Source organism: Saccopteryx leptura, chromosome 2, assembly GCF_036850995.1.
Source record: "Saccopteryx leptura isolate mSacLep1 chromosome 2, mSacLep1_pri_phased_curated, whole genome shotgun sequence".
Classification (NCBI taxonomy): domain Eukaryota; kingdom Metazoa; phylum Chordata; class Mammalia; order Chiroptera; family Emballonuridae; genus Saccopteryx; species Saccopteryx leptura.
This window is the reverse complement of record NC_089504.1, coordinates 23,666,523-23,943,094: the sequence shown is the minus strand read 5'-3', so window position 1 is coordinate 23,943,094 and position 276,572 is coordinate 23,666,523. Positions and strand designations below refer to the sequence as shown.

The 276,572-nt window shown below is 40.3% G+C and overlaps 1 protein-coding gene across 7 annotated transcripts; it reads right to left on the bottom strand.

Moving 5' to 3' along the window:
- Positions 1-55,024: 55,024 nt before the first annotated feature.
- Positions 55,025-200,866, bottom strand: LPAR1 (lysophosphatidic acid receptor 1). Of its 7 annotated transcripts, none has more exons than XM_066367456.1 (4): positions 200,534-200,866; positions 138,333-138,492; positions 112,869-113,616; positions 55,025-60,799 (listed from the first exon to the last, which is right to left on the bottom strand). In XM_066367456.1, exons 2-4 carry the CDS (start codon positions 138,375-138,377, stop codon positions 60,498-60,500), a joined length of 1,095 nt encoding a protein of 364 aa, XP_066223553.1. In that variant the 5' UTR covers positions 138,378-138,492; positions 200,534-200,866; the 3' UTR covers positions 55,025-60,497. The 7 variants fall into 7 exon arrangements, with proteins under 7 accessions (XP_066223553.1, XP_066223558.1, XP_066223557.1 ...); XM_066367461.1 differs by lacking the exon at positions 200,534-200,866 and adding an exon at positions 200,434-200,459; XM_066367460.1 differs by lacking the exon at positions 200,534-200,866 and adding an exon at positions 200,334-200,375.
- Positions 200,867-276,572: the final 75,706 nt, after the last annotated feature.

The window sequence follows — 276,572 nt, the reverse complement described above, 5'->3', positions numbered from 1 at the left end:
ATTGGAAAGCAGAGTTTCAACTGTCTGCCACCAGTCTCCACCTGAAATCTCCAAATCCACCTTCCTGCAACAACTTGTTGTCTTTGCTGGAAAATCTCCCATTTCTTATTCATAGTCCTCCAGGCAACTAAGACAAGAACATAGAAATTACCTGAGACTTTGACCTCTCTTTCACCCCGATATTCTACCAGTATTACTTTCTAAAATCCTCCTGCTCACATTCCTTCCCCTTCGATTTGACTGCCCAGGACTCAAACTCTATCATTGCCCGCCTGTCTAATCTTCCTCCTTTTTTAGGCCAGAGCAGATTCTATACACTACAACACAGTAAGGACGTGATTATCCATAGTTCTGATTTGTAAATAAGGAAGTAGGAAGTTAAGATTAAGACCTAAGCAGAATACAATCACGCCCATGCCAAGCAATCACCTGGCCGACAGGCTTCCACATGGGTAGCGCCATCTTTAACAAGATGCTCTAGTGCAGGAGCCTGACCCTGCCTCCAAAGTCAAGGACCTTGCCTGCTGAGGACAGTGCTGTGTCACCCGGGCACTGGCCATGGAAGAAGGAAACTGCTCTGTGCTTTGTACCAGCCTCAGGGTACAAATGCCATGACTGGCCAATGCAGAGCTCTGCCCCTGGGCTCCATCTGGGACATCTTTGAAGGATAGTTACAGATCAAGAGCTAGTCTGATGGAGATATGCTATACATAGAAAATACACACCAGAGTGAAGACTGCTGAATATAAACTATCTCATCGATCAAAAAAAAAAAAAAAAAGACCTAAGCAGAGAGGTGCTTTACATGGAAGTCCTGATTTTACGTTCAAATTGATAGCATCATCCAAAGGGCCAGATGAAGACTAAGGTTGCTGCATAAGTCCAAAACAGAAAGCCAGGAGGCCAACAAAGCAAAGAAATTGGAGAGGGCCACCTGCAAGTCTAGAACTTTCATGTGGATATCCATGGCATATTTTAAATGGTTCACATATGTGTGCCACAGATGCTCTGCAAACTTCAAAGACGTCTTCAGGTTTCATCAGCTGAGAGAGTTTTATTATAAAGGAAAGACATGGAAGGCAGGCCAATCGGAAAAGCTACCCCACAGAGAAGTGGGTCAGTAGTCACCATCCACGTGGTTTGTGCTGCGGGCGTCACGTTGGCCCTCAGAGCCAGGTTTCTATAGCCTGAGTTCTATCGTCTGCCACTCTGAGCTAGTCTCTGCTTCCCTCTCCATGCTGAGTGAGTGCCCTGACTCTCCTGTCTCTTTCTCATGGCTTCTACAGCCTCACACTTTCTCAGTTTGTGTGGTTTTTTTAGGCTCTGATAGCTAAGAAACCAAAGGGTGAAATCATAGAAATATAAGTAATATATTATATAATATAGCAAGTAAGTGGGCAAGCAAGCAAGAAAATAGTATTTAACCATTCAACTTTATTAAATATTTAAACTAATTTACATCTAAAATAACAAGTGCGACACGCATTATTGTAATAGTTATAACAAAGATCATTCTACCCAATGATTCTAGCATTTACTGAATACTTACCATGTATCGTCTAAGGATCCTCAATATGGTCATTTAAACCATGCAGCATCCCTGTGTCATTGGTACTATCATTATGCCCACATGCTAGGTGAGCAAACAAGCACCAAGAGACCATGTAACTGGCCCAAGCACCTGGAGCAACAGAGCTAGTTTCTGACTAAAAGTGGTTGAGCTCTCAACCACCATACGGTGACACTTCAGGTCCTTAGGGAACAGCTGAACCTCTGCCTGTGTATGGAGGCTATCTGTAATATGTATGTGGTTTTAGAGCACACACTCTATCCCTTATATGATTAATTTCATATCCAGTCTTTCTGTTGAATAGCAAGAAATCATATTACAGCATTCTCAATTTAATCAGAAAGTCAAGTTGATCTTTTTGTGACTTCTTAATGTGCTTGCAAGTTATGTTAAGATCACTGTTGTTTCCTTAGTGGTCACCCCAAGGTTCTGTATTTGAAGAACTTGGACCCATTATTTACCAATAGTGTTTTCTTTTTTTAAATAAAGACTTTTTTCCACTGTAAAATCATTGTATAAATTTAAAATGAGAGACAAGAGAGAGAGACACTCACAGTGCTATTGTTAACAAGTGTCAGAACAGGCATCAGTAGGACACCAAGTCATCTTAAGTGGTCAAATATCAAGCATGACAAGAGTTCAAGAGTATTCCCCCCCCCCCAAAACCCATCATCTTTCTGGTATTGTGATGGAGCAGGAAAAGAACATCTTTTCACTTTGTAGTATATTATGGACCTCTTTCATGTCATGAAATACTCTTTGAAAAGTCCAATTTTATTTCTGAATAATATTCCATTTTTTGGCTATACCATAACTTAGTTAATCTCTTATTGTTTAACATTTGAGTTTTTCTAATTTTCACTATTATAAACAGTATTGTAATGAGCATCCTTCTTTGAACATGACCATAATTATTTCTTTGTGGAAATTCTGAGAAAGAGAATGTTGGCCAAAAGCCATGCACAATGTTAAGGCTCTTATTATGTATTGTCATATTCTCTAGAAATAGAAGGGGTTTCATCTCTGCATTGTACAAGAGATCTCACAGAACTAACAGTTTGCTGTCAGAGAGAATTAATGCTCTATTTTTAAGAAATCTTTATCTTATCTGGTTAGAGAAAAATATTTTAATTTTATTTTTTAAATTACTAGTAAGGTTGAACTTTTCTTGGTTCTTGACCATTTCTAATTTTTCATTCTGGGAATCATCTACGGCCCATTTTTCTACTGTGTTGTTCATTTTCTAATTGATTTATAAGACTCATCTTATAAACTCTTGTTATACCTTACACAAGGAGAAAATACATATATACTTTTACCTTAAAATAACATTTACACATAACCCTTGAACAACATGGGATTGAAGTGCACAGGGTCGTTTAGACATGGATTTTTTTTAATAAATACCTGTACTGTTTTCTATCAGCCGCTGAGAGTCTGCATAGGCAGAGGGCTGAGTGTATGCACAGTCTACATCAGGGGTCCCCAAACTACGGCCCGCGGGCCACATGCGGCCCCCTGAGGCCATTTATCCGGCCCCCGCTGCACTTCCGGAAGGGGCACCTCTTTCATTGGTGGTCAATGAAAGGAGCACATTGACCATCTCATTAGCCAAAAGCAGGCCCATAGTTCCCATTGAAATACTGGTCAGTTTCTTGATTTAAATTTACTTGTTTTTTATTTTAAATATTGTATTTGTTCCCGTTTTGGTTTTTTACTTTAAAATATGTGCAGTATGCATAGGGATTTGTTCATATGTTTTATAGTCCGGCCCTCCAACGGTCTGAGGGACAGTGAACTGGCCCTCTGTGTAAAAAGTTTGGGGACCCCTGGTCTACACCATTTTTATAGAATATCTGAGCATCTGCAGAGTTTGATATACGCAAGGGGGCCTAGACCCAATCCCCTCTTGGATAATGAGGAAAAACTTAAGTTCTGGGGAAGTCAAAAGGTAAACATGGATTTTCAACTGTGTATGTGGAGGGGTCAGTGCTCCTAACCTCCACATTGTTCAAGGGTCGACTGTAAATTTTTATTACAAAAGTTATACTTTCTATTTTTAAAGGAAAACTAATAGGCAGTAATATACAATAATACTATATACAAACATATATACCAATCAATGGTAACTAACATTAACATCAAGATAATTATTCTTTCAGCCTTTTTCAGATAGATAAGTAGATCGGTAGGTAGGTAGATGATTGATTGATAGATAGGAAGATACATAGATAATTTTAAACAAAAACAAGATCATATCATTATACCGTTTTAAGCTTAGCTTTTATCACTGAATATATCATGAATATTTTCCATATAACAAGTATTTGATGGCTGTATAGAATTCTATTATGTGGACTTATCAATTAATATCACTGTTACTTTATTGTTGGATATTTGCTTTATTTCTGTCTTTTCATTATAAAATATGTTTTGATAATTAATCCTGTTAAATTTTGTGAGCATCTATCTTTTTTTTTAATGTAGGCACCTTTTTTTTTGTGCCCCTCTTCTCCCCTAAACCCCTCCCTCTCCTCCCCCCCCCCATAACCCCCATACTCTTTTCCATGTCTCTGAGTCTCATTTTTATGCATCTATCTTAAATGCTAATTTTTTTAGATGTAACTCCTAGAAATGGAATTTCTAGATCAAAAGATATATACACTTTTAATGATTTTTAATATTGAGAAATGACCTTATATTATTTCACCAATGTATACATCTTTCAGTCAAATGAGTTCATTCTTTCAACCCCACCAATGCTGAGTATTAGCATTTTAATCATTGCCAATATCATAGCTTAAAATTTTTATTTTCTGGTGTATGCTTATATTTCTTTAAATAAGATTGAATACTTTTTTCAATATTTTGGGGATAATTTATTTATTCTGTGATTTACCTTCTACTGTTATCTTTTCTGTTGGATGTATTTTTGTTGTTGTTGCTTTGTCAAAGTACTTTACATATATATATATATGTAAAGTACTTTATATATATATATATAAAGGAGTGAAATTTGTGATATGTTTCACTAACTTTTATGATGCTAAAAATATATTCTTCTATTTGTCTTTTACTATAAGATTTTATTAATCAGGAAAAAATTCTAGATTTTCAGTCTGCTAAGATGATTGTGGCTTTTTCCTTAATTAATAGGTTAATATGTAGAAATGTATGAATTGATTTCCTAATGTTGAACTATCTTTATGTTCTAGGAATAATCTCTCTTTGGGTGTGTCACATCAATATTTTAATTTAATACCAAATCTAATTTATTAAAATTTATTTCCACCAATATTTATAAATTTAAAAATTGAAAGTTAATCACATCTTCTCTGTTAGAGTTTGGCGTCAGCATCATGATAGTTTCTAAAGCTTAGCAGTTTCTTTCTCTATGATCTTGATTAGTTTATTTTTATATAATTATCATTTATAAAAGCAATATATATACACGGTTTGGGGTTTTTTTTTTTTAAAAAAAAAAAGCTCCTAAGAAGGGTACAAATGAACATAGTAAAGTTCTTTTCCTATTTATCACCGGTCCCAGACTAAGTACCATTTCTGGTTTCACTGCCCTTCTAACAAAAAATATGCTTTGATCTCTTTCTGAATTGATCAATTTAAAAAGGTATATAATATCTCCCTTCCTAAAAGAGGGGCATTTTAGAACACTTTTACTCAAACCCCCTCTCCATTTCCAGAGATATGCTAACTTCTTATCAGTCGTATTGTTTATCATTATAACAGTCAAAATATACTTAAACAAAGGTTACCCATTGATTCTGGACTAGGTAAGATACAATTAATTAGAGCTCTCATACTTCCTTCTTTCACTTCTTCCCTTTCCCTACACTCTACATCAGTCAGCTGTGCATCTGTTTCTACACTGTCAATATCTGTTATATTTACATTTTGTTCTGCAAAAATTTAAGATTTGGGTGTTGACTATAGGTTGATTCTAATTTTGAAAAAAAGGTGCAAAATATCAACAATCATGTGATTGTGTAAATATGCATTGCCAGGTAAATAATAATATTCAATTATTTTAATTTGATAATATGTTTGAATCTCCATTTTTTTTATTTCTCCTATTTTATGGATGAAATAACATTTAAAATATCACAGACTTTGTATGTTCTGTTTTTTATACTTCTTCTTCTTCTTTTTTCTGCCTCTTTTGTGCTTTTGTTTTCCATAAACATCTGGAAATCTTTAATTTTCCATATATGATTACCAAAGAGAGTTGTTTTTATTCATATTGGTGGCAGGAGGGGGTTCCTTCAGTTTTCTTGCAATGTTTATGCAGCAGGGCCTCTCTCTCTTCAATAGGGTGGCTCCCTGGGAGTGTAGTATATGTGGTTTGTGGGAAGGGTATAGACAGACTGACTTAGAGCCTCCCAAATCGCCAAAGTGAAGACTCTAAGGATACAATAGTCAGTATATTTCACTCCTGGAGAGAGCTATTATTCCTTCATCCTTTCCATCCCTGTGAGAGTCTAGCATTCTCCCCATGTTCTACTCTGCCTCCCTACCTCCGTTCACCACTTACACCAAGAGCCCTTGCCAGGCAAATCTTTTGATCTATTCAGAGAGCACTGGGGCCCCACAGCTGGTGGTAAAACCTTTTGGTCCACGTGTTCTGTGTATAAGCCTCTCATTGGCCACCCAAGTTGACAACTCACAGCCCATCCCTGCTTCCTGCTGACTCAGAGCCATGGAGTCTTTATTCATGTGAAATCACTTCCTACCTCCCTCCCAGGGCTGGCTCATGCGTTACTGCAGGTAGCAGTTACATTTCCTGTGTCCTTCATTATTCATGAATAAGAACTTTAAGATACTTTCTGTTTTCCAAATATTTGTCAAACGCATGGCACTTAGAATAGTTCCGGCATGTACACAGATTTATCCTTATTTGTATACATTTATTGTCACATCAGTAAAATCTTGAAGCAAAGAAAAGGGTTTGGTCTACCATTCTGATCAAGAATAGTTGAAATCCCTTAGGAATTATCTGCTCACTCATCCTTAATCTTTGTGTTCTTCCTCCTCCTCCCAGCCTCTTAATACTAGAATATGCCACATATTGCTCAGTCCTTGGGCAGCATCTCTCTTTTATCTCCACGCTCCGTTAGTCATCTCAGCCAGTTGTAGGGCTATAAATACCACCTGTGCGCTGAAATTTTCATCTTTAGCTCAAACCTCTTTTCCCAGCTTCATGCTTATATTTCTACCCACCGATTATAGACAAAGCTTCAAATTCTCCTCCCCAGAGTCAGAGCCTCTGCTCTATTTCTATGCTTGATCTAGGAGCAAAGCTGAAAAGGCTTCACGGCTTGGTGTTGCCTTTGGTGTCAGGGAGGAGTCTCGCAGCCTCCCCGGAATGCGAGCCCACTGCATGTCCTGTGCTGCTGGCTTAGATCCGGATTCTCAAGAGTGCACATTGTGTCCATTCAACAGCTTCCAATAGCCTCTCCCGTTCCCAGTACAGCTGGCAGATACTCATCAGTTTTTCACACATTCCTGTTTTCCACTCCTGATCTGCAGCACCAATACAGATGTTTCCTTTGCAGCGTGGTCTGTGTGCCCCTCCACGAGGATCTGGGAGGGGAGAACGTACCGCTGTGGTCGTTCCTTCTTGTGGGGGGAGGTGGCCCTGTCTTTGTGGATTCAGATCTTTACAACAAACCCCTTTCAGGTCACCACTCTTTCATTTGTTTCAGATCTGTTTAAGTAGCACCATCACCAAGATACACACTCTTACCGTCTCTGCTTTGGTACAGATTGCCGCAGAAACAATGGCATCTCTCCCTCAGTGGCTTTCGGCGAGGTGAGTCATTCCATATACCGAAGGGGCAGAAACTACATCAGTAGGAAAGACTCATAGGCATGAAGGTCTTATTAAAAAATAAAAGTCCTGGCCCTGGCCGGTTGGCTCAGCGGTAGAGCGTCGGCCTGGCGTGCGGGGGACCCGGGTTCGATTCCCGGCCAGGGCACATAGGAGAAGCGCCCATTTGCTTCTCCACCCCCCACCCCCTCCTTCCTCTCTGTCTCTCTCTTCCCCTCCCGCAGCCAAGGCTCCATTGGAGCAAAGATGGCCCGGGCGCTGGGGATGGCTCCTTGGCCTCTGCCCCAGGCGCTGGAGTGGCTCTGGTTGCGGCAAAGCGAAGCCCCGGAGGGGCAGAGCATCGCCCCTTGGTGGGCAGAACGTAGCCCCTGGTGGGCATGCCGGATGGATCCCGGTCGGGCGTATGCGGGAGTCTGTCTGACTGTCTCTCCCCGTTTCCAGCTTCAGAAAAAAGAAAAAGAAAAAATAAATAAATAAAATAAAATAAAAGTCCTGGCCAGTGCTTTTTTTTTTTTTTTTCATCACAAAAAAAGCTACACATGTGCCTAGATGTTCGCCTTGTCTTCTAAAAGATCATGTCATCCGTGTATAAAGCAAAATAAAGGGGAAGGAAAATAATTACATGACTTGTTACCCTTTACATGTCTTCCTAACTGGGTCCCTTTTCATTAAAACTTTGAAGAAATTCAAAAAGGATGTTTTTTTCTTATAAGCTTTGTCATCATACCTGTAATTATGTAAGTAGCCATCATGACTCGGCTTTCAGACCACAGCCTCGGGAAAGTAGACGGCACAGTTAGAATGTTGCCCCGAAGAGGAGAAACCACCTGCACTAAGGTTATGTCAGAGAGGAGGCAACCACAAAAACATCAGGCTTGTATAGACACTATCATTTTCTGGGTGTGCTCTTCACTATTTAGAGCTGTGATTAAAATTAGAAGTGGTGCCTGACACTGCTTTTGGACTTGCTTTTTTTCACAGTGTTAGCACCATGGTGATTAGTATAAGGTTCATTGTTATTTCTTTTTCCCTTCTTTTTTTATTTTAAGTGAGAGGAGGGAAGATAGTGAAACAGACTCTCACATGTGCCCCGGCCAGGATCTACCTGGTAACCCTGCCTGGGGCCAAAGCTCAAATCAACTGAGCTATTTTTAGTGCCCAAGGCTTTAATGTTGGGACCCGCCAAGCTATCCTTTGTACCTGGGGCTAATGTTCAAGCCAATCAAGCCACTGGCTGTGGGAGTGGAAGAGAGGGGGGCAGGCGGGGAGGGGAGGGACCAGATGGTTGCCTCTTTTATGTGCTCTGATCGGGAATCAAACTCAGGACATCCATATAAGATGGTTGCCTCTCTTATGTGCTCTGATCGGGAATCAAACCCAGGACATCCATATACCGGGCTGACGCTCTATCACTGAGCCAACCAGCCTTGTTATTTTGATTGATGTTTTACCCAGTGTGGGCTAAACATCTGATTTAATGTCAACTCCACTTTTGTGATCTTGTGTTTTAAATTATTGAGATATATTCTGTTTAAGGATTGAAAAAAAGTCCACTGGGTGTCATGGACTCATTCATTTTATCTTTGCTCATTGAAGTCACCCCCCCCCCCCCCCCCCGCAGGGATCACCTTCTCCAGAGACTCTCAAGATCCCTTTGTACCACATCACTCTGCTCAGCTCACTTTGTTTATGGCCACCTGATTTCAGTCTAGTCCCCAAAGTACTCAGAGGCGACAGGCAATGAGAAACACAATGCAGAAGAGGGAGAGACCTACAGAGTGATGTGACTCAGAGCAAAAAACCACAAGGGAATTTAACTCCCAAGAAGGCAGCAAAGAAGACCAGGAAATGTCTGCGGAGCCACGATTTTTAACATATTTTTAAAAAATAAGCCTTTTTTTTTGGGGGGGGGGGGACAAATTTATCTCGGTTTCTATGGCAGACAAACACAGTTTCCAATTATGAGATCAGTTTTGCAAAGCTTTTATGAGAACAGTTTTTAATTTTTAAGCACTTAAGGATTCTGAGAGGAAATATGTATCCACTCATCCAACTTTAGAGAAATCTGGAGAAAACAGTTTTTCTTGTGAAAGGCTTTGTTCCTTACTGCAGTAAATGTGAATTTCTCTGGCACGTGCCTGGAGTTTACCATTACTGGGTAAATTATTATGTCTACAGCACATCAACAAGACAATTCCAAGACACCATAATTCTAAGAGAAAGACCTTTAATCTTTTAACATGAATCTTTTATACCTAGATTCTACATTTTAAAAACCTACACTTGGCTATTATTTCCCTTAAGATTGCCTTGTAGTATTTAGTAACCTGCCAGGTTTCCACTAATAATAAATTTGGAAGATATTTTTATGTTTTAAATATGAACATTTACAACATTATTTTAATGGTTGCATAGAAAACCATAAGGCCCTGGCTGGTTGGCTCAGTGGTAGAGCATCGGCCTGGCATGCAGGAGTCCCGGGTTTGATTCCCGGCCTGGGCACACAGGAGAAGCGCCCATCTGCTTCTCCACCCCTCCCCCTCTCCTTCCTCTCTGTCTCTCTCTTCCCCTCCTGCAGCCAAGGCTCCATTGGAGCAAAGTTGGCCCGGGCGCTGAGGATGGCTCTGTGGCCTCTGCCTCAGGCACTAGAATGGCTCTGGTTGCAACAGAGCAATGCCCCAGATGGGCAGAGCATTGCCCCCTGGTGGGCGTGCTGGGTGGATCCCAGTCGGGCACATGCAGGAGTCTGTCTGACTGCCTCCCCATTTCCAACTTCAGAAAAATACAAAAAAATAAATAAATTTTAAAAAAAGAAAAAAAAAAAAAGAAAACCATGAAATGTTGCATAAGTTTTATCTAGACATGCAGCCAAGAGGGGTAAGAAGCACGAATTAGTCACTGACTCAAATCCCAGGAATTTACTTAATCCTTCTATTCCTCAATTTTCCTCACTTACAAAATGAAAATAATAACTCCTAGTTCATAGGTTGTTGGAAGGATGAAATAGGTTAATATGTGGACAATGTTTAGGAAAGTACCTGATACATAGTAAATACTACCAAGGGCCTTGCTAATAAAATTGTGTCTAGTTTTTGCTGTTATATAAAAAGTTACCATCTCCAATACTGTGTCCTTAAGAAAGAGTAGAAAGATCTGTGAAAGAATATAATTATAGAAGCGAAATAATTAGGTCAGACTCAATAAACATTTTTAGGATTTTTACTTACCTTCTAGAAATCTTGCAACACTTAACACAACCAATAGCAATTTGTGAAAATAATTATTTCTAAACCTCCAGTTAATTTAGAATGGCATCAAATTTTAATTCTTAGCTGGTTTGTTAAAAAACTTTATTTTCTTGCTTTATTTTGATTTTTTTTCCTGGCTACAGTGTGGATTTCCTTTATGTGCTTTTAACATTTTTTCTTTGTTGCTTTTGTGAATTGTCAAGTGTGTTTTATTTTTTTCCTACTGATTGTTCCTCATCTGTTCAGTTCTAGTTTCTCTGGAACTAGAATGCCTTTCATATTTATTATCTTTGCTTCCCCTGTATTAACTTCATATCATTTAGCTCTGAGACGGGAAATGTTTTAACTGATTTTCTAATTCATTACATCTGTTATCTAAAGGCTCCAATCCACTTTTTAATGCTTCTATTGCATTGTTTTATTTTCATTTAATTATTTTTAATAGGTAATATATTCACTCGGGTTAACATCCAAAGGTTATATAAATCTATACAGCAGACTTCCGCCTCCATGAAGATGGAGGAATGCTTTTCCCTCCATCTTCACTAAATACAACCAAACCCCGAACATCATGTACAAACCCCATAGAAAGACACTATGCATGGTGGAACGAGGAAGGCAGATCAGCTAGGTAGAAGATAGACCCAAGGAACGACACCGTGGTGAGGTCCCTGGATTTTCCTTCTGCCTTAAATACCTCAGACTTGGGGCTGAAGGAGCCAGCAACTCAGAAACACCAATTGATATATAGCCAAAAAAGACCTAACGAAAGCCAGAGGGCCAGGAAAAGGGCAGCTTAGCAAGGCAGAAAACTTTTAGACAATAGTTGCTTTTCTCCAGCCAAACACCACAGAGAAAAACCGGCCTCCACCCCTCCCAGGCCAGCAAAGGCCAAATGGAGGCATCGAGTTCCACCCTCACCCGGTGTCATAGGTGTTTAAACTCCTTCAGGAGTGGTATCCGGAAAGTCCAAGTTGAGTCATGAGCTAAGACTTTCACCTCTACTGGCTTCTAAATGTGTGTAGAAAAAGAATTGAAGGCAATTATATTCAAAGTTTCTAGATTTTATTTGATTTGTAGATGTTGACATGAATAGGCCATAAATTACATGTATTTAAGGTAATACCTACAATAATCCATAATACAGCTATACAAAGAGATAGACTTAGAAACACTATTGATAAAAATCAATATCTAAAAAAGGTTTAAATAACCCACAGGAAGTCAGGAAAAAGAAAACAACGAAACCAAAAACAGAAAGAACAAACAAAGCAACAAATAAAATGGCAGATTTAAGCCCTAACAAATTATAATCCCATTAACTTATTGTGGGATTGTCATGTTCAGATGGACTCCCACTTCCAGATGGGAGAGGAAGCACATGTGTTTGCCCGATCACCTGGGGTCTCAGTGGGCTATAGATTTTGATTCATTTCTGGAAGATAGGAAGCAGATGGAGTCGTGCTGACAGAAGACAGGACACAGGAAACAAAAAAATGATTCTGTAGAGGCAGAAACCATTCCTCTTGCTAAACCCTTGAAAGATTGAAAAAAAAGAGACTAGTTTTACTAACTAAAGTGTTACCACCTGGCAAAAGGGGAAACTCAGGCCCCTGGATGGTGACCTTTCTGTGGTCAGTGCCTGGGCCAGATCAGTAAATATTTTGATTATCACACCTAATAACAAATCTTTTCAGTCATTCCTTCCTCCAACCCCCATCCGCTAATGTGTTATTCATTCATTTGACCAATAGTTGCTGAATAGTTACTAAATGCTGGGAATGTTGTAGATACTGGGGAAACATGAGTTAACCAGATGATCAAGGCATTAGATGTGGTATTTTCCATCTCAGAAGAGAACAAACATGAAAATGCAGATATAAACAAGATCATCACAATGCAGTGAGCGCTAGGAAGGCAGAGATGTCGCAAAAACTAGTGAATTTCCTTCCACTCGTTCACCACAAATAAATTCATCAGCAACTGCATGCCCCAGTATGCCAATGGCTCTTGATACTCCACAAACCCCAAGTGATATAGGGTCGTTTCCTCCTTCAGCGAGTGATGCAACTTGAGAATTGTGTCTTTACAGGTTGCTTACTGGGACCACTCCTACTCTCTGTTTTAGGCAAGGTTCCCTAGAAGTCAAGCCTAAAATGAGGATTCCTATGCCAGTAACTTATTGAGAAAGTGTCCTCAGGGGAAATTCTCAGGGAGAGAGAGAAGCAGAATTGGGCAGTGAAAAAGATGGGCGAAGGGGTGATTTCAACTGAAGAGTGGCTCATTTTGACCTCCCTGGGAGCTCTGGAGCATGAATTAAACATAAATGCTGTCCTAACCAGAAGTAAAGGAGACTGAAGTGCTATGCCTGTTAGTCTTGTGCTAGGAACTGTCCCTGGGGAATGGGGGGAGGTATTGGTGGTGGTGGCAGGTCACCAACCACTCAAGCACTGCTACATGAGACAGTTTCTATAATTGAAGAGCAATTCTCTAGAGAAGGATGCTGTGTAGCAACTGAATGATGAGTTTCCAGGCTTAGGAAAGAGGGTTTGAGTGGGTTTAAAGCATCTGCTATACCACTGTTGTTTTCAGCACTGCCACTATAGTTAAAGGATTGCTGAAAATTCTGCTTGCTGAAAGTCTTTTCCTTGTTACTTTCTAGACAGTGTTCTTTCATGGATTGTCAATCCATATTCACCTACTTGCAAAAAAAAAAAAATTCTTAAAGTATCTGACTTGTAGATGACACCTTTCCCTAGTTTTCTTTTCTAATACAATAGTCTATCTCAGGAATTTTTTTTTATTGACTCAATCAAAATTTTGAATGAGGAAAGTGTTAAAAAGTTTAATGGTTTGCTGAAATCACTATCTGAAAGTCAATGTCTGTTTTTCTTTACTTCTTGAACTGTCATTGAAAACTATTTCTTGTTCCTGGTTTATTTTTATAGATACAATTATCTTGTTAAAGAATCATGACACATTTGTCTTTGTGTTGAATGCCTCCCTTAATGCTGTTAGCAAATACAGCGTGAGTCATGGTAACAGAATCAATCTTTCAGGTTGGTTCAAGGTTCCTTCCATTCTTGTTGAAACAGCAGCTGAACTTCAGGGGGAACAAAAAAGAAAACTTCTCCAAATTCATCCTTAGCTGGCTACAAAAGGAAATGAAATGGGAATGGCTCCTTCTACCATTTCTCTACGCCATACTAACAGCACACGTTCAGCCCATGAGTTAAGCCCCCTTCTCTACAGGTAAGCTACCACTGATGACTAGCTGTGTGAAGTGTGCATTCTCCAGGCTTCCGGAGTCCTCAAAGTGTCACAAATGCCAAGAAGAGACCAAAAAGAAGAAGAAGAGGAAGAGGAAGGAAGAGAAGCCGAAGCCGAGAAACATCTATCCTCTTTATTATTTATGAACTATCGCATACCCCCGACTTCCATCATAGATGTAGGAGATCTGGGTGCTCAGCACCTGAGAAGAAATTGAGATTTTCCTGTTGCTCTGACACAGGATATTCCTGGAGGTCTGCTTCTACGTGCTAGAAAGGCAAAAAGGGGAAGTGTCCCAGTTAAAGTTTGGTAAACCATAACTCTTCCTGTTGTCAAGGATTTCACATCTCTACCCACCCTTGGGAAAGTTCTCAGAGCGGATTTGACAATTATTTCACAAATACCACAAAAGGACATGCTCAGCAAGGAAAACTCCCAAGTTTGGCACTAAACAATGTGATCTATCCCTCGGCACCAGAGAGCCTCACTTGGGATGAAAAACGCACAGCCCACTATCAACCTTAGGTTGAGGCAAGAGGTTGGTCCTGACTTGGGTCCCATAATTTAGAGGGCCTCAATCTGGTCCTTCTCCAGCTGTGACCCTTTCACGGGGTCCCAGGAGCCAAGAAGACATGCCTGCCTAGAGCCTGTATTCTTCCTTTTAAACCATGTTCGCAGTATCAGGGACCCCAGAATTTCAGCATCAGCATAAGTTCTTTCCTGAGTTTCTCCACCACAGAGTGGACAGTCCTTCTGGGGTGCACACCTCCATGATGGGGGCTAGCCAAGGGGTAGCTGTTATGAAAAGAGTGAACATAAATATATATACAAGATCCTTCATGTATTTAGAAGAGCCAGGACTACTCCAGGACAATGGTCCAGGACCCAGCTCTTCCCACACCACTACCTTCCAGCTGAAGGCTCTGGAGATTATGTATAATAGTATTTAGTTCAGACAACAGTAGAGCTATTATAGACAGTTGCAGACACTGCCTTATATACCCTATATATCAATTTACTTAACCTTCACAACAACCCTATGGGATCCATGCTTACAGGGGAGTTTGATAACCTGTAACAGGTCACCCAGTAAGTGCTGGGTCCAAGATTTGAACTCATGCAACCTGGTTCCAAAATCTATACTGCTCATCACTTCACCATCCCAGTACAATTTTTTATCCCTCTGTGAATTTCCAGCTTGGATAAATCTGATCTGCATCAGAATCTTCTATGCAATTCTTCTTTATCAGGATTGTATTGATGATAGCAGCTGGCTTAATGATAACAGCAGCGTGTGTCAGATACTATGGAGCAGTTTTGGGCAAGGGAACTTGGCCCAGGCCATGAGGTCAGGGAGGGTTTCCCAAAGAAGACACTTCCTAAAACAGTTAAAGAGCAGGTTCAAGATAAGCAAGCAGATGAGTGCAGGATGATCTTCTGGCCACCCCTAGGAGAATAAGCAAAAACAGAGAACGGGGGTCTTCACCTCTGAGCAACTCACTGCAAGACACTCTCAAGAGCGGGGGTTGGGGTTCAGGGCGGGCAAGGAGCAAAGTCATTTGGTCCCATTCCAAAATGTCTACCTCGTACCTATTCTAGACCAAAAAAAATTTAAATAAATAAAAATAAAAACAAAAATAGTTTAATTGGAAATAGTTCACATGTCAGTAGATATTTAAGGTCCAAAGTATCCACAACCATGTTGCTAACACAATGTGCATATACAGGTCTAACTGGTTTAATATAAGTTCTTTTCTTTTCTTCCTTATTCCAAAACAAGCCATGACATCTTCTGTTTAAGATGTAAGGATTATAATTATATGCCTTTCATGATTCAATGGTCACAGAAAATTCCAGTCAGAGATAAGTTTCCCAGTGTCCTGAAAAAAGGGCATGCTATTAAGAATGTGTTTGGAACCATTTTACAATGACATTGTGTGTGTGTGTGTGTGTGTGTGTGTGTGTGTGTGTGTGTGTGTGTGTGTGTGTATGGTCAAGATTTTCTTTTCATTTCTCCAAGCCAGGCCAAAGGGAGAAGTCTCCCACCAAAGAGGGAGGGAAAAAAACTTCAAGGCAAAGGGATGAAAGAATTGCTCACCCTCCCTAAATCTTAAACCTCAGAGACAGGGGCAAGTACGCCAGAGCTCTGTGCTACTGGACAGCCCCTGGCCGCCGACCAGCAGGGCAGGGTGGGCAATGTGCCGGAAGCACTTGTGAGGCTGGAACTTCTTGGGCAGCGTTACTGGCCTGAGAACAGTTTATCTCCAGGAAACGCTGTCGCTGGGTCAGGGTGGGGGTGGCTGGGCAGAGAAGTCCGCTTTACTTGAGAATTTTTTTTTTTAGCCCAGACATTTCAAAACAGTCCTCATTCCTGTGTAAATGTGTCTTTCCAAAGAGATTAAAGAAGCTCCTAAGAGCTGTTCAACAGTTTTAAAGGGAAAGACTGTCCGGTTCAAGTGAGGTTAAACCTGTAATTGCTATGGGCAATTTGCTCCTGCAATAACTAGGACCAAAAGGCAACCTTTATAGGTGTGTGCCTTTTGCCAGGATATCTTTAACATTAATATCCTTTCTCTTACAAAGGAAAAATAGAATGAGTGTGTTCTATAAGTGATATAAAATGGACAATGTTACTCTAACTCAATTTACTTATATTCCTTAATTTGATGATTTGATATTTGGTCATCTTAGTTTGGGAAGGGTTGATTGTGGGGTTTTAAATGTTTTAGATGAACTTCCAGTTCAAGACGGAAGAGGAAACACTTGGGTCTGTCTCACCATCCAGGGCCTCAGGAGACTACAGGGTTGATCAATTTCTGGAAACGGGAAAGTAGATGAGGTCACGCTGACAAATAACAGAGCACAGGAAACAAGAGAACAATTCAGTGAAGGCAGGAGCCATTCTTCTCCACTAGACCTTTGAGAAGTTCCCGAGAGGCAGAGGTAGGTAGAGAGAGTGAAAAGGGAAGAAAAGATAGAAAGACATTTTTGCTGTGGGACAGCTACTTCTCTCAGCCATTTGCTCCTTTCTCGGACCCCTGGCCATGCAGAGAGATGGGTGGCATCAACATTTAACTCCTGAGAAAAAACTAGAGGCTATTCTCTAAAATATCTGTATCTTAATATAGGTGGAATCAAGGTTGCCCCCGTGGACACTGGCACCTCAGAGTAAAATGACGCCCAGTTTGGTTATTTGCCTGCCTGCTCAGCACTGTTACTCTCTAAACAAAAGCCTCCCAAGCATACAGGCTTGCAGTCGGCCCACCCACTCAGGAAAAACTTGAACTGGACGAAAGACCCACAGGAAAACTCACACCTTCTGTTGTTGAACCTTCCGTCAGTCATCCTAGTCCTTCACAGACAGGGACACAGAGCCAGGCTTCAGCAGACATCTGAGACGCACCATAGGACCGATGGTGGGGCCAAGATGGGCAAATTACAAAAAGTAATAATGACCCCTGAGGAAACAGAGATTTCTCACAGAACTGAAAAGATCCAAGAAAAACATATTCTAATTAGTATTCTAGGAGAAGTTTGATGAGATCCTGGGATTCTGTATCCAGAACTGTAAGAACAGTTTGCTATAGAAGAGAAAAACAATAGGTTTTAGAATGTTTTAATATGTCAGCTAAAAGAGTCCAGTCAACTTGATTTCATTAATGATCCATTTCTTCACCCCTCACTCTATCTACACCCCTGGCGGTTTAATGTCGTGGTACTGTCCCTGTTTGTGGCTGGCTTCGTCCAGGTGATGTCCTTTAGCCAGCAGTGCTAGCAAATGTGACATAGGCAGAATCTGGAAACATGTGCTCCCTCTCTTTCGTTTCTGCTGTTGCTATAGAAGTGCCCACATGAAGCTTCCAGACACACGGGAGGGACGTATGAGGTAGAGCCCAGCGGGCAGTGGTAGAGCCTACCAGGAGTCAGATAAACTGCCCACTGAAGTCCTAGCTAACACTGGCCCTGGGGGAGACTTTCCGTGACCCCTCCACCTAAAAACATTTCCTTGGCAATCATCTCATTAGCTTTATACCGCCTCATACCACCCATCACGGTGGAAATGAGCTGTTTATATCTTTGTATTCATGTTTATTGTTTGTTCTCTCAAATAAAAAATGCCGCAGGATCAGGGACCTCATCCACCTGACTCACCAGTGTTCCCTACCATCTACCCCAATGCCTGGCATTTAGTGGGTCATCAGTAACTTCTGTTGAATAAACAAAACAGTTAACAATGGGTTGGCAGAGGGAGGAACTGAAAAGGAGATTGGTTATTAGGAGTGACAAACTATTGACCAACTGATATAACCCAGACACAGACCGATTAGAAAGGTCCCCGTCCCCAGGAGGCCCGGAAGCCCCCCTCTGTCAGATGAACCTTTTCATGAAAGGATCTAGGGGAGAGACAGAGGGTCCTGGAAGTCTTTCCATAGTTTAACTATTGGGTTGCCAGTGCATCCTAGGTGAAGACCACTCAGCTGGTCATGGCATGTGTGATGGTGATAAAGTCCCATACACTGGACAAATACATCACACCAAATGACTCATTTTCAAGTGGTCAGTGGTATCCTCTTAGTACCCCCAAGTCACATACTGCTATTGTTGGATCCCTGACCAGTGTTTCCATGGCTACGTAAAAAAATAGGAGCAATGAGCCTGAGTATCAAGCTCTCAGCCCCCTCTCCCACCTCGCTTGATGGAATTGAAGTCATTTAGGACAAAGAATGAGATCACTTACAACTTCTTAAAAAACTGCGGGACGCTCTGTGCTTCCCGCTTCTCCCACTCATATTTATTTCTCTTAAATCAGTGAGGCACTACTTCTGCTTGGCAACAAAGAGCTGCCCTCTCTTATTTCCCAATGCCCCTCTGCTTTGCCAAGATAATCTTTCCCAGACAGGGGCATTCAGGAGGAATAGAAGTCTCCAGAAATGAGAGGGAGGGGGGAATCCCACAGAAAAGGCCCTGGCAATGCTTCCTTAAATGACTTCCATGTTTGGATGAGAACCAGCAGCTGACACACATATGAGAAGATTAGGAGAGAATGCACGCTGACTAGTCCACCAAAACCGAAAAATAAAAATTTTCAAGCTCTGCAGAATAAAGCTAGTTGAAAGAATAAAGCAATTAATTTTCATACAAAATATCTGTTCATTGCACAAATGGCAAATTAACTACTAACCAAAATAATTGACATTATAAAACTTCATCTGTTTGGTTAAAAGAAAACCTGGTAATCAGAGCCAAGTTTTAAAGAGTGAGACATTTTATTTTGCACAATGTCCTTTTAGTGAACAAACAAGAGTAACTACTAACAGTCCTTTGGAAAATCTATCAAGAGTGAATGAGAAACATTTTTAATAACTTCAAATTGTTATATCCACTTGCTCTTTGATGCATGAAAAATATTATTATGACTGTATTAAGAATCCTGTCTTGTTTCTTAGAAATATCTTTCCCCATGCATGTTAACACTGAAGATAGCCCATGCAATGATACAATGAGTAAAACAATAGGTTGGACATTAATTCATTAATTTTACCACTTTTAGAAAAACAGCAGCATTATCCCCAAAAGGCTGCAAGTATCCAGCTCTTAGCCCTTCCTCCTGCTGCTGTAAAAATATTTGTAAATAGAAATCAACCATAGAATAAAGGCTTTCTGATTAATGGAGCAAGCCGTTCAGGAAACATCCAATTTGAAAGATAAAGCCGGTATTGGCCTGGAATGTGGATGTCCCAGGTTCACTTCCCAGCCACAGCACCAGGGAGAAGCAACCATCTGCTTCTCCATCCCTCCTCCTCCCCCTTCTCTTTCTCTCTCTTCCCCTCCAGCAGCCATGGCTAGGTTGGTTTGAACACATCAGCCCCAGGTGCTGAGGATGGCTCCATGGAGCCTCCACCTCAGGCACTAAAAATAGTTCAGTTGTGAGCATGACCCCAGAGGGGTAGAGCATCGGCCCCAGGCGGGGGTTGCTGGGTGGATCCAAGTCAGGGCACAAGCAGGAGTCTGTCTCTATATCTCCCCTCCTTTCAACTTGGAAAAGAAGAAAAAAAAGAAAAGAAAAGATAAAGCCCGAGAAGATTCTAAACCCTCTGCCCTCATAGCTTCAGGAATTTTTAGGTGGCTCTTTTTTCCCCCTAGAATCATTAACATTATACAACAGACAAAATTCCAGCGTCCCTACCTTTCAAAGACAGCAAAAAGAAGCCAAAAAGAGCCAAAGTCATTGAATAACAAATTGAAGAAATCACACAGTTCTAGCAGAAATTTCCTTAAAGACTAAATTTTAGTCTGTTGATCTGTTACTAGCTTTGGTCTGTGAAATCATTTTTATCTTGTCTAAAATCAAGGTAATTGACATGGTATATATCCTGGTAATATGGTGTTCAGGCAGGACCAGCCTAGTAGTGATCACTCCAGGCTCAAGGTTTAATCCATTGCCTAATAATAAGAATTAGTAGCTAACAATAGAACTATATCCTAGATATGCATATGGAAAGAAATAGGGTGGAAGTCAGCTATGATGACTAAGGTTGTTAAACAAGAGGGCTGCTATACTTTATTCCATAATTTGGGATGACTCATTGTTTTATAAAATCCCAAGCTGAGTCACTTCATTATTATAAGCCAAGAAAGACGAAATGAGAGACCCAGGTGGCTTGTGCCCATACTTTCCTGGGGCAGAGACTAGCCACCCCAAACCAGAATGATGCCCTAACAGATCCTGTTTTTCTTTCAAGTAGACCCCACATCAAAACCGGTATAAAAATCTCTGGTCTGACACTTATCCTAATTACAGAGAGAGCCAGTTGTTTATACTGAGGATCAATGTGTCATAAAAAAAAAAAAAAAGTTATGGCCTGACCTGTGGTGGCGCAGTGGATAACGCATCGACCTGGAAATGCTGAGGTCACTGGTTCAAAACCCTGGGCTTGCCTGGTCAAGGTACATAAGGGAGTTGATGCTTCCAGCTCCTCCCCCCTTCTCTCTGTCTCTCTCTCTCTCCCTCTCTCTCTCCTCTCTAAAAATGAATAAAGAAAAAAAGAAAAAAAACACTCAAATAGGAAAATGAAAAATTAGTAGAGACATCTCAAGAAAAAGAAACAGAAAATTTAAGCACTACTGGAGACAAATATGTGACTTTCTATAATGAGGAAAGAGAAAGAATTTGAATATGTTGCAATGACTAAAAAGGCTTTTGCTTTAGAGCAACCATTGAAAGAAAAAGAGCAAGGCAAGATGGGTGAATTAAATCAGCGTTTAAAGGCAGTTAAATCACTCCAGCAAGAGACAATTATGTTTCAACAGGAGATAAATGAAGTCATGTTGGAAATGAAACAAACAAAAAAAGAAAGAAAGAAAAAAAAAGTTATAAAATCACTTTATCTCCATGTTGAAGTCAGTAGTAGTTTTAGCTACCTCAGTGATAGAGGGCCAGATGTAGCTAACGGCTAAGCTAGTTGGAACAAAGCTTGAAATCATGGTCAGACAACTGGGAGAAGATAGAATGGCAAAATGAAAATGTTGAGCAAAAGCTGAAGACCGACCGAAGTCAAAAATTAAGAGCTTGGAACACCAAGTGGCCATACAGGGATGCCTAAATACCATGGTCAAAGAGGCACATTAAAGGTCAAGGCCACAGAGCTTGGAGGAGTGGATGTCTGAAGCCATGTGCCGTACCTCTGGGAACCAAACTCCACAGCAAGAACAGATATGAAAAACAGACAAGCACAGATAAAAGAAACAGATGCACAGACCAGGGAGACATGAGACGCAAGAGTTGAGCTCTTAACACCTCTCATATCCTTGTTCTAACACTTGTTTTAAGGCCCAACTGCAATTCTGCCTTTGAATTGCCTGTGATACTGCCGTATTTTGATAAATTCCTGGCCCCCCCCTTTTTAAAAATGATCCATACAAGTTACTTCCTGTTACTTGCAACCAAAGGAATTTAATTAACATAGCATGTGCACATTATAAAGATCTTGAAGCATATTGCTAAGTTGTTCTCCAGAAAGTTCAGAGGGATTCATTTACCCAACAACAGGGTTCTGTTTTTCTCTACTCTTATTAATTCTGGATATTTCCATGCTTTCAAATCTTCACAAATTCTCTTTTATATTCCAATGATGGCATACTCAGAAATAGCTTTTGCACACCATGGCTTTGCCACAGAAACACAGAGGGAATGGATATCAGGAAAAGAGTCTGGACGCAGGGAACAAACACTCCTATTGATGTAAATTTGTGTTATCTTCCATTGGGAAAATGATGAGATCATGTGTGGCTAAATATGGGATAGTAAGATCATGCTGGGTGAAGGAAGATTGGGATGAATGAACAGAGGGCGGGTGCATGTGTGATGCATCATAGCCTAGGAGGAACGGGACACTAGACACCTCCTGAGTCTCAAGGAAACTGCCCAAACTATGAGGATTTCCTTTATTCAGGATACCACTGATGTCCGAAGCTGATCCATCAAAGGGATGCCTAATTCTCCCTACTACATTAATTATAACTTTACACAATAAGACAAAAGGAGGTATAAGTATTAGAGAGGAGAAAACACTGACATTTTACAAATGAGACTGACGACTCTGAGAGCCTATGAGGAACTGAAAATCATAAGAATTTATGAGCATTCAAAGAAGTTGATAGGCCCTGGCCGGTTGGCTCAGCAGTAGAGCGTCGATCTGGTGTGCGGGGGACCTAGGTTCGATTCCCGGCCAGGGCACATAGGAGAAGCGCCCATTTGCTTCTCCACCCTCTCCCCTCCTTCCTCTCTGTCTCTCTGTTCCCCTCCCGCAGCCAAGGCTCCATTGGAGCAAAGATGGCCCGGGTGCTGGGGATGGCTCCTTGGCCTCTGCCCCAGGCGCTAGAGTGGCTCTGGTCGCGGCAGAGTGACGCCCCGGAGGGGCAGAGCATTGCCCCCTGGTGGGCAGAGCGTTGCCCCTGGTGGGCGTGCTGGGTGGATCCCGGTCGGGCGCATGCGGGAGTCTGTCTGACTGTCTCTCCCTGTTTCCAGCTTCAGAAAAATACAAAAAAAAAAAAAAAAAGAAGTTGATAGTTAAAAATAAACATGTACAAATAAACATGTCCTAGATAAAACTGGTTAAAATATACAGTGCAGGTCAGAGTAATGGCGGGGTAGGAAGCGATACCGATAAATCTCCCCCAAAACTCAACAAGATCTTCAACCAGAAACAGAAAAACCTATACTTGGAGCTTCCAGATGCTTCGCAATACACCCAAAGGTATGATTGAGTGAAAAATTGGCTAAATATATAACCAAACCCAGAAGGAAATAGGGAGTAAGAAATGCTCCGCCTTCCTCACTAACCTAAACAGGGCGGCTTTCTCTGGTAACTGTGAATATAGAAACTGAGGCGGGCAAAGGGGGTGAATACATCCAGGCCGCGAAACAAACGGCCGAACCAGGCTGTGGCACAGAGATCCAAGCCGAGGAAAATCTGATCCTGTGGCAACCCGGGCAATACAAGCTAACACTCGCGCCAAACCCAAACAAAGAAAGACAAGCGGCACGGACATTTTACCCGGTCTCCTGGTTGGTGCGCAGTTAGTGGGCGAGAGATTTCTTCCTAGGCCCCGGGAGTCAGTGCCCGTGTTGCCTCACGGAGAGGCAGGGTCAGAGGCCTTTCTGTGGGCCGAGGGCAGAGTCTCTGGGCAGCCCCAGCGCCCTGGGAAAGCCACGCACGGGAGGGAGTGAGAACTAATTCCAACGGTGGAGATTTTCCGTACTAGAGGGTGTTTCACTCAGAGGGAAACGCGGCCGGCCTCATATCCTGGTTTGCGCGCGCAGATAAGGAGTGAGCGATTCCTCCGAGTGCCTCGGCAGTGTGTGCCCGTGTTATCGCACAGAGGGGCAGAGTCAGGGGCCTTTGTGTGGGCCAAAGCGGAATCTCGGGCCGCCCCAGTGCCTTGCAAAAGCTGCGCACAGGGACGGAGCGAGACTCAATTCCAACGCTGCAACTTTTCCCTGCGGTTGGGGGTTTCACTCAGAGCGTGAGACTGCTGGCCGGATATCCTGGTCTGCGCGTGCAGCCAGTGAGTGAGAGTTTCCTCCAAGCGCCCCGGAAGTGGGCGCCCGCTTGTGTTACCGGACAGAGTGGCAGAGCCAGAGGTCTTTGAATGGCCGGAAAGCCCGCCTGATTATGCTAGCAGCTCTGACTGACTGAGCCTTACCCAGAGCCCTGTGCTGAGTGGAAATAGAGTGGGGAGTTGCCAGCTCTTTGAGCCTCTTACTATCTAGGCAGAGGCAGCAGCAACCCCATAGCTGGATTATCAGGCTACTAATTGAGGAAGGAAAGACTAGGAGAAAGGCTCCAGGAACATGGACTCTCTCACTGTCGGAGCCTATAAATGCTAATAGCCTCGACTGCCAACGAGACTAAAGCACAATACATGACATTGCCATAGAGACTTATCAACTGCAAACCTCCACCTGAGCGTGGCAAAGGGGCAAAACCCGGGGTACAGAGTCACCGACCAGGAAGAGGGAGAGAAAAGAAAAAGCAAGAAGATAACCTCTCAAAATCAAGAATAATCTGCAGACTTTATAACCTATCCCATTTTATTATATTTGTTCGTTTGTTTCTCTTATCTTCATTCTTGATACTTTTTTTTTCCTCCTCCAATTTGGCCGATTAACTCTCTACCGGTCTTACTCTCTCCTCTCCTTGAACTACACTACCCATAAGTGTTACATCTCCCATTATCTTTTCTCTTCTCTTCCTTTCTCTCTATGAGGGTTGCACTCCAAAACCCTTAACTCTCTCTCTCTCTCTCTCCTTTCTTTTTTCTTCTTTTAGTGGTTCCCTCTTTTTTTTTCTCTCTCTCTCTTTCTTTTCTCCCTCTATATGAGTTTCTTCCTTTCTCCTTTACATCTCCTCTCATTCAAACCTCAATAACAAACAAATTATCTTATCTGGGACTCAAACTCATGTTTGTGGCATTTTGGGGGGTTTTTACTTCACCTTTTTAACTCACTAGCAGTGCTCCCATCCCTGGCTCTCCATATTATCTAGTTCTTGTTCCACTAAATACAATAGTAATTTTTTAATTTGTCCCCCCATTTTTCCGTTTTCCTCTTAATCCTCTCATCATAACTCTTAGACAACCAACACCTAAAAGCAAATCATTTTATTCTTGGCCCAAATTTTTTCCTTATCTGCTTTTTGTGGGTCCATATGCTCTTTTTTTTTTTTTTTTTTTTGCCCCTTTATTACTTTTCCCCAATTCAGGCCCTCCATCACAGGCATTGTTTGTTATAATTCACAGTCCACCACAAGATTTTATCAAGAAAGAGGGGAGAGGAGAGGAGAGGAAAAAAGGAGGGGGGGAATAATTTCCTTTTTTTTTTTTTTTTTTTTTTTAATTTTTATTTTATTTTATTTTTCTTTATTTCATTACTAATTTTTTTTAAAAAAAACAACTCTTCGATTTTTTTTTATTATTTTTTAAACTTTTTATTCTTTATTAAATCTCATTAATGCTATCAACAAAACCACCCTCAGATGCCATTAAGGAAGAGAAAATCGAATATCATGGATACAAAAGAAAGAGAGGTAACACAGCTAGATGAGGAAAAATCTATAGAGAAAAAATTTAATATATTGGAAACCTTGGAGCTAAATGACAGAGAATTCAAGATAGAAATCCTAAAAATCCTCCGAGATATACAAGAAAACACAGAAAGGCAATTTAGGGAGCTCAGAAAACAACTCAATGAACACAAAGAATATATGTCCAAGGAATTGAAACTATAAAAACAAATCAAACAGAGATGAAAAACTCAATTCACGAGCTGAAAAACGAAGTAACAAGCTTAGCTAATAGAACAGGTCAGATAGAAGAGAGGATTAGTGAAATAGAAGACAAGCAACTTGAGGCACAACAGAGAGAAGAAGAAAGAGACTCAAAAATTAAAAAAAATGAGATAGCCCTACAAGAATTATCTGACTCCATCAAAAAGAATAACATAAGAATAATAGGTATATCAGAGGGAGAAGAGAGAGAAAATGGAATGGAGAACATACTCAAACAAATAATAGATGAGAACTTCCCAAGCCTGTGGAAAGAACTAAAGCCTCAAGTTCAAGAAGCAAACAGAACTCCAAGTTTTCTTAACCCCAACAAACCTACTCCAAGGCATATCATAATGAAATTGACACAAACCAACAGCAAAGAAAAAATTCTCAAGGCAGCCAGGGAAAAGAAGAATACAACATATAAAGGAAGGCCCATTAGATTATCATCAGATTTCTCAGCAGAAACTCTACAAGCTAGAAGAGAGTAGACCCCAATATTTAAAGTCCTGAAAGAGAGGAACTTTCAGCCACGAATACTATACCCATCAAAGCTATCCTTCAAATATGAAGGAGAAATAAAAACATTCACAGATACAGAAAAGATGAGGGAATTTATCATCAGAAAACCCCCACTCCAGGAATTACTAAAGGGGGTTCTCCAATCAGATACAAAGAACAAAAAAAAAACAGAGCCACAAGTAAAAGCTCCAAGAAGAACACAATAAAGCCAAATTTAAACTGTGACAACAACAAAAAGAAAGAGGGGGAGAAGATGGAGATTAACAGTAGCAAAGGACGATGGAGTGCAAAAGTACTCACAAAATAGTTCGCTACAATGAACAGGGTAGGGACCCTTTTCATTATTCAAAGGTAACCACCATTGAAAAAACCACCACAGAAGCACATGAGATAAAAAAGATAGCAACAGTGGAAAGATGTATGGAATACAACCAAATAAAAACAAAAGATAGAAAAACAAAAGAGAAGGATCAAACAAGACACAAAACTAACAGAAAGCAAGATATAAAATGGCAATAGGGAACTCACAAGTATCAATAATTACGCTAAATGTAAACGGATTAAACTCACCAATAAAAAGGCACAGAGTAGCAGAATGGATTAAAAAAGAAAATCCAACTGTATGCTGCCTACAGGAAACTCATCTAAGTAACAAGGATAAAAAAAAATTCAAAGTGAAAGGCTGGAAAACAATACTCCAAGCAAATAACATCCAAAAAAAAGCAGGTGTAGCAATACTCATATCGGATAATGCTGACTACAAGACAGGAAAAGTACTCAGAGACAAAAATGGCCATTTCATAATGGCTAAGGGGACACTGAATCAAGAAGACATAACAATTCTTAATATATATGCACCAAACCAAGGAGCACCAAAATATATAAGACAGCTACTTATTGATCTTAAAACAAAAACTGACAAAAATACAATCATACTTGGAGACCTCAATACACCGCTGACGGCTCTAGATCGGTCATCCAAACAGAGAATCAACAAAGACATAGTGGCCTTAAACAAAACACTAGAGCACCTGGATATGATAGACATCTACAGGACATTTCATCCCAAAGTGACTGAGTATACATTTTTCTCCAGTGTACATGGATCATTCTCAAGAATTGACCATATGTTGGGCCACAAAAACAACATCAGCAAATTCAGAAAAATTGAAGTTGTACCAAGCATATTTTCTGATCATAAAGCCTTGAAACTAGAATTCAACTGCAAAAAAGAGGAAAAAAATCCCACAAAAATGTGGAAACTAAACAACATACTTTTAAAAAATGAATGGGTCAAAGAAGAAATAAGTGCAGAGATCAAAAGATATATACAGACTAATGAAAATGACAATACGACATATCAGAATCTATGGGATGCAGCAAAAGCAGTGATAAGAGGGAAGTTCATATCACTTCAGGCATATATGAACAAACAAGAGAGAGCCCAAGTGAAGCACTTAACTTCCCACCTTAAGGAACTAGAAAAAGAAGAACAAAGACAACCCAAAACCAGCCGAAGAAAGGAGATAATAAAAATCAGAGCAGAAATAAATGAATTAGAGAACAGAAAAACTATAGAAAAAATTAATAGAACAAGGAGCTGGTTCTTTGAAAAGATCAACAAAATTGACAAACCCTTGGCAAGACTTACCAAGGAAAAAAGAGAAAGAACTCATATAAACAAAATCCAAAATGAAAGAGGAGAAATCACCACGGACACCGTAGATATACAAAGAATTATTGTAGAATACTATGAAAAACTTTATGCCACTAAATTCAACAACCTAGAAGAAATGGATAAATTCCTAGAAAAATACAACCTTCCTAGACTGAGTCAAGAAGAAGCAGAAAGCCTAAACAGACCTATCAGTAGAGAAGAAATAGAAAAAACCATTAAAAACCTCCCCAAAAATAAAAGTCCAGGTCCTGACGGCTATACCAGCGAATTTTATCAAACATTCAAAGAAGACTTGGTTCCTATTCTACTCAAAGTCTTCCAAAAAATTGAAGAAGAAGCAATACTTCCAAACACATTTTACGAAGCCAACATAACCCTCATACCAAAACCAGGCAAGGATGGCACAAAAAAAGAAAACTACAGACCAATATCTCTAATGAATACAGATGCTAAAATACTAAACAAAATACTAGCAAATCGAATACAACAACATATTAAAAAAATAATACATCATGATCAAGTGGGATTCATCCCAGAATCTCAAGGATGGTTCAACATACGTAAAACGGTTAATGTAATACACCATATCAACAAAACAAAGAACAAAAACCACATGATCTTATCAATAGACGCAGAAAAGGCTTTCGATAAAATACAACACAATTTTATGTTTAAGACTCTCAACAAAATGGGTATAGAAGGAAAATATCTCAACATGATAAAGGCCATATATGATAAACCATCAGCTAACATCATATTAAATGGCACTAAACTGAAGGCTTTCCCCCTTAAATCAGGAACAAGACAGGGTTGTCCACTCTCTCCACTCTTATTTAATGTGGTACTAGAGGTTCTAGCCAGAGCAATCAGACAAGACAAAGAAATAAAAGGCATCCATATCGGAAAAGAAGAAGTAAAGGTATCACTTTTTGCAGATGATATGATCCTATACATCGAAAACCCCAAAGAATCCACAAAAAGACTACTAGAAACAATAAGCCAATACAGTAAGGTCGCAGGATACAAAATTAACATACAGAAGTCAATAGCCTTTCTATATGCCAACAATGAAACAACTGAGAAGGAACTCAAAAGAATAATCCCCTTCACGATTGCAACAAAAAAAATAAAATACTTAGGAATAAACATAACAAAGAATGTAAAGGACTTATATAATGAAAACTATAAACCATTGTTAAGGGAAATCGAAAAAGATATAATGAGATGGAAGAATATACCTTGTTCTTGGCTAGGAAGAATAAATATAATCAAGATGGCTATATTACCCAAAGCAATATACAAATTTAATGCAATTCCCATCAAACTTCCAATGACATTTTTTAAAGAAATAGAGCAAAAAATCATCAGATTTATATGGAACTATAAAAAACCCCGAATAGCCAAAGCAATCCTAAAGAAAAAGAATGAAGCTGGGGGCATTACAATACCTGACTTCAAACTCTATTATAGGGCCACGACAATCAAAACAGCATGTTATTGGCAGAAAAATAGACAATCAGACCAATGGAACAGAATAGAAAGTCCAGAAATAAAACCACATATATATAGTCAAATAATTTTTGATAAAGGGGCCAACAACACACAATGGAGAAAAGAAAGCCTCTTCAATAAATGGTGCTGGGAAAACTGGAAAGCCACATGCAAAAGAATGAAACTGGACTACAGTCTCTCCCCCTGTACAAAAATTAACTCAAAATGGATCAAAGATCTAAACATAAGACCTGAAACAATTAAGTACATAGAAGAAGACATAGGTACTCAACTCAGGGACCTGGGTTTTAAAGAGCATTTTATGAATTTGACTCCAATGGCAAGAGAAGTGAAGGCAAAAATTAATGAATGGGACTACATCAGACTAAGAAGTTTTTGCTCAGCAAGAGAAACTGATAACAAAATAAACAGAAAGCCAACTAAATGGGAAATGATTTTTTCAAACGACAGCTCAGATAAGGGCCTAATATCCAAAATATACAAAGAACTCATAAAACTCAACAACAAACAAACAAACAATCCAATAAAAAAATGGGAAGAGGATATGAATAGACACTTCTCCCAGGAAGAAATACAAATGGCCAACAGATATATGAAAAGATGCTCATCTTCTTTAGCTATTAGAGAAATGCAAATCAAAACGGCAATGAGATACCACCTCACACCTGTTCGATTAGCTGTTATTAGCAAGTCAGGTAACAGCAAATGTTGTAGAGGCTGTGGAGAAAAAGGAACCCTCATACACTGTTGGTGGGAATGTAAAGTAGTACAACCATTATGGAAGAAAGTATGGTGGTTCCTCAAAAAACTGAAAATAGAACTACCTTATGACCCAGCAATCCCTCTACTGGGTATATATCCCAAAAACTCAGAAACATTGATACGTAAAGACACATGCAGCCCCATGTTTATTGCAGCATTGTTCACAGTGGCCAGGACATGGAAACAACCAAAAAGCCCATCAATAGATGACTGGATAAAGAAGATGTGGCACATATACACTATGGAATACTACTCAGCCATAAGAAATGATGGCATCGGAACATTTACAGCAAAATGGTGGGATCTTGATAACATGATACGAAGCGAAATAAGTAAATCAGAAAAAAACAGGAACTGTATTATTCCATACGTAGGTGGGACATAATAGTGAAACTAAGAGACATTGATAAGAGTGTGGTGGTTACGGGGGGGAGGGGGGAATGGGAGAGGGATAGGGGGTGGGAGGGGCACAAAGAAAACAAGATAGAAGGTGACAGAGGACAATCTGACTTTGGGTGGTGGGTATGCAACATAATTGAACGACAAGATAACCTGGACTTGTTATCTTTGAATATATGTATCCTGATTTATTGATGTCACCCCATTAAAAAAATAAAATTATATATAAAAAATATATATATACAGTGCAGATCATTTCACTTTTTATCACAAAGAAATATAAAATATCTTAGAACTGGCATGAAAATGAACTGGTAAGATCTGGAACAGCAGCAACAAGACACTGAGTTCTGCGTGTGGAAATAGAGACTGCTTAAATGAAGAGATGTGTTTTGAGATGGAACTATTTAATATTATCATATGTAAGTTATCTCCTCATTTCATCAGTTCAAATCAACGAAGATATATTTAGAACTTGATGAAATATTCATCTGGAAGAAAAGCCCATGCAGTTTATAAAATGTTGAACTAGTAGGGGACGTTTATCCAAATGCATATTAAAGATTACCATAAAGCAGTAATCAGAAAAGTATGGTACTGGCAGTAGAATAAACAACAAAAATATTCAACTAAATAAAGAAAAAAAAACAACAATGGAGGGCAAAGATACATGTGACTTGCCCCAGCCGTTGGTCTCCTAGTCCTACTATAGCCAGACTTCCAGGCAGAAGGGGACCTGAGCGGAAGACAGACTAAAATTCATGGGATAGATAGGAGTATTTGACATACGATGAAGGTTACATTTCTAATCAGTAGGAAGATAATGGATTAGATAATAATTTATATCTGAGAAAAATAAAGTTTGAACCATTATACATCTATTGCATTCAGTTGTAAAAACCCAGTATCCTTCCTAAATAGTTTACACAGAAAGGAATGTATCACATGGTACTAAATGGCTTACAGAATCGTTAAGAAGAATGCAAAAAACAGAAACAAAAAAGACTACAGGTTATATACTTCCAGGAATGACTCCCAAAGCCACATGGCAGGTCTGGGCTAAAAGAATCGGTGTCAAATTGCCAAGTTGCTTCTACAGCTGCGGGATCTGCAACCATGCTGCCTTTGCTAGTTTCTGTACCATTGAAATAGTTCTCCTAGACAGCCCTTTGTTCCCCATTCAGCTCACTTGCAAAGTCAACCTCACGCAAGGATGTTCAACTCACAAAAACTAAATCACACTAGAAACGCTAGTTGCACAGATGCTTGATCCATCTAAAACCACAGGTTTTAGCTTTCCTTGTGCAATGCAGGGAGGTGCTTTTTAGACCAATTCACACAAGCCAAAACAACACTCAGATATTTGCATATGAAAAGCCAAATGATAGAGTAGAACAAAATGCAGAGATATTAATTTTAAGTATTTAAACTAATTTTTAATAGTCTAAGTAGTAATGTGCTATATATTTCAGTGTGTTATACAATAATATAAATTGGAAATATCCTGAAATTATCAGGATAAAATTGTTTAAGTTAGTTATGGTACATGATATGTACTGTTGTGCATCTATTAAAAGAATTAGAGGACAATAATATGACAAATGTTCATAATGGATCTTTGAAATTCAAAATTAGGTAATAAAATAGTATGAGGAGTATAACCCTATTTTGTGAGTTCTCCCTGTAAATTGTGTTATTTGCATCAGATATATTAGATATATTAAATATATATATTTAATTTATAATATATAACAAGACATACACTCACACTATTTATCTGAGGAGACAGAGAATGAGAGTGAGAAGGCTACACACTAAAATGATAACAAAGACTATCAGAAATCTCAAGGTTTGTGGGTTCATTTCATTTTTTTTCTTGCTTATAATTTCTTAAATGAATATATAACATAATATCTCCTTTATTACAGAAGTTTGTTTTAAAAAAAAAAAGGAGAACAATGAACCAATATAATTTAGAGTGAAGATCTTTAAATCATAAGTATTAGCTAACAATTACTTTTAACAATAGTTAACATTTACTGGGAACTTACTATTTGACAGACACTATTCTTAGGGCTTTAAATGTATGAACATAGTAATTCTCTATAACAACCCAAGAGGTACATGGGAACCTCACACACATGAAAGGTTAAGTAACTTACCTGAGGTGACATAACCAGGAAATGGTTGAGCTGGGCTAGTACCAGTGGCTGGCAAACTCATTAGTCAACAGAGCCAAATATCAACAGTACAATTGAAATTTCTTTTGAGAGCCAAATTTTTTTAACTTAAACTATATAGGTAGGTACATTCCTTATCAAGGTAGTGCCTGTACATGGTATTTTGTGGAAGAACCACACTGAAGGGGCCAAAAAGCCACATGTAGCTCATGAGCCACGGTTTGCCGACCAGGGGGCTAGCCAATTCTATGATAGAACCTAAGTGCTCAATTAGAACACTAAATAGTATTATCAATATTAATATTGCTAGCTAACATTTCCTGGGTATCAACATACAATGCAATCCAGCCATTTAAAGTGTATAATTCAATGGTTTTGAGTTTATTCCCAGAGGTGTGCATTCATTATCACAATTAATTTTGGAACCTTTTCAAAATTACCCAAAAAAGAAAATCCACACACTTTTGCTATTGCCATCTCCCACCCCCAATCACCCCAGACATCATACCAATACTTGACTAGTATAATCTATTATATTCTTGCAACAACCCTATAGGGTAGGAGCTAATATATACAGATGAGAAAACTAAGGCACAGAGAGTTAAGAAACTTGCCCAAGTCACATAACTAACCAACAGTAACTTTCTATGACTTACATTTAGACAATCTGCCTTCCCAACAGTTCCTTCAACTACTATGTCATCATCATCACATTATATTACAAAAATTAAAACTTATGAACAAGTGCCTGACCAGGTGGTGGCACAGTGAATAGAGCATCAGACTGGAAAGCAGAGGGCTCAGGTTCAAAACCCAGAGGTCGCTGGCTTGTGCATGGGCTCATCCAGCTTGAGTGAGGCTCACCAGCTTGAGTGTGGGATCATAGACATGACCCTATGGTTGCTGGCTTGAGCCCAAAGGTTGCTGGGTTGAAGCCCAAGGTCGCTGGCTTGAACCCAAGTTTGCTAGTTTGAGCAAGGGGTCATTCACTCTGCTGTAGCCCTCCGGTTGGCACATATGAGAAAGCAATCAATGAATAATTAAGGTGCCGCAACAAAGAATTGATGCTTCTCATCTCTCTCCCTTCCTGTCTGTCCATTTCTTTGTCTCTCTTTCTCTGCCTCTGTCACACACACACACAAAAAGAAACTTATAAACAAGTAAAAATTATTCCAGGAATGTCAGAATGATTTGGTTTGACTAAAGCTAATAATTAGATATACCATATCATTAAATGCAATAAAAAAGCATATGCCAAAAAGCGCGTGGTAACATTCACTATCTACTCCTAGGGAAAGAAAACAAGGCAAAAATAGATGCAAAAACCCTAAGCAAGAGTAGGAGCAGGCTTACATATAATACCTATCTCAAATAGCTGAAATACCTAATCACGACACAACGGAGTTATACATAAGTAATAAAGAATAAAGTATGTTCATTGTCATTACCCTAACTTCAATTTATTCTTGAAATGTCAACCAATGCAATAAGTCAGTAAAAAGGAAAACTATGAGATTTCTCTTGGAAAAAAAAATGCAAAAGAATTATTTTCACATAATAGATGAGATAAATAGAAAAATACTAGAAAATCAACTTCAACATCATTTTCAGCAATATGACATTTCAGTAATCTAAGAAACTGAATGAAGGACTGTGGAAAATCACACAAGAAGATAAACGTGCACGGGAGTGGCTGAGGGAGTGGGGGTTAGAATTTAGACCTGTCTCTCAGGCAGCACAGTCCCATGCACTGGAAATCGTTAAGTCCGGCTTCCCCTCCCAGAACGCATACCAGCTAAGATACTTGACATTCTTTTCCCCTGCCTATTTTGTCTGGAAGACTACTTGAAACCACAATGTTGGATGGATCGTTTATTTGTGTGTGTCAGGATTTTAACTGGAAGAGGAGAGGATTTTTTTCTGGGTCCTTATGTTTTGGGGATTTGACATCTTATTGGTTACAAGATTTATTGCCCACATGGAAAAAGAAAGAACTTTTGCAAAGGAAGAGTGGAAAAGCTAAGGACCAACATTTGTATGTCCTTCTTCCCGGACCTCTGAGTAAAAGAAAGGACCTCTGAGTTCTTTGATGTCCATGCAGCTGTGAGGAAATTAGAGGTACAACAGCACAGAGCATCTGAAGGACATGCTGGAGTCACCAGGGATCCAGGCGGAAGGGAATCCTCAGCTTTGCAGAGCCAGGAGCCCAAATGTGTCTGCTCTAGTAGGGGCTGTCAGTATATCCAAGAGCTTAACCTAACAACCTTACATACCAGTTACTGTTTGATAAACTATTCATTTATGCAGCTTCACTCTCCTCCCTCCCACAAAGCCTCTATTGGCTAAGAAGTCAATATATTAATTTATCTTTAGAAATAGATCAGTAGCTGAGATGTACCAAATAAAAACTGACTTGGGAGTCAGAACCTGGGCCCGAATCCCAAATATCCATTTGAATATTGTGTGTGACCCATCATTCACCTAAAATTAGCCTCATCAAGGTCAACTTTAAACTGCTGGTTCCAACCCTGGCCGGGTAGATTAGTTGGTTAGAACATTGTCCCACTATACCAAGGTTGCAGGTTCAATCCCCCTTCAGGGCGCATATAAGAATCAACCAAAGAATGTATAAATAAATATAACAATAAATTGATGTTCTTCTCCTTCTCTCTCTCTCCATCTCTCTCTCTCCCCCCCTCTTTTTTCTAAAATAAATAAAAAATAATAATAAACTGCTGATTCCCAAGTCTAGTAGAAGACCCTTTTATTAAAATCTCAACCTGTCTATACCTTTGGACCCTACTGCTCACATTTTCTCCCTGGGTTTTTATAATATCACCTCTTTGGTTTATCTCCTACCTATCAGATGATTCCTCTCTCTTTTTTTTTTTTTTTTTTTTTTTATTTTTCTGAAGTTGGAAACAGGGAGGCAGTCAGACAGACTCCCGCATGCGTCCAACCGGGATCCACCAGGCATGACCACCAGGGGGCAATGCTCTGCCCATCTGGGGTATCGCTCTGTTGCAACCAGAGCCATTCTAGTGCCTGAGGCAGAGGCCACAGAGCCATCCTCAGCGCTCGGGCCAACTTTGCTCCAATGGAGCCTTGGCTATGGGAGGGGAAGAGAGAGACAGAGAGGAAGGAGAGGGGGAGAGGTGGAGAAGCAGATGGGCGCTTCTCCTGTGTGCCCAGGCCGGGAATTGAATCTGGGACTCCTGCACACCAGGCCGATGCTCTACCACTGAGCCAACCGGCCAGAGCCATTCTTCTAATTCTTTAGCTCACTCCTTACATCAAGGATCTGACTTCTGCACTCAGTTATTTGTCACTTCAGATGGGTTTAGATCACTTTTCGTGGGTAGCCTCATTCAAATCCACAGATCCAAGATTCAAACCTTTATCCTGAGACACAGAATGATAAACTGCACATCTCTCTGGAACAAACTATGGAGACCTAAACACAGCCGGCCCCAAACAGAACTGATAAACATCTACCCCTATGCCTCCCACACTGCCCAAATCAGAAAACCAGCTCTTTGGGTCTTGTTGATGCTACTAGTCTGTAGATGCCTCTTTCAGAAGCAAGGCTCTTTTACAGAATCCCAGCACTTAGGCAGTCAAGACTTGTGGAGTCTACCTTGTTTATACCTTTTTCCTCCTCGTCATCCCCACCTCCACTGCCCTAATCCAAGATCTTATGGGATCTCCTTCAGTAGCCTCTCGACTTGCTCTACTCATCTCTCTGCCACCTTTCTGGATCATGCCAATTTTTCTTATATAGGCAAATCTGAGACTCTTAAATGGCTTTCCATGGTTCTCAAATCATTTAAGCTCCTTTGTTTTATACACAATGCCTTTCAGGGTCTGGCTTCATTGCTTCTTCATCTTTAGTCACCTTCCCACGTTCCTTGCGCCTCCATCAATTACATCTAGTCTCCCAAACACATCATACTGTTGCATGTGCACGTGGCATCCTACTCTCCCTCTCTCCTGTTGGAACGCCATTCTAACCCCTAAGCTTACTCTTGGCTCAGCCTGTGAGGATCGGTTCATTTGTTCCTTTCACAAAAAGTCTCCCCTCATCCCAGTGTGATAGTTTACATTAGTACATTAATGGTCACAATTCTTTGTCATTTTCTGCATTTACGTTGTTGCCATGGCCTCAACATAAGCAAAATAAACTCCATACTTCAACTCCGAGGTAGGTTTTGGTCAATAACACAGAAGCAGAGACAATAGTGCTAGTTCAAAGTCCCTTTAAACAAACTCTGACATCATTACGAGAAGAACATATCTGGACCTGCCCCAGTAGAAGCATGAAAAACTCGTGGAGCAGAACTTCCCCATGAGCTGACCTAACCGAGCCCAGCTTCAATCAGCTGACCCTCAGAGGACCCACAGACACGTGAGATAAATGCTTATCATATGCAACTGACATTCTGTGGTTGCTTGTTAGTTGGTACGTTGTAATGAAAGATGACCTGATACGGCCCAGGTGGTTAATTTGCCCCTCTCTCTCCTCCCATAGCATCCTTGCAAGTCCGGTTTATCTCTAAGACAAATGAGAATGCTAACTGGCACGTCGCCCTGCTGCCATTACCACTAAGCACATCCAGACTTCCGCCAGAATGGAAAAAACCCGTTTGTATTCTGATAAGGTTTTTTTTTTTCTCTAATCAAAAGAATTTACCCTTGATTTTTACAAGGCTGATGCTTACACATCTGAGCAAACCTTGATTAATAGGTGACAATCATGTGGATAAACATGTTTTTTTCTGCCATGAACAAGCTAACTTTAACCTCAGATATTTGGGGAACCCCAGCTCTCTTGAAGTGTGGAGTAACTTGCAAACTTTGCAAGCAAAAAATACTTTTATTTTCTCAGGACTTTCACCTGAGCTTTTCTTTGCCCCAAAGTAAGGTGTTGGGTATTGGGCTCTATTGAGGGCTCAGGATGTATTGCAAAAGCCTATGTTTGCAAGGGTCATGGCAGGTCAGAGAGATTTGTCAATGACAGCAGAAATGGGAACAGCACTGTCTTAGAAAGATGCTAAATCAGGAAGACTGGCCCACTGTTCAAACTTGTCACCAAACCCCAACAAGCAGGCAAGGTCCTGCAATGAGTCTGGAGACAGGCAACTTGGGTACCAATTGTTAGACTCATGGAAAGGGGCCACCGCACTTGTTTAGGGAGCTGGGCAGGCTCGGGTCGGGTGAGTTGTGCTGGCATGCACAGCCTCTATTATAAAACTTCTCACATGGCGGCATAGAAATTTTATAGTTAATCCTTTTGTGTTGTGTAGACAGACAAACCTTGTGATACTTGTGCAGAGGTATGAAAAGTGATGATTATGAATGTGATTTAGCTGTGTAAGACGTGTGTCTGATAGAATGTTAAGTGAAAAATATAGAAAACAAAACTGCTTGCACGCCATTATTATAAAATATATTCCTGGAAAATACATTCCTAGACTGAAAGACAATGCACACCAGAAATGATTCTTAACTAAGTGAAATTAAGAGTGATTTTTGAAATGGTTCTATTTTTCAAAATATGCAATGTAAACAAATAACTTTATGATGAAGATAATAAGTGCTTCACATAAACAATATCTACAAATAAAAAAATGGAAGAAGAAAAAAAAAGAACTCAAAGGCTTCTTAGAAAGCCTTGAAGCTGAGCAAAGCAGTGTGACAACCTCCCCGGCGTCTCCTTAGAAAGCCACTCCTTTCAAGGGCTCCCCCTCATTCCGGCTGCACAGCCCTCTCCCAAACTGGGCTGGAGATCAATGACTCACTCTTTGGCTCTAGGTTTCTAGATTCCGCACAGGCTACCATTGAGACTTCTATTGTTTACTTCAACCACATATTCACATACGTGCATGATGCGTATTCCTGATTAAACGTGGACATACCTTGGTCTTTGGCAGAAGACTTTGAAATATTTCATCGGCAAAGGTTGTTTGCTTTCTTGTTAAGTGTTGATATGCATAGAAGGCTCACTTTCTTTTCATTTTCAGAGGATGAATTTTCAGACCTCATCTGCAAAGCCAAGGCTTCCTTTATTTGGTTTTTAACGAACATGACTAAAAGCAGCTGGTCCCAATCCCACTCAAAGCAACCTTTCACATGCTTAGTATTAAAACTGCTTGTGAGCTTTAATAATTCAAATTAATGCACCTGCTCTATTGGGCATTACCTCTGAGGCTTTGTTTTCCAGGGGGGAAAAGTGATTTTTTTCTGGATACCTGTGCATATCTCCCCATTGGTATTAAGTTGAAGATATCTAAAAAGAATATCCTGTATTGGTACAATACCTCCAAGCAGTGCCTGTACTGTAAGGCAGGCTGCAGTGGGGCGGGCGGGGGGTGGGAGGAGAAGCAAGAAAAACAAAATAACCCAAGTCAATTTCTTTCATAGGGTATCATAAATATGCCTGATGGTATGTAATAACTACAATCTGTGTGCTAGTAGAAATATGTTCTAAATAACAGATTAGAAATGGTGTGTTTATGGACCACTCATTTATAATCCCAAAGAAATTACTAAGAGATTCCTATAGGAATAATCAAATGGCAGGGATGCTATTTTTTTTATTCATTTTAGAGAGGAGAGGGAGAGACAGAGAGAGAGAGAGGAGAGACAGAGTGAGAGAAGGGGGGGAGGAGCTGGAAGCATCAACCCCCACATGCGCCCCGACCAGGCAAGCCCAGGGTTTGAACCGGCGACCTCAGCATTTCCAGGTCGACACTTTATCCACTGCGCCACCACAGGTCAGGCAGGGATGCTATTAAGAAAAGATCCTGTTTGGGAATTAATGAAAGGGAACATGGAGCTTTACAAAACAATAGAAGGAATGCACCTCTTGCTAAACAGAGAGGGCAACAGTTTGAACAGGAACACTAGGAGTGGAATGTCGGAAGAGAGGATTAAGGGCTGGATTTGTCAGGAAGAGATTGAAGATGGGCCAAGTTGATAAAATGGGAAATCAAGGGTCAAGTTCTTCCTATGATGGAAGCAGAAGGGTCAGAGTCAGCTGTTCATGAGTCAAAGCTTGAAGAGCCATTTTAGGAAAGAGCCAGAATTCTAAGCTCTGGTTAAGAATAACCAGCAGTGGGGACATGGCAGCAAGAATGGAAACTGACATTATGAAGCTTGGACACAGATGGATCTGGTTTCTAGATGATGTCACATTCAAAGAAGCATAATGATAATTCCAAAATAATAATTATATATATATCATATATATGTATTTTCATTTCAATCTTAAACAAGCAATTCAAAAGCAAACCAAAAACCAGTAAATGGTACCCAATTCAAAACCCTTGTCTTCCCTCTGACTTCCTATGAAATCAGCTCCATGTCTTCCCCTGAACTGTTCTCCCCGCCTCGTGTTCCTGTCTCTCACTAGGGCTTTCTGTTCCCCTTCACTAAAGTGACCAGTCATCCTCCTGTAGGGAGGACAATCCTTCTCTTGTAAGTTTCCTCTTCCCTCGAAAATGTCCTCCTACATGTCCTCTTCTTTAATATTGGAAGACTAATCTGTAAATGTCCGTATTCGATTGATACAGAGTTGGTCCATTGCGTGTGATGTGACATATTTGTACCTAAATGAGTACTTTTTTCTTACAATTATTATTAAAAGTTAATAGGCATGTAAGCATAATTACAATATAAAATATTACAAATGTTTATATTGTACATTTATCATATTATAGTGTGTTATGTTTGCAATGAATAAAATGTTTCCGTTATTTATGATATTGTTTTCTTTAATTTATTTTTGTCCTCCTTTTCATTGTATAAAAGTCGGTCACCTTACCTTCACTGTTTCTAGGAACTGGTGGGACAGAAAAAGGATCCTCAGAGAGCAGTGGATGGGGGATAGCCAAGGTGGGAAAAGAGCTTTCTCTTGGGGAAGGTGAGGTGCTGAAATGACTCACACACACACACACACACACACACGTCTTATATTAAGTGGGGATCCCAGAAGCTCTTTTTATGCCCACTGTCACTTCCCCATCTTGTCTACTTGGGACATCTGAAATTGCCCGTGTAATGTGCTTCCGACGTCTTTCGGCAGACAACCACAGCCACCCTGGACCCCTACTAAACCCAATGGGCAAATTCTTGAGAAGCAAACACACTCAACTCAACACTAAATTAGATATCACAACAGGAGCTCTGTCCCAGATTGTTGGCCCTGAAGTGATATCACCAGCAACAATTTTCTTGGTTGCAGACTACCACTAGATGTCCCTCTCCCCCTCAACCTAAGCAAACAAATGAGCCGCCACCCCACCATAGAGTCTGTGACAGAAGGGGGAAAGAACATCTGTGTGGGCGGAATCAGTGAAGAATTAGAAATGTCAGAACTTGGCTGCCTTGAAGAGACCCACTAGCCCCTCTTTTTCAGGTGCTCTGTCTTTAAAGAGCGGAGGTGTATCTGAGTATTCTACCCTGGTATTAAGTTTTCAATTTCATTAAGACATCCTGTGCCCCTATAGCTTTACATGTTGATATATTTTTCTTCTAAAATCTGTTCTTCTTCCATAATGAGCCTTCAAAGGTCTCCAGAGTAGCAGTGAAGTTCAATACTGTTAAGAATTCCTGATTGTAAATCAACACCGCATGGATTCTATAATCTCCATCCACTAACCACACCTAGAGGATTGCTGATTCTCAGAGTCCTCCAGTCAGTAGCTAGTCAGGTTGAGCCATACGGGGGACACTAAAAAGTGACATATACAATTGCTGAAAAGACTTGGATCAGGTCCAATACTGATCAAATTTGTCTTTTATTGGTGAAAAAGATATTCTAGTTTAGTGCCCAAGCTCCTCCCCTCAGAGAAATAGATTCAACAGCAAGAACTGAAAAGAAAAAAAAAACTTCTTTAAAAATCACATTGTGCGGCCCTGGCCGGTTGGCTCAGTGGTAGAGCGTCGGCCTGGCATGCAGAAGTCCCGGGTTCGATTCCCGGCCAGGGCACACAGGAGAGGCGCCCATCTGCTTCTCCACCCCTCCCCCTCTCCTTCCTCTCTGTCTCTCTCTTTCCCTCCCACAGCCAGGGCTCCATTGGAGCAAAAGATGGCCCGGGCGCTGGGGATGGCTCCTTGGCCTCTGCCCCAGGCACTAGAGTGGCTCTGGTCGCGACAGAGCAACGCCCCGGATGGGCAGAGCATTGCCCCCTGGTGGGCGTGCCGGGTGGATCCCAGTCCGGCAAATGCGGGAATCTGTCTGACTGCCTCCCTGTTTCCAGCTTCAGAAAAATACAAAATAATAATAATAATAATAATAAATCACATTGTGCATTTTCAGCATAATTTAGTAGACTATCGGGACTCATAAAGCTAATGTAAAGTGCTATGGAAAAGGGACTAATCAAGAAAAGAAAGCCTCTTCAACAAATGGTGCTGGGAAAACTGGAAAGCCACATGCAAAAGAATGAAACTCGACTACAGTTTGTCCCCTTGTACTAAAATTAATTCAAAATGGATCAAAGACTTAAATATAAGACCTGTAACAATAGATTACATAGAAGAAAACATAGGTACTAAACTCATGGACCTTGGTTATAAAGAGCATGTTATAAATTTGACTCCAAAGGCAAGGGAAGTGAAGGCAAAGATAAATGAATGGGACTACATCAGGCTAAGAAACTTTTGCACAGCAATAGAAACTGACAACAAAACAAACATACAGCCAACTAAATGAGAGATATTTTCAAACAACAGCACAGATAAGGGCCTAATATCCAAAATATACAAAGAACTCATGAAACTCAACAACAAACAAGCAAACAATCCAATAAAAAAAATGGGAAGAGGACATGAACAGACACTTCTCCCAGAAAGAAATACAAATGGCCAACAGATATATAAAAAGATGCTCATCTTCACTAGCTATTATTAGAGAAATGCAAATCAAAACTACAATGAGATACTACCCCACACCTGTTAGATTAGCTATTATCAGCAAGACAGGTAATCGCAAATGTTAGAAAGGCTGTGGAGAAAAAGGAACCCTCATTAGTGGGAATGTAAAGTAGTACAACCATTGTGGAAGAAAGTATGGTGGTTCCTCAAAAAATTAAAAATAAAACTACCATATGACCCAGCAATTCCTCTACTGAGTATGTACCCCCAAAACTCAGAAACATTGGTATGTAAAGACACATGCAGCCCCATGTTCATCACAGCATTGTTCACAGTGGCCAAGACATGGAAACAATCAAAGAGCCCTTCAATAGATGACTGGATAAAGAAGATGTGACACATATACACTATGGAATACTACTCAGCCATAAGAAATGATGACATCAGATCATTTACAACAACATGGATGGACCTTGATAACATTATACTGAGTGAAATAAGTAAATCAAAAAAAACTAAGAACTATATGATTCCTTACATAGGTGGGACATAAAAATGAGACTCAGGGACATGGACAAGAGTGTGGTGGTTACCGAGGGGAGGGAGAAGAGGAGAAAGTGAGGGGGTAGGGGGAGGGTAGGGGCTCAAAGAAAACCAGATAGAAGGTGACAGAAGACAATTGGACTTTGGGTGATGGGTATGCAACATAATCAAATGTCAAAACAACCTGGAGATGTTTTCTCTGAACCTATGTACCCTGATTGATCAATCTCACTCCATTAAAATTAATAAAAAAAAAATTTTTAAGGGACTAATCAGAATAAGAATAAGTTTCTATTGGAAAAAAATTATTTATATGATTAAAAATAAATAATCGAGGCCATAAATAGTAAGACAAACACTGAATTGCTGAAAATAAGTTAAAGCACGCACACCGATAATTCACTCCTCTCTTCAATAAGTATTATTTAAGTACCTTCTCTGTTGTCCCTTCTGGCTCACATCCAGTCACTGAGGATACATGAAGCAAATAAACCCGTGCTCTCAGGGAGCTTTCATTCTAATGGGAATTATGACAACATCTAGAGCAAAATAGAGATACTAATGATAAGAGAAATGGTCAGTAACATGAATGATAGATCAAGATGACCCAACATCCACATAATTAGGTCTTCCTGAAAGACTACAGAACACATAAAAGAAATAACAAAATAAAATTTCTCTGAGCTGATTGAGGTTTACATCAAAAAGTCTCACTGAGTCCTCAGGAGAAATGACAAAGAAACATTCAGTTATATTAATACCAAATTTTAAAACATTTACATTAAAAAGCATTATTGCTATGAAAAGGGCCACTACATAATGATAGGAGATTTCATTCGCTAGAAAGATTATGTTAACATGAATATTCCTAATAAAATAGTCTCAGAAAACATAAAGTAGAAATTTATATACCCCCACCACCACCAAGGAGAATATGATAAATGCACCATCAAAATAGATCTCAATTTGTCTTGCTCAATTGTTGACAGGAAAAGCAAAAAACAGAAAACTAGCAAATATTTTTACAACATAATGAGTATGCTCTATCTAATAAAAGCATACAGATTTTTACGTCTAGCCATTAGAGAATATTAGTTCTTCTCGAGTCTACAGGAGACGTTTCGAAGATAAATACTAAGATAGAAACTTCTGATTTCTGAATTTCAAAATAAAGATTAAACCCTGCCTACGATAACGTGTCCTGCAGATGTCATTTATCATTTCTGCAACACTCAATGCTAGAGACAGTTGAGCAATGTTCAAAACTTTCTTGAGAAAAAGATTATTACCCAAGAACCACAAACTTGGCCAAACAATGTTAACGTGAGAGGAAAAAGTGAAATACATTTTTACACATACAAGCAGTCACAAAGTATGCTTTCTGGAAGAAAAAAGTCATTTGTGGAAGCCAAAAGAGTGATGATTCAGCATGAAGAGGTAAAGAAAGAGGAAGATACGGTGTGAAGAAAACGAATGAGCCAGATAACCAGAAGAAGAAGAGTTATCTGAGGCCTTGTTGGCATAGGTGAGCACAGGTTCTTCCAAGAGAAACTGTATTATGACCAAAAAAATCTGAAAATAAATATGCCCATTTTTTAATTTATTTTTATTTTTATATTTTTTTACTATATGAGGAATTTTGGAGAAAAAGGTCAGAAGTAAGACTGGAAAAAGAAAAACACACATATTCTCTTTACTGTTAGAGGTTCAAATGTTTCTGAAAAGTATTTTTAAATATATAACTTCAGAGAAACTAGAAAAGTAATGTTAAGATGGCAACTTAGAATAAAGAAAAGAGGCGAATATGAAAGCATAGTAAGAGAATTAAAGAGAAGCAACAAAGGAACCCTGTTATACAAAGTCTCAGGGAGGGAATAAAGTGAAATCAAGCTTTTTTGCTGTTTATAATCTACATGCCCCAAACAAAATCCCGTAGAGCTGGGAAATGAAGTTAAAAAGAAAGCAGCAGTCTTGGAAGTACCAACTTTTGTAGAAGTCTAAATGGAAGCAAACAAAAAATTCTATTTTATCAAGTGAATCAAAACAGACTCAGTCACGCCCATCTAAGCCATAAGCATTGAATTTGGCCAAATTCACAGACTATGGCAAAACTATTTACCTAAAGCAGAAGAAAACAAATTAGATATTAAATTAAATATGTGAATCGCAAACTATCATATATTAGAAAACAAATATATCTAGCAAAGAACTCTCATACTTCAGAAATTTTAGAGGGATCTGACATGTTAATTCTAAACTGTAAATGAGACAAATGCTTAAGACCCTACAAAAATGTTGACACAGCAATAGTATGGGTAAGTTTCCATGTCATACGTTAAAACATTTAATGCTATAATAATAAAAATAAACACTAAAATATCAAAATAAATATTAAAGTATAATATTTATATATAAATTGTTAAACTAGAAGAGTTAAAATCAACAACCTTTTTTTTGCTTTTGTATCTTTTTTCTTTCCCCATAGGCACTTACATTTATAACACATATATGTACACTTAAGAATAATTCCATAATTGGTGTTAGAATAATTGGCTTTCTTCTTGGGAAAAATAAAGGGGCATCTCCACTTCTTACCAGACACTTAAATAAACTGCAGTGACATTGAATATGTACCCAGTAAAAATAATAGAAGCACAAAGTAAATGGAATAAAAGATAGTCAAATAGCCCGACCAGGTGGTGGTGCAGTGGATAAAGCGTCCCAACTGGGATGCGGAAGGACCCAGGTTCGAGACCCCGAGGTCGCCGGCTTGAGCGCAGGCTCATCTGGCTTGAGCAAGGGGCTCGGTAGCTTGGACCAAGGTTGCTGGCTCCAGCAAGGGGTTACTCCGTCTGCTGAAGGCCCGCGGCTCAAGGCACATATGAGAGGGCAATCAATGAACAACTAAGAAGTTGCAACGCACAACGAAAAACTAATGATTGATGCTTCTCATCTCTCTCTCCGTTCCTGTCTGTCTGTCCCTGTCTATCTCTGCCTGTGTAAAAAAAAAAAAAAAAAAAAAAAAAAGATAGTCAAATAGTGGAGGAGGACACAATTTCAAAAACATAAGTGAAAATGTGATAGACTTGATGAAAAGAAATAAAACACTTTTATGTAGCTGCAGATTTTCTATCAAAGCTAGGAAAAACAATTACCTTATGTAAGAAAGACAAAGGGTTAGTAAAACAAATTCCAAATTGAAATGACCAATAACTCATAAAAAATAGAAAACAAATATGCAAAAAAGAATAAACTTATGAAAAAAACCTCAATCTCACCAATAAACAAAAAATTAAAATAAAAGAAGTAAAAAAACTACATACCAATTTGACTATGAATCAAAATATTACTCAAGACCAGTGTTGATGACAGCATGAGGAAATGGGATCTCTAATAACTAAAAACTTTCAGGATATGCAGTAAGTAGCATCAGAAATTGAATAGACATATTTAATTGTTGTATCAGCAATTTCACTTCTAGAAATTCATCTTAGGGAAGTAATCAGACAAGTACACAAAAATTCCTATCCCAGCAATTTTATAAAGGAAAAATTATAAAAACATAAATGTCTACCAAGCATTATTTTTAATGCAATAGAGGCACACAATGGAATAGCATGCAGCAATTTAAGAATTAAAATACATGTGTGTGCAAATGCATGAAAGGTGTGCAAAGGGGGGAGAAAGATTACAATGCCATATAAATGCCATGATCTGACTTATGTATGATGGGGTTAAAATGTACAGTTCCATCTTGGAGGTGTAAAAGCATTACCTTATTTCTTTACAACTGAAAATGACCGTCAGTCATCTAAGGGCTTTTTACAATAGAAAAAAATAATCGCATTGATAAAGGGTAACTTCAAAAATTATTTTAAATCTTAGTTCATTGCAGCTTACCTCGGTTTCCCCCCAGGAAAACTTTCTCCTCACTCCATTTTCATCTTCTCGCTTGAGGCATCTCAGTCCAGGAGGAAGCCCGTGGGTATCATGACATTTGAAAGAGGAGGTGAGGCCTATACTTGAGACTCCCAAGGACTCCAGGCTTGTTCCCGCTGGTGTTCAAGGACTGGACACTGGCTTCAATATTAAGCTCAGGCAGGGCAACTGCATTCAGGAGACTCCAAACTACAGTAGGGAGGAGGTAGTTTGGGCCACACAGCCAAATCTCAGTAGGCTGACGGTTTGCCATTGGATTTAGCCATTTCATTGACCTTTAAGTAATATGACCTTGCATTTAATGTAATCAAATCTGCTGGACTTCGCTGATTATGTTCCTGGTGGGATTTACTATGTCTGTTTGAACAGTCTCTCTGAAATCTAAATTTCATCAACATACATAGCACGAACGTCTGACTACCTCATTATTTCCTCTACTGTAGTGGATTTTTTCCTGAACATTTACATAGTAAAACACCATTTTATTCTAAGTTAGTTTGTTTTGTTTTCCATTATATTGTAGCCAGAGAATTTTATATTTTTAAATTATGACTTAGGTACATTGTATTACCTAAGAATCTCATTTCAGAATAATGATTTTTTCAACAAAAAAAAATTTTTTTTGTATTTTTCTGAAGCTGGAAACGGGGAGAGACAGACTCCCGCATGCGCCCGACCGGGATCCACCCGGCACGCCCACCAGGGGGCGACGCTCTGCCCACCAGGGGGCGATGTTCTGCCCCTCCGGGGTGTCGCTCTGTTGCGACCAGAGCCACTCTAGCGCCTGGGGCAGGCTCCTTGGCCATCTTTGCTCCAATGGAGCCTCGGCTGCGGGAGGGGAAGAGAGAGACAGAGAGGAAGGAGAGGGGGAGGGGTGGAGAAGCAGATGGCGCTTCTCCTGTGTGCCCTGGCCAGGAATCGAACCCAGGACCTCTGCACACCAGGCCGACCGGCCAGGGCAACAAAAAATTATTAATAAAGGTAGGCACTGGTTTTGACACAGTTGAAAGCCACTGATTTACACCATTCTGCTTCTTCTAGACACCTGTGCTCTGGTCATTAAGGAGAGAAAAGCTCTCTAGCAGAGACAGTAATACTTTATTTAGTTAGGTTTGCCTTCCCATAATGGTGAGTCCTGAGACTTCCTATTAAATGGCCTGGGCAGGGCCAACATCTCATTAATTTATAGATAAGCTTGGCCTATGGTGGCACAATGGATAAAGTATTGACCTGGATTGCTGAGGTCACCAGTTAGAAACCCCGGGCTTACCTGGTCAAGGCACATACGAGAAGAAACTACAAGTTGCTGCTTCCTGCTCCTCCCCCTTTCTTCTCTTTCTCTTTCCTCTCTCTAAAAATCAATACATAGCCTGACCAGGCAGTGGCGCAGTGGAGAGAGCATAGGACTACGATGCAGAGGACTCAGGTTTGAAACCCTGAGGTCACCAACTTGAGTGCAGGCTCATCTGGCTTGAGCATGGGCTTACCAGCTTGAGCACGGGGTCACTGGCTTAAGAGTGGAATCACAGACATGACCCCATGGTCACTGGCTTGAGCCCAAAGGTCACTGGCTTGAAGCCCAAAGTCACTGGCTTGAACCCAAGGTCGCTAGTTTGATCAAGGGGTCACTCGTTCTGCTGTAGCAGCCTGGTCAAGGCACACATGAGAAAGCAATCAATAAATAACTAAGGTGCCACAATGACAAATTGATGCTTCTCATCTCTCTCCCTCCCTGTCTGTCTGTTCCTATCTGTCCCTCTCTCTGACTCTCTCTCTGTCTCTGTCAAATAACAATAATAATAATAATAATAATAATAATAATATAAAAATAAAAACCAATCAATAAAAAAATCTTTTAAATATATATATAAATGATACTTGAAGTCCATTATGCCATTTCTCCTCCAATATACTTATATACATTAATCCAGCTTGAATAATTAGGGTACTTAGTGATTATTAGTTTCCATAACACTTCCAAAAATAAAATATGCTCACACAATTCTAATTCTAGGTTTTATATAGATATATATATTCATTGTACTGGACTGATTTATCTGCTTGAGTACACTAGGTTAAAATCAAGGTTTCAGCAGAGTATATAATAAGTGTGAAGAATTTGGATCCCTCATATAATGCTGGTTAGAATGTAAATGTTACAGTAGCTTTGGAAAACAGTATGGCAGTTCCTTAAAAGGAACCTTATACTCCTAGGTATACTCCCCAAAGAAATGAAAACTATGCTTACCCACAAACTTGTGCATGATGTTCATAATATCATTGGTCATAATAGCCCAAAGTGCAAACAATAAAAACATCCACGTGCTGACAAATGGATAAATAAATTTGGTATATCCATACAATAGAATGTTATTAAGCAATGAAAAGCAATGAAGTACATCATGGATGAGCCTTGAAAATATTTTCTTAAATCAAAGAAGCCAGTCGTAAAGAACAACATAGTGTACGATGCCTACCTATTATGTGAAATGTTCAGATTAGGCAAATTTACACAGAGAGAAAATAGATTGCCTAGGATTGGGGGTAAAGGGAGAGAAAGGTTGGTAGAAAAAGGAAGTAACTGATAAAAAATTTAGGGGTTTTGGGGGGTGATTAAAGTGTTCTTAAATGTTTCTAAGTTGTGGTGATGGTTGCACCATACTAAATATCATTCACTTTTCACACCAAATGTGTAATTATATGTGAATTATATTCCGATAAAGCTGTTACCAAAAGTGACGAAGGTAAATAAATAAACAATAAAAATAAACAATAAATAAAATAAAATAGTGGTAGAAAGTTTAGTAACCCTGACACCTACAAGTAACATGGAAAGTAGAAAATGTACCTATGAATTCAGTGGTTTAAGATTTCCAGGTATAGTTTGGAGGTTTTGTCTGTTTTTTACCATTTATAGTAAAATGCAACAGGAAAGAGATGAGCTAAAGAAAAGACAGTTAAATATAAAGGATCCAGCAATTGTTTGGTTTGAAAACTGTCAGTTTCTAAAAATGGTAAATGCTAAGTTAAAAAAAAAATGGAGTCAGACAAAAAAACAAGTAGAGGGCGCTGTCAGGAAAACATGCTTTAAAGATGAGCACGTTTTTCAGATTTCCAAAGGATCTAAGTTGGTGTCTCCAAGAACAATCCAAACAACAGGGCTTCTAAAAAACTAAAAAGTATTCTCCCTGCTATAAATAACCATATGCAGGTTTTCATGTGAAGATAAGTTCTCAACGCCTTTGGGTAAAATACCAAGGAACATAATTGATGAATCACATGGTAAGAGGATGCTTAGTTTCATAAGAAACAGTTACAGTGTCTTTCAAAGTGTGATACTATTTGCATTTCCACTAGCAATACATGAGAGTTCCAGCTGTTCCATATCCTTGCCAGCATTGGATGCCAGTGTTCTGGGGTTTTGCTTCTAGTAGATGTGTAGTGGTACTTCACTGTTCTTTGAATTTGTAATTTCTTAAGGACATATGATGTTAAGTATCTTTTTACATGTTTATTAACCATCTATATATCTTCTTTGGTGAGGTGCCAGTTCAGGTCTTTTGCCCATTTTTATATATAAACAATTACATTGTTTATTGTTGAGTGTTAAGTTTTTTGTATACTTTGGATAAGTCCTTTATCAGATGTGTATTTTGCTAATATTTTCTCCCAGTATGTGGCTCGACTTCTCAGTCTTTGGCAGTGTCGTTCAGAGAGCAAATGTTTTAAATTTAAATAAATCTAGTTTATTGATTATTTCTTGCATGGATCATGCCATGGGTGTTTCACCTAAAAAGTCATTGCCAAACCCAGTCATCTAGATTTTCTCCTATGTTAACTTCTAGGAATTTTATAGGCTTGCATTTACATGTAGGTCTTATTTTGAGTTAATTCTTGTGAGGACTGTAAGATCTGTGTCTAGATTCATGTTTTGGCATGTGGATATTCAGTTGTTTCAGCATCATTTGTTGAAATGACTATCTTTGTTCCATTGTATTGCCTTTGTTTCTTTGTCAAAGTTCAAGTAACTTTACTTGTATGGGTCTATTTATAGACTTCTTATTCTGTTTCATTTACCTAATTAGTCTTTCACCAATAGCAAACTGTCTTGATGACTGTAACTTTATAGTAAATTTTAAGGTCAAAGATTGTCAGTTCTTCAACTTTGTTCTCCTTTAATATTATGTTGACTATTCTGGGTCTTTTCCTTCTTGATACAAACTTTAGAATCAGTTGTTAATATCTACAAAATAACTTGGTGGGATTTGGGTTGGGATTAAATTGAATCTATAGATCAAGTTGGGAAACTGATAGCATGATAATATTGAGTTACTGTACACAAAGATGGAGCATCCCTCATTTATTTAGTTCTTTGATTTTTTTCATCAGAGTTTTGTTGTTTTCCCCATATAGATCTTATACATGTCTTGTTAGATTTACACTGAAGTAATTAATTTTCTTCGGTTTTACTATAAATAATATTGTTTTTAATTTCAAATTCCACCTTTTTATTGCTGATTTATAGAAAAGTGATTGCTTTTTGCATAATTTTGTATCTTACAACCTTGCTATAATTGTTTATTAATTCCACTTGTTTCTGTTGCTGTTGTTGTTGTGGTTTTGTTCTAATTTTCTACATAGACAATCATGACACCGTCAAAAAGTTTTATGTCTTCTTTCTAGTCTGTATGCCTTTTATTTCCTTTTCTTGTCCCAGTACATTAGCTATGATTTCCAGTCTGATGTTGAAAACAAGTGGTGAGAGGAGATATGTTTGCTTTGTACCTGATCTTAGTGAGAAAACTTTAAATACCTCACCATTAAATTTTTCACTTATTAATGGTGAAAAATATTTTTTGTAGATAGTCTTATAAATAGAGAAAGTTTCCTCTATTCTTAGTCAACTGAGAATTATTTATCATGAATGGGTTCTGACTTTTGTTAAATGCTTTTTCTGCTTCTATGGAGATGACCATGTGATTTTTCTTTTTCTGTCCGTAGATATAATGAATTTTTTGTTTGTTTTTGAATGTTTAACAGCCTTGCATACCTGAAATAAATTTTACCTGGTTATGATATATAATTATTTTTATACATGGTTAGATTCAATTTGCTATTTTACCGAGGATTTTTACATCTGTGTTCATGAGAAATATTGGCCTATAATTTTTTTTTAATTTTGAAAATTAATTGTAAGAGGGTGACATTGATTAATAAGTGTACATTGATTTCAGGCAAACATCACTCCATCATTCGAATAGTCAATTATATTGTATATCCATCACCCAAAATCAAATTATTTTCCATCACCTTATATTTTTCCCTCTTTACACCCTTCCCCAATCCTCTTCCCCTTCCCTTCCATCTCCCTCTCCCAGGTAACCACTGCATTCTTATCGATGTCCATGAGTCTCAGCTTTGTATCCCACCTATGTGCGAAATCATACAGTTTTTAGCTTTTTCTGATTTACTTATTTCACTCAGTATAATGTTCTGAAGGTCCATCATGTTGTCGCAAATTACCCTATGTTGTAATTTCTTATGGCTGAGTAGTATCCCATTGTATATACATACACCATCTTCTTTACTCAATCCTTTATTGAGGGGCATTTGGGTTGTTTCCATGTCTTGGCCACTGTGAGTAATGCTGTGATGAACATGGAGGTGCATATGTCTTAACATAACCAATGTTTTTGAGTTTGGGGGAGTAGATACCCAGTTAGAGGGATTGCTGGGTCATAAGATAGTTCTATTCTTAATTTTTTGAGGAACCACTATACTTTCTTCTATATGGTTTTACTAATTTACATTCCCACCAGCAGTGAATGAGGGTTACTTTTTCTCCACAGCCTCTCCAACACTTGGCCTCTAGTTTTCTTTTCTTGTAATACCTTTGTCTGGTTTTAATATTAGGGTAATGCTTTTCTCAGAGTAAGTTAGCAAGTATGCCTCTGCTTCTCAGAGTAAGTTAGCAAGTATGTTTTCTATATGATTATAAAGTGATATAATTTCTTCTTTGAGGAGAATTCACCAGTGAAAAAATCTGAGCCTAAGGCTCTCTGTAAGGTTATCGATCACCAGTTCCATTTCTTTGATATAGCCCTACTTAAATTGTCTATTTCTTTTTTTGTTTGTTTGTTTTTTGTATTTTTCCTAAGTCAGAAGTGGGGGGTGGCAGACAGACAGACTCCTGCATGTGCCCGACCAGGATCCACCTGGCATGCCCACCAGGGGGCAATGCTCTGCCCATCTGAGGCATTGCTCTGCTGCAACTGGAGCTATTCTAGCACCTGAGGCAGAGGCCATGCAGCCATCCTCAGCACCCGGGCCAACTTTGCTCCCATAGAGCCTTGGCTGTGGGAGGGGAAAAGAGAGAGAAAGGAGAAGGGGAAGGGTGGAGAAGTTGATGGATGCTTCTCCTGTGTGCCCTGGCCTGAAATTAAACCCAGGACTTCCACACACCAGGCCGACGCTCTACCACTGAGCCAACCAGCCAGGCTAAATTGTCTATTTCTTATGTGAGTTTTAACAAATTGTCTTTCAAGGAACTGGTCCATTTCACCAAGGTAATCAAATTTGTGAGCATAGGGCTGTTCATCATATTCCTTTATTATCTTTTAATGCCAATGAGATCTAGAGTGATATCCCCTCTTTCATTTTTCATATTAGTAATTCATGTCTTTTTTTCTTAGTCTGCTTAGAGGCTTATCAATTCTGTTGATCTTTTTCAATAACAAGCGTTAGGTTTCATTGATTTTTTCTATTGATCTTTTGTTTTCAATTTTATTGATTTTTTTTTGCTCCAATCATTTCTTTTCTTCTGCTTACTTTGGTTTTAATTGCTCTTCTTTTTCTAGGTGTGAATGATTTATTTTAGATCTTTTTATCTTTTTCTTCTTTTTAATATGCACATTCACTGCTATAAATGTTCCCTAAGCACTGCTTTTACTGCATCCTAAAAATTTGGATAAGTTGTATATTCATTGTTATTTAGTTCAAAATATTTTTAAATTTCTCTTGAGATTCCTTCTGTTAGCCATGTTACTGAGAAGTGCTTTATCTCCAAGTATTTTGGGTTTTTCATCTAAATTCTCTTTTAACTTCAAAGGAATGATAGCATCCAGTCACAGAGAAGATATAAACAAAAAAAAAATGTTCTCATACATCATGGGACTATAAACTGGTACCATCTTTTTGGGAAAAAAAGTTGAATTTTTAAATGTATATTCCTTATGATCCAGAAAAGCAAAAAATTAGAAGGAACCATGGTATTCATCAACATTTAATACTGTTAGTCAATATAAGCTAGGTTATGTTACAACAGATAAACCACAAAATCTTACCATAAACACAGAAACTTTTTATTTCTTGATTATGCTATACATTCAGTATGAGTTGGTGGGAATTTTGCTCCACATGGTCACTCAAGGTCCCAGGCTGATGAAGACTTCACTCCCTTCATGTTTCTTTCTCTGAGTCTGGCTTTTAGGGGGGAAAAGGAGACATGGAGAGAGAGCACAGGGGATTTTTACTTTCTCAGCCTAGAAATGACTCTTGTCACACCCACTCACAGTTCTACTGGCCATAACTAGTCAAAGAATTGTAGTTTTTCAAAAGCCCAGGAAGGAGGAGAAAATAATATATTCATGGGCTCTAAAAATCTCTGCCTCACCTGCACAGTGAGGTAGATACATAGTTATCAACCTTAGGTATACCTCTGTAATGTATTATCAAGTGAAAAACAAACAAAAATAACCCAAATATGTTATATATAGCCACATTATTTTGTTAAAAGAAACATCTCCACATAGATCTGGATATTTTCAGATATTAAGTTCTGCTCTTTTATTTCTCCCTGTTTCCTTCCTTTTCTTTCTTCCAAACAGATCAAAATCTCTTGCCTCCTATCTTAAGGAGAAGTGTGGCAGGATGACAACAGAAGAACTCAGACTCCAAATTCTAGATCTTCAGCCCAAACACATATCCTGAGCTTTATGTATCACACAGCCATGTCCCTACTGCAAAGTTCCCCTTTGATAGCTCATAGATATTTAAAAATTTACTCACTATCTTTTTCCTGTAAACTTGCTCCTCAAACTATGCTCCTTATCTCACCATCACATCTGCATCCTGGTGGCCTATCACCAGGTCCCAAGAACCTCTTGAATCAATCCATCTCCTTCTTTACACCTCCATCAACATCTTCCATCTCAGTTAATGTGACAGTCTCTGAATTTGTATTTTGTTCTATAGACTTTTTTCTCTTCAATTTACTCTTAAGTATAAACCAGACTGTGCCACACATTCCCTTAATCTTTTAATTCAGTGGTCCCCAACCCCCAGGCTATGGACCAGTCTGCAGAGAAAGAATAAATAACTTACATTATTTCCGTTTTATTTATATTTAAGTCTGAACGATGTTTTGTTTTTAAAAAATGACCAGATTCCCTCTGTTACATCTGTCTAAGACTCACTCTTGACACTTGTCTTAGTCATGTGATACATTTATTTGTCCCACCCTAAAGGCTGGTCCGTGAAAATATTTTCTGACATTAAACCAGTCCGTGGCCCCAAAAAGGTTGGGGACCACTGTTTTAACTCATTCCACATAATTCTCACAATAAAATGAATTTCAAAATCACTCTAGAGATCGTGCTTGTCTGTTTTTCAAGACTCATTCTCACAGTCTATACTCGTCTTTCTTTCCAAATGTCATGAATTCTCTCACCAAGTATTTCTGCTTCTTGCCTGGAATTCCTACCTACCTATGCTCTATGTGTGCCCATTTTACTAATGGGTTGTTTGGTGTACACTGGTTCACAGAGTGGGTGCAAGTTCAAGAGCCTGACTGAGCCACATCTTTGTGCCCTGAGAGCCCCCTATAACAGGTCCTTAGGATACTGTTATGAATGTGATAGACAAGATCTTAGATAATAAAAAACTTTATTATGGACACTAACATTTGAATTTCATATAATTTTCATGCATCACAAAATATTATTTTTCCCAATCATTGGGTGAGGAGAAGATTAGATAAAAAAGGTGAAGGGATTAAGTAATGAAAAAAACCCTTACAGACACAGACAACAGTGTGGGGTTGCAGGAGGGAAAGAGGAGAGGGAGGAGGTAAAGAAGGGTAGAGAGGATAGATGGAGGTGATTGAGGGAGACTTGACTTTGGGTGGCGAACACACAATGTAATATATAGATGATGTATTACAGAATTGTGCACCTGAAAACTGTATAGTGTTATTAACCAATGGCACCACAATAAATTCAATAAAATTATTTTTTTTTAATGTAAAACCCATCCCTAGCACATTGGTCATAAAAAACGGGTAGATTTAGCCAATGGATTTTAGTTTGCCAACCTCTGCTTTAGATTGAAAAAAAAATAGTCTTTACCTGCCACATCATCAACAAATTATTAGTAAATAATCCATCAATATGAGTATTATAAATTTAAAGGCTAAATTAGTTTTATATGTAGACTATACAAGGAACAGGTGAATGTTACAGAATGAACGGTCCCTGCTGTGGAGCCCATTCTGGCTCCTAGTTACACATGCTTCTGTCCAATGGACCCTAAATCCAGACCCATCCCAACACACAAATGAAGCCCAACCCTACTGAGGGTTTGGGATCCCGTGAAGCTCACTTGATGTTAAAAAGTAAGAAATTTGTTTTCAAAGATCTTTATGTAAAAACGTTCTGCTTATCTTGGTACGAAGGGACCTGATAGGTGGAATGTTTCTACAGTTTTTATCCAGCACGAATCATACTCTGGGTTTTAAAAGAAGAGCTAGAAATATCACACAATTATATTGCAGAAATTGAAAGAATAATGGAATAAATTAGAAAGAAGATGCAGAGTAGAACCTAAAGCAATAATTAGGAAAGAGAATGGAAAAACCAGTTAAGACTCACTAATTGAGTAATGTTAATGAATCTAGAAATTATTGTCTCACTATATGAAAACAAACAAACAAACAAAAGCAGCAAAAGCAGCAACCCAGCAATCCTCTCTTACCCTTAGGGATACAGTCCAAGTCCCCAGTGAATGCCAAAAACCACAGAAAGTCTCAAACCCTAAATGTACTGTTTTTTCTTATACATACCTGCCTATGATACAATTTAATTTATAAATTAGGCACAGTAAGAGATTAACAACTCATAATAATATAGAACAATATATGTACTGTAACAAAAGTTATGTGAATGTGGTCTCTTTCTCAAAATATTGAATCTCACAGACGGACGATTTGTTCTTACTGTAGATCTTAGCAAACTCGGCATACAACTTTTATCTCTCCTTATTGAGAACTTTCACCTTTTCACTTAAAGGAAGCATGTGGATACTGAGAAAAGGGAGGATTCACATCCTTAACAGGACAAAGCAGGTCACACGAGATTGAGTCATGCTACCTTAGAACAGCATGTCACTTAAAACTTATGGATTGTTTTGGAATTTACCATTTAATATTTTTGAACCATGGTTGACCATAGGGAATTGACGCCATGGAAAGAGAAACTGGACAAGAGGGGACTACTATACGTGACTGGTGGCTAATTTGTGAATGGAGTTCCAAGCCATTGGACTTCCAGATACCTTACATTCACCTAATGGTACAGGATTAGCTTCCAAATATTCATTGAGACATTCATTTGAATAAAACATTTTATCTTTTGGCAACATCTTAGCAATATATTGAAAAGAGTATAATTAGCATATAACTGGAAGATACTATCATTTTTATCTTATTAGTTACCAAATCTATAAGCATAAAGACCACTTTGACTTTATAAATTTCTAGTAAGAGTTTTTCATAAGCCATCCTAAAGTTCTTATAAAATCAGAATTTTTTCAAAAGGAACTCTAACAGTTACACTGTTTCAATGACATATTGTCCTAAGATGTTATCCCTCCTTTAACACAACATAAACCACCGTCTCTTGGCCACTGGAAAGACTTATTACCCAGTTCTGAACCAGGGAAGCACATGGTGGTGTCTTCCTCTCAGAGTTCAGAAGCCCTCATGGCAGGGAGGTTGAAAGAAGACAGGCACCAGGCAATGCAAACCGAAGACTCGAACAAGAGAAACAGCACTGACCAGAACCACACATTACCCAACACTGATTGAAAATGATTTATTAAGGTCCAATTAGTGTGTTTTTAATTTCAAATAGTCCATATCTCCTTCAGAACACATGCACATGAGTAAAAATCCAAGCTCATTTCTTTCACTTCCAATAGAAGATGCTCTGCATATTGTATAAAGTATGTGCAAACACCTTGCTTCTAACTGGTTCTCCATATTCTTTTCACTTTGGGCACTTTACAAGTCTGCCTTTGCTTCAAATGGTGACCATGCACTGAATTCCTCCTTCCTAGACAATTGTTTTTCTTCTGGACATCTTTCTCTGAACCGTACTCTTGACTTTCCCACACCTGCTTCATGACTGTGACTTTACTAGTTACTTACTACAACAAACTGGTGCAATTATTAGTTTACCTAGACAATGAATTAAACAGGTATCACCTAATATGACAACAGTCTCTCTGGGGTGATTCTTAGAGAATACACAGTATCCAGTCACATATTGACACTCAACCAATTTGTTACAGAAGGGTTCCAAGATATGTAATATGAAGATTCTTCTTACTTGGTACATCGGATTTCTTTACATTTCCTTGAATTCTACATTACAGTTGTGGCTACCAAGAGCTGAATAATTGGTCCCTCAAACAAAATTTGGAATTGCTAGACATCTTAATTAGGGTATCCTGGTTATCTGTGACAGTTGACTGTTTCTAGTCCATCTTGTTTATATATATATATCACTTTAACCACTGAACTTCCTTTGTAAAAAGGTAATTTAACTGGCTTTCCTCACAATTGTCACCCATGAGGTGCAAAGCAGGAAATCCCTTTTTATAAAAGGTATGAGCATTAAAAATACATTTCACATTAAAAAAAATCCTTCATGGGAACATGTCCTAAGTAAACAATCAATTACATGGACAAAGTTTTATGTACACAAAGTTTTTGCAACATCATTTATAATAATGGAAATTAGAAATAACCTAAGTAGTCAACAATATGGAAATGATTAAATAAACTGAGTTCAATCCATTAAATGGAATATTATATAGCCATAAAGTCATGTTTTTGTAAAATTTTTAATGCCATAGGAAAATGTGGCAATTCTATAGTGAAAAAAAAACTGGTTATAAAATTGTTTACAATATGATCCCAATTATGTAAAAAGGTATATAATATACATATAGGCATACACGGGGGGGGGGGCAGAGGAGCTGTTAACGGTGGTTACTTCTGGGTTGTGGTATTGACGGTAATTATTCCTTCTGTTTTATACATTTCTGTATATTTCAAGTTTTCTACAATGACTATGTATTATTTCATAATACAGAAAAACACAGGCTATTTAACAATTCCTCTGATGTACTAATAATTAGGATGTACTTGGTATTATAAATATTTGGGAACAGTATTACTGTGTGCTTCATCATCTATGACTTTTTTAGAGTACATATTATCTTGGTAATAAACTTACATCCATTTTTGTTTTATATGCATTACAACACTTTAATAAAAAAGGTAATATTGTTGATTAGAGCATTGTTTGTTTCATAACCTAAACAAATACTGGCTTTGACATCTAGGTTCTTCTAGGTCCTAGAAGGTTTGAAATTTAATACCCTTTTATCTTTTTAAGTAAGGCATACTGCATACATACATTACATGCATGCTTTCTAAAAAAATAACTCTAATTTACAGTTTTCCTACATAAGGAAAAAAGATGAAGTTATGGTAGTTTAAAAACAGTCTATAGTCTTATCCATCACAAGCACACTGATAGGCATAAACATGTTTAGTAACTGAAATGTAGCCTTTAAAAATGAAAAAGGGAAGCCTGTATGTAAATGAAGCTGTGCGTTCAATTCGTCAGAATTTATTCTGACTTGCACCAAACCACACAAAATCTCTTGAAATCTCATTAGCGTTGTCTATCTGAATGAACACTCCAGCGTCCATTTATGAATTCCATTATAAGACCTCCACCTCCTACTTTCAAAAGGCATGGGGATCCGGATGAGGGTTGTCACATAAGCTAATTTTCAATATATATCAAGTCTTGTTGGGTCTAGGAACAAATACTGCCATTGGTTAGTGTTTAAGTACGTGAGTTTATTTTTCCTTTCTCTCCCTCTCTCACACCCTACATTTTGCCCTGGCATTTGGGTAGGGGGAGGCTCTTCATCCCTCAATAGATAATGGCTGGCTTCGTATCTTAGTTTCCTTTCTAAACCACGGAGTGGTCATTGCTGTGAACTCCGGCCAAGATGGTGTGGTTGAGGGAGGAAGCGGAGCGGTCTGAGCCTTCCGTGGGGCCGCTGGTGTTCTCGCTGCGCTGGCAGCAGAGGATCTGCCTGAAGGTGGCGCTCATCTCCTTGTCGCGGTAGGAGTAGATGATGGGGTTCATGGCAGAATTGAACTCGGCAAGCAGAAGGAAAAATTTTTCGTAGGCCAGAACATTACAATGTGGACAGCACACATCGAGGAGTAACAAGACCAATCCAGGAGTCCAGCAGATGATAAAGGCACCTAGAAAGACAGGGGTAGGAATCGGGAAGATTTAATAAAGACAGAAAAAATATATATGTAATTATGAAGCAAGCAACCATAAGGTGAAATAATTGCAGTTCAATATAAAAGTACTGATATTCAAAGCCACCAGATCACCATTTGAAATAAAGTGTTCATATTCTGAAATAATCGTGAAACATGTTAGTTAGGACAAAACAATCAATTTAATAAAATCTCATTAATTCACACCCTACTAAAATTAAGTATTCATGAGACATTTATGATGATTACTTTGAGCAAAAAACAGAGTTGCTAAGCAACTGAGACTGGGCTCAGTTTCTTGCTTTCTTGTTTAATAAACTGGGTGAACTTAGACAAATTACTTTCGTACCTTCATTTTGTCATCTGAAAAACAAAATTATCATATTTACCTGAGTAGGCTTTTTGTAAGCAGCAAATGAGCGCTAAGGAAATAATTGCTCAGCATATTTTAGCAGTAACAACAATGACAATAATATTGTTAGTATCTGCTCAGTAGCACGAGCCTCTTTAGAAATAGCAATTTCCAACAATAAGATGTTTACTTTTATTTTTATTCAACAATCACTTAAATGGTGCCTTTCCACATGCTTTACAAATATTAACTCATTTAATCTGAACAAACAGTCCTATGAGATAAAAGCTATTATCCCATCAGTATTTCCGATAGCTTTAGGAGACCCCTGTGTTTTGGTCGTTCAACCCCCGCTGGGGTCGCGACCCACAGGTTGAGAACCACTGAGATGAAGAAACTGAGACCCAAAAGTTAAATAACTTGCTCAATGCCATAATACTATAAAGTGGCCGACAGGTGACAAAACCCAGAGTTTCTGCTGTTAGGGGCTGGAGCCAGAGTTCACCGTCCAGAAAATACTCCCATTTCCCATATTAATAACATTAAATATTTTAAACCAACTTTTATGCTTTAGATGGTTTACAAATTTAGATCGACTTCGGTCTCTTTCTTTCCCAACTATTCTGAATCATTACGATTTTACTATAATTGTGAAAGGACTGTAAATATAGATGATATTCTTCGTTCCAGCTCTTTAGTTCCTAAAATCATTCATTTGGCTCCCAGAGAAAATGGAGGTTGTGAAACAGCATTAAAATCTACCACTGTGCTACCCCAGGATGACCTGGGATCTTCAGCTAGGAGGACATGTGCCAATAGACCCAGCAGGCACTGTCATGTCCCATTACCTCTCACCCTACATGTATAATTAGGCTATACAATGAGCAGGCAGCAAACTAGAGAGGACCCCAGAACAGCTTTTGGATCTTTCCATTTAAATGGCATGGCCTAGGTCAGGGGTCTCAAACTCAACTCAGCATGTGGGCCGCAGAGCAAGATCACAGCCATTCGGGGGGCTGCACTAGGTCTACAAAAGGCAACTGTTACGCAACACTTTTCTCACTGCAGTTGAAAACAAAAAAAAAATCAGTACAACAAGCACAATCGTACATGCAGTTTACTCAGTGTCACAAAACGACCAGAAACTGTAGTTCACATCACAACTGCTGTTAACTAAGCTAATATCTAGCTAGGATGCTAGAGAAATGAAAAATACAAGTAGGCCCCTAGGCTTACTTAATTTTATCTAAAATATTTTGAACTTCGTGGATTAGTCTGCGGGCCGCACAAAATTGTTCGGCGGCCCGCATGCGGGCCGCAAGTTTGAGACCCCTGGCCTAGGTGGACTCAGCCGTGGCCTGGGTGGTGGATCTGGGCTAGCCTCAAGGAATGAGTTTCACAAAATGTAAACAAACAAGAGTTAGTTTCCAAACTGCCCAGTTTTTTTGTTTTTTGTTGTTGTGGTGTTTTTTGGTGTTTTTTTTTAATGTAAACTTTCTTTTTTGAACCTTTTCAGCAGGGAAATGAAAATAAAGGATAAAAGCACCCCTCCCCCCCCATAAACCTCTCTGTTCTAAAACACAAATGTGTATTGGTTTTAAATTGCCATTCACTTTGAAGACTGTCCAAGGTGCTTCATCTTCTAATAAATTCAATACCTTAGTAGACTTTCCTTAGAGAGAAAAATATATATTTCAAATATCAGGAGATAATAGCCAAGAAGCTATCTGAACTTCAAGTAAAAATGTTAGGAAAGTATTTATTCCAAGTCCTTGAGTTTCCTTGCTTGAAAATCACTCAGAAAGCTAAACATAAAGGAAAATCAAAGGAATGCCTCTTGAGTTTCAGAAATAATGCATTATTCATTGAGAAGCCAGGAAGGGAATCATTCGCGGGGTGGAAATGCTTAGACGGAAAATGCATGGTCCCATTATGCCTCTTACTTGGAAACTAAAAACATGCGAGCAGTTCATGAATGAGGCCGCATGCTTTCAAGTCTCCTTTCTCCTTTCTTTTATCAAAGCTCTAATTGAACTCAAACTCAGAGCTTGATTAGAGACCAGCAACATGTATTTCAATAGATTTATTTCAAATAAAGGGATCTTTTTGCTTCTTCCAGGCAGTAGAAGGGAAATCCCTATTCTCATGGACTTGTGTGACTTTGTTTAAAAGAAGTGAAATATAATTATTTGTGGTTAATAATTTCTTCTAATTTTTTAATTCAAGAAGAGCAAGATGTTTTTCAAATAAAAGCCAGGGTCTCATAAAGTATTCCAATGGGCCTATTAGACACCCCCCCCCAAAATGCAAGGAGCCCTGCTAGATTGGAGACAGGAAGTGGGAAAAACCGCAGCCAGACACAGGAGCTAAGATACATGGATGCTTCATTGACAAACTCAGAGTCCCCTTCCCTTCTTCTCACTGAAAAGAACAGTTTTTACTGCTGCGATTAACCCTTTGAGTAGTACGAACATTTATGTACGTCCTCGTGCCTCCTCACCATCCAGAGTACAATTGTACAAAAATTTTTATTTTAAAAATGTGTAAGGCAACATTTTTTAAAAAAAGGCAAATGTATGTTCTTCTTCTTTCCATAAATTGGTTATCAAACAAACATCATTTTAAGTTAATAAAAATGTAACTGTAACTAATTTCATTTTTTGAAAAACAACTCACTCCCAGGGGTCAGCAAGCATGAAAAAAACTCACCACTCAAAGGGTAAAGTCCAACCATACAGCCCCAATGCTGTGTTTGGACCTTCAAGACCTGATCAAGCAAACTGAGTATAGGCCTCAAAAATCAAGATCTAAAGCCAATCATACAAGCTTTCCCTTCTCTCTTCCAGAAGTGCCACGGATCAAACTGACCAAAGGGTGATGATGGACTATATAAATGGAAATCAGGGCCTGGAAATTTCCAAGGTGACTAGGCTTCTAAACAATAGTGAGTGAATATTATAAAATTAGTTTTGTTCAAATTATGGATTTACCAACAAGCTCCTAAAAACAAAAACTATACCCAAGGCCCTTTAGTAATAAGTAGCTAACGATAATTCAGTCAGGCCATAGTACACTGTGGACTCTACCAACACAATCTGTAGAGACTCAGGTGTATACCTACAAATCAGGTTGATGACAGTAAAAAGAACCGCCATCTCCACATCCTGTAAAGTGGGAAAGTAACAGCTCCCTGTCTACTCCATAGGCAGAGGATCAAATTGAGATACAACATGTGGACACCCTCGCTCATCTACCTGACTGCATGACCTACACTGTGGGTGGCATACTGTGTAGAGGCTGGTAGAGCACAGTAGCAGGGCGGCTTCTCCAGGGCAGAGCATGGAAACCTGTTCTGGACCATGAAGACCTGGCATCTCAAAAGCTCTGACGTCACTCCATCCAGATCATCAGAGACTCCTTGGACTTGCAGTTGGGTGTGAGGAGGATAACAAGAAAGAAGAGAAACAGAGAAGCAGAGAAGCCCCAAATCATTTTGAAGGTTCTCATGAGTCAACTCAAGGCCCACCAAGATGGAGAATAAAATAATATACTACTCCACAGAAACAGTGCTTTAGCTCCAGAACATTTCTGAAGGACGAATCCCCACAGCCGAGGCATAAAGCCAAGGTATGGTATGCAACAGCACTGACGTAAGAGGAAGCTCAAACAGCTTATGGTTCTTCACTGTAAAGTCAGAAGCCATAGTGGCAGCAGGTAAGATGTCCAAGGTCATGAAGACCTTATATATGGCCTGGCTAAGACATTTAAAATGTTCCCAGCCCATCATTGATTCTCAACCCTAGCCACACACTATAATAGCCTGTGCAGCTTATAAGAAATAATGATCTTCATCTAGCCTTCCTCCAATGAGATTTTAATTATATTGGCCTCACTGATCAGAGTCTCATTTAATGTACAAGACTGTAACAGAGCCGATGAACAAAATTATCCGGATATAAGTAAAGACAAAAACATCAGATGTTTCCAAATTCCAGAGGAGAGATCATGAGAACCTGAACTGGGGCAGGAACCATGAGGACAGAGAGGTATTGAAGGATGAGAAAAGAATTTAGGAGATGGACGGCATGAAATACATAAGAAAGATATAAACCGTCTAGGATGAGTCTGAGTCCTAGATTATCCATTTGGGTGAGGGAGGGATGGTGCCCCCTCTCACTGAAGGAGGACACGCAGGAGAAAGGCCGGCGCTTTCCGCAGTGAGGTGAGGAAAACAGAGATGAGGACCTCAGGTGTATGGATCTTTACTCTCGGGGACCTGCAAGGCTTCAGATGGAAATGCCTCAAAGACATCATGATGGGCTGAAGGCAGTTTGAATGCTGGGAAACTGTCTCTTGGCGTGCTGAACAAAGAGCAGTTACGTTCTGCACGATTGGCCAACATTACAAGTAACCTGGGGAGAAGGATATTCAAAAAATGGAATGAATAGCAGAAGTGGCTCTTCCCAAAGCAAGCTTCATTTCTTCCGTATACATCTGTCAGATCAATGCATGAGGGCCCTGGATCAACAAAGATGGAAGGAGAGGTGCTGGAATGCAGGCACACAGAGCAGGGTGGAGGGAGGCTGTTTGGGAACCACAGGTCACAGCTGCAGAACCAGATCATGTTACCACCCCTTCCCTCCCATCTACACGGCCCCATCAGTGAGTAATGCTTCCCATCTGGTCTTACAATTGCAGTCCTTTTCTAGACTGACTTTTTCCCAACTAGTTGTTCTTCGCCTACATATGGGACATAAGAACCAAAGTTAAAGAGAAAAAGTGTTTTTGACAGAGCAGACCTCTAAGGGCGAGAGCCCAAGATTTTTGCTGAGAAAAACAAAGCATTTCCAGTCTGGCTAGAAATTGTTTTTTCTTTTTTTTCTTAAAGAACAAAATCAGACATCCCATAGATCTAAAACAAGGTAAACCAATTCTACACCAGGGCTGTGTCCAAGTTGATCTCTCCATGGCTTCGCTCTTAAAATGAGGATCTCAGGAATAGGCTTCGCTATCTCAGAGTCTTGGGGTAGAGGTGAACAAGGGTAATTAACAGTGTTCAAATACAGAAACAACTTTTATTTTGTTCCCAAATTGTGTATTTCTTCAGGGTAGCACCTTGGTGTCCCCAAAATCCAACCTAATCTTAGTTCATTTCTCTAGTTATATTGTGATTTCTGCTATTAAGTTACATATATAAGACTTGGCTAGGCCTAGGCTGATGGCTCAGCGGATACAGCTTTATCTCGGTACACCAAGGTCACCGGTTCAATCCCCAGTCAGGGCACATACAAGAAGTAATCACTGAGTGTACAACTAAGTGAAACAACGAGTCGATGCTTTTCTCTCTCTCTTTCACACATTCCTTTCCCCCCCTCATTCTTACTCCCCCTGCCTCAAGTCAATGGGGAAAAAGAAAGACTTAGCTAGCTAAAATATCTAGCTAAATTATATATCTTAAAACAGACTAGGTTACATAATATACCACAGATAAAAAGCTTACTCCTAGTTAAATGGTCATTGTAATGGAACTGTACGTGAATGATTTTTTTTTTTTTTTGTATTTTTCTGAAGCTGGAAACGGGGAGAGACAGTCAGACAGACTCCCGCATGCGCCCGACCGGGATCCATCCGGCACGCCCACCAGGGGCGACGCTCTGCCCCTCCGGGGCGTCGCTCTGCCGCGACCAGAGCCACTCTAGCACCTGGGGCAGAGGCCAAGGAGCCATCCCCAGCGCCCGGGCCATCTTTGCTCCAATGGAGCCTTGGCTGCGGGAGGGGAAGAGAGAGACAGAGAGGAAGGAGGGGAGGGGGGTGGAGAAGCAAATGGGCGCTTCTCCTATGTGCCCTGGCCAGGAATCGAACCCGGGTCTCCCGCACGCCAGGCCGACGCTCTACCGCTGAGCCAACCGGCCAGGGCCTGTGAATGATTTTTTTGAGATTAAAGCTTTTTTTCCAAAAGAATAACTTAGATTAATTACAGAATGTGTTTTCTAGAACATTGAGAATATAAAATGAATGCAACTGAGATAGTTCCACAATAAGTCATTTCTCTCTTAATACCAATTTTACTTAATTTAACTTAGTGCCCAATAGTTCCACTTTTTCATGGTCATAGTAAATGTTTCTTATATTTAAAGTTTCATGATTTTATTCATTGTGTGATGTACTTAGTGTTTCCATCACTCACTCCTGATAGTAACATTCATTGTTTAGAAAAGGGCATTAACAATAAATACTCAGATCTCCAAAGCAGAGTAGAACACTAAGTCTGTTCTCTTTTAAATAGTCCTGGGTGCATGTTTCAGCCCACAATACTGTCCTGATCTCAGTGCCGACCTTCCTATACACAGGAGCGTGCCTTCTGGCAGTCCCTGCTCTCCTTCACATTAAGCCGTGAGCATCATACACATACCTGCTCCTTATCCTATCACAGACTCTAAATCTCATCCTGTCACTGTGCATCGGAAAGCACATGCTGAAGTGGCTTGCATGCTAGTACCGACACTAGCGGAAGAGCATCAGTGCCTGGAAACAGCCAGCAGAAACCACTTCTCCATGGCTACCACTCTAGCCAAGAGCAATACCTTTTATCTGCCTATTGCAACAGGCTCCTAACCAATTCCTCTTCCTGCATGCCTCTTCCCTAAAGTCCGGCTTGCACAGGACATCCAGAATTATCTCTCAAAAGCACAAGTCAATTTACATTACACCACTTTCCTGCTTAAAATCCTACAAGGCCCTGGCCGGCTGGCTCAGCGGTAGAGTGTCGGCCTGGCGTGTGGGGGACCCGGGTTTGATTCCCGGCCAGGGCACATAGGAGAAGCGCCCATTTGCTTCTCCATCCCCCCCCTCCTTCCTCTCTGTCTCTCTCTTCCCCTCCCGCAGCCAAGACTCCATTGGAGCAAAGATGGCCCAGGCGCTGGGGATGGCTCCTTGGCCTCTGCCCCAGGCGCTAGAGTGGCTCTGGTCGCGGCAGAGCGACGCCCCGGAGGGGCAGAGCATTGCCCCCTGGTGGGCAGAGCGTCGCCCCTGGTGGGCGTGCCGGGTGGATCCCGGTCGGGTGCATGCGGGAGTCTGTCTCACTGTCTCTCCCCGTTTCCAGCTTCAGAAAAATACCAAAATAATAATAATAATAATAATAATAATAAAATCCTACAAAAGCTTCCTACTTGAAATTCTTACTGTGAGCCATAATGCCCTACAGCAGTGGTCCCCAACCCCCGGGCCGTGAACTGGTACCGGTCTGTGGGCCATTTGGTACCAGTCCGCAGAGAAAGAATAAATAACTTACATTATTTCTGTTTTATTTATATTTAAGTCTGAACGATGTTTTATTTTTAAAAAATGACCAGATTCCCTCTGTTACATCCGTCTAAGACTCACTCTTGACGCTTGTCTCAGTCACATGATACATTTATCCATCCCACCCTAAAGGCCGGTCCATGGAAATCTTTTCTGACATTAAACTGATCCGTGGCCCAAAAAAGGTTGGGGACCACTGCCCTACATCACTGGTCCCTGCCAGACTCTTCGACCTCACCTCTTCCCACTTGCCCCTCATTCCCTAGGCTCCAACCACACACCGTAAGCTCATTTCTGTCTCAGGACATTTGCATTTACGGTTCCTTTGCCCAGGCATACTGCTTCTGTAGATCTTCATATCTACTTGGCTTACTGCAAAATCTATCCCTGACTCTCCTAGCGAAAGCAGCACCCACTGCCCCACTACATTACCCCATTTTACCATCTTTATATCCCCTTTCTATACCCCAAATCATCTTATTTATCAGTTCACATGTTTATATTCTATCTTCCTTCAGTGAGAACGGAAGCTTCGTAAATGAAGGAAAGCTCTCTCTCTCTCTCTCATGTCTGTATCGCCAGCATCTAGAACAGTGTTTGTCATCCAGTGAACACTCAATAGAACTTCTGCTGAACAAACTGGCAAGTCACTGTTAACTGCCTAATAGACATAGCCAAAACTAGGGAATTAGTAGAAAAAAAATTCTGTTCAGGAAACAAACATGAACACTTACAGTGTGCAAGACCTTTCAATGGGTGCTACAGGCATCCAAAGGGGCATGAGGTAGGCCCTCTGTCCAAAAGTTTCAGCAAATATGTCTTTGTTACTATAGCATAAACAAGCCTATTGTCACTAATACTGATGGGTGTCAGATTATCTATAGAGTCTCCTGAGTTCTAGAGAACCAGGTGGGTCAGGAATGAAGGCAGCCATAGGATTAGTCAAGTTGCTGTTACAGAAATGGTTCAGTAAGGTTATGCTATCCCCATCAGACCCTGGATTCTGCACTCTCTGCCTCAAAAAATCACTAACTGACCCATCATGCTTTGTGTTAATCCCTCAATATTCAAAGTTCCATGCCGGGGCATCAGACTGACCAGCATTAACTCTCACACCCATGCTCTAGTTATCGAACAGTGGGGAGAGAGAATACATCCTCCACCCAGCATATAATCTCAGACCGTTTTTTAAATGTAAAAAACAGTTTTAATAATTTCTGAGCAAAATCACTGACCATCAAAACATTAAGTTTGAATACTCATTAGTCATTTTCAAATGTCATACTTGTATTTTTTTCAGGAACTCAAATTGGTTTTTTTTCATATACCTATTTATGTTCCAATCATTTTCAATACAGTGTACTTAAAAGGAACACTTACAATTTATGAGAGGATAAGAATAATTCTCATTAATCAAATTTTCTTCTCAGAACAGTCTGTTAGCTGCTTTACTTTCAGTGGCTGATTCTAAATGATGATCTTAAACTAATTCCTTGAATTGTTATGCATTTTTTCCCAATGGGAAGTTTGACAAATACAGAAAAATATAATATAAATAAGAAATTTAAAAAGTCACTTATGACAGTATAGAGATACTTTTATGATCTTCATTTTTTAAAATATTGCTTCTTTTAATTCTAAATCTGTACCTTTTTTGACTGCATAGAAAATTAACCTTGAAAGATTGTAAATCAAAACTGAGACTCATGGACATAGATACGAGTGCAGTGGTTACAAGGAGAAAAAGGATGTGGGGAAGGGAGATGTGGGGGGGGGGGAGTGAGTTGGGGGAAGGCTATAAAGAAGGACAAATATAAAGTGACAAAAAATGATTTGACTTTGGGTGATGGGTATACAATATAATCAACTGTTCAAATGATGTGGAGACATTTAACTGAAATCTATGTACTCTTGTTGATCAATGTCACGCTGTTAAATTTAATTTGCTAAATAAATAAGTAAAAAAGAAAGATTGTATATTAGTGATGGGTTAGAGAGGATAGGGCAATCAGATTTGTTATTTTCAGGAACACATTGTTGTTCTGGTTTGTGTTTTTTATATAGCAATGTGTCCTAATTTGATCAATACAATATGCTCTTTTCTTTGCAGGGAGGCAATCAGACAGACTCTCACATGAACCCAACCAAGATTGACCTGGCATGCCCACCAGGGGGCGATGCTCTGCCCATCTGTGGCATTGCTCTGTTGCCACCGGAGCCATTCTAGCACCTGAGGCAGAGGCCATGGAGCCATCCTTGGCTCCTGGGCCAATTTTGCTCCACTGGCGCCTTGGCTGCGGGAGGGGAAGAGAGAGATAGAGAGGAAGGAGAGGGGGAAGGGTGGAGAAGCAGATGGACACTTCTCCTGTGTGCCCTGACCAGGAATCAAACCCAGGACATCCACACACCAGGCCAATGCTCTACCACTGAGTCAACCAGGCAGGGCTACAATATGCTCTTGAATCTGAGAGGATATTAATTCTAATTTACTTGAAGCTGTTTTGTGTTTCCTGTACTACCTGTTTCCATGTAAGCGGCTGCATCACATACCAATGTCGGTGTGGGGCGTCATGTTCCAACAAATGTCTGCCCATTTTGCAGGAGATTTTCCTGAATAGAAGACTTCCTGAGAAGACAGGATAGTCAATTGCCACCAAAGCCAGCTTTGTCCTTTACCTAAAACACCGCCTAATGCCCTCTAATGAGTAGGCAAAAGGATGTATTAGACAATCACAGGGGAAGAAATTGCTCCTCTGAAAGTCCTTATCTGTAATCAGAGAAAATGAAGTTGTGATAACACTCAAGTAAGACAGAAGTGGCATGGACATCTCATTAGCTCCAAATTCTAAGAGATCAGGAGACAGCTAGCAAACTAAAGACGCACTGAGTTGTACGTCCTTACAAACACACACCTACACATACATGCTCACTCACTTCAATGGCAGCTAACATTCTTCTGCCATCATATATGACTCCTGAGGTCTCTGTGAGCATACAAAACAGGAAATGCTTGAAATTTACTTTCAACAAAATTAAAACATGTTAAGATGGGTCACAGCCTCTACCCCTCCTCACTAAAACATGATTCATAATTTCTACCCAGTTCTGTCTTAGGGTGAATTAAAAAACCAGTGCTACTCCAAATGCCTACCAAAGCATTTCCTTATAGGTCACTACCATTTCCAAATGAGACATATTTTAAACTTTAAAAAAAATATGACTTATATATATGCACACATACACATATATACACTATATAAATGTATACATAACACATGGCTATGTGTGTAACCATACATATATCCATATTCACACACATTCAGAACAGTCACTGCAATTATCTTTAAAAACATGAGATTTATTTTCTTTCCTATGCAGTAGTCTATAAAACCCAACCCAAAAGGATAGTGCCACTTACATATTCTTCACATAGAAAAAATTCACCATTTTCAGAATAGTTAAACCTGTCTAAATCACTCTTAAACCTTGTGATGAACTACAAATTTTTTAAAAGCAAATTTACCCCTTATTTTAAAAATAAGTCTAAAATATCACAGAAAATTAATGTTGTCAACTGAGACCAATAACCATCTAATTCAGAAAGTGATACTAAACTTATTGCATGACTGTGGTCCAGCTGTTTCCAAGGTGATTTGAATAATATTTATCCCTTTAAAAGGATAAATGAACTTCTCCTCCCCCCCCCTCAGAATGTTTCCCTAACAAAGGTTCAACATAAACAGGGAATTGATAAGTGGTTTTGCAACATATTTCATTTTCAGCTGTGAATTAAGATTGCCCCAAAATGCTCTAAGTCTAAACAAGCACTAGAGTCCAGCTGTTAATGCTCACAGAATATAGCTGATGACAGAACCCTGTGGATTTCATTCTTTGCAGTTCATGAACTACTGGCATGGAGCAGCAAGATCTGTATTACTCAGGAGACACACTTCAAAGACAAAGGAACGTAATGGAAATTTTATTTATAATTCACTTTCTTACTAACAAAATGGAGAAAAATAATTAAATTAAATCCAAAAACTAATTCAAAAAAACTTGTGACATAGTCCTGCAACCTAAAAAAAAATTACATGTGTATGTGTATATACTTTTTAATGGCCAAAAGACATGAAAAGAAGAACAGCAGAAACTGTAAATATGATCACTTTTTTTTAGATTGGCTATGCCTCCAAATGTCCCGGATTGCTATTTATGAAGCACAGATTTTTGGCAAAGTAGGAGGGTGGTACGGTCTTTTCTACCATAATATGATAGCTGTGTGCCTAAGCTATCTCATGTTATCAAGAACTTTTATTAAAAAGTTTCTTTTTAAGTTACAAAAACAATTACTTAGTTGGGAAGTGGGTATTTAGGCTAATGAGTTCCAGATTCAAGAATCACAAACATTTTCCTACCTGAATTTCAGTTATTTTAACTACAAGTTCAGAGTAAAATGTGGGTTACTCAAAACTAAAAATACTAAGACTAAATATCACAAAGCAAATTCTAACACAAAAATCCTGAACAAAACTTAATCGGTTCTAAAGCCATCAAATAAACTGCAACAACATCACTGCAACTATCCTATAGTTTATAGCTATAGGATAATAAGCACATGGGAGTTTATGCTATAGCTATTTTCATACAATACAATTATATACATGCAAAGAATTCTTCGTGGCAGTTTTTATTTTTAAATATTGAAAATAATCTGGCCTGACCAGGCGGTGGCGCAGTGGATAGAGCGTCGGACTGGGATGCAGAAGGACTCAGGTTCAAGACCCTGAGGTCGCCAGCTTGAGTGTGGGCTTATCTGGTTTGAGTAAAGCTCACCAGCTTGGACCCAAGGTCGCTGGCTCGAGCAAGGGGTTACTTGGTCTGCTGAAGGCCCACGGTCAAGGCACATATGAGAAAGCAATCAATGAACAACTAAGGTGTCGCAACGGAAAACTGATGATTGATACTTCTCATCTCTCTTCGTTCCTGTCTGTCTGTCCCTATCTATCCCTCTCTCTGACTTTCTCTCTGTAAAAAAAAATTATAAAAATTGAAAATAATCTGGATAACCATAAGTAGAGAAGTAAAATAAATTGTTGCATTTATAAACTGGAATCCTGAACCTTTTAAGGTTATTAAGATATTCTATCCTTATTGGTACCAAACAACCTCCAAGATATATTGTCAAGAAAAATGAATAAGGTATGGAAAAATACATGTAGTTATAATATGCTATCAATTATGCCATAACAACAACAACCAAAAAGCATGCACACTCACAAAGATGCACTATAATAAGCCCCAAATGAAGCTAATAATTATTTTTTTAATATTTAGATCATGAAATTATAAAAATGACACATTAATTATTTTATTTGGGGGGGAGGGAGGACGCGGGAGGGAAGGAGGGAGAGGGTTAGGGGGAGGGGGAGGGGCACAAAGAAAACTAGATAGAAGGTGACGGAGGACAATCTGACTCTGGGCGAGGGGTATGCAACATAATTTAATGACAAGATAACCTAGACATGTTTTCTTTGAATATATGTACCCTGATTTATTAATGTCATCCCATTAACATTAATAAAAATTTATTTTTTTAAAAAAAGTATTTTATTTGAACTTAACATAACAATTTATATTCATTTGTAATCTTTTACTATAGAGCCAACGCTTTAAATTTGAATATGGGTTTACTAGCTAGAGTTTTACAAGATCATCCTAGGAAAGACAAAACAGTAAAGCATCATCTACTACTTCCAAAAAATGACTCTTAAAAAGTGGAATCAGAACTTAAAATTCTTGTAAAGCAATTTGAGTACAAAAAACATTGCAGATTTTTTTTATCATTTTTGCGAAATTAATAGTTGTTCTCACTGGAAGATTTAAAGCAATTTGTTTTTGCAACTTGCCTTCATTGAATATTTAACAAAGCATTCACCTTAGTTTCCCCAGAAATATTTTCTCGTTGTACTCATTTTTATTAGCTATTGTAATATTTAGCTGGTTGCATCATCTTTATAATAACTTGGCAAAAACAGCTTTAGGAGCAAAAACAATTGACTCTGGTAACTGTCAAGAGCTAAATTCTTTGGCCTTAAGCCTATACTCTACTAACCTCTTTTTATTATATATTATTCATCTAAATACATGAATGTGTCCTATATGTCAGGGGCAATTCTAGGTACTGGAGACACCACAGTGAACCAAACAGAAAAAAATCCCCCCCTCCCACTGAACTTAGGTTACAGGGAGGTGTAAGAGACAACTAAAAGAACAAATAAATATCTTGTAGAGAAGGATAGACTATTGAAGACTATGTGAAAGCAAGTGTTGAGAGACGTTAGGGGCTCATGCATTAATCCAGCCAAGAGATAATGGTGGCTTTGAACATGAGAAGGTGATGATAACAGACACATGATGATGGTAAAGCTGATATAATTTGCTAATAGATTGGATGTTGCAGAGAGAGAAGAGTCAAGGCAACCCGTAAACAGCTGAAGTCAAGGACTTAGAGACAGGAAGGTCACTGACGACAGTTCAGTAGAGAATGGAAGCCTGACTGGAATAAATTCAAGAGTAATCAGAAGACAAGTCAACACCAAAAAAAAGAATGCAATTAAAAAAATGGGCAAAGGACCTGAATAGACACTTCTCCAAAGAGCACACACAGATGGCCAACAGACATAGGAAAAGTTGCTCAACATCGCTAATCATCAGAGAAATGCAAATTAAAACCACAATGAGATATCACCTCACACCTGTCAGAATGACTACCATCAACAAATCCACAAACAACAAGTGCTGGCGAGGATGTGGAGAAAAGAGAACCCTCACGCACTGTTAGTGGGAATGCAGATTGGTATAGCCGCTGGGGAAAGCAGTATGGAGTTACCTCAAAAAATTTAAAATGAAACTGCTTTATGATCCAGTGATTCCACTTCTGGGAGTTTATCTGAAGAAACCCAAAACACTAATGTGAAAGGATATATACTCCCCTATGTTCTTTGCAGTGTTATTCACAACAGCCAAGGCCTGGAAGCAGCCTAGGTGCCCATCAGTCGATGAGTAGATAATAAAGTAGTGGTGCAGTTACATAATGGACTGTTACTTGGCCAGAAAGAAGAAAATCTTACCTTTTGCAGCAACATGGATGGACTCAAGAGTATTATGCTGAGTAAAATACGCCAGCCAGAGATAGAAACAGACTCATAAATACAGAGAAAAGACTGGGAGCTGTAGAGGGAAGAGGGGATGGGTGTCTGGGTAAAAAAGGTGAAGGGATTAAGCAAAAAAAAAAAAACAACCGCCAAAAACACAACTCTCCTAGAAGCAGACAACACCGTGGTCATTACAGGAGAGGAAGGGGGTGGGGACAGGTAGAAGAGGGTGAAGGGGGGGGGGGGGTCAACAGTTACCGAAGGAGATGACTTTGGGCGGTCAACACACAATACAGTATACAGATGATGCATTATAGAATTGTACACCTGAAACCTATATAATTTTATTAACCAATGTCACCCCAACAAACTCAATTACTTTTACAAGAGAAAACGAGAAACTGGATCTACACATATAGACAATACTTTCAGGCAGTGTTGCTCTAAAGGAAATAAGAGAAACAATGCCCATGTGCATGAATTATTATGTTTTACAAAGCTTTCATTAACAATCGAGTTACTGGAAAGTTAAAAACAAATCTATACACACATATATGCTTATATATAGGGAGAATATTTTTAAACTTCTATAATAAAAATTCAGCACTGTCAATTATATATAAATAGTATGCTTTAAATATGTGTATTTTGTTATATGTCAATTATACTTCAACAAAGGGGGAAGAGGGCAAAAGTGGATGTATATATTTAGAGAGAGGCTGAGATTAAGAGGGAGACTGACCAAGACTAGCCCCAACCATCTTTAGTTTCTTCTCCTATCTAATGACAGGAAGCATGTATCTGGCCTGCTCAACGCCATGCCAAAGCCCAGTGGTGCAGGCCATGTGCTTGGACGCTCTATGGTTGTCCAGCAATGTCTGTAACTGGATGGTTCAATCTTTTTTTTTTTAATATTTTATTTATTGATTTTTAGAGAGAGGAGAGAGAGAAAGAGAGAGAGAGAGAGAGACAGAGAGAGAAGGGGGAGGAGCAGGAAACATCAACTCCCATATGTGCCTTGACCAGGCAAGCCCAAGGTTTCCAACCGGCAACCTCAGTGTTCCAGGTCGACGCTTTATCCCACTGCGCCACCACAGGTCAGGCCTGGATGGTTCAATCTTTTGGTCCAGGAATAAAATAAAATGTTGGCTTCAGAACTCAAGTTCCTCAGTATTAAGTATCATATTTGTATCTTACAAAGAACAGCTACCAGATTGGGGAAGATTTCAAGTCTTCCTTCTGATGACAGAACGAGTAATAAATGAAAGGACATTATTCCCACGGGCACTCAAGAGGCTAGTTGGTGGACAGAAAGACGACTGAGGTTCCTTAGAGATAAAATTTCCTTCTATCTCCCAGGCTGTGTGATGGGGTGGATTTTAAGGGTGTGTATTCATATTTTATAGGAGGAAAGAGAAACCTGAGGTTACGTACTGTTTCCTTCCCTCACTAGTGGCTTCCCAATGGACAGGTTAGTCGATTTTGCAGAGCCTCCTTCCCTGTCACACGGGGATACACTCTACTTTCAGAACTGTCGTGAACACTGAAGGAGACAGTGCAGGTAGACTACAAAACACAGGGCCACCTGATAGGTGCCATTCACATCCTCTCTATCCTCCTCCTCCAGGGAAAACCCAAGGGGAAAACCTATAAGAAATACAAACATTTGGGGTGAACTATTACTGTTGGTTCTCCCAACTGAGAGAGGGCAAACTGGGCACAGCACCCCCTGTTACATCACTCCAGCCACGTGGTAACCGCCTGACCTCCTTCAGTTTGAGAAACTTTGGAAGGTCCCCACTCACATCTCTTGATGAGCTCTCAAATTTCAGAGTCAGTCTCCTTTCTGCTTTAACTTGAAAATAAAATGAGTATTTTTTTCTTTTAGTTTCTTACTTCTAGACCAGGGGTCCCCAAACTTTTTACACAGGGGGTCAGTTCACTGTCCCTCAAGACTGTTGGAGGGCCAGACTATAAAAAAAAACTATGAACAAATCCCTATGCACACTGCATATATCTCATTTTAAAGTAAAAAACAAAACGGGGACAAATACAATATTTAAAATAAAGAACAAGTAAATTTAAATCAACAAACTGACCAGTATTTCAATGGGAACTATGGGCCGGCTTTTGGCTAATGAGATGGTCAATGTCCGGTTCCATATTTGTCACTGCTAGCCGTAACAAGTGATATGACGTGCTTCCGGAGCCGTGACGCGTGCATCCCGCGTCACCGGAAGTAGTACTGTACGTGAGCGACGCTGCTACATACAATACTCCAGGAGTACAGGATATGGATGCTGACCACCAATGAAAGAGGTGCCCCTTCCAGAAGTGTGGCGGGGGCCGGATAAATGACCTCAGGGGGCCGCATGTGGCCCACGGGCCGTAGTTTGGGGACCCCTGCTCTAGACCCTATCTCATTTGCAAAAGGATTTAAGGTAAGAGACAAATGGACAATAAGTTGAAATGATCCCTGATTTGACCACGCTTCGGGATGCGGGAAGCGATTTTGAAAGAGTCCTGGGCGACCTCAGCCTGCTACGTACCGCGAGAGTGTTCTGGAAAAGGGTGAAACCCTCTGGCTCCGGAGAGCCTGGGAACATGGTGGAGTGTGACGCTAGACTCTGCGCATGCTCAGAGCTGAGGTGTGCGCGCAGCTGTCCACGGCCAGGCAGAAGCAGCCCAGCTTCTGGGTAGCCTGCTCCAAGTTTCTCTGGGGCCTGGCTTGTGAGGCCCACAATCAAGAAAGCCAGAACTGAGTCCCCCCAGCCAAGGCCTGGCTGGGATCTTCCCGGCTGGGAAACTGGATGAGAGTGGCTCGTTTTTAAGGACAGGGCCTGAACCAGTTGAGATGTTTGAGGAAAACAAGGCAGAGAGGGAACTTCAGGGTGTGGACACAGGCCCACATTTCTGTTGCTCACAGGTGACAGCTCAGGAAGGGATGGCGGGGATTTATCGGGCGGCCTCGGCAGCAGGTGGCGGTGCCCAGCAGCGGGCTCAGCCCAGCCACCTCTAGGCCTGGGTCCGCCCGCCTGACACAGTCGGCTGCTGGGCCAGAGCCAGTGCTGGGAGGGAGAATTCCACTGCAGCCGAGTTTTGGCTGAACGAGGAAACCCACACACAGCTAAAACCAAAAATAATTTTCCTCAGAAATAGAGTAGTAACGACACGGAACCAAATGCAGCCTAGAGCGGGTTCGTGTTTGCTCGGTAAGGAATGCGAAGGGAAGCTTTAGACCACCCTGGATATTTCTCTTGCTTTTCTTGCCCACACCCACTTTTGTACACATTTCTTAATCAGAGATCTTAATCAGATCAAGTTTACAGAGAGAAAAGTTCTGTTAGGGAAGATAGAAGCTGTGTTGATTTGTTTGTCTACCTTTAGCTCCAAGCTGTTAGTAAAATATCTGCTTCCAGTTTAGAGTGGAGGGAGAAATGGACTGTCTCAATTTAACCCAAGGATGTGACGTTAATGAAGAGGCTCAGGAAGCTCTCCGAAGCTGGAAGGGTTTCACCCTTTTCCAGAACACTCTTCATTTAATTTGTACCTTGTTACCATTGAAGATTTTCAACTCTTCTGATACTTTTCAGGGCTAAACCTACAGATAGTTTCCTTTTGATAAACCTTTATTTTTTAGATGTCGGTTATTTTTTCCAGTCTTTATTTTTCTGAATTTTTTAAATGAGTTTATTGGGGCAACACTGGTTAATAAAACCATACAGGTTTCAAGTATGTTGCTCAATAGCATTATCTACACACTGCATCCTGCGTTCACTGCCCGTAGCCAAATCGCTCTCCACCATTTATCCCCCCATTTCCCTCTATACCTCCCACTACCCACCCTTTCCCTCTGGCAAATCACCATTCTGCTTTTTGTGTCTATGCATTACTTAGATTTTGCTTAATCCTTTCATCTTTTTCAAATCCCATCTCTTCTGACAGCTGTTGTCTGTTCTATGTATCTGTGAGTCTGTTTCCATTTTGTTTTTTAGATTATTTATTTATTAGATTCCACATATATTTGAGATTATATGGTATTAGTCTTTCTCTGCTTGGCTCATTTCACTTATCATAATACTCTCCAGGTCCATCCATGCTGTCACAAAAGGTGGCATTTCCTTCATTTTTATGGCTGAGTAGTATTTCATTGTGTAACTGTACCACATCCTTTTTATCCAACGTATGGCCAGTAGTCACGGCCATCGTGGCCATTTGCATGCAGGTTCTCATCAGATTCGGGCGGACGGTAAAGAATCAGTGGAACCAAAGAATGGTGGGCCATTCCTTTATTAAAGTCTCGCACTGGCCAACGAGAAACACACAGAGAAAAACACTTCCCTCTTCATTCATACAGAGCTCACAAAGCTACTGACACATTATCCAGTTCCACAACCAGGAGAATCCTCTCCGGTTCCTCCTAGAATCAAAGGCCTCAACCAGTCCCAAAACCCCTCACCTCAGGTTCCCCATCTACCAACATAGCTTTTTTCTCTGCAAAACTGGCTTCTCTCTCTTTCCTTGCCATCTTGGCTCTTTCTCTTACTCCTCCTTCCTCTCCTTCCATTTTAAAACCTTTCTGGTGCAAAAATCTCTCCTCCAGCAAACATTAGCATAACAACGGCCCTTCCCAAGCAGGAAGGTAACTAGCAATTTCACAGATCACATACCTGGCACTGCCCAGTACTATTTTTAACAATAAAAGTGAGCAAACTCAAAAAACATAAATTTTACAAACTCATTTGCCCAACATCCACTCATCTACTGATAGACACTTGTACTATTCCCAGACCTTGGCTATTGTGAATAACACTGCAATGAGCATAGGGGAGCATATATTCTTTCAAACCTGTGTTTTGAGTTTCTTCAGATAAACTTCCAGAAGTGGAATCTCTGGGTCAAAGGAAGTTCCATATTTAATTTTTTTTGAGGAAACTCCATACTGTTTCTTATTTTTTCCAGCGTTTTACAACTTTTTAAAATTTTAACTATGTCAAGTTATGAGATACAATTATATATTTTAAATGCAAAACAGTCGTGGGAATGTAAAGTACAGCATAGAGAATATAGTCAATAACAGCGTAATAACTAGGTATGGTGCCAGGTGGGTACTGGAAATATCAGGGAATACTCTGTAAAGTATATGACTGTCTACCACTATGCATATGCCTGAAACAAATACAAAATAATATTGAATGTACTCTGTAACTGAAAAAATTTAAAAACAATTTAAAAAAAGAAAAGATATTTTTCCCCACATAAAAAGAACCATCCCGTTTACCACATGCATTTATGAGATGAAGACATTGAGTCTAGAAGAAAGGTCTCCACGGCCGTCTTTTCCACAGAGCATAAGCACCAGGCCTATCTTTTGCTGCATATTGACTTCTCTGGGCCTCAGTTTCCTTAATTATAAAATGAAGGAGATTACCTAGAGCCTGAATAGTCTATGGCTAACTAAACTAGAATTTTAATTTGCCCCTTTTCTGTGGCAGTTAATTTTTATCTAAGCTACAAGCCTCGATACTCATAAAATCTAGCTTTTCATACAATGTGTCACCTGAACTCTGCAACATCCTGTAAATGTCTTCATTGTACTAGTACAAAGAAAGAACAAGTTAATTCCTTGCTGTTGTAAATGTCATATAAACTAACAGATTTTGATAGATACCAAAAAAACTGAATAAACTTCTGAGGTAACTCAAAAAGGCCTTAGACATTGTTTTTAAACGCAATACAAGTTATTTCATTAGAACAAAGGAAGATTCTAAAGATACTTGCAATTAATTTGAAGAATGAAAATTTTTTGCTTCATTCTGTTACACACAGAGAAGAATCTGAATATAGCATACTTATGATGCATTCTCTTTCACATCATGAAATCACTAGGGACCTTGAGTTCACTATGAGATTTCCATATTATTTCATCAAATTTTAAGATATAGCAAATTAAATTATAAAGTAAAAAATGAAAATAGTCATTCTTTTGGTTAAAAGAAAAATGACCCAGCTGGGGAAGCTTACAAACTGAAGTTGAGAAGAAAGGCATTTATGTGAATAAAAGAAAAAAACAGAAGAGGAGGAAGCAACCAAGGGGAAGAAGAGGAGGTAAGAGACAGTCACCTAGACCAGCGCTTTTCAAACTTGAATGTGCATATGAGTCACACCTCAGGATCTTAATAAAATATAGACTCTGATTCACCAGGTCTGGGGATGTGGTCTAAGAGTTTGCATTCCTAACAAGCGCCCAGGTGGTGCTGATGTTACCTGTCCATGTGTAACACTCGGCAGCAAGGGTCTAGAAGAGCAGCACTACCCGGGAGAACTGCCTACAATGACAGAAATGTTCTGTGTCAGAGTCATCCAATATGGTAGCCATTAGGTACTGGGATGAATGAGCACTTGAAATATGACAAGTATGACTGAAAAACTAAAATTCAAATTCATTTAATTTCAATGTAAATAGACTCATGTCTAATAGCTAGCCTGTGGATAGTGCAAGTCTATGCAATTAATTTAGAGCAAACTGCATGGTGGGCCTCAACTTACTGCATGCTTTGAGTACATAAATCAACCTAGTTCAGAATTTCTCAACCTAGGCACTAAGACATTTTAGATTGGATGTTGTTTTCTTGGGGGGAGGGGTTCCCACTATAGATGTTTAATAGCATCCCTGGCCTTTATCCACTAGATACTAGTATATCCTCTAGTCATAAAAATAAAAAATGTCTCCAGACATTGGCAAATGTCCTCAGGTGGCTGGGGCAGAGGAAACCACTGGTATAGATAACACTTCTTTTATAGAAAGGCATATGAGGTGAACAACAAACTCCCTTAAAAATAACCTAGGCATTTGTATTAGTTTTCTATTGCTGCCATAACAAATTATCACAAACTTAGTGGCTCAAAATAAAACAAATGTATTGTACTTCTGGGGGTCAGGAGTCTAAGATGGGCTAAAATCAAAGAGTTGGCAGGCTGGGTTTCTTTCTGGACCCTCTAAGGAAAAAGTTGATTCCTTGACTTTCTGTCCTCAGAGGCCACCTGTGTTCCTTGGACCCTTCCTCATCTCCGAAGCCAACAATCCCGCATAATCTCCCCATCTCCAGGCCCTTAATTCAGCCACATCTGCAGAGTCACTTGTGCCATGGAAGGTGGCATATTCACAGGCTCCAGTGTGAAGGATATGAATTTTTTCAGTGGGCTATTTTTCTCACTACTACAGTATTTAAAAAAAAAAAAAATTAAAACCATAAATAATTTCATACCTAAAATAATTTAACTAAAGCTCTTCCTCTAAAGTCCTATGAAATTGTTACTTTATTCTATGCTATAAATACTTTCCTGAAAACATTTTACAGCATTTCCATTCACACATAAATCCATCTAAGGAAAAATTGACTTTTTCTACTTTTAATGTTATAGCAGTCATGAATCACCCCATACCTCTCCAACCCTGTTGAGATCACTAGTATAAAATAACATTTTTAACACCCAACAAATGAGAAAATTCATTCATTTCTTAATCTTTGGATTTTTCCTAGAAATTTGAGATTTCTACTTATAAATGTTTATTGTTTTTATCTGAGTCCTTTTGGGCTGCTATAACAAAATACCACTCATTGATTAGGTAGCTTACAAACAACAGAAATTTATGTTTCACAGTTCTGGAAGCTGGAAGTCCAAGGTCAGGGTGCCAGCAGGATAAGGTCTGCTGAGGGCCATCTTCCATACAGGGGTCAGACTGCCGAATCCTCTTTGTATTATCACATGGTGGAAAGAGCTAGGGAGCTCTGTGGAATCTTTTCTAAGGGCACCAGTCCCATTCATGAGGGCTTCATTTTCATAACTAAGTATCTCCTCAAAGACCCCCCACCTCCTAATACCATCACCTTAGAGGTTAGGTTTCAACATACAAATTTGAGGGGAACACATTTAGACTATAGCAGTTATATTTACTACTTCTTCAAATTTTCTTTACATTTTTCATCAATTCCCTTAAAAGTGAAGAGTATTTGGTTATTTGAACCCTAATCCAAAACCTTCATCAGTAACTTCTGTGTGTGTGTGTGTGTGTGTGTGTGTGTGTGTGTGTGTGTGTGTGTAGTGTTTTTCTTAAATGAGAAGCAGGCAGGCAGAGAGACAGACTCCTGCATGCATCTGACCAGGATCCACCCGGCAACCCAGTAGGGGGCAATGCTCTGCCCATCTGGGACATTGCTACATTGCAACTGGAGCCATTCTAGTGCCTGAGGCGGAGGCCATGGAGCCATCCTCAGTGCCCGGGACAACTTTGTTCCAATGAAGCCTTGGCTGCAGGAAGGGAAGAGAGAGATAGAGAGAAAGGAGAGGGGGGAGGGGGGAGAAGCAGATGGGCGCTTCTCCTGTGTGCCCTGGCAGGTAATTTAACTCAGGACATCTACATGCCGGGCCGACGCTCTACCACTGAACCAACTGGTCAGGGCCTGCTTTTTGTTTGTTTTTGTTTTTAAGATTGCTGTTCCAGTGTGCCAAAGGCTGGGGCATCTTCAGGTACAGAACAATCAGTGACAAAGTTAATTGAATCCAATTGTTGTTTTAAACAAATTCTTTTTCAACTGTTTCCTGTAAAATGCCCTTTAGAATAAATGCCTGCATCTGCCCAACTGTATCTGAAATGGGAAAGTGACAGTGAGTAAATAAAGCTAGATGGCATTTCCACTTAAGGTTTCTTTCCTTTTTCGAGTCTGAGGTATAAGATATGATTAATTGTCTTGAAAAGTCCATTTCCGTCTCTTAGAAAATCAAGCTGGGTGCGGTTGACAAGAGGCGAGAGGAGGAAGGGCCAGGCGGAACTGGTGGCCTAAGGATAGAGTATTTCCTGGCTGACTTTCTCACCACAAAGAGTGCAACCCGAAACTGAGGCTTTAATTGAACTCTTCTTCTGCACTCCCAAAGATGCAAGGACTTCCGTTCACAGAGGCCAATGGTGGCAGCAGGATCACGGAGATGGTGGGCGGAGGGACAAGGAGGGAAGAGAGAGAGATGCTTGATTGTGTTCTGGTTTTGTTTACAGGGAACTATGAGAGAGAAAAACCATGAAGGAATAGAGTGCTTTCTGCTAAATGAAGTCACTGACCAAATTCTTTTTATTTTTTTTCTAATTATGGGTAATCGTAAGGGTTTTTCCTCCTCCACTAAAAAGCCCTGAACAAGACTTCTGGTCCAGAAAAGATGGTCTAGAGACTCTAGACTACTTTCTCCCTGCTGCTCCCAGCTAATTCATACCCCAGGACAAACACGGAGGCAACCAAAGAGAACTCTGAAATGCACAACGGAACTGGTGAACCCAGGAGGAACTGGTCTTGCAACCTGGGACCTAACAGAAGGCCACCGAAGCCCAGATTTCCCAAACCCCCAATCTTGCAAGGAAGTTAGCCCAGATAGGCTCGTTCCTCCCTCAGATCAGATGGGAGTCCCACCAACACGCCAGGCTGGCCAGCTGCACTGGCCAGGGTGATGGATGGGAGCTCTACTGACACTGAGCACCAGGAAAAGCGCTCTCCTCACACACTGGCCCTAAGATTCCCTTCCCCCAGGGAGGGAGAGCAAGGGGCTGGCAGCACCAGCAAAGGGATCCTGCCACAGAAAAGCCTCACGTGGAAATGGCTCTCCTTCTCTGCACTACAGGGAAAGGGGAGGAAAGAGAAAAGGAGGATCACAGTACAGAAAGTGCTGGGAAGCCTTTTGGTCCTCACAGGCCAAAGAATCCCTTCCTAACCAGAGGCACCGAGGCCTGTGTGGGAAACACCTCCAGCCTGTCAGACAGCACCAGCAGGGACCAGTGGGATCCCTAGCAGCCCCAGATAAACCAAGCAGACTAAGTCTCTGACAATGTAATTGTCCTTGGAAAAACAGCCTACAAAATAGGACAGCTCAGGCCCTGGCCGGTTGGCTCAGTGGTAGAGCGTCGGCCTGGTGTGCAGAGGTCCGGGGTTCGATTCCCGGCCAGGGCACACAGGAGAAGCGCCCATCTGCCTCTCCACCCCTCCCCCTCTCCTTCCTCTCTGTCTCTCTCTTCCCCTCCCGCAGCCAAGGCTCCATTGGAGCAAAGATGGCCCAGGCGCTGGGGATGGCTCCTTGGCCTCTGTCCCAGGCGCTAAAGTGGCTCTGGTCGTGACAGAGCGACGCCCCGGAGGGGCAGAGCATCGCCCCCTGGTGGGCAGAGCGTCGCCCCCTGGTGGGCGTGCGGGGTGGATCCCGGTCGGGCGCATGTGGGAGTCTGTCTACTGTCTCTCCCCGTTTCCAGCTTCAGAAAAATACAAAAAAAAAATAGGACAGCTCAGATCTGTATGCTAAGCTTAAATGGGATAACTACCTGCTGAAATAAAATATTCAAATAGGGCCCTGAGCTGCCTAATATAATGGACAAAATGTCCAGGGTACAATGAAAAATCACCCATTATACTAAAAACTGGGAAAATTACTACTTGACTGAGAAAAGATAATCAACTGATGTTAACAATGAAATGAGTCATGTGTCAGAATTATTTGACAAGGATTTTAAAGCAGCCACCATAAAAATGCTTCAAAACATAACTGTAAATTCTTTCGAATGAATGAAAAATAGAAACATTTTAGCAAAGAACTAGAAGTTATTTTTGAAAAATAACTAAATGGAAGGTATAAAAATAAAATATGAAACAGCAAAAAGAAACTTACTGAGTTCAATATCAATAGGACAGATATCAATGTACTTGAGGACAGCAATAGAATCTACTCAATCTGAACAGAGATAAATAGACTTAAAATAAAATAAAATAAAGAAAGAGAGCTGTAGGGATTGTGAGAAAATAACAAAAGATCCAGCATTCATATATATGTCCTCAGACTCCCAGAAAAACTCAATCTGAACAGAGATAAATAGACTTAAAATAAAATAAAAGAAAGAAAGAGAGCTGTAGGGATAATGAGAAAATAACAAAAGATCCAGCATTCATATAATGTCATCAGACTCCCAGAAAAAGAGACAAAGAGAGTAAGTTTTAAAAAATGTTTGGAAAAACAATGGTTTAAAATGTCCAAATCTGGCAAAAAAATATGTAATTCTAGATTCAAGAAACTGCATGAATTTCAAAGAGGATGAACCCAAAGAAATACACACCAAGACAATTCATGATTGAATTTTAAGAACTGAAGTAAAAAGAAAAGAAAAAACTTTGAAAGCATCCAGGGAGAAATGACACATTATCCATAGAAGACACTTAAAAAACCAGCAAATTTCCCCTCTAAAAACCATGGAGGCCCATGGAAGTGGCACATTTTCCAAGTGCTGAAAAAAAGAAAAAAATCTGTCATCTTCAAATTCTGAATTGAGAAAAACTATCTGTCAGGAATTAAGGGAAAACAAAGACATCTTTAGTGGACAGAAAACTAAAAGAATTTGTTGTTGACAGACCTACCTTTAATGAATGGCTAAAGGAAGTTTTTGAACAGAAAGAAAATGATAAAAGGAGGAATCGTGGATCATCAGAAAAGAAGGGAAAGCAACAGAAAAAAAGACATATGTGGCTACATGCAATAGATGACCCTCCACCTGGGTTCTATGGAACACATTATACAACACACACTGTCACATTCCCTGATAGCCAAGACAGTGATACTTGAAAGATTTTATTTATTCATTATAAAGAGAGGGCAGGGAATGAGAGAGAGAGAAAGGGGTGGGTGTGAGAAGGAGTAGCAGCATCAGTTCATGGTTGCTTCCCATAGGTGCCCTGACCAGGCAAGCCAGGGTTTGGAACCAGTGACCTCAGTGCACCAGGTCAACACTTGATCCACTGTGCCACCACAGGCCAAGCAACAATGCTACTTTAAAGTGAGAAAAGTAAAGATACCTAAATGGAAATCAAGTTTCCACACTTCAAAGTGCTAAAAATGTCTATATTAATAGATGATAATAAGTCACATATGTATATTATAATACCCAGAATAACCAATTAGAAAACAATAGAAAGAAATATACTCAAAAACAGTGTACATAAATCAAGATGGAGTCCTAAAAGCCACAAATATCTACTTGGGATTCTGTATATTGGATAGCTAAATGTATATAAACTCATAAAATCATTTCAGGGAAAAGTCCTAGCCTGGGAGCTACCTCACTCTGGAACAGATCCAGACTCATGCACGATCTGACTCTAACTGGGAATAAATCACCAACATACTGGGCCTCAGGTTTCGTATCTTTAAAATAGAAGTAGCTGTAAGACAAGCTGGGCCATTTCCAATGCTAGAGTTTGGTTATTCTATAAATGATTACAGTTTGCCATTCTTCTTATCCATCCTGTGTTATTCTTTATGATTCATATGTCTCCAAACATGCTCTGAAAATTATTCAAAACATATTTGAGATTTCCGATTTATATCAGTTTAATTGTTCTAAAATTTTGATACCAAAAAGAGAAAGACTAATCCTAACAACAGACACACACATACACCATTTCTCATCTCAGGAATATAGCTAAAATGAATTCATAGAAAAGTTATACTATAGTAGATAAAGGCTAAGCTCTTGTCCAATCCAATTAATTCAGCCTCCCATCAATTACTTCCTGTTTATTTGTTCTTGGGAAATAACTAATCAGTCTGTTTTTCTTATTTTCTTTTTTCCCTCATGCATATTTTAAAAATATTTTCCATTTAAACTAGGAATTAAAGTTCTATTAATTTTAAATATTTAAAAATATTTAGTAAGTTATTTTTAAATGTTTTCATTTTAATGATTTTACTATATTTTAAGATTTTTAAAAATGATTTTACAATGTTTTATTAACACAAAATATTAATAAACAGTTGTTTAGATGGGTATTTTTACTATTTAAATACTTTAATTATGATAACTTACTCTTAATTATTTAAGTTTAAAAGAGGACCCTTCCAGCCTGACCAGGTAGTGGAGCAGTGGATAGAGCATTGGTCTGGGATGCAGAGGACCCAGGTTCGAGACTCTCAGGTCACCAGCTTGAGCGTGGGCTCATCTGGTTTGAGTAAAAAGCCCACCAGCTTGAACCCAAGGTCTCTGGCTCCAGCAAGGGGTTACTCGGTCTGCTGAAGGCCCGCGGTCAAGGCACATATGAGAAAGCAATCAATGAATAACTAAGGTGTTGCAACACGCAATGAAAAACTAATGATTGGTGCTTCTCATCTCTCTCCGTTCTTGTCTATCTGTCCCTGTCTATCCCTCTCTCTGACTCACTCTCTGTCTCTGTAAAAAATAAATAAATAAATAAAAAAGAGGACCCTTCCATGTAAAATGCCTTATCACAAAATACCTTTGAAAGAAACCCAAAGAGAAATATATAGTAGAATAATAACCTAAGAGGTCAATCACATTTTAGTAACTGCATTGAATAGAACATTCTAGTCTTTTAGAGAGAGATCCCTTGGGGAGAGGGGTTAACTAGGCACTACAATGAAATGCTCTCTCCTTTGTGAACCAGAAACTCCCTGACATGGGCACAACTTCCCAGAAAGCCTTGCAAATTCAGACGCAGCTCCTCCAGGCACTGAAAGGAACCTTGAAGGAAGAGGCAGGCATGCCTGGTGTCCTTCCAGGAGAGCTGGTGTGCTCCAAGCACAGAAGAAGTTCAATGGGACTTCTAGTTTGCATTTCAGTAGAAACACAAGAACTGCAGACCAGACCACCAAGAGTGGTAAAGATCTGTATGATCTTGACCCCTTCTTTACCTTCCACATATTTCTATTACCTTGTTTCTCAGTTGATTGGAATTAAACACTGGATAATGCACAAAAGGTCTGGGGCCTTACACAAGGGACAGTGAGAAAGCAGAAAGGCTGGGACACACTATCTCAGTAGAAGACCCCCAAGTGACAGAGGATGTGGAGAGACAGAGGAAAAGCACTCTGGGCCACTGAGGACTGAGGAAGGGAGAGAAAAAAGCATGAGAACAATGCAGAATCAAAACAGTTAAATCACAGCCTTTAGATACTTAATAATAGAACATGGAAAGGAAAACATAACTTCTTTCCACACACGCCCTACTTTTGACCACCCATCAGGCGAGGCCTCTTCTCTGTGACCCCTCTCCCTCTGAAGGTGACTAGGACTTCATGCCACAGAACCTTGGAACTCAAAACCATGAAAACTGCCAGGACTGTCCCTCCCTCAAAGGTAATCCTGACTTCTTGATAGATGCAAATGTCTGATCTCAGAAGCAGAGACAGAATATAAAACTTTGAAAAAGGAAATCTCTTGTCTTTTAATGACAGTTTACAAAAAAAAAAAAAAAAAAAAAAAAAAAAAAAAGACTGATAAAATTCAAAGACCTTTTGCCAAATGCAGAATTCTCATGTAACTGTTTTTGTTTCTAAAAGCAAAGAAAGAAGAGGAAAGATAGGGTCCTGGCTGGTTGGCTCAGGGGTAGAGTGTCAACCTGGAGTGTGGAAGTCCCAGGTTCAATTTCTGGTCAAGGCACACAGGAGAAGTGACCATCTGCTTCTCTACCCTTCCCCTCCCCCTTCTCTCTCTCTCTCCTCCCCTCCCATAGTCATAGCTCGAATGGTTCAAGCAATTTGGCTCCAGGAGCTGAGGATGGCTCCACGGCCTCACCTCAGGTTCTGAAATAGCTCGGTTGCCAAGCAATGGAGCAGTGGCCCCAGATCAATGCTCTACCCACCCTGTGTGGGCTTGCCAGGTGGATCCCAATCAGGGCACATGTGGGAGGGTCTGTCTCTGCCTCCCTGACTCTTGCTTAAAAAAAAAAAAAAAAAAAGAGGAAAGAAAACAAGCTGTTTCTTTCACAATAAAACCCATTTTCCAACATTCAACATTCAGAGAGCACTGATTTTTAAACTGAGTGTTGGGCAGATAAAATATATTATGCTCACTTTGTTAAAGATGGTGCTGCCCACATGGAAGCCCATCACCCAGGTGATATTAATGTGAGTTGGGGGCGGGCTGTGGGCAGGCTGTATCCTTGTAGCCTGGGGCTTGGTTTTGGGACTAACCAAGCCTTTCCCATCCTTTTTGATGTGGGCTGGTACGATCCCATTATGCCTCAGATAAATGACATTGTATTAGAGACTTCCCTATATGTATATTGGATTAAAGGTTTTGATTTCTACACTATAAAATGGGGGCAGACTGGGAGCTTGTTCTCTTGGTTCCTGAGATTATCATTAGAGAGCAGAGAGCAGAGAAAGGCCACATGGAAGAGGCCAGGAGAAGCAGCCAAGATGTCGGAGTGTTGAAGGAGAAGCCAGTTTGTGCAGAGAGGAGATGGGGAACAGAGGTGAATAAGGCTGGTGAGCTAGAAACCTTTGATTCTAGGAAACTTGGATAAGTCAGTAGCTTTGTGAGCACTAAATGAGGGGGTTTTGGAGCCCAGTGTGTGTTTTTACTTTCCCGCTGGGTGCAAGCTAGGATTAAAGGTAATGGCCCACCAGTTCTTGGCTCCATTGTTTCATTACCGTTTGTCCGAATCCAATGTGAACCAGCATGTGAATGGCCACAATGGTGGCTCCTGGCCTTACACTGAGGTAGTGTTTAAATATTCAGGCTTTTATGAACTATAGAAACTGTCAGAGTTTAAGGTTGAACCAAATTTAGATATATTAAAATATAGGCATATGTCTTTTGCTGAAGACAGTCTCTCAACATCACAATTTTTTCATTACTCAGAAACTGTGTCCAAAGAAAAGGGCTAGAGATTCTCATGTAAATATCACCATGGTACTGTGCCCTTCCTTCTTCACCCTCCAGATGAGAAGGGCTGGCTAATCTTGCCTCTCTTGAGATGGCCCTCATTGGTAAAAGGGCTGACCTCAACCAGACGGAGCAACTGGTCAAACTCAGCAAAGTCACATTTTCCCCTCACGAAGCTCTGGCACAGGAGCAAGACAAGGAGCTCAACAGGCATTGAACAAGCACCCATGGCAGACCTTTGCCATTTACTCTTCAACACAATCTATGAAGTAGGATCAGTTGTCCTGTTTCCCAGGTGAGGTTCCTAAAGTTGAATTCAATTGATATGTCGGGCTACCATTCAAATCGAGGTCTGTGCTCAAATCCAGAGATTCCATCCTATTCCCAGACCTAGGAATTCATCTAGCATTAGCAGGTGTTATCAAGCTATCATCTATCTATCTATCTATCTATCCATTTTTCTATCTATATTTATGAAAACAGAGTCTTGAACTATCTAGCTCAAAGGCATTTTTTCCACCAGACAGCATGGAAAATACAGGCTTTGGGAGCATCCATTATCATATTAAGTACAGGTTAGCAAAGGTGGTATTTACCACTATGACAAGTCTGTCCTAGAGCCAAATCAGAAAGGTTCATCCCCTTAAGAGTAATGAAAATTAGCACCAACTTGTTATCTTACACACACACACACATACACGATTCTACACATCTCTAAGTCCAACTTTTGCAAAAGTAGTGATGAAAAGTGTTTTAAATATTTTAAATAAGTATATCTATACTTAGCTTTGGATGTTATGAAACCATATAACAACCAGACTAGACCAGCAGATAAGTGCACGATAGGCCCAAGGAACAACAGTCCATTTCGGATGAAACAAAGTAAGCAAAGGGGAATTATGGGAAATAAGTCTGAAGAACAGGATACAATATGATGTTGGAAAGGATAAGAATATTTGGAGATTTCAGCTTTCCTTCCTAGGCAGTGGGGAGCCATTTGCGTTATGAATTAGGAAAATCAAAGCGACTAGTTTGCAGTACAAAGAGGAAGGATGAGGTGCTGGAAGTAGAGAGAATGGCTAAGGAGTTCAGTTCAGTACCTGCTGTATTCCTCCACAGGAGGCTGGTTGCTATTAGATCTGTATTAAGGAAACATGTCTAAGCTTGACAAGTACCACTGCCCTTTATCTTTGGCAGAGGGTGAGGGGGAAAAAAGGAGAAGTTCCTCACTGTTTTTTCCCTTGGTTCCTGCCCACAAAGGATGCCATCACCTCAAAAGGCACCTCTTCCCCAGGGAAAGCAAGCGCCATACCACGAACTTACAAACTCCCAGCCGGTGCTCAGTTCTAATCAGACTTCCCTTTGTCTTCTTACCTAGTGGTCTCCTTAACTTTCAAATCATTTTATCATTGAGTCCACACATGTCTTCAATGTGTTTCCACCAAACATCTAGAGCAATCCTGGCTGGTAGAGTAACTCATGGTTCCTTCTTTCCCAGACTGATGTGTTATCTAAAGAGGCAGAACTCTCATGCTTAATATAGTTCGCATGCAGAAGCCTTCTCCCTCTTCCCACTTCCTTTCCTCGTTAAAGACTCAAAACAAGAAGGCTTTATTTTGTTTGCTGAACTGCTGCTCTGTGTTTCACTTCTCTTTCTCCTTAAAAATGAATAATTTACATCTTCAGACTAAGTGAAGTGCTAATCCAACCTTGAAAATGGGGTTTGTCCTTGGTTGGGAACATAAGTGAAACAGACACGCAAGTTAAAAATAAAAGTCCGAACTCAGTGATTGGAATAGTAAGGGACTCCTGGTACAATACAAACTACATTGATGTGCAGTATATGGGTCATATGTTTAAGGCACAGACATTGTCCTCAGGACACTCTAAGTTGTTTTTAAACTCTGCATAACTGTACCCCTAAACTTCTGTGTTTAGGATTTTATAGTTTTTCTGTATATTTTGTTTTAAAAAGTTAATATTTATTGCTATTATATGTTCATGGAGTAATGAGTAAATAATATAGAGACAAATAAATATACAAAATGTTTCTATAATTCCATGTTTGAAATCAAACCTGTGAATGTCTTCTATATCTTTGTACACATTTTGTTCCTCAGAATAAATTCTTAGAAATACAAAGACATAAAAGGATGCAAACAGTTCAAAGTCTTTAGATGTATATTTTAACTAATTTTTCTATACTTGTTATCAATTTATGAAATAGTAACTGACTTCCCTAAGAGGAGAGATTGAATCAGTTTGCCTTCTTTTGTACCTCCCAGCTTACTTCTGAGTATCTGACAATATAATGTAATAAGTTATCTATTTTTAAACCATGGTAGCAACATGAATGACCAAAATAAAGTAAACAAGTAAGTACAGAATGATAGAATTCTATAATATATTTGGCAGATTTTTAAGCTGAATTTATTGGGGTGACACTGGTTAACAAAATTATACAGAGGTTTCACAGGTGCACAATTCTATAACACATCTCTGTCCACTGTATCGTGTGCTCCTCCTCCCATAAGTCAAGTCTCTGTTCATCACCATTTATTCCCTCTATCCCCTCCTCCACCCCCCCCAAAGTAGTATCGAGTATAATATCACTATAACATGACTGTATGTATTTATGTGCATGGGTACACACACAATCGCTAGCTTCTGGTGAGGCTTTGCCCTCATCAGATACAGTTTCTCATGTAGTTCTTGCAATAACCTATGAGATAGGCCTTCCTACGATCTCTGATATACAACTGAGGAAACTGAGGCTCAGGGCGCTCAACAAGTTTTTCTGGGCAATACAGAGAATAAACGGTGGAGCTTAGTTCCCAACCCAGATCTAAATGCCTCTAGGAGCCTTCACTCTGAGCCACAAAGCTACACCACCGTACAAAACACCACACTGAGGGAAACAGATCAGAAGGATGGTGGTCACATGCAGGATGACTTCCGTATTCCCATTTAAATGTCTCTGGGCATTATAAAACACTGACATTAGGTGTGATTTCCTTTGATAATCAGGAATACGTTCGTGAATAGTTAATGAATAGCACATGCAGCCTTTGCGACGCAGAGCCATGAGGCCTAACCCCTTGCCCCACAGGACAACCATGCGGATTCTGAGGAGAACCCCTGCGTGGCCATCGGCGCTCCTTTTCCTGTCCTTGCACTTGAGGTGCAGCGCTCTCCTGATGAGGAGACATGCGAAGACGCATGTCCTTTCAAGCTCCTCAGGTTTTCTCCAGAGAATGTTAATGAGGAACTCCCCACCTTCTATCCCGGCAAAAAAATAAAACCCACAGACTTCAAACATTTTATATTAAACTAGAAATTAAAAAACCAACAACAACAAAAAAAAATCCAGTGTCCAGATGTTATCAGAAAATACAATCTGGAAAAAAAAATCTTGAAAGAAAAACTATAATACACATGGCAGCTGCAGCATCCATTCTCCCAAATGAGCTGAAATAAAGGTTCTTACAGGCTGTTGGGAGGAGACGCAACAGAATTCCTAGTGCTGTGTGCGTGCGCTTTTAATTCGACAACTTTATAGCTGAATGATAAAACGTCTTTTCTAAACATAAACCAAGGTACGGAAAATAAATTTGTTTTTAATTTCTTAAACTTTTGGGTGCCAGGGCAATATGTTTTCAAAAAAAGAGACTGAGAAATATTCTGCTAAACTTCATTCTAGCTGGAGTCAATCGGCATAGGAGAAAGTCAAGCCCCACAGAAATGCTTTCACTGGACTGCACGTTGGCAGCAGGCCACCAGTCCTCATGGAGAAATATTGTAAGGAACGACCCTGCGGGACACCGTACTGCACAGGCCGAACGTTGTGAGTTGTTCGGTAGGTCACACCGCGGCCGTGTGGCCATCACAGACGAAGACACATGGGAGAAATGTCTCTTTGGGCTCAGTACTCAGAGGAGCTATTCCTCCCAATCATACTTTATGGCCACCAAATCATGAATCTAACTGGGTTTTCATCTCCATTAGCTGCTAGAAAGTATATTTGTACTTGACTTTGTGTCGCATTTTTATATTTATTTTTTCCCTTTCCCTCCTATTTCTTGCTTATTTTTAACTCAACTTTGTCCTCTGAACTGTAGGCATCTTTCTAAGCTGCCTTAAATCCTTTTTTTTTATATACAAGGTAAAGTACAAATAAACACAGGCACACACTCTGCACATGTCTGTAAAACTATTTAGGTAATATGGCTCTTTGGATATAAAAACCACCCAACATGAATAGAACCAGCATGTCTCTTACAGACAAAAAAGGGGAAAATAAATGTTCATTTTTATTTTAGCAGAAATCCAAACACTCTAAGATCTGTCAGCCACAGGTCATTCAGCAGACACACAGATTACAACCTGACCTCAACAGAGCTGCTGGCTTACCTGCAGGGTCACAATTACATCATGATTCTGTGTGTCCATGCCATTGTGCTCAGGAAGGAAGCAGTCAGGACCGAAGACTTCTAGCTATCCTAACTAAAGGGATTGTTTGGTTAGAAATGTGACATTTCAAAAACAGAGAAAGAGCAAGCAAAAGATTAAGTCAAGGGATAGGAGAATCAAAGAAGAGCAATGTCTCAGCCACCAAAGGAAGAGAAAACCTCAAGAAGGAGGTGTTACATGATTCATTCCTTAAGGAAAGATAAATATTTCTGGGGAAAATCATTTAAAAATAATAACTGGCCCTGGCCAGAAAGCTCAGTTGGTTAGAGCATCCATCTGATGCACAGAGGTTGCCGGTTCAATCCCTGGTCAGAGCATGTACAGAAACAGAAGGATGTTTCTCTCTTTCTCTCTCTCGCTCTCTTTCCCTTCCCTCTCTTAAATCAATAAATAAAAATGTAAATAATAATAATAATAGTAATAATAATAAATGTAGATTTAAATATATAATACTTCATCCTTTAGTCTTTCACCTAATAATATTAATTTATTTTATAAATGGTGCTTTTCAAAAGCTATTTTTTTCCCAACTGTACTCAAAACACATGGTACATCTATGCAAGACACATCTTAAGGTGACCCCCAATGAATCACACCTTTATATAGTCTCCTCCCCTTCTGTGTGGGAAGAACCTGCAACTAGCTTCTAATGAATAGAATATGGCAACGGTTACAGGACACCACTCCCTTAATTCGGTTCTGTTAAATGACGAAAGTGCAGGAATTTTGCAGATGTAATTAAATTGACTTTAAATTGATCAAAAAGATTATCCTGGGGTATTCTGTAGGACCTAATCAAGTAAATTCTTTTAAACAGATTCTAGAGGCCAGAGACTGGAAAGCACAGATATTCTCTTTCTCTTTCTCTTTGCAGACTTTGAAGAAGCAAGATGCCATGAACTTTACTACCACAAGGAAATAAATTATGCCAAGATCTGAAAGGTCTTGGGAGCCGATTCTTCCCCGGTCTAGGTTTCAGATGAGAACACAGCCCAGTCAACACAATGATTTCAGCCTGGTGAGGCCCTGAACAGAGAACCCTCTAAGGAGTGCCAGGAATTCTGACGTACAGGAACTGTGTGATAGTAAATAAACGTTTTACCACTAAATTTGTGGTCATCTGTTATGCATCACAGAAAACTAATACAGACGGTCAACTTGCATGGGAATTGCCTTGTAAACGTAACTAAACAGAAAAACATAGAATGCCTAATAATATGAACCAAACAGAAAAACTTCAGACTCCTTATTTAGACTGTTACAGTGAGTCAGCACACTCAAGTCAAAGCCTTCAACCCCCAAGCTACAAGACAATTTGTTCTCCCCTCACTTGCCATCTGGGCCTGAAAACCACCGAGCAAGCATGGGACGGTGGACTTCCTACAGACCGAAAGAAGGAGCCAAAGTTTCATTTCCATTTTAGCACTGAGGTCAAAACATAATGTCAGACCAGGCTATCCAGCTGAGGCTTGGTTCCATAACAGCATGTGCTCTCTGCTGTGTTGAAAATTATACCGTGTTGATGTCTTTCCATGCCACTGTGCCCAGAAAGTGGTTAGGCAGCAATGGCTCCAGCATGGGTGAAAGGGTGAGGCATGTAATTGTTTGGGGGAAAAAAAGAGAAAAAGAGAGAGAATAGGGGGAAGAGAAAGTTTGTCTTTTTTTACTGAATTATCAAATGCTTCCGTCATCCATAAATGGAAGTTAAAAATTCTTGTACAATATTTTCTAAGTGGTGAATACAACGTTTTTGATATGCAGTTTTAAAGGCCACCAGCATTTTCTCTTTTGAACTGATTTCTAACAAAGCATTGGCAATTTTAAAAGGTAGCAACATAGTGAATATGAAGACTAACACTGAAATTACAAGTCCTGGATTGGGGTATGGGCTCCAGCAAATATTGAATTATTTTTCAGCAATTTACATAGTCTCTTGAAGCTTAGTTTTATCATCTCCAAAATGGGAAAAATATATGCACTCTCATACTTATACTTGTCATGCATATCTTAAGAAATTATAATGTCTATGAAGATACCTTAGTATATATAAAACAAATGTTATGTGAATGCTAGGCACCTTTTCATTTCTTTTTTTATTTCCAAATGAGAGGAGGGGAGATAAAGAGACAGAGCCTTGCATGCACCCTGACCAGATCCACCCAGCAAAGCCTGTGTGGGGCTGATGCTATGCTCATCTGGGGCCATGCTTGCAACCAAGCTATTTTTAGCACCTGAGGCATAGGCTCCATGGATCCATCATCAGTGCCTGGGACAGATGCACTTGAACCAATCGGGCCATGGTTGTGAGAAGGGAAGAGAGAGAGTGTGAGAGAGAAGGGGGAGGGGAGAGAAGCAAATAGTTACCTCTCCTGTGTGCCCTGACTGGGAACTGAACCCAGGACATCCACATGTTGAGGTCGATGCTTTACCACTAAGCCAACAGGCCAGGATGGCAACTCTTCATTTTAATATTGAAGTTTTCTCTCATAAACTGGCAAATACAGACAATAAATTCTAAAAATGAGTGGTTTGTTACTTTATTCCCACAAAAATCAAAATATTTGAAAGCAAATTTCATAGTTGCTTTCAGAATAAACGGAAAAAATAGTGTAAGTGCTTGAGCAACATTTGTTAATGTCAGGCATTGTGTTAAGGGGCACCACATTTTATTTTATTTCACTTCATTTTCTCATTTGCTTCGTACACAAAGGAAGACCTATTATTATCTCCGTTTTGCAGATGAGGAATCTGAAGTTTCAGGAAATTAGGCAATAAGTGGTAAACCTAGGATATAAAAGCAAGTCGTCTAGTCCGGAGCCCACAATTAACCACCCAACTGCTTCAGATCATGTTCTGGGTTGACATGCCAGGAACAGCGGCAGTGAGGTGTGGTATGGACAGGTCTTTGTTGCTATAAGGCAACGAATGCCCCCAGTGAGCCGGGAGGTCTAGCGTGGAGGGCATGCCCATCCACACCGCAGGGAGACTGCCATAGATCAATACCTAGAGATGAACCCCACCACTGGCATACCATTCAGGCAGCCCACAATGGACATGATGCTCCCCGGAGTTATGAACTGGAGAAGTCCTGTAAGACTGAGAGCCCAGTGACTGACCTACAGCCCGCTAGCCAGCTACCAAAGTTTATCAAGGCCCCAGGGTTCTGTCTAGGTCTGCAAAGGTCTGAGATCAGAAAGAGACACCACTGCTGCTTGATGGAGACCAGGCAGACTGGCCACTGCACAGGGGAAGGAAACTAGATAGCTAGAACCAAGAAACAAACAAAAACAGGAACTAGGAAACAAGATGAGTCAACTAGCCAACACAAAAGAAAACAGAACAAAACTGAAGTAAAGCCAGAAACCAGGAGTACAGTAGGGCCCTGGTCTCCAAACTGGGCCCCAAGGCACCTCTAGGGATCCCCAGTGAATTCAAAGAATTCTGCTGAGTTGTAAATTTGAGAGAAACAATGACACTCAACATTCGTCTGTTGCCAGGTGAACTACTAGCTTCAAGTCATTCACAGTTTCAACGTTAGATGGCATTGTATTCCTTTTGATGACGTCATGTCTTTGCAATGGCTTTAATGATAAACATCGCACACTGCATCAAACTCAGTGCGGAACGGGACATGAAGATAGCGGTGCCCGAGACAGCAGTGTCTTGTGGTAAGAATATAAATTGGTCAAACGTTCTGGAGAACATTAAACAAGAAGTAATTAGAGTCCAGGTTTCAAGAAGTTGCTCATTGCCCAACAGGTGCACTCATTCCTTAATAACTGTTGTTAATTATATAAAAACATTTCTTCCAATTTATGTCTCTTTGTTTTATCAAATGGCTCCTAATTTATTAGGACCTATGTACTTATTAAGTTGATTTAACTGCTTAATAAATGAAACTGTTAGGTATTTCTTTTGGCCTAAAGGTACCGTGAAAAGTGAAAAAAAGTAACTGACACAGTAAGAGCACTGAAAAATTATGGAATGTCTGCATTAGAGATTAAAGTTGTCTAGGGAAGAAAGCAAAGTGGGGGATCTCGGGAGTGAGTTTTGTGTATCTATTTTCAGAGTCTTTCAGGATCCTCTGACGTAGAAACACCATCCAGTCCAAGAATAACTCGTCCTCTGGCCTGCTCCTTCTTCTCACAATATAATGAAAATCTAGCACAATGAAGATTAATCCAGGGACTTCAGTTCTCAGCAGAGCAAGGCGATCACTTGATGAAAACACCAAGTCATGTGTTTTGTAATAGTGTCTACCAAGTACTTACATGCCTGGTATCACATATCTTACTTACTCATCTACAGTTTTACTGTTCTGCCCTGCCTCTCATCATGTAGACAAGGAAACAGAAGCTGGAAGCCAATTGAATATGTTGGCCAAGTTGACTCCGCTGGTATGTAGTAGGGCCAGGATTGGAATACAGGCAATTAGCACTTCAGGGGTAACACTGTTATCCCCTGTGCCATACTGTTCAGCTGTCTGGCCTTCAGGTTTCTAAAGAAATAACTATACATTAGACCTTCACATGGAACAAAGGACTTCAAGTATAGTACACACATACATTTACATGGCACTAAATGCATTTCTGTTTTAGTTTATCCTTAGTCTCTAAATCCTGGAAAAGTTTCCATCTCTTTTCTGAGTTTGTCAACGTCTATCTGCCTGAATAAATAAGCATAATGTAAATGGTTACAATGTGCACCATTAAGAGAGAAAGAAAGCCATCCCATAATGACAAGAATGGAACTAAAGAGCTCACTCCCTTGTGGTAGAGTACAAATTGGCACAGACTTTCTGGAGAACATTAAACAATAAGTAATCAAGATTCATAAAGTCTCAGCGAGGAAAGTAAAGATTCATATTAGATGATATTTACCTCAGTGTTATTTATAACAGCAGAGAGAGGCAGAGAGAGAACACGAGAACCTAAATGCCCAGTGGCTATACACTGTTCCATCATGTGGCCGTGCTGTAATTGTGTTTCTCCCTAACCGCACCTTCTGTTACACGTGTGGGGGCAATCTCAGGTCTTCACCCACTGTTTAATTGATGTGTTCATTTGAAAAAAGGTGAAAAACAGACAGTAGAAATGAGCAAGAATGGGTTTAATGCTATGTAATTTAAACCGAAGTCAGAGACTGCTATCACTGTCATTCTCAAGGTTCGTGTGACTGAAGGACAGGTGCCTGGATGTCAACACCAAGATTCTCCGTCACCAGGTCTGGGTTGGGCCCAGGCACCTGCTTGGGGAACAGGCATCCCAAAGGATTCAGTTGTGGGGGAACAATGAAGCAGTGAAGCCCTTTATGGTACAGACGAGGAAACTGTTGTAAAGGCTAAATACACTGCTCAAAGTCACTGCAACCAGTAAGTGACACATTGGGAATCAGAATATAGCTGATGCCTTTGCAACCACACTACATCATACATCTTGCTTAGCATTCCAAAAATTTCTTTTGGCGGGTGCTTCCTACTTAATAAGCAATGGCTACAAAAACAGTCATAGCTTACATTCATGTGACACTTCCTATCACAATAGCTTTCACAATTGTTATCATATATGATCTTCACAAGTTATATTATCTATATTTGGAAGATGATAGAACTGAAATTCAGAGAGATTAAGATTCTTGTTTAAATTTTTATATTATATATATTAGGACAAAGGAATAAGACTTTGTGAATCTTGATGACTAGTAAGCACTCAAATGTTAACATTATTATCCCTATTTTTTTTAGAAATTCTCATAACCATAAATATTAACTCAGGAAAAGTTAAAATTTATAGATAAAATTAATTTTAAATAAAATTAATAGTCATACTATACACAGTAAATACTATGTTTTTTAAAAAACACAAAGTCAAATATTGTTAAATAAATTTAACTATAAAATAAGGCCAAAAAAAAGTAAACGTGAAGGGAAAAATAAAAACATACAATTTGATATGTTCAGGAAAAAACTAATGAATAAATTAAGTATTCATTTTATATTCTATACAAAAATATTTGATTGTCATAAAATTTCAGTTAAATCTGAAAAATGTAACAAACTAGACATGTTTTAACTGTGTTATACATTAAATTGTTGAAAGGTTAAAAAACAAAAATGGAATGTTTATCTACTTCTGACTTAAATACTTATATTCATAAAGATATTACTTCAAAGTCTCATCAAAGCAATGGGTCACAATATCTCATAACCAAAATAAGCTACATGGTAATACAGCTACACACATTAGTAAGTGAAGTTGTGAGTCAATAATTGCTAAGGAGCAACACATTGAACATGTAGTGTGATAGCAGTAAATCACTTCTAATGTAATGTAGTACAGACAGATCAATACACATAAATGGATTTTCTAATTGTTTCTAGTTTTCTTTTCTTTTTGCTCCTGCTTCTAATGTTTTAAAATTTATGCATGCTTTAGGGACAGATGTCTTAACTTAAGAGTTCTAGAACCAATTCAGAATGAACTAAAATATTAAGAAATTTCCTTATAAAATCACATCATTTATTATCTCAGCAATAGCAATGCCATAATCTATACTACAGTTAAACTTCTGATTCAACTTTGGTTTCTACAGCATTTTCTTCTATTCTAAAAAAAGTTGTTCATATGTCATTGGTGCTTGTAAATGTGCTAGAATCTATGTCTGGTGCCTTTAAAATAGTGGGTTTATTTTATTATTTCTTTTAAAACATCTTTACTCTCCCCCATAAAGACATTAGAATTTGCCAAATTAAATAGGGCTAGTGCTCTAATCTCTACAACTGTTGTTTATTTGATCATTATATATGTACTTTGTGGGCTGTCCAAACACAACCTCTTCTGTTTTCGTTCAGAAACCCAATGATTCCAGCTCCCCGATTTATAGCTCGGCTTTCCCTTTGGGCTGAAGCAATATACAAAGTCGCATTCCCCAGCACCACGTGCTCGGCAAGGTTTGGGAAGCCAACCCTTCCAGCAGAATGCGGTGAATCACTTGCTGGCTACAGCGAAAGCCTGTCAGCTTTCCACTTCATCATTCTCCTGTGCTGGGCCTGTGAGGCTGGGCTCCTCAGAGCTATCTCCTTTCTCCCCAAAGAAAGGAAAATAACTCCAGCAAATGAACTCATGCCCGCCCCCACGAAGAGGAGCTTTTTCAAGTGTAGAAATACCTGTTTAGAATGAACTCATGGAAAAGCCTACTTAAAATGCAGCGTTCTCTGTGTCAACAAAAGTCAGCGAGGGCAGGATAAATAGGTGAAGCCATGAATTTCCAGTCTCCTGATGCCAGATTAAATCCCACTTCTTCAAAAAAAGCCCTGTTACTGCTGTGTCACCCTCCTAGAATGTCATATTTGCTTTGGATCTCTACAACGACTCCTCTATTGGTAGAGGAGACCTGTGGGGTTTGAGTAAAGCCATGACCACACTCAGTCTAGACACTATCATCTTCACTAAAACACATGAATAAAAAGTAGCTTCTCAGAGGCACAGGCTCTAGTTCAAGACCTCAAAAGAAAAAAAAAATCACAGGCAGAGACACAAGAAAAAAAATCCTTTGTGTATTCTAAAAAACATAAGGTTTCATTAAAATGTTTTCAAAAAGCACAGTAAAGACTATGTAACAGGAGAGAATTCAGTTTTGAACTGGAGGTGTAGAACATGACGTGTTCATAAGTGGACGTAATTTCTAAGAAACAAATATACGATTCTACACTACAAACCAGATATGTCCCTTTTGTTATTTCCAGACAACTCAGAATAAAAAGTCAGAAATATTACATAAGTGAAACTCCTTGTGTACTTAAGTTGATCTCCAGGATACTATGAAAACCTATAGACAAAGTAGAAATTCTACGTATAGAGAATAGATTATCATCTAAAATGCTTAACTAGCACCCAACGCCCTGTGTGTTGGCGCTGCCAGATAAAATACACAGTGCCCAGTTAAATTTGATTTTCAGATAACAAAAGGAATACTTTTGTTAGTATAGTTGTGTTCCATGCTATTATTTTTATTTGCTAAATTTGGCGGTTGGCATGTGTGTATATGTGCTTATCTTAAGTGTGGGTTTCAACACTTCCTAGCAATGACATTTCAATGAGATACACTGTCACTATAGAACCTTTCTTAGCGAAGGTTCTAAACCTTTCAAATTAACACAGGATGTTAATTTGCACACATAGAAATTTATCACTTTTGTTATAGGTCAGTAACCATTCAGATTTACTTATTCTATAACTAATTTGAGGATGTAAATCTGCTAACTATGGTCCATTCAAAAGAAGAAATGCATGTATTATACCAGTGTAAATGCAGGCAAAAATAGCCCTGACCAAGTAGCTCAGAGTGTTAGAATGTCATCCTGATATGCCAAGGTTGTGGGTTTGAGCTCCAGTCAGGGCACAGACAAGAATAAACTAATAAATGTGTAAAAAAGAGGATTAACAAATCGATGTTTCCCCTCCTCCTTCCCTTTCTCTCTCTCTTTCTCTCCAAAATCAATAATAAATTTTTTAATAGTATAAGTACTATATTACCTTATACAAGCCTCCTCTACCACTCCCAGCAAAATTTACATGAGATATGCAAGCCTAACAGGAATTACTATTATATCTAAGTGACATGTTAATTGCAATATAAGGAAGCAATTGAATATTGAATTCAACTCAGAGTGCAAAGAGTATTTAATAGAAATAATTTATTTGTCTAGGTTCGCATGGCAAACTCCTACACATTGCCTAAGATAACACGTTCATCATGAAGTCTTTCCTGACGTTGCCCAAACAGAAGACAGCATTCCCACAGCACCCTACATATTTTAGTTATCATGTTGTGTTGTATTTATCTATTTAAATTATCTATCATGGTCTACTAAAATGAAAACTATTTCAGAAAAAGGCCCACAATTTCACTGATCTTCACATCCCTACTCCTTAACAGAGGACCTAGTAGACATTCAATACCTGCTTTTTGACAAAATAACTATTATTAATAAGCTCATACTGGAATTTAGCCTAAAAAAAATGTCCTTCACAGGCAAGGTGTGGAACTGCCTTAGATACCTTATAACAAATACTGCTTTGAAGGAGAGTCATTATTAAATCACACTGACTGTCAGGCTATACAGGTATATTTCTGTTGTTACTAGGGACCTGTAAAACTCCATCCAGAATAAAAGGGATATTTCATTTATTCATTCAAAAGTTATCTAGAGCTTGCTAAGTGCTGGGCCTTGTTTTAGGTACTGGAAAGTAAGATAAAGCCAATGATCTTGCAATGTCTATAACGATGCTCTGAAGAGATTCATGAAGTAGCAGTGAGATTAGGAGCTGAATATCCTTTTCCACCTAGGTGAAGAGCGATGAAGCCAGGAATAAAGGAACACTGGTGGTCACACTGCAAAGTTGGGACCAGCTGGATAACAGCAACAAAGTCTCATGACCCATCCATTCACCATTTTTTCCACTTATGCCAGAAATGGTCCTTTACTGCGGATGAAAACGCAGATGCCTTAGCCTAGACAATGACTGGGCTGCTGGCTATGCCCTAAGCCTTGGGGGTCCATCTGAAGGAACCAATGACCCTTTCTAATAGATACTGACCATGCGGCCTGTTGCATTTCAATGGGCAGCACCATTTAATCATCCCTGGGGAGCTAGCGGGCCCAAACCACCATTTCTTGTGGTGCTAACAGGGATTTTCATACATAGGGGCTGAGTCTCAACGAGTAAGATGCCCTCAGCTCTGCAGAACAAATGCGTCTCTAGAAAAGCAAAGGTTGTTCAGAACAAAATGTGCAGCCTGTTATTAGAAACAACAGCTGTTCCAACACGGTCATACTTTTAGCCCATGTCACAGAAACGAAGCGCCATTGCAACCACCACATTCACTATATGTGCACACTGGCGTGTGGGTGTGCCAGAAACAGAAAGAGAAAGAAAGAAGGGGCGAGCAAAGGTGCACACAGACAAGACCTACCAGTAGTGATAACAGCATGTAATGAGTGTTTTAAATTAGCCATGCTAAGTGTGCTTACGAGCGTTGGCTCATCCAACGCTCCCAATCACTTGATAAGAAAGGTCCTACGATCCTTATTTTAATTCTGAAACTGAGACTCAGCGGAGAGACTGTCATAACTCATGGATAAGAAACTAGCAGGTCAGGGGTCAGTATTCAAAGTCTAAGCTCTGGCCTATTTTATTCCAAAGCTAAACTCTCGAGTCCTAAGCAACAGTGATTCCCAGTGGTCACCACCATTCATTCAAGGAATCTTTGCATCTCTTAAGCCCTTTAACGATAAGGGCGGATGACTGTGTGGCACATATGAAAGCTGACAGGAGTGTCAGTGAGACGAGGTCTGAGTCACTCTCATCAGACCTAAGACAGGAAAGAGCCTGGTGTCCTAGCAGCTCTGTCCACACCTTGAAGGGAATTCTGTTAGGAAAATGTGGTATTTGGGGGCTTTGTTTCTGTTTTAAAGTTTCTTCTGAGTGAAAATATTTGAATAAAGTGAAGTAACAAAAGGGTATAGAAAGCTTGTGTCTGCAACTTGTTTGCTCTCTTGACCGGGCCCTGGATGTGGGGTGTGGGCCGCACTCGGGGCTTCCGCAGGGTGTCTCCCTGACCACACCCACGGCGCCCGGCCAGTGCCGGCCAAAAATCCAAGCTCTCATGAATATTCTCACAGGTTCTTCCTCAAAGAGGCCTTCAGTGAGAATCCACGGGGACCTGAGGAGACTTGGGGCAGCTTCGTTCCTCTTCAGATCAACAGGATGTGCAGCTGGTCACCTGTGGCCAGGGAATAAGAGAGTCTTGTATCCACTTTCCTCCCCTAGCAACAGGACCGACCGGGAAACCATCCCTTCTTGTCACGTGGCTCTCTACTGGAGAGCAAAGCACAAAATTCATTTCTTTGAAACTATCCTCTGTAAATGCGCCACTCCCTTGAAAAGGGGATATATATATAATATTGAATGCTAATTACTAAAGAGGCTACAGTAGAGAAAATCACAGTCCCTTGCTGTTATTCCAATTCCATTTACATTTTCCACTAGAAAATCCTACATGGCTGATCCACAGTAACTATGCCCTTGTCATTTTATTTATAGAATAATACACGGAACTCTAAATAATCATAAAAAGCAAGCTGGCCACCTTCACCCCGCAGATGAAGGCACGGAGGAATTAATGCATAAAGCCATTGGTCAGAATCACGGCAACAGTTAATGGCAAAGTCAGCAATAGGTCCCAGGGTCATTCTGCCTCAGTGAGTATAAATGAGAAAACACAAAACACATACACACAGGGTAAAGCATAAACTTAATAAAAATCAAGGTAAATGAAAAGCGAATACAACACTCTTATTAAGAAAGATAACAGGAAGCTAGTATGTGTAAAAACCACATAATGTGTGAGTAATTCAGTTTCCAGTGACTTTTGTCAAAGATTCATTACAGAGATCACCAGCTGGTTATAATGAGGCCAAATTGAAGGGGAGCCTTTCTGTAGGTGCCAGGTACTGTGACAGCCAGTTTACACCAAAGCCTGGCTAGCCACATCAATACACAAGTATGTTCCCAAGAAGAAACTGACAGAAAGGGTGGACAGGACTGAACAAGGTGGATGCGTAGGCAGTAGGAATAGCACCTCCTGGAAGTAAGCCAAGCTGGATCTTGGTTTGGGTCACCAATTAACTCAGACCTAAATTTCTCTGTCAACTTGGAAACTTCAGTCTCTTTATTTGTAAGGTGAGTGTGTTAGATGGTGTGCTTTCTAAGTACTCTTCAAGCTCTAAAATTCTAAATCTAGACAGAGCCTTGCTTTTTTTTTTAAAAAAAGAGAGTTCTTCTTTATTATCTTTACACAATGAAACAAGTCCAGTGTTGAACTCTGCACTTAAAATGTCAAACAGAAACATAGAAAAGATATTAATAAACAAACATGGAGAAAGCAGAGCCTACCGGAGGATGACATACACTCTGGATCGACCAGACCATTCTTGGTTTATGGCTGTTTTCCCATCGTCCCAACCACGTAATGCCTGCTCTCCCTAATAAAAGTGTCTCTGCCTAGATGATAAATTATATGGTTAGCCCTATAAGGAATTGGTGTTATTTTTCTTGGGGAATCCTTCAGCATCTCAGATCACCTCCAGGCTATAGCCCAAACTCTTAGTACGTTTTGAAGACTGATCTCTCCAGTCAAAATGCCATCGGATATACCTACCATCTGCTAATCACACCTGACTGCTTTCAGTTCCTCACAGGTGAGGACCCTTGCTTCTGGCTACCACTTAGCTTTTCCTCCATTCATACCCTACAGGACGGCAAGCTCCTCCACGCTCATCAAGACCAAGCTCAGGGTGACCTCGCCTGGATGCCCTTCCCCGCCATTCGGGATTACTCTGCCCATACCAGTAACTAGCACATGGACCCAGCTGTTCTGCAGCTTGGTCCTTGTCTCCTCTACTACACTACGAGCTCTGCAAAGAACGGAATTTCTCTTACTCTTCTTTTCATCCCTTAGCACACAAATAGCACAAATCAACATGTTCAATGAATTAAACAGAGAAGTACATAAAGATTTGCTAGCATGCCATTGGCCAAGTTATCTTTCATCAGAGTGTATGAGAAAACGACAGACTTAACTCATCAGGTGCCCCCGCTATTATCACCACCAGTAACAGTCCCTTGTAGGGTGCCCTGTGATGGAAGGGTGTGACCTACAATAATCCTGCAGTTAAATTTCAGTTCTGCTGCTTACAAATGTGGTCTTGGACAAGTTACGTGCCCTATCTTAACTCAGTTCCTTCAGTATGACACGGGAGAAAGACAACTTGTCTTGATGTAATATTATAAACAGTGTATGAAGAGTAATGCCAAGTATGGACCTGGCACAAAGAAAATAGGTAATAAGGGGTAATTTTCTTTCAGTGCTGCTCATTTCCAGCCAGAACAGATCAAGCTAGAAAAAGAGCATCCCCCACCCTTCCATAGAAGGCTGTGCCCCACCTGGATTTACATTGCCTTATGATACTCACTCTGTCCCAGGGTTCAGATGTGAAAACCTCCATGCTGTCACCCCTATTTTCTCTTTCAAAATCCTAGTTTCCTTTTTTTCTAATTACCCCTAACAGAAGTGTCATTACAAGGAACAGAGCAGGAAAGGCAAAGACGTACAAGTCAAGACAGACTGTGGTCAAATAAGGAAGAACTTCTTGACTGCCACTCTGATTCAACTGCGTAACAAGCTCCAAAGGAATTCTTGGCAAAATGTCAAGTAGGGAGAATTCAAGCCTGGGGAAGGATTACATGACTTCATGCTGGGACAATAAACCCTCATGTTTAACTATACCTGTAACAAAACACTCACTCAATCATAAGCAGTCAGCTATGGTGCTCCAACAGCAAACAGTGGGAAAGGGCTGATAAAACGAGAGTCACCAGAGTCATCCTTGGAAACAAAAGGAGGGAAGGAATGCTCCCTTTAAGCTTTCTTCTTACCCAGAAAACAAAGCACAGGGAGCTAGGCAGTATCAACAGAAACAAATGGGATCACAATGTTTCAATTTAATAACACAACGTGGTTCAAACTTCATAACAAAACACAACATGCGCTGATAACTGTTTTTATTATAGAGATACAGGATAGCAGGGAACTGAAAGACACTTGGGCTCTGGAACCCAGAGTGCCTGAAGTGAACTCCAGCTCCTTGCACGAGTTAAGCTACCTAGCTTCTCTGTACCTAAGTTTTCACCTCTCAAAAATGACGATAACAAATAGATAACGGCTCCTATACTCCACAGGGCTACTCTTGACAAATACTAATGTCTATGGTAAAACAGTACCAACAATAATCATAATAAGAGTCTGAAAAATAAGTACCAACAATAATCATAATAAGAGTCTGAAAAATAAAAATATTAAGATCCAGCACTTACTCAAAAGCAGCTTATATACAAATTTGTGCTTAAAAACTGATGCCGGCATTGCCATCATAGATCTCAAAGGTGCCTTTATTTTATGTTGACTCCTTGAAATTCGACTTGTTGAGCAACAAATCCTTTTACTGGTCATGAGGACTGAACAGCTCTAAAACCCAGAGGTCACTTCGACACGGTGAAATAGAAATTGAAGGTCTTGTGCACAATTAAACACACTATAATCAGCCTCCAAATGAATGAAAGTAAGATAAACATTATTTATTGGCCAGTCACTTTCCAAGATGCTGTATTTTGATTGGAAGGTAATGTGGAGAAAATGGACAATATGTCATTACAATCCCACCTACTGTCACTAAGCTAACATTCTGGCAGGTAGGATAGATATCAAAAATCAAACATGTACCCAAAACCCCATTTTCAATAAACTGATTGACAGTGAGAAGAGCTTCAAGTACACTCGAATTCTTATTTCTACAAGACCATCCCATCTCTTCCATGCAAGCATGACTACATGGAATTCAAGCAGCAGAGTACATCACATGAAGGGCTTGGGCGTCACCTTGACAAGTATCTGCTTAGGATGGAGAATTCCCTATTCTAAGCTTTCTAGCCACCTACCCCACCCATTCTCCCATTCTTGCTGCTTTTCTCAAAAAGGCTACAGTCCATCTATTGACTGTCTCCTTCTTCCGTTACAGCCACACACATCTTGTCTCACCAAATTTCTTCACCTGTCACCCTGAGTGCAGTATTCCGCATTCCAAAACTTCTTCCATCACATACCTATAGAGTCTACAAGTTCAAACCTCGAAGGGCAACTTTGTTATTTTCAGGTTTGGGATTGGTGTGCTGGGCTGGAAGGGGCATTAAGAGCAGGTATACACTAAAACTGCTGCCTCTCATAAACCCTCAAAATAATTCTCATTTAACTCTCAAAGCAGCCCCATGAAACACAGAAGTTAATTTACGTGAGTCATTAAATGTACTGCATACCAGAAGTTGTTAGGCATTTATACAAAGGTCAAAATCAAAACAAGAACGTGACAGATTCATGCTGCAAGCTCAGGAGTCCTTTTCCACTAGCGGTTCTATGAACTGTAAGCAGCAGCACTGGAAGTATAATACAAAACGTGCCCCCACACGATGCATGCCATCCATACATGAAAAATAGTCCTTATGGCACAGGCATGCTCCAGGTTGTTGGTGGTAAAATTAAGCATATAGGGAAACCACCTTTGTACTTCTACTAAGCTTTCTTGGCTGGAATAAGATAATCTCATATAGGAGGGGCCGGGGGCCCAAGGTGGGAATATTATCTAAGTGCCCAGTTAGTTACAGACAGGGCATTAGTTGTGTTAGTAATGCCAGGTTCTTATCCTTGCGGTCTATGTGAGGATCCCAGCCAGGATACCCAGATATGATCTCCACGATGCATTTGCCCTAGTCCAAATAAATGGGACCAGTGCCTCAACCAGAACACTAGTTTATTTAGTAATAATTAGGGCTCGCAGTCCAGTGAGTAAATTACTGTGACCCCCAAAGTGTCCAACGATCTGTCACCCCAGGTCACACTCATTCAACGCTGCTTCACAAACTGGAGAAAAGAGCATCGCAGGAACTTTCCAATGGATTTCCACGGGGAGAACTGAAATGCTAAAAGATATTTTTGAAAACGTAATCAAACATCATTCTGAATATAGTCTATGCAGAAAATGTAACTCAGTAGGGTAATTATTTGAACAAATTCTCACTGGGTGAACTTTTAAAAGAGGCACTCTCAGCTCCAAAAGAAATGTTCTGTGTGCATCCTTTCTGTGGCTAAATTTCCAGGGGTCAGAGGAGGACCTGGAACTTAGATGTCCTTTAATTTTCTGAGTACTCAAATGAAGAAATAAATATAAGTCTCCTCATCATTACCATGAATTTTTCATCCAGGAAAAACAATAGTTATTTAAAGGCCAAAGTTGTTTTGAGTATACATAAAAGAATAAAAACTTGCTCCTCACTTTAAAATATACTGCTCACAAAAATTAAGGGATATTTAAAAAATGAATAGGAAGCTATAAAATATCCCTTAATTTTTGTGAGCAGTGTATAGATGAACTTCTACTACAAATCGAAAACAAATGGAAAAACATAAGTTTTTATAAAGATGACTATCATAAATGTTATAAATCCGAATCCATCTTGTGCAATAAATCTATACAAAACCTTGACATTTATCTATAGGTGTATAGTAACAATTACAGTATATGAGAGATAATTTATTTATAAATAGACTCATAAAAACTATACATGAAAGCATATTCATATTATAGTAAAAACACTTTATATTTGAAAATCTGTAAGAGAGACCACAAGACAAAAATTTCACAACCAGGCTGTCAGAAAACCTGTTATCAAGAAACAAGTGTTGGTGAGGCTGTGGAGAAAAGGGAACCCTCCTGCACTGCTGGTGGGAATGCAGACTGGTGCAGCCACTGTGGAAAACAGTATGGAGATTCCTCAAAAAAACTAAAAAATAGAGTCTGACTCATGGTGACACAGTGGATAAAGCGTTGACCTAGAACACTAAAGTTGCCAGTTTGAAACCCCAAGGTCACCAGCTATGAATGTGGGCTTGTCAGCATGAGGCTGATAGCTTGAGTGGGAGAATTATCCACATGATCACAAAGTTTGCCATCTTGAGCTATCTTGAGCCCAAAGGTTACTAGCATGAAAAGCTCAATCCCTTGCTGGCTTGAGCAAGGGGACCCTAACTCAGCTCTGGTCAAGGCACATTATTAATCAATATCACCCCATAAATTAAAAAAAAAGATCTTTCAAAAGCTGGAATTTTCAATACTTGATAGCCAAACTGACCAATGACATCTTTCACATCATTTATACTAAATCACTGAGACATGTATTTCCCTAAAACCAATTCTGTAATTGTGGAAGGACTGGTATGCTGACTTCACCACAGAGATTTGATAAAAAAAAAAAATACTTCATTCCCTTGTAATTCCTGCGTATACTCTGTTGAATAGTCATATTGCCGTTTACCATTATGATAAACTAATGTTTTCATATTAAGACATTGAGAATCTGTTAAGTAAGCTACAGTTGAGACAAAACTCACCAAGCACAATGACCACAGTCTTCAGAAGACTCATCATGGTATCACGGTTCCGCCGGGGTCCAGAACTATGCCGGGACATTCTCATAGTCCTTTGGCGAACATAGCCAAAAATATGAGCGTAGAGAACCACCATTACGACAAAGGTCACCAAGTTGAAAATGGCCCAGAAGACTAAGTAAGAGTCACTGTAGAGGGGTGCCATGTTGGAACAATGTTCAATATCACAGATGCAATTCCAGCCCACACTGGGTATAGCACCCATAACAATGGCCATGGTCCAGATGACCACAATCACCACCACCACCCTGCGGTTGCTCATCCGTGTGTGGAGCTGCATGCGGAAAACCGTAATGTGTCTCTCGATTGCAATCGCCAGTAAGTTAGCCACCGATGCTGTCAGGCTGGTATCGATGAGGCCCTGACGAAGGAGCCACGTGCTGACAGTCAGTCTCCGAGTGTTAGGTCCCGTGTTAAACATCAGGTAAAAGTAGGCCAACCCGGCAAAGAAGTCTGCAGCAGCTAGATTAGCCATTAAGTAATAAATAGGAAAATGAAACCGGCGGTTGACATAGATTGCCACCATGACCAGTAGGTTGGCCAACATGATGAAGATACAGACGGTGATTCCAAGTCCCATCACCAGTTTGCTGACTGTGTTCCATTCTGTGGCAAGATATTTTCCACTCCGGTTATAAAAGAAGGCGATGGACTCATTGTAGAAGCACTGTGGTTCATTCATGGCTGTGAACTAAGAGAAAAAGGAAGAAAGATGAAGAAAAAAGAAAACACAGATCCAAATTTAAAGACATATACATAACACAGGACTTTTATGGTAAATGTGGCAAAAAAATGCAAAGAATTTGAAAATCTGATTCTGCATAATGGTCTATGATTATGTTAAAACCCCAAAGGTTTCTCACTGTATTACTGTCCTCAAGATTCTCAAGATTAAAGACAGTTGGAATCAAATAAATGACAAGGTCTGTGCTTGGTGGTTGCACATCATTGAAGTCTAGTAGAAAAGCCACATGGCCCAGAAATCTTGCTTAAAATACATGAGAAAGATGAGCATTCTGCAGAGCATTGCACTGGACTATTTATCATAATAAAATCTACTTTGACCTGTTATTTAGGGACTCTGTAAACATAGCTGGTTTATAGATAGGGTATTATTGCCCTATTATTCAGCATTTCTGTTCTCACATAGCATGCTCCATCTGTGACAGACATTTTTAATGCAAGTCCCCACAAGGACCATCAGTCCCAACATTTCAAAGAAGTCACTCTGGATCAAAGCTTCGTTGCCCAAAGCCAGCATTTGCTGTTCTACATTCCTGTGGGCAACACTGTCTACCACCACGGCTCCTTAGCCCCAGAATAGCATTCATCAACCAATCTATGATGTTTGAGAACTTTTTTCTTTTCGGAAAACATAAGAAATAAGTTACCTTTGACACTGCTTTTTAAAAAGCAAAATATACTTAGATAAAGTATATCTTTTAATGTGTGGAGCGATAATGTATATGTGTTCTTATTTTTCAACATCATTTGCTTATTATTTATAACTTACTTGAATCCAAAAAGGATTGAGGAAGTTTATAATAAAAGGATATAGGTAGTCATTAAGCTATTAAAACAAAATTAGAAAATAAAAGCAACACAAACTAGAAAATTACACATCAAATGTAGAATAAATCATTTTTCCTGAAGCTTTCAGTTTGTTTGTGACTCTGGGAATCAGAAAATATTTCCTGAAGACAGTTCACATCTTGCCTTTTTCTTATTATTTTGTACTATGTTTAATTAATTACTTAGCAAATGTGACAGCTTCAATCACTACTTTTTAAATTACTTTTTTCCTTGTCAATTACAGTTGACATTCTAATATTACATTAGCTTCAGGTGTGTAGCATAGGTAACTCTTTTAGACCAAATATTCTGCTGAAGACCCATGGGCTGTGCATTAATGTTTACCAAACCCTGAAAGTTCCAAAACAGTTTGAAACGCTTATTAAATGGTTAGTCTTTTAACTCATCCAGACGTCTAGAGTCTACTTCCTCATTTAGACTTGAATAGCTTTTAGATCATGCTTCTATCGTTACACATGCCATGTTGTATAATTATTTATAGCATAACTTGTCTGTGGCTTAAAGAGATCCTAGTCCAAGGGAGGAGAGAAGACCTTGTCTTAAACATGTTGGTATGTTACATACTTTCTATAGAGCCTCATTCATTTGAGATCTGAGAATTTGGCTTGTATTGTTCCATTCCACCCAAATCTTGCCATTACTATTCATCTCATTTTCTTGCTTTTCAGTTTCTGGACCTAATCTCTGATGAACTTCTATTTCATCACAACATATCTGCCTACTCCTATGGTCACAGCCTGGACTTTATAACCATGCAGAACTGTCTCCCTTTGGAAATAATTAATTTATATATTCTAATTACTTACCACATTTTACATTCTTCTGAATTTCTCATTTGATCCCCAATACACCAGTTCTTTTAAAGTCCTCTTTTTCCTTAAGCATCCTATTTTCTTCCAATGGATTACCTTCCCTGTCTTCCTTTCTTTCTTTATCCAACTTAGATTCCATAGTATATCATTTCATCATCTTTATCACTGACACATAAATACATTATCTTCTTGAAGCTTTGAGGTCAGATGTCCTTCAGATTTCAAAATTTTTCTGGTTTTAAGACCAGTTATACAGCACATATGTTGTAACATCTACATCAAAAGTTGGGACAGCACTCTATAATCATATACATTAATTTCTAAAGCAAAATACATAGATATATACACTAAATTTGATAAAGATTATAGATAGCCTCAACCATTTATTCAGAGCAAGTTTTGTCATTGAGTTATGAAAAAAATTTTTCAGTTTTCAGACCCTCTTGAATTTTATAATTTCAGATAAGGAAGCAAAGACCTTTATCTTTTCACTTGCTTGTGCCATGCAACTTGCAAAACAATTTCTTAGAATAACATCAGTCTTGGATGAACGCAATTGGTTGCTACTTTCACAACTATACCAAGGCTTCTAAGAAGTGTTAGAAAAAAAATGATCATATCTGGCAGATTAAATCTGGTAGAAATTCATGATGTTTAACCTCAAATAAGACTTTAGTGCCAAAAGAAATGTGATTACCCCCTAATTATTGTTCTGTATCTTCTCTACAGTGACGGTTTTAGACTTATCTCTTGAGTCCCATCTTTCCTCTCACCATCAGCAGTTGCCAAAAGAGAACAACAGAGATATCAGATTAGAACTCCTTCACCTTTCTCCCACCAAAAAGATAAAATTATCTATTCAAAAATCCATCCTTTCTTCCTCTTCTGTTACAATGGAAAATGTATACCCTGCCATCCAAGTGGTCTGAATCTCATTCTTTCTTACTATTTCAAAAAACGTGTACTACAAATTCCTTCCTTTGTTCTCCTTATATCCTCAATTCCCCCAATTCTTCTCTTTGCTCCCTGAATTTCTATCCACGTTCAGGTTTAGTACCTGCCATGTTCACCTTCTGCCTTTGATTATTTTTCTTTTTCATGGCAAACGCTCTCTTGGATCTGTCTCTCTCGTACTAATTTCTCAATTAATTACAGGATGGTTGCTACCCCCGCTCCTCCATCAAATAAGGATGCAGGAGGAAGGAGGAGTGCCCAGGTTTGGCATTGCGACCACTGGAAAGATAGTGTGGTGCTCTAGTCTCTGGAAGGAGAACTCGGTGGGAACAAATTGGGGATCGTGAGGAAGATTATGATTTTGAGTTTGGTATTGAACACAGAGATGGAACTGCTTGTGGGGTAGTCAATTAGAGATACCAATAAGCAATTTGATATTTGCCTAGAGTTCAGGAAGGAAGTATGGGTTAAATATATAGATATGGGACCCTGGCCGGTGGCTCAGTGGATAGAGCATGGGCCCAGTTGTAAGTTCTTAAATTTCACATAAATTCCCAAAGTCACACCAATCTTGTGGCGATTCCAATGGAAATTCTCAGCCCTCACCTTACTGACCTCCTCAGAGCAGTAGATACATGACTGAGAGGCTCTTTTTAAAAATTTCTCTTTGGCTTTCATGACATCAGACTCTCCAGGGTTTTGATCTCTCTCTCCAGTTGGTCCTTTTCAATCATTTCTGAGGATTCCTCATACCCTGCATAATATTAATATTTCTACACTATTCATGTTCTCATTCAACACATGTTGAGTTTTCTAATATGTCCTCCAAGATTTTCATTGCGCGTTGCGACACCTTAGTTGTTCATTGATTGCTTTCTCATATGTGCTTTGACCATGGGCCTTCAGCAGACCGAGTAACCCCTTGCTCGAGCCAGCAACCTTGGGTCCAAGCTGGTGAGCTTTCGCTCAAACCAGATGGGCCCGTGCTCAAGCTGGCAAACTTGGGGTCTTGAACCTGCTCCTTCTGTATCCCAGTCCAATGCTCTATCCACTGCGCCACTGCCTGGTCAGGCCAAGATTTTTAATTATCTTACATATTCCAAATAATCCTATATCTATATATTTATTTTATTTTATTATTTTTTTTAGGTGACAAGAGGGGAGATAGTGAGGCAGACTCCCGCATGCACCCAACCAGGATCGACCCAGAAAGCCTATCAAGGACCCATGCTTGAGTACCAAGTTATTTTTGGCACCCAAGGCTGATACTCTCCAACAGAGCTATCCTCGGCACCCGGGGCCAGGCTTGAACAATCGAGCCATTGGCTGCAGGAGGGGAAGCAGGAGAGAAGGGATAGAAGGAAGCAGGGAAAAGCAGATGGGCACTTCTCCTGTGTGCCCTGATACAGAATACAACCCAGGATGTCCTTACACTGGGCCCACGCTCTATCCACTGAGCCACTGGCCAGGGTCCCATATCTATATATTTAACCCATACTTCCTTCCTGAACTCTAGGCAAATATCAAATTGCTTATTGGTATCTCTAATTGACTACCCCACAAGCAGTTCCATCTCTATGTTCAATACCAAACTCAAAATCATAATCTTCCTACGACCCCCAATTTGTTCCCACCGAGTTCTCCTTCCAGAGACTAGAGCACCACACTGTCTTTCCAGTGGTCGCAATGCCAAACCTGGGCACTCCTTCTTCCTCTTTCATCCTTATCACTATAACCAAATCCTGTACATTCTCCTTCGAGTATCTACTCAAACTGTCTACTCTTCCATTCTCGGGGCCACCAGCATTATTACTACACTGGCTTCCTAAGTGTCCCTTCTACCCAATTCTAACCTCTTCTTTAGCAATCTTTCTGAAAGACAGAGTTGACCAAGCCATTCCCCTACTGGGAATGCTTCAATGGCTTACAAGTGCAGTTAAAACAAAAATCTACACTCTTCCCCGTCTAGACTCAACTCAAGCTATTAATGACTTCAAGCACTCTGCTGCAGTTATATTGAATGTGCTGTGCTCTCTCACACATCTGGTTCTCAGCAACAGTAAGTGCAGTGGTTTTCTATATCAGAATCACTCAAAGGGCTTGTAAAATAAAGTTTTCTGGCTGCCTCTTGAGAATTTCTAATTTAGTAGATCTGAGGGTGGGGCCCCAGGTGATGCTGATGGTGCTAGTCCAAAGGCACACTTTGAGTACCACTGGCCTAGAACAATCTTCCCCCAATTTCACCTTATACTCCTTCTTCATGTATCAGTTGGAATGTTATTCTTTCTAGTCATTCCCCCTAGACCTTCCCACATCTGGGCAAGATATTTTCCATCGCATTTGCCTGCATTACCTCTCTAAGAACACTTACCACACTGTATAATAACTGCTTTATTATCTACTGACACCTCCCCACACTAGACTATAAACCTTATGAGGGCAAAGATCCTGTTTTATTGCTTATTGCTGTATAGAAGCCAACTGTTAGACACTTTAGATGCTAAATATATATTGACTGCATTAATAAATTAAAAATAATTAAAGAAATGTTCTCATTTTACAAGTTTTCTCTCTGTAAAAGATACACACACACAAAAATTATAAATATAAACACAAAACCATGTTCTTTCCTTTAGCCCTCCTGACCATTTACTTTTTCTGGACAAAGACATTTATAGATCAAACGGCACTCCAACTTCTAAACACTGACTGCCAACAAAGTCAGGCAGTGATATGTAGCTTCTTTGCTCTTTCCACATTAAAAAAAAAACACCTATACAGTTAAGGATAACAAAACAAAGTATAAGTTGTCTTTTTAAGTCACAATATGCTAAGATGAATAAAACTGACATACATTTACTCAGCAAATGGTATGCAACCCCACCCTAAGCCATCTTTTAGCTCTCAAAAATTGAGCAGTGACACCATAAAAACCATACCATGTTTAATGACATAACTCACATAATTACTCAACCTCAGTTTTATCATCTGTGAAGTGAGGAAATGGGACTAAATGATACATAAGGTCAATTTCAGATTTAAAATTCTATACTAAGAATTCTGAGTAAACACTCTATATTTCATAAAAATTGCCAGCTAAATATTATTTTTTTCTTCTCTTCCAAGTGAGAGGAAGAAATAGAGAGAGACAGACTCCTACATGCACCCTGACCGGGATCCATCTAGCAACCCCAGTCTGGGGCAGATTTTCTGCCCATCTAGGCCATGCTTGTAACTGAGCTATTTTTAGCACCTGAGGTGGAGGCTCCATGGAACCATCCTCACTGCCCAGGGCAACGCGATCAAATCAATCAATCCATGGCTTCAGGAGGGGAAGAAAGAGAGAGAGAGAGAGAGAGAGAGAAGTGGGAGGGGGAGGGGTGAAGAAGCAAATGGTCACTTCTCCTGTGTGCCCTGAATGGGAATTGAAACGGGGATATCCACACACCAGGCTGACACTCTAACCAGTCAGGGCTGCTAGCTAAATATTAAAACTGTAAAACATATGCCAGGAATTAAAAATAGTAAGGATATATTATACCTGAAAAAAATCAGAGGAGTTTCAGCCAGACTTAATATAACAGGACTTAATTAAAGAAAGAATTAAATCTCCTCTATACTATAAAAGCAGCAGGCCTGGAGCATAAGTGAAGAGAAGCCTGGCAGAACCTCCAGTAGTAGCCAGAAGGGTAGTATGAATGGGCTCTCTTACTTCTGCAGCACCCAGTGGATTTATGCAGAAACTCACATCAAGCTCTGGGATAATCCAATTCAACTACCATTAGACTATAAGTCATTAAGGTAGCCATGGCTATAATAATATAGTAAACAGAAAAAGTATAAATGGATTATCTAATAGTCCTAGAAGTAAGAAGTCCAAAATGGGTCTCAGTAGGCCAGTGGTTCTCAAACTTTTTGAAGTGGGGGCACACTTAAAATCCTACAAATAATTGTAGGCACACTATGTATAAATTTCTGAGAAATGTTATAATAATTAAATATTAAAGAAAAAATATAAAGTCCAAGCGTACTTTTATGGTAATTAAACGAAATAAATATGACAAAATTAAATTTATTCTGACATTAAAAAACATTGTTACATTTTTTTGTTATGCTTTTTAAAATTTGCAAAAATGCGGTTAAAAATTAAAAAAAAAGACAAAAAAGTTATCTCTTTATATAGATAGATAGATAGATAGATACATTCTTAGTAAGATTTAGTAAATTTGGCAGGTCTCAGTGCAAATGTGTTAAGTTTTTTCATTCTTGAGTTTCTGAGAAACATAAACCTGATGTGTCCTAGCGATTTCTTCAATGTTTGGGCATATATTTGAAAGGCAAAGTCTCATTTCCTCATCAACACATTGAAGAATTCCTCTCTTTTTACTCTTAATTGTGTTGAGGGTAGAAAATGCTAATTCACATAAATAGAATGTTGAAAATTGTAGTAAAATGTTCAAAGCTGTTTTATTAATAGATATTACCACATATTCTTCTTTTATAGAAATCCAAATGGCTTCAAGAGACAATTCCTTATGTTTAATCATCAATCCAAAACCCCCACCATACATATCATCTTAACTTTACACCAAACAAAGGACAGAAGAAACTTGCCTCCAGTCTTTCTGGGGAACATGGGGGGGGGGGGTAGTGTAAACAGTCCAGCACCACAGCTTAACAGACTTTTGCAACCTAATCAGGCAAGTGAGATGGGCAAACTGTCAGCTTACAGGCAATTCCCCACACCTCTGTTTTTCAGAAATCTAAACTCCAAAAACCCTGTTGGTTTTATGGTCCTCAACAGGCACATATTTCTCTGGAATACCATAGGACGCACTTGGAAATCTTCTAGGGTGCACCAGTGCACCCTGGCGCACACTTTGAGAACCACTGCGCTAGACTAAAAGGTCAAGGTGTTGGAAAGCTATGTTCCTTTCCAGGGGCTCTGAAGAATTTTTCTTGTCTTTCCCAGCTTTGAGAGATTGTCCCCATTCTTTGGCTTATGGTCCCCATCCACCTTCAAAGCCAGAATGGCCAGTCAAGTCCTTCTCATGTTGTATCATTCTAACACTGACTCTTCTCCTCTTCCTTCCATATTTAAGGATGCTTTTGATTATATTAAGGTATCCATATAATTTAGAATAATATCTCCATCTCAAAATTCTTAATCACATCTGAAAAAGTCTCTTTTGCTATGTGAGGTAGAGTATTCACTGATTGCAGAGATTAAATCTTTGGAAAGTTGTTATTGCACCCAAAGAGATGAAAAAAAAAATTCTGAATTAAAAACACAGCCATTTGGGCAATGAAATAAAAATATAAAAATTCCAGAAACCTGATATGGCAATAAGAAGTCATCCTTAACAAATTCATCCACCCCTGAGAAGGTCAGAGATGACAAGACTAAAAGCAAAGGAGACACACATAGGAAAAAAAATCTAGGTATTCTAGGAATATATGACAGACTAAGACAAAACTAAAGTAATACAACTTGAAACAGTAGAAAAGTTATTGCTTAAGAAGAAGGACCTCATGGGGGGGTTGAAGGGATAAAAGGGGGATAAATAGAAACAGAGAAGACTGGACTTTAGGTGGAAAACATACAATGCAATAAACAGATGATATATTATAGAACGGTGCATCTGAAATCTACATAGTTTTACTAACCAATGTCACCCCAATAAATTCAATAAGAATATATTTTTTAAAAAGACCTCAGATTACCATTGAAGTTTTTTATAAATTACAAAAAGAAAACAAGTTAACTAAGAGCAACTAACATTTAAATATAACTTGGTTAGTTTTTGGAATCTCAAGGGTAAAATTAAAAGGTCTAAAAGTACAAAAAAATAAACAAAAAGCAAACAAGTCAAATATCTAGGGAAAGACAGAGAACAAGATATCACCAAGCCTCTGTTGCAGAATTCCAAAGAACAGAAGACAAGCAATCAAAATTTCCATTATATGGAAAAAATGTGTGAGATCCATAAATTCCAAAGCTAATGACTGCATGCTGGTGTTTTCACATGGACAATAAAGAATATGGTCCCAGAGATGTGAGAGCTCAGAAACCATGCCATCTATACCTCCTTCATAAAGAAAATACAAATGCAAGGAAGCCATGAGAAAAGTAAAAACAAAATAAAATAGAATAAAAACACTTAGCAGCAAGCATTAAAAACCCACAAGACACATGAGTCTAAGTGATTGATTTTCATATGGTTATAGAACTCAAACATCAAAGAAAATTCTTGAGGTATAATTATAAAGATAATAATTTAATAATAATCTGGAGTAAAAAATCACTATATTAATAAGAATCTAAAAATAAGGAAATAGAAGTATGTAAATATCTGTTAATTTTCTTATTACTCAGATAAGAATTGAAACAAACATTTAAATTGTAACAATAACTTTCAAAAGTAAGTTTAAATCTGATGATTGAAACACCACCAAATTGAGTAATATTTTTTTTTCTGTATTTTTCTGAAGCCAGAAACGGGGAGAGACAGTCAGACAGACTCCCGCATGCGCCTGACCAGGATCCACCCAGCACGCCCACCAGGGGGCGATGCTCTGCCCCTCCGGGGCGTCGCTCTGTCACGACCAGAGCCACTCTAGCGCCTGGGGCAGAGGCCGAGGAGCCATCCCCAGCGCCCGGGCCATCTTTGCTCCAGTGGAGCCTCGGCTGCGGGAAGGGAAGAGAGAGACAGAGAGGAAGGAGAGGGAGAGGGGTGGAGAAGCAGATGGGCGCTTCTCCTGTGTGCCCTGGCCGGGAATTAAACCTGGGACTTTCGCACGCCAGGCTGACGCTCTACCACTGAGCCAACCGGCCAGGGCCAAATTGAGTAATATATTAAAGTAGGATGACTATATTTCATATTACTAGAGATAAAAAACGAGTGGGGCCCTGGCTGATTGGTTCAGTGGTAGAGTGTCACCAGCATGGGGATGTCCTAGGTTCAATTCCTGGTCAGGGCACAGGGAGAAGTGCCCATCTGCTTCATGACCCCTCCCCCTCTCACTTTTCTCTCTCTCTCTCTCTCACTCTTCCTCTTCTTCTCTTTCTGCAGCCATGGCTCGATTGGAATGAATTGGCCCCAGACGCTGAGGATGACTCCATGGCCTCACCTCAGATGCTAAGAAGAGCTAGTTTGCTGAGCAACAGAGCAACAACCCAGATGGGCAGAACATTACCCCCTAGTGAGCTTGCCAGGTGGATCTTGGTCAGGACGCTTGCAGGTGTCTCCCTGCCTACCCTCCTCTCACTGAATTAAAAAAAAAAAAAAAGGTTAAAAAAAAAAGAATGGAAATGGAGGGGAAATATAAACAATATATAGAATGATAATTTTATAAAATTTATATAGGTAAGACTATAAATGATTTTTTCTTCTTTGAAGAAGTAATATTTATTGCAAGAAATTTAAGGAAAAACAAATATATAATCAAACAGAACTCAATGAATATTTTTTAAGTTTATTATTCTAAAATCCAAATCACTATCATTAGAAATTTCTCTGTAATATTAAAGAAATATGCCCTGTCCAAAGAACAAAGATGCAAATAAAATAGGATTAACCCAAAATTAAATTGTCCTCAAAGCTAAAAAGAGAAGTCCACACTCATGCCTTTTTCACATCCACCAATTACATCTCAGGATGATGGATCCATTGGCTGCTCCACAGAACAGATGTCCCAAATCTCAGGAATTTACCTCACCCTATCATGCGATCTCAACAGAAGTCATAACAGATCTGCGAAACCCGAAGAAGCACATATGGTGTTCATCTTCACCACATGCTTCATTTACTCAAGTTTACATTCACAAACACTTATGGAATGCCAGGTATGGGCATGCCATTGCACTACACTATGCCTTCAGCAGTGCCGGAATGATACACCTGAGTGCCCGCTGTGTGGCCAATCTCGTCTGGTGTGTTTTTCAATACTCCCGAGAGACAATTAAATAATCATTAGCAGAGTGGAAAAGGGAACACTTGGCACAAGCTCACAGACTAGTAATTAAACCTTTGTGCCTTAGTAAGTGCTTAGATAAGAATGTAAATATGTACTGTACTGTCATTCTAAAAGAGAGATTTTAATCTATGCAGGATAAAGGACCAGTAATCAGACATAAATCAAGCCTTCTTGGTTTCCCACTTCTGTTAAAGTACAACAATGGAGGGGGTGAACCCTTCTTCCTGATTCTGATGCTCACCAGCAGATCTGGTTTTCAGCCTCATAAATGCTCTGAGTGTCGACTTTCTCATTTTCTCACCTCTACTGTTTCTTCAATTCTAGCTATTAAATCTAAAGTAACACTGGGGAACAATTTATTTTCATTTTCTGTTCCATGAGGTTTTAGAACTGTTCCTATATATTTCTGCATCGCTGATTCCAAATATGAAATCCATTTCTTGGTGCATGCTCTAGTTTTTATGCAATTTTAATTCCTTTTTGTTACAGTTGATGGCATGCATTGGTTTTAAAATTGGAGTTAAAGGACAACGACTCTTGGATTGAACATAACCACAAGGCAATTAATGTTTTACAAACATCACTTTTACATAATTGCAGTTGTTTTTAAATGTAAAAAATTATTATTTGATAAAAACACACTCTTATTTTGTTTTAAGATTGAATCATGGCATCTTCAAGTAGCCGTAAATGTAAGAATAGTCCTGACACCTTCTGTTATATATGTGGCTGTTACACACTTCAACGTCAAAGGCGCAATATTTCATCATTTGTGACACGTACATATATTGCCTTTTTTCAAGTTTCCCTTGGCAATCAAGATAAGAATTGGGCTCCTCAGCCTTGGCCGGTTGGCTCAGCGGTAGAGCGTCGGCCTAGCGTGCGGAGGACCGGGGTTCGATTCCCGGCCAGGGCACACAGGAGAAGCGCCCATTTGCTTCTCCACCCCTCCGCCGCACTTTCCTCTCTGTCTCTCTCTTCCTCTCCCGCAGCCAAGGCTCCATTGGAGCAAAGATGGCCCGGGCGCTGGGGATGGCTCTGTGGCCTCTGCCTCAGGCGCTAGACTGGCTCTGGTCGCAACATGGCGATGCCCAGGATGGGCAGAGCATCGCCCCCTGGTGGGCAGAGTGTCGCCCCATGGTGGGCGTGCCGGGTGGATCCCGGTTGGGCGCATGCGGGAGTCTGTCTGACTGTCTCTCCCTGTTTCCAGCTTCAGAAAAATGCAAAAAAAAAAACAAAAAAAGAATTGGGCTCCTCATATTGTGTGTCATAATTGTGAGGAAATGCTTTGTGACTGGACAAGAGGAAAACGCAAAGAAATGCCTTTTGGTATTACCATGGTTTGATGTGAACCTAAGGACCACAGCAGTTGACTGTTATTTCTGTCTAATCCATATAAAGGGCATCGGCAAGAAAAAACGGCTTATGATCACATATCCTAATATTCCTTCAGCAATACAACCTATCCCACACTCTGAGACACTCCTGGTTCCAGTTTTCAATGGTTTTATTTCTTTTAAGGACAAAGAAAGTGAACATGGTGATCAAGTGTATTTTGATAAGATGCATGAGAAAATGATTGTAGAATCTGAAGGGTCTTCTTCTGATGCCAAGCAGTCATTAACCCCTCAGCAGTTTAGCCAACCCGAATAGAATGACTTAGTAAGAATGACATAAAAATTGTCCTCAACTTTCTGAAGTATGAGGAACATAACTGGATCATTGTGTGTATCTAAAAATGATCAATTTCCTGCTAGGACAACAGAGAGGTTTCACAAAGTATCCTTGCTTTCTGTGTTTGTGGACAGCAAGCTTGGGAGAAACACTGGACACAGAGGAGTGGCCAAAACATGAAGCTCTGGAGTAGGGATGCAAAATATTGTGAATGAACCTGTACTTAATTGGGACAGGATCATTTTTTCTCCACTTCACATCAAACTTGGCTTAATGAAGCAGTTTGTTCAGAGAAAGTGAATGATTTCAATATATTATTTCTGCTTTTCCTGCCTTGTCTTTTGAGAAAATAAAAGCAGGTGTATTCGGTGGACCTCAAATTCGAACCCTCAAACATGACGAAGAATTTACCTGGAAGATGAATAAGGAGGAGAAAGCAGCGTGGCAGTCTTTTGTGGCAGTTACAAAGAACTTCCTTGGCAACAAAAAAGCAGAAAACTATGAACTTCTGGTTCAAAGAATGCTATTGGCTTTCCACAACATTGGATGTAACATGAGCGTTAAGATTCACTTCCTGAACAGTCATCTTGATAAGTTTCCCGAAAATCTTAGAGCTGTTAGTGATGAGCAGACTACTCCTGGAGCATCAAACGAGATTGTCCTCTACAAGTACACAAATGCAAGAAATACAAATGCAAATTTTTGCCTGAATAGAATTTAAATAAGTTTTGTGCAAATTTTATGATTAAAATAAGTGTTTTAATATTGTTCTATTTTGAAATTGTAGACAAATTTTGATGCAATCATATCTTTTAGTGTATTTACTGCATTATATAAATTATATTTTCACAAAGATGATGCCCAAGAAGACATTCTACTTCATTATGTTAAACTAAATGTTGAAAATGTTACAATAAGATGAAAACCTAAAATCTTGAATTGCAAAAAAACTGTAGCTTACAGAGAAAAACTAATGTCAGATTTGAGATCAGCACACTCGAATTAGGTAAGAACAAGTATTTTTGTGGATGCAACAAAAATTTTGTTTCCCAGTGTAATCAGACCTTTCACCCCACATGTCCTCGCCCCCAAAAGAAGACTAGAAGAGAGACAGCATAGAATGAAATGCCATTAAGTCTCTCTTAACGAGAAAAATAGTTTCCACACTTTTTGTAGCCTCAAATTAGAAACAATTTAAAAAGTGGTATAATTCGCTAATAGAACTAGAAAACAGGCCACAAAATAAAACTGATTCAAACTAAAAGTGTTTTAAAAATAGAGTCCTTAAAATCGCTGCAGAATATGCAACTACTAGATTTTTAAGGTGTATCTGAAAAAGTACATAAAATGTCACTTCTTATGAATCAGGCGAATCAAGAGTCCCCAAAGTACGGCCTACCGGCCGCATGTAGCCCCTGAGGCCATTTATCTGCTTCCCCCCACCTCCCGCCCACCGCACTTCCGGAAGGGGCACCTCTTTTATTGGTGGTCAATGAGAGGAGCAGTGTATGTGGCAGCCCTCCAACGGTCTGAGGAACAGTGAACTGGCCCTGTTAAAAAGTTTGGGGACCCCTATAAATGATGCAGAAGGTGGGGAAAAGTAGGTTTACAGTTGTGAGTACATGAACACAGTTAATAGAGAAAGCTATGTAACAATCATAATCTGCATGTTTTTTTCCATGCAAACAACTAAACCTACTTTTGCCCCTCCTCCCCTACACATACGTAAAAAGAAACTATGGAAAAACAAATTATAAATCAATGAAAATACTTTGTATTTTTTACAGCCCCTTGTAACAGTCTGAACAGTCTGAGATAAAGTGGGTACCATCATATTTGTTAACTTTCCAGAGAGAGTTTTGAGTTGGTCCTAAGAGGAACAAATGGAAAAATTCACTAAAAATATAAAGACATGCTGGAGAAAAACACACGTTTTCTAGATGCACCGCTGAGCACAAAGGGATGCAAACCAAGGTTACAGGCTGCCCTGGCAGCAGATTGTCAGAGTATGGAAACAGGGCATTAAATATTATTGGGAAAAGTTGAACCCCTGCCTTGACTGAGGCAGTGAGTTAGAACTGAGACCTAATCATAAAACTAGGAGTCCTGAAGATCTCTGACATCAGTCTAAGAATGGAGGAGAAATATAATAATAATCCACTCTCTTGCACTGGGAAAAACAAGAGACTTTGTCTATTTTAACTTAGGCTCCAGGTTGAAAAATAAATAAAAGACTCCTTTCAGAAATCATAATCCCAAGCCTATGAATCACACCTAGTTGGGATCCGAAGTTAGTCTCTCAAGTCTGAAAACCCACAAAAGGAGATATTAGCACAAACTGTGGTCCTGAACTTATGCTATCCCCATCCTCCTCCCACTCCAGGTGCCTATACTAGCAAGCATCAAACCTCTCCGGGGGACCCGAACTCCGTGCATCCACGCAGGAGTCTCTCAGGTCAGCCCCACTGAAGATGAACGCATCATCCAACAGCATTGTACCCAGGAAGGTCATCACGTATGACAGTCAGCAGAACAATCGCAGCAGGATTCCACCCAACACTTAAAACAAAACTGAACCTCACTGATTTTTTTGTATTTCTCCTTTTCTACTTCAACTGGTTCGAGAGAGTTACATTTTCTATTTCTACTCTTCAGTGCTTACTCTTGATATTTAAACATGCATACGTGACTTGGCGTCTAAAGGTCATCCTTTTCCCCAATAACCCTGCTCCCATCTTACATGTTACTGTGGTTCAGCATTTTATATCCATTTGTTTAAAAACTGATCTAAAATTACTTAATATTACTGTTTTGATTTTATATTTTCATGTTTATTTACTTGAGATTCTATTGGCTATTTTTGACCTTTTGTGCTTTGATATAAATGCTAGAATCAGCTTGTGAAGTTTAAAAAATTTCCTTGGAATTTTTATAGTGACTGCATTCGATCTATAGACACATTTTCAGAGAACTGGCATCAAACCAATAACCTCACAATCCACAGACATGGTACCTAGTTAGTCTACCTTAGTGTCTACTAATAAAGTTTAAGAAATAATCTCAGAGTTCTTACACGTTTTATTATTGAGTTATTCTAAAGCACTGATACCTTTAACACACTTGTATGTAGCTTTTTGGGGGTTATTTTCTCATCTAAGCTGTTTATTATTGAAATGTAGTTGACATATAACATTGTATTAGTTTTAGGTATTCAATTTTTTAAAAAACTAGGATTGTATATCCATTTGTTTAAGTTTTTGTTGTTTTCTGCTACACTCTTTTCTTCTTATAGCCTGTCTGTGCTTTCTTTTTCCATAACTAGATTAGGGGAAAGCAATAAAACACACAACCAAAAATAGGCAGCATTTAACATTTTAAATACTTAAAATAACTTATTTTTAAAGTTTTATTTAGAAAATTAAATTTAATGGGTGACATGATCAATGAGAGTACATAGGTTTCTGCCTGACCAGGTGGTGGCGCAGTGGATGAAGCGTCGGACTGAGATGCAAAGGACCCAGGTTAAGACCCTGGGAACACCAGCTTGAGCGCGGGCTCATCTGGTTTGAGAAAAAGCTCACCAGCTTGGACCCAAGGTCGCTGACTTGAGCAAGGGGCTACTCAGTCTGCTGAAGGCCCGCTGTCAAGGCACATATGAGAAAGCAATCAATGAACAACTAAGGTGTCGCAATGCGCAACAAGAAACTAATGATTGATACTTCTCTTCTCTGTTTGTTCCTGTTTGTCTATCCCTGTCTATCCCTCTCTCTGACTCTCGCTCTGGCTCTGTAAAAAAAAAAAAAAAGAGTACATAGGTTTCAGGTAAACATCTGTATAGCATTTGAACTGCTGATTGTGTTGTGTGCCCATCACCCAAAGTCAAATCATTTTCTGTCACTGTGTATTTGTCCCTCTTTACTCCCCTCCTCCTCACCCTGCCAACTCCTTCTTCCTGGTAACCACTTCACTTTTATCTATGTCCATGAGTCTCATTTTTATTTTATTTTGTTTTTAATAATTTTAAGAAAAAAAAATCACCCAAAAATTTGCATAAGAATAAATGTATATTCCTGATATACAACTTGAGTTAAACATTATGGTGTAACTAAGACTATAATCCTCACAGATTCCTTGTACCTTGTATCTTTTCTTTCTCAATTGTAACAGAATTAAATTCTCCCCTGCAGGTTCAGTGTGGCCCCACTTTTCCAAGCTAATCTTGAGCAAGACAGTGGGCTGACGGGCAGCTGAGTTTCTCCTTATGGACACGTCTAACAGAGGTGGGATCTATGTCCAACCATGACCGCTGAGTCCTAATTTCCCACTGGTCACCCACACACAATACAGCTTGTCAGATGTAAGCCCTGAGCACAGCCCACAGGGCTGGGATTCTTCCTGGGTCCTCCCCTCCATTGTTTTTGCCAGGTTACTTCAGTAACCTGATCAACCACAATTAAGTTAATGCTAAACAGCGTTCTAGACATGCAAAGCCCTTTGGGTTGGTTTAAACCTAAAGCCAGAGGAATGTTTCTTCCTTCCAGGCCTGAACAATGGCTCTAAAACCTCCCTGAGCGGGATGGTGGAGGTTCATCTAAGTGCAAATATTTTGAAATCAGTCAGCTACCTAGCTCACCAACACACAATCATACCCTGTCCCTCTTCCTGCGGGGCTGGCATGCTTGTTCTCCAACATTGTCTGAATGTTTGAAAGCTGCTTTCTTACCAGCTGAGCCTTTCAAGCACTGATCTGCTCCATGGCCCTGGCCCTTTCTTAAACATTCTGGGAGATGCAAAAGAGCAGGGATGGACCACTATCACTTCTCTCCCAGCCTGAGCCTGTCTAGGAGAATCATTTATGAAACGAGGTAAGTGTAACTTCGGTGCAGTTCTTTAAGAGACTCCAGGCAATTACCAAATGGCAGTATCATTACAGAGCACAAGAAGGTTGATTTTTTTTTTTAAATGACAGTCTTATTACAGCAAGGTACAGTTCTCAAAGACATAAATCCCCTGGGCCCTATTATTATGACCTCCTCAGCTGGCAAAAACAGCAGGGCGTTGTCCCACCTTAGTGTTTATTTACAGAAAAGCTGCAACAGGAGTTCAAAGAAAAATAGCTGGAGAAGTTAGGAGCGGGGAAAGGAAAACAGGCAAACAGCACCATCACGGGCAGTGAGAGGGAGAAGGCCACATCCCTCTGAAGGATAAACAGGTAGCTCCGTTCATCATTAAAGACTAGTCTCTAAGAAGGGAGGAATTAGAAAGAAAAAGAAACAAACGTGAAAGGTCTCATTTGTGGTTGACCCTAGGCATTCCGGTACAGTTTCGTCTTATGAGTAGAAAGCTCAGAATGTGCCCTCCGATTTGGAAATATGATATCCTCTCAAGTGGTATCTGCATTTATAAACACAGAAGAGGGCATGGATGAATTTATACTGCAATATGAGAACAAAGTTAACTGCTAATGGAAACGTGGTTCGAGATGGAGTAAGTCAGAAATTTCAATGTTTATCTCCACATGCATTTATTCCTGGCAATGCATTGGAGTTTTCTGTAGAGTGTTTATCTAACTTGGCTTTCTTTTGATGGATCCCCTGGCTTATGACATAAGCCCATCATAGCCACAGACCATGTGAAGAGGTAACTACTTTCTCCCTGTGAAAAACTCCTAGAATAATCACGGGAGAAAGGGGATGAACTAACATATGCCGGGTATCTATTAAGGGGATGATACTGCACAGAGCATCTGACAGATATTTTGCCATTTGAACTTGTGAGCACAGTGTGTATTATTTGAATTCTAGATAATTAAAAAAAAATAAAGCTAAAAGAGATACCTGTATTGAAAGACCTCCTATCTATGAGGTTTGAACCTAAATTTCAACCCAAATCCACCTGGATCTAAGCCCATGCATTCTTTTTTCTCAATTTCATGGTTGGTGAAGCCAGTTCATCGTATGGCATCAGAAACATACTTCATACTACAATTAATTGTTCACACTTTAGTCTAAAAAGAAGTATTATCGAGATATCCATGGCCCTGGCCCTTTGGCTCAACAGTAGAGCATCAGCCCAGTGTGTGGATGTCCTGGGTTTGATTTCTGGCCAGGGCACACAGGAGAAGTGACTGTATGTTTCTGCACTCCTCCCCCTCTCCCTTCTCTCTATCTCTCTCTTCTCCTCCTGCAGCCATGGCTCAGTTGGAGTATATTAGCCCTGTGCACTAAGGATGATTCCATGGCCTCGCCTCAGGTGCTAAAATAGCTCGGTTGCCAAGCAATGGAGTAAAGCCCCAGATGGGCAGAGCATCACCCCATAGGGGGCTTGCCAGGTGGATCCCAGTTGGGGTGCATGTGGGAGTCTGTCTCTGTGCCTCCCTGCTTCTCACTTAAGGGAAAAAAAGATATCTGTGATCCCTTACTGTAGAAACTACTAATTTAGTAATTGCACCCATGCCCATATGGAGCCTTCCATGTATGTCTCATTTTTTTATTCTTTAGTAGTGAAATATTTAGGTTAATATTCCAATCTATTCCCTCACTTAGAGAGTAAAAGGGAAACACTTGTTAAATCTTTTTTAAAAATCTTTGAACGGTTTCAAGCAGAAGAGTTGACTAATCTGATCAATGTTTTTAAAGGGTAACACAACATACCAACTACAAAAATAGTTTATAGAAAAACAATCGAGGGATCGTGAATATGAGTGAACATAAAATGATATTAGAGAGTTTTTAAAGTTCATGTTAAGTATAAGAATGGTACTGTGATGCTTATGTAAATTAATTATTTTTTTTAGAAATACACATTGATGTATAATGAATTTGTTTTAATTAAAATGATTCATCCCTTCAAAATGGGAAAAAACTAAGTACAGCAAAAGGTTCATAATCACTGAATCTAGGTGATGGCTATAATGGGCTGCATTATATTATTGTTTTTATCTTTGTGAATGTTTGAAAGCTATCATCATACAAAGATCACTTCCTTAAAAAGTCTTTTAATCTTAAAAAACACAACCCATTTAATATGGAATTCAATTGTTTTAATCCACCAGTACGCACTCTCTAATATCAGAACTAAAACCTCTAAAACACAGATTTTTGTAAATATGATGAATTTCATTAGGATCGTTTACTGGTAATGATGTTCAAACACACCTGTTTTCCACAAAACAGTAAGCAGAGACCTACTTGTCTTCCATCAGAACACTGGGTAAGAACAAGAGGGACAAATCTGTTGTCTAAGACATTGAAAATCTACTCAAATTCATGTTTTGAATGAGAGCTACAGGAAATCTTGTAAGAACCTGGAGAAATCAAAATATCTTTGTTTCTTTGGATTAAAACCAAGATAGCCACTTAACAAGTGACAGACAGAATGAAATACCTTGTAAAGATACTGATGGAGAAGAATCCTTCTTTACTGGAGTCATAGGTTTCAGATCTGAATAGCTTTGAAGTTTTCATACTATTCCGGTTTCTAATACCAGTCCTGGATTTAAGAGGTCAACCCACTTACTCCTGTATTGACCCTTCTATGCAAAAGAAAAATAAAATTTTTAGTCCATATGCTACCCACAATAACTAGATGAACCGCAATTAAAGTAATTCTAAACAGAGTTCCGGAAACAGAAAATAGTCAAGCAGTGGCAAGTGGATGGTGTCCTATCCCACCTCCATCCCCCACGATCTCCACAGGGTAGGAACACATCAATTTAACCGAATGAGCATGTTCCTGTCTGCAAACACATCCCCAGAGCTTCCTCTGGGTAAGGAAGCTCTTTATCAGTGTCTGGACTAGCAGAACTATAAATCAGCTACAAACATAACCTTCCTGCTGCTGCTAGTCCAGTTTCGCCTCACTATTCATCCTGCTTCAGAAGAACAAGGTGCTCTCTGGGCCTGAGAAAACAAAAATCCATTTCACAGTCTAGGCAGGAGCAGAGCAGGGAATTCAAACTGGTCCCACTTCAAAGCACAAGGCCTATCTTTCACTAACTCAACAGCAAACCCAGCAGGAGTGACAATGAGAGCTTTCTTCCCTGTTATTGTTGAAAACAATCACAGGCTATTTGTTCATATTAATTAGTTTATATCTAGTATTAGGCAACCTTGATTAGGAAAAAAACCACTCTTTGTTACCAAATGAATTGAGTAACAAACAAAACCAAAAGCCCTTTTTTTAAAAAAATTGTTGTTTTTGCTTTAGCAGAGAATTTTTGCCTTAGAAAAGGATTACCAGGCCTTTCACGCTTGAATGTGGGCTTATCTTTACACAGGACCCTGAATTCACTCTAAAAGAATGCAAGCCCGTGTGCCAGACAATACCAGGCCCAGCTGATGGAGCGAGCTGCTTGTTATGCCTTGCCTAAGGAGCCGCTGTATTTAAATGACTTTTACCTACTCGGAACCTGAGGAAAACTTGATAATAGGAGAAAAGACATCAGTACAGGCTTGGGGTCAAAAACAAGTCAGTCCTGGACTAAAAGTTGACTGCACGAATTACATGTGGGGAGCTGACATACAATCAAGAGGCCCATCATCAACCAGAGGATCCTGGGAAACAAGTGGCCCAATGGCCGGCATCTCTCCAAAGAGTCAGCGGCCTCTCCCTGTGACCTAACATGCCAGATTATAGCTGACTCCTTCCAAGTGAGTTTGAGTCCCCCCACCTATTAGAGGCTACTACTGTGTCTAACATATGGTAAGAATAACGGGGCCTGCTACCTTGGTGGAGAGTACTTAATGAACTTCTTTAACAAAATTATCAAAAGTCAAGGTTTGAATTCCAGGCCTAAGATTTAAAAGCTGAATGGCCTTCTTCAAGATTAATATTAAATCTCCTAAGCAGTGGTCGGCAAACTTATTAGTCAACAGAGCCAAATATCAACAGTACAACGATTGAAATTTCTTTTGAGAGCCAATTTTTTTAAAACTTAAACTATATAGGTAGGTACATTCCTTATCGAGGTAGCGCTTGCACGTGCTATTATGTGGAAGAGCCACACTCAAGGGGCCAAAGAGCCGCATGTGGCTCACAAGCCACAGTTTGCTGACCAGGGCTAATGTGGCTTGCAAGGCCCTGCAAAATCTTCTCCAACCTTGTAACCTAACCCATCTGCCTCCTTTGCAACCATAAGGATGCTGATAAATATCTAACAATGGGCTCTTAGGAGTGAGGGGTTATGTTTGCCAATTTCCATGGTATAAATACTCCACCCTGGCAGATTTCAAGTTATAAGCATGAAGCCAGTGGGTCCACTAAATTCCTGAAAACTTAACCAGATGTTGTGAGCTGGCAGAGCTGGCTCTAGCACATCACTTACAACATTCCCCACTGTACTGCAACTATCTTGAGCTAACATGCAAATGCTGTGCCCTCTCTCACATTGGGACACTTGACATTCACACATGCCATATCCTCTTCCTTACCAGAATAATTCATACTCATAAGCTCCCAGCCTGGTGGTCTTCCTTCAAGAAGCCTTCCCTGATCCTCCTAGTCTCTCCTGGGTGCTCCCCTTGACTCCTCGAGCACTCAGACTTCCCGCGTCCTAGCATTTGTGATACAGCATTGCCAGTTTTGTTCCCTTATCTGTCTATTTCCCATTCCATTTCCAAAGTCTGGCAGGGCAAAAGCCTTGTTTATTTTCTTTATTCTTGTATCCCCAGGCCTGCCTCAGTGCTTGCTAGTGATGAACACTTAGATGTATTGAGTAATATGTGCCCGATACTGTTCTAAATTGTAAACAGATTATCTAATTTCATCCTTTAAACAACCCTGTGAAGTTGGCTTTATTATTATTATGCTCATTTTCAGATGAGGAAGTGGGGGCACTGAGAGGAGGAAAAGCCTTTACCCCACCCCTCACTCCTATGTGGTCCATTAGTAAATCCTAGAGCCAGGATTTGAGCTCAAGTGGTATGACTGGAAAGCCATGTGTATCCTTCTAGACCATATTTCTTGAACATTTCCCCCTCTTCCCCATTGGTGACTCTCAGGGAGAATGTTTTAATAAAATTTAAGCCCTCCCTAATGAGAGAAATTAAATACAAAGGAATAAGATTTCTTCATGTAGGGTTAAGCTTTGGAGGGATTTCCATTACCCAAGATCCAATATTTGCTCTCTTGGGGAAAATATCATTCTCTTTGACAATGCATGTTCTAGACCTCTCATTATGCATTTACATTAACGTAGCAGACATGCATCCCTAAAAACATATGGCTTTATTTGACAGTTTTAACGATATCTTCCTGTAAGTATTATTCAGCACCATGCTTTCTTTTCCCTCCACCGGCTATCCTGGAGTGGGACAGCTGTGGGAAGTACACAGGGGTGGGCAAAAGCAGGTTTACAGTCATTCCTATGGAAAACAACGCAACAATTAGTAAATAATACAAGAATAGACTCTGCGTTTCACATCCTCACAACTGTAAACCTATTTTTGCCCACCCTGTATAGGTATCATTTTTTTAACTGCTGCATGATATTTAAATCATATCAATAGGCCTAAATGTACTAAGTCCTTCTGCTACTGTATATTTTTAGAAAGTTTTTTATTTCTGGGCCTTCAATTAAGGTTTCAACTAGTCTCTTTATGCAACGTCTCCTTGGGCTTGTATGTAAGTGTTTTTCTAAGTAGACACCAGGATGGGAACAGGGTACATGCTCAGGTATGCAATTCTAACAGATACTGTCAAATCACCCCCGGGAGTGACCATAACTTAAAAGAGTACACGTTTCCCCAAGTGTTTATTTTTAACGTGACCTCTTTCTACCTTGGGTGGTGTTAAACATTTTAATTCAATGAGTCATTTAAAAACATTTATGTTACACACCGGCTGATAGTAGCTTGTGTAAGAGGGAAGGTGGGGAGATAAGATGAGGCCCTTGGAAAGGCTGAGATGGACGGCAGAGGCTGGAGGTGCTGACACGCCCCCTCCGGAAAGCCTGCGCCAGGGCCCGGCACCAGGGCCCCGCACCAGGGCCCAGCGTCACAGGGGGCTAAGAATAGCCATTGCCCGGGAACAGCTGCCGCGCTCGGAAATGAGAGGACCTCAGGCAACAGACACCGAATCTTTTTCCCCATTCCCCAAGTCTCTCGGGCACCAAAACACACTATTGAGGGGAACGGAAAACAAATACCCCGAGTTAATGAAGTGTAGCAAAGACAGTGACCCATTTACCAGAAAGAGAAATACACAGCATGGAGATAACACTAAACATCCTGGAAAATAAATGCTAAAAGCCTTAAAATGTTAAAGAACAGCAAGGACTTTATCCATAAGATAAAGTTCAAAGGTCTCTTAGAGTATTAAAAAAGAAAAAGCATAATAAATAAAAGTAAAAATGCCCTTTTCTCCCACTCCTTCCCTTGTCTCCTTTATACATATAATAAACATTCCTCCTTAAAAGGCACACAAAATGTAGTAGCTTGGAAAAGAATACAGAAAAAAAAATAGTGAGGAATAACTCTCTGTATTGCCAATATTCAAATTTCAACCAATATGGCTCTTCCTCAAAGGTATGCTTTTTCCTTTAACCTTGACCTGAAAGTGACTGTCGTGAGTGAGAGGGGGGTCACACTTTAGAAGAAGAAGAAAGAGGAGCAAACAGGAAACGACACCTGCCGAGCTCCCACTATGTCCTTCGCGTTAATCCGTATCACCATCCCGTGAGGCATGGTTACAGGACAGGGAGCTGAGCTGACCAAGGTTGGCATGACTCAGGCTCCTTATCCAGCAATCAGGACGTGAATCCAGGCCTAATGACTCCAAAGTCTCCTTCCCCGGTGAGCCACTCCGCCTGCTGAAACTGAAAGAGTCCGGTTAATACCTGAGCAGATCAGATTGTAAAATGATCCGAACAAAGACAATGTTCCTGCCGTCTTCCTGGTCTTCGCTGGACAGAAGATAACTCATATTACCGCGGTTCAGAAGTTTCTAGAATTGCATTTTCTTTTCCAAGTTACTAGAATAGGAATAATTATAGCAGGAGGACAATGAGACAGCATTCAGAACACTTGCTGTAAGATTACATCTGTTCTGAGATATTTCATTAAACCCTAAAAGAGCCAAGGGAGGAAAAGCAGCAGGATTCACTTGTATCTTGATTTGGAATCTGATGCCGATATAATAACAGCCAAACACCCTAAGCACTGAAAAACGAGGCCCTACAAACAGAGACCAGTCCACCAAGATCACTTGCTCATTGTTCCAGCTGCTTCTTGAACTAAACAGCACCTTGCTCACAAAAGCACTATCATCCAAATATCCACCAAACGATGATGAAAAGGTTACCCATGATCCCCAGAGTCCAACACAGTTCCTGAAACTCAATTTAAATATTCAATGAAACGCTGAGCATCTCCAGCCTGTGTGGGTTTGCATCACTTACCTGGGGCTGTGAGATGACAGGGGTGGCCATCGAGGCGGTGGCCATGGTGGCTCTGCAGCTGTGGGAAGTGACCAGGCCCCAGCACCAAGGCGCCAGATGCAGGGGTCAAACTCTTGTGGTTGCTGATCAGATCACTGTCATGCTAGGAGAGCCTGTGTACCTGGAAGAGAACAGGAAGCCCCATATTTAGCCTGAGGGGACTACCACGGGGGAGTGAAGCACCACCACTTGCCAGAGGAAGAAAAATCCTTGATACCAAATGCCAACTCTTAGCTCAATGGAAAGAGGAACCCAGGAGAGAGCAGCTACTGTCTCAGCGCCAAGATGTTTGTACCATTCGTCCAAATCAGGTTAAGCTGCTGTATTTTCATAAGTTTGAATCCAACTTTGCGGGCTAGCTAGATGTTTTGGGAAGGTAGTGCCAAGTTGTAGAGACTGGGAGAAAGGGTCAGGGGTGGGAAGCCGTCCTGTCATTAAACAATAAGGAAATTGAGCGACCTACAATTGAGAGCCGAGAGTTTATGTACAAAGGGCAAAGAGAATAATACCATCAAGTGTCGTAGAGATCACCCCTGCCCATTAGCAGATGGAAAAATGGAGGGCTGGAGAAGAGAAGGGACTGAAGTCATATATGTCATTGATGGCAAAACCAGCACCAGAACAACCATTCCCAGTCCAGTAGGGACCATGAGGACGGGAACTGTTTCATGTTCTCATTTCCTCAGGGAACCCAGTGACCACAGTCAAGATTAAAGAATGGAAAGACACGCAGAGTTACAGGAGTCAGGTACTTGGGCAGGTAGCTGGGGGCTTCGTAACTCAAGACTCCCCCATTTGTGAGGAAAAGCGCAGTTTTTAGAATTCTTTGACATCATCCTCAGAGAGAGAATGTTGGATAAGCACAAGGTATAACTAAATCTTTCATTATTAATATGTTTATTTAGAAAACTCAAAAGATGCTATATTTCCCACAGGAAAGCATGGCATGAATTCTGTCCAAAGATTAATGACATTGTTTTCACACTACAATTTATCCCAGAAGGGAAAATTTTTTCATTTAAAGAAATTTTTTTTTTTTAATTTTCCTATTTTAAAGGTTTTTTTTTTTTCATGTTTAGGTTGTTTTCATACCACTGAATAATAGCCTTTTTATTCAAAAACTATTTTTTGAGCATGTATAGTGAACTGAGAGTAGAATGAATAAAACTGTCCCAGCCCCTGCCTTCAGGGAGCTTTTTCCGTAAACACACTCTCTACTCACACCAGCATGCAGGATGATACCCAACCACGTTCCCTGTTAGAAACCCATACTTTTAATTCTGGCGAGAGGAACGACGAACCAGGACCAAAAGAACCAAGTCTTGAGCAGTAGAAACAGCAAAATTGGATGCTTAATCCAAGTCTTTTGGCCCCAAACCCACTGTCTCTATTCTAAATTAGCTGGATGACGCGGAGCAAGACACATAATTTAATTTAGCTTCAATACAGGCAAAAGTAGGTTTACAGTTGTTCATATGGAAAATAATACAATAATTAACAAATAAGAATACAAAACAAAACTCACGTATACACAACTGTAACTCTACCTCAGAAGAACATTTTCCTAAGAAATAATCTAGGTTCGGCCACAGCGTCCATGAACTTTAAATTTTGATTTGTGTCCTATCTCTGTGAATTATCTATCCTTCACACTACAGTTTCAATCGCTCTCGACTTTGTTTAGACTTCACTGTGGCGCTTTCGTATTTGCTTCCCTCCGCTGGAGGAACTATTTTTATTAACTAATGAGAAGGAAAGCTGTCAGGCTGTTTGGGTATAACATTCAACACAAAATTCCACAGGTGTCCTAAGACAGCACTGATGTTCTCCTTAGATGCAGTCCGCGGGTGAGGGGCGGACCTGCTGTCTCCGACACCGTGGACTTAAGTGACCAGCCAGGAGACAGGTACATGGACATTGGAACGCCTTTCCTCTTCATGATGGCTGCTGGAGTGTGCAGCCTGCTCTGAGACAATTATAGGACCCACGGGGCGCTGTGTTGTAGTGAACTTATTCCTGGCGTCATTTTGTGACCATCCCTGCTTCTTTATTTCTCCTTTTTCCTTCTCATGTACTTGTAATTCACGTTACCTCACTCTATTGTAGGTAGGGTAAACAGACGAATGACAACCAAAAGAACAAAACCAGCAGGTGGGCGACATCTCATTCTTAAAGACTCACGCAGTGTGCTCAGAGCCTATCTTATACCTGCCAAGCTAGGTCTTTAAGTAATATAACTTTAATTTAGCTTCAATACAGGCAAAGGTAGGTTTATAGTTGTTCATATGGAAAATAATACAATAATTAACAAATAAGAATACAAAAAAAAACCTCACGTATACACAACTGTAACTCTACCTTTGCCCTACCCTGTATTCTGAGTACACGTAGTTGCCCAAAAGGTGAATCCCGGGCACCTCGCCTGGAATAAGGAAAGGGGTCTAGAAATCATGTGACTAATACACCACATGACATCAGCGCCGAGAACAATAGGAGAGAGGTGGGAGGCTGAGGCTGAATGGAACCCGACTGGCTGCTGAGCCTGGGAGCAATCATTTCACAGTTTGAGGCTGATGCTGTTCACTCACTTCTTAAGCGGGGAACCTGAGGCTTTGAAAGGTTGTGCAAGGTACCAAAGTCACAACAGCCAGGAGATGAGGGAGCTGAGACCTGACCCAGGACCCACTCCAGGGCCCATGCACTTTCCATAGACTAAAGTGTGTGGAATCTTTTTGAAGCACTAATTTCAGGGAGTCCTGAAGAAAGCAGGGTGAAAGTCAGACGTCCTGCGGGGGAACTATTTTCCCCAAACCCTGGTACAGAGACACGTGTGCTGCTCTCCCCTATAGGAAGCTCGAATGGCATGCCCCTTGTTTTGATGTATGTTATATATCCTTGAGCTACATAACAGATAATACAGATTATTACTTACATATCTTCAAAAAGAAAATAAGAAAGATTAACTGCCTTCCCCTAAAGCAGAGGTCCCCAAACTTTTTACACAGGGGGCCAGTTCACTGTCCCTCAGACCGTTGGAGGGCCGCCACATACAGTGCTCCTCTCACTGACCACCAATGAAAGAGGTGCCCCTTCCGGGAGTGCAGCGGAGGGCCAGATAAATGGCCTCAGGGGGCCACATGCGGCCCACGGGCCGTAGTTTGGGGACACCTGCCCTAAAGCATATGACATATCTAGTTTTGAGGCTCTTGTTGAACCTTATAATGTAAGAAGGTAATAAGAGCCCTTTATAAAACGGTGCATGGCAGGGCTAAGCAGTACTAACTACCTCAGGGGGTATAAATCAGCTCTCTCCTGGAAGTGGTCTTAAAACTACATTTATGAAACTTATTTACTTCTCAACTTATTTACAAAACTGAACAAGTCATGGGGTCATGGAGGAAGTAGACACAATGTCAACAAAAATAAAATAAAAAACAATATCCTAAGTAATACTGCTGTTTGGTCTTGAGCTAAGTAGGCTGGTTTACTTTGACATGAGTCCCCTGCTTTCCCAGAGCCCCAGACTCTCAACTACAGAGCTGCACAGAATTTTTAAAAAAACTACATCCCTCTTGAACTCTTCCAAGTACCTGGACACTTGTCTTGCAGTTCTTCCTACCTGTCATCAGCCAAACTCTCCATTTCCTTTGCCTGAACTCCAAGACTGTGCGCCAGCCACCAGAACCACAAAGCAGCGTGGGTTGGCCCCACCAGCCCCAGTTCCTCTTGGGTCACTCTTATCTCCACCTTCCATTCTAGACATCTCTTTGAATCTATACCATTCTTTGTAAAACCACAGAACTACCTCTAATTCCCCTCACTTGCAAAAGATGAGCTTTGTCATTGTATTTACTCACCCATTTATTCATTCTGATATTGTCATTGCATATGAATTACCTTAATATCCCTCCCTACAATTCAAAATAGATATATAAATACAACTGACAAACAAGAAAGCTACAAGAGGCTCTTTCCTCTGTGCCGTCAGATTACTAAAGAAATAAGAACAGGACATATCCTGAATCAGCCCTAGAAACCGAAGATGAAACCTAATTATCGCATCAACTTCCAGAATTACAGGGGTGGACAAAAGCAGGTGCACAGTTAGTCGTATGGAAAAAATAAATACCACAAGAATAAATAATAATACAAGAATAAACCCTGTTTTGGGTACTCACACAGTAAACCTACTTTTGCCCACCCCTGTATATAGAAAAAATCAACAGGGAGGTTGGCATAAGGACCGAGGCAAAGCATCACCTTCACGTGAAGCTGCTAGTGCACGGACAGAAAATGAGCAAAGGAGACCCCAGCAGATTCACCCTGCTACTCCTATTTCAGCTGGATGAGGGCTGCAGGGAACAAAGCCCAGGAGAGGTGGATGCATTTAAAATCCACTCACTCCTTAAAAGGGGCTCCTGACTCCAACTGAGCAAGTAATCTCTGGCTGTATTTACTTCTAATTTACATGTACCCTAGGTGACTGCACAAGAAAATATGGGGGGGGGGGGGACACTACCAGCTGGCATCTGAAATGGGCAACAACCTTGCTAATTACCAAGGGCCACCCCAAAAATCTAACGGAAAGTCTCTGGTTCTGAGGCAAACCTCATTTCGATTACTCCTGCAGCTGACGCTCGCTCCTTCCCTACGTCTCACAGGAAGATGAATTCCTAATTTGCAAATTAATCTCCTGGAAATCTAACCTTTTCTTCTTCATCTGGATTGGATTCAAACAGTGACTCATTTCAGTCTCTTGAAAGAACCCAAGGCAATACCCGACGTTGAATATGCAGAGACCTTCCCCTCCGAGGATGAGCCGGTGGAGAAAAACCCAAATCCAGCCAGCACATGAAAAATCCTGCAGTTCAAGAGAAGGGGAGACTCTAGAATCTGAGCAAACATTTACTTGAGAGATAGGTGTAGTACAAAGGAAACATAAAAAATATATATGAGATTAGAAATAAGTCTGCATTCACCAAACAGGAAAAAAGAATCTGAATTATGAACTGAAATAAAGGCGGTTGATGAAGTAGAAAACGGAGTAAAGAATAAAGCAGAAAATGGTATTAGTGAGACAGAAGACAGACCAGAGCTTAGAGGAGCAGGGAAAGGAGAGACATGGAGAACGGTTTGAAAGCACCACCACCCCCCCTAGAAAAACAGAACAGCTGAACAAAATGTACTAAAGCCACCAATGCCGAAACCTGAAAAGTTAAATTTATCCTAGAAATGTTAGAAAAGTGTTGCACATACTAAGTGTTGCAAAGACCATGTAACTCAAATAGGAAGAAAAATTCAGACTTGGGATTTGCCGCAGAGAGCTCTACCGTCTGGCAGAAATGAAGAACCTCTGGACCGCAAACCTAGAGGAACAGAACAATGAGGTAGAGGACAGCCAGAGTGCTGGCCTCGCTTTCTCAGGACCCCTCAGCCCACGGGACCCTAACGGCATGTGAAGCCCGCCTTCTGTCATCGAAGGCTGAGACTGGGAGAGTCTTCTCTCCGGAATCGGAACCGATGAAAAGACTGAGAAATAGTCACATCAGGAGGAAGACACTGACCCACGGAAACAGGAACAAGATGGTTAAAAACCGGTCGTTGGAAATTTAGTAGAATTGGAAAGTAAAGTTGCAAATGTAAAAAATCCAAAATATAAAGCAAAAAACAAAATGAGAAAGCTAGAGTTCCGGGCCAGGAGCTCTTATAGCCAAATAAAAGCAATTCTAGAATAAAGGAAATAAAAGGAGCGGACATCAAACGGCTAACTCCAAACGTTCTCCAAAGTAGGAAAGCCCCACATATGTTGACTGTAAGGGCCCACGCAGGGCCTACCCGCCTACCTCAATGCTTTTAATCCACCCACATGTAGCACCCGTCATCAGGTTTGTTTTTTCACTTTTGTTTTTGTTTCCTTTACAGTAGCAGTTTGTAACAGTCCAATGAGCTCCCAGAGAGCCTGGGTGTGGAGGAGCTCATAAACAAAGGCTCCAGAACTCATCCTGGAAGCTAGAGGACAAAGCGTGGTGAGGAAAGGGATTTACCACCGAGAGTCTATCTGAGGATGTGCTTCAGCAAAACAGGGAGCAAACTAAGAAAAAGGAAGGCGTGTGATACAAGAACCAGAATGCAACCCAGGAGAAAAACAAAGGGCATTCCTGTTGCAAAAGGAGACCTATGGATGACAAGAAGACTCACAAAGTGGCCTTGACAAAAGTCCCTCCGGATGTACAGGGGCGGGCAAAAGGGCAAAAGTCGGTTTACAGTTGTTCGTATGGGAAATAACACAATAATGAATAAATAAAGATACAAGACTAAACTGTGTTTTGCATACTCACAACTATAAACCTACTTTTGCCAACCCCTGTACTAAGAGCAGAATTCTAGAACAGACAGAGCTTGGGATGAATAAGTAATGAGCACCTAGAGAACTAAGAAAACATAAAAATTAAAAAAACAAACAAACAAAGAAATTTGCAGAAGAAAAAGGATTTATAGAATTCTAGATGGCTCAACTGTCTACACCAGGGGTCGGGAACCTATGGCTCACGAGCCAGATGTGGCTCTTTTGATGGCTGCATCTGGCTCGCACACAAATCTTTAATAAAAAAAATAATAACATTAAAAATATAAAACATTCTCATGTATTACAATCCATTCATTTCCTACCACTCATGTTCATGGTTGCGGGTGGCTGGAGCCAATCACAGCTATCCTCCGGGACAACACCAAATTTTGATTGAGTAATGCATAATGTACACAGGTCTTTGTATGGCTCTCATGGAATTACATTTTAAAATATGTGGCGTTCATGGCTCTCTCAGCCAAAAAGGTTCCCAACCCCTGATTGACACCATTAACAAGATCACAATAACATTAACACTGAAGGATGGCCTCATCAAAATCCCGACCTAATTATACTAGAACAATAAGGTACAGGATGGCAGCGTGTGTATGGCAAAAAGTACAGATAAAATCTTAGAAATGCAATGCAAATACCAAATTAGGCAGCTAAAAAAACAGAAAATGGCTCTGGCCAGTGGTGGCTCAGTGGATCGAGTGTTGGCCTGGCATATGGACGTCCCAGGTTCGATTCCTGGTCAAGGTAAACAGGAGAAGTGACCATCTGCTTCTCTTCCCTTCCCTCTCCCCCTCTTTCCCTCCAGCAGCCAGTGGCTTGATTGGTTCAAGCATGGCCCCAGGCTCTGAGGATGCCTTGGTTGGTCCGAGCGTTGGATCCAGATAGGGATTGCCCGTGGATACTGGTCAGGGTGCATACAGGAGTCCATCTCTCTATCTCCCCTCCTCTCAAAATCAGAAAACAGTAGCTGTGGTGAAGATAAAATAGTAAAGAGCGGCAGAGTCCTTTTTCTTAGCAAGCCTCATATAGCAGTTTGACTCTTTAAATTATAAATACTTATAACTTTGAAAAAGAAAGAAAAGCAAAAAAGAAAAAAATTTTTAAATATCATTACTGCTGAATCAAAATATCTAAAGCCAACCGGCAGAGGTGCCACTGCATAAAACCAAATGGATGCCATGGAAGACTAGCTTGGTAAAAATTACACATGCTTAGAATAGTAGAAGTTACTAAGTTGATTAGAAATTATAGCTTCAGAGCACAAAAAAATAGGGACTCAATATAAGAACAGTTGGTATACCTGTGAAGAACAAGCAGAACAGAAGTTATTTAACAGTAAGTGTAAAATTTCTCAAAAGATGTTAAATTTGTGGTTTAAAGAGTTCACTGCAGCGTAGACAGTAAAAAGAGAAAATAAAATATATTAAATCAAAATTAAAAACATCTGTGTATCACAGGACACAGACAATCAAGAGTGAAAAGGCAGTCCTTGAAATGGGAGAAAGTACTTGCAAATCATATTTCTGAAAGGGGTTAATATCATATATATATATATATATATCTCCTACAACTCAACAATGAAAATGAAACAGCACAATTAAAAATCAATAAGACTTGACTAGACATTTCAAGTAGATATAAAATGGCCAAATGGATACACAAATGGCCAAAAGGCACATGACAAGATAGTCAACACCACTAAGCATTAGGGAAATACAAATCAAAATCACAATGAGATACCATCTCACATCTATCAGAATGGCTGCTAACAAAAAAAAAAAAAATAAGTGTTGCAAGACTGTGGAAACAACAGAACCTTTACATGCTGCTGGTGGGAATGTAAAACTGTTCAGCTGCCATAGAAAAGATGATGGTTCTTCAAATAACTAAAAATAGAATTATATAATCCAGCAAACTTCTAGGTATACACCCAAAAGAATTGAAAGTAGATTCTCAAAGAGATATTTGCACAACCATGTGCAGAGCTGCATTATTCACAATAGCCGAGAGGTGGAGGCAACCCGAGTGTCTATGGACCCATGACAAACAATATGTGGAATACACCTACAATGGAATACTAATCGGCCTTAGAAGGAAAGAAATTCTAACGCATGCTACAACATAGATGGACCGCGAGGATATTACGCTGAGTAAAAGAAGCGTGTCACACAAAGACAAATGATGTAGGGTTCCACTTATATGAGGTACCTAAGGCAGTCACATTCATAGAGACAGAAAGCAGCCCCTGGATGGTTTCCAGGGGCTGGTGGGCAGGTGAGAATGAGGAGTTGCTTTTTAATAAGTATTAAGTTTTAGTTTTGCAAGATGAGAAGAGCTCTGGAAATGTTTCACAGGCCTGACCTGTGGTGGCACAGTGAATAAAGCGTCAACCTGGAAACGCTGAGGTTGCCGGTTCAAAACCCTGGGCTTGCCTGGTCAAGGCACATATGGGAGTTGATGCTTCCTGCTCCTCCCTCCCCCTTCTCTCTCTCTCTCTCTCTCTCTCTCTCTCTCTCTCTCTCTCTCTCACTCACTCTCTCTCCTCTCTAAAAATTAATAAAAGTAAAAAAAAAAATGTAAATATACCTAACACTACTGAATTTGAAGACAGTTAAGACAGTTAACGTCATGTGATAGAACCATCACTGTTTAAAAAGAGCTCACCACATTCCAGAAAACAATATGAAATACACATTCTACAATTGGGTTTGTTATGTTGCTAAGCTTCAAGAGTTCAAAGAATCCCCACAAAAAAAATCCAGTAGAGGGAAATCAAATCTTAAAGGGGAAAAAACTGACCTAGACAGAGCCATCATCCTGGCTACAATGAAAAGACAAAGGAGTCCCTTTCAAGATTGTCAGAAATATGGAATGACTAACTATACAACTGGCCAACCTTTCATTGCAACAGCAAGAACAAGGCACTCTTAAACATAAAATAATCGAGATATATTTCATCCTGAAAATCCACTCAAGGATGTAATGCAACTAATCTTGTAACAAATCAAAATAACGTGCCCAGGAAAGCCTCGGAATGAACAATCTGTCAGGCTATGGAAACACAGAACACCTGTGCTAATGATGACCAAAAATAAAAACATAAACAGTTATTATAGATATTAAAAGAAAAGGTATATGATTGGAATATAGATTTATATATTTTATATATAACTATAATGAACTAAGAGTAAAACTTCAGGAAATCATAAGAAAAAGGAGAAAATTATTCACCTTTTGAAAAAGGAGTCAATCAATACTGATTTATTTTTCTAAAGTTTATAAAATGAGAATTTCAGGCTTAAAAAAAACAAAAACAAAGGAGGGAAAGAAAGAGGGGGAAGGGCGACATAGGAACAGCCATGCTACATTTTTTATCTGAGCCTATCCACACCACTGCTTCCCCTCAAACTTGGGAGGCAAATGGTGGAGCTGGGATGAAGAAGGCTGTGGTCCCTTTCACAGTCCGTCCGCTTCACAGGCAGAGGTAGTTTCTTCACACCAAAAAATTAGAAAAGCACTTAAGAAACTCAATAATTCCCTCGTGTTTCGCTTCTAAATACCATCTCTACCTGTGGCAACTGAAACTTTCCTCTCTTCTTCAAAGTGTCAGGGCCAACAGCTTCCTTCAATATACTCACAGAAGACAATCTATTTCATGTTCTGAAAGTTTTCCTGTTCCACACACAGGATCAGTTTTTCCATCTGCTTCGCCAGCTTTTAAGTGAGACCTTACATTCTATGTTTGGCCTAAAAGTCTATCGTTCTTTCTATGTGGCACTCCGCGGATGCATTCAAAGGGAGGATATAGCTAACTGGTCCTGCTCACACTGCCTGCAGAAAAGGACACTCAAGTACCACGTCCCATTATTTATCAGTTTGGAGGCCAGTATCCTACACACTGAAACTTGCCAGAAATTGTTTAAATAAGCTCATTGCCCTGATTTCAAAGACTGTATTGCTAGGCATACCATTTTCACTTTTGAACAGTATCCTTGATAGGGAGAGATGCTATCCTGAAACTTGTCAAAATAACTAGAAACTGTAAGACACGATCAGCAGCAAAATCTCAGAACAGTTGTTACTACTAGGGCAAAGAATATATTGGCCCTGACCAGGAAAGTGGCATAGTGGATAGAGCGTCGAACTGGGACGCAGAGGACCCAGGTTTGAAACCCCAAGGTTGCCGGCTTGAGCGTGGGCTCATCAGCTTGAGTGCAGGATCTCTGTCTTGAGCATTGGATCAGAGACATGACCCCATGGTCGCTGGCTTAAGCCCCTGGTCGCTGGCTTGAGCCCAAGGTCACTGACTTGAGCAAGGAGTTACTCACTCTGCTGTAGCTCCCCATCAAGGCACATATGAGAAAGCAATCAATGAACAATTAAGGTGCCACAATGAAGAACTGATGCTTCCCATCCCTCTCCCTTCCTGCCTTTCTGTCCGTATCTGTTCCTATCTCCTGTCTCTCTCTGTCACTGTCACAAAAAAATTTTTTTAATTAAAAAAATTTTTAAAAGAGTATATTGGCAATACCATTTACAGTCTCAATCTTAAGCTGCTTTGTGTTATATTGCTTAGAAAATGGGAGAAATCTGTAGTTTAGGAATAGTGGGTCAGGAATGAGTTGGAATCACAGATATCTGAATTAGAGAAAAATGAAATAAATGTGTGTGCTCAGTTGCAAAGAGAGAGAACAAGAGAAGAAAAGTTGGGAATGGAGGAACACATCGAATAAAAGGACTGAGACAATTCTCTTGAAAGGTAGGGCAATTAAAAGAATCACACTTTGAATAAGAGACAGACTACTGCCTTGTTTCTTTCTATTGTCCAAGCTCCACAATGACTGAACTCTGGATCATTGTAGTATCTGCAACCATGACCCTCAACTATTTACATAGGGACCCAGAGCAGTGCAAAGATAAATGGAAATTAAGAGTTCTACCCAAGGAAGGAAACATCTGAGGTAGAGGGTGGATATATTTTTATTGAAGAATGCTTGAAGAGGGATCCTCTGAGCCAAGCAGAGCATCTATAGTTCATAGGTTTCAGGAAAAAGAAAATTATAGTCCTTTTAACCAAGGCCCAGGCCAAGCTAGACTCTTGCAACCACAGCCAATGGGGGAGTCTTAGGAGATATTTCCTTCTAAGAGCAAGTGCTTGTTTCTAAAATCAAAACTATTTACCAAATGGCCTAGATCAGGGATAATATGAATATATGTATTCATGTTGGTAGAGGTGAGGGGAAGAGAAAAAATAGGGTTGGGGCAAAGTGTCAGGACAGTTGGCCAGAATATAGAAGTCTATGACTGTGATAAGAAAAAATGATTCAGAATGACAGTTTGTAACAGTAACAGGTTCTGTGAACAGAGGCATCCTTCATTATTTACAATTTTGAGTAGCTTCAACTTCAAATATCATTGAGAGTATAAGTCAGAATCAATTCTGAGTGCTTGAACTGAAGAACAGTCACTAAAAACTATACCTCAACATGAGAAAGTTATGCCTCAAAGATAGTTTTCAAATGTATTTGCCACAATGTAGGAAAATAGGCATTCAAATTTTATTTCTGGTGTTGATACAACTGTTATAATCTTTCTGGAAGAGAGAGAGAGAGAGTTGCATCAAGATCTTGAAACTTATGCTGAATGAGAGGGTATATCATTCAACAAATAAGAATATATGCTGTGGAAAGAATTAATATTAAGAGCAAAATTTCTGCTATAAGGATGCTTAAGGCAATATCATATGTGACTTGAAATTTTAGAAACAACATAAACATCCAACAATACAGTACTTGCCAACTGAGTTATTAAAACTATGTTTATATGCAATTCAATTTTATATAGCCAATAAAAATTAAGTCCTATTGAAATTATGTATTTATATATCTTCCCCATTTTGGAAAACATATAGACACAGAAAGATTATACACACACACACACACACACACACACACAGATTATGCACTGAGGTGGTACAGATAAAACCACCTGACTAAAACAAACAAAAAACAGATTAAAATATACAAAATACTAGACTTCGGGCAACAGAGGACAATGATCCCTAAGAGGTGGGAAAAGAACACGGTGAGCCCTGTGAGTGCCCAGCTTCCTGCCACAAAAGTGTCCAGGCCAGGAGAAATTCAGGTGGAATCCAGGGGACTTACTGAGTTAAAGAGGCAGATCTGAGAACCAAGAAACTCAAGGCAGCTAGAGTTCAGACACAGAGAACAGAACTAAAAAGACAGAAAACCCAAAGGTCTGCAGTGCCCTCCTTGAGTATTCGATTGAGAACTGATCAGAGAAGGCACATGAGGAAACTGTTAAAAGCTTGAGCAATATTCTTTTGAATAGTTTCTGTTCCCACCGGCAAGAATGGAAAACCTCATAATTCATGGGATATTGGCTAGAGCACTCAGAAGCATCTTGCCTAAGGAGTGGGGAATAATTAGCCCTAGACTAAACACAAAGTTGATTCCACTGAACAAATTTTAAAAGCAAGACCTGAAAAGGTTACATTGTTTCCAAGTAATTAACTGTGACTCTAAACAAAGCTTGAGAATATTTATAGGAATGCAGAAATATTCAGCATCCAACAAGGTACAATTCACAGACCAGCATCTAATCAGCAATTACCAGTCGAGCAAAAGAGCAAAAAAAAAAAAAAATTAAAATGCCAGAAATAAAAACTATATGAAATGAAACACTGAGAGGAAAAAAGAAATAAGAAAAAAGTAAACTAACATCAGTGATATGTGGGAAATCTTCAAGTGGACTAACATACACTGCTCACAAAAATTAGGGTATTTTTCTTTTTTTTTTTTTTTTTTCATTTTTCTGAAGCTGGAAACAGGGAGAGGCAGTCAGACAGACTTCCACATGCGCCCCACAGGGATCCACCCGGCACGCCCACCAAGGGCGACGCTCTGCCCACCAGGGGGCGATAATCTGCCCATCCTGGGCGTCGCCATGTTGCGACCAGAGCCACTCTAGAGCCTGAGGCAGAGGCCACAGAGCCATCCCCAGCGCCCAGGCCATCTTTGCTCCAATGGAGCCTTGGCTGCGGGAGGGGGAGGGTATTTTTCAAAATGAATATGAAGCGATAAAATAAAGAAGCATTTGATTTTTTTATTAAACAAGAACATCAGAAAAGCAAACAAGTCAAAGAAAGTTGTTCAATTATGCAAATGAGATGCAAAACCAACTTTTACTTTATTGGTGAAAATATACTATAAAGAAGGCTTGAAAGTGCTGGAGTATCTGCATGTTCCCTGATCCCCTAATTTTTATGAGCATGTAATTGGAATCCCCAAAGGAGAGAAGAGGACAAAAAAATATATTTAAAAAATAAAGGCCAAAAAAATTAAAAAGTTATTAAAAACTACAAAATCAAAGATTCAACAAAGCTTAATGAACCACAAGTATAAGTAACAAAAATGTACAAATACACATCATAATCAAATTTATCAAAACTTAATAATAACAACAAAATCTTTAAAGTTGCCATATTTTTTTAAAAATGTGGCACAGACAGAAACAAGAATAAGAATGACAGCAGACTTCTCATAAAAAATGATGGAAGCAAAAAGAAATCAACATCTTTAAAGTGTTGGGAAAAAATAACACTATCAATATAGATTTCTATCACTATGAAAAATAAAAGTTTTCAAAAATAAAAGTAAAACAAAAAATTTTAAACATAAAAATAGCTGAAAGAATTCATCATAAACAGACCTTGGACTGGTAAAAAATGTTTAAAAAAAACTCCATCAGACACAAGAAAAATTGAATCAGATGAAAGTATAAATCTTCACAATGAAATGGAAAATGCCAAAAATAATAATTAGTATACATAAAAATATTTTCTGATATGTCTTTTTAAATTAATATAGACAACTTACAAAATATGAAAAATTTTTATAAATATCTGAAAAAGTGACTTGCATACAGAATATAAAAGAATTCTTATAATTCAATAATAAAGACACAAAAAAGTCAATTTTAAAGTGAGAAAAGAGCTGAGCAGATATTCTGTAAAGAAAATATACAAATGACCAATAAGTATATAAAAAGATACTCTACATCATTAGGGAAACAAAAATCAAATTCACAGTGAGGTGCCACTTCACACCCACCAGTATGGCAATAACCAAAAGACAGATAAAAACAAATATTTGTGAGGCTATGAATAAATGAAACCCTCATGCATTGCTTGTGGCAATGTAAAACAGTACAGCCACTCTGAAAAGCATCCTGATAGTCCTTCAAAGTATATATTAAACAGAGTTTTCATATGACCCAGAGATCCCACTCTTAGGTTTACAAAGCCAAGAGAATTAAAAATATATATCTATACAAAAACTTGTACAAGAATGTTTATGAAAGCAGTCTTTAAAATAGCCAAAAAGTGGAGACAATACAAATGCCCACTTTTGTATTGACTGATAAATGGATAAAAATTAAATGTGGTATTTCCAAACAATGAGATATTATCAGGCAATAAAACAAAAGGATATTGACCCTGGCCAGTTGGCTCAGTGGTAGAGCGTCGGCCTGGCGTGCGGGAGTCCAGGGTTCAATTTCCGGCCAGGGCACACAGGAGAAGCGCCCATCTGCTTCTCCACCCCCCTCCTTCCTCTCTGTCTCTCTCTTCCATTCCCGCAGCCAAGCAGCCAAGGTTCTATTGGAGCAAAGTTTGCCCGGGCACTGAGGATTGCTCTGTGGCCTCTGCCTCAGGTGCTAGAATGGCTCTGGTTGAGGCAGAGCGACGCCCCAGATGGGCAGAGCATCGCCCCCTGGTGGGCATGCCAGGTGGATCCCAGTCGGGCACATGCGGGAGTCTGTCTGACTGCATCCCCGTTTCCAACTTCAGAAAAGTTGAAAAAAAAAAAAAAGGATATTATGATGATGCTATAAGCATGCATAAACCTTGAAAATATTATACAAAGTAAAAGAAGCCAGGTACAAAATGCCAAATGATTCCAATTATATGAAATGTCTAGGATATGTATATCTAAGAAAAAAAGTAGATTAGTGTTTCCCAGGGATTTGGAGAAGAATGAATTGGGAATAACTGATAATAGTTATGGGATCTGGAGGGAAAAGATACGTTTTCTAAAATTGATTGTGGTGATAGCTATATAACACTGAATATATTTTCAAAAGAAATGAATTGGCCTGACCAGGCGGTGGTGCAGTGGATAGAGCATCAGACTGGGATGCAGAGGACCCAGGTTCGAGACCCTGAGGTTGCCAGCTTGACCACGGGCTCATCTTGTTTGAGCAAAGCTCACCAGCTTGGACCCAAGGTTGCTGGTTCAAGCAAAGGATTACTCAGTCTGCTGAAGGCCCACGGTCAAGGCACATATGAGAAAGCAATCAATGAACAACTAAGGTGTCACAAGGAAAAACTGATGATTGATTCTTCTCATCTCTCTCCATTCCTGTCTGTCTGTCCTTATCTATCCCTCTCTCTGACTCTCTCTCTCTCTGTCTCTGTAAAAAAATAAAAAAGAAGTGAATTGTACTTCTCAAATAGTTGAAATATATGTGAATTATATCTCAATAAAGCTGTAAAAAAAGTACTGACAAAAATAATAATGAGATTTCTTACAAAGTTAAAAGTAAAGACAAAGCTAGGAGGAAAAAATATAACTGTTGTAAGCTATACTATTTGTAAAGAGATATAATATCATTTAAAAGTAATCTACAATAAATTAAGGCCTACTATAAATAATGAATGAACCACTAAAAATACAAAAGAACTATAGCTAATACACCAAGGAGATAAAATAAAATCATTAAATACACCAAACACAAAAAAAGGAAGACAAACAAAGAATACATAGGACGAACAGCAGGTGATAGACTTAAATATAACCATATCAAAACATACGCACATATATTAAACATACGTGTTCTAAAAAACTCAACTAAAGGCAGAGATTGTCAGATTTGATTTTTTTAAAAGCAAGACCCAATGTATTCTCCCTACAAGAGTAATACTTTGCATATAAAGACACAAGTCGTTTAAAAGTAAAAGGATGGAAAAGATATGCTAAGTCAACACTAAAACAAAAGAAAGCTGGAATGCTTATATTAGTATCTGACAGGGTGGATTTTAGAGAAAAAATATTACCAGGGATAAAGAAGGTCATTTCATAAAGATAAAGGTTTTTGTTGATCAAGATGATATAACAATTCTTAAATTTGTGTTTAATAAGGGAACTTCAAAACACACAAAGTAAAAACTGATGACAGGAGCAATGAACAAATCCACAATTACAGCCAGGGAATTCAATACTCCTCTGTCATTAATTGATAGAACAGAAAATTAGTAAGGATATAAAAGACTTGAACAACACAACCAACCAACTTGATATAATTGACATTTTGAGAACACTCAACCCATTACTAGCAGAATACACATTCTTCTCAAGTGCAAAAGATGTGTACCAAGATAGAGCATATTCTGAGCCATAAAACAAGTCCCAATCAATTTAAAAGGATATTAGTCACACAAAGTATGGTCTCTGACCACAACTGAACTAAATAAGATATCAATAATAGAACAATATCTGGAAGATCACCAAATCTAGAAAACTAATTTTTCTCTAAATACTTTATGAATCAAAAAAGTAGCTGAAGGAGAAATTCAGTATGGGCATCAAGAAAGACATATAGATTAATGAAACATAATTGAAAATCCAGAAGTAGAGCAACACTTATATGGACAACTAGTTTCTGAGAGAGGTAAATAGGTCATGTAGTAAAAAAGAACCTTTCCAATAAATTGTGTTGGAACTACTGGTTGTTCCTATGGGGGTAAAAAAAAAATTTATATCTCAAGCCACATACAGAAATTAACTTAAATGGCTCAAAGACCTAATGTAAAACTTAGAACTATGAAAATTCTAGAAGACAACACAGAAGAAAATCTCCATGGACTTGAGTTAAAGAAAGCTTTCTTAGACAAGATAGCAAATCATAATCCATAAAAGAACAAATTGAAAAACTACTTTATCAAGTATTCTTCTGGTCTTCAAAAGACACTGTACAGAAAGTGGAAAAATAATCCATAAACTGGGAGACAATACTTTCAAAGCACATATCTAAGAAAAAGACCTGTATCCAAAGTATATTTTTTAAATGTCAAAATTCAGTAAGAAACCAGACCTGTTTTGAAAAATGGTCAAAGATTAAGACATTTTCCTAAAGATAATGCACAGATGGCAAAAAAAGAGAGCACAGAACAGTAGTTAGAAAAACAAATTAAAACAACGAAATACCACTATGTGTCAACTGAAATAGCTTAAATTTAAAAGACTGACCAGACCAAGTATGGGTGAGGATATGAAGGAACTGAGCATGAGCTCTCACATGCTCATGAGGATGTAAGATGGAATTGGTTTGGCATACTATTTGGCAGTTTCTTTCAAAGTTAAACATATACTTATTATCCAATCCAACTATTTCACCCCTAGGTGTGTGCCCAAGAGAAAAGAAACGTATGTCAACACAAAGACCTGACCATAAATGTTGATAGTAGCTTTATCTCTAAAAGCTAAAAACTGGAAACCTTCAAATATCAGTTCAGAAAAGAATGAATAAATTGTTGTATATCTATACAATGGAATACTACTCACCAATAAAAAAGAAATTAACAATTCATATACACAATAGCATGTAACAGGATCAAAATAAATACCCTGAGTGAAAAAAAGCCACATAAAACAAAACACTTACTGTATGATTCCATTTACATGAAACTATATAAAATACAAACTAATCTATAGTGACAAGAATAGAAGGGGAGGCCAGGGCAACAAAAGGGAAGAACTTCAAAGGGACAGGAGAAAATCTGAAGGGTTACTGATGTGTTCACTATCTTGATTGTGATGATGGTCTCAAAGGTATATATACACATGTCAAAACAAATCAAACTATATACTTAAATATGTGCGATTTAGGTTGTACTCAAAAAAATATCATGGCCCTGGCCGGTTGATTCAGTGGTAGAGTGTCAGCCCAGTTTATTGAAGTCCTGGGTCTGAGTCCTAGTCAGGGCACACGGGAGAAGCGACCATCTGCTTCTCCACCTTTCCCCCTGTTTATCTCTCTTCTCCTCCCACAGCCATGGCTCCAATGGTTCGAGCAAAGTTGGTCCTGGATGCTGAGAATGGCTCTATGGCCTTGCCTCAGGCATTAAAATAGCTTGGTTGCTGAGCAACAGAGCAAGCGGCCCAGATGGGCAGAGCATCAACCCAGTAGGGGGCTTGCCAGGTGGATCCTGGTCAGGGCGCATGCAGGAGTCTATCTCTGCCTCCCCGCATCTCACTTAAAAAAAAAAATTACAAGAAAGCATATACCTTAAAATAAATAAAAATGCTACATTATAGATTTTTAAGTACAATATTTAATGAAAATTTTCCCTATTCAAGGAAACTATTGGCTTATAAGAAAATCTGACCACTTAACTATTTTGTGTATATAAAATCATGTGTCATGTGTTTGTAACAATACCAGGATAGCCCAGTGCAGAGTGTTAGAGATTAAATGAGGTAAGGAAGATGTCCCTATGGGAAGGTAGCCCAGAGCACTTGTCAGAGCCTGAAAGGTGTGGGGGCATCAAAGAGAGTTATGGCATCATGGTTTTCAATAGCTATAAAAATAAAAATCAGTATAGGAGTATGTGCATGCATATCTACAGTGAGAAGCCTGGGAGTAGTGACACACCAATAACAAGTACCCCAGCACTTAGATCTTGGTCTCTAAATACCATTCTCTACTGAAAAAAACCAGGCTATTTGGGAAAATGCCTTTTTTCCAGAGCTGGGGCAAGAGAGGTACATGATGACTCGGAACATCTTGTGCCACAGTGTAAGAACAGCACTCAAAGAATTAAGGAGACATTTTATTTTATTTTATTTTATTAATTTTTATTTTATTTTATTTATTCATTTTAGAGAGGAGAGAGAGGGGGAGAGAGAGAGAGATAGATAGAGAGAGAGGAGAGAGAGACGGGGGGAGGAGCTGGAAACATCAACTCCCATATGTGCCTTGACCAGGCAAGCCCAGGGTTTCAAACCGGCGACCTCAGCATTTCCAGGTCGATGCTTTATCCACTGCGCCACCACAGGTCAGGCTTAAGGAGACATTTTAAAGGGGCAAAAAAACCCCAAAGAAAACCTAGCTGGGGCTTGAAGCCCCGCCCCCTCAGCCTAATGGAAATTTTTGAGCTTAAAAACAAATGACAGAACAAATTTATAACCCCTTTAATAAAATAGGAATCTGTGAGTTCATTTTTAATATAAACTAATAAAGTTTGACAAGAAATGGGACATTCACATGGACTCAAATACTTCCCCATGTAATTCTTATTAATTACAATGGAAAAATAGAGACTTGACAGTGGAGGAGTCTGCAACACACCACCATAACCGAGTGATCAAAGTAAGCATCTCCAGAAATTGGGACAAGTCAACACTGACAGGATGCAATGAGATGAATGCAGTGGCACTTCTGTGGTATTCCTGCCCAAGTTAAAAAATCTGAGTTTAACCCAAAGGAAACATGGGTCAAGCCCAAGTTGAGAGACATTCTATAAAATAACAGTCCTATAACCTTTAAAACAGCAAGGTTATTTAAAAAAAAAAAAACAAATTGTTTCATATTTAAGGAAACTAACAAGAGACATGATAAATTCAATGCAAGATCCTGGACCGCATCCTTTGTTGTAAAAGATATTATGGAGACAACTGGGAAAAATGTATATGGAATCTGAAAATTAGCTGATAATAAAATAATGATGTTATCTTCCTAATTCTGATGATAGTTTTGTGACCATGTAGGAGAACATCCTTGTTTGTGGGAAATACATTAGAAACTATTTGAGAGTGTTAGGGCAACGTCAGCAATTCATTCTTAACTGACTTGGTGACATAAAAAGTTCTTGGTACTTTGGTATTGCACTTGCGATTTTCCTGTAAGTTTGAGAGAGGAGAAGGCATGGGGGAGGAAGGGGGGGCAGGGCAGGAGCAAGAGAAGTAGCCCATTACCTAAAATAAATGTGTTTAATTAGCACAGTGTGGTCATGTGTCACTGCTAACTGTAAGAACAGACATGCCCAAGAATAAATTGAATTTCTTTCAAATGTTTTAATCTAGTTAAAAGTTACTGTTACAAAGTGCATGACTGTCCCAGACCCACATGTGCCTGATTGTAGAGAAGACAAGAAAAGATGTCTCAGACAAATCGCAGAGTGTAAGAGGCATGTTGCCAAAAGTCAAATAGGTCTTTTGTGAAAGAAGTCTGGACCACAGTAAACAGTGCAGGCAGCATCACACCACTAAGTGTAGCTCTATTTTCAAAAGCTAAAGAAAGATTACAGTATTAGACAGATACATTTACATTCAATAAGACAAAGAAAAAGGCAGAAACCCCAGCAGAACTTTCTTCTGCTTCCAGGATAGAAGGGGCAATGGGAAAAGGTACCATGTTCTCTGAAGAGGGGTTATGAAATTTCTTCTGCCTACAGTGAGAATAATGTCTTCCAGATGTTGTTTGGCCCACAATGTGCTATTCAAAAATATGAACATTTTGTTTATTTTCAAAATACAAGAGCCAAACAAGAAACCTAGTTTCCTTCACTAATCTCTAATTAAACTGGAGATAAATTAGCTTTAAAAAAAAAAAATCAGTGTACATCCTAAGTCTAGACATACATATCCTGCCTGAAGTTTTGAGGGGGGAATAAAAGTCTACCTGTTAAACCCAATCCTAGTATCTGCTTTGCCAGGGGAAAAATAATGAGGCACTTCATTTCATTTCCTTTTCTGCTCCCAATATACACTACTTTTTCCTCTGCGAAATCCCTCCCAATAATATCTCTTTAAAACAGACTTCTTTGAAACAGTCAGCTATAAGGCAATCTACAGAAAACTAGTATTGTGCTAGAGGATGAATTATTCCCAGCTGGGTTAGGGATATGTAAATACCATAGTTTCCTGAGAATTCACATACATGCTCTTGCCAACTGAAGAGGTCAGTAAGAAAAGGCTGGCTTCATTCATTAATACACAATTCTATGAGTAACATTTCGAACATTATCACCCCTGTTGAAGAAATTAGGAATGGGAAGCAAAGGGAATTAAATGACTCTTCTCCGTTCACAATTGATTTTGTAGCTATGAAAACAAACAAAAAGTTAAGGGCCCTTCCCTAACTTTCGTGAATCGTATTCTAACTCCTGGTTTCCTTTCATAAAAGGGTTTTAAACGTAACAGGGGATATCTTTTAGAATGATTGTTGGAGCTGTTTAGCACAAAAGCAGCACAAAATGGAAAGGAGAGAAGCCTTTTTATAAATCGTAAAGAGAGAGTAAAACCACAAAGTGGCCACAAAGCTCCCATGCCTGAGCAGTGACCTGAAGCCAACTGGAGACCTAAAAACAGCTGTGAGGAACCACTTTCAAGACATCTCACCACCTTACCATTAGCCTGAAGGACACTGACCTACAGGTCCAGAAAGCCCCGGGGGAGTCCAAACATGTAGAGATTGGATACTGTCATACAAAAAACTTTTAACCAGTGTGAAAAGGGATTATATGGCCACCCTGAAGAGATGATAAGGCATTGTAACATTAGAGAGACAATTCTGGTATACAATGAATCAAAAGAAAAAAACATTTTGCTAAACTGATATTACCTAAAAAATAAAAAAATCTGAGAAGAAGAAACAGCCAGACTCGGAGAATGCAGTTTCTACCAAGAATTTCTTGAGGCTTGAAACTGAAGGAGTGTGTGGTGTAGGGTCAGGCTTAGTGTGATTGCTGTTTTAAGCCAAACAAGCAGGCAGCATATCTATAAATCCTTTAGAGTCCAAAAATTCTCTATTTCCTGCTGCTGGAGTTCTGGGCTCCTAGAAACTGAATGTAGTATGCTCAATCCATTGCAGAGAAGTGCCCTCCTCCCACAGAAAGGGAAAGGCCACCTCTCTGAAGAACCACCCCAGTTTCTCTGGGTGGTGGCTGTGGAGGTGACTGGGGTGACAGGCAAGGACCCTTCTCCTGCTGGGGCCTGATGGTTTCATTCTGGAGCTTGATCTCAGATCCACATTACATGAACTCTTCTCGGTTGGAGTTCAGAGCACCACACTGATTTCTTTTGGCTCCAATCCTGCACTGCAGCTGTTTGTACTTATTTGAGGCATGGTGTATTTTGAAACAAAATGAGCCCGATTTCCCCTCCTGCCTAGGTCAGTGCCTGGTAATGAGAAACATTAACTCTTCCACAGCTGGGCTATACTGAGAGTTTCGATGGATCAATTATATGGAGGAAGACATAGGTGACACTGACCCAGAGCTGGGAAAGTTTCCCCAGACAAAATGCTCGTTTCAAGGGAAAGGGCAGATATTCCATCATTTACTTAGTTTCTGGACCCCATCCATTTCCAAACAAATTCAACCAGGTTACAGAAAGTTATAAAAGAACAAGAGTCATGACTATGAACAAAATTATATGCCAACAAATTGGATAATCTACAAGAAATGGATAATGTATAATATACCAAGACTGAATCAGAAGAAAATAGAAAATTGAACATAACAAGTATATAGATTGGAATAGTATCAGAAACCTCCCAAAACAAAAAAGACTAGGACCCGATATTTTCACTGGTGAGTTCTACCAAACATTAAAGACAAATTAATGTCAATCCTTTTTCAACTCTTCAAAAATAATGACGAGGAGGGAACATTCCCTAACTCATTTTATGAGGCCAGTGCTACCCTGATACCAAACCCAGATAATGACATGATGAGAAAAGAAAACTACAGGGTAATACTCCTAATGAATACAGATGCAAAAATTCTCACCAAAACTCTAGTCAACCAAACTGAACAGCATTAAAAGGATCATGCACCATGATCGAGTAGGATTTATCACTGGAGTGCAAGGAAGGTTCAACATATGCAAATCAATCAGCATGATACACCACATCAACAAAGGATAAAAATCACACGATCCTCTCAACAGATGCAGAAAAGGCATTTGACAAAATCCAACATCCTTTCACAAGAAAAACTATCAACAAATAAGAAGTAGAATGAATACAGCCTCAACATAATAAGGCCATATGCGACAAACCCACAGATAACATCAGACAGAAAAGAGTAGAACCACTGATTCCTGGGCCCTACTGAATCAGACTATTGAATCAGACTGTGTGGATGGGAACCAAGAACCTGTATGTTAACAAGTGCCTGAAATGAGCCTAGGTTGAAAGCAAGATGTGTTAACTACGGCATCAGACCGGTGGTTCTCAATCCGCAGCATGCAGCATCTGGAATCCACAGAAGGGCTTGTTCAAACACAGATGGCTGAGTCCACCCCGCTGCATTTCTGTTCAGTAGGTCTGAGATGGTATGGAGAAATCATACCATCCTCAAGTCCTCAAGTGATTCGGGGGTTGCTGGTGGGGGCATTATACTTTGAGAACCACTCACTCAACTATTCATTTAATATCTAATTGTCTCAAGTGGCCTTTGAGACAGCTGGAAAGTAAAGAATTTGTGACTAAAGTCTCTAATAAGTGCTATTGATTTAAAAAAAAAAAACAGCTTGATGTATTGTTGATACCAGACATAAAAAGACAATTTGGCATTTTATTTAAAAATAAATAAATAAATCTGATTGCAATCCGAGTTGAGGGCCCCTTTACTTATTCAATTGTGAGGGTTGCCAGAAATTTTATTAGGGAGGAGCTTTTGAATTATTCAATAAAAGACTTTTACTGTAGCTATAATGGACAGCATGGTGATTATAATTAATGCTTTTTTGTATATTTGAAAGTTGCTAAAAGAATGGATCTTAAAAGTTCTCATTACAAGAAAAAGAACTGTAATTGTATAGGGCAACGGATGTTAGCCAGACTTACTGGGGTGATCATTTCCCGATATATACAAATATCAAGTCGTGTTGCACATCTGAAACTGATATAATGCTGTATCTTGATTACATCTCAATTTTTTTAAATTTTTAAATTTTTAAAAATGACTATCTGAAACTCCATAAAACAGTGAAGAAGAGATCTGAAGCTCTGTGTTACCATTTATAAACCCTGGACATTAAAATATGTAACTCACTTAGTGAAGCTACTACGAACACATTATTTTTGAAGAGGATCCCATCCAATGTGTCCACAAGAATAAGAGAGCTGCAAAATGTACCCACCACATCAGTGTATGAATTAACCTGTGGAAAGAAGCTATTTAATGCTGCCCATCTGCATGGGGAGGGGTGTTTGCCAAAAGCAACAGCTTTAGTTTTGACAAAGTCAATAGCAAGCTCTCCTTTAAGAACAGGACTGGCCAATAGGTCTGAGGCTTCATAACTTCATTTCCTGTTCATGAGCACAAGATCATACGATAGCTCTACTGGAAAGGCTATATTTCATTTGCACAAAGGTTTTTTAAGTTATTAAATTATAAACGTAAAAGGAGGAGGAGAGATGTGGGCACAGGCTTTACATCATTTGGAAATGAAATTTGTACAGCCAAAAGATAATTCCTTTATACTACTACATGATTCTCAGTGTGGCTATATGTCAATCTTCTCGGAAAAACATGAAAGGCTAAAAAAAAAAAATGTTGAAAGTCTAAAACCAGTCAGTTCAACCCAGAGACATTTCACTAGAATCAAAGCCGTAATTAAGTCAATAAATCTCGCAAATAGTCATAAACTGACTTCTGAATAAAGATGACATCAGCCCTTGATATTTCCCCACCCAGTTTCCAGTTGAAATACGTATAAAGGCAAACAGAAAGACTCAACTCAAAACGGCTGTGAAACCAAGAATAACAGCCAGCCATTTATGCGAACCTGGATCGAGTAACGTTTATGAAACACAATGAAGACGAAGCTCAATTAACAGCAGCGTCCAATGAGTGCTTTGCTGAAAAACAACATGTAGAAGTAACAACATTCAGACCTCTCCCAGCCCGGCTCATTTTTTCAGGATAAAGTGCGGGGACCAATGAGAGCAGCGGGAGCACCCCGGTCCTGCGCAGCTGGGCTTTCTGACACAGCCACACGGGAAGCCACTCTTCTCCCTTTCTCCCAGCGTTTGCAGAAGTTGCGTGCAAAGAAGTTTATTCATAAATCAGTAAGCACAATAAATAATCCACTGGCTGGTTCCTGGCCTCCTGAATAAGGGAGAACGGAAGTCCAGTCCGAAAAGGTCTGGGCACAGGGAGAATTCTAACATGGAGAATTTCCTGTCACTAGCCAAGTCTCTTGGTATTGATTTGTAACTCAGGAAAGAATAGGCCCACTTGGATTGGGGAGACCTCTTTGGGGAATGGGACCAAGGTTTTCCCCTATTTCAAAGTCAAGGTTCACAGCCTCAGGGGTACTGGGGGTGGACGAGATCGTTCTTGCGAATGGTGTCAGTCAATCACAAGGTGGGGGGGGGGGAGGGGAGGGGCCGACACCTGGCTATGGCTCTGTGGGAGAGGCAGGGCTGGAATCTAGCAAACGCTGCACCACCTGCCCAGCTGGGTGTCTGAGTGGGGAGCTGTGCCAACCCAATAGAATAAGCCTTCCGAAATCAGGAGCTACACAGCTAGTAACTGGAGGATGGTTTTAACTCCAAAATCTAGGCCTGCATTGTCCAATATTATAGTTGCATATCATATGTAGACAGTGTAAAAATAAAACATTTCCATCAGCCCTGGCTGGGTATCAGCTGATTAGAGTAGCCTTTCAACACACCAAGGTTGCAGGTTCCATTCCTGGCCAGGGCACATACAAGAATCAACCAACAGGTGCATAAACAAGTGGAACAACAAAATGATGTTTCTCTCCCTCTCTCTCACTCTAAAAAAAAATCAATCAATAAAATATTAATTATTTAAAGACCTTTCCATTATTGCAAAAGTTTCCACTGGACAATTCTGGCACAGCGACCCCCAAAATTTTGAAGTGGAGAAAACTTTGTTATTTTTCAGTTAAAATGCAAGTCATATTATTCTCTTCTACAAAATGTAGTCTCCAGGGAGCTCTGTTATTTTTGGAGTCAGAATGAAATGTAACTAAATGCATCGAGAACAATGCATACACTAAGACGGTTATAACAAGCAAATAGTAAATCCTTTTGTTTATTGTGGTTTCTAATTTTATTTCTTAATTGAATGTTATTGGGGTGACACTGGTTAACATAATTATACAGGTTTTGGGTTAATATGTTAGAATCAAACACATAGAAATGCTGGGCTGTCCTAAGTAATATTTCTTAAAAAGGAATAGGGTTCTAGTTATATATTTATCTAGTATACTTTTCTTGTAAAATACCCTTGAGAAATCAATTTTCAAGCTTACTTCTGAGCCACCTCCATCTGCACACTAAACAGTACATCACCGTAATTCATACAGGGTGATGCGAGTGTAGGTTTACAGTTGTTTGCATGGAAAACAATACAATCAATAAATACTAATACAAGAGCAAACTTTCACATACTCTCAACTGTAAAATTACCTTTGCCCCGCCCTGTATATGTAGTTACCTGACAGCAAACTAAATCAATGTAATTTTACCCAACAAGATTCACTACACATGTCAAAGTTAATCACACGAAACCAGAAGCAAGTGGGAACATATTTCAGAAAGAACATTGTCTTTAAAAATGAGGGGCAACATCACACGACATAAAGTTACAATGGAGGAGCAGTGGGTGAATGTACAGCAGTACCCCTCACCTTCTCGGAGCCGGATGAGTGGGCTGTCTCTGATCCCTTATCAAAACTGGATAAACCAGAGTACCTAACACCATAAACAGAGAGGGTAATAGAACCTGCGAAGGCTAATAGCACAAAGCAATTAAAACGGTCAGTACAACAGGAATATATGGCTCTAGAAAGATGTGCCCCCTCAAAGTCTAAAGTACTAGAAGTGTGTGACTTCTCTTTAGAATGTGGAAGTGTTGGGTACAAGAAGCCTAACTTGCATACCCAGACCAGGAACTCTGGGAATCCAGGCAGGTCATCAGAGGCTCGTGTGCAATGGGAATCCCTAAATTCTGCAGGGAAACCTCATGTAACTTGCTTAACAGGAGGTACCACACACTGAAAGGGAAAGGCTGTTTTTACAAGCATGTCATCATCTCTGAGAATGCCTTAAAGAGTGCGCCTATGTGGGGAAAAAAACTTCCTTCTGGTTGAGAAGGGTGGGGAAGTGGAGTAAGGGAAACTACTATTTGGGGTGCGGGGACTAAAATCACAGAACGGGCAGAGTCACCCAGAGGCCAATGCAACCTAGTAGCATCAGGCACTTCCTTCCTTCCCAAGAGCACCCCACTCCGCTGAGCACAAGAGCTAAAGAAGTGTTTATGGAAGTGAAGGCAAGACGCTGGAGCCATTCGCCCTAGTAACTGTCCTCCATGACTTCCGATTGCATCTCAGGGTCTTGTGGCTCACAGAAACAAGAATGTAATGGACGCTAGAATTAGGCTAAGCAGTTAGAATCCAAAAGTATTGAGTTCATTTACATATTCTTTGATGACTGTTCCAACCAACATGTAATCCTCTTATACTGTTAGTAGTATGAAAGTATTGTTCATTATTTCAGTACAGTTTATCCCAACAATTCAGACTTAGGGGAAAATACCTAAATAATTTTTCCATGGAGACATAATCAAGGCTCTATCATCCACGCAGGAGACAGCTGCCACAGTTCTTTATGCCATAAATAGTTGCAAAACACTTGCCTTGAAAAACTGTATTTTCCAATAATAGTACCGGTTACCGATTTTGGCCAACAGTGGCTGTGCAAGATATTTCTCTCATCCTAGTCCTCAACTGGACACACCTAGTTTTGAACTCCAATTTGCTTCATTCAATTATTCGCTCTTCTGTACCTTTATCTTTCTTCTCTCCTCAGTTCTCAGCCCTCAGAATAACATGCTATAAATTCTACTTTAAAAGGAAGACAGAAAAAATTACTCCCTTGACCCCAACTACTACATCTGCCTCTTCCCTCTCTCCTTGCTCCCTCTCTCACCCCCTCTCTCTCATTTCAAAACCAAGAATATTGCCTGGCCTGTGGTGGTACAGTGGAAAAAGCATTGACCTGGAATCCTGAGGTCACCAGTTCGAAACCCTGGGCTTGCCTGGTCAAGGCACACACAACAAGCAACTATGTGGAGTTGATGCTTTCCACTCCTCTACCCACCCCCCTTTCTCTCTCTCCCTCCTCTCTCTAAAATCAATAAATGAAATCTTTTAAAAGAGAGAGAGAGAGAATTAAAAAACAATATTTAAGGAATAGTCTGTGCTCACTTCTTTAACATTCTTATATGATGCACATGGCTTCTGCCTCACCATTCAAAATGTTGAGAAAAGATCAGTTTCCTCTAAATAAGGACATTTTTCTGTCCTTATCTTACTTGACCTTTTAGTGGCATTGTACATTGTTAATCACTGTCTTTTTAAGCTTGCCCTACTTGGGACACTATGCTCCCTTGATTCTTATCCAACTTTCTGACTGCGCGTTCTCAGGCATCTCTGCAAGATCCTGATCTTCTGGGGATCTGGAAATGCTGGTGCTCCCCTGAGTTTCTTGCTTAGCCCTTTCCTATTCTACTTCTGCTCATCTTATCCATATCAAGGGATCTCACAGGCACTTTCAGGTTGATGATTCTTAAAATGCAACCCCATTCCAGAACATTCTCTGACACTCCTATATTCCATTTTACAACCTCAAAATAAAAAAGATGCCAAATCCAATTTATTATTCTCCTACGCTGAGCATGTCACTAACTCCTGTTGATTACACACTTTCCAATGGACTCAAATCCTTTCTCTCTCCTCTAGCCCCCACGGTCACTCACTTAGTTCAGGTCATCTCCCCGGAACAAATGCAAGGGGCTCTGTCGCTAATCTTATTTCACTCCTCTGTCCCTCTCCACTTTAACCTGCCATAATGATTTCACTGACAAGACCGTAAAAATCCTTGCAATTGTCAAGAATCTGAAAGGACGAGGCAAATTTTGGATTTCTCTGCACACTTCCCTAGCCCTCCCACGATTTGGCTCCTGCCTCATGCATGAGTAAACCTTCCGTTGTTTACCAATCAAACTTCCTGGAGCCCCTAGAAAGCACTGTGTTATTTCATGCCTTCTCATATTCTATTTCCACTGAATGAAGTGTCTTCTTCCACTGCCTATCTACAACTCTGTGGAACTCTATCTTTCAGCCTTTCATTGAGTCTCAGAAATCTTTTTAGTCACCCACACACGTCATCAGCTGTGGTGAGCTGGCTGAGCCCTCTGTATGGCATCATCTCTGCACCTTGCACATGAGAGATGATATTCATCCCATCAAACTCTATTCTCTTATGAGACAACTACTGGACTTTGAACTCCTTGATGAGAGAGTCAGCACCACAGTTATCTTTTTATCCTGATGCTCAGTGTGCCCGGCACATAAACATTCCTCAACAAAGGTTGTTGAATAACAAAAGGAGAAATTAATGTAGATATATGGCCACCAGAAATAAAAACATGAGGTAAAGAATTTGTTTACCCAAAAGTACAAAATGTTTAAACACAACTTAAACTTATTTCCTAGCCAGCGAATCTCCTTTATTTTGTGCGCCCCTACAGTGCACAGAAGGCTGTATGTAGCACAAAAGAAACAAAGGGCTGGTCATCAAAGTCTTCCCAGCTTTCTCCACTCACTCCAAACCCTGGCAATGCAAGAGCCTTCCTAGGAGACCCCATGCATTCTATTCCCAGTGGCCATTAGGAAACACACACACACACACACACACACACACACACAAATTGGCAGGAGGAGGAGCCTATGAAGGTTCAGCATTATAGCTAACTTCCTTCTGTAACACATTCTTTACTTCAATCTTAATGCATTCACCTGCCACTTTGCCAGGCTCACCACTGCCTGTGCAAACATCTACATCGCCAATCCCATTCCGTGCCACATCCATTCTCAAAAGTTACAGTCCCAACATGAACAAATTCCCAAATGACTTGGCTTTATCCAAATCATATTCCCAAACAGGGACACAGGCAAGCCAACTTGAATAATAAATTCACGGTGGTATAAGGTGAGAAACAGGTCTTTTCATCAAATAAACACATTCTATAAAAAATAAATCCTTAAGAAACCTAAAAAAAAAAAACATGATTGAAGATTTACATTATCCTAAAGGGGTGGCTATTTTAACATAATGACAAAGCAAAACCCATCAAAGATTGATAAAGATGAGTCAACATTTAAATTTCGTATGTGTGTGAGGAGGGGTGGGCAAAGGTAGTTTTACATTTGTATTGAAAATAATAGATTAATAAATAATACAAGAATAAACTCTGTTTTGTATACTCACAATTGTAAACCTTCTTTTGCCCACTCCTATATATATGGGCATGCACACTGGAAACATGTTTTGCATCATAAGAAAGGCTATTAATAAATACCTCAAAATTCATTTTTCTGGAACTGAGAATGTTACTTTCTTTGGAAAAAAAGGTCTTTTCATATGTAGAGAAGTTAGGTTCTTGAAATGAGGTCATCCTTGATTATCCAAGTGGGCCCCAAATCCAATGACAAGTGCTCTTACCAGAGACACAGAGGGGACAGACAGAGAAGAGGCAGGCAGTATAGCAAGGGTGGTAGATGTGGCCACCGGTCGAAGAACTACCTGGAACCACCAGAATTGGAAAAGAAAAGGAATAAATAGTCTCACAGACTCTTTGGAGGGAGCACATTCCTTCTGATACCTTCATTTTAGACTTCTGGCCTTGAAAACTGTGAGAGAATAAAGTTCTGTTGTTTTTATAAAAATGCCTTCCTGGCCAGGTAGCTCAGTTGGTTAGAGCCTTGTCCTGACGCACCAAGGTTGCAGGTTCATTCCTCGGACAGGCACATACAGAATCAGCCAATGAACTCATGAACGGATGGAACAACAAATCGATCTCTCTTTCTCTCTCTCTCCCTGTCTCTCTCTCTGTCTCTCTGTCTCTCCCTCCCCCTCTCTCTAAAAAATTAATAAAAATTTAAAAAATAATAACTGACCAGGCAGTGGCACAGTAGATAGAGCTTCAGCCTGGAATACTGAGGACCCAGGTTCGAAACCCCAAGGTCACCGGCTTGAGTGCGGGCTCATCAGCTTGAGTGCAGGGTTGCCAGCTTGAGCATGGGATCATAGACATGACCCCATGGTTGCTGGCTTGAGCCTCATATCACTGGCTTGAGCAAGGGATCACTGGCTCACCTGACCCCTCAATCAAGGCACATATGAGAAAGCAATCAATGAACAACTAAGGTGCCACAACTATGAATTGATGCTTCCCATCTCTCTCCCTTCCTGTCTGTCTGTCGCTATCTGTCTGTCTCTCTCTCTAAAGAAAAAAATAGAAAAAATAAAAAAGCAAAATTTTTGCCTTATAAAATATCTTAAGTTTTAAAAAGATTATAGATATTAAATATATGTATAATTTTTCTTAAGTGAGAGGCAGGGAGGCAGGGAGACAAACTTGTGTATATACCCTGACTGGGATCTACCCAGCAAGCCTCCTACAGGGCAATGCTCTGCTGTTCTGGGGTCGTTGCTCCATTGCTTGGCAATGAGCTATTTTAGCACCTGGAGAAGCCAAGGAGCCATCCTCAGCACCCACGACCAACTTGTTCCAATTGAGCCATGGCTGCAGGAGACAGATAGAGGGAGAAAAGAGAAGGGCAGGGTGGAGAAGCAAATGGTCACTTTTCCTTTGTGCCTTGGCCGGGAATCAAACCCGGGACATCCATATGCCAGGCCGACGCTCTACCACTGAGCCAAACAGCCAGGGATAGATATTAAATATATAGTTGAAACAAATAAAAACAAACCTACAAATGGGTCTCCTCATAGAAAAAATAATTGAAAATATGAATGAGAAATTTAGAAAAGAAATACAAATGGTCAAAAAGCATTAAGAAAAAGTTGTGCTTAACCTCTTGCATGATCAAAGAAAACTAAATTTTAAATATTAAATGCCAATGCCATTTCCCCCAATATATTGACTTTGTATATAAATTAAATAGCACACAGTGTTAATGAAGTGTGGCACCTTCAAGTACTATGATTTGGAGTTTTAATATAGAGCAATCATCCTGCTTCTTCAGCATGTCTCTAGCAATATCTATCAAAAATAAAACAAGAATAGTCTTAGACCTTGCCGTTTTACTTCATGATATTTCTCCTGAGGAAATAAGGACCTACATTAAGATAGCCGGATAAGGCCATCTGTTGCAACAGAGGAACTGAAAGCAACCTTAAGCTTCCAAGAGAGGAAATTATTTATGTAAACAAAATGTATTCAGAGAATAAAATACGTCCTACTATTTAAAAGTTTTACTGTAGACTTCCATTTCAGAAATACTAAGGGCAAATTACCCTGAAAACCCTTCCAATACAAAAAGATCAAAAATGGCTGTGTGTTCATCAACATACAGAAACACACGCACGCACTCACAAACCACCTTTGTAAATGTTTAGTCAACTTGGCCAAAAAAGTAATGAACCTCCTGAGAAGCCAAATATGTCACAAAATCAACTGAGGTAAAAGAACACTGAACCTAGCAACCAGTTATATCCTGATCTCAGGTGACTTCCAGTTTTGACTCTTTTTTTTTCTTCTTTTTTTTCTGAAGCTGGAAACGGGGAGAGACAGTCAGACAGACTCCCGCATGCGCCCGACCGGGATCCACCCGGCACGCCCACCAGGGGCGACGCTCCGCCCACCAGGGGGTGATGCTCTGCCCCTCGGGGCATCGCTCTGCCGCGACCAGAGCCACTCCAGCGCCCGGGGCAGAGGCCAAGGAGCCATCCCCAGCGCCCGGGCCATCCCCGCTCCAATGGAGCCTTGGCTGCGGGAGGGGAAGAGAGAGACAGAGAGGAAGGGGGGGGTGGGGGTGGAGAAGCAAATGGGCGCTTCTCCTAGGTGCCCTGGCCGGGAATCGAACCCGGGTCCCCCGCACGCCAGGCCGACGCTCTACCGCTGAGCCAACCGACCAGGGCCGGTTTTGACTCTTATTGTCAGAAATCAAGGGGAAAGTGAAAAGCAGATCAAAATCCTCTACAAAAACCTGGGACATCCACCCTCAACAGGTGAACTAGGGGGCAAAATCCTGACCCATGTCACAGAGAAGGAGGGTCAGGAAACCGGACTGTCTCAGACTGAGACCTAGGTAGGCGAGTCTCCCCTCAAAACATATCCAGACACTTGCCTTTAATAGATTTGGGGCCTGAACTCATACAGTATGTGTGGCCACCCAATAAATCTGAAGCTGAATGTTAAACTGATGCAGACATGATGTGATAGTGCCCTTAAGGCATCCAGCAGAAGCAAATACAAATTCTCCCTGAACTGATTCACCTAAGTCCTCAAAGAATTCCCAGAGAAAAGGTTTCTCGGAATGTGAGTTCACATTAAAATAAATAAATAAATAAATCAAAAAACATAAGAGGGAAGCAAGCCAACACATACTAGCGTCATCAAAAACAATGACACAGACTGACCAGGCAATGAAGCAATGGATGGAGCATTGGACTGGGATGTGGAGGACCCAGGTTCGAAACACCAAGGTTGTCGGCTTGAGCGCGGCTCATCTGGTTTGAGCAAGACTCACCAGCTTGGGCCCGAGGTCACTGGCTTAAGCAAGGAATCACTGGCTCTGCTGTAGTTCTCCAGTCAAGGCATGTATGAGAAAGCAGTCAACAAACTACTAAGTTGCTGCAATGAAGAATTGATGCTTCTCATCTCTCTCCCTTCCTGCCTGTCCGATTCTATCTGTCCCTCTCTCTGTCTCTCTCTGTGTCTGTCTCTCTCTCTCTCACACACACACACACACACACACACACACACACAAAACCAGAATCGACCCTGCCTGGTGGCTCAGTAGATAGAGCATCAGCCCAGCATATGGATGTCCCTATTGGATTCCCAGTCCGAACACACAGAAGAGGCAACCATCTTCTTCTCTTCCCCTTCCACAGTTAGTGGCTCAATTGATTAGAGCATAGCCCCAAGTGCTAAGGATAGCTGGGTTGGTCCCAGCACATTAGCCTCAGGTGCTAAAAAAAGCTCAGACTCAAGCATCAGCCCTAGACAGTGTTGTTGCATGGATCTCAGTCGGGGCCCATGCAGAAATCTGCCTATCTCCTCTCCTCTCACCTAATAAATAAATAAATAAATAAATGTAGGGAAAGAAAGAGAATCAAAGTCTACAGCTGATGGGATTATCAGATATAGACTATAAAATAAAAATATTTAATATGTGTAACAATAAAAGAGAATATATTAAAAGTATGATAGATTAAAATGACCACTCAACTTTGAAAGAGATCCAAACAGAGTGTCTAGGAAAGAAAAACATGGTATTTTAAATTAGAAATATGATGAGCGAGTTAAATCACTGATTAATTTTACCTGATGAGAAATTAGTAAAGAGGACCATTGCTACAAAGAAATGACACAGAATGGAGGATAGATACACAGGGGTAACAATGGGAAAGTGAGGTTCGTAGGCAGGAACGTTATTGAAAAAGTCTCACAGACATCTAAATGGAGATCCAGAACAAGAGAACTGAAAAGAAAAAAACAGGAGCACAGTGTTATTCAAAGAAATAATGTACAAAAAAATGCCTCATAATTGGTAGTAACCATCCTCAGACTCAGAAAACAGCAAGATCAGTAAAAAGAAATCCTCACCAAAACAAATTTAATAGTGTATATATTGACAAAAATGCTTGATACATCTCTAAGTTTAAAAAGAAAAATAACCAAACCACAAATCAGTATACAGGGCGTCCTCGTGTTATGAAACAGCTCTGTTCCTACGACAGTGATGTAAACCAAATTTTGGTGTAAGTTGAAACAGACCCTAGCCTAACAAAATGGAACACCTGAGCTTTAACAGTGCAAAATGGCGTAGGTAAGTACAATGCTAACAGCGTGAGCTGAAACTCTCACATCTCAATTTTTTGAAGTTTTTATGGGAGTGAGCATCATAATCTTGAGACGTTGTATGTCAGGACTTTCGTAACCCAAGGACCCCCTGTATGCTTTAGTGTCATTTTCATTTTTCAAAAAATGTGGGTTTACAGACATATGTTCATACTTGGAAAAAACAGTTTAAAAATGAATACTTTAAGTAGAAAGATTTCTGTCAATTTTTATTTTTTTACTTTTTCCAGGGATTCTGAATTGTATATGTATTACTTTTACAAGTTATTAAAAATTAAAAGAAAATGATAGTGAACATATTTGTATATTTGAGTATATAAAGAGACATATGCCAAAAATGTTAACAGCAGATATTTCTGGTTTATAAGGATTTGGGTGGTTTTTGCCTACCGTATCTAATCAATGATGAAACAAATTATATGTATAAATACAGAGGAATAAAGACTGGATATTTAAAAGCATTAATAGTGTTTTTATTATGGATGCTAAGTTATTACATGATTTATAATTCTTACACTTTTCAAATTCTCTTGCTTTATTGTTTACGTTTTACACATTTTATTTATTTATTTGTTTTATTTCACAACAAAAAAAAATTTTAACATATGTCTGTGGATACATAGGTGGGTCAATTGTAGTTGATCTAGAATCCTGGGTTAAACTTTGTGCAAGGCAACACCATTTCAAAACAACCAACGCTGACATCAAGTGTGCAGCATACCCCCATATTTATATACAAGGTTCTCAGAGACTTACAACTTTATGGGAAAGTGTTGTCTTAACATGTTAAGACTTGAAAGCACAGAACAAAACCATGCGCAGATCTCCTAAAGGACCTGCAGGGGAATAACGGGCAGAAATAATACAAGAATGTTAACGGAGGCTGTCCCCGGTGCTGCAGTTCCCTCCTCGCGTTAATGTCTGGAGCAGGAGAGAACAAGAGGGCCAGTCAGGGGTTCTCAACGTTGACTCACATCTGGCCTCAATTTTGAGTCTTGGGAAGCAGAGCAGTGGAAGCAAGAGCACCAGGAAAATAAGGCAGGCACTAAATCCACCTATCTTAAACACATTAAAATTTACAACCATTGACATTGAAAGGGGGAAAGGCAACATGCACTACAGCCTTTTAACCTAAGGGGGGAAAAGAGACCAAGGCAACCAGGAAGAGGCCGGCAGAGCTACAATAGCAATGCTTGGCAGCCGCCGCTTCTCTTTGATGACATCAGCATCCACATCAGATACAAGACTTGTGTGTTTGTGTACGATATCCTTGAACTAGAAGCCGCAGATTTTAATCTCTAATTTATACAGGAATTAAAATTTCAGACCCTAGGCAACATATGTTCATCTGACTTCAAATATATAAGTTGCTGGCTAACGGTAGGAAAAAGCATCCGTGGGACCCAGCCGCTTTTCTGCACCCAAGTGGAATCTCCCCCTTCACACACGGCAAGGTTTGTCGGGCAGATGAAGACAAAGATCAAGTCACCTGTCTCCTCCTTTCCTCTTTCTGGTAAGTCCTATTTCACAGGTCCTTGACAACCTCTTTCCATCCAATATGAGAACACCATACTATTCTTGAAGGAATAGTACTATTGTCTAAAACACAATATAGTCCCCTTGCTGGGTGGTTCTGATGCCAACCCAGAATATGGGGAAACCAGCATCTCGCTTGCTCTCACATTAACTGTCAGGTGTTCAGTGAACTGAACATAGTGAAACACAGTCTATAGTTCGGTCCAACAGTCATTTCAAGTGGGTCCAGCTTTGCAAAATGCTATTACTAGGAAACTAAGAGTTATAGAAAATTAGAGTCCCCAAACCCACTGTTCCCCAAAGAAAATGACCCACCAGTAGAGTCTGTTAATAACACAGAGTCCCAGGACCTTCCCTGATTGCCTAAAGCAGAATTTTTGAGAGCAGGCCCCGGACTCTGAGTTTTAACTGAGCTCTCTGGTGATTCTAATGCAAAGTAACAAATGAGAACCACGGCCCTGCCCCACGGTAGCCAACAGTCACTGCTCTGCCACATGCTCGCTCACTCATCCTCTCATTCTCTAGTTCTCTGTGTGTGCCTCCTGGCAGCTCACAAGGACAGAAAGCAAATGACTAGTACAACCTGGGTTTGTTTCAGTTGATTCTTCAACCGGAATTCGAACTGGGGACTGGAAATCTCTTTTTTTAGTTCCAGTCCAAGTTTACCCCTAAAGAGAAAAACAGGACCTGAGACGTGGCAGGGCAATGGAGGAGAGGGGAAGGCTATTCGATGGGGCTGACCTGGGGAAAATAACTAGCCTGAAACAATTCTTCATTCGTACTTGATCCTTGAAGATAAGTGGTAAAAAAGCTGAGAAACTGTTCAATCTGAAGGAAGCTGCCAAAGAAAAAGGAGAGGACAAGGAAGGCAAGGAATGAGAGGAGAGAAAGAAGGCAGGAAATCCCCACGCAGCGGAGAAGGGGAATTCCTGTGGCTGCATGGGACACACCAGTTGGATTCGGTCTTTGCTTTTTTGAGAGTTCTAGAGTTTCACTCTTCCTATTTTAATTTTCTTGTATTAATACTAAGCTTTATGCAATTTAGAAAATGTTCTTCCCCAAAAAAGCACACTCAGAATCGAAGTAGGTGATGTCTACATTTGCAACAGTAACAAAAACTCAGAAGTCATTTGTAATTTGGATATACCACAACAATAGTAATTTGTATATACCGCGATGAGGATCAAATTTATTTCCTCAAATATCAAGATGAAATCCCAACATGGAAGACACAATGTGCCCATAAATCCTGTCTGTTGTTTTGGGTTCTGGTTTTTAAAATGGCACTTCATTCTATTTCCAAATACAGATGTAAAATGCCCACAAAACATCCTACTGCAAAACTAAATCTGCGAATTCCCGGGACCAACAAATCCACAATAAAGAGGCTAAATGCCAAACCCGAAATGGTAAATGTAACAATGATGACCCTTCGCATGTGGTAAAAGATGAATCCAATTAATGTTACCTTAAAAAGAACTTCAGCAACTCCTCTCCTTCCTGTCATAATTGCCCATTAGAAGCCTCAGAAGCCAGCTGTTTGGTGGAGACAGATCAGTGACATACAGAGAAGCACTTTCTGACCAACATACTACTTCACTCTGTGTAAACTCTATGAAACAGGCATTAATGGATTCCAAAGGCATTTAAAGAGGCCATAATCTGTTAAATATTTACAATTACAAGGGGATCAATAAAAATGGAATTGTTAAATGGTAACTTTCCAGATTGCTGTATTCTGATTCCAAAACAACAAAAAGGTAGCAGTGATTCAAAAAAATAACATTTTCAATAAGTCATGAGGCTGGAAGAGACATTAAAGGTTATCTAGTAAATCCCCCCTACCCTCCACTCCCTCTTCCAAACAACTCAGTCATCAAGCAAATCATTATTATCAAGGGCAGTTTCAACATATCTGAAAGTCTGACCTCTCTGTTTAGTCCCTCGATTACCCAGAATTATCCCGTGACACTTCAAAATCCCCTTTCTAACTGGAACTGTACATCCGTACAGATGTTCACACTCACGCTATATCTGCCCTTGGACGTCAAATTATCTAGCTTCCTGCCCCCTCCATTTTCCCCTGTTCATTAGCCCTGCCCAGCCTCAAGTTCTCATAATGTCCAGCCTAAATGTCATGGTCCACCACATGAGCTCCCCTCACACCAGCCTGCTACTTTCCACACTCCTTTCTGCCCTCTAACACCCCATTCTGGTCACACTCCAAACTTCGTATTATGCTGCCATTCACAGCCTCCAGAGGCCCCATGGAGAAAACTTAAGCTCAAGATAAGAATGTCACTACTAACCAATCAATGCATTCAGAGCTCACAGTCAAAGCCATTATAATGCTGTCATTCCTCTCGACTCTCTTCCATTTCTCTTGGTATCTCTTTAGTCCTCTCAAGTAAGCTCCAGAACTTTCATAGCCATCATGGAAAAATCAGAACTTAAAAAGCCTCTTTAAGTTCTGCCCTTCCCCTCCTCCTCTCCCCTACCACCCATCACTTGAATGATGTGGGATTTTCTTTCACACATTGTCTCTGGCTCATCTACCACACTCTCACAAACTTGAACACACATTAGAATCACCATGTGGCTGCCCGGATATGCCTCTCAAAACCTAGGTAAATTGGTTGGAAGAGTGGTCCCTGGATGTGGTTTATTTTTAAAACTCCCCAGGTGATTCTTAAGATAAACCAAGTTTGAGTATGGCTGATCAAGACAACACTGCCCACTCCCATCGTTTTAACTACCAAATCTGGAACTCCTTTCCAAGTTGCATTCTCATACAACTAAATGCATTCTAGAACCATTATTGCCCCCTGTATATTCCTAGGCATCTCAAACTCAACAGATACCAAACTATACTTCTCATTCTTCCTGTTATAGGATGAACTGTGTCCCCCAAAGTTTCATATATTGAAGTCATAACACCTAATAACTCAAAATCTGACCTTTTGAACATAGGGTTTTTAAAGAGGTAATTAAGTTAAAATGAGGTCATTAGGGTGGGCCCTAATTCAATATCACTAGTGTTCTTGCAAGATGAGGAAATTTAGACACAGACATGCACACACAGACAGAGGAAAGATCATGGAAAGACACAGGGAGATGACCATCTAACAAGCCAAGAAGAGATGCCTCAGAAGAAACCAACCCTGTTGGCACCTTGATGTTGGACTTCTAACCTCCACAACTGTAAGAAAAACCTTCATTATTTAAGCCACTTCATCCACTGTACTTAGTTATGGCAGACCTAGCAAACTCATACATTTCTCATGCCCTCCTGACTCGCTCTCACTTTTCCATCTTTCTCAATGGAACCGCCATCCATTCGCCATAACTTCTCCCTCTCCTACCAATATACTGAATTACTAAGTTGTGTCAATTCTTCCTCCTAAATATCTTTCTCATCTGCCTCCTTTCCTCCAAACCCACTATCACTGCCTTAATTCTCATCCTAATTATCTGTGCTAGGATATTCTAGTCCTTTCCACCTACCACTGCTTCACTTGGCTGTATAAAGAAGAAGCTTCCTGAAACAGAAATCTAGCATGCTAATGCTCTATTTGAAACCTTCCCATGGTTCCCCACTGCCTTAAGTCTAACTTCCTCAAGTACCGCACATTGGGTCTTCCAGCTACTTCTTACTTCAGCTATAACCTACCTTGCTCATTAAGCTCTTACACTTTAAATCTATTTAGAACTCCCTAGCTCATAATGCTGACCTATGCAGCTGTCTTTGCACATGCACTTGGCACTTCCTGGACACCCTCCTTGTTCAAGCTCTACGCCTGGTAGATACCTATTTCATCCTTTCAGCCCCAGCTTCAGCATCACCTCTCAATGAAACCTTTTATGACCCTCCTCCCATCCAGATTAACCACCACCTGCTCTATGCTGCGTCTGAAACTTATACGTACTTCACATTATACGGTGGCCATAATTTTGCAGGTGTCACAAACGCAAATACCCACAGGGACCAACCAGGTATCATAAACAAAGTATCTAGTGAAAACAGACCTTAAATCAGCATGATATAGAAACTAGACTTGCAATAGAACCGATTATAATGTCTACCTAGCTATGTCATCTTTTAAAACCTTGTATTGAGCAAATAAAAAGAATATGGGGCCAAATTCACTTAGCACATAGACTGCCAGTTTTGCAAACTCTTGCCAAAGGCATAAATGTCAGAGCCTTAACTTCTCTTCCTCCAGCTCCTTGAAGTGAAAAGCATGCCTGTGGGCATTCCCATACCCCAAATACCTGTGGCCACAGAATGATCCTTGTTCACACTACCTTCTCATGTCAGTGGGGCTGACATTCACACACAGATCGCCACTTAACTGACTACAAGAAAAGATACAGTGTTGAGTTGTAGAACCTTGAACTCACTGTACTTACCAAAAATATTCTTTTGTGTTAAATAACATTCATAGGCAATATCCTGAAAGATATCTAGCCCATCATTCCACAAGGAATGTGAAATATTTCTCCTTGGACGAAGCCACGCCAGCAAAGAGCTACTTTGTCTGAGCCGTCTTGCTTTGGCTCCTATAAAGTTGTTTTTCTGAAATAAGCTTTGGCATTATGCCATTGACCTGTATGGAGCAACATTAGTTTTTTAAATCTCACTGTTATATTCATCGTGAAGACTGTGCTTGAAGACATTGCTCATTACATTAACATATCCAATATTTAAAGAATGGTAAATAAATCCTCTCTCTTCCCAGCACCATGAAGTGTCGCCTCTTAGTCATTATCCTCAGAGGGCTTCTGGATCACATAGCTGATTGTGTCCCTTCTTTGTGTCAATTACCAATAAAAACATTGAAATGTGTAGCCCTTTTCTAATATATGGATAAGACCCTGAGGTGGACCCTCAGGGTTGGTCTTGGCTTAAACTCACGCTCACAAGTAACTAACTTCTTGCACTGCATGGATCACGCCTCTACTATTTGTGAGCTTTTTGAAGATACGACCTCCACCTTACCTAGATATCTCCAGAGTCTAGTAAGCGATCACGAATTGAATGTCAAACTGAATTGTATCCCATGTGATTACTTCCAATTATGAATGAAATGGTAAATTACCTCTTTAGGAAGCTAACTTAATTTCCCCAAAAGAACAAAAGTGGTCCCTGACCTCAATATCAATGGTACCTATTAGAAAATAAAGCTTTTAGGGACTGATCTGAGGAATACACACTTACAGTTACAAATACTATCTGGTTTTTAAGTCTTTGCTATACATTTATACAGTGTTATTTCTATTTTCTAGTAGTTAACTGATTCTTTTGTGGAAGTATACTAACCAGGGAGGTTCCACAATTAGTTCATACAGTGAATGCAGTTAAAACCAAAATATGGCCCTGGCCGGTTGGCTCAGCGGTGGAGCGTCGGCCTGGCGTGCGGGGGACCCGAGTTCGATTCCCGGCCGGGCACATAGGAGAAGCGCCCATTTGCTTCTCCACCCCCCCCTCCTTCCTCTCTGTCTCTCTCTTCCCCTCCCACAGCCGGGGCTCCATTGGAGCGGGGATGGCCCGGGCGCTGGGGATGGCTACTTGGCCTCTGCCCCGGGCGCTAGAGTGGCTCTGGTCGGGGCAGAGCGACGCCCCGGAGGGGCAGAGCATCGCCCCCTGGTGGGCAGAGCGTTGCCCCTGGTGGGCGTGCCGGGTGGATCCCAGTAGGGCGCATGCGGGAGTCTGTCTGGCAGTCTCTCCCCGTTTCCAGCTTCAGTTAAAAATATAAAGAAAAAAAATATATGTTATGACATATTATAATCTGTGCACTCAAAGGGTACAGGAGGACCAAGGGAAGTCTTGAGAAGATGCTCTCTGTTCGGGTACAAAGCGGTAGAAAAGTGGAGGACTAACCACCGCAGTGGGAGAGGCACATCCGCTAGTGGTTCGGGTCAGCTCCACTCAGTGTCACCCAGGGCTGATTATTATTAAACTTCCTATTGCTCTGATCATTTTCCAAGTTCTACAGATCCGCGTTTCATTCATACAAATGTATATCATTAAACTGTTCTCAGATTCTGCTGGTAGGAGTATAAACTGTTATCACTGTTTTGAAAATGGATTTAACCACTTCTCACCACTATTCATAAAAGTCATCCCTAACTTTCAGAGTGTAAATTTTATAGCTGGGAATCTACCCTAAAGAAACCATCTGAAATGCAGAAAAAGCCTCACATACAGGGAGGTAGAGCTACTGAATGAAATTAAGGTCACCTCTAATTATGATATACTAGTAAGACAAAGAACAGGATACTCATTGTACCCTGTAGGATTGCAACCATATACAATGTACGGAGAAAGTATTAAAAGGAAATACCCCATAAAGTTGACAATGGCTACCTCCAGGTGGGGGTTACAGTTACTTTTTTTTTTCTTTTTTATGTTTTTCTGAGTTTCCTACAATAAATACATATTACTTTTGTAATTAAAAGTAATAATCTAAATAATCTTTTTTAATCTAGTTGAAAACCAAATGATATTACTCTCAAATTAATGATCCCACCTTAGTCTCATAAAATTACATAGAAAACTGTTAGGTACAGTATTTTGAAAATAGTAAATAAATGAGGAATAAAACTAAATGTCCAAAAATAAGACAATGGTTGAATGAACAACAGCTTAACAACTTAATGTATTATGATTAAAAATATAATGACTCAGATTCTATTGGTATGTATAACAGTACATAGAAAATGGCCAGTAGAACAAAAACACTTTTGTTGCCTCTAGATAGAAGTAGACCGTAAAATAAACCATAAAGGAAATAGGCCAAAAACTAACATGTTTAAATGAAAAGTATATTACATTAGGGAACTGCAAATGTGTTTGTTTATTGAAATATTACCATAATGTGGTTTCAAAAATCATTTTTAAAACATTTTAAGAATATTATAAGCAGTTCACATAAAAATAAATATTTTTAAATGCATTGAATAGTTTTAAATACTTTAAAGCTGTGTTGACTGAATTTTTACCCTTTTACCCACCACTGTTATTCCACCATCAAAATGGCATAAAGAAGAAAAAGGGACTTTGGGAGGTAAATGATTCTGCATGCTCCCTGTGTTAGAATAAACCCAAAATTGTCCACTAACCTCTGTCATAACAGCTACTGGCCTGAGTTTATACCCTCCCCCTCCTAAATTATGGAACGTTAAATAAGTTTTACCATATTTCTTTTGCAGGAATAATATATTTAGACCTGAAATCTAGGCTAATTCTTATTCCTAGAAAATGGATTCAACAACGTTCCTAAGATCAGAATTAGAAAGAATTTGTGATTCCTGGTCCTTCGTTTTGAGGTAGTCAAATGCTTGAAGAGGAGTTGCTGGGACTGTGTTTCCCACGGTCATGGTGACAAAGCCCTGCCTGAGTGCTGAGGTTCCCTTGAATAAGCAGAGAAGTTCAACTGATGCTCCCAACTCTGAAAATAAAATTCCTCCAGGGAGCTTTCGGCTTTCATCTCCTCGCCGTCTCTCTCAGGGCTATCCAGAGTGCCTTTCCTCAGAACAGTAGGCAGAGCCTCAGGACACTCTGTGCCTCTTCCTGGCCTTGTCTGCCTTGAAGTGAACTTCACCGCCTGACTCTGACTCCCTCTGATCTGACTGATTTCTAGTGCTAGGCTTGAGCAATGCCTGTGCCTGTTACCTGCCTGGACCTATGCCCAGCACGGTCCCAACACTCCAACCTGCCCCTGCCTTGGTCCATATCAGGAGCCCACGATCCCGGCCAGATTTCCATAGAGTATCTATCAGCTTAAGCAGAATATACTCAACCAAAAATAAAGGAGGATAAGCTGATGAATCAACACACTAAGCCAAATACCCACAGTCACCTGGACTACTTGAATACATAGGAATTATAAATGAGGAATTAGGTAGAGCTCAAATGAAAAATAAAGCGTTCATCTCATCTTTTTTCATCAAATATATTTTTCCTCAAAAATAAGAACAAGTGTAAGAAAGTGTTCGTATTATAATGAGTAAACTTGAAAGACTAAAAGTTTTGAAATTACAAAAAAAAATAATGTGTTTGAACTGACTGATTTAATTTGTTGGTAAGAAAATTTGGGTCGCCCAGTACCTCTTGTTCCCATCCACACAAAGCCCGGTCCTTATCAAATCCTCCTATGAGTGTGTCCTCCATAGCATTCCTTAGCCCTTTAAATCTCTTTGAAATGACATCACTCACTGTTCGGGGGGTTTTCATAAAATGTGAATTACACCTAACAACTTAGATGTACTTACTGCCTATTTCCCCAAAGCAAGCATCCAACATGTAAACCTAGGATATCTTTTTCACCTTCACTGCTTCCGAAAGGTTAAAAAAATTAATTTTAAGTGTGGGAAAACCACAAACTATGATGTTGAAATCTTAAGTTTCTGCTCAGCTAAGTCCCAACCTTCATCTACTCTTCCATCTTTCCAGGAGAAGCACTAACAGTGTTCTACAAAGAGAAGGTGTTTGTGCTGTCTGATCTCACCTCCCAATGCACATGAGGAAGTAAATACCTGGAGTCCTCCCACCTTTAATTTGAGCTTATCAGACTAAAGCTGCTCCGTGAAATGGGGTCATCATTTCTTTGAAAATTAAACAGCCAGGCCCTGGCCAGTTGGCTCAGCAGTAGAGCATTGGCCCAGCATGTGGAAGTCCTGGGTTTGATTCCTAGTCAGCGTACACAAGAGAAGCGACCATCTGTTTCTCCACCCTCTTCTCTTTCTCTTATCCCCCTCCCCCTGCTCCGCAGCCATGGCTTGAATGGTTGAACAAGTAGGCTCCTGGCATTGAGGATGGCTTTATGGCCTCATCTCAGGCACTAAAATAGCTCAGTTGCCAAGCAACAGAGCAGTAGCTTCAGATGGGCAGAGCATCAGCCCCAGACGGGGTTGTCAAGTAGATCTTGGTTGGGGCACATGTGGAAGTCTATCTCTCTGCCTCCCTTCCTCTCACTTAAAAAAAAAGAAAAGAAAATTAAACAGCCAGGGGAAAGTTGAAAATAATCAGCTTAGAGTCACTGAATAATAAGATGGGAAGAATGATTTGTGCACATTTAGGACAAAGGCCTGAGGGCCGGGGAAGGTTTGGTTCTGTCAGAGGCCATGCGGCCAGCAGCAGGGAAATTGGCCCTTGAAGCATGACCTCATTAGTCTCAAACTAATTGGATCATGGTCTCATTAGTCTCAAACATTAGACTCACATTTCATTCAATCTCAGACTTACTTTATGAATTTCCAGTTTTAAATTTTTTAAATAAAAAAATTCTTTACACAGCTTTAAAAACAGTGGGGAGAGAAATGAACCCTTAAATTCTACCATAAAAAAATAAGCAGATAAAAAAATAAAAAGCCTAACAGCAATAATTCCAAGCCATTTCTTTTAAATCACCAGGAAACTATGAAATATCCAATCATCTGGTCTGCACTTACCAAAACTTAATTTCTGCATTCTATTTTTTTTTACAAATTATGCATAATTACGAAATTGATAACTACACTATGTAAGAATATTTTTTATCTAACTAAAACTGATACTACATATCCATGCAAACATTGTATAGTTCCTAACACAGAGCAAGCCTTCAATAAATGCTATTATTATAGTATTTAGCAATAGAAAAAAATGCTTAATCAAAAAACTGCTTCAACACGTATCTACGTACACCTCCCAGAAATATGCTTTCTATCCCTATTTGACTTTTATCAAGTGAAAAAATAAATAAAAAAGCCACAAACAGGAAGGCCCTTTAAGTATCACAAAAAATGCCAAATCATCAAACCAAAAGGAGTGCCTTCCACCTGCCATTCACTTCCAGTCCTCTATTTTGTTCCCATTACTAATTTCTTCCATGACTCTATAACCCCACACACACCCACCATGTCCCTTCACAGAGTTAACCCCTTCTCATTCTGCAGACCTAATCAAATGTCACTTCCCTAGGGAAATCCTGAATCACCCCAAAGTCAGATGAGGTTCCCCATTTAATCTCTTTGGAAACTCCCTATTCTTTTCCCTTGCAGCTTTACCACTTTTTGTATATATATCCTTGAGTGAACATCTGCTCCATATTGCTCTTCCCACTAGACTCCATGCTTCATGGCTCCAAAGGATAACAATGCTTTATTTCCCACTCTGTTCCCAGCTACTCACATAGGAACTGGTACTGTCCATAATAAAGACATGTCAAACAACAAATGACCCTAGTTCTACATAGAATAGCAACAGACTAGATCGGTGTTTTTCAAACTTCAGTTCATGAACAGATCAGTGTGTTTGAATCTTCTGAGTTATGACCAGCACCTTTTCTGAAATGAAAATAGACTATAATAGAAAAAATAAATGGGGAAAAAAATCAAGAGTTTACTGTACATGGTAAACAGCATGAAAATCCAGTTGTATTCATGTACGTATGTATGACCATTTCTGGCTGTGGGTCATGGTGAAAAAAATTTGAAAGCTACTGAACTAATATTCCAACAAAACTACTCAAACTTCCCACCAAACTGCTCAAGAAGATGCACAAAATGGCAAGAAAAAATTGGCAACAGTACTAGAAAGAGAGGAGGAAAAAGCTAAAATCAAGGCATATTTCCACTAACTCACTTTGCAGAAGAGGGTTAAGAAGCACATTCTTGGACCACATGAACTGAAAGATGCACATTGCACCTTCTGAACGTCAATAAAACAGATGCCCTACTAAATGTATAAAACAAACCCTGAGTCTAATTCAGAAATGCCAAAGATGCAACTGACCAGATAAATACAAGGACACCCCCCAATTACACGGGAGGCACCTGTGAAGCCAGACAAAGCAAGGGGCCTAAATGGACACAATTGCCAATGAAGGTCAAAACTAATTATGGACACATACAAAATATTGCTGCAGATTTTATTACAAAATAGAATGCAAAATCTAAACTATAATTAAAATTTAAGCTATGAGGTGAAATTTATAAAAATTTATTATGTATCTATATATTAATAAAAACTGGGAAGGGACAAGAAGGCAAGAAAAATAAAAGCATATTACATTCATTGTTGTGCAAAGGAGTGGGGTTAAAAGTTATTTATTTCTGGCCCTGGCAGGTTGGCTCAGTGGTACAGCCTCACCCAGCGTGTGGAAGTTCTGGGTTTGATTTCTGGCCAGGACACACAGAAGAAGTGACCATTTGCTTCTCCATCCATCCTCCTCCCACTTCTCCCTTTCTTTATCTATCTATCTATCTATCTATCTATCTATCTATCTATCTATCTCTATCTCCCTCCCCTTCCCACAGCCATGGCTTGAATAGTTCAAGCAAGTTGGCTCCGGACAATGAGGATGGCTCCATGGCCTTGTCTTGGGTGCTAAAATAGCTCATTTGCTGAGTGACAGAGCAGAAGCCCCAGATGGGCAGAGCATTGACTAGAAGGGGGCTTGTCAATGGATCCCAGTCAGGGTACATGCAAGAGTCTGCCTCTCTGCCTCCCCACTTCTCACTTAATAAATAGATTGATAGATAGACAGATAGATAAATAAATAAATAATAAATAAAAAGTTATTTAGTTCTCTCACTTTGGGAACCAGAAAAACATAGGTTTGTGAAAGTATTTGGAAACATAAAGGCAATCCATCAGTCATAAAACTGAACACCACACTTGGCCATTTCAAAATCCTATGGATGTATGAAACAAAAAATACATTGAAAAAGAGACTAAAGAAAAGCTCAGGAAGATTATTAGATTGTACCACATGAAAATGCCATTTTTATAGATCAAAAGGAGTCAAATAATTCCGTATCACTCAACCTATCAACAGTGATAAAAATGGCAGTTAACACATCCATCGTGCCAAGCATTTCTGAAGCATTGAAGATTTTTGTATGTATGTTGTTTTGTTTGTTTTTTTACTAATAGAGAACTGTTGTCTTAGAAACATTGTGCAATTTACTGAAGGCCATGTGGCTAAATACTGGTGGAAAAAGGCAAGCCAGTACCTTTCACAGCAAAGAGAAAACTTGAGAGTAGGAATTAAACATATTGGTTGTAACAATAAATGTAACACCAATAACTTTCTCTATAAGATGTATGTTAAAACAATATCAATTAAATATTGCTCACAGGAAAAAATATATTAAATGAAAAGACACCAAAAATTTAAAATTAGAAGGATAAGTGAAGTCATTTCAGAAAAAGACAAAAAAAAAAAAAGAGGAGTGATAACATTAAGGTCAGGAAAAATGTAGAATGCAGTCCCAAATGCATAGAGGGTTATAGTATATTAATAAATACATAGTGAAGGCCTATCAGAAACCTTTATGTATTTAATAGCATGCTAACATAGAAATTGCTGTAAAAACATTGACAAAAGCCCATTTATAGAGAGAGACTGAAAATGGAACATTATCAGTCTATGTCAGCTCAAGTACAGAATCAAGGCATGAAGACGTGAATGATATTATTACAGTGTCTGAATTAACAAACACATCTGTACTGTCTCCCAGAGAAAATCATGCTCTTTTCAAGCATCAGGCCACAGAATCCCTTAATCAACAAGAAACAGAAACGGTACAAACCTCACTTGTTACCATGATAAGCCAAACCAGCAATTTATGCAAAAGTTTACATGTATATAACACGGCAATATTCAGCCAAGTCATCTTGAACCACTAGTAGTCCCAATGAAGTCAGATATTAACAAGAATGTTTACTTTCTCTGCACTGTTTTTATTTTTACAGTGATTTGTATTAGCACAGAACAGAACTTGAAGCTAGTTCCAGTTTTAAAAAACTGCTACTTTCAGATGAAAATTCCTCCTCCCTCCATAATGACTGACTCAAAATGTTTTAAAATACTGCTAATTATTTTAAAGTTATTAAAAATGAAGTACTATGTATCAAAAAATGCCAACAAAGTTGATCAATTTCTACCCTTACATTATTGCATCCGTTAAAACAAATGACCTAACGTCAGCTTAAGAAGTAAGAGTCACAGACCAATGGAACAGAATAGAAAGCCCAGAAATAAAACCACATATATATGGTCAAATAATCTTTGATAAAGGGGCCAACAACACACAATGGAGAAAAGAAAGCCTCTTCAACAAATGGTGTTGGGAAAACTGGAAAGCCACATGCAAAAGAATGAAACTCGACTACAGCCTGTCCCCGTGTACTAAAATTAATTCAAAATGGATCAAAGACCTAAATATAAGACCTGAAACAATAAAGTACATAGAAGAAGACATAGGTACTAAACTCATGGACCTGGGTTTTAAAGAACATTTTATGAACTTGACTCCAATGGCAAGAGAAGTGAAGGCAAAGATAAATGAATGGGACTACATCAGAATAAAAAGTTTTTGCTCAGCAAGAGAAACTGATATCAAAATAAACAGACAGCCAACTAAATGGGAAATGATATTTTCAAACAACAGCTCAGATAAGGGCCTAATTTCCAAAATTTACAAAGAACTCATAAAACTCAACAACAAACAAACAAACAATCCAATAAAAAAATGGGAAGAAGACATGAATAGACACTTCTCCCAGGAAGAGATACAAATGGCCAACAGATATATGAAAAAATGCTCAGCTTCATTAGTTATTAGGGAAATGCAAATCAAAACTACAATGAGATACCACCTCACCCCTGTTAGATTAGCTATGATCAACAAGACGGGTAATAGCAAATGTTGGAGAGGCTGTGGAGAAAGGGGAACCCTCATTCACTGTTGGTGGGACTGTAAAGTAGTACAACCATTATGGAGGAAAGTATGGTGGTTCCTCAAAAAACTGCAAATAGAACTACCTTATGACCCAGCAATCCCTCTACTGGGTATATACCCCAAAACCTCAGAAACATTGATACGTGAAGACACATGTAGCCCCATGTTCATTGCAGCACTGTTCACAGTGGCCAAGACATGGAAACAACCAAAAAGCCCTTCAATAGAAGACTGGATAAAGAAGATGTGGCACATATACACTATGGAATACTACTCAGCCATAAGAAACGATGACATCAGATCATTTACAGCAAAATGGTGGGATCTTGATAACATTATAAGGAGTGAAATAAGTAAATCAGAAAAAAACAAGAACTACATGATTCCATACATTGGTGGAACATAAAAATGAGACTAAGAGACATGGACAAGAGTGTGGTGGTTACCAGGGGTGGGGGGAGGGGGGACAGGGGGAGGGTTGGGGGGAGGGGGAGGGGCACAGAGAACTAGATGGAGGGTGGCGAAGGACAATCTGACTTTGGGCGAGGGGTATGCAACATGGTTTAATGACAAGATAACCTGGACATGTTTTCTTTGAATATATGTACCCTGATTTATTAATGTCATCCCATTACCATTAATAAAAATTTATTTAAAAAAAAAAAAAAAAAAAAGAAGTAAGAGTCAGACTTTCGTTTATTGTGTTGACTTTTTCAATCACATTTTTTTCCTGGATCACTGTCTCCTTCCTCTTCCATCCTCACCTCCCAATTACACTTAACTAATTCACTCCATCTCTGAAGCCTCGGTACAAATGCTCCTTTCTCAGAGAAACTGCCCCCACCCCTCCCAGAACAAGTTCGTCTCCCCATGACCCCCTTCCACAATGCCCTGCCTGTCTCCCTAACTCCAGTCGAGCTTGGAGTTACTTGTGCAGAGGCAGGCTCCTCCCCTGGATTGTCAGTGTCATGCCACCAAGACTGCATCTTATTTACTATGATATGCTCAGTCAATGGGAAATATATTATTAATCTTTTATTCAAAAAATTTCTCTTCAGCCTGACTTGTGGTGGCACAGTGGATAAAGCGTCGACCTGGAATGCTGAGGTCGCCGGTTCAAAGCCCTGGGCTTGCTCAGTCAAGGCACATATGGGAGTTGATGCTTCCTGCTCTTCCCCTGCTTCTCTCTCCCCACTTCTCTAAAATGAATAAATAAAATCTAAAAAAAAAAAAAAAAATTTCTCTTCAAACAAAATTTTTCTTCAAAAAAAGATTAGTTTTACTATGTGCAACGTATTGTACTAGCATTAGGAAAACAGTGGCGAATAAAACAGAATTTTTTAAAAAATAATGCTTTCCCTCAACTAAGAGGATAAATATATATGATGAAGAAGTGAGTATCGGGCAAATCAGAGAAATGAAAGGCTCATACAACTTCAAATGCAGTAAGGAGAGAAGGCCTTCAGTAGAGGATGACATTGGAGTTGAGAATGACGATGACAAGGGAGCAAGCACACGCACACCTGGGAACAGAGCACTCCAGGCAGAGGGGACAGTCGATGCAGAGGTCTAAACACCACAGTCCACACTGTGTAGGTACATTCACGCATGAGGCTGGTTTAGAATAGGGGTAGGACTCTGGGAACGTAAGCCCCTAAAGATATGCAGAGAAGCGCAAAGCCATAGACAGAAAAGGAGCAAACAGAATAAGGAATGATTAGTTAAGTGTGATACACATTACATACTGTGACTCTTAAGTAGTCATTGGAAGTTAAAAATGAAATAGATTTTAGTGGCATGTTTACTTAGGATATAAAGCAGAATAAGGTTAAATATTTGAGAAATTCAAATACAGTATTTTTTTAAACTGGAAGATAGTCCTGCAAGATCCATTCATGCATGTTAAGCCCCATCCAGGTGTACTTTTTTAAAAATATCTTTTTACTATAACTTTTTTATGTTTAGATATGCTTAGAGGCACAAATAATTCCCATTGGTTGATAACTGCCTACAGTCTTCAGTACAGTAACATGCTTACAGGTTTCAATCCTAGGCGCAGTAGGCTATATGATACAACCCAGGTGTGTGGCAGGCTCTACCATCCAGGTTTGTGTAAGTATATTCTATGATGTTCGCAAAATGACCAAATCACCTAACAATGCATTTCTTACAATATATTGCCAGTGTTAAGTGGCACATGACAGTATTTATTTTGACATATAATAATCAGTCCTGAGTTCCGCCAAGCTGTGACTTCTCAGCTAAGTTTCCAAGCTGAAAATCTCTGCCAACATGCCTCGCTGGACCCAGTCCTCATACTCTCGTGTCCCTTCTCTCTGTTGATGGCATCAACATGCCCTCCTTCTTTTATTTATTTATTTATATTTTTGTCCCTAACAGCGCCCAGCATCCTTCCAGTAGCCCTTCGGGATTGATGCCAAGCGTACCGCCACTGTGCCCTGTGCTGCAAACCGTGACCCACCCCTCATGGCAGCACAAGGGCCTTCCTTCTGTATTATTACTCTTCTGCGCGGAATGAGCCTTTCACCCAGCTTGTCCGCTGAGGACAGGATTGTGCTGCAAATCTTGACTCCTGAGCAAACGTACTCTCTCCATCCTCAGATAATCAGATGGCAGTTCATTTAAATCTCGGTTTGCAACATTTATCACTGTCTGCCTGACCTTAGGCGCATTTGTACCCATGGCTCTCCATGTTTATGAGCTACTTGAGGGCAGGGACCATATTTTCTTGCTGGTTGCTTTTCTTCTTCTATTTTTTTATGTTATTTTAGTGTCCTCAGCCAAGCATAGGAACTTAACCTCAGAAGTGTGCAAAGATTTCAGCTGTATCAAACTGACTAGGCAGGATCTCATATAAAGTAACTAGCGACCTTGGGAAAATCGGCCATCCTGCCCCAGCCTTTGAACCTTGAGGTCTCTGTGTCTACTCAGAGAGTAAAGCAAGCCTGTGGAACAATAAATACTGGGTACAGAATGAATGCCTCATTTTGTTGACATGACAATAACCCTTCTCCCAACAAATCATAATCCAAGATGGCAAAGGAGCCCCTTAACAAAAGGCAATTCTGTTTCTCCCTCAGTAGGGACACTCCATCCCTACCCTCTGCTGATGCCCAATGCCCAAAGAGTTCCTCTAATACGCCCACAACGAAACCTGCCTAGAATCAGTAGTTCCACCTATCTGCTCTGCTCCACAGGTATTGCTAGGCCTTCCCCAAACACCTTGTTCCCCACCTAACAAAAGGCTCACAGATGCCAAATCTGTGCTCCGAAATGCCCCTCCTCCCCTAACACCCAGATGAAGCACAGTCCTTGTGGAAATAACATTCTCCAAAATGATATTTGTTGCCATTGTGGTCAAGCAGCTGGAAATAGTTTTCTTGTTCCCCGTTCATAACAGCCAGACATTCATATCTCTCTGACAAGAACTCTTAATTGAGTAATATCATGCTGTACTGATTAAAGAGGAACCATGCAGGCTCTTGGGACTTGAAACTTCTGAGCCATGGTGGCAGCCTCAACAACAGCCTCTCTAAAACTGAAGAGAATAGAGGCCAGAAGGAGTGCGTGCACACACAGATACACACGCGTGCGTATGTAAACATATCCATGGGTATACATAAACAGACACCCACACACTCACGTCCCACACACACGTCAGTATATATAAACACGGACATTCTTCTAGCTTTCTATAAGTAACAGTACAAGTGTGGAAGGTTATGTAACAATAGATGACAATGAGTTATATCAGATAGATAAGGTTGAATTGCCAGAAGGAGATTATTACATTTACTCTGACATATATATTTTTGAATCATTACAAAAGCCACATATTATATAGTGAATGGAGCTACCTTCTTCTGGTTGGAACACTTTCTACTGTGTACATATCCCTGAGTGATTTAAACAAGTAAGTAAAATGCATTAACAAAGCAAAGGACCATGATACCATGACCTCAAAATAGGTCTGTCTGACTTCTCACGAACACTAGATTTGGATTATCCTAGGAAACAAGTCATACAGTGGATACAGAACTCAAACAAAAGTTGGGTCAAAATTAGAATATCCAAAATGAAATGCAAGCCAGTATTACACATAAGAAACAGCTACATCTGTTTCTAGACTTGACAACTAACAGGTACATTTGGGCAAAATATTTCAAGTTTATAAAAAAGATGAGAATGCCGGGCTCTGTCTCCTCATTCTTCTCTTATTAGGAGGGAAAAGCTAAGTGACTTGAAAATACTGAGATCAGTTTGAAGAAAACATTCCTAAAGTTGAAGAATACCTCAACAAACTGCTCCATATTTGAGGTTTATTTCAAAAGAATTTCTGTTGTTAACATAAAACAACAGAATACAAGCTCCCTCCGAGAATAGGCCTTTTGTGCCATGGTAGGTGTGCAACAAATATCTATTGAATATGGAATGGATAAATGAACAAAGAAAAAGTAAAATTAAGAAACAAGTAAGTGGAAACTAGAACTAGTAACCAGATAATATCAGTTCTTATTCCTACTTTACAAATATAAAAAGAGAGGAACTTTGGTTTACAGCAACAGCACAACTGGAAATAAAATATATATCCCACATAAGTGGGCTATAAAACTGAGACTCATGCACATAGAAAAAAGTGAAATAGTTACCCAGGAGAGGGGAGTAAAGAAGGACAAATATACAGTGTTGGAAAGTGATTTGACTTTGGGTGATGGGCACACAAAGCAATCAACTATTCAAATGCTACAGGCATGTTCACCTGAAACCTATGTACTTTTTATTGATCACTGTCACCCCATTAAATTTAATTTCAAAGTTAAAAAATAAAGCCTAAAATCCCTCTATTATGATTCCTTTGTTCTCATCTAGGTTTCTTGGTTTATCTCCTACAGTCCTTGCAGATCCTAATCTTCCAGGAGATTTTCCTGACCCACCTCAACCCCACCCACCCTAAATTGCAATCACCTGTTAATATGTCTATAAGCTCCTTGTGGGGGGTAAAAATCCTGCCGTATTTACCCCCCACTCCTTGCCCCTAGTACCTAGCCCAGTGCTTGGTGTATAGCAGACAGTCAACTAAGTGTTGCTAGGGTTGAAAAAAAGTTGTTTCCTCTGCCTCTGAATCATTCCTCCTTTCAAAGAGCAGGGAATAACCTCTGTTGGGGAAGAATCACAGAAAGAAGGCAGTTGGGTTGGTCAAGGACAAACAAACAGAGAGAAAGAAAATTGAGTATAGTAGACTTACATGAAATCAAGTCCAGTCTATTGCTCTGAAACTTAAGAAAATAAAGAGAAATTTTCTTTAAAAAAGGAAAAAACTAATGGTTCATAGTAGCAATCTCCATATAGTGAATCCTAAAGTTTCAGAGGCATAGGCATGCATAATGGCCATAATGAACAAAATGTCCCCTAACAGTTTCAACCTGGGAAACCCATTCCTACAAAGACGCATGATCAGGTGTTATTAATTTTCTTTTTCTCTTTTAGAGAAAGAGGCTGATTTTGAAATCATTTTCCCTTATCTCCATATTAAATACAACAAACATTGCCTGACATGTGTGTGTTAGCACTGGAGTAAAGTTAAGAGTCTGCCCTGTGATTAGATCACTTTAGTACCACAAAACTAAAATAAATTATAATCTTAAACCCATGCATGCAGTAAAATAGTCCTCTTTCATTTCTGAAAGAAATTTGGTTTTTACATGAACTTCAAGGTTAAAGTTTCTATAGCAAAGATCAGATGAGCTAACATCAAAGTATTAAAACAATTTTCTTTGCCCCATCCCCATAAGTCATTAATACCAACAACGCTATTTTGAAATTGTACTAATCTACTGGGGGGAAAATGCCAGAAAATGTAAATAAAATCTCTTCACACACACACACACAGAGACACACACACCTATCCTTCTAATAAATGTAGTATACTAACCTTGGGCTCCTTCACTTAATTCAATGATCAGACAAGCCAAACCCAAGTTTCCTTGCAGAGATTAAGCAAACTCCTGGGAAGATCATTCATTCAAATTGTATTCAGAAGATAGTAAAAGGCTGCTGACCTAATCTCCTTTCATTATCTGTCTCCTTGGTAACCTAGTATCACTAGATTCAAGGGCAATTAGAACACTTACCCAAATCAACTCCACCCTGGACATGCAGCTGACAAGCTGTCCATTCTGACCATGACAGAGGTATTGGGGTGTGAGAGGAAGCCCACTGGGCTGCTAAGCACCTCTCCAGACACATCCCACAGACCTTCTTCCTACAGGAGAAAACGAGCTAGACACCTTCGCTCTGGAGATGGGGGGAGGGGGCGCAGATGACCAAAAGGAAGGTTGTTTTAAAAAGTATCAGTATTAAAAAACAAGAACTACATGATTCCATACATTGGTGGAACATAAAAACGAGACTAAGAGACATGGACAAGAGAGTGGTGGTTACCAGGGGTGGGGGGAGGGAGGACGCAGGAGGGAGGGAGGGAGAGAGTTAGGGGGAGGGGGAGGGGCACAGAGAAAACTAGACAGAGGATGACGGAGGACAATCTGACTCTGGGTGAGGGGTATGCAACATAATTTAATGACAAAATAACCTAGACATGTTTTCTTTGAATATATGTACCCTGAATTATTAATGTCATCCCATTAACATCAATAAAAATTTATTAAAAAAAAAAAAAGTATCAGTATTGAGCAGGCTACTTCTGTTGGAGGTTACACATAATACAGGATTTTGGGTTAGCCCTCAATGCAGTACTCAGAGTGCTACTCTTTCCCACCTCCTCCCCTCCATCAGCACCCTTACCCTTTCCAAGGGCACTCACCCCAATTCCAAACCAATAATTCTTTCTCTTTTGTGCTACAAATATCCAACCACTGTGGTTAAATACTATGCATAACATAAACAGGGTCAAGAATGCTGGCTGCCATGGGAATCTTGTTTAAATTAGCATTAACCAGCAGGCTTTTCCCTAAACAAAACAAAACAAAACAAAACAAAATGCCTCCTTGGTCAGCTCTGTGCTTGGAGGGTGGTTTTAACGCACATGCCCTAAAGGTCTCAAAAGGTCCTAACATAACCCTACAGCATCATTAATTTTTACTAAATTAAATTTCTCTAAAGTAGAAAAAGCACTATCAGTTGGGGTAGGGGGGACTACATATTCATTGATTCTGTAACCTGTATATAATGAGTAAACTAGCAGCAGTGTCCTAGAATTCACTAGCCATGAATTACAATGGAATTTAACAGAATAAAAGCCCAATCACACCCTGGCCAGTTGGCTCAGTGGTAGAGCGTTGGGCCAGCGTATGGATGTCCCAGGTTCAATTCCTGGTCAGGGCACACGAGAGAAGCAACTATCTGCTTCTCTCCTCCTCCTTCTCCCCCTTCTCTCCGTCTTCTCTTCCTGCAGCTAGTGGCTCAGTTGGTTCAAGTGTTGGCCCCAGGTGCTGAGGATAGCTAGGTTGGTCCCAAGGCATGGGCCTCAGGTGCTAAAAACAGTTTGATTGATTCGAGTATACCCCAGATAGGGGTTGCTGGGTGGATCCTAGTCTAGGCGAATGTGGGAGTCTGTCTATCTCCCTTCTTCTCACATTCAAAAAAGAAAAAAAAAGCCTTATCACTTCTCAATCATTTCACCCCTACTATGCCCCAATATGTGTCATTCAGTGTCTTCCTACATCTTGTAGTTAAATAATACTTTCCTTTCCCCATCCCTGCACAGCCCAACTCTTTAAAATAACATCCAAGTTTGCCCATAATTTACTATCTGATATCTTTCCAGCCTTTATTACCTTGGACTCCAACCACATCTTCACCCTTCAACACTCATCTTTTAAGAGATGCATCATTTTCATCCTTCAAACCCCTTTCAGAAGTCTTCCCCAAAGTCAGACTTTAATTTTCCATTCCCTGGCATGCCAAGGTTCTCGGATTCTACAGCTGCTGCCCCGTTATGCAATCCAGCTGCTCTACTGAAGTTAGCGTGCCTTTTCCCTCACACTGCTGCTCCTTCCAGAGCCTTCTTCTTATCATGCTAACATCCCCACTAAGGGAGGAATACAATAATTGCTTCTTGAATTAAAATATCCTCCTTTTCTCTCAACTCTAAGACATCCATAATAGTCCTTCACGAAAGAGTTAAATAATAACAACACGACCGACACTTTTGGGATAACACATGTAAAAATAAGAAACCAAACAGGAGTATGACAACCAGTCAGCAAGGCCAGGGCAGACTTTCAGACTTTAAACCGAGAGGTTACATTCAAGATTTTATTACATCACTCTTCACTTTTAAAATAAATCATGTTCCTAACAGTATGTATGTATATCGATAACAGAGAAATTAAAGAAAGACGGGCCACACATCAAGCATAGACATTAAAATCTTGACCTCAAACTAAATTTCAGAAGTCTTCATGATTTCCTGAACACTTAGAGCTTCCCAGTAAAAAATGATAGAGTGCACTCTCCCCAGATTGCAACTTTCCTTACAAAGCATTTGAAATAAGTTCTCTGGCCCTGACAATCAGGATCAGAATGAATGTCATCATGTATCAAAAAGATTTAGCAAGTACAGATTTTATTTTCTTTGAATTTTCCGGTAGGTCTAACAGAACAGATTCAGTGAAACCTTGAAAATACTATGGTATATTATTTTAAATCAAATTACTCATTGGAAGATATTAACTTCAAAGGCAAATAGAAATTTCAAAAGGCAAGTTGCTGAAAGGGCTGCCACTTAAATCCCCACTTCTATGATTTCCCTTCTCCCCTCCCCCAGCATTGACAGGGAAACTGAGGTCCAGGCTGTGTGCCCACGGGGCTGGGCAGCAGCTGCCCAGCTAAGAGACAATAATGCAGATTTGAAGGAATATAGATTAGCGGTGAGGATCACCTTGATTTTAAAGCTAAGAAGGTTCACATATTTTAAATAAGGGTAATGGAAGGTTGAAGGGGTGGGGGAGAATAGGACTGATGCCCTTGTGGAGGAATAAAGGGAAAAAAGTGAAAATGAACTCCCAGCTAAAGTCTCTTCCCCCTCCAGGCATCTTCTAATCGTTTTTCCTTCACTTTCCTGGAGCTCTCGACCTCTCACTTCCCTCCAGAACTAACTAACCCCTTCGCACTTCCGCTTGACCCTCTTCCTACTGTTCTTACATGGGATTACCACCTACCTGTTCCTAGTTACTTGGGGAGCTGGGAGGAACAGCAAAGGTCATCAAACCCCTCCATCTTCTAGACGAGGACACCGAGACGGAGAACGCGATGACCTGACAGGGTAAGGTCGCACCACTAGGGGACGCGGCGGGCGTGCTGCCTTGAATTATGTCAACCAAGTCCTCCAGCCTGGCCCCTCAACCCGCGCCTTCCCTCCACACAGTAACTACTTCTTTCTCTTGCCACTTAGCTCCTTTATCCTCAAATTAACCGGTATCAGGAAAGACGCAGCCTTAAGATACTTATAGTGCTGGTTGTTGCAAACAATTTCGTAGTGGGGGCAAATATGCTTCCTCCTCCCCGGATTTGTTAAATCCAAAGGCTGAAACAGCTAGGCGGCGTAGAGTGAGCGAGTGTGTAATGGAATTTAGTTCGGTCCAAACAACCGTAACTCCAATATACACCCTTTTTCGTTGGAGCTTACTCTTCTATTTGTCAAGGGACTGTCTCCTTCCAAGAACTTATCAGTATTACCCGTGCAGGATCTCCCTTTAACCAGAATTGCAGGCTTTGAATCACTTCACAGTTAGGCTTACGCCAGGCAAACGATACTTATTCAAATAGGTGAAAAACACGGACTGTTTGGAGCCTGGAGGAATAGAGAATTTCGCTCTAATAACTGCAGTTACTGTGTTTTCAATATTCACTTTCGCAAATATGTATCTATTTTCATGGGAAACAACGCATTCATAGTGAGGTTTTAACAAGCGATCACTCACTCGCTGGAAGCCCATATTTATGAAAAACCCACAGATTTCAACAAAAAGCAAAAGAAAGACGAGCAGAAGCAGCAACAGAGAGCAACAGTCTCGGGCCTCCGACAGGAGGCAACAAGTCCTGGATGCCCATTCTCACACATCAAGGGCCAAATGGCAGCAAAGAAAAACAAGAATACATTTTCAATCCATTCAACACAAACTAGTCCTACACAAACCAAACGAGCCCGTTGATTTCAAAACTACCAAATCAAAGCCAGGTCCCTCCCTTGCCTTAGATTGTCCAGTTACTTGCTAAGCGTGTTTGTAAGCGGCTGGGCAGAAACTTAAGTTTAAAGTCCTCATGCCCGGGGAAAGACTACTGAGTCGTCGGTGAGAAGCAAGTGGTGCGGGAGCTCGGAGCTGCGGGACGCGGGGTCGCCCGGCGGTCCACGTCCACCGGAATCTTGAGTGGCCGGGACAAACCTTCCCGTGCCCCCACCCGGTCCCAGGTAACCCGAGGCCACCTACGTGTCACTTGGGTGGGCCCCAGGACGCACTGACCTGGCCGGGGGACAGGAGGGCCAGCGGCCCGGGCGGCTGCGGCAACTTCCCTCCCGGGGCTCGGTCCACTGGTTGAGTAGGGAGGCCGGGACAGCCTCGCCTCCTGCAGGCCGGCCAGCAGGCACGCACACCCACCCACACCCGACCCGGGCGAGCGAGCGAGCGCGCGCGCGCACACCCACACTCACACCCACACACTCGCACACACAGTCACAAAGCCCGTCTGACGCCGGACAGTGCAAACTCAACGCGCCGTTTGGCGTGGAGGCGACCCGGCGGCCCCTGGCTCCGAGACCAGAGGGCGCCATCCCCCGCCCCGCGCCCGCCCCTTTACCTGCGCCCGCCGCCGCCGCCTGGAGTCCTGCTCCCGCCGCCCCCTGGCCAGCCTCCGGCTGCGCGGTCAATCCCCGCGGCCCCCGCCCCACGGCCGGCCGAGCCCGGGCCCGCCCCTCGGCCGTCGCCGGGAGCGGGTACACCCCCTGCGCCCACCCCGCCGGGGTCCCGCGCAAGGCCCCGGAGGCCGGGGAGAGCTCCGCGGCTGCGGAGTCCAGGCCGCCCAAGATCCAGGCAGCGCTCGGAGATGGGACAGGGGAGTCACAGCTCCAGGAGCGTCAACAGCCGCTTGGCCCCAGCTGCTCGGGCTCCGGCGCGCCGGCAGGGGCCACCGGAGAGGGGGCGCCGAGGGAGGGCCGAAGCAGCAGCAGCGCGGGTGCCCGGCTCCTTCTTCCTCCGCCTTCTTTCTTTTCTGCTTGCTCCACGTAGCACAAATCAGCAATCCCCGCACCCCCAGACTCCCTCCCCCTAACCCATTTTCCTACCTGGTGTGACACCCCCAGGTCCCTACCTTCTGCAATCCCCTTCCCCCATTCATTCGCTGTTCCCGCCCAGGCTGCCTACGCCTCCCATTCATTATCTTACCAATCCCCCCTCGGCGCCCCCGCCCCCGGATCAGACACACCCGCGGCGGGAGACGCGCGGCGGGATCGCGATCCCCACCCCCAGGCCCTCCGGCGCTCACCTCAGCGCCCGACGGCCGGCGGGACTCCAGTGCGCTCCCCACGCGCTGCATTTCCACTTCGTCGCTCTTCCCTTCCCACGTGAAAAGCTCTGGAAAACACCGCGGGGCCCGTAAAACCCCTGAAGTATGGCTTCTCGTAGTTCAGTTCCTAAACTTATCAGAAGACAAAGTTTCTCCCAGCGCAGCCTTTAATTGGAGGCGGCAAAACCCGGAGAGTCGATGTTGCTTCTAGAAAGGTGCATACGTTACTGTTTCTGAGTTTTCGATTGACTGGGTCTGCAGACCAAGGCCAGTGTGACTGTGCTCCCTTAGTTCACCACGTCCACGATTATAAATTTCTCTTCCGCTTTCCCAGTGAAACTTTGCAAGTGCATACTATCAGTTTTAGAAGAGTAATTAAGGGCGGGGAATGCACACCTGGAGGTGTGGGCGGGAGCGGAGCAGGACTGAGGCCTGGCGATCGTTCTCAGGAAAGTGGCAGCCACGAAGACATCCGCCCAGGCCCTAAAACAACACCCAGTCAATCGGGGGCAGTACCGCCGCGCCACCCCCCACCCACCTCCCACCCTTGATTCCCAGGATTTCCGGAGTGTGGGCAAATTCTCTGCCTCTCCCTCCACTGCTAAACCTGCCACACATCAAAAGTAGCTGCCTAGAAATAAAAAAAGGTTTCGTGCACTCTCGCCTGAAATGGCATATAGAAGGCCACGACAGCATAAATGCAGAACCATGAGGTCGTGGTCACTTGGTAACCCTGGGCTTCGCAGAAATGAGAGGTGACTGTAAACCGCATTGGGCGAGGGGGAAACCTTGGAGATAGAATCTTGTTCTGCTTCTGGGAGGTATTCTTCCAAGAGAACTGGACCATCCCCTGTCCTGCCCATGACTGCAGACGACCTTCACCGAGTTCAACTCGTGGTTTTCACAGGCTGCTCAAGGCTAAGCCCTGGCTGCTGGTCAATGCTGTGAAGCGTTTCCTTTTTAAAACAATTTATCAAATCCCCTTTATTAAAATCAACTTTAAACAACTCTCTTTACCTACCAATTTCTGATCTATTTTACAATAATACACTAAAAATATGAAAAAGCTAGAAATTTTAATACATGTACAATATTAATATATTCATGTATGACATGCAGAAAATGCCTATACTCTTGTCTCACAAATAATGAGAAGAGTTAGTTGATCTTAAACTTTAATATATACATACATTGCTCACAAAAACCAGAGGATCAGGGATGTGCAGATACTCCAGTACTTTCAGCCTTTTGTACAGTGCATTTTCACCAATGAAATAAAAGTTGGTTTTGCACTTCATTTACATAATTAAATAACTTTCTTTGACTTGTCATTTGCTTTTTTTATGTTCTTGTTTAATAAAAAAAATCAAATGCTTCTTTTTATCGCTTCATAATCATTTTGAAATATCCCCTAATTTTTGTGAGCAGTGTGTGTGTGTCTGTGTACAAAGAGGAAAATATCCACTATAAAATCTAAGTATAATTTAAAAAAAATAGATACATTGGTTAAAAAAAAAAAAAAAAAAGAATATACTGAAAGGGGCTTTCCTTTCAACGATAACTCTACCCAATTCAGAAAAATCACTTAGCTGATTTTTCTGGCACCTTACTACACACTCTTTTTACTATTTCTCAAAACTCAAAATTCTATGTCTTCTAGTGAAATGAATATTGTAAATTTTTACTTTAAATAATTATTATATTATTGATTATATCAATAAATATTAAACAATTCTTTAGTTAATTTAATAATTATTTCAATGAGTAGTCCTTCCTCATAAATCAAAGGTAACGTGAAAATGAGTCCCTGGCCTCCCATCTGGCTTGCTAATTTTCCAATGTATCAATTTTATCTCTGACTGTCTTAAGCAATATGGCTGCTTCTGCTTTGACTATATAACTGCCTTAATTACTCTGTGCTTTAAATCTTCTGTGTATTAAAGAGTTTTAAGTTATTTGCTGTAAAACACTCTATTTCCTTTTTATATAGTGCTGAAATGAAATAGAGAACAGAATACAAGGTCAGCCTGGACAGACCTGTTTTCCTCACGAGTGTGGACCTGTCTGAGCACTCCTGCTCTGCAGCCAGCTTTAGGTCAGTGACTTTACAGTCAAATCCTGTTCCATACAGACATTTACCCATCAATAACAGCACTGCTTTCCAAATGAGCCAGTTTTGCCATCCATAAAAATGGGGTATTAACACTAGTATAGTATTTTCTTGGGTTCCAAGTTGTCTTTATCAAAGTAAGAATATATTGAACTGGTTCTTAAAATACTAAAGTGGATGATGTTTCGACAGAGATGAAGGATACCTTGCTTTATACTTTCTTTAATGTTTTTATCTGTCTGTGGCCCTCTTGCTATTCAGATTTTATTCCCCTTCTAGGATAGTCATCTTAATGCTTTTTGTCCTAACCTTCCACTCTTATCCTCTGCCAAGCAATGTTTCTCTACATTTGTTTCTTCAAATGACATCAGCAGAGCGAAAAACTCAGCCTGTGCGGTCAAACGTGAGAAAAAATATCTTCAGCAAAATGAGAATTATAATGAGGGATATTTCAAGTAGAGTCTACATTAATATCTTGAGGAATAACTATAGACTTTGTTTGATTACACTGAGGAACAAAATTTTTTTGCATCCACAAAAACACTTGTTCGTACCTAATTCAAGTGTGCTGATCTCAAATCTGACATTAGTTTTTCTCTGTAAGGTTTTTATTTTATTTATTTATTTTTTTGTATTTTTCCGAAGCTGGAAACCAGGAGGCAGTCAGACAGACTCCCGCATGCGCCCAACCAGGATCCACCCGACATGCCCACCAGGGGGCGATGCTCTGCCCATCCAGGGCATCGCTCTGTTGCAACCAGAGCCAGTCTAGCACCTGAGGCAGAGGCCATGGAGCCATCCCCGGCGCCCGGGCCATCCCTGCTCCAATGGAGCCTTGGCTGCGGGAGGGGAAGAGAGAGACAGAGAGGAAGGAGAGGGGGAAGAGTAGAGAAGCAGATGGGCGCTTCTCCTGTGTACCCTGGCCGGGAATCGAGCCCAGGACTTCTGCACGCCAGGCTGACGCTCTACCACTGAGCCAACCGGCCAGGGCCTGTCTGTAAGTTTTTTTGCAACTCAAGATTTTAGGTTTTCATCTTATTGTAAAATTTTCAGCATTTAGTTTAACATAATGAAATAGAAGGTCTTCTTGGGCATCATCATTGTGAAAATATAATAATTTATATAATGCAGTAAATACACTAAAAGATATGACTGCATCAGAATTTGTCTACAATTTCAAAATAGAACATATTAAAACACTTATTTTAATCATAAAACTTGTGCAAAACATATTTAAATTCTATTCAGGCAAAAATTTGCGTTTGTAGCTCTTGCACTTGTGTACTTGTTGAGAACAATCTTGTTTGATGCTCCAGCAGTAGTCTGCTCATCACTAACAGCTCTAAGATTTTTGGGAAACTTATCAAGGTGACTGTTCAAGAAGTGAATCTTAACGCTCATGTTACATCCAGTGTTGCAGAAAGCCAACAGCATTCTTTGAACCAGAAGTTCATAGTTTTCTGCTTTTTTGTTGCCAAGGAAGTTCTTTGTAACTGCCACAAAAGACTGCCACACTGCTTTCTCCTCCTTATTCATCTTCCTGGCAAATTCTTCGTCACATATGAGGGTTCGAATTTGAGGTCCATCAAATACACCTGCTTTTATTTTCTCGAAAGACAAGGCAGGAAAAGCAGAAATAATATGTTGAATGTTGAAAGCATTCACTTTCTCTATTCAGAGCCTGAACAAACTGCTCCATTAAGCCAAGTTTGATGTGAAGTGGGGGGAAAATGATCCTGTCTCGATTAACTACGGGTTCATTCACAATATTTTGCATCCCTACTTCCAGAGTTTAACGTTTCGGCCACTCCTTCTGTGTCTAGTGTTTCTCCCGAGCTTGGCTGTCCCACAAACACAGAAAGCAAGGATACTTTGTGAAACCTCTCTGTTGTCCTAGCAGGTAATTTACCATTTTAAGATCCACACAAATGATCCAGTTATGCTCCTCATACTTCATAAAGTCGAGGACAATTTTTATGTCATTATAATCTTCTCACAGATAAGTTGAATAACCAATTGGAACCACTGCATAAACATTACCGTTGTGTAGGAGAACACATTTCAGACTCCATTTAGAGCTGTCAAGAAATAGCCGCCATTCTGTTGGACTGTAAGTGGTAACACCTAGCAGGCTGAGAAGACTACTGATATCATGACAGTAAACAAAGTGTTTGTCTTCGGAAAAAAAAGTCCACAAAAATTTGTTCATGCTTCCTAAAATGGGATACTTTAGCTGACCGGTGAAGTATATACATTCTTTGCTTAAAGCCTGGAGGCTAATAACTCAGCTGCTTTCTTTGATAGGCCCACATCTCCTACTAAATCATTCAATTCGGGTTGGCTAAACTGCTGAGGGGTTAATGACTGCTTGGCATCAGAAGAAGACCCTTTAGATTCTACAATCATTTCCTCATGCATCTTATCAAAATACACTTGATCACCATGTTCACTTTCTTCATCCTTAAAAGAAATAAAACCATTGAAAACTGGAGCCAGGAGTGTCTCAGAGTGGGATAGGTCGTATTGCTGAAGGAATATTAGGATATACGATCATATGCCATTTTCTCTTGCTGATGCCCTTTGTATGTATCAGACAGAAATAACAGTCACTGCTGTGGTCCTTAGGTTCATGCCAAACCATGGGAACACCAAAAGGCATTCCTTTGCGTTTTCCTTTTGTCCAGTCACAAAGCATTTCCTCACAATTATGACACACAATATGAGAAGCCCAATTCTTGTCTTGATCGCCAAGGGGAACTTGAAAATATGCAATATATGCACGTGTCACAAATGATGAAATATTGCGCCTTTGATGTTGAAGTGTGTAACAGCCACATATATAACAGAAGGTGTCAAGACTATTCTTACATTTATGCCTACTCGAAGAAGCCATGATTCAATCTTAAAACAAAATAAGAGGGTGTTTTTATCAGATATTAATTTTTTACATTTAAAAACAACTACAATATGTAAAAGGGATATTTGTAAAACATTAATTGCCTTGTGATTATGTTCAATCCAAGAGTCATTGTCCTTTAACTCCAATTTTAAAACCAATGCATGCCATTAACTGTAACAGAAAGAAATTAATATTGCATAAAAACTAGAGCATGCACCAAAAAACAGGTTTCAGATTTGGAATCAGTGATGCAGAAATATATAGAAAAAGTTCTAAAACCTCATGTAACAGAAAATGAAAAAAATATTGTTCCCCAGTGTTATTGATGTCATGAGTGGTCCAATGACTATAATTTGCAAAGCATTGATAATGGAGAAACTGGCTGTCCCTGCTTTGGGCTCTGTTTGTTCAAAAGGTTTCACTGGTCACGCCAGTTCTCCCTTCCTCCCTCATGTTCCCTTCAGTCTGGCAAAAAGCCTTTGAAATCTTCTACTAGAGAGTAATCAAAACTATCAGCAGAAAAGATCTGTTGGAAACTTTCCCTCCGGTCCATTGATGCAGAGACTAATTCAAAGAATATATTCTTGGTGAAGCGATACCCTAAGAGAATTCAGCCTGCTTGGGAAAGTTCTTCAGCTGCGCACCACCACCACCACCCCCCCCCCCCCGCCCGCATCTGTGTCTTCCTTTTTAAAATAGGGGATGTGTGCCTTTCCAGTGTTTTTCCCCTTGACTAGAGAGAAAATATTCTCCTTAGGAAACCTTTCCATTTTAAAAGGCCAGTGGCAGAGGTGAGTGAGGCAGCCCAACGTAGAAGAAAAAAATAACACTCTTCAGGGTAGAAGCGGCAAAGGGAGAGTCCAGAATGGGGACTGCATATGCAGCAACCTGGTTTAAGGACCAGACTGCGATGAAATAAAAACCCCAAAGAGACCAGCTCTGCGCACCTTTTTTCTCACCTCGTATTTCTCCGTGAATAATCTGGGTAATGCCTGAAGTAGATCAAGGACAAGCAAATCCAGTAGTCTCCTTCACCCAGATAAAAAAAAGGCTTTGCTCTAAAACAAAGGGTAGAAAATAAAGAACAAAAAATATCCATGCATTATATGTATAACTTTAGAGCTAAAAATAGATATGGGTATGAAGATTGTAGAGAGGGCCACAAAACAAAAAGCTAGTTCTATAAAACAATAATAAAATAGGCAAATTTCTAGTAAAACCAATAGTGGGGGGGGGGGAGTAAATAAGATTTTAATTATAGCTTCAGTAGTTTTTTGTTTGTCTGTTTGTTTTTCCAGCAGGGTGGTAGGGATGGACAAGGAGAGACAGACAAGAAGGGAGAGAGCTAAGAAGCATCAACTCATAGTTCTGACACCTTAGTTGTTCATTCATTGCTTTCTCATATGTGCCTTGACCAGGGCGCTCCAGCTGAGCCAGTGACCCTTTGCTCAAGCCAGCGACCTGGAGCTCAAGCCAGTGATGTTTAGGCTCAAGCCAGCAATCATGGAGTCGTGTCTATACTCAAGCCAGCAACCCCACGCTCAAGCTGGTGAGCCCATGCTCAAGCCAGATGAGCCCACACTCAAGCCGTGGCCTTGGGGTTTTGAATCTGGGTCCTCAGTGTCCCAGGCCAATGCTCTAGCCACTGTGCCACCACCTTACCTGGTCAATGTAGCTTCAGTAGTTTTTATTTTTTTTTAATTTTTAAAAATATATTTATTTTACAGAGGAGAGAGAGAGAAAGGAGAGAGAAGCAGGAAGCAGCAATTCCCATATGTGCCTCGACCAAGCAAGCCCAGGGTTTCAAACCAGTGACCTCAGTGTTCCAGGTCGATGGTTTATCCACTGAGCCACCACAGGTCAGGCACTTCAGTAGTTTTTAATACTAAGAGAATATTGTGTTCAATTAAAAACAAATAAAGAGCCCTGGCCGGTTGGCTCAGTGGTAGAGCGTCGGTCTGGCATGCAGGAGTCCCAGGTTCGATTCCCAGCCAGGGCACACAGGAGAAGCGCCCATCTGCTTCTCCACCCCTCCCCCTCTCCTTGTTCTCTGTCTCTCTCTTCCTCTCCCACAGCCAAGGCTCCACTGGAGCAAAAAGTTGGTCCGGGTGCTGAGGATGGCTCCATGGCCTCTGCCTCAGGCACTAGTATGGCTCTGGTTGCAACAGAGCAACGCTCCAGATGGGCAGAGCATCGCCCCCTGGTGAGCATGCCGGGTGGATCCCAGTCAGGCGCATGCGGGAGTCTGTCTGACTGCCTCCCGGTTTCCAACTTCGGAAAAATACCAAAAAAAAACCCCACAAACAAAACAAACAAACAAAAAAACCCCAACAAGTAAAGATACTTCTTAGTAAAATGTAAATTATAAAATTATTCAAAAATTTTAAAATATGAATATGTGTATAACCATTAAATAAACAAATTGAACTTGTATTTCTATTTTTTTTTTTTCTTTTTATGGGGGAGAGGAGGCAGCTGGAGAGGAATGAATTACCTGGAAAAATGCTAGAAAATAGGCAAATTCTACAAAACCACACCTGACAGACAGAGTCAGAATGTCACGTCAATGTCAGAGGTGATACTGTAGAAAACCCTACACTTTTCCTCCAGGTGTGAGGTGGTGGCCAATAATCCCCCTGCCTGTCAGGGTTCCTCTTGCCCTGCCCCTCCCAGTCTCCAGGAGGCTTTACCAGGTGCTGAACTTGTATTTCTAAATCAACCTACAGATAGAGACAAAGGTTTGGTGGGAAAGACATCAGATCTTCATAGACAGATAAATGCTATTCAAATAGTTTCAAAGAATAGAAAAATAAGGAAAGAATCCAAGTTATTTTATGAGCTACAAAATCTTGACCAAATTCAGACAAAAATATAGAAAGGAAAATTACAGGCCTATCTCAAAAGGAGTAAATCTTTTATACATACAATATTATCAAACCAAGTTCGGCAATGTGTTTTTTTTAAATATCTCATGAGCACATTGGGTTGATACCATAATGTAAGAATGGTTTAATATTAGAAAATATAATTTGCACTCATTCATATATTTTTTTTAATTTTAGGAAAAGGAGGAATTTACTGCACAATCTAATTCTAGACTTATCCTTTTTTTTTTTTTTTTTTTTTTGTATTTTTCTGAAGCTGGAAACAGGGAGAGACAGACAGACAGACTCCCGCATGCTGCCGACCGGGATCCACCCGGCACGCCCACCAGGGGCGATGCTCTGCCCACCAGGGGGCGATGCTCTGCCCCTCCGGGGCATCGCTCTGCCGCGACCAGAGCCACTCTAGCGCCTGAGGCAGAGGCCAAGGAGCCATCCCCAGCGCCTGGGCCATCTTCGCTCCAATGGAGCCTCAGCTGCGGGAGGGGAAGAGAGAGACAGAGAGGAAGGAGGGGCGGGGGGATGGAGAAGCAAATGGGCACTTCTCCTATGTGCCCTGGCCGGGAATCGAACCCGGGTCCCCCGCACGCCAGGCCGACGCTCTACCGCTGAGCCAACCGGCCAGGGCCTAGAATTATCCTTAATGTTAATTCATTAAACATTTTCTTTTAAACATTAGGAACAGCCTGACCTGTGGTGGCGCAATGGATAAAGCGTTGACCTAGAATGCTAAGGTCACCACTGGTCACCAGTTCAAAACCTCAGCTTACCCAGTCAAGGCACATACAAGAAGCAACAAGTACGAGTTGATGCCTGTTTCTCCCCCCACTTTTCTCTCTCTCTCTAAAATCAATAAATATAATGGTTAAAAAAAAGCAACAAAACAAAGATAGTTTTTTCATTTCTACTTAACATTGTACTCAAGCCCCTTGCTGAGATGACAAAGAGAGAGAGAGAGATCAGAATACAAAAAGGATTAGAAAACAAGAAAAATATGATTTATAGATGATACAGTATTCTACTAAGAAATCCAAGCAATGAAGTATCAGAGCAAATAAGAGAGTTTAGCAATGTTGTTGAATGAAAGATCACTATACAAAGAAGCCACAGCCATTAGAGATAATAAATGTTTAAAAGTCTTACTTGGCTCTGGCTGGTTGGTTCAGTGGTAGAGTGTTGGCCTGGCGTATGGACGTCTCAGGTTCAATTCCCTGTCAGGACACACAGGAGAAGCGACCATCTGCTTCTCCACCCTTCCCCCTCTCACTTTTCTCTTTCTCTCTCTCTCTCTCTCTCTCTCTCTCTCTCTCTCCCGCTCCTGCAGCCATGGCTCAATTGGAGCAAGTGGGCCCTGGGTGCTGAGGATGGCTCCATGGCCTCACCTCAAGAGCTAAAATAGCTGGGTTGCTGAGCAATGGAGAAACAGCCCCAGATGAACAGAGCATTGCCCTGGTAGGGGGCTTGCTGTTGGATCCTGGTCTAGGTGCATGCAGGGGTCTGTCTCTCTTGCCTCCCTGCTTCTCACTTAAGAAAATAAGAAAAAGGTCTTGCTCAAATAAGGCTATAAATCTTTATTATAATTGATTAAAACTACTATAAAGGTGTAATATCTGTATAAGAAAAATTACAAAACTTTACCAAAGCACATAAAAGACTTAAGTAAATGAAGAAATACATCATATTCATGAAGAAGACTCCATCAACACAAAGCAATCTATTCCAAATTGTATTAAAGGATTTCATAGACCCTGACAAAGTGTTTCTAAAATTCACATGGAAGTGGAAGAGGCCAAGAATTATCAAGGCTATTCTATATAAGCATAAGGAGAGAAAATTTCCCCTCCAGATATCAAAATATCCTAAAGCTTCACTGGTTGAAATAATGTATTATTGCAGTAATTGGTAAATAATCTAATGAAAGTAGTTGATAGGGTGATGCTTCATGACCAGCAATGAGTATTCCATGAAATATAAACTATACTGTGTCACCAAGGGCAAAAGTAAGGCAGAGGGGTGTCCTAAGTCCAGTGTATTTTATGTCCTCTCTGTTGTTTTAACTTTCTAGAGCAAAGTAGAAAGGGGACCTATCTTTTGGGCAGCAGTATATGCACTGGATCAGAGAAATCTTTAGGTAGTGCTCTGTCACCAGTAGAAAAATGCATGGGTCCCTGAAGATGGAGGGTGGAAGCATCACTCCCAGTGAGCCACTGTGTGACATGGTGCTTCTCTCCACACAGCTCTGAGATCTGTCATGTACAGGTTCTGTGCTCTTAGCAGGGTTAAAAGTCTTACAGCTAAAGTCCTGTTAAACTATAAGCTAAGATGGCTGCCTGGTCAGTTTGGGGTCCTTATCTAGAGACCAGTAGACAAGAAGTACAGTCACCATACTTTCAGAGATAACTCACCCTGCTAATTAGCAGGACGAGATAGGACTGCTGGTATCAAATGGGGACATGGAGGAATATGTGTGGAACTCACGTGGCCCAGGTGGGTGCTTCTTGGTACTCTTTGTCCAGTTGTGACTGTGAATGGACAAATATAGCAACTAAAAAAGAGTGTGTTTACCAAGAAAACAGACCTCTGAGGAATGAGAGTTTGGGTCACATCAAGACGTAAGTTCCAAGACCAATAGAGATGTTAGTTGAGGGTGCAGGGAATTTAGAATGTATAATGGGGAGGAGTCCCCAGTTGTGACCTTGACACAAAATGCAGTAATGAAAGCTATAGTTAATCTCACTAACCGCCCTCTTCTAAGATTTTCCTCAAGAAGGGAAGCCCACAAGATGCCTGAGAGGTGATGCTACCTCAGCAAGTGTGGAGAAATGGGTTCACGTGGAGCAAGGAGTAGACTATGGAAGACATGGACATGTGCAGTTCAGACCCATTTTGAAAAAGAACTCATTAGCCACTGCAAAGAGTATTGTTGGCTGTTAGGTCATGGCTTTTAGCACGTTCAGAGTCCTCCACAGCTTCTGATGTAAGACCACCTTCTTCTTAGGGTATCCTTTCAACCAATACATGAGTAAAGTGATAATCAAGATTATGCTCTTCTCATTGTAGACATGGCCAGTGACTGAGAAAGGGGGTGGTAGAAGGATCTAGTCATTTCTGTCCAATGAGAGACCTCTCTAATGGATCATCTTTGTTCCCAAGATCCAAATTGGGCTTGCAAAGACATTACTGGGTCTGTGTCATGGTCTCTCCTTACTCAGCCTGAGCATTTACTTCCTGGAGAAAAGGTGTTTGTAATAAATATCTCCCACCATTACTATATTAATTAGCTTATCTTCCTATTAACCTTTAAATAATTGTCACAAAATAGTCATTTTGTTGAGACTTTCAAATGGTTTGAACTAAAAAAGTAAAAATAAATTTTAAACACTTGTTTGAACTAGAATTGTTATAATATCTATGCTTTTATCTTAGTACTATAGAATAATATTTTATTTTTTAATGATGTGCTTTGCTAAAGGTTTCTTTTTACTCTGTACCAAAAAAAAAAAAAAAAAAAAAAAAAAGCCGACTTAGGATGTATTTATTTATCAATGCAACTCACTTTATGCTGTGTATCTCATTAATTGTTTTGTTTATACGCAAGTCCTTCCTACTGATTTCCTTGGGTTTGTTCTATAATTCTCTTCAGTTTCTTGTACTGAATGCTAAATTCATTTATTTTATTCTTTTTTTTAACAATAATTTTTAAATGCTGTCAACAAGGTGTTTGGACTAATCTTTACATTTCTCAACAAGGCTTGATGGGTAGTGTATGTTATATAGTCTTTGCATATCTTTGAATACATTTCTGTTCTCTTCAAAAAAGAAAACTATGGGGTGTAACTTAGAAATCCCTTCAAATCTACAAAAGTAGGTCTTTGAATAATAGCAGGGGTCCCCAAACTACAGCCCCGCGGGCCACATGTGGCCCCCTGAGGCCATTTATCCGGCCCCCGCTGCACTTCCGGAAGGGGCACCTCTTTCATTGGTGGTCAGTGAGAGGAGCATAGTTCCCATTGAAATACTGGTCAGTTTGTTGATTTAAATTTACTTGTTCTTTATTTTAAATGTTATATTTGTTCCAGTTTTGTTTTTCTACTTTAAAATAAGATATGTGCAGTGTGCATAGGGATTTCTTCATAGTTTTTTTTTATAGTCCGGCCCTCCAATGGTCTGAGGGACAGTGAACTGGCCCCCTGTGTAAAAAGTTTGGGGACCCCTATATAATAGGTTTGTAAACCTTTATAAAATAAGTCCAGAAAGGTTCTCTATACTATCCAGCTCATTGTTGCCTTTGCTTCATCGATTCCTTTAGGAACAGGCTGAGCCACATATTGGCTCGTTGTTCCCTCTTCTCCACTCAATTACTCTCTTGTCATTTCTATGTCTTAGCCTCCCCCGCCCCCATCCTGCATCCTAGGGAGAACTTATAAACTGTGAAATCCACATTATCGATTCTCTTATCCACATTTTTCTTTCTAAACACTCCAATGTATATATATTTACATTGAACTTTAAATTTTCCTACACATCTCCTTTTGTCTTCTATCTTTTTCATCTTATTCAGTTATGGTTTTTAAATCTCTCATGCTTTTAACCTTTTAGATCAATCTTCCCTTTTTATAACACACCTGGTCCTGTTTCTTAAAAGCCTGTTTTTTTTTTCACACTCTATTTAATAGGTATGCCTAAGTCAGTATCTAGCACTTAGTAGAGGTTTAGTAAATATTTGTTCAATTAATTAATTTTAAGTGAATAATGAACCTTTGACTGTAAGTCAAGCTCCATAGTAAAGGGAAAAGATAATATGCTAACAAAACTAGCAGTTCACTCAAAGAAAATGAACTAGTATTACTTTCTTTGTCCCATGTTTTCGTCAAAATCAGTTTCTAAGGTGTCATAAGAAAATTATCCAGTATATAACTTAAATTTGTTTCGAAAAGATAAAAGATTATCATCAAGACTGTTTCTAGCTAGGTTAGCAGGGTACTTCTTTTTTAAAAATTGCCTTGAAGAAAACATTTATTATTGAGATGTTGAAATCTGCCCAGTCTCCTATACTCTACAAATATATTCGAAGCTCTTTCTTTTTGTGTCCTTTTTTGGGGAAAACAAAACAAAACAAAACAAAAAAAACACCTCTTCTGATAATGTTAACCAACTACAAATAGCCAGGGTAAACTTCCTTCATGAAGCTTCTTGCCTAGAGGTGGGATTGGGTCATTATGTCTGTACAATAACCGCCCCTGCAAACAACATATGAATGCCAGATGGTTGGAACTGTTCCATTAAGAAACTGATGTTTTCATTGTTTGGAATTTGATTTTGTAACTTTCTCCATACAGTGATTTGATTGCAGCATTTAGAAGCCTTAAGAGCTTTCCCATAAATTATTCCACCCCTTCAATGTGAAATGAGGGTAGGCTTATTAGCCTGTTTTTCCATTAGTATGTCATTCCCACTTTCTTACTCAGATGTGGATAATTTAGGCAGAATTCATAAAAAGAAAATGTGGGTTTTGTGCTTTGGTTGTTTCTTCAAGGAACTTGCTACTGAATAATACTTCTCATCCTTTGTTCACTGAAGTTATATACCAATTTCATGAAAAACTAAACCATAATAGCCAACAAAGTTCTTCCTATATATTTATATGGCTCTTACATTATTTTCACAGTTATACTGTTTTAAAAATGTTATATCTATTAACTGATATAAGCATCACATCGACTTTCTGAGGTCAATACTATAATTATTTCCACTTTGTAGATGAAGAAACTAAGGAATAGGGTAGTCGAGTAACTAATCTGAGGTCAAGTAAGCAGTGAGTGTCAGAAGTAGAGGTTCAACCCAGGGGGAAAGGCTTCAGAGTCTTAAACACCTCACCCCACAGTACGTTGTTAAAAGTCTCAACTAATCTAGGTTGTTCCAGAAAAACAATGATAAAACTAGATCCCCTGCTCTCTATCTAGACCTCATTATGTGAACAAGATTTTTCTATTACTGTGAAAAATATCTTATCTATTCCAAGCCTTAGAGAATGTGTCAGAGGAATATACTCTCCGTGCTGAGTCCTCCTCTATGACAATGAGCTAATAATCCCTTTATTGGATTACCATGAGAATTAAATGAGGTAATTTATGCAACTCTAAATGACACATAAGATAGTTAAATGTTAGCTGTTATTAATACCAAGCAAAAAGCAAAGGAGTGGAATTTGTAAGAGAGAAGATAAAGAAAGTGGAAGAGAGATTAGAGAGATCAAATTCTATACGTATCTAATAGGGTGCTGAGTAAAACTTTTCCAGCATTACAAAAATGGGTAACTAAGGCTGACAGCTGAAAATAAAGAGATTCCAAGTACATATTTTCTAAAGAGAGACACTAACAAGTGGGGATGGAGTTACATGGTATAATAAGAGACTGAACAAGTTTCCACCATTCACAGCACCCTTTCCCCCAAACCCAGCATGTAACAGGAGAAAGTAAGAAGGTACAGATTTTTCAGGAAAGTTTCCATAGATGACCATATGTGATCTTCACTGATTATACAGCTTGTCTAGTGAAACCACTATTACACTATGGACACAGCAGAAGCAACAGAGACGGACAACCTGTTGCTCCTGACTCAGTCCAGCATATTGGTGAACCCTGAGAAATGTATAAAGTAAGCGGCAGGCTATCAGTGAAGAATATCATTCATTGTCAAAGTCCAAGTTCTCTTAACAACTCAAGTTGGCACAGTTTTAGGTCAGAGATTTGACTAAAGAATCGAGAGGTAAAAATACAAACAAACACAGAGATAGAGGCGGAACTTTAGATTCAATGGAACTGAAGAGACATTGACCAATTTCAATGTATGGACGTTAGCTGGATCCTCATTCAAACAAATAAATTATGCTTGAAAAATGAGACAATCGGGAAATATAAGTTGTCACTGGATGTTTGATAATATTAAAGAACTATTATTAATTTTCAGATGTGATAATAGTGTTATGGTTATTTTTAAAAAGAGTTCTTTTTGAGATATATATATTAAAACATTTAAATGTCATCTAAGAATTATCTCTAAATAGAGAATACATATGGGAACAGGTACTGATAAAAAATCTTTTAAAAAAATTTTTTAAATGTTAAGTGTTTCAATAAAAGAGCAGTCATCTGCCGTTTATTTTTTTAAAAGCTTAGTTTTTTTAAATTTGTTATTTATTTACTTTTTAAAATTTTATTTATTCATTTTTATTAGAGAGAGAGAGAGGGAGAGATAGAGAGAGAACAGGGGGAGGAGCAGGAAGCATCAACTCCCATATGTGCCTTGACCAGGTAAGCCAGGGTTTTCAACTGGCGACCTCAGCATTCCAGGTCGACGCTTTATCCACTGCGCCACCACAGGTCAGGCCTTATCTGCTGTTTAAAAGAAGCAGACCTAAAACAAAAAAATGAAAGTTTAAAATAAGCAGAATGGGAAAATACTAAGCAAATACTAGTTTTAAATTTCATAGATGGCATTATTAAGATCAGAATAAGTAATATTCAAAGGAAAATTTATAAAATAAATATTGATAATTCATATGAATAGATGTTATAATTTATCAAAAAGATGGAATAAAGAATCTTAGTATATCCAATATATTGCATTAACTACCTAAAGCTAAAAGTATTAGAAGTGCAAGATTTTAACATAGTTAAATGTACAAATCAATTTGGCTTATAAATATGGATGAATATATTCTAAAAGCAACATTATAGAACATGTGACAATATTTAAAGATTTCAAAATAAGAACATAAAATTATTTCTAGAAGTTTAAAACTGATTTTGTTCATAAGTAATCCCAAAATGAGGTTAAAAGAGAAAAATATACATCTTAAGAAATGCAGACGAGTCCCCTTTTAGTTCTTAGGGATACAACAGTTAACAAAATGCAGCGTGGTTCTTCCTCAAGGAGCTGGCACTCCAATGGGAGGAGACAGAAAGTTAACCAATAAACAAATAATGGGTCTGGCAGCAATAAGCGCTATGAAGTTTGGGGAAAAGTGAATGCAGAGTTTTGGGGGGGTCACCTATTTTAGACAGAACGGTCTGGAAGACCTTTTGTAATGATGGCATTTGAACAGAGACCTGAGGAAAGCAGATAAGGAGATGAGAAAGGGGTGGGGATGAGCCTTCCAGGTAGAAGGGAAGGTGAAGGTCCTGGGAAGATAGACTGCTCCTCTTATTCAGTAAGGGAATCACATAACAATTTAGAATGCCTATAAATAAAAACAAGCAAGTCTTTCAAAATGATATACTGGGGAAATATTTGTGTAATGTGAATAATATTTTTTTGAAATATTTTAATGTGGTTTTCCCTTTCTGAGCATTTATCTAACTGGAATGATGGTCAGCGGTAATTAAAACTGTTAACACCAGGAATGCAAGAGGGAGAAAGCAGTCAGTGTTTAACTTCTGACTGTCAAATGGCCTTGCCCGGAGAGGAAAGGATTTTCTAAATTCTTTGAGCTCTGGCTTTCACAATCGCTAACGTGATCATAGACTTCCTCTGCCAGGGTAGAGAAGAGCATGCTCAGTAAACAAAGTCCTGCTGCCCAGGAAGGAATGAAAGCCCATCCTTTCTTTTTCTAGTGGAGTTGGGAGGGAAAAAGGACATATAAAATGTAGTCAGAACCCAGTGATCTCACATTCCTCCTTTTAGGGTATTGTTGGGCAGATAAAATATATTATGCTCACTTTGTTAAAGATGGTGCTGCCCACATGGAAGCCCATCGCCCAGGTGATATTAATGTGTGTTGGGGGTGGGCTGTGGGCAGGCAAGATGCTTGTAGCCTGGGGCTTGGTTTTAAGACTAAGCCTTTCCCACCCTTTTTGATGTGGGGTGGTACAATCCCATCATGCCTCAGATAAGTGACTTTGTATTAGAGACTTCCCTACTTCCCTATTTTGTATATTGGATTAAAGGTTTTGATTTCCACACTTTAAAATGGGGGCAGAACGGGAGCTTGCTCTCTCTGTTCCTGAGATTAGCATTAGAGTGGAGAGCAGAGCAGAGAAAGGCCACGTGGAGGAGGCCAGGAGAAGCAGCCAAGATGGCAGAGTGCTGAGGGGGAAGCCAGTTTGTGCAGAGTTTGTGCAGGGAGAAGGAAGGAGATGGGGAACAGAAGTGAATAAGGCTGGTGAGCTAGAAACCTTTGATTCTAGGAAACTCAGATAAGTCAGTAGCTTTGTGAGCACTGAATGAATGGGTTTTGGAGCCCAGTGTGTGTTTTACTTGCCTGCCGGGTGCAAGCTAAGATTAAAGATGATGGCCCACCAGTTTTTGGCTCCATTGCTTCTTTACTGACTGTCCGAATCCAATACGAACCTTCATGGGCCGGGCTGCTGTGATGGTAGCTTTGGATACTGGCTTTACAGGTATAAGTCAATAAAAAAGAAAAGAAAAAAATCTAGAAGTGGAGTCAGGGAAACTGAGGACCCTGGAAGCTAGGGGACTGCTTCCCTTGGGCTGAGCATAGCCCTACCTATAGAGGCTCAACAATGTGTAAGAGCTCTTATGCAGTATTGGTAGAAGGAGGTGGCTGAACAGGTGACTTCCCATACCCGTGTGTGCCGTGTAGGGGGACCAGACGCTCCCACGTGCCTTCACATGGATGACCCAAAGGCACTGAATGGGTTGGCACACCAGTGAGTGTCTGCTGGTGAAACAACGAGGCTGCAGTGGTGGGGTTCCCACCTTGTTTCTTTCAGGTGGTAGTGTGTGCACAGGTTATCTCAAGATCTATGTGGTCAGCTGAGTCCCCTCCGGGATACAAGGCAAGAGTTTGTCAGTTTCTTTATGACTCATGTTTTCATTTTCTCTGTGGTTCAATAGCTATTTTAGTGAGATCTTTTATGAGTCTGCTATAGGGAGTAGTAGCCTTACTGTTGGCTTACCAAAAAAGGGTCTGAAATAGCTGTAGCCACCACTACCCTACCACCCACAATCTCCATCATCCCTTATTGTTTCAGATGAACAGTTGACTTTCTCAAACTTATGCAAAGTGCTAATGCAAACCCAATCTCAGGCTTCCTTCCCACCTTATTCTGCCTCCACGTCCCTCATACCTAGAATTTTTGTAATCCTCAGCAGCTAACCAGATACCGGACTGAACTCTAAGCTCTGACAATGCACACTTGAACTTTGAAGCTTTGACGTTTTCTGTTTGGAGACAGGGAATAACAGGCTTCCATCTTTCCATTGGCAATTTTAGATCCTGTCTCTTCTGGACCCAATTTCCTTTCAGCTACTTAAAATTCCATCTTCCTCTTGAACAAAAAGTAGGTGCCTCAATAGAACTTCCGGGAATCAGGGCAATGGATTCAATTATTCCTCATAGTACTAATAATTCCTTATTAGTCATTTATTCCTCATAGTACTTTCTTATGACTTCCCCGTGGTGCAGTAAGAATCTCAGAGAGAAGTGTTGGGTCATTGACTGACCAGGTTATCAAGGAATCTCGCCACAAATTTTGGCTAATAAACAGCAACTTGGTCATCTTCTCTCTCTTGTCTTTTACCTGTCATCATTTCATCTCAAAAGGCAAGCCTGGATGTTCTGGGCTAGAAGGAATCTCCATAGCTACTCACTTTCTCCTCAAACCCGCTTTCTCCCATCTCTCATAGTCCCACTCCTGTTTTGCTCAGCACGTGGTTCTCTGACCGTGTTCCCCTAGTTCCCTTTGCAACGTTCATGCTCCTTCCTGCCTGTGTGACTTTATCATGTGCCTTAAAGCATCTTCAGGCAACTAACTGCTACAGGCCCCGATACCCTGGGAGGAATTGCTGTTCAACAGCGTTATGACTATTAACTTGTTTCTTGTTAAAATGCAGATCCCTGGGCCCCGGACAAATCAAAACCTGTCAGCCAGTCTTGAGATTTTTCATTTTACAAGCGTTGCAGATGATTATGAGGCACAATAAAGCTTAGGAAGTAAGAGATAGATAAGACCTTCAGTCCTCTCTCTGGTTCCCTCCTTCCTTTCTCCCTTCCATTTTTCCTTCTTTGGAACTTAATCAAATATACTGGATCCACTTTCTGGTTTCTAGTCTTTCCTCCTCCCTTCCATCCTCTCTCTCTCTCCCGCCTGTCCTGCCTGGGCCTGCATCATGGCAGTGAGTTGAGCATTACAAGTATCTGATACTCCTTATAAAAAAGAAAAGAAAACTAACTTAAGCAAGCTGCTGGACTGAACTCTCCCCTGAGCTTTGGACACACAGACTACAAACTACAGAATAGTACAGAGCCAGGAAACCCGAAAGTAAGCACAGCTGGGATCCATAAAGTCCCCTCCCTCTCTGATTCAGGGAGCCACGTTAAAACAGCTGACCTATTGCTCCAGCATTTCTTTTCCATCAGCTGGAATGTGTGATAAAGGGATATTTAAAAGCTGACATTGTCCTGCCTCCTCTACGTTTCACCACAATTGCACTAATTATTTTTCAAGAGAGCTTCTGCCATCCTCTGGCCCTCATGTAAAAAGGCTTCATCCTTCCATGTGGTTTTTAGAATTCTGTGTTAGTAGAATATGAAGAAATCTCTTCAAAACCTGTTGGCTGCAGGAGTGGGTAATGCAAGCAAAGCCTGTGGTTGTGGTTTGATTAAAAGCAAAAGGCTAAAAGAAAACTGTTTGGAAATGTAATATTTTTATTGCCATTGAGCTTACTTAAAAGTTGCATATTAATTAGATTATGGCTAATAAAGTTACCTTTAAACTGTATTTCCAGAGACTGTAATTTAAAAAAATTTTTTTAGTATTATTTTGGTCAAATAATGAATTCTTTCTGATGTACTCATATTTATCCTACTGCCTCTTAGTTTGCAAACTTAGGCTGATCAAAAATCCTATTCCTTAAAGTGGAGGCGTTTCTGCCGCACTGAGTGTTTGCTTTATATGTTGAGAGAAATACAAATTCTATAACCGCATTTACCTTGCATAAGAAACAAAGCTAATCATATGAAAGTTAACTGGTATCACAGTTTATATTTTAAAAAAATGTGGACAGTGGGCTGAAAAAAAATGTTAGTTTGCTCTAAAATTGTCTCAGATGATTGAGGCTTTGTGTCTAGGAACTAGATAACTTCCTTCACTTGAAAAAAAAGGCCTATTTTATCATCCCTGGTTGGTTTTTAAAATAACAAATTCTGTTTTATTTGCAAGAAAGTTCACAAAGAGACCTATTTGATTGCTGAATTTAAATAATTTACAGACAGATAGCTTTCATAGACATAGGGAGGGGGTAAGGAGGGACAGGAGCACCCACTGAGAATTATCTTCCAAGAACCGCCTCTAAGTCTGGACTTCACATCAAGATCTGGCAGACACAATCCCGAAATTGTCAGCTCTCTGAAATAATCAGACCCGCTGTCATTCAGGGAGTTTGCAATTGAACTAATACACATTTCTCCCTTACCCCAGCCATCTCCTTTAAATTCTTTTTCTTCTCACTTTTATAATAACTTTATTAATGGCCACCTATACCCCCTTCAGCTGTACAAACTCACAACAGGAAGCATTGTCAAGGAACCGAGGCTGGCAGGGGGGTGGAGGGGGTGGGGGTGGGGTGAAGGGTGTGTATGAGAAAAGAGACAGGGAAAGAAAACGCCAGACCCCGAATAGCTTCAATATGCCCATCCCAAGTCTGATAAACATCTCTTTCATATTAAATATTGGCTGGAAGTACTTTTACAGAAAGGAAAAAGAAGACCTTTTTACGGCCTTGAAAGGTGAGTACAAGATCAAAGCAGCCAGGATCGAAGTTTCTTGACTGGAATTCCACCAACACAGATGGAAAACCCATTTAAAAAAAAAAAAATCAAATCTGTTCACAAATAAAAATAAGCCACTAGGTTTTAAAGAGCTCTGGCCTGTGTTGTGTGGAACATCAGGAACCAATTAAATTGCTCTCCCTTTCTTGTTTATCCTAAATAACGTGGTCTTTTCCCTCCTCTGATTATACCGGCTTCGTGGCCCTGTGGCAGGGGTCTGTTACTTCACTCCCTATTACAACTCTTTCTCCAGAGCTCATAAGACTTGGTAAAAGATTGAATGCCTGCATTTGATCATGCTGAGGAAAAAGAGCTAAATATCTACCTTATATCACATCGTATTTTCTTTTGCCCCCAAAAGACAATCGGCAGTTGGTTTAATGGCTGGGTACGTTTGTGTGTTGAACCACGATATCCAACCGTTGACAATGATTCTGTTTTTCATTTGCTTAAACTTTTCACCTCCCTCCTAAGCTTATAATGGAACATATTCTTCATGTTCTGCTTTTAGTTTTCCTTTTTTTAGGCTGTGCACATGGTTCAGTTCTGAGAGGATAGAGCGCTAGGCTTAGCGCCTCATTGTGACATATGGACTATAAAACGACATCAATCTTTCCAGTCACTGTCTGAAAACACACCACTCAGCGTGTCTGTTTCCCGTCTGCCCACCAGGACCACAGCCTCAGCGGAAGGGGCTATGTCTCATGTCTACACATCAACAAATCTACATATTTGCTCCCAGGGTGTATTCCTAGGAGCAGCGTGGATATTACACATTGGAAAGAGCTACCAGTTAAGTTCTGAAAACCACAAGTCACATGGCTCTTGACTTGTACAATACGCAGACACGATCATCCTTGTACACTCTGTTGTAGAAGACAAATGGGGAAAGCAGAGGAGTGTGGGCCGGTGCCCTTTGAAATCTATCCAGAGCGACTGGGACAGCGCTGGAGGCTCGGAGAGCTTAGGTGAGAGCACACACGGACCTCACAGACTTCTTAGAGCGTCTCCTCCCCTGTGACTCCCAACCAGCGAGTTCAAAGTTCAGTCATGTGTCTTGTTAACGTCCAGATATTTATGCCAGGAAATGACAGAGGAAATATTATCGCACAGCTGAAACATAACTTTCATCTTGTATCTACAAGAACCCAAAAGCTTAGCTTTATCACCCCAGTGGTTCATCAAGAAACACTTTTTTGCCTTAATAAATGCTTTGACTATTGCACTCAGATCTGCGGAGGGCCTGCTGTTCACTACTGTATAACATCACGCAGTTCTTTTCCCTGTAACTCAACCATGGGACGAAATTATATACCTTCAGGGACAGGTGATTGGCCATCTGCCTCGCCTTCTCCGTGATAATGCTACCTTTCCTGCTCTTCTAGGAAACAGAAAGGAGTAGGAGCCTTCCTTCCTACAAACTGCCTAATGACCTGGCATCACCCATGTATCCAGGTTGCCTAGTAGCGTTCATTCAAACTCGAGTGGTGGCCGACTACACTGGGGGTGGGGAGTCCAAGCAGAGAGAAAGAAACCTACATGTGGTCCAATCTCTTTATCGAAGACTGCACCTAATCACTAAACCTCGGTGTTCTACACTATTAAAGAGATAGCAGAAAATTAACATTCACAGAGTAGCTAAAATATTCTGCGCACTTCAAAAAACTTTTTTTATTTTTATTCACACAAAACCCTTGCAAAGGAAGACTTTCTCTCCCCATGCTATACAAGAGGAAACTAGAGTTCAGAAAGGTTAATTAGTTTGCTCAGGGGCCACAAAGCAAAAACGTGGCAGAGCCGAGATTTGAATCTATGTCTAACTAGCTTCAGAACTCTTGCCTCCCCTGAAAATACATTCATGAAAGCATTATGCTTGGCATACAGTTAGTGTCTGATTAATATTTTTTCCCCTTCTAAAATCCCTTCTAGCTTTAAAATACAGATTCTACTATAAATTCCAAGGTTCAGATCTCTTCATTTATGTAAATCACACAGCTCAGTGCACACATATAGTCCAGCACTATCTGCTGAATTTCCCACTTTTAATTCTCACCAGGGTGCTCTCTCTCATATATCTTCATTCTTTTCAGGCTAAATTTCCACTCCCATGTCTCCACATCCCCATCTTTGACAACTACGATGTGATGCCCCACTCTTCAATATCATTGGCCAAGTTCTGCCCCTATTTTGTACTCAAAGAGCTCTTAAAATTCCAGCCTCCATCAGAAGTCCTTTGAGAAAAAGTTAAAATAAGCATAGTGATTCCTTGACCCTTCACTGCCTGACAACTGATTTTCTTTAAACAAATTGTCTTCATATCTGTCATATATATCATATATAACAATAGTCATAACAAATACTACATATCAAACAATACATAAAATATATATCCTATTATGCCATGTATATAGCCTGTGGATAACTGTGAAAACACACACACACACACACACACACACACACACACACACACACATGTACTTCATAAGAATAACAAGTAATTTTCTAAAACAATATAGTCTGTCAGATTTAGAAAAGCAGCATTTTCTTAAAGGAAATAAAACCTGCAAAGATCTGATTCTGCCCACAATGCAGTCAACCTTTTATAGAAATAGCTTTAGTTCCTGGCTTTAGTTCCTGGAAACCGCATGGTCAAAATAAGGTATCTGTGGTGGTCCTCCCATAACAAAGGAATGTCCCCCCCCACACACACACACACAAAAAAAACACACAAAGAACTGCTGAAAGCTTTGAACTGACAATATTTCAGTTAGAAACCAAGCTCCAAACGTGTGGGCTGCCCTTCCCTCAGCAGCCTTTCAGCAAAAAATAAGTTTAGCCAAGCACTTGGGCTGGACAGGGCAGCCAAACCCTAAGATGAACACAGCAGATGACTTCTCTCTCCTTCAGTGTCAATTCCCAGAGCTTGTGACCTTTTCTCCCTGTTAAATTTATTCTCATAAAGAACAATTTAATGTTCCTACTTTTTCAAACCCCAGAGAATGTGTGAGAAAGGTAACTTTCTCAAATGTGACTTGAGCTATGCCGCTGTGTTATTTTTATTTTTTTGTTATTATTATTATTAGATTGATTTTAGAGAGAGAGAGGGAGGGAGGGAGAGATTGATTTTAGAGAGAGAGAGGGAGGGAGGGAGAGATTGATTTTAGAGAGAGAGAGGGAGGGAGGGAGAGATTGATTTTAGAGAGAGAGAGGGAGGGAAGGAGAGAGAGAGAGAGAGAGAGACAGGAACATCAATCTGTTCCTGTATGTGCCCTGATCAGGATGTAACCGGTAACCTCTGTGCTTCAAGACGATGCTCTAACCAACCGAACTACCCGGCCAGGGCTATTTTTGTTTTTTGTTTTTTTACTTGAACAATTTACTTTAAGGTTCACCATTTATTTTAATGTGAAGTAAAGGAATTGGCAGGTGCTAGAGAAGGCAATAAGAGAATACTTTAGGTAGGATGGGGAAAAAACATCTCACAATTATTTCTGTACTTCCCATGAACTGAAATTCCCCAAAGATGTCTCCCATAGGTACTTTTTACTTATTTTTAAGGATCCCACCCATCTCTATTGCCCTAACATAATAACCCTTATAGCCTTTTTAAATTATCATTATTATCTTCCCTCCCACCCGGGGCTGAAGAAAGGAAAGGAAAGAAAAACAAGGGAAATTTGGAACATGTCACTATTTCTCCTCATCAGCTTTTTGTCTTACTCACTTCCTCTGCTTGCTCAGTAGGGATCCTGCCCAAACCCCGCCCCCGGGACTTGCTCAGTAGAGATCCTGCCCAAACCCCGCCCACAGGGACTGGCCACAGACTGAAAGAAACCACCTCCGCCCTATGTGCACTCCTGATCTCAATACCAGTGTCTCATTACATTTTTAGAGCTGATTATATAACCAGCTCTTCTCAGTATGAGGACTTCCTATTTTTAAAAAAAATGCTAAAATGCTAAAATGGGAATGAACCTAGTCCTAAATATACTGCTCACAAAAGTTAGGGGATATATCAACATGAATATGAAGTGATAAAATATCCCCTAATTTTTATGAGCAGTGTAGATCCTCAACGTGCTGCCACAAAGCTCCTTTGCTGCAGGGAATAGGATCCCCACGTTCTCAGCCCCAACTCGAGTCTCTCAGTTGCAGACCATAGGAAAATATGAAAGATGGTTCTTGGCACAAATGGAAAATCAGGACTCATCAAAATCCTACTGGTAGGAGACTTTGGTGGGGCTTATTTCTCTGGAAACGTTTCAGCTTCAAATGAGTTTGGTATTAGGGGAAAAGTTATTAAGGAGTGTGACCAATAATATCCCACTAGAAGGGAACTGCGCTCTTTCTACACCATGCTTCCCCTCGCACTAATACACTGGGATATTGTGATAATTAATAACCTTGTCCTAGAAAGAAGGAAGAAGTGAGAATTGCAGAGAATGCTCAGTGTTATAAATAACAGGAAAACCCTATTTGGAGATGGCTGGTAGAAAGGGGTAACTGAGAAGAGTATTGTTTCACTTGAAATAAATGGTGGGACCCATCTCAGAGGGAAACCTTTAAGAGAGAAGGTAGTTTACCCATTGGTTTGAGCATTTATGAAGAGACCTGGGAAAGCTAACAAAATGTCTACGTAATTGAATCAGAGAATGGTCAGGAAAACTGATTCAAGCAAAGGGCAGAAACTATAGACATGGAAAATATGAACTTGGTTGTAGGGGAAGGGTAGTTTTCAAAAGAGAGCTGATAGTACATTGCCTGTGGCTTCTAGGAAAGGAAAGAGGCCTCATCAATAAGAGTATTTTTGAAATCAGGTTAAAAGTGTCTACTTCAAGGGTTCCAGAAATCCTTAGAAGGATCTAGGTGGCCTCTTTTCAGAGGGTGATGACTTAGAGGGCTGAATCCTGTTCTTGGGAGGTACTCTGCTGGCTTCAGGCCAATTCTGAGGTCATTTTGCCAGCCCAGCAGTTATTTAGAGAAGGAGCCTGAGAAAAGAAACGTTTTAAGGGTAAGGGATCCCTCCCCACACACAACTTCCTAGAGCATAGGAAGGTAGGAAGGCAGGGAATGTGAATGCTTTGGCCACATCTCTCTCATTGGGCTGGTTAACTGAAGCAAGAGTTGATTACAAAGCAAACCAAATATCTGGACGGATTTTTAGAGTTGGTAAATATCCTTGGCCTGCTCTTGATTAAAATGGAAGGAGGAAATTGAGCTCACGGAGGCCACCGTATGTGACCAGAAGGAACTGCTTGGGGGTTGGTGGGAAATTCTGGGAAGTGCCTCTTGAGCTATACAGCTTCCTTAAGAGTTCTAAGAAAAACTCCTCAAGTCTAGATTCCTAAGACTCCAGATACAGTAGGGATTACTCTCATGCTGGTGGTGGGGGGAAAGAGAAGGGTAAACTGTATACTAAAAACTAATTTGGGTCTGACCTCTGGTGGCACAGTCGATAAAGTGTCAACCCAGAACACTGAGGTCACTGGTTTGAAACCCTGGGCTTGCCTGGTCAAAGCACATATGGGAGTTGATGCTTCCTGCTCCTCCCCCCTTCTCTTTCTCTCTCTCTCTCTCTCTCTCTCTCTAAAATGAATAAAGAACATCTTTTTTAAAAAACTATTTTAATGCATGTAGTCTTCATTCAAGCAATCAAATAATTTTAGATTGTTTCAAAGTTGGCATTTATAGTGTGTACAAGGGGTCCTCGGGTTACAACACAGTTCCATTCCTACGACAGTGACACAACCTGAATTTTGGTGTAAGTCAAAACACACCCTAGCCTAACACAAACAGAACACTTGTGCTTTTAACAGTCCAAAATGGCGTAGATAAGCATACTGGGGGACCCCAACCCCCTCACTCATATGCTGCGTTACTGCGTATTCTTCGGCTGTGCACAACCAAACTAGTTCGCCCATGTGGTCCGTAAGTACAACGTTAACGGTGTAAGCCAAAACACTCATGTCTCAATTTTTGTAAGTTTTTATGAGAGTGTGCACTGTAAACTTGAAACATTGTATGTCAAGACTGTTGTAACCTGAGGATCCCTTGTATATGATTTCTAGCTTATCAACAATTACTCTCATTTCTCTTTGTCACCTGCATTTAGTCTCTTAGTGACCTAGTATTCAGCAATAGGACATGTATCATCTAATTTGTGACTTATAAGTTTAGTGCCATTTCCATTGAAATTATTCCTCGGGTTTCAGAAGGCAAGCTAACTATGTTTAACTGAATCATATAAGATGGCTAGCTCTAACTTTGACAGGTCATATGACCTTGGAAAAGTTACTGAACACCTATTCAAAATGGATTTGATAATAGTACCTGCCCCACAGAGTCACATGAGCATGAAGTGAAGTGACATATATGTGACACTAACTGGCCTGTAAGAGCTGCTTAATGATCGGAGGTTCCCTCTGAGATGTCTGGGTGTGGACCCTTTTGGACTCTTCTGTTTCCTACCTGGCACGCCCATCGGGCTGCCACTGGCTGAATGGACCATCTGACCTCTTCAAGTTCCTTCACCCATTTTGCCATTCTAAGACCTAGATATATATGCTGCCATTCCTGCCCTAAAGCCCATGGTAACTTTTCTGACCCTCTCTTTTCGGTGTTCACAGCCTCTGTCCAGAATCAGTCTGCCTTGTATAGCCTTTACATATTGAACTTACCTGTTACAACTTCAGTGGCTTTCTCTATAGTCTAGTTTCTAGAGAGAGACAGTCCAGCTCTTGAGAAATCTTTTAAATTAAGAAAAAGAAGAAGAAAAAGATATTACAGGTATTCTAGGGAAGCTAATAAGTAGCTAGCTCATTGTGGGTGGGAAACGCTACATGTTAGGAGTTAAATGCAGAGTTCATGGAAAACCAAGTGTGGTCTCCATTCTCCACTACACTCCAGGCTCCTCTTCAACTTGAGGGATACAAAACAGCACTTTACAAGTTCCTACTAGTGGTCTCCGATTCTGTTCCTGATGCATTTTAGTGAGCCTGGGAGAAAGGCCATGACAAAGAGGAAAATGTTAGTTCTCCAGAATTCTCCATAGGGTTAAAGTAATAATAATAATAGCTGCTATGAGTATCAACTACATGATGTTGCTACACTCGGAACCTTCTTTATATTATTTTATTTAATTATTAGAGTCACCCTTTTAAGTATTTATTTTTATCTCTATTTTAACTGTAAAAACAGAGGCTTAAAATAGTTAAATGATTAAGTAGCTGAAGTGGGACTAGGTTCTGGTTTCCCAGACTCCAAAGGCCTTTTTCTTTCCAAGCTACTGTCTTCTCAATGTTTTGTTTTGTTGTTACTTTCAGGAAAAGCATGAATGCAATCTTTTTGCCTACAGTCTCTGACCTGTGACCATCTTTAATTCTGCATGAAGATGAAAATGATAAAAAGATTTAAGTGACTCAAATAATCAATTTCTGATTATCTCAAGTTGCCAAACAAAGCTAATTTATCCCATGAGCCAAGATCTTCTACCAAGAAAAGGAATAAAAGAAATACATTATTATTTTATCTTTGTGATGTGGTTTTTGACTCACAGTGAAAGGAACTCAGCTGTAAAATTAAGAAATAAAAACCAAATGGCTCACAATAAAGTTCTAAAATCTATTCTCTTTTTAGCAGATAAGAGAAAGGGAAGAAAGAAAGAACTGGGCTGAATAATGGAAAGAATATTGGAATGATCGTGGTCTACAAAAAAAAGCGTGGGAGTTTGGGTTCTAGTTCCAGTCCTACACAAGCTATGTATTCTTGAACCACATTATTTCCCTGAGATACAGTTTCCTCATCTGTAAAACGGGGCCAATATCTGCCTTGCATAACCCATTGAATCATTAGAAGAATTAAAACAAGAAGAAGATATATAAAAGTATTTTGGAATTTGTATAAAGTCTTTTCATTTTATTTTATTTATTTTATTTTTAAGTAAAAGGAGGGAAGACAGACAGATTCCTGCATGCGCCCTGACCAAGATCCACCTGGCAACCCCTGTCTGGGGCCGATGCTTGGACTAACTGAACCACTGGCTGCAGGAGGGGAAGAGAGAGAGCATAGGAAGAGAGAGGGGACGAAAAGCAGATGTTCACTTTTCAGGTGTGCCCTGACCGGTGATTGAAGCCAGGACTTCCACAAATATGGTGGACACTCTATCCATTGAGCCAACTGGCTTAGGTCTGTAAAGTCTATTTAAATATATTGCTCCATCATTATCATTGGCTTTAAAGTCAAATGGACAGGGTTTAACTCTTAAACCAGTCATTAATTTTCTCTGAGCTATTGGTCTGGTCACCTTACCCCTCTCTGTCCCTCCACTTATTATGTATAAAATAAATATAGTAAATACTTATTAATTAAGCACCCCAGAATTCAATCCCCCTTTCTGTCATCCTAACATTATCCATAATTTTTATTCATAAATCCACCTCTCTCCCATGGAGTTCAAATACTTTATGCCACCTGACTCTACCTTTCAGTTTCAAGGGTGAGTCTTAATCAGACTCAGCGAATCAAGATCTACAATCCACCTTGACATAGTGATTGATTTATGATTAGCATAATCTGTTAACCAAAAAGATTAGTTGAGAAATAAACAAATGTATTCCCTGACTCCGACCAATGAAGCCACTGTCAGTTTTCAGATGAACTGAAGCTTTGAGAAAGAAGCTTTCTAGCTCTTATGAGCTAGTACCTAAATATACATATATATAAATATACATATATATATATTTGTAATCTGGCCATAGTAGAATAACTGATATCAAACTAGCCTTTTGATCATACAAAAAAAAGAAAAAAAAACCAGAAAACTGGACAAAATTTATAAAACAACTATTTCTACACACCATACAATTGTCAGCACAGGATTATGACCCCTGAAAGAGGGGAAACAGATGAGCTGAGTCCAATGATTACACCAGCTTTCTGCATAAAGGCATTTACCAGACTTTGACTTAAGGAGGAGGAATACAAGCAAAGAACAGCAGTCTTCATAAGTTGAGGGCACACACAGTAGAGATCAGGTAGGCCAAAGTCACTAGAATTTGTATTGAGTACTAGAAAGGAATAAGGTGTACACATAAATTGCTCCATACATCTACATAAGGGCCACCTTTAATGTCTGGATAAATAATAAGCTGTGTACCTGACAGGGTAAAAATATACAAGGGAAACTGCTAAGGAAAGAAAACCATGTCAGCTGTAAATTGAACTTCTATCAGAAATATTAAGAAAGATTTCTTATCCAAAGTGAAAAAGCCTCAATGAACCCTCAGGATCTTTATTAGAATCTGCAGAAGGCTACACCTTAGGAATAGGGCTCAGCTCTAGAGTAAAGGCTACCTTAAACATGTTCTCACACATCTTCAAACATTCCTTGAAAAGATCAAGAAGATATAGAAGTCAATTAATTGTTTTCCAGAATCAAGTCTAACACTGATTAAAAGAAGGCAGCAAGTCCAGACACTCAACAAAGTTGACATCACAATGTCCCGCATCCAACAAAATGATTACACATGCTCGATGTCATTAGTCTCAGGTAAATGCAAACCAAAACTGCAATGAGGTACCCACTTCACAATCACTATAACGACTATAATGAAAAATATGGAAAAGAACAAGTATTGCTGAGGATATGGAGAAATCCATAACTGATCATGAGAATGTAAAATAGTGCAGACACTGTGAAAACAGTTTAGTGATTTTTCAATAAGTTAGACATAGAATTATTGTATGACCCAGTGATTCCATTCTTACATATATACACAAAAGAACTGAAAACAGGTGTTCAAACAAAAGTTTGTACATGAATGTTCATAGCAACACTATTTATAATAGCCAAAAAGTGGAAGCAATCCATATGCCCACTAACTAAGAAATGGATAAAAACAAATTAAATGTTCATACAATGCAATATTATTTAGTAGTAAAAAGGAATGGAGTACTGACACATGCTACAACTTGAAAACGTTGTGCTAAGTGTAAGATGCCAGGCACCAAAGATCACATATTGTATGGTTCTATTTATATGAAATACTCAGAATAGGCCAATCCACAGAAATAGAAAGCAAATTAGTGGTGAATGGGGGTGGGGGAGGATCAGGAATGACTGTTTAATGGGTCTAATTTCCCTTTAGGGGTGAAATAAATGTTCTGAACCTAGCTAGAGGTAATGGTTGCAAAACACTGTGAATATAATTAATGTTACTAAATTGTACACTATAAAATGGTTAAAACGGTAAATTTCATGTTATGTATATTTTACCACAGTTTTTAAAATTATTATTATATATATCAAGGAATAGAAAACTTCTTTTTTATTTTCATTTTTTAGAAAACTTCTTGTGTTGTTTCCCCCCCTTGTTTGGAACTTTTATTATAAAACAAGGAGAAAAATCAGACAATAGAAACAGACCCAGGAATGAAAGAAATGATAGGATAAGCAGGTGAGGACTTTAAAACAAAGACTATAACTATGTTAAAATATTTTATTAGTTATCTCTTGCTATGTAAATTAACCCAACATTTAGCAGTACAAATAGCAAATATTTATTATTTCATATTTTCCAAGAAACAGAAATTCCAGAGTACATTAGGTGGTGTTTCTGGCTGAGAACCTCATGATTCCTTAAGCTTTTATATGACAAATTAGGCAGGAAATATAAAAAACAATAAAATATAAAGAGCAGTAAAAGTAAGCAGGGTAAACATAGCAGTAAAATAGAAAATATAGCAGGAAATCTATAAAGACTTTTTCTGATTTTTTAATTTCTTTAAAAGATCATCAAAGGGATTCTTCTATTTGCAGAAAACAATCATACAATTTAAATATGAATATAGTACTGAGACCTTTATCCCAAGACAGAACGCAGGGGACTCAGACAGGCAAAGAAGGCAGACAGTTTGTGTGTCACATCCTACAGGAGATACAAAAGTTACTTGGTTAGGCTTGTCTGGTTATGTCATATCTTGGAATAACCTCAGGAAAAAAGCAATAGAGTTCACACAAAGAACTTAGATGAGACAGACCCATCTTAACCCACACTGGGAAAAATTGAAGTTGAAACCAAATGCAAGGGTATATGAATTTATTTTTAGGACTTGTTGTTTGCAAATCAAAATTCTCTATTAGATCATTGAGGAAAGAAATGAAATATATATCTCTGTGGAGATTAGCAGGGAGTGAAATTCTAAAATTCTGCATCTAACAGTTCTCCCGTGCCATCGCACATGCGCGTCTAGCTATTTAGGATGCTCCCAACAACTAATATCCAAGAGCCGTTTGAGAGCTGTGAGGAGTCCTTTCAGATATCTCTCTCAGACAATGTCATTAAGCTTCTTGTTTCCATGAGCACCAAATTATTTGTTTAAATGAGATATCCTATGACCTCACATGTTTCTAAATTTTTGGACTGCATGTCTTATTTAGAAAGTCAGCACAGCCACATCTGATAAAGGAGCAGCATGAGCTGGATGAACTGGGAGGGAGGGAGACTCACCCCTGTCGTGCTCAGGGCTAGGGAATGGCAGAAGCACTTGAGCGTGACCACGAGGGTGTGACAAGGAAGGTGCATCTGGTGGTGGTGACGGGGCATCTACGGGAGGATCATTTTCTCAACAACCAAGGGAAACAAATTAATATTTAAAAACTCAATGATGCTAGATTTTGACGTCATCAGTTAAGGGGTCAACCTCTTCTGCTCTTTGGAGTGTCCATGTGGCTAAAACCTCCTATCTTCTTTGGGACTTAGATGAATTTATACTAACCCTCTCTTGCACAGGCTCCCAGCCTAAGGGAATCCCCTGGGAAGCTAAAAAAAAACAAAAACAAAAACAAAAAAACACTATTCATGCCTGGGTCCCATTCCCAGAAATTCTGATTTAATTGGCCTAGAGTGCTTCTTAGGCATCAATTTACTCTATCGTTAGTTCCCCTGCTGATTCTAACATGCAGCAAAGGTTGAGAACAAGGTCTCTATTGGTTTGTTACTCAAAGCATGGTCTGAGAACCTGGAATCGTGTTAGAAATCTCAGGCAACATCCAGGCCCACAAATCCTAATCTCCATTTTAATAACACCGTCAGACGACTCCTCTGACTCCTCTGCGCGTTTGGTCGAGAAGCATCGCTCTACTTTCCTAGTCCCCCTCCCATTCTGCAGGTAAGTACCTCTCACCCTGGCTACCCATGAGAATCATGCGAGAGCCTTTAAAAACTACTAGTGCTGGGTCCTCCCTTCAAGATTCTTGGACCAGCTATGCAGGCATGGTTGTCATTATTCTTTAAAGCTCCCCAGGGGATTTAATATAAACTCAGGACAGAGGGCTACTGCTATAGAATGATATTTTTCTTCTTTCAATTTAACAGCCTTGGGTATAAAGTGACCCTTTCTGTTAAAAATGTAGGTTACCTGGGAAAGATGACACTTCATCTTTTCTGCATGGATTAGTAAATGTTCATCTGCAAGGGCACCGATTGAGTTGCTTATTAAGACGCAGATTCCCAGAGATCTTATCTTCAGGGAGTTTCCTTTGGTAAGTCCGAAAGAGGACCTGCGATCTGCGTTTTCCCCCATTTAGAATTTCAATGTGTGTGGTCCTTCTATCTCATTTTGCAAACCTCTGCTTTAGTGTGACAGAAGCTTCGGAGAGGACTTTAATGAGGATGGGGGTGCAGAGTACAGAGCGAGGGGACAGAAGGAAGTGATGTAGACAAAGTGAAAGGTGGGGCTGCAAAGCTCATTGAGGGGCGGATGAAACCGCGCAGCACAGTTCTCAGGAACCAGCAGGTGGATAACCGACTCTGTCTGTACCAGGCTACTTCCTGCCCGGTCAACTCCAAGGTCCCGGGGGAAAAGGAGCATGCCTAACCTCAGGGAGCACCATCTTGAAAGCCCTGAGAAAGGGGGGCCATTCAGGCTTTGAACTGCTGCTCCTCAGGGCTCGCTCCCAAAGTTTTCCCTTCCCCTTTCTGACCCACCGGATTAAGAATGAGAAGAAACAGAAGAACAGGACTTGGAAAAACACTACTCACAACCCCAAATCCATTAATACAGAAAAGATGTATGTGAAAAAACTGCACATAGAATTTTTTGCATATCAAGTGATATTTTGAACCACTATGTAATATTTATTAATTATCAAAGAAATGTCCATCAAACCACAATGAGATATCACCTCCCGCCTCTTGGAATGGCGATTATCAAAAAGACAAGGGACAAGTGTCGGTGACAGTGTGGAGAAAAGGGCACTCTTATACACTGTTAGTGGGAATGTAAATAAGTACAACCATTATGGAAAACAGTTAAAACTAGAACTGGCTTATGATCCAGCAATCCCACTTCTGAGACCATATCTAAAGGAAATGAAATCAGCGTCTCTAAAGATATCTGCACGCCCATGTTCATTGCAGCATTATAGAAAATGAGGAGATGTTAGTCAAAGGGTACAAACTTCCATATTGTATAGCAGAAATTGACTGAGGCTAGATCTTAAATTTTCTCACCACAAGAAAAAAAATGAAAAGGCTCTGGCCGGGAGGCTCACTTGATTAGAGTGTCATCCCAATACATCAAAGTTGTGTGTTCAAACCCATTAGGGCATATACAAGAATCAACCAATGAATGTATAAAATAAATAAATGAAACAACAAATCAATGTTTCCCTTTCTCTCTCTCTCTCAAATCAATCAATAAATAATAAACCAAAAAACCCAAAACTATGTAAGATCATAGATGTGTTAATTAGCTTACTTGTAGCAATCATTTCACAATGTGTGTGTACAGTGGTACCTTGAGATACGAGCAGACCAACATACAAATTTTTTTTTTAAGATACGAGCTGCGACTCAGTCCATATTTTTGTTCGAGATCCGAGCGAAATTCCAAGATACGAGTTGTGATTCGGGAAGCTGCCGCTAGTTGGTGCGTTGGCGCACGGGGTCCAGTATTGGCAGCACAACACCAGCATCTCGTTCTTTCTCACATGTTACCCGCAGAATCAAGTCAAATCTCTTGTGCTGTACTCATTCTTGCATCATTTTTGGATTTTTTTACTAACTTTTTCTGTGTGCTATCATGGGGTCAAAAAAAGTGAGTGTAAAGGATAGTGGTGAGAAGAAGAAGAGAATGATGTCAATAGAAGTAAAGCAAGAAATAACAGAAGAACATGAGCGTGGTGTCCGAGAGATTGAACTGGCAAGGCTGTACAACCACAATACATCTACAATTTGTATCATCCTTAAACAAAAGGATGCCATCAAAAGCGCAAATCCAGAGAAAGGAACTACAATTCTGTCCCAATTAAGGACAAATATCCATGAAGAAATGGAGAAGCCTCTGCTGGTGTGGGTGAAAGAGAAAGAGCTGGCAGGAGATACAGTGACGGAGACTGTAATATATGAAAAGGCACATATTATTTATGGTGACGTGAAGAAGAAAGAACCATCAACCTCAAAAGAAGCAGCGGAAGATACATTTAAGGCAAGTCACAGTTGGTTTGAAAATTTCAAGAAGAGATCTGGCATCCACTCGGTGGTGAGGCATGGCGAAGCTGCGAGTGCTGACGTTAAGGCAGCTGAGGAGTGCATCACACGTATTGCTGCACTTATTGCAAAGAAAGGCTACATCCCCCAACAAGTGTTCAACTGTGACGAAACAGGATTATTTTGGAAAAAAAATGCCCCAGAGAACTTTCATCACCTCAGAGGAGAAGAAGCTGCCAGGCCATAAACCCATGAAGGACTGTCTGACCCTTGCATTATGTGCAAATGCTAACAGTGACTGTAAAGTAAAGCCACTGCTAGTGTATCATTCCGAAAATCCTCAAGCCTTTAAGACTCACAAGATTCTTAAAGAAAAACTGCAGGTTATGTGGCACACCAATGCTAGCGCATGGGTTACGTGGCAGTTTTTTACTGAATGGGTAAATCTCGTCTTTGGTCCTGCAGTGAAGAAATATCTTCAAGAAAATAAATCCCAATGAAAGCATTATTAATCCTTGAAAATGTTTCAGCCCACCCACCTGGTCTTGAAGATGACATTCTCTATGAGTTCAAATTCATGAAAGTCCTCTACCTCCCACCCAACAGGACTTCAATCTCACAACCTATGGATCAGCAGGTCATTTCCAACTTAAAAAGCTTAACACAAAGCACTTGTTCCTCCACTGCTTTGAGGTGACTGAGAATACAATTCTAACTTTTCAAGAGTTTTGGAAAGATCACTACAACATAGTGATATGTTTAAGCATTATTGACTTGGCATGGCAAGCGGTTACAAGAAGAACCTTGAACTAGGCATGGAAAAAGTTATGGCCTGATGTTGTTGCAGACAGGGACTTTGAAGGATTCGAACCAGAGACCGAGTCCGAGGTAGAAGTGTTGTTGTGAGTTGGGGGCGCAGAGAGAGAGATCAGCAGACGAAATCATCAAGGACTAGCAAAGGACCACCGCTCGCTCAGGCAAATGGCCCCGAGTTCACGCTGTGTTTTAATTTTATTCACAAGACTTCAAAAAGCTTGTTTACTGAGAAATTGGCATAACATCAAGTATAACTTTTACTTAAAGATACATGGAGTGCACCTACAAGATAGCTTAGTAACAACATAATATCAGAAGGCATTAATTGCTATTGCTTCTATGGATCCCACAACATTCCTCTCCTTATCTTAAGGGATAACCTTGGAAAGTACAGAAATCTTATGAGAATGTTTTACTGAGAAAAGCCCAGCAACTGCCTTCAGTCACATAGACCTGTTTCAGTGACCCGCCTTCAAGTCACAAAACAATTCTCTTGGCAAAAACATTCTTTTCTTGTTGGCTGTGTTCCCATCCAAGGCCATGCAATGGGTTATTCCACTACATAGAAGCGTTGGAGGAGATCGTGTCCCTCGGAAAGTCGATGGGTCTGGAGGTAGATGAGGGTGACATAAATGAGCTCATCAAGGAACATGAGGAGGAACTCTCAACTGAGGAGTTGAAGGAGCTACAGATGATGCAACATATGGAGCAGGGGTCCCCAAACTACGGCCCGCGGGCCACATGCAGCCCCCTGAGGCCATTTATCTGGCCCCTGCTGCACTTCTGGAAGGGGCACCTCTTTCATAGGTGGTCAGTGGAGGAGTATAGTTCCCATTGAAATACTGGTCAGTTTGTTGATTTAAATTTACTTGTTTGTTATTTTAAATATTGTATTTCTTCCTGTTTTGTTTTTTTACTTTAAAATAAGATATGTACAGTGTGCATAGGGATTTGTTCATAGTTTTTTTTGTAGTCCAGTCCTCCAACGGTCTGAGGGACGGTGAACTGGCCCCCTGTGTAAAAAGTTTGGGGACCCCTGATATGGAGCTTCTGCAAGAGATTAGTAGTGATGAGGTGGTGGAGTTGGAGGAAGTGATTTCTACAAGTGAAATTAAAGACATGCTGGCAATGTGGGAGAAGCTTTCAAGTTTCATTGAAAAGAAACACCCAGAAAAATTTTCAACTGGTCGTGCTTCAGCACTTTTTAATGACACTTGTTTGTCACATTTCCATAACATTTTAAAAGGCAGGCAAATGCAACCCTCATTGGATAGGTTTTTATTCAAAAGTCCTGCAAGTGAAAGTGCCGAAAGTGCAGCCAAAAAGGCAAAAACAGGTGATGATTAAATGAAAAATACGTAATGTTAAGTTTAGGTTAAGTTAAAGTTAAGAAAGTACATTGTTTTACGATTAAGTTTTTCTGGTTTCATTTTAAGTAAAGAAAGTGCAGTCTTAGTTTTGTTTAAAGTAAGGAGAATGCAGTTTCAGTTTACATTTACTGTTAAGAAAGTGCAGTTTTAGTTTACATGTCTACAGTGCCTGCATCCCTTCCTCCCTCCCTCCTCCTCCTCCATTCACCTGTTAGCCACACTTGTCTGTCTCCAAGGTAAGAATACAGTACTAAATAACACTTTTTCTTTTATTTCATATACTTTGTTATGCATTGGTTAAGTATACATGCGTGTTTCTTAATTAAAAACATGTCTTTTCCCAAGTTCGAGACCCCCAAGGTCGCCGGCTTGAGCGAGGGCTCATCTGGTTTGAGCAAAAAAAGCTCGCCAGCTTGAGATCAAGGTTGCTGGCTCAAGCAAGGGGTTACTCGGTCTGCTGAAGGCCCACGGTCAAGGCATGTATGAGAAAGCAATCAATGAACAACTAAGGTGTCGCAATGAAAAACTAATGATTGATGCTTCTCATCTCTCCATTCCTGTCTGTCTGTCCCTGTCTATCCCTCTCTCTGACTCTGTCTCTGTAAAAAAACAAACAAACAAAAAAAAAACAAACATGTCTTTTTTTCATAATTTAGGATGGTTTGGGGATGTTTCACAGGGCTGGAACGGATTAAATCTATTTCAGTTATTTTAAATGGGAGACGTTTGTTTGATATACAAGTTGACTGACTTACGAGCTCGGTTACAGAATGAATTAAACTCGTATCTCAAGGTACCACTGTATATCAAATCATCACATTGTACAACTGAAATATATACAATTTGCATTTGTCAATTGTACCTAAGTTAAACTGAGGGAAATCACTCTAGCGGGGGTTAAAAGCTTGCTGTTTAAAAGATTCCTCTGATAAGCATACCTGATTTTCTAAAGAAGGGCATACTTTCATTTAATACTGACACCTCGTAGTGTCATTATTGGATTAAATCATAAAATGCTGTTAAAACATTAGGACAGCCTCTAGCACATAACAATATTCAAAAAAAACATTAGATGTTATTTTTACTGTGATGATAGAATTTGTGTCACCTATACTTCAGAAAACCTATCTAGACCTTCCCTCATCAGAGGTCATTACTGGGCCTAGAAGCCTTAATGAGATATCTGCCTGCTATACAAGAGCTTGCAGGTGGGAACGTTGCCAGGCAAAGCCACAATCTGTCAATGATTGACCACACGATAACTCCCTTGAAAAGGCTGAAGCGAGCAGAACCGGGAAGTCCGGAGCCCAGTGTCCAGCATTGGTAAAGAGCAGCAGTGATTCTTCCTTCCCTAACAAAGTTACTCACAAACCACTCGGTTTCATCCAAATGGGCTTCTGTGTAAAGACACACATTTACGTCTTACTTAATTCCTAGTTGTTGTTAGTTTTAGTTTATTGATGGGAAAAGATCTGAAAGCAGCAAAGCAACTACTGAGTTCTGGGCCTGCCTGTATCCCTCGCCCAGACTGTAACCACCTTCCTCAGTAACTATTGTCCCAGCCAATGTTCACTTTGCCACCCTACCAAAATAAGCTGACAAATCATTTGTAAGGCGACACTCAGCCGTGCTAAAATGGAGACCTCAACCGCTTGAAAGTATCTCAAATTACAGAAAGTTAAGCTCTTTCTCATAAAAGACAGGTTCCAAACAAGAAGTTGGGAAGGAATCGGCCATTTGTTTAGGAACTCAAGAGACCTCTCAATTCACATGAGCCTGATTGAACTTTGTTTATAAAGTAATACTCTTAATGATGATTTGGAAGGCCAGGCAGAGCTAGAAGATGGCCCAGTGGACGTCTCCGTTAAGAGCCTGAGCCAGTCCTACCAGTCTGAATTCACACCTGAGCCTTGCCTGCCTCCACCCTTAGCATAGCATGCCTGTCTGCAGACCCAGGTTCTTTGTCCCAATGCTTCCCCTATGGAGGGAACAGACTGCAAGATGATGATTCAATTAACACTGGCACTGTAACATGATCACCACAATCAAGCTAATTAACACGTTCATCACCTCACATAGCTAACCACTTTGTGTGTGTGGTTAGAACACTTAAGATCTACTTACTGAGCAAATTTCAACTATACAATAGCGTGTTATTCTCTACAGTCAGTGTGCTGAACATTAGATCCCCAGAACTTATAACTGGAAGCCTGTACCCTTTGACCACCATTCCCACATTCCCACCCATCCCCACGCTCCTGGCAACTCCATTCTAGCCTCTGCTTCTTGGAGCTGACCTTTTAAAATTCCACATATAAGTGAGCTCACAGGGGCCATTCCTTCATTCTTAGTCGTGGTATTCTATCGAGTCATCTGCAGTCCCAGGTTTCAGGGTGGAGGTCCCATTGCACTGGCTGCCCCCATGAGTGTTCTCAAATGCCAGAGGCTGACACTTGGAGGGAATCTGGACCCAGAGTAGGACCTCAAGATGACACCAGCAGAGCCAGGTAAGCCAGCCTACTGTTGGCTAGAGCACTTATGGAAATGAAATCCAGCAGGATTCTGATTTTTCCCCGCTTAATTAACTTCCTCCTTCCCCTTCGGCATTTGTTCCCTAAACAGAATCCTACCCCATAAACTTTCCTTTGTCCCGGCTCAAGGGTGTTAAGTAAATACCTGGGAGCAATTGCCTGTAGCTTTAGAGAGCTTTTTGCAGTCCACAGCGGGGGCGGGGGGGGGGGGGGGGGGGGGGGGGGGGAGGGGGGTGCTGACCTGACAGCTTCTGTTAATGCTAATTGGAGTGCTCAGTTCGCACTTTCCGTCTGGAAGAGAGAATTTCAACAACCCCGCTCTGCCTGCCCAGAGCTCCTGCCAAACGTGTCTTAGAATCCCTGCTCAAAGAACCTCTATAAATGAGCATTTATTCCTAGCAAGTCTCTCGAAGGGTCAGCAGGTGTTTATTTTAAGACACGCTAAAGGGCTTGTTTTCCCAAGATCTATAGATGTTCTGAAATGGAGAGGTCAAAGGACAAACAGAATAAAACTAAATTAATAATATTAATCCCAGTCTTGAAACTCAGATCAAGGTAATGCAAATTACTGATCGAATAGAGCAAATATTAATTCTACAGATACCTGTTATAAATCTTATCACCAGGTTAAAGTTAAAATCACACCAACTAAGAAAACGGCACTGAAGTCTGGTGATCTGTAGTGTCTCTCTGTTTCTACAATAGCCTCTCCTTCTTCGTTACCTTGGTGGCTCCCTCGGTCGGTCGGTCAGGTCCAATCACTATGTCAATTGTTTAAAGAAGAAAGTGGGGAATGTTAAGAGAGAGGAAAAGAGAGCTGGGGAGAGAAGAGGAATCTTTTTACTCCTATATTAGAGAAACTGAATCTTTATTTCTATGGCCGAATTATGCTTCCAGGTAAAACACTGCTGGTAACGAAATGCAGAATGCAGACTACAGTTGAAACATTTATTTTTATTTTCTTGTGCCTGTTAGTCAACATGGACTGGGTTGGAATGACTATATAATTTATCATCCAAGTGGGAGAGTTCTGAGACTGAAGAGGGTGCTTTATTAATTCCACCAAGACAGAAGGACATGTGAAAACTGCACTGGATAAAATGGAAAATATGGTCCTGTCTGTTAATGAGTACTTTCTTCTTCTTTTTTTTTTTCTTGTGAGAGAGAAGGGGAGGCACAGACAGACTCTGGCATGCGCCCCAACTGGGATCCACCTGGCAAGCCCATTAGGGGGCAATGTTCTGCCCATTTGGGGCCCTTGATCCATTGTAGCCAGAGCCATCATTTTAGTGCCTGAGGCAGAGGCCATGAAGCCATCCTGAGCACCTGAGCTAACTCGCTCTAACTGAGCCATGGCTGCAGGAAGAAGAAGAAGAGAGAAAGAGAGAGAAGCGAGAGGGGGAGGGGTGGAGAAGCAGATGAGCGCTTCTCCTGTGTGTCCAGACCGGGAATCGAACCCAGGACATTCACACTCTGGGTCAATGCTCTACCGCTGAGCCAACCAGCCAGGGCCAAAGAGCACTTTCTATATACAGTTTATGTAGAAACAGGAAGTGTCTGTGGGGGTGGGTAGAGGAACCGTTCTTCATTTCTGAATTGATATCAGTGCTAATTCCCACTTCTTCTCTGAGTAGCAAAGGGTGATAAAACCTATTAATTCTTTCAGGTAAAATAAAAGTATGTGCTCAGGTCATCCAACCACTGATTTCTCTGGCTTGGGAAAATTCCCTCTACCCAAATGGGATCCAATTTCTTCCCCGTGTTTTTTGAGAACAGGTTGAATTTTGATAGGCAATTCTAAATTTAATTGCATTAATATACAATGAGCATGTCATTGAAACCTAACCTAAAAAAAAAAAAATACTGCTCCGTTTCAAAAATGAGGAAATCATTATCATCAATCAAGGTAACTACACAGATGGTGGAGATCTATTCTAAATAGTCAAGCAAGACAAGGTACAAAAAAATCATATGTGTGTGTATAATCCATGTATATGCAAATATGTAGATATATGTAGATATATATATTTAGTTTTAGGAAAGACTTGAGCATAGTTGATGTGAACTCATGACTTCACAGAACAGTATTTATAGTTCAGAAAGAAATTTTGCCCACATTTTTTTGCAGTTGATGCTCACAATTGGCCTAGATAGAATCATTATCCCCATTTTACCATCCAGAAAATTAACTACCTCGGATAGCCATGGACTGGCACTTGAAACTTCTGACTCTAGTTCTGTTGCTCTCACAATAAAGACATAGCTTATTATACATGTTTCAGGAATAATGTTTATGAAAATATTCCATACACATCCATCAAATTTAAAACATTTGAAAGCATTTTCACATTTATTTGTCCAGTATACTTAAAGGCACAACTACGTGGAATGTGTAAGCTAGATGCTATAGGCACCAGGGTGAAAATAGAACTGGCCCTGAGTAAAAGGACCTGGAAAGCTACTGTGTCAGACAGACAAGAAAAGCAGTCTGGTTCCAGTTATCAGTGAAACAAAGGTCCTGCCCGATACACCACGGGCCACAGAAAAGAGCACCAGGTCCAGGCTGTGGGAACCAAAGAAGGCATCCCAACGGTATGATGCTTGCATGAGAAATAGGAAGTTTGACAGATGGATAAACTGTGGCTGAGCTCATGACGTTGAGTCAGCGAATGCCAGGCCACATGAAAGCAGCTTGAGTTGTTTGTAAATATGTAGGAAAGGATGCTTTCAGCATAGGATGTTGGGTAAGTGGTCAGTCCCAGGATAGGAGTCTGTTGGACTAAGGAAGTTGTAAAGCCAGTGGCTACGGCCAGGGCCACTAAGGCTGCTATCACAGCAGCCCGGCCCATGCAGGTTCGCATTGGATTCGGACAGTCAGTAAAGAAACAACGGAGCCAAAAACTGATAGGCCATTTTCTTTAATTCTAGCTTGCACCCGGCGCGCAAGTAAAAACACACACTGGGCTCCAAAACCCACTCACATTCAGTGCTCACAAAGCCACTGACTTATCGGAGTTTCCTAGAATCAAAGGTTTCTAGCTCACCAGCCTTATTCTCCTCAGTTCCCCATCTCCTTCCTTATCCCAGATACAAACTCTGCACAAACTGGCATCTCACTCAGCACTCCGCCATCTTGGCTGCTTCTCCTGGCCACATGGCCTCTTTCTGCTCTCTGCTCTGCTCCCTCTGCTCTCTCATGCTAATCATCCCAGGAACCAAGAGCACAAACTCTCGTTCTGCCCCAATTTTATAGTGTAGAAATCCAAACCTTTAATCCAATATATAAAACAGGGAAGTCTCTAATACAAAGTCACTTCTCTGAGGCATGATTGGATTGTACCACCCCACATCAAAAAGGGTGGGAAAGGCTTAATCCCAAAACCAAGCCCCAGGCTACAAGGATTCTGCCTGCCCCCAACACACATTAATATCACCTGAGCAACGGCCATGTGGGCAGCGTCATCTTTAACAAAGTGAGCATAATACATTTTATCTGCCCAACAGAAGTGAAAATTTGCATATAGATTTAGGCTATTCATGAAAAGAGAAGGAGGTGAGACACCTGAGGAAGGGACTGTAGTAGGCTTGGTGGAAGACGACGGGGATCTAAATGTAAGACAATGAGAGGGACATGTAGCCAGGAAACGTCTTTAAGACAAAATTAACAGGATCGAGGGTCTTGATGAGGAATATAAGGGCTGAGAAGAAAGCAACTGTAGCTCTGAGATTTTTGTTTAAGAAACTGGGTGATGAAGCTTCATGAACCAACATAAAGAAGGTGGAGGATGAGCAGATTGCTGAGGCACACGAGGAAGTTCAGTTCCGTATACCGAGTGGAAGTGTTCTACAGCGCAGCCGAGGGGCAAGGCCTGGAGAGAGCTGGCAAGAAGCTCCTGAAGCTCAGGAGAACATTCCAGGCAGTAGACACAGATGTGAGACACTTATGTGTGAGGCCACGAATGAGGCAAAAATGGAGGCCCACCCGTTGAAGAAGGGAGCAGAAGAATGCTTTCAGTGGGAAGAGGGGAAGTGTTTTTAAACAATAGAAAGTTTTATAGAAAACTTTATTGGTTTACTAGAAAGCTAATTTGCTGGAAATATGTGTTTTAATAAAACAAAATGCAGCAAGTTTTTTTCACTGTTTTATTAGAAACTATACATGTACCTCATCAGTATTTTCCCCCTATGTTGGGCAGATTAAATATATTATGCTCACTTTGTTAAAGATGACACTACCCACATGGAGACCATCACCCAGGTGATATTAATGTGTGTTGGGGGCAGGCTGTGGGCGGGCAGGATCGTTATAGCCTGGGGCTTGGTTTTGGGATTGGGCCTTTCCCACCCTTTTTGATGTGGGGTGGTACAATCCAATCATGCCTCAGAGAAGTGACTTTGTATTAGAGACTTCCCTATTTTGTATATTGGATTAAAGGTTTTGAATCTACACTATAAAATGGGGGCAGAACGGGAGCTTGCTCTCTTGGTTCCTGGGAGTATTAATTAGCATTAGAGGAGAGAGCAGAGCAGAAAGCAGAGAAAGGCCACGTGGAGGAGGCCAGGAGAGGCAGCCAAGATGGCGGAGTGTTGAGTGAGAAGCCAGTTAGTGCAGTTTGTGCAGGGAGAAGGAAGGAGATGGGGAACAGAGGTGAATAAGTCTGGTGAGCTAGAAATCTTTGATTCTAGGAAACTCGGATAAGTCAGTAGCTTTGTGAGCACTGAATGTGAGTAGGTTTTGGAGCCCAGTGTGTGCTTTTTCTTGTCCGCTGGGTGCAAGGTAGGATTAAAGATGAAGGCCCATCAGTTTTTGGCTCCGTTGTTTCTTTACCGACTGTCCGAATCCAATGCGAACCTGCATGGGCCGGGCTGCTGTGATGGTAGCCCTGGCCACTGGCTTTACACCCTAGTAAATGGATTTTGAATCATGTGTAAGGAAAAACAGGTTGGAGGAAGGTTTCCTTCTGTGATGGTCAAATTGATGAATGTGTGGTGACCTTTCGTAAGAAGGGCTGCACTAGGGAAAGGGGGCACAGTCCTCGAAGCCCCACAGGACTGCTTGCGAAGTGTCCTGCCAGTCCCAACACGCCCTCTGAGATCACACCGTTTCATTCAGCCTCTGCGTGTACTTGTATCTAAACAGTTTCCATTTCCACCCGCCTATGTTCTCATCCTTCTCAAGCATGAGATGTAGATGTCCTGCGGCCAGCAGGAAGGCCAGGGCGTGACTGAACTCTCTATGGAGCCCTGGGCGACAGACCACATAATAAGGAAGAGGGAGGCCACTCCTCTAAGTGTCCAGCAGTGAAGTCACTCTTGGCACTGTTCTGAGTGTGCAGAGGGCTTGAGCAAGTGGATCCCATCATCTCAAGAAATGGCTTGCTCCAATGAGAATATGGTTCTGACCTGTGTGACTTTGGGACACGTTATGGTCTGAATATCCCCCCACTCCCAGTTTATAGGTTGAAATGCTAACCCCCAGTACCTCAGAATGCGATATTTGGAGACAAGGTCTTTAAAGAGGTAATGAAGTTAAAATGAGGTCTTTAGGGTGGGCTGTATTCCCATATGATGGATGTCCTTGTAAAAAGAGATTTGGGCCTGACCTGTGGTGGTGCAGTGGATAAAGCGTTGACCTGGAATGCTGAGGTCACCGGTTCAAAACCCTGGGCTTGTCTGGTCAAGGCATATATGGGAGTTGATGCTTCCTGCTCCTCCCCCCTTTCTTTCTCTCTCTTTCTCTCTCTCTCTCTCTAACTCTCTCTCCTCTCTAAAATGAATAAATAAATAAATAAAATTTAAAAATAAAAAATAAAAAAATAAAAAGAGATTTGGACACAGATTCGCACAGCGGAAAGATCATGTATGGACACAGCAGGAAAAAGGTCACCTGTAAGCCAAGGAGCAAGCCCCCAGAAGAAACCAAACCTGCTGGCACCTTGGTCTTGGACTTTCAGCCTCCAGAACTGCAAGACAATAAATGTCCGCTGTTTAAGCCTCCCAGGCTATAGCACTTTATTATGCAGCCCTAGCAAACCAATACAGGCAAAATGGGTCATGAAATATGTGTCAGGGATTTCCCAAGATAAGGTTTAAATGGGGAAAAAAATATATAAGGCTTATTTTGCAATGAAGGGTATTGATTTTACACAACTGTATTGTGTAAAATGTGTTGATGTATTTACAAGTGCTATAGAAGTCTAACCCTCAGAAGGGAAGGAAGGGTGTGTGTGGTTACTTGAGTTTTATATCGTCTTTGCTACATAACTCACTGAAGAACAAGGTTTTGTGACATTATATCCAGTCTGTGGCTCACATGGGATTTGGCCCTCACCTGTTGTACCTCATTATATCAGTGAACTGCTTTAGGACAATTGTATTGAGTCGATTATGTAAAATTCTTAATATTCAAAGCACAAAATTCTAGACAGATATATTTCAAAAGCAGAAAGAAAGAATTGGGGATAATGTCTCTGCTTCTTTCCCAAGTCACACTTTTCCCTCTCCTTTCCCCATTCAGCTTGTCACCCAGTTTTTGAAATGGCACTCACATCAGTTTGCCCGCACCCAGACTGACAGCCACTGCTTTCAGCCGAACCCTGTGATCTCCGGGCCATACTGCTCTCCACCCAACTGGACCTTTCGGAGGAAACGCAATATTGTGTAATGGCTAAGGAGCACATTCGTTTGAGCGAGAGCCTCAGCTCTGCCACTTCATAATTGTGTGACCTCACCCAAATCTAAGCCACAAATTTTCATGATTAAAATAGAGGTAATAACAGTATATTATTAGTACTTTCCTAAAAGAGCTGTTGGAGAATTAAGTGAAATAAGTAAAAAGCATTTGGCATAGTCCATAGTGAAATATTCATAAAATATTAGGTGTACTGTTAACCTTGTTTTTAGAAATTAAATTTAATGCGGTGACATTGATCAATAAGAGTGTATAGGTTTCAGGTAAACATTTCTATAGCATTTGGACTGTTGATTGCATTGTGTGTCCATCACCCAAACTCAAATTATTTTTGTCACTGTATATTTGTTCCTCTTTATCTGTTATTAACCTTTTAAAATTCATCATTCTACAATGTTTTGTCATGATGCTCTCGTTCATAATTCCACCAAGCAAGATGTTCTCATGCTTACATTACTTGTAATTTATATTAAGAAAAACATAGTTGATTTTTTTCTTTCAAACACCACAGGCATCTTCGGTCCAAGCCTCCTCAATGAAGGGGCCAATGCTCCCCAGTTGAAAATCCTGGTCCTAACTGACATTTCTCAAGACCCCATGATAACCCATTCTCCCTACTACCCTAAGCTCCCAAGCTCTTTTCCTAAAGCACAGAATCCATCTTTAGAATCCTTCCGTGGCCTATTCTGGTTCCCAAGAGGAAGCCTGATGCTTTCCCACAGCCCACAGTGCTTTGTCAAGTTGCTCCTCCCTCCCCCTTCTCACCGCCAGCCTGGAGACCAACAGAGGGCCTGACAATCAGCAGGTGCTCGGCAAATGTGGGCTTAATGAGAAGAGTGCCTGGTGACTCCTTATCCCATGCCAGCATCAGCATGTTCTATCAGCTTCCTAGCGCTGCCGTAACAAGTCCCCACACGTTCTGAGGCTTAAAACAACAGATCTCACATATCTGAAGCCCAGGAGTCTCAAATCAAGGTTTTGGCAGAACCACGCTCCCTATAAAAGTTCTAGGGGCAAATCCTACCTTCTTCTTCCAACTTCTGGTGGCGCCAGGGACTCCTTGGCTTGTGGCTGCACATAACTCTCATCTCGGCCTCTGTCCCTTGTGGTCTTCCCTGTGTCTCTTCTGTGTCTGTGTCTCAAATTTCCCTCCCTTTTCTCTTAGGAGGACCCCAGTCATTGAACTTAAGGCCCACTCCAAATCCAAGATGACTGCATCCTGAGACCCTTCGCTTCATAATATTGTGTCTGCAAAGTCCTTGTTTCTAAATAAAGTCACAGTCACAAGTAACTGGGGTTAAGGCTTGAACATATCTTTTGGGGAAGCACAGTCCCATCCACAACAACTGTCAAGAGTACGGAGGTCAGGGAAGAAAGAGTGATTAGAACGCAGAGAGCTCTGGCCGTGCTCGCAAGGGAAATGGGACTTTCGTTTGCAGCTCAGAGCTCAAGCTCCTGTGGGTGCTGATTATGCCACCTGACAAGAGCCCCTGAGCCAGCCCAGGGCAGCTGGGGACAGTGTTTCCTACCCAGCTCTCTTGTTTCAGATCCACTTGTTAATGGTTCTTGCTTTTGTCCTATGAAAGATTATTTATTAAGAAGGCACATTAGGCCCTGGCCGGTTTGGCTCAGCGGTAGAGCGTCGGCCTGGCGTGCGGGGGGACCCGGGTTCGATTCCCGGCCAGGGCACATAGGAGAAGCGCCCATTTGCTTCTCCACCCCCGCCCCCTCCCTCCTTCCTCTCTGTCTCTCTCTTCCCCTCCCGCAGCCAAGGCTCCATTGGAGCAAAGATGGCCCGGGCCCTGGGGATGGCTCCTTGGCCTCTGCCCCAGGCGGTAGAGTGGCTCTGGTCGCGGCAGAGCGATGCCCCGGAGGGGCAGAGCATCGCCCCCTGGTGGCCCTGGTGGGCAGAGCGTCACCCCTGGTGGGCGTGCCAGGTGGATCCCGGTCGGGCGCATGCAGGAGTCTGTCTGACTGTCTCTCCCCGTTTCCAGCTTCAGAAAAATACAAAAAAAAAAAAAAAAAAAAAGGCACATTAGAGAAAAGGGGGAAAAATCACATAAATCTCATCATTCTTACATCTTTTTCCCCATCTTTAGGTTTTGGGGGTTATTTTAATGCATGATACAACAATTTGGGGGAAAGGAAAAATAAATCACACACACAACAAAACAAAAACAGCAATCCTTTGCACCATAGCTCCCTCCCATTTCCAGCTCCCCGAAAGCAAACACTTTTGAATCTTTCAGCTGATTCTCTAAGTATTTCCACACAGCTCAATACTGTACTTCAGCGATGTTTCGTGATTTGTCAGTTTTAGATGTGACCTCTCAGCTGGCCAGCACCTCCACCAGGCGGCTCTTCCCTCCCCACCGCCCTCCGCCATTGCCACCACTACTTCCACACACACACTCCTACATTACTACCATGACCGCACACTCACACACACTCACACATGACCACCACCACCACTACCACACACACATACATACTCATACATCACCACCATTACCACACATACACACACATCACCACCATTGCTACCTCACACACACATAACCACCACCACTACCACACACATACACACACATCACCACCACCACTACCTCACACACACATCACCACTACCACACACATACACATACATCACCACCATTGCTACCTCACACACACATAACCACCACCACTACCACACACATACACACACATCACCACCACCACTACCTCACACACACATCACCACTATACACACACATATACATACATTATACCACCACTACCACACACATATACATACATCACCACCACCACTACCTCACACACACATCACCACTATACACACACATATACATACATTATACCACCACTACCACACACACACACATCACCACACCTACCACATACATACTCACGCACACATTACACCACCACTACCACACACACACTCATGCACACATGACCACCACCACTACCACACACACACTCATGCACACATGACCACCACCACTACCACACACACACTCACACACACATTACACCATCACTACCACACACACACTCACACACACATTACACCACCACTACTACACACACACTCACGCACACATGACCACCACCACTAGCACACACACTCACGCACACATGACCACCACCACTACCACACACACACTCACGCACACATGACCACCACCACTACTGCTACACACACACTCATGCACACAATCACACACTTCCCACCCCCTTGTACTCTCAACATGTTTATATATTCATATCGGACCCACAGTCAGTGTTTACGTCACCCGCAGTTGAGCCAGGAAATATACCATTTTTTCTTTGTTTTCTGTATATTAGTCACTGATGCAGTTTCAAATTCTTCTCCATTGTTCAAATACTTTTTCAATATTCTATTACCATATTTTTCACTCCATAAGATGCACTTTTTTTCCCCAAAAGTGGAGGGGAAAATGCCTGTGCATCTTATGGAGTGAAAAATACAGTATTTTAGTAAATATTTTAACACACCATTTGGTTCAGAATATTTTTTTCTTATTTTCCTCCTTAAAACCCTAGGTGTGTCTTACGGTCAGGTGCATCTTATGGAGTAAAAAATATGGCAATTTCTTTTTCTGAAGCCCTGCCTCCTAGAGCTCTCTGATCTGCTCCCACTGGTCCGGTCGCTCCTGGTGCTTGCTATATATACAACCTCAGTCCTGGGAGTCCCTGGGCCCTCACCCTGAGGGTTCCCTCTCTCTGCTGTCTCCACGGGACCTCTTGTCTCTCCCGGGTCCTGTCTCCCTTTGTGTCTGTTTACTCTCGGTGCGCTGGAGCACCCCCCCTCCCCAGCTTCCTGAGGAAGGCTGCTTGGATGACCAATCCCTTAGAGGCCCCCAATGTCTATTTCATACATAACTGATATTCTGACTGGAAATGGAATTCTAGTCCAAATGTAATTTTCATTCTGAATTTGTAAGAAATTGTTCCATTAATTTCTAACTTCCGTGGTTGCTGTTGAAAAATTCACAATTATTCTCTGCTAACATCTTCCTCCAACTGCCCACCTCTACCTCCAGGCTTATAGGTTTTTCTCTTTGTCCCCAGGGTTCTGTAACTTCACAATGATGTGAGTACCAGCCAAGGGCAGGTAACTGACCATACTCCCAGGCAGAATTTTTAAAGACTTTTTTTTAATAAAGGATCTAGTTGCATAGGCCATGATGAAAGGAACCCCGGTGTTCGGAGGCACCTCAAGACTAGCGAGTGCAGAAGGCTAATATACCCTTTGGTGCAGAGGCCGGGCAGAGGAAGGAAACATCTGCATCAGATTCTGCTGTCCTACTGCAGCCCTGGACGAAGGGTTGCCCAATAGGAACTGTAGCCACAGCAGGAGTGGACTGCACGGACTGTGCATGATCTTGTCACAGACAGGGTCACCTGTTGCAATGAGAGCAAAACCACATTTGTGTCCTCACTTGCATGGTTTCACCAGTGGATGTTTGGTTCTTGCTGGCTGAGTATTGGTCTCCAGCGTATCAGACACTCCTTGCTGTATTCACACAGAACAAAGGCTTCCCTGTGCCGAGGGGAGGGAGTACGGGAAGGGGAAGAGTGGGTCGAAGAACTTAGGTGTTCGCACCTGAGCTGACAGAAGGCAGCCAGTCCAGCTGCGCAGCAGGGAGGAAGCACAGCTCTTGGCCCACTCCTCCAGGCCCTGGGTAAGGGCAAGTTCAGGCAAGAAGGACATTAATAGTTGGATTTGTATCTGAAAGGCCCTAAAGATAGCCCTTCTAAGTTAAGACACAAGTAGGCAGATCATAAAGGAAGATACTACGACATCATCCAAAGGACCCAGGATGGGCCAGGGTAGGTCCTGCTGGCCTCTCTGGAAGAATTGTGTTGAGCTAGAGAAAGATGTCCCTTCCATGGAGACGACAGGAAAGGACTCCCATTCTGGAAGCCGTTTGGTGAGCAGAGCAGGACTGGGGGCTGGGCCCATTCACTCCCTGGGTCATCCACCTTTGTCAAACGGACAAACCTTCCGGTTAGGTAAAGTGGCCGAGGGTCCTCTTTGAGAGGTTCAATATGATATATCTGTCAAGGTATGCACCACGACCAACAGGGCATCACGATGCCGAAAGAAAAAGAGGACTATCGTCACCATCCCAGAGCTGACTCAGGGTAGTATAACATATTTTCTCTGCATAAAAAACGCAGAAAGATGAATGATAGCTAAATTACAAGACCCAGGAAAGGTGAATCCTAAACCAGCAACAGGGAAAAGCCAAGATGCCATCGGACTTACATCGGAAAGAGAGTCCCCAGAATGCCCTCAGAACCCCGCCTCACAGGGTCTCAGACACAGCCGCTCGCATCTCCACAGTAGATCCTTTACTTGCAATAAAGCTCCCTTACAACCCGAAGAGTGTTTCTCTACAAGTGGGGCCAGCAGAAGCCTGGAAACGACGCTGCTGGCCCTCCGGGGCAGTATCTACAGCGCTATAAGGATACAAAAGCCCACCCTGCATTTAGCACCCCCCCACACACACACCTTGACCAGAGGCACGATGAAGGAGGAGACATGTTGTAGGACTAACAGAGGGATGACCACATGGGGCGACAGAAGCTACAGAATTGTGGGTGGAAGATTTCTGAGGCAAAGACGCCTCAGGTCTCCCTTGTTAAGCAGGCTTCAGAGCCATTGGAACAGGGCCTGTTGCACTTCCCAGGGAGCCGGGAACTTCCAGTCCACGCCTCCTGCTGCTCCTACACCCTCCTCCTAGGCCCTGAAAAAAAGTTTTAGAAGGAGCTCACTTCTGCATTCCTGACAATTTAGTTCAACTAGGAATAAAGAACACCCGGAATAATAGATCTGGATCCAGGTTCTGCCACTGAGGCAATGCATTTGAAATATGTTACAATTGCATATGGACACTAGAGAAATTTCCAGGAAACATGAAGGCCTTTACCTTCCCTAACATTGCAGCATTGGAATCCCCGAGACCCTTTCAGGACGTCCACAAGTCAAAACTTTTTTCATAGCAATGCTAAGATATCAGGACTTTATCACTGCATTGACATTTGCTTTTTTTTTTTTTTTTTTTTTTTTTTTTTTTTTGTATTTTTCTGAAGTTGGAAACAGGGAGGCAGTCAGACAGACTCCTGCATGCACCCGACCGGGATCCACCCGGCAAGCCCACCAGGGGGCGATGCTCTGCCCATCTGGGGCGTCGCTCTGTTACAACCAGAGCCATTCTAGTGCCTGAGGCAGAGGCCATAGAGCCATCCTCAGTGCCTGGGTAAACTTTGCTCCAATGGAGCCTTGGCTGCGGGAGGGGAAGAGAGAGACAGAGAAGAAGGAGAGGGGGAGGGGTGGAGAAGCAGATGGGCGCTTCTCCTGTGTGCCCTGACCAGGAATTGAACCTGGGACTCCTGCATGCCAGGCCGACGCTCTACCACTGAGCAAACCGGCCAGGGCTGCATTGACATTTGGACTGCTGTCACAAATCAAGGCAGGGACACCAAAATGTACTCATAGACCAGCAGTCATTATATTTTTATTGCCATACATTCACAAAGGGAACAGGCAGTTTCCTTTTAAAATGACTTTGATAAAACAGTAAAAAGTTTTCATTTCACTAACTATTTTTTTTTTTTTGAGAGAGAGAGAGAGAGTGAAAGAGAGAGACAGGAAGGGAGAGAGGGTGAGAAGCATCAACTTGTACATGCTTTCACTTTAGTCATTCATTGATTGCTTCTCATATGTACCATGACCACCAGTGTCCCCTTGCTCAAGCGAGCAACCCTGGGCATTTCATGCCAGCCACCTTTTTGGCTCAAGCTGGTGAGCTTTGCGATTGTGTGGACGATTCCTCCGCTCAAGCCAGCAACTCTGTGCTGACAAACCCGCGCTCAGGGCTGGCGACCTTGGGGCTTTGTACCAGCACCCCAGTGTTCTGAGTTGATGCTTTATCTACTGCTCCACCACTGATCAGGCTGATTTCATTAACTCTTGATTCTTTATAGTATTCTGTGTGATGAGTTTGGCAGTAGTCATTAAGTTGATGCATGCCACGGTAAACCAAGATAACACGTTTGTCTCAAAGAAAAGCACTTGTGCAGTTCTAAGTTCAAGCTGAACTAGCTAGTCTTTTTTTTTTTTTTTTTTTCATGGAACATGATTTCTATGTGAAACACCAGATGAAAGATAAATATTCTTTTCCAGATCTGGGTCTTTGGCAGACATCTTTTTGAATATTAAAAAAGCAAACCTGCCACTTCAAGAAAAACAGCTGACAATATTTTTGCTAATTACAAAATTTGGGCTTTTGAGCACAAATGACAATTTGGGAAGACTTGTACCTGTACCATGACCTTGACAGCTTACCAGAGCATAAAGATATTTCTGTTTTATTAAGTTATTTAAATTGTTTTTCTGAAATTGGTGTTGATATGAAAGGTTGGGATGTTTTTTTGTTTTTGTTTTTGTTTTTTTTTTTTCATTTTTCTGAAGCTGGAAACAGGGAGAGACAGTCAGACAGACTCCCGCATGCGCCCGACGGGGATCCACCCGGCACGCCCACCAGGGGCGACGCTCTGCCCACCAGGGGGCGATGCTCTGCCCATCCTGGGCGTCACCATGTTGCGACCAGAGCCACTCTAGCGCCTGGGGCAGAGGCCACAGAGCCATCCCCAGCGCCCGGGCCATCTTTGCTCCAATGGAGCCTTGGCTGCGGGAGGGGAAGAGAGAGACAGAGAGGAAAGTGCGGCGGAGGGGTGGAGAAGCAAATGGGCGCTTCTCCTGTGTGCCCTGGCCGGGAATCGAACCCAGGTCCTCCGCACGCTAGGCCAACGCTCTACCACTGAGCCAACCGGCCAGGGCCATGGGATGTTTTGATGTTATGATAAAATGTATCAACATTTGAAAGGTCTGCGTAACCCAGGGACCCAATGTTGTAGCATCGAGAATGGGGAAGAGATCCAGTCAAGGTGCTAAAGAGACCAATAGAGTTTTCATGTAACTGAGCATTGGGTAAGAGATCCATTCAAGGTGCTAAAGAGACCAATAGATTTTTCATGTAACTGAGCATAAAAGTTATTCGATATAGTTTCAGATTTCACATTGCAGCTAATCCTCAAGAAAGTATCACTTGCCATTTACTGTAGCATCAAAGAAGAATAACATTTTCTGAAATGGCTACTAAAACACTCCCTTTTCCAGCTACTTATCTTGTGAGGCTAGATTTTCCTCATATTCTTCAACCAAAAGAGCTTACACAACAGATTGAAGGCAGAAGCACATGCGAGGATCCAGCTGTCTTCTATTAAAGCTAGACATTAGGAAATCTGCAAAAATTTAAAACAATTTCCTTCTTCTCAGTAAATTCTTATTGTGTTTGAAAATATAGTTATATTTAATTAAAGCGTTTCTTGTATTCACATGTACAAGGTTTATTATAATTATTTTAAGTGAATTAATATAGCATTTAAATTTTTAAATGGAGCTAGTTTTCATAAAATGTACTATTTACATTTACATAATAGATTTATTAGTTATTTTATAAGGACTTAATAAATAATAAATTTTTTTTAGTTTTATTTTCTAAATATGGTCAATTTACCCATAGGAGAAAAAAATTAATTGGGATCTTCAATTTTAAGGATTTGAAGAGGTCCTGAGACCAAAACAATGGAAAATCTCTGACCTAGAGAATGATCCAAGTCAACGTGGCGAAGCCAGTTCCCTGGACTCGCCCACGGGAAGGGGACACAGAAAAAGCAGTCAACGTGACTTTCTGAAACAAAGCCAATCCAGAAGTTGCATGCACTGTTCCTTCTATTGGCCAACGCTCAGCCACACGGCCTCCCACAGCTGCCAGAAAGCCTGGGAACATGGTCTCCAGCAAGGCAGCCGAAAGGGAAGAATTAGAGGTCTGCCTGCATGCCCAAATCTGCACTTTGTTGGCATTCCAAGAGAGACTTCTCTGAGTTGGTTCAGTGGTAGCTGTGTGACAACAGCCTGCATCGGCCGAGGCTCATGTGACAATGTTTAGACGATACAGGGGACTGTGAGCTAATAGTTTGCAAGCCTAGGATCCAGTTGACTCAGTTAAGGCTGGTTTGGAACGTGGCATTTATAACGTGCACTCGGGCATATGCCCACTCAAAGATCCCCAACATAACAGCTGGCCCTGAGGGCTGGCCAGGCCGACACAAACACGGACACTGCACAGTCCAAACCCTCGGCTCCCTCTCCCCATTCTGGCCCATGTTCCTTTATTGACAGCAGCAAGGGGACGTGACTGGAGAATGGACCCTCACCTCAGACTTCAATGTTCAACCACCAACTGGAGACTGACCACTTCAGAAAGAAGACAGCTGCCACCCCTAAGAGAAAACTTTTCCTTTCTTGTTTGCTCCAAACTGACATCCTATTTGCAGCATTTTGGACCAGCCCACAGAGCCCCAGTGGAAAGTGGGTGCAGAGTGGCTTCCTCTGAGCCGAAAGCATCATGGGGGAACCAGCCACCGTGAGACTGTGTGCCCAGCCCAGTTGGTTAACACAGGACAGACGGACACCAAGCTCAGCCGCTGGGCCTAGGGGTCCGCGGCTCAGTCCGGGATTTGTAACACAAACAAATCACTTCACTTCTTTCCGTTTTAGTCTCTTGGTCTTTAAAATGGAGGATAAAAAAAAAAAAGTGTTCCACTCATAGGGCTGCTAAGAAAAATCAAGCAAGATATAATTTACAAAACACTGTGCACCAAAAAGGAAAAAGACATTTGAATAGCCCGTTGCCAAGGCGATTCCTTCCACATGGCACGGTTGAGGGATCTTCAGGTCACTTATGATTTCTTGTGTTCAGATGTCCTCTTCCTTGCCACACACACTCAGTTTTTTGGGGTTTTTTTTTCCTTTTTATTTTCAGTTGTGGTAAAATGCACAAAACATCAAATTTACCATCTTAACCATTTCTAAGAGTACAGTTGGGTTGTGTTAAATATATCACATTGTTTTGCAACAACTCTCCAGAACTGTTTCATGTTGCAAAACTGAAACCCTACCCATTAAATAACAACTCCCCATTCCTCTCCAAGTCAGTCTGGAAGCAATCCTTCCTCTCAGGCTTCCAGGGCTACAATTGGCTAAGCTGATGTGCCACACAGCGGGGCAGGAAGGAGGACTTTTCTTCCCCTTCTCATTATTCATTCATGAACACGTACGTGTTAAGTTGAGCTTACCATAAGACAGGCTCTTTGCAATACTTTGAGGCTAAAAAAAATATTAATATTCCCCAAGATCTCAATACAGTTTACAAGTATGTCAGTAATCAAGTGTCATTCAATAGTCATAAATGATGCAGTTAAAGCCTATACGAGGTGTAGCGGGGCACAAAGAAGAGGCCATCATCCTGGCAGGAGGAGGGGGGCAGAGGAAGCCTGTGGCGTGAAAGGTTGCGTGCACAGAAAGATCCTCAGGTTGTGGGTGTAAGCATGAGGAGGCATGATCATGGGATAATAACATAATACAGCAGCTCAGTCTAAGATGGGGTATTTTTAGTTTATTGTTTTCTCATCAAGTGTCTAATTTACCAAAGAGGTTTTAAGTGATGATCGTTTCAGGCAGGAAGTTGAACAGAGCTGGGGAGGGCGATTATGACAATGACAGGCCAGTGAAGGAGATGGTTTTTGCAGAGAGACTTAAATATTCCATCTCTGTAGGTAACTCCTGTTTTTGAATTTGCAAACATTCCCCTAGGACTAATATTCAGGATAAAAATAAAAATTATTTGTAAAATCTGGGTTGTTAAAATTGTGTTTAAAATGTCTTTCTCTTGTGATGTGGTCCCTTTCTTTGTTTCTATTTCATGATAAAGAACTTGAAAATCAGTCCTTTTTTTTCTGATATATTTATATTTTTACTTTTCCTGTTTGATTTCAAAGCTTGAGTTCTATTTATATTATTAAAAAGCTTACTGAATTGATGTCACCCCATTAAAATTAATAAAAATTTATTTATAAAAAAAAGCTTACTGATTGTACAGGGAGAATTTTTTAACTATTCTTTTGTTGTTCAGTGCCTTTTTTAAAAAAAATTAATCTTTTTAGAAACAATTCCTAAAATCTTACTTTACCAACAGCAATTTCATACATATCTGCTGGACATATCCTAATTTAACTACTGATGAACTAAGAATTTCATTATTGATTTACTTTTTTTTTTGGCCTAAGCATCCCAAAATGGTTATAGGCTTTCTCTAAATTATTTCAAACACAAGATATTTGAAAATCAGTGCATTATGCTTAAGGATAGAGAGTTATTTCTGGTACAAATTTTATGGGTATTTTTCATGAAGAATCAAAATATTTAGAGACCTGTAAACTTTAGGGCCCCTTGTATCTTGTAACTGTAGTAATAGCTTCCACCTCCCTTCAAAACAAGGTCAAGCGAAGGCTGGGACCCAGCTTGGAGAAGCAGTGCAGGGTTCCAGGAGCACTCTCTCCGCTTTGGGATGCTTGCAACCTAGGCATGTCTCACCTTCCGGAGCAGAACTCACCTGAGTTCCATCCTCCTCTGTCCTGGCTCCCAGGGGCCATAATTCAGTGGCTGCATTCCACAGAAGAATCCTAGCCCAAGTGAAACAACCCTAAAATGCCAGGCACTTAGCATAGACGTATGGCCTCAGGAAACAAACGAGGATTGTAGGCAAGCTTCAACGGTCTCCCTTCTCCTTGATTTTCTTCTGCTATGTCTATAACATCGTTTTGCCAACAAATTAAAATTCAACCAAATGTTGACTAAGGGAACATTTGAAATCTACCTGGGAGACCAGAGATATTTGCTTTTATGTGTGTATACATACACATGGGGGGAAAAGGAGGGACTTTTCCCAGATGTTGCAGGCCAGGGGCAAACATCCAGTTGCTTTCAATTACTTGAGTAGCAGGAGAGTCTGTTTTGACAGAGCATCTCCATGTATAATTTAAATTCCATGATTCAGGAAGTTAATTAGACAAAGGAGAACTGTCCTACACTAATCTGCTTCATCAGCAATCTCTCCTGTTACAGAGTCTTTAACTAACACGCCAGGAAATATCATCATCCTCAGGATGCAAAGTGCTTAAAAGCCTCGTTGGGCTTCTTTTTATTCCATTTTCTCCTTTAGTATCACTTTTTTCCATACTTGATTAGTTTTAACCAAAGTAAATATTTTAACATATCTCCTTCCTGAAATATAAAGTAACACACAAAAAAATTTTTCAAGTGACCATTTTACCTGTTTCGTTCTGGGACTTAAAATTTTCTTTTATTTGAATCACTTCGGATACTACAGCATCTGTTTTAAATATAATGTTTTTGGTATCTTTTCCTCCCACATTTTTGTTAAGTGATACATCTGCTTGTTGGTTCACTTGAATCGGTTCATCTTGAAGTGATGTCTGATTCTTTTAAAATGAAAACATAAGGACATGGCTAGATTATTCATATTTTGAATACAATGTTTATGGATATACACATTTGTGATAAGAGATTTAAGACATGCATGAGAACTTCAAGATACTGTCTCGTCCAGGAGGGAGGGAAAAGAAAAGATGGCCTTTGACTGTTTCAGCAATATTTTATTTCTTTAATAGAAAATAAATTATCTGAAGCAATTAGGACATGTTATTAACAGCTATTAAATCCGGTATTGGCTATAGAGGCCATTTGCAACTGTCACAAAATAGTCATAAAAATTTGGGAGAATAGGCCCTGGCCGGTTGGCTCAGCGGTAGAGCGTTGGCCTGGCGTGCGGGGGACCCGGGTTCGATTCCTGGCCAGGGCACATAGGAGAGGCACCCATCTGCTTCTCCACCCCGCCCCCTCCTTCCTCTCTGTCTCTCTCTTCCCCTCCCGCAGCCAGGGCTCCATTGGAGCAAAGATGGCCCGGGCGCTGGGGATGGCTCCTTGGCCTCTGCCCCAGGCGCTGGAGTGGCTCTGGTCGCGGCAGAGTGACGCCCCGGAGGGGCAGAGCATCGCCCCCTGGTGGGCAGAGCGTCACCCCTGGTGGGCGTGCCGGGTGGATCCCGGTCGGGCGCATGCGGGAGTCTGTCTGACTGTCTCTCCCCGTTTCCAGCTTCAGAAAAATACAAAAAAAAAAAAAAAAAAATTTGGGAGAATAAAGCTAATGCTAAATTTGCATGAACTTGTAGGAGGACATGAAACATGAAAAGGCTGAGTAACATTATAATAGAAGGATCACAGTACAATGGGGAAGACCTGGCTTGAACCCTAGCTCTGTCAATCTAGATACAATCTAGGACAGGGGTCCCCAAACTACGGCCCGCAGGCCACATATGGCCCCCTGAGGCCATTTATCTGGCCCCCACCGCACTTCCAGAAGAGGCACCTCTTTCATTGGTGGTCAGTAAGAGGAGCATAGTTCCCGTTGAAATACTGGTCAGATTGTTGATTTAAATTTACTTATTCTTTATTTTCAATATTGTATTTGTTCCCATTTTGTTTTTTTACTTTAAAATAAGATATGTGCAGTGTGCATAGGGATTTGTTCATAGTTTTTTTTATAGTCCGGCCCTCCAACGGTCTGAGGGACAGTGAACTGGCCCCCTGTGTAAAAAGTTTGGGGACCCCTGATCTAGGACATGCTATTGAGTCTCTCTGAGCCTCAATTTCTCCATTTGTAAAAGGAGTACAGTAACATTTACTTTGTGGGTTATGAAAGTATTCTAGCTATTACATACATAAATTGGAAAACTATCTGCATAATCTATATAGTTAGAGTGATGATCGATTTATTAATAGATAAAGTCTTAAATTGACTTTCAAATTGATTTCTAGGTTTACTAAAGTTTTCAAAAGTTTACAATAAACCATTTCAATATTCTTCATTGAAATACTTTATCAAAGCAGTGAAGTGCTAGTTTGAAAATGAATTATGTAATAAGGTATCTAAATGCAGGGAAGAATTAAAATAGAATGCAGAAACATTAAGTAAACAATATAGTGAAATGAGACCACTGGCCATAACTTTTCTTAAATTTTTTTTTTTTTTTTACTTATTGTGGGAAAAGTTAAGAGATCAGTAGAACTATCTGACTACTCAAGGGGAGAGAAGAAGGAAAATTAATCACTGCTTTTATAGATGTTATCACATTTAATTCTTTTATGAAGCTCAGACAGGGGTTCTTACTCAAGGTTACACAGCTGATAGGTGAGAACGTTAGACATCAAAGCTAAGTTTAATTTTATTCCCAAATCCATTCTTGTCCATTATTCTGCAAAAGTATTTCCTTTCTGGACCTGATTCGATCAACACAGAGGAAACTGCTGGCTAGTGATAATTATGTCCTCAGTTACAGAGTGAGCCTAATAATGAAATCTCCAAATCACTACACCTTTGAATTTTGGAAAAGGTTTAAGTGTGAGAAAAATGTAATTCCAGCATTGAAAAAAATCATTTCTGCAAATCCTAGACTAAGGAATTTTATTATTGGCTCTTATTAAAAGGGCAACTTGTTATCTTTGAAAAACAAAGCAGTGATCATTAAAACCATTATGCTTACATAAAAAAATGAGTTGTGGTAAACTAACCTCATTTCTCTTTTAAGAGATTTAAAAACTAGACTGATCAGAAAGGCAGCAGAAAACATTTATTTGTGTTTTAGCGGGGCACCTGACAAAATCTCTCATTCATTGCTCAATAAACAATCATTGAACACTGTGCACTTGGCAGATGCCCACCTTGACTGTTGAACAGCCTGGCCCACCATGCTTCACTCCCAGATCTGTTTACATATTTCCCAATAGTGCCTATTAATGAGTTCTTTCTATCCACTTCTTTAAATAGAGAGTCCTTCAAGATTCAGGTGTCACTGCCTCCAGGAAGCCTTCCCTGATGCTCCATCCCCTAAAACAGTCCCTCCTGTGTACAGCCAAAGCTTCTAGTACACATCTTAAGGTCCTATCCAACTGATTTGCAATTATTTGTTTACTTGCTTGTCTCATTCTCTGGTTTATAATCACCCTACAGACAGGAACTCTATTTTATTCTCTACCCCTGGCATAAAGTGTCTATAAATATTGCTTGGCTGAGAAATGTATTAAACAGTATTGGAAGTAGTGTCAGACCTGACATATTAAGCTTACATAAGTTTTCCTCCTTTTCAGTGGTCACTTTACACATTTATTAAAAGAGTTTCTTATATGCTTGTCTTGATGTGACCATCAGACAATGGGTCGCCATTGGGTGCTCCTTCCCTGTCCCCCTTCAAAGTCGCCTTACCCACATTAGTTACAGACATGTCTTTTTTGTTCAGAATGCCCAACAATTAATTGTTGAATTAGGAGACAGAGAGAGAGAGAGAGCAGCCACATACATTCCCATAAGACAAATGAATAGTAAAATCTGAGCCAGAGAAAGCAATTTCCTGATTGCTCCCCAAATTAGCTAAGAGCATCCTCATCCCGAATATTTGCCATGAGGCTGAAGTGGGGAGGGAGTTCTAGTTACACGTACTGAGCCCGTTAGCCTAAGCACTGTCAACGCTTTACCCTTTGCATTAATCTTTATAGCAACCGAGCTTGGTCATTTTGTTTCAGAGATGAGGAAACAAGAAAAGGAGAAGTGAATCAGTCCATGCAGCGATTTAAGGGCAGGATTTGGACCCAGGACAGAGCACATTCCATAACTCAGTGCCTTTGAGCCACAATTTCTTTCCTAGGACAGCATCTCAGCAGAGTTTGCCAGGAATTCTTATCACCCTCAGGTTATACCATATTGCTTGAAACTTCACAGTGCCTTTAAGTATTAAAGACATGTAAGAAAGGATGATAAGGTGTAGTTCTCTTTCCACCAACAGGATGTTCCCCGGTCCCCCTCAATGCGACTTGTTTGCTAAAATGCACACAGAGATGAGAGAGCGTAGGACTGAGATGTTTTGTTTGCTTGTTTTTGCTAGCAGGAGGCTCTCTTCTCCAAGTCCCTGAGGAGGAGCAGTAACTGCTTCAGCTGGGTCACTGCTAACCAGGCTCCCCTGGTTAGCAGACCAGTCGCTATCCAGTGAATAATATTTCAAATCTTGGGAGAATATGACTATTCTATGAGATGCTTAGAACCACAGGCCCTGTGAAGGTTAAGACTTCAAAACCATTAACCTATGACTTGAATGCCAAGCTGTCTTAAATGCAAAATCCTTAAGGCAACAGTTTGAAGCAAGATACATAACACCAATCCAGACTGGTATGTCCAAGGGCATACAAGGATTAGGGGAATTATATAAACAGCAGGAGTTTCTTTATTTTTCCATTTTCCTTGTTTATAGATGATTATTCAATGTTGCAAATAGAGTTTCAGTCTCATCCAATTGGAGTTCAGTGCCCTACGCTTCTAATTTGAGCCTGGAATCTCTGTAATGAAACAAGTAGAAGCCACAGGAGACCTTGAGACAATAAAAGGGTGCATATGTCCCATGTGGGTCAGTAATGTCCAATTACAAGGAGCAATGACTGTATCTGGGACATTCAATAGCGTTCAAAATAGCCAAACCTTGCCCTAGTTTTTTGAAAATTGGGCAAAACACTTCAAGATTATAATGACATTTGGCCAGCAGTCCCCCCACTTAGCTTGCCCACTTCTTACTAAAAAGACCATGAGGACACTGGGGAAAAGATAAAGACTGATCACAAATCAAAACTGAATCAGATCAGTACCTTCCAGCTTAGGAAACATGCAGGATTTTTGTCTTTATCCTAATCATTTAAAAAAAATGTTTCCTAGAAGTGTTTGAGAGTAGATTTTTTAAAAATTAATTCCGCTCAGGAACGTTTTGCTATCCTGTAATTTCTTTGTTCCTGCTTGTGCTGAGTCTTGTGTGTAGGATCACCAGTTCTACTGTGAGGAATCTTTGAGTCTGTCTTCCACAGAATCATTTTCTTTCTTCTCATCGCTTTTTCTGGTGTATTCTGCAGAAGCACATCCATTCTTTATTTTGCTCTATTAATTAGATTTTCTATACTCCCAATTCTCCTCCTTTCTCCTATATGGAGAATTTAAGCACCATGTTTTGAGAGTCTTTGTAGTCATTCTTTCTCTCAGCTACTAAGTTCATACATGCCCACTGACCACTGAAACGCCAGAAGACAGTCCGTCATCACATCCAAATGATCATAGTCAAACTGCTGTTAGGAGTAAATGCAGGAAATTCACTCTTCCAAATATATAATATACCATCTATGTGCACTTTTTAGAAAAATTTGGATGAATTAGTTCCTCCATATTATTTTTATACACACAGCTAACATGAGGTAGAGAAAGTAAAATAAAGCAATCTATGTGTTGGGAGGAGGGTTGATATTGCTTCATACTCAGCTCTCTGATAGCCAGAGAAAAGATCAAGGATGCTTTTGAAAAATGTCAAAGCAATCACTAATAAAATTCCAAAGCACTACAGAAATAAAAGCAAAAAAAACATAGTCTATGGAGCATAAGACAGAAAAAATAGAAGATGAGAAAAGACAAATAGGAAAGTATTGAAAATGCCAGAAATAAGAAAAATAAATAAATAAATTATAATAAATGTAAATTGAATCACTTTCCCTAGGAAAGAAAAAGTCTCTCTAATGTGTCAGAAGAAAAAGTTCAGTTATAGTCCATCTACAGGAAATAAATTCAAAGCAAAAATAATACAAAAATAGCTACAATAAAGATACAGCCAAAGATATCAAGCTAATCCTAGCAAAAATAAAGCAATGGTCACAGATAAATTTGAATTAAGGTGAAAAAAAAAAGCACATGAACTGAGTCTCAGAAAAAAACCCACATTAATAAAATGTTTATTTTTAAATGAATGAATAATATTCATTAGCTTATATACATATCAATAAAACATAAAAAGAAATAGACACTAACAATAGCACAACAGTATTGAAAAATGTTAGCATTGTTTTGGACAAACTACTAAAAACTTTTAACAAGTTTTTGCTATTGATCATGACCAATATATGGTACTTGAGGTACTTTAGATACATGATTGTTGTTTCTCCATGAATGAGAGTTCCTGAAAAATTCTTTTTCTTTCTATTTTTTAATTTTTTTGTTTTGTTTTGTTTTGTTTTGAAAAATTCTTAAACAGCATGAGTGGGGGCCTAGCATGAGCAAAATCGTATAGTTCTGGGAGAAACAGTGACCAGATGTTTCAAAGGCCTAAGGAATCATGTGATTAGAGAGTAATGCTGATTTACAGCATATGCTTCATCCTGCAGGATAATATCCTAATTTGCAGGATTCTGCCTCCCAATGCCCTACAGTGGATCCGTCACCACTACGAGGCATGAGGGATATGGTAATACTAGTGAAATTCTTGGGCACATCCCCTTTGACATACTGCTTTCATCATTTCTTAGAAGAAATGTTGTACGAATTCCAACACAAGGGATAGGGTGGTCTAGAACCCACACAGAGTAATGCTGCCAGGGTGAGGAATTTGTATGCATTTCTTTGAAGATAAATTGCTAGCAATGAGTCACTGTAATACATACATGGTATTTTGTGTGGAGGGTAGATAATTTCTTGAAGATTTTTTTTTAAAGGTAAGGTGGTTGGCTCATAACCAGTTTGATTTTGATTTCACTTTGCCAATACACTCACATTTCAGAAATGACCAGAAACCTCTTCCCTTCTTAAGGGAATCCCATGAAGACCAGTGGCTGATGAAAGTATATATATACTCACCTCAGAGGAAACACAAATAATTTTTATTTTTTAGCAAGAGAGAGAGAGACAGGAAAGGAGAGAGATGAGAGGCATCAACTTGTAGTTGCATCACTTTAATTATTCATTGACTGCTTTCTCATAAATGCCTTGACCGGGGGGCTACAGCTGAACCAGTGATCCCTTGCTCAAGCCAGTGACCTTGAACTCAAGCTTGCGACCTTTGGGCTTCAAACCAGTGACCTTTGGGCTCAAGCCAGCGACCATGGGGTTGTGTCTATGATCCCACACTTAAGCAGGCAACCCACGCTCAAGCTGGTGAGCCTGCACTCAAGCCAGATGAGCCTGTGCTCAAACCAGGGACCTCAGGGTTTTGAACCTGGATCCTCAGCATCCCAAGTCAATGCTCTATCCACTGACACCACCAGTCAAGCATAAAATAAATTCTTTAGGAAAAAAAAAAGTTGTTGAGAAAATGACTTTTCAAAGGAGTTGAATCCACAAACTTCCTTTACTAAAATTCCCAATCTCCATTTCTATACCAAGATCTTAGCTTGAAACACATCTATTAGAATAAATATCCTCAAGAAAAAAAATTCAGTTTGGGTATATGTTAAAAAACATACTTATTATACTTCGATTCTGCCCCAGGAAAGGTTAAAATGACTTTGCTTGCTCGTGTTGAGTTAGTGAGGGAATGTTTGTTCTTCTTCCGCATTGCTACCATTAAACACATTGACCATGGTCTGTAGTCATCTGGTTTTATTATGTTGCAATATTGAGCAGGGAAGTCTCTGTTATAGAGGGAAAATTATTTGGACCATAAATGTTATTTACAAATAAAGCCAGCTTATTCATCTGTTTTTTGTTTGTGTTGTTAATTATCAGAGCTAAATGAATCTTTTCATTTAGATAACTTCTGATTCCCTAAGTCTCCTGCAGGCAGATTTTGAATACCAGAGGATTTTTTTTTTCCAGCAACTATCAGAAGCAAATATTTAGCTTAATTTTGAATTACTGCATTGTGATTCCTGCCCCTTTATTTTTCCCTAATCTCATGGAATCAACAGAAAATGTAAGAATATTTTAAATCTAATGGAACAAACACTGGATATGTCCATGTGCCATGCCTATTCTAGCCATTTAGGGGTATAAAAAATAAAAACAGTTCCTGGTCTATTTAGAGATGAAAGGAACTCAGGGGATCCACAAATGTTGACCTCTAAAAACTGAAACAATTGTTATGAGTAGACAGCAATGGGGAAGGAAAGCAGATTCAAGGTAGGGGATGCAGGAGAGGCGGGCAGTTTCGGATTTGCCATGAAGACAAGATTAGCATTAATTCAGTACTGCACACCCAGCAGTATATAAATTGTTTTACATACATACAGTACCTTTTTGATCTTAAAACAATCTTTTGATGCAAGTACTATTTGCTCTCGTTTTAATAGAGTCACTGAGCTTCAGAGAGGTTAAATGACTTGTCCAAGATTACACAGCTTAGTGAGTCAGGATACAACCCACTATCTGTCAAAGGAACTGACTAGAAGGAAGCAAAGAACTGCCACTTGACAGCAGAGCCATGTTCGGTTTAATGTCTATAAATTAACAACCATACAACCTTGTAGAACCGCGCCATTTCTTCCAGCAAGGCTTGGCAACTTGAGAAAAGGAATGAAGAAAGCTCGTTGTTAAGAGTAATCTAACTCATAAGAAAGGGTACTACAATGAATATGGTAGATACCCTTTTCATTACTTAATGGTAACCACCCTTGAAAAAACCACCATAAAAACACTTGACTTAAAAAAAGGTAGCAACAGAAGAAAGAAGTATGGAATACAAACAAACAAAAACAAACAATAGAAAAACAAAAGAGGAGAATCAAATAAAATACAAAACTAACAGAAAGCAATTTATAAAATGGCAATAGGGAACCCACAAGTGTCAATAATTACACTAAACGTAAATGGATTAAACTTACCAATAAAAAGACACAGAGTAGCAGAATAGATTAAAAAAGAAAATCCAACTGTATGCTGCCTACAAGAAACTCATCTAAGCATCAAGGATAAAAACCAATTCAAAGTGAAAGGCTGGAAAACAATACTCCAAGCAAACAACACCCCAAAAAAAGCAGGTGTAGCAATACTCATATCTGATAATGCTGACTACAAGACAGAAAAAGTACTCAGAGACAAAAATGGTCATTTCATAATGATTAAGGGGACACTGAATCAAGAAGACATAACAATCCTTAATATATATGCACCAAACCAAGGAGCACCAAAATATATAAGACAGCTACTTATTGACCTTAAAACAAAAACTGACAAAAATACAATCATACTTGGAGACCTCAATACACCGCTGACGGCTCTAGATCAGTCATCCAAACAGAGAATCAATAAAGATATAGTGGCCTTAAACGAAATACTGGAACACCTGGATATGATAGACATCTACAGGACACTTCATCCCAAAGCGACAGAGTATACATTTTTCTCTACTGTACATGGAACATTCTCAAGAATTGACCATATGTTGGGCCACAAAGACAATATCAGCAAATTTAGAAAAATTGAAATTGTACCAAGTATATTCTCTGATCATAAAGCCTTGAAACTAGAATTCAACTGTAAAAAAGAGGGGGAAAAACCCACAAAATTGTGGAAACTAAACAACATACTTCTAAAAAATGAATGGGTCAAAGAAGAAATAAGCGCAGAGATCAAAAGATATATACAGACAAATGAAAATGAAAATACGACATATCAGAATCTCTGGGATGCAGCAAAAGCAGTAATAAGAGGAAAGTTCATATCACTTCAGGCCTATATGAACAAACAAGAGAGAGCCGAAGTAAACCACTTAACTTCACACCTTAAGGAGCTAGAAAAAGAAGAACCAAGACAACCCAAAACCAGCCGAAGAAAGGAGATAATAAAAATCAGAGCAGAAATAAACGAAATAGAGAACAGAAAAACTATAGAAAAAATCAATAAAACAAGGAGCTGGTTCTTTGAAAAGATCAACAAAATCGACAAACCCTTGGCAAGACTCACCAAGGAAAAAAGACACAGGACTCAAATAAATAAAATCCAAAATGAAAGAGGAGAAATCACCACAGACATCATAGATATACAAAGAATTATTGTAGAATACTATGAAAAACTATATGCCACCAAATACAACAATCTAGAAGAAATGGATAAATTCCTAGAACAATACAACCTTCCTAAACTGAGTCATGAAGAAGCAGAAAGACTAAACAGACCAATCAGCAGGGAAGAAATAGAAAAAACTATTAAAAACCTCCCCAAAAATAAAAGTCCAGGCCCAGACGGTTATACTAGTGAATTCTATCAAACATTCAAAGAAGACTTGGTTCCTATTCTACTCAAAGTCTTCCAAAAAATTGAAGAAGAAGCAATACTTCCAAACACATTTTATGAGGCCAACATAACCCTCATACCAAAACCAGGCAAGGATGGCACAAAGAAAGAAAACTACAGACCAATATCTCTAATGAATACAGATGCTAAAATACTAAACAAAATACTGGCAAATCGAATACAACAACATATTAAAAAAATAATACATCATGATCAAGTGGGATTCATCCCAGAATCTCAAGGATGGTTCAACATACGTAAAACGGTTAACGTAATACACCATATCAACAAAACAAAGAACAAAAACCACATGATCTTATCAATAGACGCAGAAAAGGCTTTCGATAAAATACAACACAATTTTATGTTTAAGACTCTCAACAAAATGGGTATAGAAGGAAAATATCTCAACATGATAAAGGCCATATATGATAAACCATCAGCCAACATCATATTAAATGGCGTAAAACTGAGGACTTTCCCCCTTAAATCAGGAACACGACAGGGTTGTCCACTCTCTCCACTCTTATTTAACGTGGTGCTAGAAGTTCTGGCCAGAGCAATCAGACAAGACAAAGAAATAAAAGGCATCCATATTGGAAAAGAAGAAGTAAAGGTATCACTTTTTGCTGATGATATGATCCTATACATCGAAAACCCAAAGGACTCCACAAAAAGATTACTAGAAACAATAAACTAATACAGTAAGGTCGCAGGATACAAAATTAACATACAAAAGTCCATAGCCTTTCTATATGCCAACAATGAAATATTAGAAAACGAACTCAAAAAAATAATCCCCTTCACGATTGCAACAAAAAAATAAAATACCTAGGAATAAACATAACAAAGAATGTAAAGGACTTATATAACGAAAACTACAAGGCATTGCTAAGAGAAATAGAAAAAGACACAATGAGATGGAAAAATATTCCTTGTCCTTGGATAGGAAGAATAAATATAATTAAAATGGCCATATTACCCAAAGTAATATATAAATTTAATTCAATTCCCATCAAAATTTCTATGACATTTTTTAAAGAAATGGAACAAAAAATCATAAGATTTATATGGAACTATAAAAAACCCCGAATAGCCAAAGCAATCCTAAGGAAAAAGAATGAAGCTGGGGGCATTACAATACCTGACTTTAAACTATATTAATAATCAAAACTGTATGGTATTGGAAGAAAAATAGACACTCAGACCAATGGAACAGAATAGAAAGCCCAGAAATAAAACCACATATATATGGTCAAATAATCTTTGATAAAGGGGCCAACAACACACAATAGAGAAAGGAAAGCCTCTTCAACAAATGGTGTTGGGAAAACTGGAAAGCCACATGCAAAAGAATGAAACTCGACTACAGCCTGTCCCCGTGTACTAAAATTAATTCAAAATGGATCAAAGACCTAAATATAAGATCTGAAACAATAAAGTACATAGAAGAAGACATAGGTACTAAACTCATGGACCTGGGTTTTAAAGAACATTTTATGAACTTGACTCCAATGGCAAGAGAAGTGAAGGCAAAGATAAATGAATGGGACTACATCAGGCTAAGAAACTTTTGCACAGCAATAGAAACTGACAACAAAACAAACAGACAGCCAACTAAATGGGAGATAATATTTTCAAACAACAGCTCAGATAAGGGCCTAATATCCAAAATTTACAAAGAACTCATAAAACTCAACAACAAACAAACAAACAATCCAATAAAAAAATGGGAAGAGGACATGAACAGACACTTCTCCCAGGAAGAAATACAAATGGCCAACAGATATATGAAAAGATGCTCAGCTTCATTAGTTATTAGAGAAATGCAAATCAAAACTACAATGAGATACCACCTCACCCCTGTTAGATTAGCTATTATCAACAAGACGGGTAATAGCAAATGTTGGAGAGGCTGTGGAGAAAAAGGAACCCTCATACACTGTTGGTGGGAATGTAAAGTAGTACAACCATTATGGAGGAAAGTATGGTGGTTCCTCAAAAAACTGCAAATAGAACTACCTTATGACCCAGCAATCCCTCTACTGGGTATATACCCCAAAACCTCAGAATCATTGATACGTAAAGACACATGTAGCCCCATGTTCATTGCAGCACTGTTCACAGTGGCCAAGACATGGAAACAACCAAAAAACCCTTCAATAGAAGACTGGATAAAGAAGATGTGGCACATATACACTATGGAATACTACTCAGCCATAAGAAATGATGACATCAGATCATTTACAGCAAAATGGTGGGATCTTGATAACATTATACGGAGTGAAATAAGTAAATCAGAAAAAAACAAGAAGTACATGATTCCATACATTGGTGGAACATAAAAACGAGACTAAGAGACATGGACAAGAGAGTGGTGGTTACCAGGGGTGGGGGGAGGGAGGACGCAGGAGGGAGGGAGGGAGAGAGTTAGGGGAGGGGGAGGGGCACAGAGAAAACTAGACAGAGGGTGACGGAGGACAATCTGACTCTGGGTGAGGGGTATGCAACATAATTTAATGACAAGATAACCTAGACATGTTTTCTTTGAATATATGTACCCTGAATTATTAATGTCATCCCATCAACATTAATAAAAATTTATAATAAAAAAAAAATTAAAAAAAAGAGTAATCTAGAACTGACCAAGGACTGATCTGGTTATTGTAGCTGAAGCAGAATTGTGGAGAAGGAATAGAACGTGCTGAAGAGTCCTGTGGAAATGGATGTTGGAAAGACAGTGCTGCCAGGGAAGAAGGGTGACTTATTAGAAAAACTGAGCTGTATTGATAGACTACAGGATTCATTCAAGACGAAGAAGAGTTTAAATGGGGGTCAAGAAGCGAAAGACTAGGAAGTGCAATCAGAATTGGAATTCCAAATTAGATTGTAAATGTAGATTTATGGAAGTCAACATGGTTGACTCCCTCAACTTCCAACCTATCCTAAGGGATTAGAGGTCTTCTCCGCCTCACTGCTGAGAACAGGTTTGGGAGCGGGTCTGTAATTCAGTCTCGATGTTACACAGGAAAGTCTGCTGGGGGGCTCCTGGGAATGCTCTTCATTGCGCGAACTAGAGACACGGAAACACGCAGCCCTCTTCGTCCTTTGGATGCTCTCATATCTTGGTATCTTGCTACTAGATTAATGATGAAGCCGATACTGAGAGGAGGATGAAGCCCACGAGAATTACAGAAAAACAAAATCAGCTCTGATGGGTATGCCTGAAGCTACCCTACGTTTGAACTGATATTATGCGATTATAAACTCCCTCATTTTTTAAAGCCAATTCAACTGGGGTTTTCTGTGCATTGCAACCAAAGGTATCCTAAATGATTCAAGGGTGGCTTCAGATGGTGACAGTATGTTTTTACAAGGGTAAGTGACACGGAGAGCAGTCTGAAGCTGACAAGCAGAAGATGAGAACGGCCTGATCCAAACAACAGGAGTCTTAGTGGAGGGAAAAATTTAGATTGATGAGGTGAAAGGAATGCTCTAAGAACTCCACTGGTCTAGGGTGCTAAAAGACATTGTTACATATGTAAGAATAAAATAAATTATTCATTGAATCCACCACTGAACGCCTGTGAAATGCATGAGTTGTGCCCTGCGCTGAGGAAACACAGTGAGCCAAAGCTGGCCTCTGCCCTGGCAAAGCTTTGAGTGTCATGGAGGAAACAAACACTCATCAAGTCAAATAATCACACAAACAAATATAAAGTTACATCTGTTACAAATAAAGTGCACGTGCTGCAAAAGAAAGGTTTAGATTTCTAGATCAAGATGGAAAAATGCATACACGACCAATCATTCTCTCCAGTTCTCAATGACTACAAATGGCGACATTAAATTACAAATAAAAGGGTTAAAATACAGAGCCAGAGAGAGAGCAAGAGAGAGGTCTTAGGAATGGGAAACGGAGAAGAAACCGCAGTGCTTAGTGGGAGAGGAAGTGTGGACGCGCACAGAGGACCCAGATGAGATGCAGGCCTGTTCGTGTGTGAACTAGGACCAGAGCATCTCCACACATCTGCCCAAGTTTATTAGCAGAAGCTAGGTACCGGCCCCTTGCCTTGGACCAGAAGCCTCTCCTCCCATGATGCAGGGCCCACCTTCCATCACTCCAGTTCAGTGACAGGAAAGCAAGTAGGAGCTCGACATAGCCGCTGTGGAGAATAGGTGAGTAAATCACAATTTTATAGCTGAACCGTGTGACCGACCTACTCTGTGGCTTCCTCCTGCAGCACTTGGTGCAAACATGGAAGGAACAGGTAAGTAGATCTATCTAGGATCAGAAATTTGCCAGACCAAGATGATGAAAAAAACGGAAGTGAAAGAAAATTTTGGCTACAGGAAGGAGTGTTTCTGAACTCATGAGCCTTAGACTCTAACGTGGCGATGAAGAGGGAAAGCAAACAGAAGCTAGGAGAGTTGTGGGATTATATGTTTTGAACAGGTTGAATAAAATTCTGGTAAAAGTGTTGAGCAAGCAACTGTAAGAAAAGGAGATTGTGGTTACAGATTGTGATGTACGTAGCACGACTTTATCAGTGACCAATTAGGAGTGCTAATAATTAACGCGGGAGTGCCTGGAAGAAGTGGAGAGGAGGAGGACACCATGAGAGATTAGGAAATGAAGGAGCTCAGAGTTAACGGCCTAGAACGGGCCATCTATGCCATTATCACCCACAGGGAATGAGAAAAGGTGGGGGGCACTGAGCTGGAGATTAGCCTGTTGCCAATATTTTAGCTGAAAGGCGGGGGAAGTTGGTGTATGGCAGCCAGCCATAGGTAGACTCTCTACCCAGTAGAGGGTAATAACGCTTCATGTAAAAAGCCTCAAAGGTCACTGGCTTGAGAGAGTTTCTTCAAGATGGCAGATAAAGGAAGGAGGCTGGAAAGCGAGGAAGAACCGGCCCTCCTTCTGGTCCTAACATGTACACAAAGGGTTTGTGAAATAAACAGCCTAGCCACTTATGAGACCTTCAGGTCTTCTCGGGAGAGAGCCAGATTCCAGCAGAGGCCAGGAAGTAGTGGGGAGCTCAGGCACTAGGTTGAAAACATGAGGATAGGGGTCACTGGCTATGGAGCAGCAGTTCTAGAGAGAAGAGCAAAGGGGCTCAGGAGGTGATGAACCATAAAGCAGCCAGGTCAAGAGCAAGGAAGCAGCGAGTGTGACGGGACTTCACTTATGCTCTGACATCAAAAAGGAGAGAGAAGCATGGAAGATCTGGCCTCAGCAGTCTCTTTGAGGAAGGTAGTCATCGGTCCCAGCAGCCAGAAGACTTCATTCACTTGATTACACAAGCTTCACTTATTAAATGAATATTATGTACCAAGAATTGTTTGCATTTATTTCATTTAAACCTGACAATAGCCTTGTGAGTTACATCGTCCTGATTTTCCAAAAGAGGAAACAGAAACTTAGAGAGACTAAGGTGGCAAAGCCAGGATCCAAAATGTAACAGAAGTTGCTACCTGTGACTCATGAACTGTAATAGGCCAAAAAAATATACTTGAAAAGCTTCGTTTAGCCTGCATGTTTTCAATATATATATAGCTCAGCATCTATAAGACTTATACCTGGACCACCTTATTTGTTTTTAATGTTATTAGAGAGTGTTATGCTAAGTGAAATAAGCCAATCAGAGAAAGACAAGTACCATATAATTCCACTTATATGTGGAATCTAATGAACAAAATAACCAAACAAGCAGAAACAGACAAGCCTGACCAGTGGTGGCGCAGTAGATAGAACACTGACCTGGGATGCTGAAGTCCCAGGGTTGAAACCCCAAAATTACTGGCTTGAACATGGGTTCATCCAGCTTGAGTGCAGGCTCACCAGCTTGAGCACGGGGTCACCAGCTTGATCATGGGATCATAGAATAATACCATGGTTGCTGGTTTGAGCACAAAGGTCACTGACTTGAGCAAGGGTCACTGGCTCTGCTGGAGCCCCCCCCCCCCATCAAGGCACATATGAGAAGCAATCAGTGAACAATTAAAGTGCCACAACTATGAGTTGATGCTTCTTATCTTTCTCCCTGTCTGTTAAAATAATAATAATAATAATAATAATAATAATAATAGAAAAAATAGCAACAGACTCATAGATACAAAGAACAGCTGTCAGAGGGGAGGAGACTTTGGGCACTGGGTGAAAATAGTGACGAGATTAAGCAAAAAAAGAAATCTCACAGACACAGACAAAAGTATGGTGATTACCACAGGGAAGGGGTGGTGGGCAGGAAGCAAAAAAGGGAAAAGGGGGGTAAATGGTGATGGAAGGAGACTTGACTTGGGGTGGTGAGCACATAATACAATATAACAATAATGTGTTATAGAATTGTACACCTGAAACATATAGTTTTATTAACCAATGTCACTGTAATAGAATTCACTTTAAAAAGAAAAATAAGTAAATAAACTAGATGTGTCTGACTCAATAATTTGCATATTCTAAAGTATTTAACATGAAAAGGCAAATTCCACGACCAAGTAACCACCCTAAACAACTCCAAAACTGGACAAACACAGCAACTGCTTTGAGGTATTGGACCTCAAGCAACGCAGGATCAGGGTCCTCAAAAGAAGGAAAATACATGACATGGACTTCACATTTTCCCTGGATTGCTCTTTGGGGGTAAATTCTGGATGATTGAGTAGGGAGCTGAAGTCCAAGCGAAAGATAGCAGCATCACTAAACTAATGAGCCAGGATGAGAGATTGGAGCCACTGAAGCAGCTAGAATCATGGTTCAAGAGGAGGGGTCCTAAAGCCTTCATGGGGTGTGCAGGGAATTATTGAACAAAGTCTGGGCCATACATACACTGGGTGAGACTCCACAAGGCCCAGCAGAGCATGACACAGAACCAAGAGCTAACTGGAGACAAGAAAGCTCACATGGAGCTGAGATGTTGCATTTCTAGTCCCGCCAGTAACAGGTCTTGTTGACAACCATGGATATTAAGTTGAAACTCCAGAAATGTCATGTCTTATGAAGAAGAACATGGCCTTAAGTAAAAGCCACACTCTAAGAAAAGGAGAGCAGGAGTCAATAATATTTGAATACACAAAGGCTGAAAATTCCTAAAATAGGTGTTAAACAAAACACTACCGATCTAAGAAGTCTGGCAAACCTCAAATTGCATAAACCAAAAGAAACTCAAAATTAACCTAGGTATATTACAGACAAACTACTAAAGAGAAAATTTTAAAAGATCCTATAGAAGAGCCTGGCCTGTGGGGGCTCAGTAGATAAAAGCATCAACTTGGAATGCTAATGTCACCAGTTGGAGGCCCAGGGCTTACTCAGTGGAGGTACCTATGACAAGCC

Bases quoted from the DNA above. Each gene is read 5' to 3' on its own strand.
- LPAR1 (XM_066367456.1), bottom strand. From the start codon at position 138,377: ATGGCCACCGCCTCGATGGCCACCCCTGTCATCTCACAGCCCCAG. The intron at 113,617-138,332 runs GTAAGTGATGCA...TTTTTCTCTTAG, and splicing joins CTGTCATCTCACAGCCCCAG to TTCACAGCCATGAATGAACC. The intron at 60,800-112,868 runs GTGAGTTTTGTC...CTGTCTTTCTAG, and splicing joins GACTGTGGTCATTGTGCTTG to GTGCCTTTATCATCTGCTGG.